This window comes from Pan troglodytes, chromosome 9, assembly GCF_028858775.2.
Source record: "Pan troglodytes isolate AG18354 chromosome 9, NHGRI_mPanTro3-v2.0_pri, whole genome shotgun sequence".
NCBI lineage: Eukaryota > Metazoa > Chordata > Mammalia > Primates > Hominidae > Pan > Pan troglodytes.
This window is the reverse complement of record NC_072407.2, coordinates 67,414,237-67,636,821: the sequence shown is the minus strand read 5'-3', so window position 1 is coordinate 67,636,821 and position 222,585 is coordinate 67,414,237. Positions and strand designations below refer to the sequence as shown.

The 222,585-nt window shown below is 49.2% G+C and overlaps 11 protein-coding genes, 1 long non-coding RNA gene, 1 other non-coding gene and 2 pseudogenes across 53 annotated transcripts; 6 read left to right on the top strand and 9 right to left on the bottom strand.

Moving 5' to 3' along the window:
- Positions 1-1,717: 1,717 nt before the first annotated feature.
- Positions 1,718-46,325, bottom strand: POLA2 (DNA polymerase alpha 2, accessory subunit). Of its 11 annotated transcripts, XR_010147239.1 has the most exons (20): positions 45,409-45,936; positions 41,057-41,181; positions 40,194-40,285; positions 39,024-39,081; positions 31,745-31,851; positions 28,821-29,014; positions 28,117-28,205; positions 26,596-26,751; positions 26,011-26,073; positions 25,212-25,254; positions 19,873-19,997; positions 18,630-18,668; positions 17,846-17,919; positions 13,455-13,563; positions 13,064-13,170; positions 12,506-12,708; positions 12,118-12,177; positions 11,727-11,853; positions 3,673-3,937; positions 1,718-2,330 (listed from the first exon to the last, which is right to left on the bottom strand). XR_010147239.1 is itself a non-coding variant. In XM_016921232.4 (18 exons), exons 1-18 carry the CDS (start codon positions 45,485-45,487, stop codon positions 3,872-3,874), a joined length of 1,713 nt encoding a protein of 570 aa, XP_016776721.2. In that variant the 5' UTR covers positions 45,488-45,945; the 3' UTR covers positions 1,718-3,871. The 11 variants fall into 11 exon arrangements, 6 of the variants coding, with proteins under 6 accessions (XP_016776721.2, XP_063639133.1, XP_063639136.1 ...); XR_001707349.4 differs by lacking the exon at positions 12,506-12,708 and having other exon boundaries at positions 45,409-46,292; XR_010147240.1 differs by lacking the exon at positions 3,673-3,937.
- A 17,803-nt stretch (positions 46,326-64,128) lies between these two features.
- LOC745011 (solute carrier family 22 member 20) lies at positions 64,129-92,593 on the bottom strand. 3 transcript variants are annotated; one of them, XM_024347254.3, is made up of 10 exons: positions 90,733-92,593; positions 90,558-90,661; positions 87,269-87,423; positions 83,780-83,948; positions 82,354-82,477; positions 81,390-81,505; positions 71,651-71,865; positions 68,527-68,635; positions 68,156-68,359; positions 64,129-65,104 (listed from the first exon to the last, which is right to left on the bottom strand). In XM_024347254.3, the coding sequence occupies exons 1-10, from the start codon at positions 91,210-91,212 to the stop codon at positions 65,008-65,010; spliced, it is 1,773 nt and encodes a 590-aa protein (XP_024203022.1). In that variant the 5' UTR covers positions 91,213-92,593; the 3' UTR covers positions 64,129-65,007. The 3 variants fall into 3 exon arrangements, 2 of the variants coding, with proteins under 2 accessions (XP_024203022.1, XP_063639132.1); XR_010147236.1 differs by having other exon boundaries at positions 64,970-65,104; positions 68,156-68,355; XM_063783062.1 differs by lacking the exon at positions 68,156-68,359 and having other exon boundaries at positions 64,872-65,104.
- On the top strand, positions 78,123-79,758 carry LOC134807307 (uncharacterized; annotated as a pseudogene).
- Positions 92,594-92,974: 381 nt separating the features above from the next.
- On the bottom strand, positions 92,975-123,798 carry CAPN1 (calpain 1). 9 transcript variants are annotated; one of them, XM_016921223.4, is made up of 22 exons: positions 123,615-123,716; positions 122,056-122,323; positions 121,827-121,896; positions 121,434-121,552; positions 118,977-119,110; positions 118,690-118,858; positions 117,727-117,810; positions 116,986-117,071; positions 116,538-116,612; positions 116,280-116,440; positions 100,117-100,292; positions 99,255-99,266; positions 98,302-98,513; positions 98,157-98,196; positions 96,860-96,925; positions 96,718-96,775; positions 95,593-95,657; positions 95,063-95,131; positions 94,884-94,962; positions 94,528-94,644; positions 94,109-94,167; positions 92,975-93,721 (listed from the first exon to the last, which is right to left on the bottom strand). In XM_016921223.4, the coding sequence occupies exons 2-22, from the start codon at positions 122,320-122,322 to the stop codon at positions 93,695-93,697; spliced, it is 2,145 nt and encodes a 714-aa protein (XP_016776712.1). In that variant the 5' UTR covers position 122,323; positions 123,615-123,716; the 3' UTR covers positions 92,975-93,694. The 9 variants fall into 9 exon arrangements, with proteins under 9 accessions (XP_016776712.1, XP_016776710.1, XP_016776713.1 ...); XM_016921221.4 differs by lacking the exon at positions 123,615-123,716 and adding an exon at positions 123,011-123,475; XM_016921224.4 differs by lacking the exon at positions 123,615-123,716 and adding an exon at positions 123,242-123,337.
- Positions 123,799-129,508: 5,710 nt separating this feature from the next.
- Positions 129,509-130,124, top strand: LOC134807255 (phosphoglycerate mutase 1-like; annotated as a pseudogene).
- Positions 130,125-131,673: 1,549 nt separating this feature from the next.
- SPDYC (speedy/RINGO cell cycle regulator family member C) lies at positions 131,674-172,554 on the bottom strand. Of its 6 annotated transcripts, none has more exons than XM_009423459.4 (7): positions 172,478-172,554; positions 133,544-133,716; positions 133,042-133,100; positions 132,712-132,797; positions 132,438-132,609; positions 132,029-132,359; positions 131,674-131,860 (listed from the first exon to the last, which is right to left on the bottom strand). In XM_009423459.4, the coding sequence occupies exons 1-7, from the start codon at positions 172,549-172,551 to the stop codon at positions 131,826-131,828; spliced, it is 930 nt and encodes a 309-aa protein (XP_009421734.1). In that variant the 5' UTR covers positions 172,552-172,554; the 3' UTR covers positions 131,674-131,825. The 6 variants fall into 6 exon arrangements, with proteins under 6 accessions (XP_009421734.1, XP_054518437.1, XP_063639128.1 ...); XM_054662462.1 differs by lacking the exon at positions 172,478-172,554 and adding an exon at positions 134,788-134,816; XM_063783058.1 differs by having other exon boundaries at positions 132,029-132,609.
- LOC129136302 (HIG1 domain family member 1A, mitochondrial-like) lies at positions 146,886-161,571 on the top strand. The gene is made up of 2 exons (XM_054661275.1): positions 146,886-146,959; positions 161,195-161,571. Exons 1-2 carry the CDS (start codon positions 146,886-146,888, stop codon positions 161,499-161,501), a joined length of 381 nt encoding a protein of 126 aa, XP_054517250.1. The 3' UTR covers positions 161,502-161,571.
- Positions 159,407-159,601, bottom strand: LOC112204943 (U2 spliceosomal RNA). The gene has a single exon (XR_002938681.1). It is a non-coding gene; the product is annotated as a U2 spliceosomal RNA (small nuclear RNA).
- A 73-nt stretch (positions 172,555-172,627) lies between the features above and the next one.
- Positions 172,628-179,910, top strand: SYVN1 (synoviolin 1). 8 transcript variants are annotated; one of them, XM_016921219.4, is made up of 16 exons: positions 172,628-172,745; positions 173,563-173,711; positions 173,929-174,021; positions 174,107-174,259; positions 174,401-174,449; positions 174,830-174,933; positions 175,585-175,711; positions 175,808-175,907; positions 175,984-176,049; positions 176,145-176,261; positions 176,358-176,521; positions 176,802-176,930; positions 177,011-177,187; positions 177,274-177,460; positions 178,475-178,626; positions 178,701-179,910. In XM_016921219.4, the coding sequence occupies exons 2-16, from the start codon at positions 173,580-173,582 to the stop codon at positions 178,805-178,807; spliced, it is 1,857 nt and encodes a 618-aa protein (XP_016776708.2). In that variant the 5' UTR covers positions 172,628-172,745; positions 173,563-173,579; the 3' UTR covers positions 178,808-179,910. The 8 variants fall into 8 exon arrangements, with proteins under 8 accessions (XP_016776708.2, XP_016776704.3, XP_016776707.2 ...); XM_016921215.4 differs by having other exon boundaries at positions 178,353-178,626; XM_016921218.4 differs by having other exon boundaries at positions 177,008-177,187.
- On the bottom strand, positions 179,823-184,953 carry MRPL49 (mitochondrial ribosomal protein L49). The gene is made up of 4 exons (XM_001168645.6): positions 184,759-184,953; positions 182,537-182,687; positions 181,577-181,701; positions 179,823-181,463 (listed from the first exon to the last, which is right to left on the bottom strand). Exons 1-4 carry the CDS (start codon positions 184,834-184,836, stop codon positions 181,317-181,319), a joined length of 501 nt encoding a protein of 166 aa, XP_001168645.1. The 5' UTR covers positions 184,837-184,953; the 3' UTR covers positions 179,823-181,316.
- Positions 184,937-186,556, top strand: FAU (FAU ubiquitin like and ribosomal protein S30 fusion). Its single transcript, XM_001168464.7, has 5 exons — positions 184,937-185,093; positions 185,365-185,447; positions 185,542-185,686; positions 186,150-186,205; positions 186,380-186,556. The coding sequence occupies exons 2-5, from the start codon at positions 185,373-185,375 to the stop codon at positions 186,503-186,505; spliced, it is 402 nt and encodes a 133-aa protein (XP_001168464.1). The 5' UTR covers positions 184,937-185,093; positions 185,365-185,372; the 3' UTR covers positions 186,506-186,556.
- Positions 186,557-187,566: 1,010 nt separating this feature from the next.
- Positions 187,567-190,788, top strand: ZNHIT2 (zinc finger HIT-type containing 2). Its single transcript, XM_522056.9, has one exon. It carries the CDS (start codon positions 189,538-189,540, stop codon positions 190,747-190,749), a length of 1,212 nt encoding a protein of 403 aa, XP_522056.2. The 5' UTR covers positions 187,567-189,537; the 3' UTR covers positions 190,750-190,788.
- A 172-nt stretch (positions 190,789-190,960) lies between these two features.
- TM7SF2 (transmembrane 7 superfamily member 2) lies at positions 190,961-195,567 on the bottom strand. Of its 6 annotated transcripts, none has more exons than XM_063783054.1 (10): positions 195,213-195,567; positions 194,483-194,679; positions 194,329-194,383; positions 193,780-193,974; positions 193,600-193,703; positions 192,359-192,478; positions 192,110-192,278; positions 191,797-191,877; positions 191,593-191,715; positions 190,961-191,416 (listed from the first exon to the last, which is right to left on the bottom strand). In XM_063783054.1, the coding sequence occupies exons 1-10, from the start codon at positions 195,565-195,567 to the stop codon at positions 191,370-191,372; spliced, it is 1,446 nt and encodes a 481-aa protein (XP_063639124.1). In that variant the 3' UTR covers positions 190,961-191,369. The 6 variants fall into 6 exon arrangements, with proteins under 6 accessions (XP_063639124.1, XP_016776701.2, XP_063639125.1 ...); XM_016921212.3 differs by having other exon boundaries at positions 190,961-191,298; positions 195,213-195,387; XM_063783055.1 differs by having other exon boundaries at positions 195,127-195,349.
- On the bottom strand, positions 195,486-217,600 carry VPS51 (VPS51 subunit of GARP complex). 4 transcript variants are annotated; one of them, XM_063783049.1, is made up of 11 exons: positions 216,759-217,064; positions 216,593-216,667; positions 216,118-216,247; positions 199,467-199,613; positions 199,172-199,391; positions 198,280-198,997; positions 197,699-197,914; positions 197,271-197,489; positions 196,591-196,712; positions 196,413-196,500; positions 195,486-195,867 (listed from the first exon to the last, which is right to left on the bottom strand). In XM_063783049.1, the coding sequence occupies exons 3-11, from the start codon at positions 216,215-216,217 to the stop codon at positions 195,607-195,609; spliced, it is 2,091 nt and encodes a 696-aa protein (XP_063639119.1). In that variant the 5' UTR covers positions 216,218-216,247; positions 216,593-216,667; positions 216,759-217,064; the 3' UTR covers positions 195,486-195,606. The 4 variants fall into 4 exon arrangements, with proteins under 4 accessions (XP_063639119.1, XP_009421730.1, XP_054518435.1 ...); XM_009423455.4 differs by lacking the exon at positions 216,593-216,667 and having other exon boundaries at positions 216,759-217,600; XM_054662460.2 differs by lacking the exon at positions 216,593-216,667 and having other exon boundaries at positions 197,228-197,489; positions 216,759-217,096.
- Positions 208,131-212,375, bottom strand: LOC107967115 (uncharacterized). Its single transcript, XR_001707348.4, has 2 exons — positions 212,300-212,375; positions 208,131-209,437 (listed from the first exon to the last, which is right to left on the bottom strand). It is a non-coding gene; the product is annotated as an uncharacterized LOC107967115 (long non-coding RNA).
- Positions 217,601-222,585: the final 4,985 nt, after the last annotated feature.

Here is a 222,585-nt window from a genome sequence, read left to right as displayed (position 1 = left end):
TGGCTCTGGCATATGACATCAGAGAGCATCAGCCCAGGAACTTGCTGGGACTGTTAGGGTCACAAATGTCAAGATGCCAGCCCAGAGCTGCTGGTGGCCAGCTCTGCCACCCTAAGGGGGGAGCCTGCCTAAGAATAAGGCCAACATAGAAGAAAACAGCACCAAGAGAATGAATCTCAATGACATTGCCTGTGCTCCTGGATCCAGTCATGCCTGAAGCAGTTTCTATTCTACGAGCCAACAAATTCCAGTTTTGGCTTAATACAGTTAGGGTTGGGTCTGTCACTTGCCACTGAGAATGAAGGGCCCATTGCAGAATAGCTAAAGGCAGGTGATCACTCATGAGAGTTGCCGAGTGCTGTGGGAAAGGCAACGATGATCTGTGTGTAGAGGTACAACACCATCAGAACTGCATTTTCTTTCATTTAAATTACTTTTTGAGGCCGGGTGTGGTGGCTCACGCCTGTAATCCCAGCACTTTGGGAGGCCAAGGCGGGTGGATCAGCTGAGGTTAGGAGTTCGAGACCAGCCCGGGGAACATGGTGAAAACCCATCTCTACTAAAAATACAAAAATTAGCGAAGCGTGGTGGCACGTGCCTGTAGTCCCAGCTACTCGGGAGGCTGAGGCAGGAGAATCTCTTGAGCCTGGGAGGCGGAGGTTGCAGAGAGCCAAGATTGTGCCACTGCACTCCAGCCTAGGCGACAGAGTGAGACTCTGTCTCAAAATAATAAAATAATAATAATAATTACTTTTTGATTAGGTAATGCTCTTTCTTTTCTTTTTCTTTCTTTGAGATAGGGTCTTGCTCTATCGCTGGAATGCAGCGGCGTGATCACTGCTCACTGCAGCCTCAACTTCCTGGGCCCAAGCAATCCTCCTGAGTAGCTGTGACCACAGGCACATGCCATTTGCTAATTTTTGTATTTTTTGTAGAGACGGGGTTTCGCCATGTTGTCCAGGCTGGTCTTGAACTCCTGGGCTCAAGCAATTCATCTGCCTCGGCCTCCCAAAGTGCTGGGGTTATAAGGGTGAGCCAAAGCGCATGGCTGAGGTAATGCTTTCATGTGATTCAAAATTCAGAAGTTGGCTGGATATGGTGGCTCACACCTGTAATCCCAACAGTTTGGGAGGCCAAGGTAGGGGGTGGGGTGCGGATCACCTGAGGTCGGGAGTTCGAGATCAGCCTGGCCCACATGGCAAAACCCCGTCTCTCCTAAAAATACAGAAATTAGCCAGGCATGGTGGTGGGTGCCTGTAATCCCAGCTACTCAGGAGGCTGAGGCAGGAGAGTCGCTTGAACCTGGGAGGCGAAGGTTGTGGTGAGCCAAGATCACACCACTGTACTGGGTGCCTGAGCGACAGAGTGAAACTCCGTCTCAAAAAGAAAAAAAAAAAGAAAGAAAGAAAAAGAAATTCTGAAGTCCTAAGAGGCAAGAAGTCTCATCCCTATCCCCCAGGGACAGTTCTCCATTCTGCTATAGCCAACTGGTGTTATCAGTTTCTTGTAAACACTTCTAGGGATATTCTTGGATGAACGAGCAGGGCCCCTCTCATTTTTTTTTTTTTTTTTTTTTAACACAAATGTCAATATTTAGACAAGTAGAGTTCCAAAGTACTGCAGGCCCTGGTGGTAGCTGGCGGAGGGCCGTCCTGCTCGGGACTGTGAGAAGCCCTTTCATTGAGCCTCTGCTGTTCATGCTGTTTGACACCTTGCGTTTTCCAGTTAACGTTATATTTTGGAGACCACTCTACATCAATACATAGAGTGTGTCCTCATTTTCACAGCTGCACGGTATTCCAGCACAAGGATGTATGGTAATTTACAGATGCACTTCTTGGCAGAGGGACCTTCAGGTTGCTTCCAGCCCTTTCTCAAGACAGGCAGTGCCGCAGTGAGTCATCTGTACAAAAGCCCTTTCACACATGCACGAGCGCTGCTGCGGAATACATTCCCAGAAGGGACTTGGGAGGACTGGGGGGCAAAAGATACATGCAGTGGTGTCTTATTATTGTTATTTTAGAGACAGGGTCCTGCTCTGTCACCCAGGCTGGAGTACAATGTACAATGGTGTCATCATAGCTGACTGCAGCCTCGACCTCCTGGGCTTAAGCCATCCTCCCGCCTTGGCCTCCTGCGTGGCTGGGACTACAGGCACGCACCACCGTGCCCAGCTTGCAGTGGTCATTTTGTCAGCTCTGTCAGCTTGTCCTTCTCGGAGACTGTGCCAGGTACCAGGCCCCCACACAGTCAACAGGGCTGTTTCTCCTCAGGCTCACCAGCCCCTGGTTTCCACCTATTTTGATTTTTGTCCATCTGAAAGGCAAAAACTAAACAAAACAAAGGAATTTGGGTGTAGTTAGAGTTTGCGTTTCTCTTACGATGCGTGAGGCTGGTCACCTTTTCATTTGCTTAAGAGCCACATGTGTTTCTTTTTGGTGAATGAACTGCAGAATTTCTGCAGAGGTGGTGCCGGGCAGCTTTGGAGAGGGGAGCCTGGAGGGAGGCCAGACTAGAGGCAGAGGCCACTTCTGGGGACAGTTAGCGTAGAAGGGAGAGAAAATTTGGTCCTGAAGAGTGGTGTGAGAGCTGGAGATGGAGATGATGAAGTTGAAAGGCTGAGATTAGGTGATAGGTTAGCCCCCATGGAGGGCCATGGAGGAAGAAAGGGGAGTCAGGCCCAGTCCAGGCTTATAACTTGGGTGACAGGGTTGGGGTGGGGGGAGAATGGAGCCCGCAAGGGTTTTGGGGGCCAGGATGATGTGCTGCCTGCCTATTCTCCACACCACATGGTGATAGACAAAAACACCACTCTGACTGCCACGTGCCCTGTTCGTGTGCTGCCATGGCCACAAACCTGCAGCAGGGCCCCTGCTAGCCTCTTCAGCCTCCAGCCAGTGCTCCATGCCTGCTGCCCTGAACATGTGCCTGTCAGCTGTCGGCGGTGCCCAGCCTCCAGGGCTAGGTCCCTGCACATGCTCTCCATGAGCCCTGCGATTTGCTCCCTCCACCTCACCTGGCCACCCCCATGCCTCCTGTGGCTCTCAGCTGTGATGTCTCCCCTCAGGGAAGCTTTCTGGACCCCCATTGATGTTGGGTCACCTTGTGATACCGTGGGAAACTCTGGACCATGGACCTCTCCGTGCCGTTGTCATGTGGTTCATGTCCATTTTCCATTGGATCATAGCCAGTCCCCCAGAGTGTGTGCCATGTGGTAGGCACCCAGTGAATATGGATGAGTGGATGGATGGGTGGGTGGGTGGATGGGTGGGTTGATGGGTGGGTTGATGGATGGATGAAAGGATGGATGGTTAAGTTCATGGGTGGGTGGACGGGTGGGTCGATGAGTGGATGGATGAATGGATGGATGGTTAAGTCGATGGATGGATGGACGAGTGGGTGGGTGGGTGGATGGAAGGATGGATGGATGGAAGAAAGGATGGATGGTTACGTGGATGGATAGATAGATGGGTGGGTGGGTAGATGAATGGATGGACGGATGGATGGATGGATGGATGGATGGATGGAAGAATGGATGGTTAGGTAAATGGATGGGTGGACGGATGGGTGGATGGTAGGATGCCGGGGATAGCAAGAAGAGGGTGTATGGGAGACACATGTTTAGGAAATAAAAGTTGGGAGCTGGTGACCCCTCCTCTGTGCAGCACCCACCACAACTCCAGGCACCTCTGCCCTTGGCCTGCTCTGGTTTTCTCCATCTGACACACTTGACTCCATCTGATGCTCTGCAGTGTCCACTGTTAACAGGTTTCTGTGCTGGAGTGGCAGCTCTGGGTGGCAGCACAGATTCTGTCCGCTCATTCATTTCTGCATCCCGCTGCCGAGAAGAGACCCCCAACCTGCAGGGCCCTTAGCAGGTGTTGTGCTGTCCCTGCAGGCGGGCCTCCCACCTCTTTTCTTTCCAAGCTGCCTGCTTCTGGAAGGTGGAGAGGAGGCATGTCATAGGAGGGCACTGCTTCTGCAGGAGTTTCTTTGTGGGCCTACTATGTGCCAAGCACTGTCTAGGGACCAGTGAGACAACAGTGAACATGACACTCCCTGCCCTCAGGGAGCAGGGATTCTGAGAGCCTGCCTCCCAAGGAGGTGGATGCTACAACAGCTGTGGGGTGTGGAGTGCTTACAGAAAGCTGGATCGACATATAAACATTTGTATATGTCTATTCCCACCACCCTACCCCCTCTTTTTTTTTGAGACTGAGTCTTGCTCTATCGCCCAGGCTGGAGCGCAGTGGCACAATGTCAGCTCACTGCAATCTCCACTGCCTGGGCTCAAGTGATCTTCCTGCCTCAGCCTTCCCAAATTGCTGGGATTATAAGCATGAGCCACTGTGCCCATCCCCACCTTCTTCGTTTTTTTTTTTGGAAGAGAGTCTCGCTCCGTTGCCCAGGCTGGAGTGCAGTGGTGCGATCTCCGCTTACTGCAAGCTCCGCCTCCCGGGTTCACGCCATTCTCCTGACTCAGCCTCCTGAGTATCTGGGACTACAGGTGCCTGCCACCATGCCCGGCCAATTTTTTGTGTTTTTAGTAGAGACGGGGTTTCACCGTGTTAGCCAGGATGGTCTTGATCTCCTGACCTCATGATCCACCCGCCTCGGCCTCCCAAAGTGCTGGGATTACAGGCGTCAGCCACCGCGCCTGGCCCCCACCTTCTTTTAAAGTAATCCAGACACATGGTAAAAAATTTCAAACACAGCTGGGTGTGGTGGTTCATGCCTGTAGTCCCAACAATTTGGGAGGCTCAGGCAGGAGGATTGCTTGAACTGGCCTGGGCAACATGGCGAAACTGTCTCTATCAAAAACTCAAAAATTAGCTGGGTGTGGTGGCACACACCTGTGGTCCCAGCTACTCAGGAGGCGGATGCGAGAGGATCACTTGAGCCTGGGAGGTTGAGGCTGCAGCGAGCTGTGATGGCACCACAGCACTTAGACTGGGCGACAGAGTGAGACTCTGTCTCCAAAAAAATAAAAAAAAAAATTCAAACAGGATGAGTGTGGACATGACAAATCGTTCTCCGAGCCCTCCTACTCCTGACCCCTAGCCCTTGGACACCCGTCCCCAGAGGCAACTACTATTACTAGAAACATTCTAAGGGGCAATTTGAAGGGGCCTCGAGTCCTCAGGAGGAAAGTGGACCTTCAAGGAAAGAAGCTGCCAGGAATCAGGAGTGAGTATGCTTTTTCCCCCTATTCGCTGGGAATCAGGAGTGATGGTGCCTTCTCCCTTTTCCCCTTGTGTCACCCTTGTGCCCTGTTCTGTGGTGGGAGGCAGGTGGTGGGAGGGCAGGGTCCCCACCCTGTTGAACAGGGCCAAGCCTGCCTGACGGAGGCAGGTGTACCCCTCATCCACCCCTGAAAGGCACTTCCTCTGAAGCAGGAGCGGGGCTAGGGGTGCCTCTACCCAGCAGCTTTTCTCACTCTTTGGGTGGGGCCTGCTGACTCAGCACGAAAATGCTCAGCCCAAAATGCTTCAGCCCCTGGGAAGATCTGGGAGCGATGGGAGTGAGCAGAGAAGATGGGGCTTGGTAGGGTCCTGCTGGCTGCTGGGCAGAAGCCTGGGATCTCAGGGAGCAGTGTGCAGGGGCCAGGGTCAGCAGGGTTATGGGCAGCAGCTGTCCCTGAGACCTCCCAGGGGCCCCTTGGCCTGGGCAGCTGCAGGGCCTCAGCTGTCAGGCAGGCTCTGGGTGGGGAGGAGCCTAGAGGCCCGGGAAGAGGCGGGGCAGGATGGAGGAATTCAGAGCCGGCGGCAGTCCAGCTGGGTCTGAGGGCAGGCCAGCCCCTAGGCCCCCGGGCATTTCCAGGGCTGACCCAAGAAAGCAGCAGTAGGCATGGTCGCTTGGGGACTGAAGACCCAGAATGACCAAGGACAGTGACAGAAGGTCCCAAATGCCTGAATGCAGCTGGGAGTCTTGCCATGAACAACCATGGGTGTCTTCTGGTCTCTTTAGCCAGAAATCCCAGCACCTCTCTGCTGCCATCCCTCTTCCCTCCCCTGCCCCCAGGCCAGTCCCACCCTTTGCCTTGTTGATCAGTGATGCTAAGTGCAAGTGCTGGCCAGAGTCCTCTCCATGGTGCGGATGTTGCCCATCCATCTCTCGGCCACCCTCGCAGCACCCAGTTCTGTGGCTTTTGACTGCAGTGACTCCCACATCTACCCCTCCAACGCCCATGTCTCACTGGAGTGCTGCTTCCAGTATTCCAATGGCCCACTTGGTGCCCCTCTTCCTCCCGACCTGCCCCAACAGACCCAGGCCCCTCCCCTGAGCCCCTCTCCCCTCAAACCACCCCTTTGCTACGTGCTACCAGGTACTGGGGCTGCACCTGGGACTCCTCTTAAGTTGGTCCTTGTTGGGTGGTCAGGGTGAGGCACAGGGGGTGGGAGGCAAACCCTTCCAAGATTCTCTGGGGCAGAAAGAATCAAGTCCAAATGCCTTAGCAAGACTTCACAATCTGGCTCTGAAGCACCATTCCGGGCCCATCACTGCCTCCCTTCCCTTTCCCTCTTTTCTTTTACCCCTCTCTCGCCCTCTGTCCCTCCTCCCTCCCTCTCTTTGCCTTGTCTTCCTTCGTAAATCTAAAGCCCCTCCCCATTCCTAGGAACATACCCAAGAGAACTGAAACCAGGTGTTCACACAAAGCTTGCACACAAGCGTCCACTATTCATAATAGTCCACAAGGGGAAAAACCCGACAGTGGATGCACTGATAAAATACCGTATAGCCATACAGTGGGATCTTAGCCATAAAAAAGAATGGCGGACTGATACATGCTGCTGCAGGGACAAACCTTGAAAACATCATGCTAAGTGAAACAAACCTGACAGGCCGGGCGCAGTGGCTTACGCCTGTAATCCCAACACTCTGGGAAGCCGAGGTGGGTGGATCACTTGAGGTCAGTGGTTCGAGACCAGCCTGGGCAACATGGTGAAACCCTGTCTCTACTAAAAATACAAAAATCAGTTGGCACAGTGGCGGGTGCCTGTAATCCCAGCTACACAGGAGGCTGAGGCAGGAGAATCGTTTGAACCCGGAAGGTGGAGGTTACAGTGAGCAGAGATCGTGCCACTGCACTCCAGCCTGAGTGACAGAGTGAGACTCTGTCTCAGAAACAAACAAACAAACAAACAAACAAAACCTGACAGAAAAGAGCATGGGCCAGGCACGGTGTCTCATGCCTGTAATCCCAACACTTTGGGAGGCCGAGGCGAGTGGATCACCTGAGGTCAGGAGTTTGAGACACACCTGTAATCTCAGCTACTCAGGAGGCTGAACCTTGAGGTCAGGAGTTTGAGACCAGCCTGGCCAATATGGCAAAACCCTGTCTTTACTAAAAATATAAAAATCAGCCAGGTATGGTGGCAGGCACCTGTAATCCCAGCTACTCAGGAGGCTGAGGCAGGATAATCCATCGAACCCGGGAGGCAGAGGTTGCAGTGAGCCAAGATTGCGCTACTGCACTCCAGCCTGGGTGACAAGAGCAAAACTCTGTCTCAAAAAAAAGAGGATGTATTGTATGATTCCATTTATACAAAATGCCCAAAATAGACAAATCTACAGAAAAGAAATTAGATTAATGATTGCCAAGGGATGGGATTAGACTGCTAATGGGTGCAGGGTTTCCTTTGGGGTGATGAAAATACTCTGGAATTAGATGGTGGCGAGGCCTGCACAACACCATGAACATACTAAAAACCACTGAATCGTACACTTTAAAATGGGCATGGTGGCTCACGCCTATAATCCCAGCACTCTAGGATGCTGAGGCGGGTGGATCACTTGAGGTCAGGAGTTTGAGACCAGTCTGGCCAAGATGGCGAAACCCCGTCTCTACTGAAAATACAAAAATTAGCTGGGCGTGGTGGCAGGCGCCTGTAATCTCAGCTACTCAGGAGGTTGAGGCAGGAGGATCGCTTGAACCCGGGAGGTGGAGGTTGCAGTGAGCCGAGATCGCGCCACTGCACTCCAGCCCGGACGACAGAGTGAGACTCCGTCGGGGTGGGGTTGGTGGAGTGAGAAATCAGCGCAGATGGCTACTCCCAGCAGTAGTGAAGCAGCAAGGCCAGGTTGAGCTGGGCCGGGTGCCCCGAGGTCAAAGGAAAGGAAACCCCAAGCCCCAGTGGCTGCAGAAGGCAGAGCTGGATGGAGGATCCGCGCCATGGCCCTGCCGGCCCCCAACCTTGGGTGCCCCTCGAGGCCCTAATTCCCTCGCTGCATTCTTGGCACCCACTTGGGTTCCCAGGAACAGCAACTAGGAGTGGCTTCTGTTCCCTCAGCAGCTCTCCCTCTCCCTCTCAGAGACTGGAACCCTAAAGGGAAGCCACGAGGCGGGTAAGGGAGGGCGGCTCCTTCTGCCAGGGCAGAGGCAGGGTGGGGGCATGGGCATGGGAGGCAAATCCTGGCAAGAGCTCGGGACTATTTCTTCAGGGCCGTCTAGTTGGTGTCTCAAGGGCAGGGGCCATGACCAGATCAGGGAGAGGCCACCAAAGGGGGCTGAGGCAGACGGGCCTGACCTCCTGGGCACCCTCCACCCTCCGTCACTGACACGCCCCCAGAGCCTGCTTGAGAATGCCTGGGATGACAGATGCCTGGGGAAACTGGTGACACAGCTGAAGTGGGGTCTAGGGACGGTCAGCCAGCAGTCACTTGGCACCTTCCTGACAAGAGCAAAAAGGAACTGTCTGGTGGCAGAGGCGCGCCTGCCAGACCTGTCTGCTCTGGTGTTCGCATCCCGCTTTCTCTTTGTCTGACTCTTAAATGCCTGCTCCAGCCCTCCCGGCCCTCCCAGATCATTTCCAACAGTCACACGACTGGTATCCAGGCAACCATTGCCTGGGCTCCCAAAATTCCACATCCGGAGGCTGACAAGTCATGGTGCCCCCGTGGAATACAGCTGGCTGCTTCATGTGTGGAGGAGCTGGGGGAGAACGGAAAAATCCACTCCCCACGCAGGGATGAGTTTCTAATTCTTGGCCTCAGAGGAGGTGCCTATAAAACTAATGAAATAAAACAGCTGCTCCTTGTGTTTAAAGGAAGACCTTTTACTGTACCCTGGTCAGGTCTGGGGCTCGATCCCATTTCACCGTCAGAAAGGTGAGAGGCAAGAGTTGGCCACTGTTAGGTCATCTATTTATCTCAGAGTCAAGGCATAGACACCAGCAGCTTGCTGCCCCCTTGCCCACTTCCCTGCCCTGACAGCTGGGGTTTGCCGGTCTTGGCTCTGGCATGTGAGGCAGGACAGCCTGCCAGCTTAGGGCAGGAAGCCACTCCACGTCTGGCCGTGACAGCTTTTCCCCAGATGCCAGGACATAGGGGCATGGGACGTGCTGTGAACCCTGGAAGGCCTGACCCTGTCTGAGTGTTCTGGGCTGCAGGCAAGCCCTGGCTACTGCGCGACTTGGCAAAGCAGCTGCCACCAGGACTCCAGCTTTGGAACAGCCCAGCAAGGCGGCCCCCTCCAGATGGAGAGGTCAGGCTGGGACCACAGCATGCATGTGAGGAACTGCGCAGGGAGGCCCAGGCATGCGGCCAGTTGCTTGCTCTGCAGCCCAGCTCTAGGGCCCACCCAGTGCACCTCTGCAGCATAGAGGTCGCTGGGGCCTTTCGGGGATGAGGAGTGGGGCTGAGAGTTACCCACTGGACAGGACTGGGGCTGGACAGAAACCCAGTGTGACTGACACTCTGCCTTCTCTGGACATAGGTCAAATAGGCAACATTCTTTGTCTACTACCAGGATAAAGAAAATAGAAGAAAGGGGCTGGGCGCGGTGGCTCACGCCTGTAATCCCAGCACTTTGGGAGGCTGAGGCGGACAGATCACAAGGTCAGCAGATCGAGACCATCCTGGCTAACATGGTGAAACCCCGTCTCCACTAAAAATACAAAAAATTAGCCAGGCGTGGTGGTGGGCGCCTGTAGTCCCAGCTACTCAGGAGGCTGAGGCAGGAGAATGGCATGAACCCGGGCGGCAGAGCTTGCAGTGAGCCGAGATCTCACCACTGCACTCCAGCCTGGGCGACAGATCGAGACTCCGTCTAAAAACAAAATAAATAAATAAAAGAAAATAGAAGAAAGGTCAAACTCAGAAGTCACACTCAGAATTTAATTTCTCCAAAAGTTGTTTCTGTGTTTGATTCATGTAGAAAATCACAAAGCTTTCTCGCCTTTTCTGAGTGGGCGGGATCCACAGCTGGCTTACTTCTGGACATGGAGCATGGACTGAGAAGCAAGAGCTTCCTTCCAGGAGAGGCACCACTCACAGGCAGGCCCGGCTGCACAAGTCCTCCCTGCTGGGCCTGGTCACTGCAGCTGCCCCTCCCTGGCTGGCTCCTCTCTCCTTTCCCACCCAACTGTTCACCTTGTCACAGGGCTATGTCTTGGCTCTTGGCTAAGACTTTAAGGGCCCACACAGCAGAGAACAGCAGAGGACAGAAGCCTCAGATCCTGACGACCTGCACAGCAACGCATGGGCTCTGCCTCTCTGCCCCGTCCGCTGCCGGCCTCCTAAGGTAGAGTCGGGCGAAGGTGCCTCCCACTTGCCCTTTGGTAAGGCGCCCAGGGTTCACACAGACACAGCCGAGGACATCCTGGGGAGGAGAGGAGAGGTGACAGGTTTGGAGAGCCTCAACTAACTGGGAACCAATGTGAAAAAGAAGTGCCATCAGATGGCTGGACCCCAAAGAGGGTTTTAGAAAATGGAAACGAAGGCAACCAAACCACCAGACACATTTTCAGTCACTTTTTTTTTTTTTTTTGAGATGGAGTCTCGCTCTGTTGCCCAGGCTGGAGTGCAGTGGTGAGATCTCAGCTCACTGCAGCCTCCACCTCCCAGGTTCCAGCGATTCTCCTGCCTCAGGCTCCCAGGTAGCTTGGATTACAGGCACCCACACCACCATGCCTGGCTAATTTTTGTATTTTTAGTAGAGATGGGGTTTTACCATGTTGGCCAGGCTGGTCTCAGACTCCTGACCTCAGGTGATCCACCCACCTCGGCCTCCCAAAGTGCTGGGATTACAATTGTCAACCACTGCGCCCGGCCTCAGTCACATATGTTAACTTGTCACTAGAAAGCTTTGAATTCCTTTTAAGTCTTTCAAACAGAAGAATGAGGTGACTTGGCAGAATGACAATCAACTCCTAAACTTGGAGACAAACCTGATCTAGCTGTTTACTGCTTTCTCATGTGAAAAACTTTTTTTTAACCTCTTGAGATTGAACTAACTCTTGTTTGGCAAGAGGAGGACTGGTCTAGGCAGATTCCTTGTAAGGGACCTAACTCCAAGGCAGGCAGGGCTAAAGGGTGGGAGAGATCAAAATGACCCAATAGCTTCTTCAAGGTATTCCCAGCTGAGCCCACTTGGAGGTCATATCAGAATTTGGGAGGCAGAGGACAGGCAAGTGTACATATGAAATCTTCCCCAGGTCACCTCTATGTGGCCTGGTGAAAGCCCTCATTTGAGGGCCTTCCTAGTCACCTGGGCTCTCGTTCTCTTGGGGAGGGAGGAGAGGACACTGTTTACTCAAGCATTTTACTGACAGAGTTGTTTGTTTTCTGGTCCCACCACCTCCCCAAAGAAACAAGGCCACAGGGCAGGGTGCTAGAGGCCCCATCCCCATCAGCAGACCCATGAGGGGTGAGTGCCGGGTGGTCTAGAAGGGAAAGTCAAAGACTGGGTTCTGGTGTTTCTGGGAAAAAGCAGAGTTCAAACCTACCTTCACAAAGTACCTCAGCTCTGACGGGATGATGAGGACATCTGGGGTGACAGGCAGCTGTGCGTAAACATAGAACGACTCATAGTCAATGGCCATGTCTTCCTGGGGCGGGTAGAGTGGGTAGTAGCTACAGAGACAGAGAGAAATTGTCAGCACTAGCTGACCGGGGGGCCCCCTTCTCAGACAGCGTCCCCCTAGGTACTGGCTTTCGTGCTGCTGGCGTCCACAGACTGACTTTTTCTCTGTGTGTGTGGGGCAGAATGCAGGCTTGTCATCACAGGGTAAAGTTCCCTGCTGGTAACCTGGTGAAGGCTCTTACAGTCATGCTTGTCATAGCTCCATGACCCCAAGGCACTCTCTCCACAGTCGGGGGTCCCAGCGGCAAGCTCACCTCCTCTGGGTCAAGATGTGCTTGAGTATTCGGCTGAATCTGTCTGAAGTTCCGGAAGAACTGGGAAAGAAAAGAAAGCATGAACACAGAACCCTGTTTTTCAGCCCATTTCTCTTCAGGGAGGACTGGAGAATTTAATAAACCAGAGAGAAGGTAAATGGCCAAGGCACAGCAACAAGAGGAGGATGCCTCTGGGGAAGTTTAAAGACCCACCCACAAGGAGCTCAGTCTGTCCCCACATGAGGAGGGACGCAGGACACCAGGTTGAGAAGGGAAAGCACAGGAATCCCTCATAATCAAGATCAAGGAAGGCCATTAGCCAGCACTGTACTGTGCAAGAGGATGCAAAGTTGGCACCATCATGAGGCGGGTGTGTAGCCAGGCTGACCTGAATCTCAAACCTCAGCCAAGGAGCCGCACCCGTCTCGCTTCACACGCGAGTCGCTTCACACGCCCCTTCCCATCAAGGATGACGGCAGAATGGAGCTGCCCAACTTCAACTCAACAAATTTGTCAGGGCCTGATTCTCTGCAGAGCTGGATGTTGTACTGGTAGTGAAGAAAATCCTTCAGAGAAAATTCCCAGTTTATCCTCCACAAACAGGATGTCCACATTTGTTTTCAGGTCACAAATTTGGGAAATGAAAAAAAGGGGAGCAGAAAAGAAAATGTAGATGAATTTTGATGCCTTTAAGTGCAAAGACAGAATGGACGTGGTTCTTTGGGGTCTCAAACGCAGTTTAGAGAAGTGGTAACAGAAACTAATGCATCCAACCCCTCCCCTTGGGTACAGAGTAACTCAGATGGCTAGAGGGTCTGGCACAGCTTGCTGCTTTCAGCTCTCTCTGGTCAAGACCGTCAAGCAGCCCCTTGATTTTCTTGGCTGCAGAAAGGGCTGGGACCAGAAAGCCAGTCATCCTGCTTGGGGCCTGGAACACACTTCTTACCTACTGATCTCCTCGGCCCCCAGGTGGAAAAGCAGATCTGTGGACGTCAAGCCGAAGATCACTCCGTTTATGGAGAGGCTGCAGGGCTCGGACACAAACTGTACTTGCTAAAATGAGAACGGATTGGAACAAACATTTGTATGCCAAAGCTAGAAACATCTTCCCATGAAAGTGGGGGTTGTCTCAGGGCTGGGGAGACCACGGAAAGGGGGACCAAACCAACATACATCAAGCTTTTGGACACATTTGCCTGTTTAAAAAAAGGAGTTTAAGATTCAGGCTGTACGCACACCCTAAAGAGGCCTCTCCACCCTCCCCTTCAGGGCCAGAGCTAGTGGCAGAGGCATGCTGGATTCTGGCTGCCTGCTGGTCAAGGAGTGGGTGCTGCTACCTTTTTGTCCTCTCGAGACAGATCGGAGTAGCTGAAAGGCGGCTGGGGGTACACAGGCTCATGGTGCACATCTCTCAATGACGGGACAAAGACAAGGTGGGAGCCGGAGCTAGTATGGCAAAAGAACAAACAGAAAAGTGAGAAAAGTGAGTGCAGTTGAGTTAGAACAGCTGCGCAACAGGCGGGATGCCTCAGGCTGGAGGCAGATCCCACCCCCAGGGAGGCAGCTCAGAACTGCACTCTGTTATGAACAGAGACGCTGTTTCCCATGGGACACTGGGAGTAAAGGACAGTTTGTTCTACTTCACACCCATCCATCTGGACAGGCTTCGATTGCCTGGGACACTTTCTTGTTGCTCTGTGTGGCTTTCTACTGAGAGGATGGAGACTATTTTTTGGCAGAAAAAGGGGCAAAGAAACGGAGATCTAGAAAGTCTAGAAAGACAAGGATGTGAATAAAGAATCACAGCCTCAGAGCCAGAGTTTAAACCACAGCTTGGACTCATTACACCTTCTAAGCAGGTGTAGCCTGCAGGCATTAAACAGTGTCCCTGCCACACCTTGGTAGGGTGCATGGAGCTGGGGCATTTTTCCTAGGGAGAAGGCAGGCATACTAAAAAGACCCTGAGACTGCTTTTTTTTTTTGAGACAGAGCCTCACTCTGTCGCCCAGGCCGGAGTGCAGTGGCATGATGTGGGCTCACTGCAACCTCATCTCCTGGATTCAAGTGATACTTGTGTCTCAGCCTCCCGAGTAGCTACAACTACAGGTGCACACCACCACACCCAGCTAATTTTTGTATTTTTAGTACAGATAGGGTTTCACCATGTTGGCCAAGCTGGTCTCAAACTCCTGGCCTCAAGTGATCCACCGACCTTGGCCTCCCAAAGTGTTGGGATTACATGTGTGAGCCACCACACCTGGCCTGGCTTCGTATTTAGAAGATCCAGCTGAAACCCTCTGACTGACTGAACACTGGGCCATAATTACTGGACAACCGAGACACAGACATTTCCAGTGGGAGGCAGAAAAGCCCAAGCGGCCCCTCCCTGAGCCATCGCATCCCTCCCCTCTCACACATGGAAATAATGCCCTGAGTTTCTATTTCTCAGCAGGCTGTCATGCAAAAATGAAAGAAATATTTAACAGCAACAGTAAAAGCACAGATGACAGCAGATGTTTCCTTTGATGGAGCAGGAGAATCTCTAGGGTTACAACATACAAGTGAAGAAGAAAGTTGTAACTCTGGGGGCCAACTATTTATTTTTCCCAGCCACACAAAAGAGAAAGAAAGCCCCGTTTCCTTGGTTCCCTTAGATGACCTTGGCAGAGGGGCCGTTTATAAATCAAATAGGCATAAGGTATTACTTTGCGGGCATGTTGAAAATCCACCAATAGCTCTCACTTCCATCTCCGTCTCTTGCTTAAAACATGTGGACTTCTCAGGCATACATACACTTTCACATGTGAAAAGGTGCTGGTGACAGCTGTCACCCTTATCACTGTTTGTGGTGTCCTCTCAGAGTGTGAACTGAGATGTCTATAACAGAAAATCAGAATCCTGAGACCAAAGGTGTTTGCATATTCATTACTGTCCCTTTGACACTGAGAGGCTCACTAGGGTGATCCAGTCCACCATTTGGGTGCCAGGGTCTGGCAAACAGGCCACAGGGTAACTTGAATGGGACAATCTGTGCTCCACATCTCAAGGGCTTGACGTCTGTGATAAACACAAAGGACTGAGGTGCAGCTGGCTGCTCTCAAGGGACAAAATTGCCCTGTTTCAGTGTAGGCTTTGGAAGGGCAATAGTTAAGGAGGAAATAGCCTTCCTGCTCATGGTTAGAAAGCGGCTATAGAAGGAGGGATCAGAAAAACATCCCAACTATGCTCAGCATTGCACAACCTCGTACGTCACAGCGGGAGGGTCCTCCAGCTGCTCCCGCAAACAGGACGAGAACCGCGGGCTCTGCTCGCTTTCTCTGAGGTGCTTTCTCACTGGCTCTTTTTCTTTTTCTTTTTTTGAGATGGAGTCTTGCTGTGTCGCCCAGGCTGGAGTGCAGTGGTGCGATCTCGGCTCATTGCAACCTCTACCTCCTGGGTTCAAGCAATTCTGCCTCAGCCTCCCGAGTAGCTGAGACTACAAGCACCCACCACCACATCTGGCTAATTTTTGTATTTTTAGTAGAGATGGGGTTTCGCCGTGTTGGCCAGGTTGGTCTTGAATTCCTGACCTCAAGTGATCTGCCCGCCTCAGTCTCCTAAAGTGCTGGGATTATAGGCGTGAGCCCCTGTGCTTAGCCTGGCTCTGACTTTTACTAATGATGACTCAGCTTAATGCTCTGCATTTCTGACCTCTCAGGAATACAAAGAAATTCTCTGCCCAAGAACTGTTTATATACTGTTTCTAGAAGGGTGGGGCAGCTCCCCCTGCCCTGTGGCACACACTGGCCATAGATGAAAGTGCCTGGTGGTGCTGGGCTCTCATCCCCAGTGTGACAATGCCTCATCTGTGCTTTATTTCTATCACTGCTGTCAATACCACATGGGGTAAGGAACCAAAAACAGAACCCGACCTCAAACTGAAAGCACCCAGCCAGTGTTAGGGCACTACGACACAGTCCCTGCCTATCCCCAAGGGCTGACAAAAGGAGAACACAGCCCTGCTCCTGTGTTTTGGGGGTCTATCTCCTGAGGAGTTCCAACCACTCTCCAGGCCTGATGAACTTGACCAGGATCACAGCAAATCTGGGGAAGAGGGAAGGCACCTGCATCACCTTCATCTGAGGGAGGCAGGGGAGGAAAGGGCAGAACCAGCCATGGTTGTCACTGGCACAACCCAAGTCTCTGATTCTGGGGTGAGTTGGGGGATGTTCTTTATTCCAGCTGTGACATCTACCATCCTGGCCCACACTGCTGGTACAAGAAGGTAGTGTTACAACTTATTGATTCTGGGATCAGTTCTCATGGCTAAAAGGCAGAAGGTTAGACATCTTATTTTAAAAACCACCTTTGTGACAGACTCGTTTTTAAATGCTTAGCCTCAGGAATATTTGTATTTTATTAGCTCAGCTACAAGCATGCAGATCTTGTGAGGAGATCTACCACCTATACCAACTTCTTTCAAACCCTGGCACTGGGGAAAAGGGACAGGAATGGAGGATGTCAGATTTCTGAATAACTTTCCACTTCCGGCTTTAGCCTCTTCCTGGAACAGTGACTTTCCTCTCAAATGAGAACTGCACAGCTCTCTCATCACTGCTGTAACGTCTCACAGTTCCTTCCGTTTGGTCTATGGCAAGGATTCAAGGCCCCACCCTCACTGAGAGTTTCTATCACCACCAGCTGTAGCCACTGGCGGCTTCCCACGAACCCTGGGGAAGCACTGACTTGGGAGGAACTTGGGCTTACCCAATACAATCACTTACACAACAAGATGTTTGGGGTCTCACAGGATTTCACTGCGTAAGTCATCAAACACTTCTCAAAACCATCCTGGGAAGATTCCCGTGGAATATTAGTTTATACAAAAGGGAGTGAGAAAAGGAACTAAGTATAGAAGAGAAAGAGCAACCAAAGAGTGAGAGCCGATGCAGCCTTGTCCTTTCAAGTATGTTTATCTTTGTGTTTTACAGAGATGCCCCTTAACTTGCACTTGAAGTTCAAGGGTTCTAGCTGATCTCGGTAGTTCAAAAGGAAGGAAAGAATAGGAACTGCCATGATTTTTTTTTGGAAAAGGAGTTTTGTTCTTGTTGCCCAGGCTGGAGTGCAATGGTGTGGTCTCGGCTCACTGCAACATCTGCCTCCTGGGTTCAAGAGATTCTCCTGCCTCAGCCTCCGCAGTAGTTGGGATTACAGGCATGTGCCACCACGCCCAGCTAATTTTGTAATTTTAGTAGAGATAGGGTTTCACCATGTTGATCAGGCTGGTCTTGAACTCCTGACCTCAGGTGATCCGCCTGCTTTGGCCTCCCAAAGTGCGTGAGCCACCACGCCCGGCTTTTTTTTTTTTTTTTTGAGATGGAGTTGCGCTCTTTTTGCCTAGGCTGGAGTGCAACGGCACGATCTTGGCTCACTGCAACCTCTGCCTCCCAGGTTCAAGTGATTCTCCTGCCTCAGCCTCCCAAGTAGCTGGGATTACAGGTGCCCACCGCCACGCCTGGCTAATTCTGTATTTTTAGTACAGACAGAGTTTTACCATATTGGCCAGGCTGGTCTCAAACTCCTGACCTCAGGTGATGTGCCCACCTCGGCCTCCCAAAGTGCTGGGATTACAGGTGTGATCCACTGAGCCTGGCCCTGCCACGACTTTTAAGCAGTTTCAGTTTCTTAATGGGAAGCTCTGGAGAAACCTAAGAAGCTTAAGGTTCTGTCCAGTATTTTGAAATCTGACCTTCTTGTGCCTTCAATAATTGTTCGTAGACACTGCTTGAAAATGTCTTCAAATGGACTTGTCAGTAGACAATTCTGCAAGAAAGGAAAGGAGACAGATTTAGACGGCAGATGTTTGGTGTTTATTCACTTGTTTAACATTGTTAGGTGACCCATAGATGTCAGCTGTTGGGCTAGGAGCTGAAGGAGACGCAAAGATGAAAAAGACATGGTCTTTGTCTTAAGGAGCTAAGTCTAGTCGAAGGGAGGATAGGAGATGTGGGAATTAACCCTCTTGAATGCAATCTGAGAGAGACTAAAAGAAAGAGTACTTTGAAATATTTTCCATGGAAGGTAAAGTATCGTGAGACAAAGGATTGGAGGTCCCAGACCTCAGCCATGGAGATGTCCCAGGAAGGACCATTCGTGTTTTATGCAAAGGACAGCAAGATGAGTTATAAGCTTGGGGTATTGGCCAGGACAGGTTCTTTCACAGGGCAGCCCGTGACTGCCAGACACCTGCATTTGTGCTAGTGCTCTTGTGCCTTAGCAGCAGGCATCACAAACAAAGGAACATTAGGACTTATATGTCCCTCCCCCAGCTTCCAGACAGCCTTGTATTCTGGTGAAAGGAGGCCCTTGGATTCCAGATCTTTATTAATAAAGTGCTCTGCTAAAATGATTTTCTGATTAGCCACAGGACTTAATGTGTTTGTTACAGATGTGGGATAAACACTAAAAAATGAAAAGTGAGAGCCTGACTGGATTCAAGTACCCAGGACCCCTTCCCACCCCAGCCCACTCACCTCCACCTGTTCATGCTTAGCATCCAGGAAAGGGCCAAACTGCAAGGGGAGAAACAAAGACACCAAAAGAACAAATCAGAATCACTTGTGTCTGTGAATGACTTCAGATACCTCCTCTGGCAGTTCTCTGTGGAGGGCTCATCTGTCCCTCCAAGGCTGCCTGTAGAGCCTGGGGACAGTTAGCAGATGGGCTGGCGGGGGCGCCAAGCCAATTTCACAGGCAGAAACACGTGTGCCCCAGATGGAGGGAGGCTCCCAGAGCCCCATAACCACTATAACACTGGGCTCACATCTGTAATCCTAGCACTTTGGGAAGCTGAGGTGGGCAGATTGCCTGAGCCCAGGAGTTCAAGACTAGCCTGGGCAATATGGTGAAACCCTCTCTCTACAAAAAAATACAAAAATTAGTTGGGCATGGTGGCGTGTGCCTGTAGTCCAAGCTATTCGGAAGACTCAGGGAGGATAGGGGAGGCTCACTTGAGCCCAGGAGGTGGAGGCTACAGTGAGCCGAGATCGCACCACAGCACTCCAGCCTAGGTGACAGAGTGAAACTCTGTCCCAAAAAAAAAACACAAAAAACAAACGAACAATAAAAATGCACACTGGGTTTTCTGACTTTCTAAATCTAGCAAGGTAAATTGATCACCATACTAATAATAGTATTTAGAGCTTTAAAAAGAGATTAGTTCAGAAGTTGGAGTAATGAGAAAGAAGTAAGAATACTGTAAAATCAACAAAGGGTGGAAAAAAAAGTTGGGCTTTTATTTTTATTTTTTGAGATGGAGTCTGACTCTGTTGCCCAGGCTGGAGGGCAGTGGTGCAATCTCAGCTCACTGCAACCTCTGCTTCCCAGGTTCAAGCAATTCTCCTGCCTTAGCCTCCCAAGTAGCTGGGATTACAGGTGCCTGCCACCACGCCCAGCTAATTTTTTTGTATTTTTAGTAGAGACGGGGTTTCACCATGTTGGCCAGGCTGGCTTAGAACTCCTGCCCTCAAGTGATCCACACATCTCGGCCTCCCAAAGTGTTAGGATTACAGGCATGAGCCACTGCGCCCGGCCAAAGTTGGGCTTTTAAATCTAGCAAAGGCCCATAGATATATATACCTCTCCAAAGATGTAGATTAAGAATGAAAAGATATTTTCTAAAAGGAGGAGGGACTGACATGCTTCCTAAAAATTTAGAACTTCATTAAAGCCATTTTCCAAGGCTGACTCCTCAGCTTTCCCACTGGTGCCTCTTACCAGGATGCAGACATCTGGCCGGTCATGGTTGATGACAGCAATCAGGTCAAGCAGGGGGTCATACGTGATGCTGTCAGACGTGGTGTATGGTCCACAGGCAACCAGGACCATGCTTTGCTCAAAGTCTAAGACAGAGGTTATAGGTCTTGATTAGAAGAGGACTAGTATTAGAATGGTGGGAGGAGAAAGGACAATGATGGGAAATGCCACAGGATTTAACTCATTGAGTCCTTTATGTGTGAAACTCTGGGGACCCAAGGTAAGGAAGACCTCATGTCCACCCTCCAAGAACACTCCACTAGGTGATAGAGACAGAGACAGGCAGGTACACGAATACCTAGAACACGCAGTAGAAACTTTATGAGCTGTGCACATGAAAGATTCGAGGAAAGTGGCAGTCAGGAAAGAATTTACCAAGGTGGAATTTGCTAACACGTTTGAGAATTTTGGGGGATCAAGGGCAAGGCAGGGTACAGGATAGCATTGAGACCTGAGTATGCTCAGTGTTAGGAAATGTCTGGTCGTCCAGTGTGGCTGGAGAATGTGGGGTACTGAAGAGCCCAGAAAGACAGGCCGGGGAATGGGAGACTGGAACGGGAGACTCCAGGGTGATGGGGTGCAGGGGCCACCCATCACGCTTTGCCTTTTTCCTAACAGCAGCTGCTTTCCTTTTGGAGAATCAGTCCATCCCTCCACAAGGCAGTCTATATGGGGCTGTAAATTGGGTGCTCTGTCTTCCTCTAGCCAAGGGCAGGCACATGACCCAGAATGGCACAAGGCCATTCACACTCTCCTCCCAGGGTCTGCAATCTTGAGGTGAACGATCCAAGGAGAGAAAAAAGATTAGAGCTAACCTATTCCAGCCGAGGTGCCCAGATGAGACAGCTGGGGAATTCCTGCTACCTGGATGCTAGAGTTCCTGGGCTCTCATCTTGGTTCCAAGCCTCGGTTTCTAGCCACGTGTCCAGTCTGTGAGCTACCTGGATCTCCCCTAACAAATTCCTGCTTTCTTGTTAGTCTGAGCCAGTTTCTGTGGCTTACAACAACAAAATCCAAAGATCCCTGGCTTCTTAACATGCTGTTGTGTTAGTTTCCTATTGTTGCTATAACAAGTTATCACAAACTTAGTGCCTTAAAACAACACGAATTTGGCCGGGTGTGGTGGCTCAACGCCTGTAATTCCAGCACTTTGAGAGGCTAAGGCGGGAGGATCCCTTGAGCTCAGGAGGTCGAGACCAGCCTAGGTAACATAATGAAACCCTGTTTCTACAAAAAATACAAAAATTAGCTGGGCAGAGTGGTGCGTACCTCCTGAGCCTATAGTTCTAGTTACTTGAAGTGGGAGGATTGCTTGAGCCTGGGAGGTTGAGGCTGCAGTGAGCTGTGATCATGCCCACTGCACTCCAGTGAGACTGTCTCAAAAAAAAAAAGAAAAAAAAAAAGCCCACGAATTTATTATATTACAGTTCCAGGGGTCAAAAATCCTAAACTGAAGGTGTGGGCAGGGCTGAGTTCCTCCTGTCTGGAGGTTCTAGAGAAGAATCCATTTCCTTGCCTTTTCCAGCTTTCAGAGGCCACCTGCATTCCCTGGTTCATGGCCCCACCTGCAGCGGCAAAGCCAGAAGCCTAAGATTTCTCTATTTTGAAATAAAATTTTTCTTTAGGCTTCCTCAAATCACAGCAGCCTAACATTTCTAAGCTCTGACTCTGATTCTCTTGCCATTCCTCTTATAAGGACCCTTGTGATTATAGTGGACCCACCTGGATAATCCAGGCTAATCCCCCATCTCAACAGCCTTAACTTAATCACACGGGCAAAGTCTCCTTTACCACAAATGGTAAAATATTCACAGGTTCCAGGGATTCCTGGGGCTATGATTCAGTCTATCATGGTAATAATACCATGAACTGACAGAGCATTCAAGGCGAAGAGCAGGTTTCATGTGGTGGTGGGGTAGGGGACAAAGTTAAGTTTGGCTCTGAGAAGCCTACAGGAGATGTGAGCCCCAGTGTAAGCAGTGAGTCTCTGGAGGGCGAGGGCCATGTCTTATTCTGTATCTCCATGAGTGCCTCATTTAATTCCTTGTACAAAAGTTCATTAACAACCTGTTAAACTGTTTCCAAAGGCTTCCCTGGTACACAGCTCAGGCTCCTGGTATCTCAGCCAGGTTGATTTCATTACCTGAAGTTGACCTAATACCAGCATGCCACCCTTGCCCCTATAAATTTGTATTTTCTTTTTTTTCTTTTTCTTTTTTTTTTTTTTTTTTTTTGAGATAGGATCTCACTCTGACTCCTAGGCTGGAGTGCAGTAGTGGTATGTTCATGGCTCATGGCAGCCTTGAACTCCTGGACTCAGGAGAGTGATCCTCCCACCTTAGCCTTCCAGGTTGCTGGGACTATAGGCACATGCCACCATGCCCACACCCAGCTAATTTTTTTTTTTGAGACAGAGTCTAGCTCTGTCGCCAGGCTGGAGTTCATTGGCGATCTCGGCTCACTGCAACTTCTACCTCCCAGGTTCAAGCGATTCTCCTGCCTCAGCCTCCTGAGTAACTGGGATTATAGGCACACGCTGCCAAGCCAAGCTAATTTTTGTATTTTTTAGTGGAGATGGGGTTTCAGCTTGTTGGCCAGAATGGTCTCTATCTCCTGACCGTGTGATCCGCCCACCTCGGCCTCCCAAAGTGCTGGGATTACAGGGGTGAACCACTGCGCCTGGCCTAATTTTTGTACTTTTTGTAGAGATGAGGTTTCACCATGTTGCCCAGGCTGCTCTCAAACTCCTGTGGTCAAGCAATCCTCCTGCGCCAGCATGAGCCACCACGCCCGGCCAAACTTGTGTTTTCTGATAAAATGTGCAATATCACAAGGTCCTAAATTTCACTCCTGATTCTAGGTCATCTCCAAGAATGGCTCTGGCCACTGTTACATGCATGGGGTGTTGACGACATGCTAGTATCAGTGATCTGGTTGCTAATCCTTAACAGTGCTCCACTGTGCTTACAAAAATGCCTTGAGGGTTGGGTGTGGTGACTCATGCCTGTAATCCCAGCATTTTGGGAGGCCGAGGCGGGCAGATCACCTGAGGTTGGGAGTTTGAGACCAGCCTGACCAACATGGAGAAACCCCATCTCTACTAAAAATACGAAAATTAGCCAGGCATTACAGGTGCATGCCTGTAATCCCAGCTACTTGGGAGGCTAAGGCAGGAGAATCGCTTGAACCCGGGAGGTGGAGGTTGCGGTGAGCCGAGATGGCGCCTTGCACTACAACCTGGGCAACGAGTGAAACTCTGTCTAAAAAAAAAGAAAAAGAAAAAGAAAAAAAACAATGCCTTGAAATACATAAATACATACATATATTTTTTTGAGACAGGGTCTCACTCTGACACCCAGGCTGGAGTGCAATGGCACAATCATGGCTCACTGCAGCCTTGACTTCCTGGGCTCAAGCAATCCTCCTACTTCAGCCTCGCAAGTAGTGGGGACTATACAGGTGTGCACAACCACACCAAGCTGATTTTTTTTGTTTCTATTTTTTGTAGAGATGCAGACCCACTATGTGCCGGGAGGCTAAACTTAAACTGGGCTCAAGCAATTCTCTCACCTTGGCCTCCCAAAGTGCTGGGTTACAGAAGTCAGCCATCACACCTGGCCACCTTGAAATAAATAAATTCTATCTATCTATCTATCTATCTATCTATCTATCTATCTATCTATCTAGTGTCTTACTCTGTCACCCATGCTGAAGTGCAGTGGCATGATCACGGCTTACTGTAGCCTTGACTTCCCAGGCTCAAGTGATCCCCGCACCTCAGCCTCCTGAGCAGCTGGGACCACAGGCACATGCCACCATGCCGAGCTAATTTTTTTTTTTTTTTTTGTAGAGACAGGTTTTCGCCATATTGCCCAGGCTGGTCTCAAACTCCTGGGCTCAAGTGATCTTCCCACCTCAGCCCTGTGAAGTGCTGAAATTATGTTGAAATATTTAGAAGCAAAGTTTGTCAAACTTTCTTTTTGCCTTTCCACAACTAGATTAGTTACCACATAACACTAGGGTTTTAAAGAAATTCTTTTTGGCCGGGCATGGTGGCTCATGCCTGCAATCCCAGCACTTTGAGAGGCCAAGGCAGGCGGATCACAAGGTCAGGAGTTCAAGACCAGCCTGACCAACATGGTGAAACCCCATCACTATGGGGTTTTGTAAAAATACAAAAATTAGCCGGGTGTGGTGGTGTACGCCTGTAATCCCAGCTACTTAGGAGGCTGAGGCAGGAGAATCACCTGAACCTGGGAGGCGGAGCTTGCAGTGAGCCAAGATCTTGCCACTGCACTCCAGCCTGGGGGGCAGAGCGAGACTCCATCTCAAAAAAAAAAAAAGGAAGTTATTTTTAAGTTTTCACTTTAGAACAAATTTAGAATTGTAGAGAAGTTACGAAGATAGTACAGAGTTCCTGTGTGTCTTTCACCAGTGGCCCCTAATCTTAACATGTTAGGTAACCATGAACATTTGTTAAAATTAAGGCATTAATGCTGGTATATCGCCGTTAACTAAATTCCTGGATTCTCGAGGTTGAGTGTTAGAGCCAGAAAAATAAAAAAGTAAATTCCTGGCTTTATTCAGATGTTGCTAGTTGTTCCACTGATGTTCCCGTTCTCTTCAAGGATCCAATCCAGGATGCCACATTATACTTTCAAAAAATTAATTAATTTTAATTTTTTTTAAGAGTCAGAGTCTCGCTCTGTCACACAGGCTGGAGTAAAATGGTGTTACCATAGCTCACTGCAACCTTGAACTCCTGGGCTTAGGCAATCCTCCTGTCTCAGCCTCTGATTAGCTAGGACTACAGGCACGCACCACCAGCCCAGCTAATTTTTTTTTTAATTTTTAGTAGAGACAGGGTCTCCCTATGTTGCCCAGGCTAGTTTCCAACTCCTGGCCTCAGGTGATCCTCCCACCTTGGCCTCCCAAAGTGTTGGGAATACAGGTGTGAGCCACCGCATCTGCCCACGCTGCATGTAAATAAATTCTTTTTGAAATCGTACATCTTTTTCCTTTCCAAGGCAACCTTCAAAAATAACTGTTAAACATTAGTCTTTAAACAACATGCTTCATGTAGGCAGAACTCAGGCGACAGCACGACCAACGCTCACTGGGCTCAGACCAGGGTTCTTGTGACAAAAAACCTACGAACTCATGATGGTGGCACCCTCACTGCTTGGGTCACATTGCTCTTCAGCAGCTTCTGCAGCTTTCTTGGGCTCGGGAAACTGCACTCCTGGACTCATGTCTACCACCCTCATTGTTGGCAAAACAATATTTGAACCGAAACTCACCTGCATCCTCTTCAGTGGGCTGATAAAATGGAAGTGGCACACCCTAAAAACAGGGGAAAAGCTCAAGTAAGGTCTTGCGCCAGGCATCACCTTGGTAAGGAAAGGGGAGGGCACCGGGTTGGGGGTGGTGCAGGTGTGTGATGGGAGGACAGTGGGGAGGAGCGAGAGGGCAGGGGAAGGATGTGCCTCTGTCTTGCTCCCTGGATCTGATGGGACCTGCCATTTTTCTATACTGCTCAGAGGGCAAAGAAACCCAGGTAATGGGAGGTCACTACTCAATTGTCATTTGAGTTGTTGTCCCACCCAGCAACAAGTGGGAGCAAAACAGGTGCCTAAAGTATCAGTGTACTTCTAGGCAAGGATGGGAGAGAATGGTTTCTTGCTACTTTTCCTGGCATTCTATGAAAATCTCTGGAGGATTGTTGCCTAGAGCAGGGATAGGTAACCTTTCGGCCTCTGGGCCAAATTTGGCTGCAGCCCACTATTTAAATAAAGTTTTATTGGAACACAGCCACAGTCATCTGTTTAAGAGTCCTCTATGGCTGCTTTTGTAGACAAAGGCAGAATTGAGTCATTGTGACAGAGACCATATAGCTACAAAGTCTAAAAGAGTTACTGTCTGGCCCTTTATAGAAAGGGTTTGCTCACCCCTGGCCTAGGGGTGGGTTCCCACTTACAGATGGAGAACTGACTAACAAATAAATGGGCTCCTAAAAAGGACCAGTTTCTAGAACAGACAGCTTCCAGACATACTTTGTCTGAAGCAAACCAAGAGGCAAGTGGGGGTACCGCTGTGTACCTCGTAGAGTTTGGTGGCAACAAGTTTCCTACCAGTGGTGTTGATTCCTTCCATAATTACAACCTGAAAGACAAAAACAAACAGGATTGCTAAGCAGTGGAGATCAATGAGGTCTGGAATACATTATTTTGAGGCAGTTAAAAGCATTGTCCAACTACTCTCATTCTGTAATCATAAACTTAGGGCATTTTTGCAGAAAACGAATTAAGGGCGTTGCATTAGTAATAATAATTATGCTCTATATAAGTGATCTAATTTTCACAACAATCCTATGAGGTAAGAATTATTATTTCCATTTTGTGAGTGAAGACACTGTAGTTTAGATGGTTAAGTACCTTGTGCACAGTCATGCACCTCATGGAGCGGGGAGTTGGGATTTGAGGCTGGGCAGTCAGGTCCCAGAGCCTCGGTCAGAGCATGGGGGAAACAGGAATCCCAACAGTGGTGTCTGCTCTGGGGCATGTGCTCCAGCCGCACCCCATGGCAGCAGAGACAGGAACTGAGGAGCAGCTGTGCATGGCACAGCACCTACACTACAGGGGTAAAGAGTGCGCCTGCATTCTGGTGGAACTCCTCCAATCTCACCTGTCCAGGAAACAGAGAATATTCCTTAAGCTCAGATAAATCCACTGGAATTTGAGCACCCGAGGAATGTTCCCGGTCTCCCTCGAGAATCACTGACTTGTTGTTCAGCTTCCCGTTGCTATCACAGCCAATCTGGCCCAGCAGAGTGACAGGCTCCTACCAAAGGAAGGTCACAGCATAAGAATGACAGTCTTTGGAGCAGGAGCTCAAAATCTGAAGTCGATAGGGTGAATACCAAAACAAACTGCAAACAACAAATACATTTCTTGGCAGGGCATTGCTTTGACCCTGAGGTGACTACCGCGTCATCACTGACTCTCAGGATGGAAGAACTCTGAAAGGGCATCTTGTCCACCCATCCACCCAGCACTTGAGCCTTCCTAGGAGGCTGCCTAAGTGTGAGCATCTCTAGTGTAGGGGAACTTGCCCCTGGATGCCTACCCCACCCTGTCCTCACCACCCCAGGGCAGCCCACTGCATCTTTGGGCAGCTATAACTACTTAATAATAGCTAACATTTCTTGAGCTTACTAAATACCATGCACTGTTCTAAAACGTATTCTTAGGCATTTTATATGTATTAACTCATTTAATCCTTGCAACAACCATCGGGTGGATATTACTGTACCCATTTTACAGATGAGGAAAACAAGCAACAGAAAGGCTAGATAATTTAGTCAAGGTCAAACTGTGGGTGAAGCTTGGGTTTGAAACCCGAAATTTGGCTCTAGAGCCATATCCTTAGCCACATACCATACAACCTCTTAACAGGAAGTTCTTTATTAATTGAGCTAAAATCTCTGTCCCCATGGCTTCCTCTGTTCTGTTCCCACTCTTGGGAGAAAACAGAGGAAGTCTCATCTTTCCCAGTGATTGTGCCTCCCTGCCTTCCCTCAATTACTTCCTTCCAAGTCCTCTAACACTTCCTTCTATGACACAGTTCTGCATCACTTCCCCAACTGATCATTCTTTGAATGTAAACATTGACAAAGGTACTTTAAAGAAACTTCTAGAATATATTTCCCCTTAGATTAGAAAACATTCTAGAGAGAAAGCACTGGTATATATGCCCGATTAAACTATGATATAAAGATACTATTGGCAGCAGTTTGTCTATAACAAGAGACCAAACCAGGGGAGAGACTGTGAGTCATTGTCCAGAGAACAAGATTCTGAAAACCCCACTGTCGCTGCTGTCCTTTTATCTCGATACGTGAATGCTTCTATTTGTGGGAAATCCCCGGGGAGCTACCTGACTCACCACCAAGGGAAACAAGGCCTTCAGTCTCTGCTTATGTGCAAGACTCTAATCCAAGTGGGAAGAAAATCACTCTCTGGCCACAAAACCAGACAGCACTTACAAATCTTTCTTCAGAAGGGCCCATTTTCCCAAATTCAACCAAGATAGATGTTCAAACTAGAACACAGACAAGAAGTGAAAAAGGAAGCAAGAAGGATGCCTCTTGGTCATCGATTTAAAAACGTAATATTAATTAGTGAGAACTATTAGAACAACTCTTACCTGTGCTGGGGCTAGCAAAGGAGTGAAAGCTTCAATCTTGTAATGTTCCTTGAGTTCGCTGCCAAGTTCTTCTATCTTACAGGTCAGAACTACAATCCCAGAAGTGGAAAAAAAGTATTATGTTTAAGACATTTCACTTGCCAAGAAGAGAAAATACAGCACATTGTAAAATATTAAAGTCAGTCATTTTACAGAAGCAGGAAGGGTGCCTGGACATCTGGCCAGTTTAAACCTTCTAAAACCTTTGCCAATTTTCCGATATTTGGTTGCTGAATCTGGCCTTCCATCTGGCCACAGGAGACCCCATAGCACAATTCCAGGGAATCAGCATGAACCCCACCCCATCTCCAAGTCTGCCCTTTACTCAAGTCCTCACTGAGGTTTTAGGCAAGTCAAGGCCAACCTGAAGAAGGCTTCTAACGAAGGAACCATGAATATCTTTAAGTTGAATTCCTTTACATCGTTCAAGTTTTTGCTGCTGGGAATGGTTATGTGCTTTTTAGCAAAGTGAAGTGACTTGGAGCAATCACTGATAGTATTGCCAGTGTCCCTCCATTACTAGGGCTTCCATGAGGACATCTACCAACTCATACATTGAAAGGCAACCTTGGAACTTGTTCTACCAGCCTAGCTGAAGCTTTGTTACTCTACACCCTTCTAGGTGGTTTTATATCCACCAGAATTTCAAAGGGAAAAACAATCACCTTCTCGAATGTCTGGGAGCTTCTGAAACATGGATTTGTAGCTCCCAGTTAGTGCCTCTGGACATCCCAAGACCTTCAGGCTGATGTTTCCAGCTCCTCCTCTCCCAGACCAAGATACTCCCTGTGCTAAGCCGAAGGAGGTAACCACTTCTCCTCGGTTACTTCGTGAGTTGTATTTCTGGGAGGGAGTAGCACTAATTGGAAGCAAAACAGGTTAATATTACCGTGTTCATATCTAAAGGGAGAGAAGAATAAAATGAGGTTACCTTTGGAAATGGGGACTGGAGAAAAGGAAGGTGGCCTCATAGTTTATAAATTGAATCAGTTTAATGGGGTTGGACATACCCAGACCTTTAAGGAATTTCAGGAACGAAGGGCTGAGGAATACCAGGCTGAGGAATACCAAACATTTTTAGAGAAGTTTAGAGACAGAAACGTATTTTAAAAAGTTGTCGTTCTCTTGGCATTAAAACTAAGCAAGGCAAAAAGATCCCCAGATTCTGAATTGATTAAAAGGCAAACTTTAAGTCCCATTTTTTTCTTCTCATGAATTTTTAGCATTTATTGGAACATCATCTGAGCCTGCAACTGTGGATAAGCTAAAACTTGCTGAGCATATATAAAAACTCACAATATGGTTCAAGGTAGAAACAACAATAAAATGAAATTAAAATTAATCAACTTTCCCCAGTGTCTATGGAGGTGGGTAAGTAATGAATTAACAGTCTGGTGATGTGCAAACATTCCCATTTTTCTAGGCTCAACTGCCAAGTTCTCACGTTTCCACTCCCTGACTGGTAAATTATACCTCTAAGAACACATGGATATTGCTGATCTGCTTAGATGACAGTGAGGTCTTCTAATCCTCTGGTTGTAAACACGCCGTACAGAGAGGTCTATTTAAAACAGGCTTTGTTTAATGCACTGAAACTCTCCGGGAACCAGTTTTATGTGGGGCACCATCGCAATTAATGCCATCATTCTTTCTTTTCACAGCCTACAGAAAATGAGCTCAATTAATTATCTCAATGTCCAGTGCCACCTCTACGTGAATAGTTTAGAAGTTACTTTCATACATTACAAAACCAGTTTCTGCTGTCAGCTTTATTAGTGTGCATTAAAAAATGACTAGGCAGCATTTTGCCAGCTTCTCCAAGCTCTTCCCTGGGAAGCTCCATGAGCCATCCATTACAGCAGGCCCTTTAATGCAGCAAGATGCTCACATGAGGACAGTTGTAAACAGATCTACAGGTTTCAGAGCATTGTACTGACATTTGGAGAATATAACTCCTGCAATGGTGCTGGCACGTCTATAAGAACCATCCCTACATACCAGGTTGCAAAGATGCTCTTAAGTCTAGAAAGCTTTCTTCCAAAAAGCCTGAGAACTCCCCAAAGCAGCAGTAGACTACCCTAAAGTAAAACTGTCCTTCAAAATCCAATTACTGCCAGGCATGCTGGCTCATGCCTGTAATCCCAGTACTTTGGGAGGCTAAGGCAGGCAGATTGCTTGAGGCCAGGAGTTCGAGACCAGCTTGAGCAACATGGTAAAACCCCGTCTCTACAAAAATTACAAAAATTAGCTGGGCTTGGTAGCATACACCTGTAGTCCCAGCTACTCAGGAGGCTGAGGTAGGAGGATCACCTGAGCCTGGAAGGCCAAGGCTACAGTGAGCTATGATTGTGCCACTGCACTCCAGCCTGGGCAACAGAGTAAAAGCCTATCTTAAAAAAAAAAAAAAAAGAAAGAAAAGAAAAAAAAAATCCAATGACCACTCACCTTGAATGACTACAGAGCTTCTATCACCACCTTTCTAAAGTGATGGAGCTGAAAAGGCCGAGAGCAGTGGCACATGCTTGACATCCTACACTTTGGGAGGCCAAGGCGGGTGGATCACCTGAGGTCAGGAGTGCAAGATCAGCCTGGCCAACAGGCGAAACCTCGTCTCTACTAAAAATACAAAAATTAGCCAGGCATGGTGGCGAGCGCCTGTAGACCCAGCTACTCGGGAAGCTGAGGCAGGAGAATCGCTTGAACCGGGAGGCAGAGGCTTCAGTAAGCCAAGATGGTGCCACTGCACTCCAGCCTGGGTGACAGAGTGAGACTCCATCTCAAAAAAAAAAAAAAAGTGATAGAGTTGAACAATCTTAAGCTCTGGTTCATCTAGAAGTGATCCAAAGTAGAGGTAATGACTCCTGGCAGTTGGTGTTTCCCTGAAGGGTTAATACTACTGCTCTGGAGCCTCATCTTGATGTGGAAACTCCTAAAAACCCATCTACTCAGCAGAGCACTTGCCTATGGAATTCTCTAATACGAGACGTGTCATTTACGGATTTCAAAAAATTACATATGATCTTTGTGGATTTATGTGCAATGGTGGCAGAGGGACAAAATACCAATTAAGTCAGGGCAGAGTCACAGTGACAAGAAAACTCTCAGAAACTAGTTCTAACCTGACTTGGAAACAATAAACAGGTTATGAAACATTATGAACAAAGATATGTGCTTTTCTTTAAAAAAAAAAAAAACTTTAGATGAAAAGAAAGAAAAAGAAACCCAACAAAACACAAACAGAAGCAGGTGGAAACCTACTTGCCTCTACTGACAAGACCTGTTAAGACTCTTAGACTTCTGAATAGACAGGTTGTTTTCAATACAAGATATCAGTTCCCGATCTAGGAAATGAGCCCTAGAAAAGTGGGTGGAAAGTGAGTTTCCTTAATTACCGTAAGAAACAGTAATTTTCCACAAAGAAAAGGAGAGCAAGGAAGGCAGAGAGCAATAGGCTTTCAAGCCAATTCACTGCAGAGGTACATGCCCACCTATAGTTAATTAATAACTCTGCTGTTAGCCTTCCTCAGATAGCCAGAGAAAGGGGAGGGGAGGCCAGCTTTATGGCACTTGAATGAATTATGATCCATACCTTGGAGAGAAACTTGACGGTGAGAGTAGCTGATGGGGGCTACGAGTTGACACACTCCTTTTTGTTAGGGGGGTTTCTGGGGTAGAGATAGCTCGCTTCTGAGAACCCTAGGGAAAAAAAAGGAAAACAAAATCTCAGTCCTACTAGACCCAATACTAATTAAGTGTATAGTACCTTGGAAGAAAAGGGAGAACATGTCCAAACGAAGGCACAAAATAGGACTGGGTGGGTTCTCTTCTTAAGGCCCCATCATCCAAGCATAATCTCAAAAAGAAATCTTCAACAACTGTAACCAACATTCAGGACACTGTCCCTATTTTGAAGGCAATTACGAGAAAGCAAACATTTTCCAAAAAGGACCACCAGGCTGGTAATGTGTCCTGTCAAATCCTTCATATGTTTACTTTCTGTCCCTACCTCTATGTTTTCAAACAGATATGAGTTTTACAATGCATAGTTTTGATCTATGTGTACACATTTTCCTGAGAAGGAATGGGACATTACTACTTACTTTGGCAAAGTCTACCACACATTTTCAAAGGAAATGACTCCAGGCAGATAACAAGGTTGAGCTCATACTTGAAGAGTTAGCAAACATCTGATGGTCACTCCTTTTTTTTTTTTTTTTTTTTGACTCATCAACAAGAATCCAAAGATAAGCCCAGAACGGAGGCTGAAACCTACAGTCCAGAGACCTATTGCTCCCTAAAGTCTAGGATAATCGACTGTAATAGAGAAAACAAAATCCTTGCCTGGATAGCAGCCAGGAAGCCAGCTAGTCTGCAGCTTTCCCTGCCCTAGGGCTCCTCCTGGCTGCAAGTTTAAGAAGTTATATTGCAGAGTGGTCAGCTGGTGGCAACTGCAGGACAGAATGCCAGAGAACAGATTCAAAACCATCAAGACCAGCTGCAATGGAAAATAGATTAAAAAAAAAAATCCCTTATTCTACTACCCTGATATAATAACCAGTTTTGAATATTCCTTAATAGTATTTTAATATTTTTCTAGGCCAGGGGTGGTGGCTCATGCCTGTAATCCCAGCACTCTGGTAGGTCAAGGTGGGAGGATCACCTGAGCCCAGGAGTTCAAGACCAGCCTGGGCAACGGCGAGACCTCACGTCTGAGGAGGAAAAAAAAAAAGCCAGGCGTGGTGCCTTATAATTTGTATATTAAGATTACAAATACACAAATTAGAATATACAAATTATAGTCATAATCTTAGTTTAAATATAAACCTAAGTATTTTATGTGCTGAATTTTTTCACTCTATATTAATTATCAACATTTTCCCACACTGTTACATTTTTAATCTTTTTTTTTTTTTGAGATGGAGTCACTGTCACCCAGGCTGGGGCACAGTGGCAAGATCTCGGCTCACTACAACCTCTGCCTCCTGGGTTCAAGTGATGCTGCTGCCTCAGCCTCTCGAGTAGCTGGGACTACAGGTGCCCACCACCACATCCAGCTAATTTTTGTATCTTTAGTAGAGATGGGGTTTTGTCATGTTGGCCAGGCTGGTCTCAAACTCCTGACCTCAAGTGATCCACCTGCCTCGGCCTCCCAAAATGCTGGAATTACACCCATGAGCTACTGCACCTGACCCAATCTTTTTCCCTTTTTTTTTTTTCCGAGACGGAATTTCACTTCGCTCTTGTTGCCCAGGCTGGAGTGCGATGTGCGATCTCGGCTCACTGCAACCTCAGCTCACTGCAACTCCACCTCCCGTGTTCAAGTGATTCTCCGGCCTCAGCCTCTTGAGTAGCTGGGACTACAGGCATGCACCACCACGCCCAGCTAATTTTGTATTTCTAGTAGAGATGTGAGTTTCGCCATGTTGGTCAGGCTGGTCTCGAACTCCTGATCTCAGGTGATCCACCTGCCTCGGCCTCCCAAAGTGCTGGGATTACAGGTCTTTATCCTTTTTAGTAGCTGTGTTATTTAATTAAACTGACCTACAATGATTTACATAATTACTTCTCTATTGCTGGATTATGGGTTGCTTGTAATTTTCAGTGATTACAAGTAATGCTGAGTCTCAGGTGAAAAGTGATTTGGCAAATTAAGATTTTAAATTTAAAAAAATGCTAAAATGCATATCTTCATGCATACAGCTTTTCCCATAATTTGAATTATTTCTTCAGAAGAGTTTTTTTTTTCCCCCTAGGGAGAATTACTGGGTCAAAGGATAGAAAAAGATATTATGAATTTGGCCAGGGATGGTGGCTCGTGCCTGTAATCCTAGCATTTTGGGAGGCTGAGGCAGGAGGATCACTTGAGCTCAGGAGTTCAAGACCAGCCTGAGCAACATAGTGACACCCTGCCTTTATTTTTTTTTATAATTAAAAAAAAAAGATTTTATAATTTTAACACATTTTCTCAAACTATCCCTCCAAAAGATTCTCCTAATATACAGTGGGCTACAACACTCCACGGCCAGTGTTGTGGGGCAGGGATATTTTAAGAGAATGACAGTCTGTCTCGCAAGACGCGGCAAGGTGACAGCACTTTGGTAAACAAGGCACAGTCTGGTGTTCTAGTCCTCAGCCTCAGGGCTGAAATCCAATAGTGTTCACCAACTCCAGTACCAGTTCTCAAGGATGCGCTCCCTTTAACCAAGCTCATACGATTCATTATTAACACTTAATGCCAGTTTCATCATGTTTTTTTGTTGTTGTTGTTTTTGTTTTTTGAGACAGAGGGTTGCCCAGGGTGGAGTGTGCAGTGGCATGATCTCAGCTCACTGTAACCTCCGCCTCCTGGGTTCAGGCAATTCTCCTGCCTCAGCCTCCTGAGTAGCTGGGATTACAGGCATGTGCCACCATGCTGGGATAATTTTTGTATTTTTAGTAGAGATGGGGTTTTGCCATTTTGGCCAGGCTGGTCTCGAACTCCTGACCTCAGGTGATCCATCCACCTTGGCCTCCCAAAGTGCTAGGATTACAGGCATAAGCCACTGCGCCTGGCTAGTTTCATCTTTTTTTTTTTTTGAGATGGAGTTTTGCTCTGATTGCCCAGGCTGGAGTGCAGTGGCACGATCTCAGCTCACTGCAACCTCCGCCTCTGTTCAAGCAATTCTCCTGCCTCAGCCTCCCGAGTAGCTGGGATTACAGGCGCCCGCTGCCACGCCCGGCTAATATTTTTGTATTTTTAGTAGAGACAGGGTTTCACCATGTTGGCCAGGCTGGTCTTGAACTCCTGACCTCAGGTGATCCACCCATCTCAGCCTCCCAAAGTGCTGGGATTACAGGCGTGAGCCACCGCAGTGGCCGGTTTCATCATTTTTAATCAGAAATGTAGTCACCAATGGTACCATATTTTCATATCCTAGGGTAAGCACATTCTCACACTCACAGAGAAAATCAAATTATAACCAAGGATGCCAGTTTATTAATTTACTAGAAATATAATTGCCAAGGGTATGGGAACGTCAAGTCCTCAGGCTAACACATTCTCTCCATTAGGGACATGGCAGCCAAATCATCAGCAGATTTATGGTGAACACGGAAGCAAAAGAACAGCTGTCAATTGTACAGGTGAAATATTTAATAGTGATAAGCTAAAATCACTGACATATCATATTTACCTCTATAGCAGAGGGACACCTGTTCCCAAGACCTGACAAGGGTCAGGCAACCTCAGCCTGGCACTGTTTGTATGGAAAGGCCAACATTCACACTTTTTTTTTTTTTTTTTGAGATGGAGTCTCACTTTCTCGCCCAGGCTGAAGTGCAATGGCATGATCTCAGCTCACTGCAACCTCCGCCTCCTGGGTTCAAGTGTTTCTTCCGTCTCAGCCTCTCGAGTAGCTCGGATTACAGACACCCACCATCATGCCTAGCTAATTTTTGTACTTTTGTAGCGATGGGGGTTCACCATGGTGGCCAGACTGGTCTCGAACCCCTGACCTCCAGTGATCCTCCCACCTCGGCCTCCCAAAGTGCTGGGATTACAGGTGTGAGCCACCATGCCTGGCCACACTTTGACTATTTTATCATGCTGCCATTGATGCATGGCCTAACAGTGACTGAACAATTTCCATGTGATAAGTACTGTTCTAAGCATTTTACGTATCTCTAGCCCGGACATATTGTTTGCTCAACATTTCACTCCAACTCATTTAGCGTGGAATTCACAGTCACAAACTTTTTTTTTTTTTTTTTTTTTCAGACGGAGTCTGGTTCTGTCATCCAGCCTGGAGGGCAGTGGTGTGATCTTGGCTCACTGCAACTTCCGCCTCGCGGGTTCAAGCGATTCTCCTGCCTCAGCCTCCTGAGTGGCTGGGATTATAGGCACCACCACCATGCCCAGCTAATTTTTTGAGTAGAGATGGAGTTTCGCTGGTCTTGAACTCCTGACCTCAAGTGATCCACCTGCCTCAGCCTCCCGAAGTGCTGGGATTACAGGTGTGAGCCACTGCACTCGGCCTCACAGTCACAAACTTTGATTCACAATTTAGTCTCCTAAGTATTTCCATAGCAGGAATGGGGTATCCTAAATATGGGATTTCAGTCATTGGAAGGGTATCTACTTCAATAGTAAAGTAAACAAATTTGCACCTGGCTTACGCATCAGTCTACTAACAGCTGGGTTACCACGAGTCAGACTCCGGAATATGATCAATTCTGGATACACAGACAAATTACATAAAATTCTGGATCTGTGAAGCTGTTAACCAGATAAAACCGTGGTGGTCCCATTGGTATTGCAATTGAGAGAGCCAACCACACTCCCTTATTCAGAGGTCTTTCAACAACTATTAACATGCCAGGGTGCTGGGAAAACGGCAGCAAGTAAAAACAAAGTCTCTATTCTCAAGGAGCTTCCATCTAATGGAGGGAAGGCCGACTAAAACAAAAAAGTAAGTATATAACATGTTTGGTGGTAATAAAGCAAGAGAATAATAAGGAGAAAAATAAAGCAAGAAAATAAAACAGAAGAAGGGCTTTGTTCTTTTAGGCAGGCTTGTTCCCTGACAAGGAGACATAGGAAATGAACCATATTTGGCATGGCAGAAGCAGAGAGCAAAGGGGAGCAGGGAAAGAGGACAGAAGGAGGAGGGGGCCAGCTCCTACAGAACTTCACACATGCTGGTTCAAACTTTGCATATCAGGAGGAAAGACGAAAAGCCAGTGGGAGAGATGTGAGCAAGAAAACCTGACCTCTTGCTGGAAAGGAGCACTCTGGCTGCTGGGTGGAGAGGTGGTTAGAGGTGGATATGGCAGAAAGAAGCCAATGGACTAGTTAGGAGGCTGTCCCAATCATTCAGGAGACAATGATGCTGTGGACCTGGTGGTGGCAGTGGAAATGGTGAGAGGTGGCCATATCCTGGAGAGGGATGACAGGACTGGTAGCTAAGTTGGATGTGGGGTGTGAGAGAAAAAGGATTTAAGGAGGTCTCCAAGGTTCTTGGCCTGAGCCAATGGAAGAACGGAGGTGTCCTTCACTGGGATATGGACTCAGAAAACCACTTTAGGAGGAAAATCAAATGAGTTATAGTCTCTCCAATTTTAAGAAACTCTAACAAACACCTAATTATTTCTTTTAATATTATATGCACCTGGTTTTGTGTTAGCAACTTCATGGGGCACATTTTTGGCCCTCTTATTCTCCACAGGCATATCTAAACTATTTACCTTCTTTCTTCTTGAGACAGGGTCTCACTTTGTCACCCAGGCTGTAGAGCAGCGGCATGATCTCTGGTCACTGATCCTCCTGCCTTGGTCTCCCGGAGTGCTGGGATTACAGGCATGAGCCACTGCACCCAGCCCTTACCTTCTTTCTTATGATGTAATTTACTTTGAATAATTAAGGCTCCCTCCATGTTTATGAATTTCTACAAATTTATTTAGTTAGTATAAAGAATAATTACTGGGCTGGGCACGGTGGCTCACACCTGTAATCCCAGCACTTTGGAGGCCGAGGCGGGTGGATCACTGCAGGTGAGGAGTACGAGACCAGCCTGGCTGACATGGTGAAACCCCGTCTCTACTAAAAATACAAAAATCAGCTGGCCGTAGTGGCGCATGCCTGTAATCCCAGCTACTCGGGAGGCTGAGGCAGAATTGCTTGAACCCGGGAGGCAGAGGTTGCAGTGACCCAAGATCGTGCCATTGCACTCCAGCCTGGGCAACAAGAGGAAAACTCCATCTCAAAACAACAACAACAACAAAAAAGAATAATTACTATTACTGAATACATTGCATAGGGCAATGTAAATTACCTCTTTCTTATGATGTAGTTTACTTTGAATAATTAAGGCTCACTCCATGTTTATGAATGTCTACAAACTTATTTAGTTAGTATAAAGAATAGTTACCATTACTGAATACATTGCATAGGGCCTGATACTTTACCTATTTATTTCCTCTTCAAGCCCTCCAAGATGGGGGATATTGTGCACTGGCTGTCAGCTTCTTGAGGGCAGAGCCCATCCATGTCTGTTTCATTCACCATTGTTTACTCAATGTCTAGTGCAGTACATAGTTGTTGTTGTTGTTGTTTTTTTTTTTTTTTTTGAGACGGAGTCTCGCTCTGTCGCCCAGGCTGGAGTGCAGTAGCGCGATCTCGGCTCACTGCAAGCTCTGCCTCCCAGGTTCCCGCCATTCTCCTGCCTCAGCCTCCCAAGTAGCTGGGACTATAGGCGCCCACCACCACGCCCGGCTAATTTCTTTTTTTTTTTTTTGTATTTATGGTAGAGACAGAATTTCACCATGTTAACCAGGATGGTCTCGATCTCCTGACCTCGTGATCCGCCTGCCTCAGCCTCCCAAAGTGCTGGGATTACAGGCATGAGCCACTGCGCCTGGCCACATAGTTGTTGCTGGATAACTGAATGAATGAATCCTGATATTATGGATAAGGAAACTGTCTCAGAGAGATAAAACAACTCACTCCAGGTCACCTAGGTCTTCTGACTCAGACTTTGAAGGCAATGCTTTTCCACTACCCTACTTGACCTTTCACACTGGGATCCAACACAGAACTGAATTATTCAATTATAGTATAAAACTATGAAACTATTCAAAAAGGGCAATTATGGAGAAATTATGTTTATAGAAATGTTTTATGTTGTGCTGAGAAAAGCAGGATAACTATATGTTTATAAGGACTGCCATTATGTAAAACATTTAGACATATGATCAGAAAGGAAGATGTATAAGTGGAAATATAGTAGGAAATGCATGAGAGTGGTTGATTTTTTCCCTCAGATCTTCAAATGTTGTGAAACTATTTTAAAATGTTACTTGTAAAATGCAATGTCCAAACACTGTTTACTTACCTTTGAAGGTGTGGTGTAAGAGTTCAAGAGGATTTCCTCTTCTTCTTCCACTTCAATTCTAAGAACACTGGTTAAGAAAAACAATAATGGCTGGGCACGGTAGCTCATGCCTGTAATCCCAGCACTTTGGGAGGCCGAGATGGGCGGATCACGAGGTCAGGAGACAGAGACCATCCTGGCTAACACAGTGAAATCCCGTCTCTACTAAAAAAAAATACAAAAAACTAGCCGGGCGCCTGCAGTCCCAGCTACTCGGGAGGCTGAGGCAGGAGAATGGCATGAACCCAGGAGACGGAGCTTGCAGTGAGCTGAGATCACACCACTGCACTCCAGCATGGGCGACACAGCGAGACTCCATCTCAAAAAATAATAATAATAATAATAATAAACTTTCATATGAGGCAAGGGCTGATTGCTAGAAGAAATCTCAATATTAGGTAATTTTTACAATTATTATTATTGAGATGGGGTTTCCTCTGTCGTCCAGGATGGAGTGCAGTGGCCTGATCTCAGCTTACTGCAACTTCCACCTCCCAGGTTCAAGAGATTTTCTCACCTCAGCCTACCAACTAGCTGGATCTACAGGCGTACATCACCACACCCAGCTTATTATTATTATTTTTTAATTTGTACTTTGGCCGGGCACGGTGACTCACGCCTGTAATCCCAGGACTTTGGGAGGCCTAGGCAGGCGGATCACCTGAGGTCAGGAGTTCGAGACCAGCTGGCCAACATGGTGAAACCCTGTCTCTACCAAAAAAAATACAAAATTATCCAGGTGTGGTGGTGTGCACCTGTAATCCCAGCTACTCAGGAGGCTGAGGCAGGAGAATCACTTGAGATTGGGAGGCAGAGGTTGCAGTGAGCTGAGATTGCACCATTGCACTTCAGCCTGGGCAAAAAGAGCGAAACTCCAACTCAAAAAAAAAAAAAAAAAAAAAATTTGTACTTTTGAAAGAGACAGGGTTTCACCATGTTGCCCAGGTTGGTCACAAATTCCTGGGCTCAAGTGATCTGCTTGCCTTGGCCTCCAAAAGTGCTGGGATTACATGCCTGAGCCACCGTGCCCGGCCTTATTATTATTTGTTTTTAAATTACACATGCGACTACAGACAAATTATAAAATACAACATGTAGCTTGGTGCAAAGACCTTCAGCAGAAAAGGATACAGCTCTTGAATGGAAACAATGTCTCTAGCTCCTGCATGGCCACTGTCCTTGCAGGTACTATGCCTGGCTTTCGATAATCTTTTGCTCAGAAACTGAAAAAGAAAAGATAGTGAATACAGTACTTCATAGTCAAGTAATAGCAGAGGTGTTTTCAAAAGCCTTGAGATAATAAAAGGTATTCAAAATATAATCAAAGATCTAACATTCCTCAAAGAATTAAGATACACACAGACTAAAAACACAGACATCCCATGACTGTCTATAACATATAACAATCCTAACAATACCAATTATTTGGTGAAGACTTATCACCTGCTGGGCATAGTTTTAAGTGCTTTATGTCCATTCTCATTTCTTTTTTTTTTTGAGACGGAGTCTCGCTCTGTCCCAGGCTGGAGTGCAGTGGCGCAATCTCAGCTCACTGCAACCTCCACCTCCTCGGTTCAAGCGATTCTCCTTCCTCAGCTTTCCGAGTACCTGGGATTACAGGCGCCTGCCACCATGCCCAACTAATTTTTGTATTTTTAGTAGAGACAGGGTTTCACCACATTGGCCAGGCTGGTCTTGAACTCCTGACCTTGTGATCTGCCTGCCTCGGCCTCCCAAAGTTCTGGGATTACGGGCGTGAGCCACGGCGCCCAGCCCCATTTAATTCTTATAACAATCATAAAAAATACAGATTATTAGACCCAATGTCAGAAAAGGAAACTGAGGCTCAGGGACATAGTTTGTCCAAGCTCACACTGGGACTGGAATCCAGGCCTGACTCGAAAGCCCACACTCCTCTCAATATATCACAATGCCTCCCCTGTAGAGCAGAAATGGAGAATCACATTATTAGTTTGCTTTCATTTTGTTCTTACCTCATGCTCAAAAGAGTTCAGGATCTCTGAGGTAAGGCCAACTTTATGTGTGCTGGTGCAGAAGGCTATAAGCTCGCCTACCATTCCCTCCTCATTCTGTCCATACTGAACACAAAGCTCTACCACTGTAGAAAGGAAAATTGGACAAGTAAAAACTTAGTTCATTTCTCGAAGTTTCACCTAGAAAAGCAAAAATAATCCTGGTTTACTCCATCAATGTTTATTCAGAATCTATTAGTGCCAGGCACTGTTTTGGGCAATGAGAAAACAGAAGCATCCTTGTCCTTACAAAGCTCACCACTGGGGGGAGACAGAAGAGGATAAGGGCAGAATCAGGGGGACCAATTAAAGAATCATGGAAAAGCCCAGGTGAGAGATGATGGTGGCTTGGATCAAAGTGGTGGCAGTGGAGATGGCGAGAAATGGCTGGACTCTGGATAGGACTTTACATGCTGGAAGTGAAGCCAGTGGGATCTGCTAACTGAATGTAAGGTATGAGAAAAAGAAAGTCAAGGATGATGCTGATATTTTTAGCCTATGCAACAGGAAGAGTGGCGTCCCTATTAACTGAGATGGGGAAAAGAGCCAGAGGAACTACTCTGAGGAGAGAGAGGAGATACCAGGAGCTTAGTTTTAGACATGCAGAGTTTGAGGTGCCATTTAGACATCCAACTGGAGACAGCAGGCTGAACAAACCAGCCTGTAGTTCAGGCAAGGGTTGTGGGCGGAGGTATAAATTTGGGAACCATCAGTAAATACATGGGATATAAAGCTATGAGACCCCAGGTGAGATCGCCAAGGGAGTGAGCATATCTAGAAGGGAGAAAAGATCCCAGGCTTGAGTCTTGGGGCGCCTTAGGGCCTCTGAGGATGAATCGGCAAAGCCTGAGAAGCGGTGACACAAGCAAAGCTGAAGAAAAACTAGGAGTAAGCCGGGTGCAGTGGCTCACGCCTGTAATCCAGTACTTTGTGAGGCTGAGGTGGGCAGACTGTTTGAACCCAGAAGTTTGAGACCAGCTTGGGCAACAGGGTGAAACCGTTTCTATAAAAAATACAAAAATTAGGTGGGCTTGGTGGCATGTGCCTGTAGTTACAGCTACTTGGGGGCTGAGGTGGAAGGATTGCTTGAGCCAAGGAGGTTGAGGCTGCAGTGAGCTGTGATTTGCCCATTATACTCCAGCCTGGGCAACAGAGCAAGACCCTGTCTCAGAAAAAAAAGAAAGAAAAACTAGTAGTGTCCAAGAAGCTAAAAGAAAAATGTGTTTAAAAAAAGAAAAAATGACAAACAGTGTCAAGTGCCAGTGCTAATTCAATTCAAGATGAGGACTGAAAATTCATCACTGGTTTTAGCAAGGTGAAGGTCACTGGTGACCTTGAGTAGAGCAGCTTTGGTGAAGTGGTGGCAACAAAAGAACTTACTGAAATGGATTTAAGGAGGAAATATTTAAAGATGGCAAGGCCCCCCCCCCCCCTTTTTTTTTTTTGGAGACAGAGTTGCACTCTGTTGCCAGGCTGGAATGCAGTGGCACGATCTCGGCTCATTGCAACCTCCACCTCCCCGATTCAAGCGATTCTCCTGTCTCAGCCTCCCAAGTAGCTGGGACTACAGGCATGCGCCACCATGCCCAGCTAATTTTTGTATTTTAAGTAGAGACCGGGTTTCACTACGTTGGCCAGGATGGTCTCCATCTCTTGACCTTGTGATCCACCCTCCTCCGCCTCCCAAAGTGCTCGGATTACAGGCGTGAGCCACCGCACCCGGCCGACCCTTTTGAGGTCTGCTGTAATTGGGAAGGAGAGAACTGGAGTGGGAAGTAGGGTCAACAGAGTATTTTAAAGGCAAGATTGGAAGCACATTTCTATACTAGTAGGAAAAAAATCTTGTAGCAAGGAAAATAGAAAATATGTAAGACAGGAGAATTACCAGTGATGTCCTTAATTGCCTCAGAAGGAATGGGGTTTAGGACTCAAGTGGAGGGCTTGGATTTTGCTAGGAATACGGAAAGCTTATTCATTATAATAGGAAAGAAGGCTAGGTATATGCCACAGATATGGGTCAGTGAGACATAATGGTGGTAGCTGATCGAAGTTTTCTAATGCTTCTATTTTTTTCAGCAAATAATAGAAGTTTGTCAGCTGACAGTGAGGGTGGGACAGAAGGATGTTACAGGAGAAGGTGGAAAACAATCATCTGGAAGACTCAGAGTAAACAGACCAGGGGCCTGGCGCAGTGTAATCCCAGCACTTTGGGAGGCCAGGGTGGGCGGATCACCTGAGGTCAGGAGTTGAAGACCAGCCTGGCCAACATGGTGAAACCCTGTCTCTACTGAAAATACAAAAAGTAGAACAGGTGTGGTGGCTCACACCTATAATCCCAGCACTTTGGGAGGCCGAGGTGGGAGGATCACTGGAGGTCAGGGGTTCGAGATCAGCCTGCCCAACATGGCGAAACCCCATCTCTACTAAAAATACAAAAAATTAGCTGGGCGTGGTGGCGGGAGCCTGTAATCCCAGCTACTCGGGAGGCTGAGGCAGGAGAACCGCTTGAACTCGGGAGGCAGAGGTTGCAGTGAGCCAAGATTGCACCATTGCACTCCAGCCTGGGCAATGAGAAACTCCATCTCAAAAAACAAAACAAACAACAACAACAACAACAAAAAAAAGGGAAATACGGTTGACTGTCAGGAAACATTAAGGTGCCACTGAAGTTACTGATGATCCAAAGTCCACAATTCCAAAGCCATTGCCATGAGATGAAAGCAACTGGCATCTTGGCCTGAAGCCTTTACAAATCTGGTTCACATAACTAATTTCTCTCATGCTGATTTCATGCTTACCACATACATTTCTGACTATGATCAGGTTTTCCACTTAAGACTTTTTTTTTTTTTTTTGAGACAGAGTCTCGCTCCTGTTGCCCAGGCTAGAGTGCAATGGTGTGATCTCGGCTCACCACAACCTCTGCCTCTCAGGTTCAAGCGATTCTTCCGCCTCAGCCTCCTGAGTAGCTGGGATTACAGGCATGCGCCACCACGCCCAACTAATTTTGTATTTTTAGTAGAGACACGGTTTCTCCATGTTGGTCAGGCTGGTCTCAAATTCTCGACTTCAGGTTATCCACCTGCCTTGGCCTCCCAAAATGCTGGGATTACAGGCGTGAGCCACCACGCCTGGCTAGTCTTCTTTTAAAAAGAGAAGGACCGAGCCTGCTGGCTTATGCCTGTAATCCCAGCACTTTGGGAGGCCAAGGTGGGTGGATCACTTGAGGTCAGGAGTTCGAGAGCAGTCTGGCCAACATGGTGAAACCCCTTCTCTACTAAAAGTACAAAAAAAAATTAGTCGGGCCTGGTGGCGGGCGCCTGTAATCCCAGCTACTTGGGAGGCTGAGGCAGGAGAATCGCTTGAACCTGGGAGGCGGAGGCTGAAGTGAGCCGAGATTGCACCACTGCACTCCAGCCTGGGTGATAAAACAAGACTGTCAAAAAAAAAAAAAAAAAGAGAGAGAGAGAGAGAGAAGGCACTGGGCATGAAGACTTGAAGTATTCTGGTTTCTGAAAGGAATTTCTCACCATAAATTAACGTTTCGTTATCTTTTTGTATATAAGAAGTTCAAAGTGTTGAGTGGTTAAGGCAGGTGCACATTCATACCGATTCTAGAACTTCCACATCTCCCAGGCTTTGCTTCAAATGACTCCTTACACTGCTCTACAGCTTGACCAACACGATGGACCCGTATGATGCAGCACGGGACTCCAAGGCAGGACACCTGGCTTCACAGACAGCTCAGGCAATTAGCTTTCTTTGTCTGTTTCTCCATCTGTAAAGCTCCCTAAAGCTCCTTCCACAGCTCAAATTCAATTTTAGGAACCTACCTCAAGGGATTCATATTTGCACAGACCACCAACAGCTATGATAAAATAACTGATGGATCAGCAGAGGTTTAAGGTGTAGGCTGGAAAGGGAGGAGCCAAGAATAAAAAGCTACATTTCAAAACCCCCACATCTCTTGCTTTGTTACCGGGGCTTCAACAATTTCCAAACTCAGGTGCCACCAGTGCCTAGTCTCGATCTAGCACATCCCAATTCCGCCTTTCGGGAACTTCGAGTTGGTTTAAAATCGTGCTGCATATTCCTATTTTTGATTTGGCATCCAAGCGGTACCCGGTGGGCATTTCAAAGTCCCCACATCCTAAATCTCAAAACTCAAGTTTGATTCTTCATCTCACAGCCACCGAGAACTCCGCTCCAGGGGAAGTGGAAATTGGAAGCGCTCCACTTTCGGTTCTAGGCGCCGAGGAACTCGGGCGAGAGCGTGGAGCACGGCTGCAGGGCGGGAGGGGTGCGGGACTCACATTTCTCAATTAGAGCCTCCTCGCAGTCTAGGCCGAAGATCTGCAGCTCCTCCGCCAGCTGCTGGGCGGATGCGGACATGGTCGCCCAAGCCAGGGACCGGGGAGCCGGCCCACCCAGCTCCGACCTGCGCCCAAGAAGCCCACGGGGGTGGCGAGCGATGAGCTCCTCGCCCTCTTATCCTTCCCCCCTCCGCGGACCGTGACTGGAGGTGACTGACCCAAGCAGGACCTCAGACCGTCAGAAGGCCCCGGCCGTCGGTCACAGAGAAATATTTTTTTTAAAAAATGAAGGGGTGGCTCCCAAACGCCCTGAATGGAGGGAGCAGAAATCTCGAGAGGACGCTCTCCTGGTGAGAACGTCCTGCTTCCCAAAAGCTACCGCTGAGCTTCTCAGTGACGGTGGCAGAACAGAGTGGCCGGAAAAACCCGCCAAATGGTTTGTGCAGTGCACGCATGCGCAAAACCGGGAACCAACCCCAAACCTTCCCCTTGCTTTCCCCGGCTCATTCCGGAACCCCATGCGCGCACGCGCGGCCCAGGGCGCGTGCGCATCAGCGGGCGTGTGGGCGTCTCTACGCACGCGCCTGGCGGCCCGCCAGTCAGCAGCTGCGCAGTTCTTTCTCACGGCGCGAGAATGCCGGTTGTGACTCGCAACGCCCGGGAGTTGCCTACAAGGAAACTGAGTCTGTGTGCGGATGCCTGTTTTCTGGGCATCGGCTGCTCGATAAAGCTCAGTGGCGCATGTTTGTCACCCTTTTGCCCTGATCCGTGGTGCGCAGGCGTTGTCGTGCGCGTGCCTTCGACTAAAACTTACTGTACCCCCTTCTCCATTCCCCTTGTCATCTCTGCCTGTTGTGCCCTTGGTTCATCCTAAAAGAATGGCTTCAGTAGGGAATCTGGTTGCCATGGTTATTATCGTGCTTATCACCGTGGTGCCAGCCACAGTGATGGGTATGTTTTCTGAATCTGGGGCATTTGGGGGGATATGAGGTGAGACGGTGACGGATAATTTAGTTTTGGACACGTTAAGTTTGAGTGCCTCTGGGATTTCCAGGTAGAGATTCCCAGTGGGTGACTGGAGGCTTGGGAGTGAAGGTAGGTCACTCAAGGATAGAGTTTAGGGGTAAGATGAGAAGAGGGTTCTCCCCTTGAAATACACCGTAATTCTTTGAGCCAAAAATCTCAACCGTAGGCGTCATACAATGCTGGTGGGATGGTATAGAGCGTTTCGAGAAAACAATTTAGCAATATGTATCAGGAACCTTAAAAATGTCCATCCCAGGCCAGGTGCGGTCGCTCACGCCTGTAATCCCAGCATTTGGGAGGCCGAGGCAGGCGGATCACTTTGTAGCAGGACGAGCCACAGACAAAACTCCTCAGACACCCGAGTTAAAGAAGGAAGGGGTTTATTCGGCTGGAGTCATCGGCAAGACTCCTGTCTCACCAGCCGAGCTCCCCGAATGAGCAATTCCTGTCCCTTTTAAGGGCTCACAACTCTAAGGGGGTGCGCCTGAGAGGGTTGTGATCAATTGAACAAGCAGGGGGTACGTGACTGGGGGCTGCATGCACCAGTAATTAGATCAGAACAAAACAGGATAGGGATTTTCACAGTGCTTCTCTATACAGTGTCTGTAATCTATAGATAACATAACCGATTAGGTCAGGGGTCCATCTTTACCAAGCCTAGGGTGTGAGGCCGGGCTGTCTGCTTGTGGATTTCATTTCTGCCTTTTAGTTTTACTTTTTCTTTCTTTGGAGGCAGAAATTGGGCGTAAGACAATATGAGGGGTGGTCTCCTCCCTTAACTTGAGCCCAGGAGTTCAAGATCGGCCTGGGCAACGTGGCGAAACCCCTTCTCTACAAAAAATTAGCGGGCGGTGGTGGCGGGTTCTTGTGATCTCAGCCACTCTGGGGGCTGAGGCTGGAGGAGCGCTTGAGTTCGGGAGGTCGAGGCTGAAGTGAGTCATGATCGCCTCACTGCACTCCAGCCTGGGCGACAGAGCAAGATCATGTCTCAAAAAGCAAACAAAGGCCGGGTGCGGTGGCTCACGCCTGTAATCCCAGCACTTTGGGAGGTCGAGGCGGGAGGATCACGAGGTCAGGAGATCAAGTCCATCCTGGCTAACACGGTGAAACCCCGTCTCTACTAAAAAAAAAAAAAAAGAAAAAAAAAAGAAATTAGCCTAGCGTGGTGGCGAGCACCTGTAGTCCCAGCTACTTGGGAGGCTGAGGCAGGAGAACGGCGTGAACCCGGGAGGCGGAGCTTGCAGTAAGTCGAGATTGTGCCACTGCACTACAGCCCGGGCAACAGAGCGAGACTCCGCCTAAAAAAAAAAAAAAAAAAAGCAAACAAAAACCGAAGTATGTGTGACCTCTAGTCAGCCAATGGCTGCTTGGCTGTATTTTGAATTTAGGCCTAGTTAGCCACTCCGGATCCATCATGAACCTCTTTTGGGGTTCACACCCTTAAGCCTCAAATATTTACTCTCTGGCTCTTTACGGAAAATGTTTGCAGTTTCCCACCATCAGCAGTAACCAATGGATATCAAATGTGTTACATACATATTTTTCCCAACCTGTCTTTTAACTTTGTGGGGTTTTTTTTCTACCACACAACACTGTGCAATTCTTTTCCTGTATGGGTTTTAGGTTTCCTGCTTTGTTTAATAAGGTCTCCTCGACATAAGCTTATGCAAATATTCTTCCAAGTTTTGTTTTATTAGTTTTAGTTACGTTTTGCCTTTAGTTCGCTAATCCACCTATAATTAATCTTATTTGTGATGTGAGGAAGGATTTAGCTTTGTTTTATTCCTGACAAACAGCCAGCATGTCAGCAGTTATACTTAGTAAATAAAACATTCTTCAACTGACTTGAATTGTGATCTTTTATGTATCAAGTCCCCATAAACACTTGAATCTGTTTCTGGATTTTCTGTTTTATTCCACTGATTTATTTGTTGTCTTTTCTGTGTCAATATAATATTTTGATTGCAGGAGTAAATCAAGTGGGTTTTAGATCTGTGACATAGCCAAGTCCTAAAACAATAGTAGCTGAGACAAAATAGAAGTTTATTTCTCTCGTCAGATAAAATAATTTCAGAGATAGGTAGCCCAGGGCTAAAGTGGTGGCTTCACATTCATCAGGCCTCCATCGTTCCGCTCCACTGTCCTCGAATTAATCTCCATCCTTACAGTCACCTCATAGTCCAAGATGGCTTCTGGAATTCCAGCCATCAGATTCACATTCCATTCCAGGTAGCAGAAAGTAGGAAGAAGAAAGGAAAAATAAAATTTTAAAAACATAAAGCAAGAAAAGAGAGTGAAAAGAGAAATGAAATGAAAAGGGAAAAAAGAAACAAAAAAATGACTTTTGCAAACCGTTGTCTATCCATTTTTGAAGAGGAGTCTTTCTAGAAGTCCTTCCCAACCACTTTTGCTTATACTTTAGCCACATAGCCATACCTTTAAAGGAGGCTGGGAAAGCCTCCTTATAGGTTTAAAAGTTATATTGTAATATTATTGAGGAAACACATTGCTACCCCATCAATATACAAATTTTGTTACTAAGAAAGGAGTTAATACTAGGTAAGCACTTAGTAGTGTTTGCCCCAGGTAGCTTTATAGTAACTTCCCAAAACTGTTGAAGCATTTTACTATTTTTCTGGGTGGGGGACAGGATCTTACTTTGTTGCCCAGGCTGGAATGCAGTGGTGTGATCAAGCTCCCTGCAGCCTCAGTCTCCTGGGTTCAAGCCATTCCCCCCACCTCAGTCTCCTAAGTAGCGGGGACTACAGGCACGCACCACCACACCTGGCTGTTTTTTTGTTTTTGTTTTTGTTTTTGAGACAGTGTCTCATTCTGTTGCCCAGGCTGGAGTGCAGTGGAGCGATCTCGGCTCACTGCAACCTCCGCCTCCCAGATTCAAGCGATTCTCATGCCTCAGCCTCCCGAGTAGCTGGGACTGCAAGCGCCCATCACCACACCCAGCTAGTTTTGTATTTTTAGTAGGGATGGGGTTTCACCATGTTGGCCAGGCTGGTCTCAAGCTCCTGACCTCAGGTGATCCACCAGTCTCGGCCTCCCAAAGTGCTGGGATTACACCACCACGCACACCTGGCTAATATTTTTGTTTTTTTAATAGAGACAAGGTCTTGCTGTGTTGCCCAGGCTTGTCTGGAACTCCTGAGCTCAAGCAATCCTCTTGCCTTGGCCTCCCAAAGTGCTGGGATTACAGGTGTGAGTCACTGTGCCCGGCCTAGTTTTTAGGAAACCATTTTAAACTTTTAAAGTCATTTTATACAGTATATCCTATCCCCCTCCATTCTGATAGGAAGGACTTAAATATTTTTATATATTTAGGAGAAATGAATACTTTAAGCATTCCAAACAGGATCCTGGTATATCTCTTCATTTTTTTAGGCTTTTTGTCTTTGTCTATCAATCCAATTTTATAGTTTTTCCCATATAGACCCTGTTTTTGTTCAATTTATTGACACAATATCTTCTGTTGCTTTTATGAATGTAATGTTTCTCCCGTATTGTTTTCTGTTTTGTCATTGCCAGTTAAAGGAAAGTTACTGGCTTTTGGATTGTAAATTTTTTTTTTTTTTTTTTTTTTTTTTTTTTAGACAAGATCTCACTCTGTTGACCAGGCTGGAGTGCAGTGGTGTGATTACAGTCACTCAAGCCTTCCACCTCAGCCTCCCAGGTAGCTGGAACTATAGGTGTACGCCACTATGCCCGGCTAATTTTTGAATTTTCTGTAGATTCAGGGTTTCACCATGTTGCCCAGACGGATCTGGAACTGCTAGCCGCAAACAATCCACTTGCCTCAGCCTCCCAAAGTGCTGAGATTACAGGTGTGAGCCACAACTCCCAGCCTTGGACATATTTCTTGCAACCAGTCACTTTGACCAAATTCTGTTAATAATATTAATGTTTTAGGAGAGTCTCAGATTTCCTAGATTATAATAACATTTTCTAATAAAAAATATTTTTCCCTTCTTCTCAAATATTGATACTAATCATTTTATTTTCCTGTCTTGGTGCATTGAACCAAACCTTGGAATCATTGTTGAATCACAGTAGGCATCCTTGCCTTCTTCCTGTTGCTGATGGCACTGGCTTCAGCATGGCCTCCTTCGGTGTGATGGGTGTTATTGGGTTGTGTTAAGAATGCATAATCTGCACTTTGGGAGGTTGAGGCGAGTGGATCACGAGGTCAGCAGTTCAAGACCAGCCTGGCCAACATGGTGAAACCCCGTTTCTGCTAAAAAATACAAAAAATTAGCCGGGCGTGGTGGCAGGCGCCTGTAATCCCAGCTACTTGAGAGGCTGAGGCAGGAGAATCGCTTGAAACTGGGAGGCGGAGGTTGCAGTGAGCTGAGATTGCACCACTGGACTCCAGCCTGGGCAGCAAGAGCGAAAACTCCATCTCAAAAAAAAAAAAAAAGAATGGCTCACACCTGTAATCCTAGCACTTTGGGAGGCCAAGGTGGGCAGATCTCCTGAGGTCAGGAGTTCAAGAGCAGCTTGGCCGACATGGCGAAACGCTGTCTCTACTAAAAATACAAAAATTAGCAGGGTATGGTGGCAGGCACCTGTAGTCTCAGCTACTTGGGAGGCTGAGGCAGGAGAATTGCTTGAGCCCAGGAGGCGGAGGTTGCAGTGAGCTGAGATCATACCACTGCACTCTAGCCTGGGCAACAGAGTGAAACTCTGTCTCAAAAAAAAAAAAAAAAAAAAAAAAAAAGGAATGCATAGTATAGTCAGGGTGTTGTTTTTTTATCTAGTTCTATTTTACTTAGAGAGTTTATTAGGAATGACTGCTGAATTGTACCCAACACCGCAAGGGAATGATTTCCTCCTTTAACTAATGGGTGTAAGAAAATGTGTCAGGCCAGGCGCGGTGGTTCATGCCTGTAATCCCCGCACTTTGGGAGGCCGAGGTGGGTAAATCACGAGGTCAGGAGTTTGAGACAAGTCTTGTCAACATGGTGAAATCTCGTCTCTACTAAAAATACAAAAATTAGCCGGGCACAGTGGCAGTCGCCTGTAATCCCAGCTACTCAGGAGGCTGAGGCTGGGGGAGAATCGCTTGAACCTGGGAGGTGGAGGTTGCAGTGAGCCAAGATTGCACCATTGCACTCTGGCCTGGGCGACACAGCAAGACTCCATCTCAAAAAAAAAAAAAAAAAAAAAAAAAAAGGAAAGAAAGAAAAGAAAAGGAAAGAAAGAAAGAAAATGTGTCACTTTAATCATAATAAACATTTACTTTCTTTTAAAAGACAATGTATTAAAAAGTTTTGTGCATCAAAGATTACTATCAAGAAAGTGAGAAGACAATCCACAGAATGGGAGAAAATATTTGCAAATCATATATTTGAGAAGTGTCTAGTATCCAGAACATATAAAGAATTCTTACAACTCGCCTGGGTGCGGTGGCTCACGCCTGTAATCCCAGCACTTTGGGAGGCCGAGGCGGGCGGATCACGAAGTTAGGAGATCGAGACCATCCTGGCTAACACGGTGACACCCTGTCTCTACTAAAAATACAAAAAATTAGCCGGGTGTGGTGGCGGGTGCCTGTAGTCCCAGCTACTCGGGAGGCTGAGGCAGGAGAATGGCATGAACCCGGGAGGCGGAGCTTGCAGTGAGGCGAGATGGCGCCACTGCACTCCAGCCTGGGTGACAGAGCAAGACTCCGTCTCAAAAAAACAAAAACAAAAACAAGAATTCTTACAACTCAACAATAAAAGACAGGTGATTCACTGTCTTTTATTGTCAACAATAAAAGAGAGGTGATTCGCTGGAGGTCACGAAGCTGTAAGTAACAGAAAGTAACTGTGGACCAGTTAGTTCCTTTATATTGCATCTGGGTAGGTTTACAGAAACTGTTGTGGGGAGCACACAGGCAACAATGGAGTGAAATTTACAACCAGCTCCTGTAGCTGATTTCCTGGACTCCGATTGCAAATGGGGACCTCACGGATCTCACATTAGTGTGAAATGGTAGAAGAGGTTAATGCCAGGGTCCAGTTTTACACTGTTGTTAGCACACACAGAGTGGCCCACCTGGAGTGAGCACAGAGTGGAAATCAGATGGAACATGATTTTAACTCTGATAATTTATATGTTTGGAAACTGCAAAAGGATGAAGGGTGGCTTTGAGAGAATTGAGTCAGATAGCAGAAGTATGTATAGTATGTGACATATATAAGATTTTATAGAATATATAACATATATAGATAATAATATATATTATGCATATAGTTACACACACACACCAAGGATGCCAAAGAGGAGTTTTAGGTTTTGTTTTGTTTTGTTTCAGGCAGAGTCTTGTTCTGTTGCCCAAGCTGGAGTGCAGTGGCTTGATCATGACTCACTGCAGCCTCGACCTCCCTGGGCTTACGTGATCGTCCCACCATAGCCTCCCAAGTAGCTGGGACTTCAGGTACACACCGCCATGACCCGGTTAATTTTTGGTTTTGGTTTGTTTGTTTGTTTCGTAGAGATGGGGTTTTACAGTGTTTTGTTGTTGTTGTTGTTGTAGAGACGGGGTTTCATCATGTTGCCCGGGCTGGTCTTGAGCTCCTGGGCTCAAGTGATCCACCTGCCTTAGCCCCTCAAAGTGCTGGGATTACAGGCGTGAGCCACCATGCCCAGCCTATTTTATACTTTTATTTCATTTATTTTACACTGTTATTTATGTGGTTTGTATTTTGTTAGTTAGTCTGTTTGTTTGTTTGGGACAGAGTTTCGCTCTTATTGCCCAGGCTGGAGTACAGTGGCGCGATCTTGGCTCACTGCAACCTCCGCCTCTGAGGTTCAAGCAATTCTCCTGCCTCAACCTCACAAGTAGCTGGGATTACAGGCATGCACCACCACGCCTGGCTAATTTTGTATTTTTAGTAGAAACGGGGTTTCACCATGTTGGCCAGGCTGGTTTCGAACCTCTGATCTCAGGTGATTCACCTGCCTCGGCCTCCTAAAGTGCTGGGATTACAGGCGTGAGCCACCACGCCTAGTCATCTGTGTTTTAATTGCGGTAAAAACACATAACATAACATGTATGATCTTAACCGTTTGTAAGTGTACAGTTCAGTAGTGTGAGTACATGTTTTATTTATTTTTGATGCTCTCCAGAAGTCGGGAATTTGGGAATTTTGGGAGGCACCGCCCTACACTGTAGGTATATTGCCACCAGGTGGCGGCAGTGTAGCATGGTCCTCAGGGTCTGGTCTGAGTTTCTCCAGGACTGTCTTTTACACTATTTATTTATTTCATGTGTATAAATTTATGGGGTGTGAGTGTAATTTTGTTACATGCATAGATTGTGTAGTGGTGAAGTCAGGACTTTTAGGGTATCCGTCACCTAAATAACACACATTGTATCCATTCAGTAATCTCTGATCGCCTACCCCCATTCACCCCCACTCACCTTTCTGAGTCTCAGTTCTCTACCATTCCACACTCTACGTCCATGTGTACATATCATTTAGCTCCCTCTTAGAATTGAGAATGTGCAGTATTTGTCTTTCTGTGTCTGACTTGTTTTACTTAATGTCCTCCAGTTCCATCCATGAATGTCCTCCAGTTCCATCCATGTATGTCCTCCAGTTCCATCCATGTGACTGCAAAATACATGATTTCATTCTTTTTTATGACCCAATAGTATTCCATGGTGTATATGTACCACATTTTCTTTATCCAATCATCTGTTGATGGACACTTAGGTTGATTCCATGTCTTTGCTCTTGTGAATAGTGCTGTGGTAAATGTACTGGTGCAGGTACCTTTTTGATGTAATGATTGCTTTGGGTAGACACTCAATAGTGAGATTGCTGGAGCACATGTTAGTTCTATTTTTAGTTCTTTGAGAAACCTTTGTATTGTCTTCCATAGAAGTTGTACTAATTTACAATCCCCCAATAGTGTATAAGAGTTCCCGTTTTGGCCTGGCATGATGGCTCACACCTGTAATCCCTGCACTTTGGGAATCTGAGGCTGGTGGATCACTTGAGGTCAGGAGTTCAAGACCAGCCTGGCCAACATGGTAAAACCCCATCTCTACCAAAAATACAAAAATTAGCCGGCGTGGTGGCACGCGCCTGTAACCCCAGCTACTCAGGAGGCTGAGGCAGGAGAATCACTTGAACCCAGGAGGCAGAGATTGCAGTGAGCCAAGGTCGCGCCACTGCACTCCAGCCTGGGCAACAGAGGGAGACTCTGTCTCAAAAAAAAAAAAAAAAAAAAAGAGTTTCCTTTTCTCCACATCCTTGCCAACATCAATATTGTTGTTATTCAAATTTTCTTCCTCCTAAAATCCCTCCGTGCTGTTATCTGAAACTGAGGCTTTCTGCATAGTGGGAGGCAAGATTTAAAAAAACAAAGCTTGGGCCAGGCACGGTGGCTCACGCCTGTAATCCCAGCACTTTGGGAGGCCGAGGCGGGCAGATCACCTGAGGTCAGGAGTTCAAGACCAGCCTGGCCAACATGGCGAAAACCCATGTCTACTAAAAATACAAAAATTAGCTGGGCATGGTGGCGGGTGCCTGTAATCACAGCTACTCAGGAGGCTGAAGCAGGAGAATCGCTTGAACCCAAGAGGTGGAGGTTACAGTGAGCCGAGATGGCACCACTGCACTCCAGCCTGGGTGACAGAGCAAGACTCTGTCTAAAAAAAAAAAAAAGAATACATTCTTTTTTTTTTTTTGAGGCGGAGTCTCACCCTGTCACCCAGCCACCGTGCCCGGCCTAAGGAATACATTCTATATGGTTTTGTTTATATGAAATTCAAACATAGGCAAAACAAAATATAAAAGTTATCCAGCTGTACTTAAATTTACATTTAATGGAAAAGTTTATATATATATATATATTTTTTTGAGACAGAGTTTCACTCTCGTTGCCCAGGCTGGAGTGCAGTGGCGCAATCTCAGCTCACCACAACCTCTGCCTCCCAGGTTCAAGCGATTCTCCTGCCTTAGCCTCCCTAGTAGCTGGGATTACAGGCATGCGCCACCATGCCCGGCTAATTTTGTATTTTTAGTAGAGACGGGGTTTCTCCATGTTGGCCAGGCTGGTCTCGAACTCCCGACCTCAGGTGATCTGCCCACCTCGGCCTCCCAAAGTGCTGGGATTACAGGCATGAGCCACCGCGCCTGGCCGGTTATACCTTGATTAAAAGAAAGTTTAAAAGGTGATTTGAAGGTTCAGCACTCCGCTGTAGCTTTGCCCCTGCTCAGTGATGCTGGAGGAGGCCACGGTGCTCTGGTCATATATCCAGACAGGCCTCACTGCCCAGGCCCAAAGAGGAGGAGCTGCTGTGGTTTAAGATCTGCCACTGGGGCTCAGAGACCCTCAAGCATTGCTCAGGCTTTGGGTCCTTGCTCAGCAGAATGAAGACCCCCAGCAGGTCCCTATTCCTGACACGGCTCGGACAGGAGATCTATTGGTCCAGTTATCACCTGTCCGGCAGTGATGTTCTGGGGTATGGCTGTGAAGTTCTGCAGGAAGTTGTGGCAGGTGAGCAGGCACGCAGGGAATAGCGTGAGTGCAGTCTGGATGATCTGGAAGTTTCCTGTGCCGCCGCTGTGGAGCAACTCCAAGAACCCGATCCTACTGTCTCACTGCTACTGATCACCGAGGCTTCTCCACACACGCCCTTGTGGTCAAAGAAATGTACTCCCTGGCCTCATTCTTCTAGAGGATTGTTGGGAAAGAGCTTCTGGGTATTTGTCCAGCACACTGGTAACTTACATCTTGTTGGCTCTCCATCAGGAAACAAGGTGTCCTCAATATATAAATATTCCAGCCGGGCGCGGTGGCTCACACCTGTCATCCCAGCACTTTGGGAAGCTGAGGCAGGTGGATCATCTGAGGTCAGGGGTTCAAGACCAGCCTAGCCAACATGTTGAAATCCCATCTCCACTAAAAATACAAAAATTAGCTGGGTGTGGTGGCAGGTGCCTGTAATCCCAGCTACTGAGGAGTTGGAGGCAGGAGAATCGCTTGAACCTGAGAGGCGGAGGTTGCAGTGAGCCGAGATCATGTCATTGCACTCCAGCCTGGGTGACAAGAGCAAAACTCTGTCTCTCTCTCTCTCTATATATATATATATATGTGTGTATATATGTATATCTATATATCTATATATATACACACATATATATAGATAGATTCCTATGTAGATTCCTATATAGAATCCTTCTATATAGATTCCTATATAGAATCCTTCTATATAGATTCCTATATAGAATCCTTCTATATAGATTCCTATATAGAATCCTTCTATATAGATTCCTATATAGAAGGAATATATATGTATATATTCCTTCAGGGATTAAACCTTTCATGTGACCTATTTAAATGGAAGCCTTCCAGATATAATCCCTGCGTCTTAATTTCAAAGCCAGTCACCAATATTTATTGAGGTTCCATAAATCAGTTGTCTCTCCCAAGCTCAGGGGCATTATTAGACCTGTGTGACAGCCAAAAATTCTATCCCAAATTCTCTGATTCAACCTTAGTTAAGATGAGAGGTGGAGCAATAGGCCACTGTCAAGCTCACATCCAACGAGGCCAGGCAGAGGCCAAGTCCTGACTGATTTGACCTGTAAAGGCACGATGAACCACTTTTAGATTTAGGGTTTATTCTCTACATAGACAGTGAAAAGGAGGACAAGCGTAAGGTGCCAGCCCCTGCGGTCTTTGTCCTCTACGCCAAAAAGGAAGACCCTGAAAGAGAAGGGGCTTGTGACTGCAAGGGGAGTTGGGCGATGCCCCGTAGCTGAGGAGCCTGTTCCAGATGCAGCTGAGTAATTTTATCTTCTGCAGCTGTATTCAGAGGAGGGCAGGGCGCAGAGCCTCAGATCTCACAGAACCTGGAGGTGATGCAGAACCGTCTCATGACAGCCTCCAGGGGGAGACGGGGAAGCCAATGGGAGGTGGCCTGGTAGTAACTCCTATAGGCCTTTGACCCTCTGGATGATCGCAAGAGGCATCATCTGATGCCAAGACTCAGATGAGCTGCAGCTGAAGCCTTTGCCACCTGGCCTAAGTATTTTGGTCTCTGGCCGGTTCGTTCGTTCGTTCTTCTTTCTTTCTTTCTTTCTTTCTTTCTTTCTTTCTTTCTTTCTTTCTTTCTTTCTTTTTCTTTCTTTCTCTCTCTCTCTCTCTCTCTCTCTCTCTCTCTCTCTCTCTTTCTTTTTTTGGGATGGAGTCTCACTCTGTTGTTCAGGGTGGAGTGCAGTGGTGCAATCTCGGCTCACTGCAACCTCCACCTCCCAGGTTCAAGTGATTTTCCTGCCTCAGCCTCCCGAGTAGCTGGGATTACAGGCATGCACCACCACATCCGGCTAATTTTTGTATTTTTAGTAGAGACGGGGTTTCACCATGTTGTCCAGGTTGATCTCGAACTCCTGACCTCAGGTGATTCACCTGCCTTGGCCTCCCAAAGTGCTAGGATTACAGGCGTGAGCCCCCACACCTGGCTGGTCTCTGGCCTTTCATGTATCCAGCTAAGGACTCTCAGAGGTATAGCTGCCACATCAGATACTGTAGTTGTTTGCACTCTGCCTCCTGGGCTCAAGTGATCCTCCTGCTTCAGCTTCTCAAGTAGCTGGGACTACAGACACATGCCACCACCATATATATATATATAATTTTTTTTGGAGATAGGGTCTTTCTCTGTTGCCTAGGCTGGAGTGCAGTGGCATGATCTCAGCTCATTGCAACCTCTGCCTCCCAGCTTCAAGCAATTCTTGTGCCTCAGCCTCCCAAGTAGCTGGGATTACAGGTGTGCGCCACCATGCCCAGCTAATTTTTGTTTTTTTAGTAGAGATGGGATTTCACCACATTGGTCAGGCTGGTCTCGAACTGCTGACCTCAAGTGATCTGCCTGCCTTGGCCTCCCAAAGTGCTGGGATTACAAGCGTGAGCCACTGCACCCAGCAATACCATAATTAAACAATTATTTAAAATTTTTTGTATTTTTTTGTAGAAACATGGTTTCACCATATTGCTCAGGCTGGTCTCGAACCCCTGAACTCAAGTGATCCACCCACCTCTGCCTTCCAAAGCACTGGGATTACAAGTGTGAGCCACTGCCTGGCCTCAAAATCATTTTTTTCTTTTTGAATTAGAGACAGGGTTTCACCATGTTGCCCAGGCTGGCCTCGAACTCCTGAGCTCAAGCTATCTGCTGGCCTCAGCCTCCCAAAGTGCTGAGATTACAGGTGTCAGCCACCATGCCTGGCCCCAAAACATTTTATTTTATTTTATTTTATTTATTTTATTTTAATTTTTTGAGATGGAGTCTTGCTCTGTCACCCAGGCTGCAGTGCAGTGGCACAATCTCTGCTCACTGCAGCCTCCGCCCCCCAGGTTCCAGCAATTCTCCTGCCTCAGCCTCCCGGGTAGCTGGGATTACAGGTGCACGCCACCATGCCTGGCTAATTTTTGTATTTTTAGTAGAGATGGGGTTTCGCCATGTTGGCCAGGCTGGTCTCGAACTCTTGACCTCAGGTGATCCGCCCGGTTCAGCCTCCCAAAGTGCTGGGATTACAGGCGTGAACCACTGCGCCCAACCAACTATTTTATTTTCTTTAGAGAACATGAGATGAATGTGGCCGTTAACTGTGACTGCCAGCAGGCTGACCAGGCCTACACAGCCAGGGTCCCAGCCAGAGCCAAGCCACCAAAATATGCCATTAAGCAAATTGTGAGGCAAGAGGTGCTGGCCACCACACATACCCCACCTCGGCTGACTCCAAGGAAGTCCAGGGCAACGTGATTGTCCATGGCCACTTGTGTTGGTGCATTCCGAACAAACAGTCTGTGAAAAACACACAAAACCATCCAAAAATAATGGGATGAAACAAAAGGAATCAAACCAGCTCAGAAAGTGAATCTTGTACCATTGTGTTAAGTGCAGGCTGTTCCTTCCTGGCGGAGCCAGTAGCTGTTGGGAAGTTTCTTTTATTTATTTATTTATTTATTTATTTATTTATTTATTTATTTAAGACAGAGTCTTGCTCTGTCACCCAGGCTGGAGTGCAGTGGCACAATCTCTGCTCACTGCAACCTCCGCCTCCCAGATTTAAGTGATTCTCCTGCCTCAGCCTCCTGAGTAGCTGGAACTACAGGTGTGTGCCACCATGTCCAGCTAATTTTTGTATTTTTAGTAGAGATGGGGGTTTCACCATGTTGGCTAGGTTGGTCTTGAACTCCTAACCTCAGGTGATCTGCCTGCCTTGGCCTCCCAAAGTGCTGGGATTACAGATGTGAGCCACTGAGCCCAGCTCATTTATTTATTTTTTTGAGATGTAGTCTCGCTCTGTCAACCAGGCTGGATCACAGCTCACTGCAGCCTTGGCCTTCCTGGGCTCAGGTGATCCTCCCACCTCAGCCTCTCAAGTAGCTGGGACTACAGGTATGTGTCACCATACATGGCTAGTTTTTGTATTTTTAGTAGAGACGGGGTTTCACCATGTTGGCCAGGCTGGTCTTGAGCTCCTGACCTCAGGTGATCTGCCCACCTCGGCCTCCCAAAGTGCTGGGATGACAGGTGTGAGCCACCACGCCCGGCTTCACCTTGTACTATTCTAAAACATCTGCTGCCTGACTGTGGGCCATGCCAGGTCCACAATGGGAGCTGTCACCTCATGTTCATGATCATTATCATTGGTCTCCATAATTGCCCAAATCCAGCAACCAGAGTGGCTGCAAAAGAAGCATGAGGTTAGAACTCCCCGTCCTCAGCACTCACTCTCTTCTTTGCTACTTGAAAGTCCAGTAGCCTGTTTTCCCAGAGTAGGCATGGAAAGAAAGCAGAAGAGGGAGAAGGGTGAGTTATGTGGTTTGGTCTCATCCAGCCAGTCTCGGCCTCCTTGCTCCTCCCCAACCTCGTAATCAAACAATTATTTAAGTTGGAGGGGGGCATTCCTCCGGGGAGACACCTGCATTTAGAGCTAAACTTTAAAGGCAAAAGTCCATCTTTTGAACATACCCGCTGCCTGGCTGCACAGGTCTGACCAGTGTGGTCATGGGTGGGTGACGATGTAACAAGGTGCATTCTGGCTGCTGTTTTCTGGGGCAACACCACAGCCCAGATTAAGCACAGTTCTCTTTTCCACACACAGTTGTCAGCAACTTCCTTGAGGGCTGCACAGCAGCAATGGCCCAGGACACCTTCGGTCTTTCATTTAGCTGATCTGCCTGTGAACCAGGCCCAGGCAATCACTGGTATCCTGAATCCTCCGGGCACCTTGACCTTGAGCCATCTCCTTGCAGCCACATAGCCACATGGCCTAATAATACTTGGAAATGTATAGAGATTTCAGTAAGAAGGTTGTCATTCATATATACATATACATATATATATATATATATATTTTTTTTTTTTTTTTGAGACAAAGTCTCACTCTGTCACCCAGCCTGGAACCATCGTAGCTCACTGCAGCCTCAATCTCCCTGGGCTCAGGTGATCCTCCCACCTAGGGCTCCTAAGTAGCAGGGACTACAGGCACACACTACCATGCCCAGCTAAATTTTTTTTAGCAGAGATGGAGTCTTCTGATGTTGCCTAGGCTGGTCTCTAACTCCTGGTCTCAAGAGATCCTCCCACCTTGGCCTCCCAAAGTGCTGGGATTACAGGCGTGAGCCACTGTGCCTAAACTTGTTATCACAGATTTTGGAAATAAAATGTACTGACTATTCAGTGTTTCCAGATGGAAAAGAAAAGAAGTCTGGAGGTGATTTGCCAGTTACCACAAAGATTATTATAAAAGGTGCCAGGCATGTGGAATCCTATTTAAACAGCCCAGTCTATATGTCATCATTGGGCACTCATTTTTATTTAATAGTTCCTGGCCAGTGTTTTTGGCTAAGGACAACGGTAGTCAAAGCCTTTATGGTTTGATTCCGTGGCCTGAAACCTGTAACCTCAAGATCATTTATACTTGTCATAGGAAACTTCATGGTCAGAATATTTCTTCAAGAAAATCTAGTTTGTGGCCAGGCGTGGTGGCTCACGCCTGTAATCCCGGCACTTTGGGAGGCCAAGGCGGGTGGATCACTTGAGGTCCGGAGTTCGAGACCAGCCTGACCAGCGTAGAGAAACCCCATCTCTACTAAAAATAAAAAATTAGCTGGACGTGGTGGCACATGCCTGTAATCCCAGCTACTCAGGAGGCTGAGGCAGGAGAATTGCTTGAATCTGGGAGGCAGAGGTTGCGATGAGCCGAGATCACACCATTGCACTCCAGCCTGGGCAACAAGAGCGAAACCCAGTCTCAAAAAAAAAAAAAAAAAAGAAAGAAAGAAAGAAAAAGAAAAAGAAAGAAAATCTAGTTTGTTCACTTAAAAGTATGTATTGTCTGTGTGCAGGGAAATCAAATTAGCTTACTAACTCCATAGTAAGTAACTCATTAACTATGAGGTCACAGTCTTGTTATAATTAACCTTATCTGCTGGATTGGAGTGGGTTCTAGCACTGGTTTTTTTGTTTTTTGTTTTTTGAGACAGAGTCTCACTCTGTCGCCAGGCTGCTGGAGTGCAGTAGAGCAATCTCGGCTCACTGCAACCTCTGCCTCCTGGGTTCAAGTGATTATCCTGCCTCAGCCTCCCGAGTAGCTGGGTCTACAGGTGTGTGCCACCATGCCCAGCTAATTTTTGTATTTTTGGTAGAGACAGGTTTTCACCATGTTGGCCAGGATGGTCTCAATTTTTTGACCTCGTTATCTGCCTGCCTTAGCCTCCCAAAGTGCTGGGATTACAGGTGTGAGCCACCACGCCCAGCCTGGTATTTTTTTTAAAAAGCTCACAGGTGATTCCAAGATTGAGAACCATTATTCTAAATTTTCTTCAAAAATAAAAATAAAGGCTGGGTGTGGTGGCTCATGCCTGTAATCCCAGCACTTTGGGAGGCCAAGGCAAAAGGATTACTTGAGTCCAGGAGTTTGAGACCAGCCTGGACAAAAGAGCAAGACCCTGTCTCTACAAAAACTTTAAAAATTAGCCAAGCATGGTGGCAGACACCTGTAGTCCTAGCTACTTGGGAGACTGAGGCGGGATAATTGCTTGAGCCAGGGAAGTTGAGGTTGCAGTGAGCCAAGATCATACCACTGCAACTCTACCCTGGGTGACGTAGTGAGACCCTGTCTCAAAAATAAATAAATAAAATAATAGTCATTCACGGCCAGGTGCTGTGGCTCAAGCCTGTAATCTCAACACTTTGGGAGGCCGAGGCAGGTGGATCACCTGAGGTCAGGAGCTCCAGACCAGTCTGACCAACATGGTGAAACCCCGTCTCTACTAAAAATACAAAAATTAGCTGGGCTTGGTGGTGGACGTCTGTAATCCTAGCTACTCAGGAGGCTGAGACAGGAGAATTGCTTCAACCCAGCAGGCAGAGGTTGCAGTGAGCTGAGATCATGCCATTGACCTCCAGCCTGGGCGACAGAGTGAGACTTCATTTCAAAAAAAAAAAAAAAAAAAAGTCATTCACTCTGGCAACATGAACTGAGCACCTGCCATGTGCAGGCCGGGTCAAGAAAAGATGATTTAATTTTGCCTTTGAGGAGCCACTGGAGAGATCAGCATGTAAATGGACCCATCACAACACAATGGGAAAGCGCAATAAGGAGATTGCAATAGAGGGCATGGGGCAGCAGGCTGGGGTGGCGGGGATGGGGGTGGTGCGGGGGAGTGGAGCAGCGCGCAGAGGCAGGCAGTTGTGGTCAGTGAAAGCTGCCTGGAAGAGGTAACCCCCAAGGTGAATCTCAAAGCATGGCCAGGCACAGCAGCCCTCTGCCTATTGAAATCACTGATTTGCTGAGGGCTGTGGGTGGAGAACAACTCGAATGGAAAAGCTCATGTAGCGGATCACACAGGTGTTCCCTGACATGTTCAAAAAGAGGTTAAATCCCTGGGGAGGAGCTGAGGATTCAGTGCATCAATAACAGGGCCTTGGGACAAGTCCTTGGGGGAGTCACATTCCACCTCTGCTCCAAGCTGTTGGAAGACTAATCTTGGCAAAACGGCAAGCTGCCATGCTTCCTGCCCAGACTGTGATAGTCTTGTTTCTTCCCTATATTGTGCCTTTCTTTGGGCTGTAGGGGACTGAGAATTGATCTTGTTGGATTATCTGGTAACTCCAGGAAGAAGGGATCAGGCAAGAAAATTTGGCCAAGACAACCCAATGGGCCAAGATTCGAATCCCTTATAAATCTAATCTGAATTCCAGTGAAGGTTAAGGTCAGGGATACACGGCCAACACCTGGGCTGGAAATAGATCTGAGGCCAGCGGGATGCTGTGCCAAACTAGGCCTTCTCCTCTCTGTAATCCCAGCATTTGGGGAAGCTGAGGCCAGAGGATTGCTTTAGGCCAAGAGTTCAAAGCCAGCCAGGGCAACAAAGCAAGACCCTATTGCTATGAAATAAAAAAAAATAGCTGATCATAGTGGCACACACCTGAAGAAGGCTTCTGGGGAAAAGAACCATATCCCAGTTCTGCAAAGTGGTATTGCTAGGAATGCAAACAACGCACAAAGGTCTCCATCTATTGCGGGAGTCTGTTTTGATCATTTCTTCATCAACTATTTATTAAACATGCAGCTTCTGCAAGGCCACTATGAGGGGCTGCTGGAGCTACAAAGGTAGGCAAGAATGCCTGCTATGGAGACATTTTCCTGTCAAGGAGGTAAGACACACACACACGGGGGAAAGAGCTTTAATCCTATAAGGCAGAAGACTATTTACTCTTTCCGGGTGAGTGGAATAGAATGAGTTCTCCACGTTTCTCAAGGATAAGTGGGGCTATTCCAGGGACAACCCTTTGGCAGAGATATCACCCTAACCCTGCAAAGACACAGCATTCTCAGGTGGAACAAGAATAAACAGTGATATGATTTGGCTCTGTGTCCCCACCCAAATCTCATGTTTAATTGTAATCCCCGGTGTTGGAGGTGGGGCCTAGTGCGAGGTGCTTGGATACTGCGGATGGTTTCTAATGGTTTGGCACCACCCCCCTAGTGCTGTCCTGTGATAAAGAGTTCTCACGAGATCTGGCTGTTGTAAAGTGTGCGGCACCTTCCCCTTCACTTTCTCTCTCTCCTGCCAGCCATGTGAAGACGTGCTTGCTTCCTCTTTGCCTTCTGCAATGATTGTAAGTTTCCTGAGGCCTCCCAGCCATGCTTCCTGTACAATCTGCAGAACTGTGAGTCAATTAAACCTCTTTTCCTTGTAAATGACCCAGTCTCAGGTAGTTCTTTATAGGAGTGCAAGAATGGACTAATACAGAGACATTTTAAGGGGCAGATTGGGGATGGGAAAGGAAAACAGTCTCTCCTTTGGTCCCTGGGACTGGCTTCTCCTGGCTTTCTATGCATTTGTAACACAGATTGGCTGTTTCTGGTGGGGTTTCCCTCCAAGCAGCCCTGGCTTGTGGGTGGCTGTCTATAGGAGCCATGATGTTTTCAGCGACCTTTCCTCCAGTTCAGCACCAGTGTCCCCAGGGGCTCCCGGGAGAAGCCCCCAGGGGGCCGTCTGGACATTGGCTCAGGTGCTGCTAGCAAGCACCAGGTTCCAGGCAGCTTAGATGGTTTCTTTGAGGGGAGATGCTCTCAGCTGCTGAAGAGAAATTTCTTCACTCTTCTCTTCTACATGTTTCTTGGAAGAGCCTTCTTTGACCCTGTAGAAATGAAAAGGCAGAAGGCAGTGGTGAGGGGCAGGTGGTGTGCATGTCATGGGGAGGATGGTGCCATATGCACAGGGTGCAGCTCCACCCTCCTGAAGCCAGAAGGGAGGTGGATGCTGCAGTGGCCCCTCCTCCAGATTCTCTTGGGCACCCTGGTGGCCACCCTCCTATTGTCCCTCCAGCTCCCTCCTTGCTCTATCCCTGGGGTCTTGCAGCTGGCAGAGGCTGGCCTGTCTGGAAACAGACTTGGGAGAGCTGCAGGGTCAAGAAGTTCAACAAAGAGTCTTACAGATGAGGACCTAGAGGGTGGACACGTGCCCGAGGTCACTTGGCTGGAGAACAGGGGCCAGCAGACACCCCCAGGGACTGGGCACTATTAGCACCCTTCTTCTCCCACCCCAGGAGGCAGGGAGGGACAAAGATTAGGGCTCTGAGCCACTCCTGCCCTGCCCTGGTTGGCTCTTGAAGAAGTCAGGGGAGGTTGAGGGTGGTGGGGGCTTGCCTGGACTTTGAGGCCCCCTCAGTCCCAAATAGCCCGAGGCTACCCCACTGGCTTTCTATCATTTGACAAGATCCAATTTTGCCTTTTTTGATGGGGGGGTGGGTAGAAATGGGGGTCTTGCTATGTTGCCCAGGCTGGTCTTGAACTCCGGAGCTCAAGCAATCCTTCCGCCTCAACCTCTCAACGTGCTGGGATTACAGGTATGAGCCACCATGCCTGGCCTATCGCCTTAAAAAAGAACCCTCTAGTCTTTGAAATGATTTATGTTCTAATTCCTTCCATTTATTTTTATTTTTGTATTGTGGACACTGATAACTGTTTTCCCACAGAATTATCTTAGTTTTTTTAATCCTCTTTTTTTTTTTTTTTTAAGACAAAGTCTTGCTCTGTCGCCCAAGCTGGAGTGCAGTGGTGCGATCTTGGCTCACTGCAACCTCTGCCTCCTGGGTTCAAGCGATTCTCCTGCCTCAGCCTCCTGAGTAGCTGGGACTACAGGCGTGCCACCATGCCTGGCTAATTTTTGTATTTTTAGTAGAGACAGGGTTTCACTATGTTGGCTAGGTTGGTCTCGAACTCCTGACCTCATGATCCACCTGCCTCTGCCTCCCAAAGTGCTGGGATTACAGGTGTGAGCCACCGCGCCTGGGCTGTTATCCTCTTGTTTTAATCGTTTCATATCTTGCCCATTTCTCCTGTCTACTTTAAGCTGTTTCCATTTTTGGATTTTTTCCAGCATTCATACTGTTTTATCAATGTTTCTATCCTTGCTTTTTAACTCTTCTATTTATAATATTTTAGTCGATTGGCTTAATCTTCCCACTCCCCCACCCCAACCCCACTGAGATGGAGTCTTGCTCTGTCGCCCAGGCTGGAGTGCAGTGGTGCGATCTCGGCTCACTGCAACCTCCACCTCCCGGGTTCAAACGATTCTCCTGCCCCAGCCTCCTAAGTAGCTGGGATTACAGGCACCCACCACCACACCTGGCTAATTTTGTATTTTTAATGGAGACAGGGTTTCGCCATGTTGGCCAGGCTGGTCTCAAACTCCTGACCTTAGGTGATCCACCCACCTCAGTCTCCCAAAGTGCTGGGATTACAGGTGTGAGCCACTGCACCTGGCCCATACATGCACTTTAACACTCCGCCTCCCATACCCTCATCCTCTCCAAGCCCTGCTCAGCACCCAGATGAAGACTGTCCTCCCCCACTTGGCCTGCAGGGAATAAAGTGGACAGGGACAGGGGAAGATATGAGGCTCTCGTAGATGTCCAGACAAGAGACAATGGTGGCTTGATATAGGGCCATGGACACAGGGCTGGAGAGAGAATGACAGATTTAAGTCTATTCTGGAGGCAGAAATGATAGGACTTGGGTTGGGCGCCGTGGCTCACGCCTGTAATCCCAGCACTTTGGGAGGCCGAGGCAGGTGGATCACAAGGTCAGGAGTTAAAGACCAGCCTGGCCAAGATGGTGAAACCCCATCTCTACTAAAAATACAAAAATTAGCTGGGCATGGTGGCGGGCGCCTGTAATCCCTGCTACTCGGGAGGCTGAGGCAGGAGAATCACTTGAACCCGGGAGGCGGAGGTTGCAGTGAGTCACGATCGCACCACCGCACTCCAGCCTGGGTGACAGAGTGAGACTCCGTCTCAAAAAAAAAAAAGAAAAAAGAAAAGAAATGATAGGACTTGCCAAAGAATATATCCTTGATCTCTTGCAGTGCAGCCTTGGCCCATGGCTCAGGTTAGAGATGGAATGTTTATGGGAGTTATTTCAGGGTTGCAAACACAGCACCTATACAGGCCACTGGGTACAGATGGGTCCACCTTTGGGATCAAGCTGACCTTCAGAGAGGGTTACAGATGGGCGCGGCTACTGTTCCTGTCACCATTCCCGCAAACTAAGGGTCTTCCCTGAGCCCACTGTTGCTGAGAAATGCTGCAAGAAGCAGCCAGATCAAGTCCCCTCTTGAGTTTGTTTTAGAAACATTGTCCAGGACATTGCTGTCACCTTAGTGACCTTTCTAATGAGACCCACACTTGAAGCCAAGATGATCTTAAAAAAAAAAAAAAAAAAAGAGGGGTGGGGGGCCAAGCAGTGAAGAGAAACCTCTCCTAGTGCTAAATGCTAAGGAAAGCTTCACTCTCCTGAGGGACTGGTATTCGTTTTCCTTTCCAAGAGCAGCCATGAATGGGGTCTCCCTTTCTGTTGTGAGGAAGCCCAGAACCAAATTTGAAGCCTGCACAGCAACCATGGGAGGCTGTCTTTGCTTCACTTTCCCCCGCTCTCCTCTCCCCACTTCTCTGCCACGTCTCACTTCCAACCCACGTGTTTCCTGGTTCACGGTTTATTCTTTTCTACCTTCGTGATTGGGTCTGTTCTTGGGGAAAGCTAAGCCAGTGTAGATGGAGGTAGGGGAGGCATCTCACAGCTCTGGTGCATCCGGCCAGGACGTTTCCAATACGCAGGAGTGGGGAGGGCACCCCATTTGCCCCCAGTTATTTCCTGTAACTTTCGGCCTCTTGGTGCTGGAGGCCCCTCACCTCCTCTCCATGGCTGCGATGGTCTCCACCAGGGGCATGTTGCGAGTCTCGGTCAGGAAGCAGACGGCCAGCCCAGCCAGGATTGCGGTGGCCCCAAAGCTCACGGTTGGCAGGATGGTGCTGTATTCCCCAAGTGTGGTAACCAGGGGCGCCGCCAGGCCCCCGAGGCGGGCGTGGACAGAGGCAAAGCCCATCCCCATCTGCCTGTGGGAGGTGTGTGGATGTGGATGGGTCAGTGCAGCAACCTGCACCCCTAGGGGCCCAAGAGGGCCACGCCCTGAGTGTCAGAGGACAGGGCAGGAGGGACCAGGGGTCCTGCCTCGGTGAGCCCAACAGGTCTCAACCTGCAGCATCTCCCCCCATGCACCCACCTGATCTCCGTGGGGTACAGCTCGCCGGTAAACAGGTACACACAGATGAAGGAGCTGGCCAGGCAGCCTTTGCCCAGCGCTGCCTGGGCTGTGCGCAGGATCTGCATGCCTAGACAGGGGAGTAGGGTGCAGCTGAGGAGGAGGGGAGGAGAGGGAGGCCCAGGGTGTAGTGGAGAGGGGTGGAGCCTCAGGAGGGGATAGGGCGAGGTGGGGGAAGAGGCAGAGCCCACTCAGAACCCAGAGGAGAACCAGGATTTCTACCACCTCCCCTTCCCAACTGTTCCTAGGACCCAGGAGTCCCCTGACTGCCCTTCTCTGACTTCTCCCTCCTTGCTCCTTTATTTGCATCTGTCACCAAGTCCTGCTGGGTAGGCAGGTGCTTTAGAGTCAGGCCTGGGTTCAAATCGCAGCTCTCACCCCACTGGCTGACCTAGGTCAGTGTTTCTTACCCACTCTGCACCTCCCTGTCCTCATCTGTAAAATGAGGAAAATAGCAGCACCTGCTTCACGGGGTTGGCGTAAGCTGGACACAATGCCAGGGGTGCAAAGTGCCCATTAAATGTTTGCCATTGCCTTCATTTTCTTTCTTTCTTTTTTTTTTTTTGAGACAGAGTCTCTCTGTCACTGAGGCTGGAGTGCAGTGGCACAATCTTGGTTCACTGCAATCTCTGCCTCCTAGGTTCAAGCAATTCTCCTGCCTCAGCCTCCTGAGTAGCTGGGATTATAGGTGTGCACCACCGCGCCCAGCTAATTTTTGTATTTTTAGTAGAGACAGGGTTTCACCATGTTGTCCAGGCTGGTCTCGAACTCCTGACCTCAGGTGATCCACCTGCCTTGGCTTCCCAAAGTACTGAGATTACAGGCATGAGCCACCGCGCCCGGCCCATTGTCCTCATTTTCAATATGCTTCTCCCGCTGTTGTTTATAAGTAGCAAAACCCCTATTCAAACATCCAACATTAGGACAGCAGTCAAGGAAATGATGGTGCCTTCTCTGGCTGGGTGGCAGCACTGGCTGCACATTGGAATCAGGTGGGGAGATTTTATAAAACACTCACACCTGGGTCTTACTCAATATCCACTCTAGCAAGACCTACTGGGGATGGGCTCAAATTTGGGTATTTTTTAAAGGTCCCCAAGAGATTCTATTGTGAGGCCAGAGTTAGAAACATCAATCTAGATGAAATATTATCTAGGCTGGGTGCAGTGGCTCTTGTCTATAACCCCAGCACTTTGGGAGACCAAGGCAGGCAGATCGCTTGAGCCCAGGAGTTTGAGACCAGACTAGGCAACATGGCAAAACCCTGTGTCTACACAAAAAATACAAAAAATTAGCCAGGTGTGGTGGAATGCACCGGTAGTCCCAGCTACTCAGGAGGCTAAGGTGGGAGGATTGCTTGAGCCTGGGAGGTCGAGGCTGCAGTGAGCCATGATTGTGCCACTGTACTCCAGCCTGAGCCACAGAGTGAGACTCTGTCTTAAAAAAGAAAGAAAAGAAAGAAAAAGAAAGGAAGGAAGAAAAGGAGGGAGGGAGGAAAGGCAGAAGGGAGGAAGGGAAGGAGGGAGGGAGGGAGGGAGGGAGGGAAGGAGGGAAAGATCACATAGTAATAAAAAATCAGGTCCATGAGGCCAGGCACAGTGGCTCATGCCTGTAATCCCAGCACTTTAGGAGGCCAAGGTGAGCAGATCACTTGAGGTCACGAGTTTGAGACCACCCTGGCCAAAATGATGAAACCCCGTCTGTACTAAAAATACAAAAATTAGCCGGGCATGATGGCACGCATCTCTAATCCCAGCTACTCTGCAGGCTAAGGCAGGGGAATCACTTGAACCTAGGAGGCAGAGGTTGCAGTGAGCACCACAGCACTCCAGCCTGGGCGACAAATGAGACTTCATCTCAAAAAAAAAAAAAATCAGGTCCATGAAACATTTGTGCTAACATGGAAAAGAATGTGTATGTTTCAACATATAATGAAATAAGGGCACTATATATATATATATGTACACATGCACATATATACATATATATGTATGTATCCTATTTATATTTTTGTATGTATAAACATATAAAATATCTCAACTATGCTGAATACAAATCTATAAATAGGAAAAAAGATTGGAATGAAATAGGTCAAGACACCAGTAATAACATTTATCCATTTTACAGGTGAAGAACTAAGGCACAGAGAAGTTGGACAACCTGCCCACGGCCAAGGCTGCAGTCACAATGGGCACATGGTTTGGCCCATGCTCTATGTCGCTGCTATTCAACCCTGGCGTCTTGCTGGACTCACTGGACAGTTTGTAAAATACTGAGGGTTGAGTTCCACTCCTTGAGATTCCCAGGGCACTGGCATGGAGCACCTGGGCCCTGGGAGTTTTCAAAGCGCTCCAGGAGAAGGTCATTTTAGTCAGGTTTGCAAACCACTGTTCCAGGGCCAGTCCAGCTGAGGTTTGAATCCTAACTTCTCAACCCTTGGACATGCTGCCTGCTCAGATTTCGGGGGGCCACACACACTGCTGGCCACACCGAGCCAGCCCCTGTGCTCTCCAGCTGCTTAGGTGCACCTGTCTAACCTCCCTGGCCACACAGTAGAAGCTCTGAGGGCCAAGGCTCAAGACCTCCACCTGCCACTAATTGCCACTGGGCACTAAGTGCTTAATACAAACTCTAGTAATCAACAGTCGCTTTCTTTTTCTTTTTTTTTTTTTTCTTTGAGTCTCACTCTGTCTCCCAGGCTGGAGTACAGTGGCACAATCTTGGCTCACTGCAGCCTCCGTCTCCTGGGTTCAAGTGATTCTTCTGCCTCAGCCTCCCAAGTAGCTGGGATTACAGGTGCACACCACCATGCCCAGCTAATTTTTTTGTATTTTCTGTAGAGATGGGGTTTCACCATGTTGGCCAGGCTGGTCTCGAACTCCTAACCTCAGGTGATTTGCCCGCCTTGGCCTCCCAAAGTGCTGGGATTACAGGCGTGAGCCACCGTGCCCAGCCTAACAGTTGCTTTCTTTTCAGATCTGGAGACATACCCTTCAGCCTTGCTGCCATGTGAAATTTGTTGTCTACCAGACCCCAGAGGCTCCCAGTTCTTGGTGTGCAGCAAGGGCAGAAGTGGGTGACTCACCTTCTGGCACAAACATGTTGGCGATCACCATGAGCCCGGCCAGGATGAGGAAGGAGGCCACCGTGGCCCGGCGGCCCACGTAAATCATGGTGGCGGTGGCCACCAGCATGGCCGGGATGTCGATGATTCCAAACAGGGCCTGCACCAGGTATAGGCTGAGCCCAAACTTCTGCAGGTCCATGGCCAGGCCATAGTAAGCCACAGAGTTGGAGAACCTGGAAGAGGCAGTGGAATGGTCCTTGTTCACCCCATGGTTCACTGTTGTGAGCCCAGGGGAGGGGACACAAAGGTGGATGACACAGGATTCCTCTCCTCGGGGAGGTAAAATTCCCTGACTTTCCATAAACATCCCTTCCCGGTCTCCTAAGTCTCTGTCTTTAGTATTAGAGCTCAGACACCTCCCTCCACATCCCTTTCCACCACCCACTCCTGGATCCAATGCATGGGTTCTGGAGTGTTTGCTTTTCTCTGCAGTACCCACCTCAGCGCCGAAATTAAGGCAGTGCTAAAAAATAAAAAGAGAAGAAGATGGAGGAAGGTCAAAGGACACAGGAGCCAATGTGGAAGAGCTCCCAATGGCCAAAGCTGGAGCAATTTGGGAAATAAGGTAAAGAATGTAGTATCTACTAAATAAAGGAAAAACATTGTTGAATTATAACCCAAAGTATAAACTACATGGTTACACATGAGCCTATATAAATAAATGATTTCATAAATAAGTCTTTCTTAGAGAAGAACTCCAAACAATGTGTGTAAATACTCCACTCCTAGGCTGGGCGCGGTGACTCATGCCTGTAATCGAAGCACTTTGGGAGGCCAAGGCGGGTGGATCATGAGGTCAGGAGTTCAAGACCAGCCTGGCCAAGTTGGTGAAACCCCGTCTCTACTAAAAATACAAAAATTAGCCAGGCGCCTGTAATCTCAGCTACTCAGGAGGCTGAGGCAGAGAATTGCTTGAACCTGGGAGGCGGAGGTTGCAGCGAGCCGAGATCGCGCCACTGCACTCCAGCCTGGGCAATAGAGGGAGACTCCATCTCAAACAAAACAAAACAAAACAAAACAAACAAACAAACAAAAAAAATCCATTCCTTCAGGAGATGAAACTTAGTTTCCCTCCCCTTGAGTGTGGACTGGACTCACTTTCAAATAATAGTATATGGAAAGAGGCTGCTCATGGTGGCTCATACTTTTAATCCCAGCACTTTGGGAGGCTGAGGTGGGTGGATTGCTTCAGCCCAGGAGTTCAAGACTAGCCTTGGCAACATGGTGAAACCCCATTTCTACCAAAAGTACAAAAATTCGCCAGTCTCATAACCTGGTCTCAAAATAAATAAATAGGTTAAAATTGAAAAGTAAAACAAGAATATGGAAAGAGAACATTTATTAACTTTACAGTGGAGAAACCTGGTAGACACTACCTTAACCAAGGGATTAACTTCAAAATCACCAGTAATCAGTCATGTTGACATCACATATGCCCTCATATGATATGATATGATATATGATATGATGAGAAGGTCATATCACCTCCATGGTTCTCCTTTCCCAAATCCACAATCCCAGTTTAGTCATGAGAGAACCATCAGACAAATCCAAATTGAGGCCAGGTGCAGTGGCTCATGCCTGTAATCCCAGAACTTTGGGAGGCCAGGCCAGTGGATCACCTGAGGTCAGGAGTTCAAAACCAGCCTGACCAACATGGTGAAACCCCATCTCTACTAAAAATGCAAAAATTAGCCAGGTGTGGTGGCATATGCCTGTAATCCCAGCTACTTGGGAGGCTGAGGCAGGAGAATCCCTTGAACCCGGGACACGGAGGTTGCAGTGAGCCAAGATCATGCCATTGCACTCCAACGTGGGTAAAAAAGAAAAAAAAAATTCAAATTGAGGGACATTCTACAAAATACCTGACCAATACTTTTCAAAACTGTCAAGGTCATGACAAATAAGGAAAGACTAAGAAACAGTCACAGATCAAAGGAGACCAAGAAGACATAATAACTAAATGTAATGGGATATACCAGCTGGTGAAATCCAAATAAATCTCTAGTTTAGTTAATAGTAAATTACCAATCTTAAATTATTACTTTTGACAAATGTACTAATGTAATTTAAGATGATAATATGAGGGGAAACTGGGTGAAGTGGATACAGGAACTCTCTGTACTATCTTTGCAACTTTTCTATAATTATACATTTATAGAAGAATAAATATACATTTATTCCAAAATTTTATGAAGGTAAGCTAACAGAATATATTTAAGAAAACCAATATCCAGAAAATAAATTTTATCCAGAAAAAATATATACATGTTTATATGTGTGTGTGTATATATATAATGTATATATATAATGTGTGTATATATATATAAAATGTATATATATATTTTTGAGAAGGAGTCTCACTCTTTTTGCCCAGGCTGGAGTGCAGTGGCGCGATCTCAGCTCACTGCAACCTCTGCCTCCCAGGTTCAAGCAATTCTCCTGTCTCAGCTTTCCAAGTTGCCGGGATTACAGGCGCACACCACCACGCCCAGCTAATTTTGTATTTTTAGTAGAGATGGGGTTTTACTGCATCGACCAGGCTGGTCTCAAACTCCTGACCTCAAGTTATCTGCCCATCTCAGCCTCCCAAAGTGCTGGGATTACAGGCATGAGCCACTGCGCCTGGCCAAGAAAAAAAAAATTCTTATGTAAGGCGATAAGAAAAAAGATAACCCTGTAGAAACATTGGCAGAAGTCTTGGATAAGCATTTCATTAAAAAAAGCCATCCAAAATACCAATAAGTTCATGCAAATATTTTTACATTCCTTAGACATCAGAGAAGTGCAAATTGGAAATCACAGTACAGTATCACTACACACTCACTATAATGGCTAAAATTACATTACAGACAATACCAAGTGTTACTAGGGATGTGGAACAAGTTGAACTCATATGCTTCTAATGAGGGTGTGAATTGGTATAACCACTTTGGAAAACTGCTTGCTTCTATTACAGAGAACCACACCCATACTTTATGATCCAGCAGTTCCAATCCTAGGTATGTATCTGACAGAAATGCAAGCGTGGGCCCAGTGCAGTGGCTGACATCTGTAATCCCAGCACTTTGGGAGGCTGAAGTGGGAGGATTGCTTGAGCTTAGGAATTTGAGACCAGCCTGGGCAACATAGTGAGATCCTGTCTCCATATTTAAGGAAAGAAAGAAAGAGAGAAAGAAAGAAAGAAAGGAAGGAAGGAAAGGAAGGAAGGAAAGGAAGGAAGGAAGGAAGGATGGAAGGAAGGAAGGAAGGACAGACAAGTGTGTTTTTTCACCAAGAGAAATGTACAAGAATATTTATAGCAGCAGTATTTGTAACAGCCCAACCTGGGAAGAGCCCAATGTTCTTCAGCAATAAAATAGGTAGACTGGGCGCGGTGGCTCACGACTGTAATCCCAGCACTTTAGGAGGCCGAGATCTGCGGATCACAAGGTCAGGAGATTGAGACCATCCTGTCTCTACTAAAAATACAAAAAATTAGCCAGGCGTGGTGGCACGCGCCTGTAGTCCCAGCTACTCGGGAGGCTGAGGCAGAGAATTGCTTGAACCCAGGAGGCGGAGGAGGTTGCAGTGAGCTGAGATCATGCCACTGCACTCCAGCCTGGGCAACAGGGCGAGACTCCATCTCAGAAAAAAAAAAATTGGTAAAGTTTCTGTATTAGTTTCCAATTGCTGCTGTAACAGATTACCACAAATTTAGTGCCATAGAACAACACAAATGTATTATCTTACACTTCTGGAAGTAAGAAGCCTAACGTGTGTTACTGAGCTAATGTCAGAGTGTGGGCAGGGCTGTGTTCCTTCTGAAGACTCCATGGGAGAATCTGTTTGCTTGCCTTTGCCAGCTTCTAGAGGCTGCCTGCATTCCTTGACTTGTGGCTCCTTCCTCTGTCTTCAAAGCCAGCAGCACACAGCATCTCCAAAGGTCTCTCTCTCACTCTGACCTTCTTCTTCCACTTGTAGGGACCCTTGTGATTGTACTGGGCCCACTCAGATGATCCAGGGTAATCCTCCTTCAAGATCCTTAGTTACATCTGCAAAGTCCCTTTTGCCATAGAAGGTAACATATTTATAGATTCCAGGGATTAGGATGGGGACGAATGTTACTTATTGATTTCTAGTAATATATATACATTATATATAGACGTAGATATATTTTCTGGATATGGTTTTTTGTTGGATATTGGTTTCTGCAAGTATCTTATTCTACTGCATACCTTGCTTTTTAAAAATAATTTTTATTTTGTAATAAATATATATTTACAGAAAAGCTATAAAGATTCAAACATCTTTGGGGGTCATTATTCTGTCTACCACAAGTAGTATATTCGTACCATGGATTGTTATACACGAAGAAAGAACGAACTAAATTACATATGACAACATGAGTGCATCTCACAAACGGTATAAATTACAAAAACTATGTAGCTCAAGTTATATAAAGCCCAAAAACAGGCTAATGTAATCTGTGGCATTAGAAAAAAGGATAGTGATTCCCATAGGGGAGGGTAATGACTGAAGAAGACATGGGGGGACGGGGTTTCTGGAGGCTGATCATGTTCTGTTTCTTGACCAGTGCGTTGATTAATGGGTGTGTACAGTTTGTGAGAATTTGTCAAGCTGAGCCTTGTGCATTTTTGCATGTGTGTTATACTTCAATAAAAAGTAAATGTGGGCCACGTGCGGTGGCTCATGCCTGTAATCCCAGCATTTTGGAAGGCTGAGGCAGACAGATCCCTTCAGGTCAGGAGTTCAAGACCAGCCTGGCCCACATAGAGAAAACCCGTCTCTACTAAAAATACAAAAACTAGCTGGGCATGGTGGCACATACCTGTAGTCCCAGCTACTCAGGAGGCTGAGGCAGGAGAATTGCTTGAACACAGGAGACAGAGGTTGCGGTGAGCTGAGATGGCACTACTGCACTCCAGCCTGGGTGACAGAGCGAGACTCTGCCTTGAAAAAACAAAAACAAAAACAAAAACAAAAAAACAAATAAACCTGTATGTGGGAAGAAGAACTCCAAGATGGTCCATCAAATTCCTGGCCCGGGTGTACACAAACCTTCTCCCAGTTATTCAAACACTAATCTAGGTGTTGTGAAAGGATTTTGCAGATGTAATTAAGGTCCCAAATCACTTAACTTTAAAACAGAGATTTTTCTGGGAGGGCCTGATCTAATAACATGAGATTTAAATCTGGGTCTAGAGGTCAAAGACTGGGAGTTGGAGATTCAAAGCATGGGAGAGATTTGATATGAGGAAGATATTCCTTTGAGGTGGAGGAGGCCACTTAGCCAGGAATGTAGGTGGCTTTTATGAACAGCCTGTGAGGAAATGGAGACATAAATCCTACAGCTGCAAGCAGTTAAATGGAACCAACAATTGAAATGAACTTGGCTGTGAATTCTTCCCCAGAGCCTCCAGAAAGGAGGCTTCGTTTCAGCCTCCTAAGAGCCTGAGCAGAGAACCCAGCTGGCACTTCTGGCCTGCAGAATTGTAAGCTCATAAATGGGTGTTATTTTAAGCCACTAAATTATGGTGATTTGTTATAAGCAATATAAGACTATAACATTCACAAAAAATAAAGTGGCCATTGAGAAATTTGAGGGACACTCAGTCAAAAACCACCAGTTTTACATTCAGTTCTTTTGCTTGTTAACGTGTCTGCTCACCTAGGAGGAAAGAAGGGGGAAAGGCTCCTGAGAATGTGAGCTCTAGAAACGGAGTCTTCCCAGAGAGACTGGACCACGACCAGCCAGCATTGCCACTCAGGCGAGATTGGCAGTGGCAGGGAGAATGGACCAGACATTCTCTAAGATTCCTTTTCATCTTATAATTCTGTGGCTCACAATATTCTAAAATTCATTCATTCACTCATTGGTTCATTCACTCATCAAATATTTATTGCAAAGCTATCACATGCCAGAAGCTGGTTACATGTAATGTTGTAAAAGTTTTTACAGCTGTGATTAAGTTATTAAAAAAACAAAAGCAGAAGAGGTAGAGTATTAATCCTTTTTTTTTTTTTTTTCTCTTGAGACACTCTGTCTCGCTCTGTTGCCCAGGCTGGAGTACAGTGGCGAGATCTTGGCTCACTGCAGCCTCTGTCTCCTGGGTTCAAGTGATTCGCCTGCCTCAGCCTCCTGAGTAGTTGGGACTACAGGTGCGTGCCACCACACCTGGCTAATTTTTATATTTTCAGTAGAGATGGAGTTTCACCATGTTGGACAGGCTGGTCTCGAACTCCTGACTCAAGTGATCCGCCCACCTCGGCCTCCCAAAGTGCTGGGATTACAGGCATGAGCCACCGCACCCAGCCCCTATTAAATCCATTTCTATAAGAACGTGTGTGTGTGTGTGTGTGTGTGTAAGTATGTGGGTGTCATGTATGTACTAAGAGCTGCAAGGATACAAATTCATGCCTGACAGAAATGGGAGATGGGAGATGTTCAGAGGTGGAAGGGAGAGTAGGTTGAGAGGGACATGCACTTATGTACCTGATAACAGAAAACAACTCATATTCAGGCACTGTTCTACCTGCTTTACAGACTAATTTTCACAACAGCCTTATGTGGTAGGTTCTATTATGATGCCCATGTTACAAATGGAGAAACTGAGGCACAGAGCGGTTAAGTAACTTGTCAAGGATCACAAAGCCAGTAAGTGGCAGAGCTGAGATTCAAACCGAAGGAGTACGTTCGAGTCCTGCTTCTTAACCAATGAACTACGCTGCCTGTTTCTGGATTGTTTGGGGAAAAAATGTTTTTAACTATGAGTATGCATGCTTCTCAGAATTTAGAAAAAAACCACAAGGTGGCTCAACCCTGTTATTCCAGCCCTTTGGGAGACCAAGGGGGAGGATCGCTTCAGTCCAGGAGTTCTAGACCAGCCTGGGCGACATTGCAAGACCCCACCCCATCTCTATTTTTAAAAATTAGCCCGGGCTTGGTGGCAGGCACCTGTAGTCCTAGCTACTACAGAGGCTGAGGTGGGAGGATCGTTTGAGCCTGGGAGGTCGAGGCCGCAGTGAGCTATGATTGTGCCACTGCACTGCAGCCTGGGTGCCCGAGCAAGACCTTGTCTTAATCAAATCAATCAACCAGTAAAGAAAAAAATCCCAGTTAATTGAAGGCATTTACAATAGGGTTTGTGGAAGTTTGTGAAAGTTCACCAGTTCCTAACACTTCCTCTTTCTCCTCCCCCATCCTTTTTCGAACCCCAGGACTCCCCATCCCCACCTCACCCCAGACACACTGGTGAGGAAGGGGTGGGGGGGCGGGCAGGCTCACCGCCTCCCGCTCCCCAAAGCCAGGACTGTGCAGTTGATCCCAGAAGCGAGCCCGGCGCGGCTCCCTGCCGGCAGCGAAGCGAAACATTTGGACATGGCCCCGATTTTCCGGGTGCGGTTGGTAAGTCCCGGCGTGCGCGAACCAAACCTGCGGTTCCCGGGGCAGCTTTGAGCGGGTCGGGTCGGCTCCACGGGAGAATGGCCCCACCTGCAGGCAGAGAGCTCCGGATGGCTGCCGAGTCACTTTCTCAACAAAAACGGGCTTTTGCTTACTGTTTCCAGAAGGATCCAAGAGAGGACTTTCAGCTCTGGAATTTTGAACTCAGGATCTGTTTCTCCCTCGCGGAAAGAGGAAGGTGGACGAAGGGCAAGCCCAGGCCGGCGGGGGCTACCGCAGGAAGACGCCCATTCCTGGACTCTGGTTCGCAAGAGCCCCCTTGCTCCCCAGAGCCGGAACTGCGCTGCCTGCCACGCTGTTGGGGACAGAAGGCCTCACAGCCTCCCAGAGTTGGGGGCCGTCCCATCTTCCCAGTACACAGGGGTCACAGCCCCAAATCCAAACCGGAGGAAAGACTCTATACCCCAGAGCTTCCCAGGGGGCAACCTGTGGTTTAAGTGCTTTATGTGCTTTAACTGGTTTTTGTTTTTGTTTTTTTGAGATGAGATCTTGCTCTGTCAGCTAGGCTGGAGTGCAGTGGTGCAATCACAGGGCACTGCAGCCTCAAACTCCTGGGCTCAAGCAATTCTCCCACCTCAGCGTCCCAAGTAGCTGGAACCACAGGTATACCCCTCCACCCCCGGCTAGTGGGCGTCTCCCTATGTTGACCAGGCTGGTCTGGAACTCCTGGGCTCAAACAATCCTCCCGCCTCTGCTTCCCGTAGTGCTGGGATTACACACATGAGTCACCCAGGCTGGCCTCATGTCTTAACTCTGGATCCTCACAAGGACCTTACAGAAGTAGGAAAGAGGCCCCAGGAGGCTGGGCTCCCTGACTTGCTCAGGTCACTTGGATAGTCTGGCCTCAGAGCCCAGCTGATATCTACTAAAAGAGACTCCCCAGTCTGCTACAGAAAACAGATAGTTTCCCGTCTCTACTAAAAATACAAAAATTAGCTGGGTTTGGTGGCGTGTGCCTGTAGTCCTAGCTACTTGGGAGACTGAAGCAGAAGAATCACCTGAGCCCGGGAGGCAGAGGTTGCAGTGAGCCGAGATCGCACCATTGCACTCCAGCCTGAAGACAGAGGGAGACTCCGTGGAAAGAAAGGAGAGGAGAGGGGAGGGGAGGGGAGGGGGGAAGGAAGGAGAGAAGGAAAGAAAGAGAGAGAGGAAGGAAGGAAGGAAGGAGATAGTAATTCATTGCCTGCACTCCCTGCTTCATAAGTATCAATACCAATTATTTAAATGTGCAGGAAATCCAGTGGAATGCAATCAACACGGTTGTTTTTTATCAGCCCTTCCCCTTAGGATTTGTCAGCTTCCAGCTGGTGGTGCTACTGCATATGGGCTGCCTTTGTATTTTTGTCCATTTCACATCTTCATGCCTGTGAACCTGTTAGGTATTCCTTCCTGCCCACCTTGCAAACTTGATTAACCATCTTTTTTTTTTTTTTTTTTTTTTTTTTTTGAGACAGAGTCTTGCTCTGTCGCCCAGGCTGGAGTGCAATGGCATGATCTCGGCTCACTGCAAGCTCCGCCTCCTGGGTTGACGCCATTCTCCTGCCTCAGCCTCCCGAGTAGCTGGGACTACAGGTGCCTGCCACCATGCCCGGCTAATTTTTTGTATTTTTGGTAAAGACGGGGTTTCACCATGTTAGCCAGGATGGTCTCAATCTCCTGACCTCGTGATCCGCCCACCTCGGCCTCCCAAAGTGCTGGGATTACAGGCGTGAGCCACCGCACCCAGCCAATTAACCATCTTTTAAAACCAGTCTAAATGCTATCTCCTGCCTGAAGCTGTCAGCAGCCCCAGCTAGCAGAAATGCTGTTAGGATACTTGTCTCACTGCATGAAAATTACGATTTTCCTGTCTATCCCCTCCTGGATCCAGAAGTGTTTTTTCCAGAGTGCGACACTTCCCAGAATCCACTAGAGAGCCAGCCCAAAGGGCATATCAGGATGGGACAAATTACATTCTGGAAAAGCTGCCTTGGTGATTCCAATAGTCCTCCCACCCAGGTGAGACCCACTGCCCAGAAGTGGGGTTCCTGGGTTAGCATGATATCTCATCTGTCACCACATCTCAGCATCCAGCAGAGGCCGAGTGCTGGAAAAAGGGTGTGGGAAGAGATTGAGTTCACACGGCTCACCTGCTCATTGCATTAAGAGTATTTCAGAACAGAGTTTTTCAGTGGGGGCAGAGAGCATGCCCCTGCCTCAGGTGAAAGTCTTGGGCATGAGCCTGTCACCTACCAAATCACCATGAGACAGCATGTGACCTTGCGGATGGCCGGGGTTCGGAAGAGGTCCAAGATTGAGTTGGAGGTGCGGACACTTGCAAACTCGCTTTGGATGTAGGAGCTCACCACCTAGGTAAGAAGAGTCTGCTCAGGGAAAGCGAGGGAGCTCGGACCCCACATCCCTGCTGGGAACCCCTTCGTCTGTGTGGAGGAGAGCTGGGGTTGAGGTCTTTGGTGAGGTGGCTGGCCCTTGTCTCCGCTCCGTCCAAGGACTGATGGCACTTGAGGGGCTGTTTCCAGGGTGTTGAGAAGCTCCAACACAAACTCCAACACTACTGAGGTTCTGCGGTTCTGGAGGGCCTCCCACCCCATGCCTGGTATAGACTCGGAGATTGAGTCAGATAAGAGCAGGGGTTCCAAGTGGTTCTGCCACTTCCTACTGTGTGTTCTCAGGCAAGTTACCCGTCCTGTCCCCACTTCAATTTCCTCTTTGTCAAAAATGAGACATGAAATGAGATTACATACATAAAGCTCTCAGCCTAGTGCCCGGCATGGGGCTTGAGAAATGACGCTTATTGATAATAAATGGTAACTATCTTATAATAAATGGTATTTATAATGGTGCTTTTGTTATTGATTCCCCAGTAATTTTACTGTGTGGTTGCTATTTTAATAATTTTAGTTTATTATTTTATTAAAATTTCAACTGGATGTCAAGGTTAATAGGGTTATTTCCTAATTACAAAGGTAGATTGACTGATGAGCAAAGCAGTTAAATTATTTATCCTAAATCACACAATCATTCAATACCTAAACAACATCTTTCGCACATGAGAACTCTGCCTGTCCTGTTTATTCCCAATGTCTACACCTGGATGGCACGTGAGTCCTGGGAAGTTGCTAAATTCTAGTACAACTGGAGGTTGCCAGCAAGACTGAAGACTGTTCCCACCCTTCCTTCCTCCCAGCTCGCTTACCTCCTTGGTCAGCCTTTCCCCTTCCTCCTTCCTGCCGTTCATTGCAGCCACCTTCTGCAGATTCTGTACAGCTAACTGGGACTTGCCATGCAGGAGGAGCCAGCGGGATGACTCTGGAAGCCACCTGGGACCAAGAGGAGGAAGAAGGATCTGGGGCTGGGTAGAGCTCATTCTATTCCCCAAACCCAATACCCCCTTGTCCACCTTCTTTCAGACCCAAAAAAGATGACCTGTCCTCCTGTCTGTAGCATCAGGAAGTCTGGGGGCCATGCCAGCTTCCCTTTTTTTGCGGTACATCATACAGAGACTCACTGAACAGTATTTAAAGACTACAGAGGACTTGGCCAGGCACGGTGGCTCACGCCTGTAATCCCAGCACTTTGGGAGGCCCAGGAGGGTGGATCACCTGAGGTCAGGAGTTTGAGACCAGCCTGGCCAACATAATGAAACCCCATCTCTACTAAAAATACAAAACAACTAGCCGGGCATGGTGGTGTGTGCCTGTAATCACAGCTACTCAGGAGGAGGCTGAGACAGGAGAATCGCTTGAACCTGGGAGGTGGAGGTTGCAGAGCCGAGATCGTGCCACTGCACTCCAGCCTGGGTAACAGAGGGAGACTCCATCTCAAAACAAAAAAAAAAAACAACAAAAAAACCCACAAAACTACAGAGGACTTAGGATTTCAACAGACCCGCGGCCTTTTTTTTTTTTTTGGACCAAGTCTCACTCTGTCGCCCAGGCTGGAGCACAGTGGAGCAATCTCGGCTCACTGCAACTTCTGCCTCCCAGATTCAAGTGATTTGCCTACCTCAGCCTCCCAAGTAGCTGGGATTACAAGCACCCACCACCATGCCTGGCTAATTTTATTTTATTTATTTAATTATTTTTTTTGTAGAGATGGGGTTTCACCATGTTGGCCAGGCTGGTCTCGAACTCCTGACCTCAAGTGATCTGCCCACCTCAGCCTCCCAAAGTGCTGGGATTACAGATGTGAGCCACCACACCTATCCCAGACCCGGTTTTGAATCTGGTTCTGACCCCAGCTGTGTGGCCTTGTGTGAGTCATGGGCCCTCTCTGGGCTGTGCTTCATTACCCTCTTATATATGCCCCAGTTATATTCTTATAACTTTATAAGCACTTAGAGTACTTATGAAGTGTTGAGGGATGCGAAGGAGTTGATGAAGGCAAAAGCTCTTGGGATGTTCCAGGGCCCCACACTAATGCAAGGGATTTTACCAGAGCGTCCCAGTAGCCATTCGTGAGGACTTGAGAGCTTGCAGCCTCCATGAACGCCTGCCATCCTTTGTGTCCCCTGTCAAGTCTAGCAAGCCCCGGTCACTGCACACCCCAACCTCTCACAGGGCCAGGTGAAGACTCGGCCACACAGGTGCACCCTCCCCCACCCCACTCTGTTCAGGACATACCAAGAATAGAGGAAAAAGATCAGGAAAGGAGCAGAGATGGCAAACTGCAGGCAACGCCAGGGGCGAATCAGGTAGGCTACCCCAGCCAGGATGAGCTGGCCCAGGGTGAAGGAATACCCCAGCAAGATACCCGCCACAGTCCGGCCCCGTGTGGGCATCCACTCCACAACTGGGGAGAAAACAGTGACATTCAGTGGCATTCAGCTACCCATGTGGTTAATTCACCACACCCCCCCTTATGATTCTGACCGCTTAAACTCATTCCAGAGACCCTCTGAGACACAGGCAAAGGTGTCCCTACTGCACTCCAGATAAATTCTAAGTGGATCAAAGAACTCAATAAACAATAAAACCACAACAATGCCAGAAGAAATCATGGTAGATTATTTTATAATCTTAGAGTAGGGAAAGGCTTTTCCAAGAAAGTCACAAAACCCAGAGGCAATAAACGGGGAGGTTGACAAACTTGGAGTCGTAAAAATAAAAAATGTCCGCATTGGAATAAAACAAAACAAAACACCGTAAGTCAAGCCATAACGTCAACAAAAAATGTAAAAATATAGTAACCTAACTAGCAGATAAAGGACTAATTTTGGGCTGGGCGCGGGGGCTCACTCCTGTAATCCCAGCACGTTGGGAGGCTGAGGCGGGCGGATCACTTGAGTCAGGTGTTTGAGACAAGCCTGGACAACATGGCGAAACCCCGTCTCTACTAAAAATACAAAAATTAGCCGGGCATGGTGGTGTGTGCCTGTAATCCCAGCTACTCGAGTGGCTGAGGCACGAGAATCGCTTGAACCTGGGAGGCGAAGGTTGCAGTGAGCTGAAATGAATTGGACCACTACACTCCAGCCTGGGCGACAGAGCTAAAGACTCTGTCTCAAAAAATAAAAAAAGAAAGAAAGAAGAAAGAAAGACTAATTTCCCTAATACTGAAAGAGTTTTCACAAATCAATTAGAAAACAGCCAACAAGCTAAAAGGAAAATGGGCAGAGGTGCTCAACCCCATGCAAAGACAGAAAATACTAATTTTTATAAATAGCAAAACTTGGAACAACCTGAATGTCCATCTGTAGGGGACTGGTTAAGTAATGATGACACACCCTTACGAGGCAGCTGTAACAAATTAATGAGGAAGCTTCTTCCCAATGGGCAAGAAGCCTGTGCGTCCAGTCCTTCAGCAAATCCTTCAGAATTAAGCCAGAATCTAAGCTCTCCTCACTGCCTCTGCTGCTGCCACCGTGGCCCAGTTCAACCTGGTCTCTTGCTTGATGACAGCAGCAGCCCCTTAACCGGCCTCCCTGCTTCCGTCCTGGTGTCACATGGCAGCCAGATAGATCTTATCAGATCTCAAATCCTAAATCAGATCAGGTCTCTCCCTGGTCAAAATCCTCTGGTGGCTCTTGTCTCATTCAGAGACAAAGCCGAAGTCCTAGAACGCTGGACACAGGGTCCTGCAGAACTGCCCTCCCCGACCTCACCTATCGCCCACCTCCCAACTCTGCTTCAGCCACAGGGCCCTCCTTGCTCTTCACCCTGGGCACACTTTCCCCTGCAGGGCCTCTGCCTGGCAGTTCCCTCTGCCTGGAATGTTCTACCCCAGAAACCTGCAGGGCTCATTCCCTCAACTCCTTCCAGTTTTGCTCAAAATGACCCCTTTTCAGTGAGTCTTTCCCAAACCACGCTAATTAAAACTGCAGACCCCTCCCCTCCAACCTGGCCATTCTTTGTGGGATTTTTTGTTTGTTTGTTTTGTTGAGGCAGAATCTCACTCCATCACCCAGGCTGGAGTGCAGTGGTGCGATCTCGGCTCACAGCAACCTCCACCTCCCGGGTCAAGCAATTCTCTTGCCTCAGCCTCCCGAGTAGCTGGGATTACAGGCGCCCGCCACCACGCTCGGGCTAATTGTATTTGTAGTAGAGACAGGGTTTCACCATGTTGGCCAGGCTGGTCTCAAACTCCTGACCTCAGGCGATCTGCCCGCCTTGGCCTCCCAAAGTGCTGAGATTACAGGCATGAGCCACTGCGCCTGGCCAACCCGGCCATTCTTACCCCTTTCCAGGCTTTGGTTTTCCTCTGTAGCACTTACTGTCTTCGAACATACTATACGATTCGTTATGCGTGCTGGTGATATCTCGCCTCGCTAGAACATGGACTCCAAGGAGCAGGGCTGTGTTCACTGCAACCTCTAGAGCCTCTCCTGGCACTAGGAGGCTCTCTATCAGGCAGTGGACCAGTGACAGCTTGGTTAAGTGAAAGAATCAAGATACAGAACAGTGTGCGCAGGAACAAACATGAGGGGAGGCATATATGTATGGAGGGTCACCACACTTGTGCGGTGTGACCCGAGGCAGGGCATGGCCTGTGGTGGGAGCTCCAGGGCACTCGATGGAATCTCTACAAAGTCGTCTTTACAGGCGGAGATGTCCCCAGACAGTGCCCGGCCTCTCCAGCCTCAGGAAGTGTTAAGAGGCTGGGCAGTCTCTGATGCGTGTGTGTGTGTGTGTCTGTATGTGTCTGTGTGTGTCTGTATGTGTCTGTGTAGGTGTTAAAGCCCATTCCAGCACGAGGTGGACCTCAGACACCTGTTTCAAGCCATGGCTGGATGCCCACCCTGCAGAGTGAGCTGTGTAGGCTGGGATTGGCTGAGATCCCGCTGTGTGCTGGGAGAGGGAGGGGAGGTCAGGTGTGCTGGCCTGGTGCGTCCTGGTTCTCTGGTCCCAAGATTTCTTCCTGACCCCTGATATAAAAGATCCATCCTGTCTTTGCACAGCTGATGGTGGCAGCAGTTTCCGTGCCCAGTGGTGTCCCCAGGAGCAAGCTAAGTAGTTAAAATGAAGCATAGGTAGGTGGCAGGCCTGTGTCCTGGGTGGGCTTCCTTCTGCCCCGTGATGCTTTCTCCTAGGACCACCCAGGGGCTGCCCAGAACCAGCCTAGAGTGAGGACTGAGCCTGCCACTTATCACTTGGGGGCGCAACACTCCAAGCTGGCATCCAGGAGCCAGGTCTCCACCGTGAAGCTGAGGAATCACCAGCCTTTGTAGAGTCATACAATTTCAGGGCTGGCTGCTGCCCTGGGGACCATCATGGCTCACTCCTCTCCTGTGTCCCAGTGGCCTCTGTGTCCCCACACTAAGCCTGGAGACAATAGGTGCTTAGTAAGTGGTTATTGTTGGCTAATTCACAAATAAAATAAACCTAACCCTCTCAATTTACAGATGAGTACACTAAAGCCCAGATCTGGGAAAGGCCATCCAGGGACTCCCCACCCACAGCCAGCAGGGCCACCACTACCCGGGAGCCCAGGTCCCCCAAGTCCAGAACTCTGGCGGGAGGCTTTGAGTTGAGGTTGCTGGATGAGAATCCCAACAAAACAACATGAGAAAAATGTCCGATGACCCTCGACGTTGCCACCCCCCTGTCCCCCCGCCCCCGCCCTGCTCTTTCAGGAGCCCCCGCCCTTCCTGGCCTCTCCTCGGCTGGACTCACCCAGGGAGAGGGAGTTGAGGATGATGCCAGAGAAGGTCATGCCCATCAGGAACCGGAAGACGCAGTAGGCACTGAAGGAGCTGAAATACGCTGTGGCGGCCCCCGAAGCTGCCAGCTGCAGGTAGGACCAGACCAGGGGGCCCTTGCGGCCCAGCCTGAGTCCAGAGAATGGGCACAGGCATTAGGGTTTTGGGAGGCAGCAGCAGCATCCCCCAAGGAACAAATGGGCAGCCCACACCTGCCCCTTTCACCCGAGCAGGGGATTATCAAGGCAGTCCCGGGGAAGATGGGGTACCCCGCGAAAGCCACCCCTCCAAAACAGAAACTTGAAACTGCTGGGACCCAGGCTTCGTGGAAGAGGTTGGTCACAGACAGAGGGACATAGTGTAGAAGGAAGCTGGCGAGGAGATTTAGTCCAGGCTCGAGGAAAGGCAGGGATTCTGCAAAGCCCCAGAGGGGTGTGTGGCAGGTGGGGAGAGGTCACCTGAGCACTGCTGTGGCTGGAGGGAGGCCTCGAACCAGAACTCACAGCGGGTGAGCCCTTGGCCAGTCCCTGGTGTGGGAGCAGGAGCCAGGGTGGAGTCATTATGTGGACCAGAGGGTTGCCATGCCACAGAGGGGCCCAAGGACAGGATGGCAGGGTGATCTGCCCTGTTTGCACATGAGGGTCCAGGGCCAGAGCACACAGCCTCAACTTGGCCAGCAGGGAAGCAGGCCAAGAAGAGAGGCAGCTTTTCTTCTCCACACACTCCATGACCCACTCGCTTGCTCGCCCACTCACTCACCCACCCACTCACTCACTCGCCCACCCACCCACTCACTCACTTACCCACCCACCCACTCACTCACCCACCCACTCACCCACCCACTCACTCACCCACCCACTCACCCACTCACTCACCTACCCACCCACCCACTCACTCACCCACCCACCCACTCACCCATCCACTCACCCACCCACTCACTCATCCACTCACTCACTGACTCACTCGCTCACCCACTCACTCACCCACTCACTCACCCACCCACTCACTCACCCACCCACTCACTCACCCACCCACGCGCTCACTCACCCACCCACTCACCCACCCACCTACTCACCCACCCACCCACTCACTCACTCACCGACTCACTCGCTCACTCATCCACTCACTCACTCACCCACCGACCCACCCACCCACTCACCCACTCACTCACCCACCCACCCACCCACTCATTCACCCACCCACCCACCCACCCACTCACCCACCCACTCACTCACTCACCCACCCATTCACTCACCCACCCACCCACCCACTCACTCACCCACCCACCCACTCATCCACTCACTCACTGACTCGCTCACTCGCTCGCTCACCCACTCACGCACCCACTCACTCACTCACTCATCCACTCACCCACCCACCCACCCACTCACTTATCCATTCACCCACCCACTCACTCACTCATCCACTCACTCACTGACTCACTCGCTCACTCGCTCGCTCACCCACTCACTCACCCACCCACTCACTCATCCACTCACTCACTCGCTCACTCGCTCGATCACCCACTCATCACCCACCCACTCACTCATCCACTCACTCACTCGCCCACTCACTCATCCGCCCACTCACCCACCCACTCACTCACCCACCCACTCACTCGCCCACTCACTCATCCGCCCACTCACTCTCCCACTCACTCACCCACTCACTCATCTGCCCACTCACTCGCTCACGTACTCACTCGCTCACCCGCTCACTCGCCCACTCACCCGCTTATCCACCCACTCGCTCGCTCACCCGCTCACTCGCTCGCCCACCCACTCACTCGCTCGCCCACCCGCTCACTCAGTCACTCACCCGCTCACTCGCTCAGTCACCGGCTCACTCACTCACTCACTAGTCCACTCACTCACTCATCTGCCCACTCACTCGCTCGCCCACTCACTCGCCTGCTCACTCACTCACTCGTTTCTTCATTTCTTCATGCATTCTTTCATTCACTCATTCATTGTGACACAATGTTCATTGATCATTAATCACCTCTAAGTGACAGGCCTGAGTTGAGGGCTGGTGACAAACAAGACATTCTGGATAAGACACAAGCTCACATGTAGAAAGACCAGGATGTATCATGACACGGTGTGATGAGGGCCTGAGGTGTGTGGCACAGGGAGCCATCTACACTCCAGAGTGTGGGGTGGAGTCCGGGAGGGCCCCCCAAACCTGAACTGAGAGAAGAAGGGCAGAGGAGAAGGGAGAGGGGAGAGAGAGCGAAGAGGAGGAAGGGGAAAGAGGTGCAGAGAGAGAGACGTAGGAGCCAACTTCAGAGCCATGAGCTGGCTGCACATCGTCTGTCAATAGGGGTCAGTTAGGTGCAGTGCTCACACCTGTAATCCCAGCACTTTAGGAGGTAGAGGGAGGAGGATTGCTTGAGCCCAGGAGTTCGAGACCAGCCTGGGCAACATAGTGAGACACTCCCCGCCCACCCCCCGATCTCTACTAAAAATAAATTTTTTTTTTATTTGCTGGGTGTGGTGGTGCGTGCCTGTAGTCCCAGCTACTGGGGAGGCTGAAGCAGGAGGATCATTTGAGCCCAGAAGGTCGAAGCTGCAGAGAGCTATGTTTGTACCACTGCCCTACAGCCTGGGTGACAGAGTGAGACCTCACCTCTAAAAAATAACGGGGAACAAGTTAGGGCCCATTCATACAGTGGGATGTAGTGTAAAGACTAGGAGGAATGGGACAGCTCTTTCTGAAGGAATAGGAGAGGCCTCCAAAGCTAAGAAAAAGCCGGGTGCAGGACCACGTGGGGTGTATGCCAGCATTTGCACAAAAAAAGGATGACCAGGCCTGTCACCTCAGCTACTTGGGAGACAGAGGCAGGAGAACTGCTTGACCGTAGAAGTTTGAGACCAGCCTGGCCAACATAGTGAGACCTCATCTCAAAGAAAAAAATGGGGGCACATGAAGAAGAAAACAAATACAAAACAGGAAAAGAAAAATGGGGGAATGGAACATATACACCCACTTGCTTGACTGCATAGAATCATAAAATGTCTCTGGTAAAAGGCATAGAAAGCAGGCTGCCCTCTGGGGATTACTGCAAGGAGGGGCAGAGGCAGGAAAGGGGTGATCCCCGGCAGGCTCTTCTGTGCCTTTCGGGATTTGAAACCATGTGAATGTACTATATGTATTATCTGTTTAAAATGCACAAATCAACTGTAACAAAGAAAAATGAATGCAGAGGCCTAGGCTTTCTGGCCCGCACTGGGTGCCTGGGGCCCTTATCCCCATGGGCTCACCTGTCTGCCAAGCTGCCAAACACGGCAGCCCCCACCAGCACCCCGGCCATGTAGACAGACTGCGCCAGGTCTCGGAGAGTGCGGGCCTCACACACCAGATCCCACTGCAGGGAAGACATGGGCACTTCAGACTGGGCCTCGGCAGCAGCCCCCCCACGCACCAGCCCCTTCTGACCTCCATCACGATGGTGGACGGGAAAACACTGCGGTTATAGACCCAGCCGTCCTTGCAGCCCTCCGTGGCCGCGCCCGGGATGGAGGAGTTGGGGCTCAGCAGGGCCCACTGAGGCTTGGTGAAGTGCCGGCAGGGCTCAGGGGCCCCAAGCTGGTCCAGGGGTATGGTGGCCCTCAGCCAGGCCCCCGAGTCGTTGGTGGAGGCCTCAGTGTTGTTGGCAGGGCCCCGGCAGTGGTGGGGGGGGACAGCGGCCGTGAAGTTCTGCAGGAAGTTGTGGCAGGCCAGCAGGCCGCAGGGCAGCAGCAGCAGGGCCATGTGGATGAGCTGGAAGCGGCCCATGCCGCCCAGAGCATCCAGCAGGTCTGTGAAGGCCATGGCCATAGGCCTGACCTGAGGCCCAGTACCCCCGGCTTTATGTACAGAGGCCGGGAGGGGCCCTGGGAGGGGGAGGAACAGGCCAGGGGTGAGGACTGCAGACATCCTGTGCACCCTGTGTCGGAGGGCTCAGGTTACACCCCATAGGAGGGTTCAGGTGTCCCCACATCTGCAGGGCTCCCCTCCCCCATGCCCTTTCTCTAGCTCTCTCCATCTCTCACCCCGAGGGCTGAGTCACAGCCTACCACCCATATCCGCAGGTCTGGCCGCCCTGCCCACTGCCCTCACCGACAGGACCCCAGCAGTGAATGGAGCACCATCACCTTCCCTTTCCTCCAGAGGACACCGAGGCATGTTCGGGAGCCCCGATTCTGGCTTTGGCACATGGGACACAGTCCCTGTCTCTAGGCTCCAAATCACAGCTGGAGCCTTAAGTGCTGAGAGTTCAGAATAATGGGATGCAGTGTTTACAGCTGCTTACCTTTCCCCCACTTCCCGAGAAAGCAGGGACTTGGCTGCACAGGTGACACTTGGGAAAAAGCCCTTTTAAAATGCCCAAATAGGCCAGGTGCAGTGGCTCATGCCTGTAATCCCGGCACTTTGGGAGGCCAAGGCAGGCTGATCACCTGAGGTTAGGAGTTCTAGACCAGCCTGGCCAACATGGTGAAACCCTCTCTCTACTAAAAATACAAAAGTTAGCCAGGCATGGTGGCGGGCACCTGTAATCCCAGCTGCTTGGGAGGCTGAGGCAGGAGACTCGCTTGAACCCGGGAGGTGGAGGTTACAGTGAGCCGAGATCACGCTACTGCACTCCAGCCTGGGCAACAAGAGAGAAACTCCATCAGAAAGAAAGGAAGGAAAGAAACAAAGCAAGAAAGCCCAAATAGGGCAGTCAGGAAGAAGCCCTGCTCTTCCCACCCCTACCTCAGTGACTCAGAGTTTATGAGAGGTTAGGGTCCCAGGTCATCCAGATGTGGTGTTCCCATCCCCACATCAAATAAAACCCAATCCAGAGAGCAAGTAAGGGTTTGAGCAAGATGGCGGGCCCTGCAGACCCTCCCGCCCTCCAGCCCCTCACACACCAGCCCAAGCTGCAGGAAGAGCTGAGCCACTGCCCTCACTGCTGAAGACTCTGAGCCCAACAGGACCTGGACTCCCAGTGAGGAGGTGACAAGGGCAAAACGCAAGCTCAAGATAGCAGTGTGCGGGCAGCCTTCCCCATGGGGCACACAGGGGCCTCCACCTCCATCTCCGCCCCAACGCTGGGGCCCACAGCAGCTGACAGCAGCCAACCCCCACCCTCCCCCACCTCGGCCTCTGCTCTGCATTTGCAGCTTCGCCCCATCCCCTCTTCCTTCCCCCAAACCACTCTTATCTCTGGTAAGAAAATCCCAGATCCCAGCAGGCCCTGGAGCGGCTTATGTAAGTGCAGGTGTCTGGGTCACAGGGGCTCCCCACAGAGGGACCTGAAGGCGGCTCTGTGCCCTGGGGAGCTCCCTGGGGGGCCGGGTGTGTGCTAAGTAGAGGTTTGAATTTCAGCCAGAGCCTCACCTCAACGGGCCGAAGTGTGCAAGAAAGGTAGGGGTCAGGCCTCCTGGGTGGCGGGGAGGGCATGTAGGATCAGCAGAGCCATGTGGGACCTCAGCTGTGTGGCCCTGTCCCTGCAGCTAGGGCCCCTCCTTCCCAACCTCCCAGGGCCAGGGGTGGTCTTGCCCAGATACCCAGGACTCCAGTAGGGGTTCAAGCTTCAAGGTCAAGGGGAAGGAGATGGAGGGGTTGGAGGGGAGGGGTGAGCTGAGGCCACGAGCTGCCCCCATGGGCCGGGGCCTGCAGGTGCCCTCCAGGCAGTAGGCTGGGGAGAAACACATCACAGACAGATGTGGGGCCTTTTATTATTTGGGGTTCCTCTATATGGAACACGGGACCTCCCCACCCCAAGCCTAGTGCCTCTGGCACCCCCATAACCAGTACACAAGTCCCTGAAGAGTCCCCTTTAAAATCACTAATATAAAAAAGGAGCGCAGGAGGGAAGGCCGACCGCCCACAGGCTGGGCAGCTCCTGGTCGGCAGCAGGGCCAGGGAAGGACAGAGGGGGCGTTGGCTTCGGCGCAGGAAGGCACAGGCGTTCCCAGCCCCGGGGCCTCCCCAAGCCGGGAGGCGGCTCCACATGCCTGGACTGCAGACTGTGTCGAGCTAGTGGTTATAGTTTATAGTCTGCAGGCAAGGCCAGGCCGGTGGTGCTGAGTGGGTGGCCTCTGAAGTGGGGAGAGGGGACACATCAGGATGCTGGGGAAACCCGGGGCTGTCCCGAGGCAGGAACAAGCGAAAGCTGCCTTCCTGGCTTGGCAATGGGTGGGGCCCAGGGAGTCCATCCCGAGCCCATGGCTGGCGCAGGCAGGGGCCTCACAGCTCTGCCCGGAGCAGATGAACGATGGTGGCTGGGAGGAGAGGGGACAGGAGGACGAGGCTGCCTCTCTGCTCCAAGGAAGGCACTTGCAGCTGGGGTGGCCTGGTGTGGTGTGGTAGGAGGCGAGGCTTGGCAGACGAGGAGGGAGGGGAGCACGGCAAGGGGGACCGAGTCCCTGCCTCATGCAAACATGGTCAGCTGCAACCACTGCGGGAGAACAGGCAGGTCGGCTGGGGCCGCAGAAATGGCTCCCTGGCTTCTTCCCCACCCAAACCCCAGGTCCAGCCCCCAACTCCACGGCTCAGGAGCCACCTCAGGGACTTCATGGAGGGGTTACTTTCTTACCTCCTCCACCCTTGGGAAACCAGAGTGCTGCTCCCATAGGGGCCTCCAAGGGCCTGGACCTCCCCTCCTGCTCCTTTCCCAGAATCCAGACACCCCCACCCCAGCCTTTCAGGATTCAGGTGGCCCGGCCTTCAGGGTTGGCTCTGAGGCCCAGGCTCATTTCCAGGAAAGGACAGGGAACACTGGCCAGATAAGAAAACTCGATCGCCTGGAACTCTTCCCCAACCATGGGCCCAGGGAGGTTCCCACCTTAAACAAGTCAAAGGTCACAACTCCATCCAGATCTGTGTCCAGAGTTTTGAAAAATCCTGTGTGTTCAAGAAAAGGTGATACAGGGCTGAAAACTCAGTGGGATATTCACGCAGGGCCAGGCCTGGCCCCCTTCCTGCCTGGTCCCTCTCTACCTCCCCACAGTACCGCAAGCTGACACCCCTTGAAGCTGGGAAGCTTCACCCCTTCCTGCTGCCTGAGAAGCCACTGTCAACTCCCTCCCTCCCCGACTCTCCTGGCACTCAGCCAGGGCCCCCAAACCCAGACCCAGGCCTCTCTGGCACACACCCACAGCACTGGCCTGTATCTGCTAATTCACCCATCTGTCATTCCCCCCAGCTCCTGCGGGACGCGTTTGGGACGGAGCTGGAGGGTGGGAGGCAGTTGGGGACACTCACGGAACATGGTCTCTAGCCGCACCAGGCAGCAAACGAAATTGTCAAAGTCGACCGCCAGGTCGGGCTCCGAGTAGCGGGTGATGATGAGCTCGTACAGCTTCTTGTTGAGCTTGAAGCCTGGTCCAGGAGAGTGAGTGAAGGTCAGGGAGGCGCAGCCCCTGCCCAACAGGATGGGGGAGGGGTTGGGTCCCCAGGAGGGGGCTGGGGCTAGGCAGGGTGCTAGTAACCGTGGGGAAAAGGACAAGATGGCTGTTACCATGTCACCACTAGCACCCCAGGGACAAGGGCCTGGGGCATAGGAGCAGTGGGGCTACCTGTCCTGGGCCCCACAGGTGCCGTCAGCCTTGGAGTCTCACCTGCCGACTCAATGGCCATCCGCATCTCGTAGGCACTCATGCTGCCCGACTTGTCCAGGTCAAACTTCCGGAAGATGGACTGAGGTGGCGGCAGAGGGTGAGGGCCAGGCTGAGTCACCCGGCCCTTCCCACCTGCCCGGCCCGCACCTGCATGACTGAGGTGAGTGGGGACAACCTACCAGGTAATTCCGGATGCGGTTCCACAGGATGTTGAACTCCACCAGGCCCAGCTTCCCATTGCCATCACGCTGGGTGGCCGTTAAGAAGGAAATTCCATCACTTAGACCAGTCATGGGAGAGTGGGCAACTGTGCAGAAGGGGAGATGGCCGCCGAGCCGGCAAGCCAACTTGGGGCTGGGTGAGGAGAAGCAGCAAAAGCCATGTACAGTCAGCCCACAGCCAGGCTTGCCTCGTTCTCTGAGCTGGGCTGCAGTGGAGTGGGCTGGGGAGGGGTCAGAAATAGCACCAGCCTCAGGGTCAATGGGGACCCAGGTCTTGCTCCACCTTTCACTTGACACAGGTCTGTGCCTCAGTTTCTCCCTCCCAACCAACAGGAAGACGTCCAGGGAGACATCTGAGCATGGGGCACTGTGTGTCCACACTCCGCATGGCTCTGTCCTGTTCTCTGTGCTGTCCTGGGACAGTTCTCCCAGCACCGATACCTCCACCCAAAACCCCACTCCGGAGACAAAAGCAAACGGAAGGATACATCCATGAGGTTCACCATGCTGCGGCACGACTCTAGGCTGAAGCCCTTGGTCCGCAGGTCTTTGTCTGCAAGAAAAACCAATTCCAACATCTCCACCTAGTGAGCTTCCTGCACCTGCCCCTGCTGGGAGCACTGGGTGGGGCAGAGTCAAGGACGCACAAATCCTGACGAGTGGGTGCAATATCTGGCAGAGGAAGTGGGCAGGATTGTTTGTATCATCAGGAAGTACAAGTAAAGTATTTTAGCAATCAAGCCAAAGTCCCAACAGCCACAATTAGTCCAAAGTAAAAAGAAATGAGTGTGAAACAGAAGAGCGAGAAATTGGGTAGAAAGATGGGGCAGGGCAGGGCTTGCTGCAGGCTAGGAGGGTAAGCAGTGCTTCACTAGCAGAGAAGAGGAGGAGAAAAGCTCTGCTTAAGGAAACCGTGTGGATGGAGGTCAGTGGCAGCAAAGGGGAGGGGAGGGGATGAGAGGCCAGCAGTTGTCTGCCCTGGGGAGTGAAGCCAGTCACGTGGTGTTCCCCAAGCCACTCAGCCTGGCCCAGGAGGCTCTGGGAGGAAAGGTAGACTTTTCTTTGGCACTAAGGTGCTGCTCCTGCTTTTTTTTTTGAGACAGGGTCTTGCTCTGTTGCCCAGGCTGGAGTGCACTGATGTGATCACAGCTCACTGCAGCCTTAACCTCCCTGGTCTCAAGCCATCCTCCCAACTCAGCCTCCTGAGTAGCTGGGACTATAGGTGCATGCCACCACGCCCAGCTAATTTTTGTACTTTTTTGCAGAGACAGGGTCTCTCCATATCGTCCAGGCTGGTGTTGAACTCCTGGGCTGAAGCGACTCCTGCCTCGGCCTCCCAGAGTGTTGGGACTACAGGTGTGAGCCACTGTGCCTGGCCAGGCTGCGCTGCTAATCCCACAAAGGCACAGCACCCGAGCACAGGGATTATCAGGATGGCAGGTCAGGAGGAGGAGTATGGGATGGAAATGGCAGGGAACTGGGCTCAGAAAAACTGGAGGATTCCCCGACTCATGCAGACCAAGGGATGGGGTTCAGCTCAATGTGTGAGCAGGAGCCTGGATTCTGATGTGGAAGAAACGGTGGGGTGGTGGGACAGCCCCGCGGGGACTCACGTTTGCTGATGATCCTATTGAGGATTGTCCGCAACTCCTTCACGCTGATCTCCATGTCCTGGGGAGAGAGAGGAGGTGGCACCTGCCCCAGGAGATGGCTGCCCCTCACAGGCCCCTCCCAACCTGCCATGCCCCAACCTACCTCCCCTGCCAGCTGCCTGAAGAGGGCCTTGAAGTTCTCGTCAATCTCCTCTTCTGAGAGCACTTGCTGGACCGAGAAGGGGAGAAAGCAGGTAAGAGAGGCCCCGGCCCTGCCCGTGTGGAGGCAGCTGGAGGGAGGGCTGAGGTCACATATCTGCTACAAGTCACTTCGCTTCTCTGAGCCTCACTTTTCTTTTCTTTTTGAGATGGAGTTTCACTCTGTCACCCAGGCTGGAGTACAGTGGCGGGATCTCAGCTCACTGCAACCTCCGCCTCCCGGGCTCAAGCCATTCTCCCTGCCTCAGCCTCCTGAGTAGCTGGGATTAAAGGTGCCCACCACCATGCCCGGCTAATTTTTGTATTTTTAGTAGAGACGGGGTTTTGCCATGTTGGCCAGGCTGGTCTCAAACTCCCGACCTCAGGTTATCCGCCCGCCTCAACCTCCCAAAGTGCTAGGATTACAGGCATGAGCCACTGCGCCAGGCTTGAGTCTCACTTTTCTAATCTGAAAAGGGAATCTCGTTCCTGCCCTGCCCTGCCCCACCCCATACCCAGCACTCATGTGACCTAAATGAAGGGGATGCTGTTCAGCTCTGAGTAAAAGGCAAGAGTTTGGGCCAGGTGCGGTGGCTCACACCTGTAATCCTAGCACTTTGTGAGGCCAAGGTGGGTGGATCACCTGAAGTCAGGAGTTCGAAACCAGCCTGACCAAAATGGCAAAACCCCGTCTCTACTAAAAATACAAAAATTAGCCAGGTGTGGTAACGTGTGCCTGTAATCCCAGCTACTCAGGAGGCTGAGGCAGGAGAATCACCTGAACCCAGGAGACGGAGGCTGCAGTGAGCCGAGATCACGCCATTGCACTCCAGCCTGGGTGACAGAGTGAGACTCTCTCAAAAAAAAAAAAAAAAAAAAAAAGGCAAGAGTTTGGATCCCTACTGTATGGCCTCAGGCAAGTTCCCTAACCTCTGTGAACCTGAATTTCCCATTCAGAGGAGGTATGGTAACAAGACCCGGACAGGGTTGATGTGGGGAGGAAATGAGGTAACACAGGTGAAGTGCTCAGCACAAACCCGCCACCGGGTGAGAGCTCAGGGCCTGTGCCATTAGTATCACAGGTCCTCTGCAAACTGTAAAGTGCTGGGCGGATGAGGGATTAGCACTACTCCTATGGCTTCCGCCAGGAGGGGATCTTCCCTGTTAGCAGGAACTCAGGGGACAGGACACCTGGGTCCCCATCACACACCCAGGGGTGAGGAAGAGAGGAGGACGGGGCCTGGTGGGGTGGGACCACGCACCTCATCGGGGAGATTGGCCTGGATCTGGTCATCCAGCTCCCTGCAGAGAGTGGGGAGGAAAGGAGCCAGTCAGAGGGGGACAGCAGAGGGCCTGAGGGGGGAGGCTGGGAGAGGGGAGAGTGGCAGGGGCAAGTCCATGACTCACGCAGTCCCAGCACTCTTCTCTGAGAAGAAGCGCAGCACGAAGTCGCCCTCCTTGTTGGGCTCGAAGGTGGAGGGCACCACCACATACTCCCCGGGTGGCAGGCGGAAGCGGGTGCTGACCTCTCGCAGGTTGATGAACTGCTCTGAGCGTGCCCGAGACGCATTGGCCAGGAAGAAGTCACGCTTCAAGTGTACGGCCGGCTGGCCCACCAGCTGGTGGGAGGGAGGAGGGAGCAGGGCTGCAGCTGCCCACTCAGCCCACCCTCAGGGGCCACCCCCAGACACAGACTCCAGGCTTCTTGTCCTGGCCAAGGGGCTGGAGAGCTGGGGCATGGCTCACTCACAGCCTGTGTGACCCTAACAAGACATTTTGCCTCAGTTTCCTCATCTGTAAAATGTAACAATCCTACTCACTGCAGAGGGTAGAGGAGAGGAGCACCGGATTGCAGATTAGGCATGTGTTTCAATAACACTGTCATTATTATCACTGGGAGCTTTCCCCAGGTCAGGCACTGCAGGGTACTCGGCACCTCATTTGCTGTTCTGCTGTTACACCCATTTTACAGACACAAACACAGGCTCGGAGCTTAAGCAACTGCTCAAGGGTACAGAACTCTCAGCCTGTCTAATGCCCTGCTCCTGACATTGCTGGACCGCCCTAGTTGGCACTTACTTGGTATAGATGGCAAGGCAGGAAAAGCCTCGTGTGTACATGTCAGACAGGGGCTCTGAGGACCAGGGCTCAAATCCAGCTCCCTCACTGACTACCTGTGCTGACCCTCAGGAGAGCAATGTTTGCTCTGCCCACTGAACAGGTGGGGAGAAGCATTTTTCAGGCAGTGAAACAAGGTGACTTCTTAGCTCTCCAGGCCAGGGTGGGTTTGCCACTGGGCTGCTCCCCTCTGGCACCATCAGGGGTGTGTGACTGCAGGTGGGTCATGGTGCCACACCTACCTCCGGAGGGACCTGCAATAGAGAGACAGGGGAAGTCAGAGATGTGTGTTTGTCCCAGGGCGGGGTCACAGTGCATGCTGGGCAGAGGTCTTGAGTTCTTAGACGGGACTGATGGGATAAGGAGGCAGAAGGCAGGGCCCTGGGGACCCAGATCTGGTCCCTGCACCACAGCAGGGCCCCAGGAGGGAGGGCTCAGGCAGGGTCCTCTTGGTCCTGGGAATGCTTGCCCTAGGACTCCATTCTGAGTCAGAGGCTCCAGGCCAGCCCCCGGGTGGCCAACTGCAATGTTCCAAAGCCCAGGGACAGGAAAGGGCCACCGCAGGCTGCTGCCAGGGGGTTTGGGTGTGGGCCAAGACTGCGACCAGGGAGGTCCAGAAGTTTCTCTCCCTGTCTTGAGGGCAGTGTGTGAAGCAGGGCAGATACAGGGCAAGAGCAAGGAGTTCTAATCCCAGAGCGACTGGCACAGCCTCACCTTGGCCGACAGGCCCTCCCTATCCCCTATCTTTCCCCTGCCAGCTTCTGCTCACAGCCTCCAAGACGGAGGGCTCAGTACTCCCAGGCATCAGCTGAGCCAGCTCCCTCCTCCAAGAGCAGCAGGCCGCCCTCTAAGCGTGAGGTGAATCCCAGAATCTCCCTTCCCTGAGCCAACCCCCTTCCTCTCTTACGGCCAGAGGGCCTCAGCAGGTGCCTCCTGGAGGTTGAGATTTCCCAGCCCTCAGGATGGTGGGGGGAGTGGAGGGGAATTTGTGGGGAAGGGCATGGTCCCTGGCGCCCCCTGGTGGAAGCCCGCCTGCACTGCGGGTCGGGGGCGCCAGGTCCTCTGCCTGCTCAGTGAGATCCACCGGGGATCCACCCTCCTGACCTCGTAGACCGCGAAGCCAATAGTCTCCATGTCGCGGCCGAAGCGGCGCTCGCGGCGACGGTGCTTCTGCATAAGGGCGAGCACGAAGCTGCAGCCTGACTCGCGGTCCCCGTAGTCGTCCGGGTCATCCGTCTCATCCAGCCGGATCTTGAACTGAGGGTTCACCCAGAAGGTGGCTGAGGGCAGGTGAGGAGGCGGGGATCAGAGGCAGGGCGGGGCAGAGCCAAGTGGCCCCCAAGCCTCCTCAGCACGTCCCTGTGCACGCATTCATTCATTCAACAAATATTATTGAGCACCTGGAACATGCAGGGTGATGGGCAGGCTGGGCCAGGCTCGGTCCATGCCCTCACAGCCTGCATTTGGAAACTAGAGGCTTAAGTCTGAGCAAGTCCGTTAGGTTAGCGAGCAGAGCAACTGCAAAAAAAAAGCAAGCAGGAGTAGATCAGAGTAGGGGACCTATGCGCTGAGACCCGAAGGGGCTGCCCTGGGAAGCTGCTGAGAAGCAGAATCCAGGCGGAGGGCACCCCAGAGCAGAGGTGAGGAAGGGCCCCACGCATCTGAGGACAGGGAGCACTTACGGAGGCTCTAGGAAACACGGAGACCCAGGGAGGCCGCAGAGCTCCCAGGAGCCGGCCAGGGACTAGGGCGTGTGGACTGAAGCAAAGGGTAAGGACCCTCCCACAGCTTGCAGCGAGGAGGGATGTGACTGCATTAGGACTCTAAAAGGTGGCTCGAGTGCTGCGTGGACAACAGCTTAGAAGAAGGCAAGAGAAAAAGCAGGGGTCCGACAGGAGGCCACAGCCAGCCAGCAAGGGAAGGCAGGGGCTTGCATTTCTGGCAGTTGGGTGATTTTGCTGCCTAAAGAACCCTCTTGACTAAAACAACCCAGTGCGGGATAGAACGGTAAACTGCAAAACTTATTTTTAAAGGCACTAATAAGCCACTGCATCCCCTGCCCTCCATTGACAATAATAATAATAATAATAATAATAATAAAGATAATAACAACTTGGGTGAGGATGTGGAGGGATGGTAACCTCACAGGATGCTGGTGGGAATGTAAAATGTTGCAGCTGCTCCGAAGAACATTCTGGCAGTTTCTCAAAAGGTTAAACACAGAGCTTCATATGACCCAGAAATTCCACTCCAAGCTCTATACCCAAGAGAAATGAAAATGTGTCCATGCAAAGCCTTGTTCATAAGAGTGTGGCAGGGCACGGTGGCTCACACCTGTAATCCCAGCGCTTTGGGAGGCCCAGGCAGACGGATCACTTGAGGTCAGGAGTTTTGAGACCAGCCTGGCCAATATGGTGAAACTCCACCTCTACTAAAAATACAAAAATTAGCTGGGCATGGTGGCCCATGCCTGTAGTCCCAGCTACTTGGGAGGCTGAGGCAGGAGAATCGCTTAAACCTGGGAGGCGGAGGTTGCAGTGAGCTGAGATCGTGCCACAGCACTCCAGCCTGGGCGACAGAGTAAGATTCAGTTTCAAAAACAAACAACCCACAAAACTAGCTGGGCGTGGTGGCACATGCCTGTAATCCCAGCTACTCAGGAGGCTGAGGTAGGAGAATCGCTTGAACCCAGAGGCAGAGGTAGCAGTGAGCCGAGATCGTGCCACTGCACTCCAGCCTGGGCAAGAGAGCAAGATTCCATTTCAAAAAAAAAAAAAAAGAGAGAGAGAGAATGTTAATGGCTGCATTATTTATAATAGCTGAGTGGATGAAACTACCCAATTATCCATCAACTGAAGAGTGAATATACAAAATATAGAGCCAAACAATGGGATATTATTTGGCAACAAAGAGGAACAACATTCTGATCCATGCTACAACATGGAGGAACCTTGCAAACATTATGCTAAATGAAAAAGGCCAGCCACAAAGGACCATGTATTATATGATCCTGTTCACATGAAATATCCCAATAGGCAAATCCATAGAGATAAGAAGTAGATTTGTGGTTGCCAGGGCTGCTGGGAGGGCTGGGGAGTCATGGCTAAGGAGTACCTCATTTGTTTTTGGGATAATGAAATGTTCTAAAATTGATGTGGTGATGGTTGCACAACTCTGTGAATGTACTTTAAATAGTATATTTAAATTGTATATTTAATAGTATATTTAAATCGTAATATATGGCCAGGTGCAGTGGCTCACACCTGTAATCCCAGCTCTTTGGGAGGCTGAGGCAGCTGGATCACCTAAGGTCAGGAATTTGAGACCAGCCTGGCCAACGTGGTGAAACCCCGTCTGTACTAAAAATGCAAAAATTAGGTGGCCATGGTGGCAGGTGCTGTAATCCCAGCTACCTGGAAGGCTGAGGTAGGAGAATTGCGTGAACCCAGGAGACAGAGGTTGCAGTGAGCCGAGATCTGGCCACTGCACTCCAGCCTGGGTGACAGAGCGAGACTCCATCTCAATAAACAAACAAATAAATAAATAAATAAATAAATAAAATCGTAATATACTTCAGTACATTTAAATTGTATATTTAATAGTATATTTAAATTGCAACTTTAAATAGGTGACTTGTATGGTATGTGAATTAAATATCAATAAAGATATTTTTAAAAAATAGAAAGTAGGAACCCTGCAAGGTAAATAATGCTAAAGGGCTTCTGTAGACCCCTGAACCCCAGGGTATAGAAGCAGATGATAAACATCTACCTGAGGTAGAGAATCCAACAGGAGGTTCCTGCAATTAAACTGGAACCCCCGTCAGGAATGTCAGCAATGAAGTATGAAAGAAAATTAGGCTGGGCGCAGTGGCTCACGCCTGTAATCCCAGCACTGTGGGAGGCCGAGGCGGGTGGATCATTTGAGGTCAGGAGTTTGAGACCAGCCTGGCCAACATGGTAAAACTCATTCTCTACTGAAAAAATACAGAAATTAGCCAGGCATGGTGGTGGGCACCTGTAGTCCCACTTACTCGGGAGGATGAGGCAGGAAAATAGCTTGAACCCGGGAGGTGGAGGTTGCAGTGAGCCAAGATCGTGCCACTGCACTCCAGCCTGGGCAACAGACCAAGACCGTGTCTCAAAAAAAACAAAACAAAACAAAACAAAAGCCGGGCGCGGCGGCTCACGCCTGTAATCCCAGCACTTTGGGAGGCCGAGACGGGCGGATCACGAGGTCAGGAGATCGAGACCATCCTGGCTAACACGGTGAAACCCCGTCTCTACTAAAAATACAAAAAAATTAGCCAGGCGTGGTGGCAGGTGCCTGTAGTCCCAGCTACTCGGGAGGCTGAGGCAGGAGAATGGCGTGAATCTGGGAGGCGGAGCTTGCAGTGAGCCGAGATCGCGCCACTGCACTCAAGCCTGGGCGACAGAGCGAGACTCCGTCTCAAAAACAAAAAAAAAGAAAGAAAGAAAATTAAACCTCCCTGGAGGGAAGGAAAAAATAACCTCATGCCAGGCTTCACATGACCTTTCAGTTTTAATTCACACTGCCTGTGAAACCTTAAGAAGATAATTTAGTTTTAAAAGCGTCCTGCACCAGGCACAGTGGCTGATGGACTGTAATCCCAGTGTTTTGGGAGACCGAGGTGGGAGGACTGCTTAAGCCCAGGAGTTCAAGACCAGCCTGGGCAACATAGGGAGACCCCATCACTACAAAAAGTAAGAAAATGAGCCAGACGGCCGGGCGTGGTGGCTCACACCTGTAATCTCACACTTTGGGAGGCCAAGATGGGCGGATCACTAGGTCAGGAGATCAAGACCATCCTGGCTAACATGGTGAAACCCCGTCTCTACTAAAAATACAAAAAATTACCTGGGCGTGGTGGCGGGCGCCTGTAGTCCCAGCTACTGGGGAGGCTGAGGCAGGAGAATGGCATGAACCCGGGAGGCGGAGCTTGCAGTGAGCTGAGATTGTGCCACTGCACTCCAGCCTGGGCGACAGAGCCAGACTCCATCTCAAAAAAAAAAAAAAAAAAAAAAAAAAAAAATGAGCCAGGCATGGTGGCATGGATCTGTAGTCCCAGGTAAATCAGGAGGCTGAGGTGGGAGGATCACTTGAGCCCAGGAGTTCAACACCAGCCTAGCCAACCTAGCAAGACCCCATCTCTACAAAAAATATAAGAAGTTAGCTGGGCGTGTGGTGTGTGTCTCTATCATAGTCCCAGCTACTTGGGAGGATAGTTTGAGCCCAGAAGGCTGAGGCTGCAGTGAGCTATGATTGCACCACTGCACTCCAACCTGGGTGACAGAATGAGACACTGTCTCAAAAAAAGAACAAGGCGGCCGGGTACGGTGGCTCACACCTGTAATCCCAGCACTTTGGGAGACCAAGGTGGGTGGATCACGAGGTCAGGAGTTCAAGACCAGCCTGGCCAAGATGGTGAAACCCTGTCTCTACTAAAAATACAAAAAATTAGTCAGACATAGTGGCACATGCCTGTAATCCCAGCTACTCAGGAGGCTGAGGCAGAGAATTGCTTAAACCTGGGGAGCAGAGGTTGCAGTGAGCCGAGATCACACCATTGCACTCCAGCCTGGGCGACAGAGTGAGAGTCCATCTCCAAAAAAAAAAAAAAAAAAAAAAAGAACAAGGCTGGGTGTGGTGACTCAGACTCACGCCTGTAATCCTAGCACTTTGGGAGGCTGAAGCAGACAGATCGCATGAGTCCTGGAGCTCAAAACTAGCCTGGGCGAGGTGGTAAAACCCCATCTCTACAAAAATTAGCTGGGCATGGTGGTGTGTGCCTGTAGTCCCAGCTACTGGGAAGGCTGAGGTGGAAGGATTCCTTGAGCCTGGGAAGTCGAGGCTGAAGTGAGCTGAGATTATGCCATTGCACTCCAGCCGGAGCAAGACTGTGTCTCAAAAAATAAGTAAATAAATAAAAAAGAACGAAAAAGGTGTTCTGGATTGGTGGCATTCCAGGTGACTAGCAGAAACACCCCGGAGCGATTTAACTTTATCTGAGGACTCAAAGAACTCTCTCACGGCCAAACAAAGAACTTCTAGGCCAAACAAGGCAGAGATCTCACAAGCAAACAAGGCGTGATAACTGAGCAGCAGCCACAGTGGACAAAAACTGACCACTAAGACTTCAGATATTGACCTTATCAGACACAGAATATAAGACTATGCTTACTATATTTAAAGAAATAGATGAAAAGTTTGAAAATTTGAGCAAAAATGAACAAATTTGAAAAGATCCATTACATCTTCTAGAAATAAAATTTTTAAAATTGAAATTAAGTTCTTGGAAGAAATAACTAACAGATTTGACAGAGCAAAAAAGAAAATTAGTGAACTGAGAAAGGAGCTGAAGGAACAACCCAGAATGCAATCCAGAGACACTAAGAGATGGGAAATCTAAAAGCAAGGTTAAGAGAAACAGAGGATTGAGTGAGAAGGTCCAGTTTAGATTTTATGAGAATATACAGAGAGTGGGAAGGAGGTGATATTCTCAAAGATCATGACTACAAATTTTCTAGAATTGTTGAAAGGTATCAATTCATAGCCAGGAAGTTCAATACATTCAAGGCAGAATGAAAAGAAATCCATACCTCCACACATCATGGTGAATCGTATAGTATGAAAGAAAAAAAAAAATTAAGATTTTTTCCAGAAGGCAAGGTAGACAGACTCCTGGCTCACACAGCAATGATGGAAGCAGAACAGGACTAATAGTGTCTTTGAGAGGCTGAAAATAATGTCAAGCCAGAATTCTATATCCAGAGAACTGTCAAGAATAAGCACACTATAAAGGCATTTTAGACAAACACTGAGAAAGTTTATAACCAACAGACCCTTGCTAAAAAATAAAAATACAAATACAAAAAGGGCCAGGTGTGGTACTTCATGCCTGTAATCTCAGCACTTTGGGAGGCTGAGGAGGGTGGATCACTTGAGGCCAGGTGTTCGAGACTAGCCTGGTCAACATGGTGAAACCCCATCTCTACTAAAAATACAAAAATTAGCTGGATGTGGTGGTGCACACCTAGAATCCCAGCTACTTGGGAGGCTGAGGAAGAAGAATCGCTTGAACTTGGGAGGCAGAGGTTGCGGTGAGTGGAGATCGCGCCACTGCACTCCAGCCTGGGCGACAGAGCGCGACTCCGTCAACTGCCCCCCAACCCTCCCCAAAGAAATTATCTGGGCATGGTGGCATGTGCCTGTAGTCCTAGCTACTTGAGACACTGAGGTGGGAGGCTCACCTGAGACCAGGAGATCAAGCCTGCTCAAAAAGAAAACAAAACAAAGGAAATACAAAAGGATATGTTTCGGGTGGATGGAAAATGATCTCAGATGAAAGGTCGGAGAATGCTGAACAAAAATACTGTTATTTGTGGGTAATCCAAATAACATGGGCTATCTCAAATCATGATGATGTTTAAATTATGGCAGGAAAAAAAAAAACTTTAGAATTAAAATACTAGCCCACCATAGCATAATATACAAAGGAAAGGGGTGATTCAAGCTGAATTTCTAAGGTTTATGCATTGTTCACGAGGAGGGTAAAGTCATTGATTAGGGCTGGGCACAGTGGCTCACGCCTGTAATCCTAGCACTTTGGGAGGCCGAGGCAGGTGGATGGCTTGAGCTAGGAGTTTGAGACCAGCCTGGGTAACAGAGCAAAACCCCATCTCTACCAAAAAAGTGCAAAAATTAGCCAGGCATGGTGGTGTGCACCTGTAGTACCACTCAGCTACTCGGGAAGCTCAGGTGGCAGGATGGCTTGAGCCCAGGAGGCAGAGGTTGCAGTGAGCTGAGATCACGCCACCACACTCCAGCCTGGGTGACAGAGCCAGACCCTGTCTCAGAGAAAAAAAAAAGACACTGATTAACTAACTTTAGTATGTATTAAGCAAACTCTTATGTCTTTCAAACTCACAGAGAAAAAAATTAGTAGAGAGAAAAAAATTAGTAGAGAGAAAAGCAGGAACTCAACACAAAAGGCAGCATGACAGGAAAGACAAGCAGAAAATAAGTAAACACAGTAAGTCAGCTGAAATAAATACAGCATTAATCACTGTGAGTGTAAATGAACTAAACTCTCTAGTCAAAGGACAAAATATTCCTTTGTCTTTTTTTTTGTTTTTCAGATAGAGTTTTGCTCTTTTCACCCAGGCTGGAGTGCAATGGCACAATCTTGGCTCACTGCAACCTCCGCCTCCCACGTTCAAGTGATTCTCCTGCCTCAGTCTCCCTAGTAGCTGGCATTACAGGCACCTACCCACCTTGCCCAGCTAATTTTTGTATTTTTGGTAGAGATGGGGTTCCACCATGTTGGCCAGGCTGGTCTCGAACTCCTGACCTCAGGTGATCCGTCCACCTGGGCCTCCCAAAGTTCTGGGATTACAGGCGTGAGCCACTGTGCCCAGCGTGGACAAAATTTTTCAAACTGGATTACTAAAAAGCTGGCTAGTGCTGTTTACAAGAAAACAAAACATTGGGCTATAGAAAGATTGGACATCAAACAGTATAAAAAGATATATTTTAAAAATTCAACAAAAAAAAACCCTGAATTAGCTATAGAAACATTGGCTGAAATAGACTTGAAAGTAAAAATAATTATTAGAGATGAAGGTGGTCACTAGATTTTAAAAAATGTTTAATTCACTAGGCGCTTATAAGAATTCTAAATGTGATGTACCAAATATCATAGCTCAAAATATATAATGAAAAATAATTGATAGAAATACAGAGAGAAATTGGCAAAGCCATTAGGATGTTATAAGATTTTTATCATCTTTCTTTCTTTCAGTAATTGATAGATTAAGCAGACAAAACAATAAGTTTGATATAATGGACAATTATAGAACAATCCCCCTAGTACTCAGAGAATAGCGTACTGGCTGAGAGAACAGACTTCAGGATCCCTCTGCCTGGGTTCAAATCCCAGCTGTGCCACTTCATAGATCAGTGACTTCATCAAGTTGCTTAAATCCTTCTGTGCCTCAGTTTCTTTATTATCCCTAAGATAAGGATAATAATAGTTCCTGCCTCATAGGCTCAGTGTGAGTTAAGCTAATTATCATATTTAAAATATTTAGGAGTGCTTCACCTACAGTCACAATTTGTTAGCCAGTCTTTTCAAGAACGAAGGAACCTTTATGAAAATTCATCATACACTGAGCCATAGCACCAGCTTCTGTTCACTTCAAAGCTGTGATCTTATGTAGGTCACATTTTTTTACTATGAGAAAATTAAGTTAGAAATTTTTTTATGTTTTAAAAAACATTCTTCTAAAATAACTAGTTTATCGGAAAGAGATGATAATGGTAATGAGAAATTACATAGCATGGCCATGAAAAATGTACATATATTAAAAGAGAGAGCTATCAAATCAATAACCTAACCTTCCACCTTAAGAAACTAGAAAAGGCAGTTAAATAGAAGGAATAAGTTCTAGTATTTGACAGTAAGGCAGGGGAAATTATAGTTAACAGTAGTTTACTGTATATTTCAAAATAGCTAGAAGAATTGTAATGTCTCCAACACAAAGAAAAGATAAATGTTTGAGGCGATGGATCCCAATTACCCTGATTTGATCATTACACATTGTATACATTATCAAAATATCACATGTACCCCAAAAATATGTCCCACTATGATATATTAAATAAAAAATGGATTTATTAAATTAAAAAAAGAAACTAGAAAATGAACATTCACTGGTTCTTGGGATTTAAGAAAAAAGAAAATGGGCAAATTGAACCCAAAGCAAGCAGAAGAAAAGAAATAATAAAGATTAAAGTCCAAATACATGAAATAGAGAATAAACAATAAAGAAAAATCAATAAAACCAATAGTTCTTTGAAAAGCTCAACAAAATTGACAATTCTTTACCTGGCCTAAACAGGAGAAAAGACAGAGGACTCAAATTACTAAAATCAGGAATTAAAGAGGGACATCACTACCAGCCTAACAAAAATAAAAAGATTACAAGGAAACACTATAGACAATTATATGATAATAAATTAGATAATATAGACAAAAAGAACAAATTCCTAGAAAGAAACAAAGCACCAAAACTGACCTAGGAAAAATAGAAAATCTAAATAGACCTATAATAATAAAAAGACTGAATCAACAACAACAAAAAACTTCTCACCAAAGAAATGTCCAGGACCAGATGGCTTCGAAATTCCACCAAACATTTAAAGACAAATTAACACCAGTCCTCAAACTCTTCTAAATAACTGAAGATGAGGGGACACTTCCTAACTCATCCCAGGAGGCCAGCATTACCTTAAAGCCAGATAAAGACACCACAAGAAAAGAAGATTACAGACCAATATCACTTATGAATATAGATGCAAAAATCCACCCCCTCCCCAAAAAAGCTATGAACCCAACCCAACAGTATATTAAAAGGAATATACACCATGATGAAGTGGGATTTATCCCAGGAATGCAAGGGTAGTTCAACAAAGGAAAGTCGATCAATGTAATATACCACATTAATAGAATGAAGGGGAAAAAAACCTCAAAACGATCATCTCAATTGATGCACAAAAAGCACATCAGTTCATGATTTTAAAAATTCAGAAAATTGGCCGGGCATGGTGGCTCACACCTGTAATCCCAGCACTTTGGGAGGCTGACGTGGGCAGATCACGAGGTCAGGAGTTTGAGACCAGCCTGACCAACACGGCTGGTCTGAAGGGTGAAACCCTGTCTCTACTAAAAATACAAAAATTAGCTGGGTGTGGCAGTGTGCACCTGTAGTCCCAGCTAGGGACTAAGGGAGGCTGAGGCAGGAGAATCACTTGAACCTGGGAGGCAGAGGTTGCAGTGAGCTGAGATGGCGCCACTGCACTTCAGCCTAGGTGATAGAGCAAGATCCGGACTCAGAAAAAAACAAAAAAAAACCCCAAAAAACTTCAGTGATACCACTTCACACCCACTAGGATGGCTATAATCAAAAAGAAGAGCAATAGCTAGTGTTGAAGAGGATGTGGAGAAATCAGAACCCTCACATATTGTTGGTGGGGATATAAAATGGTGCTGCTGCTTTGGAAAACAATTGGCAGTTCCTCAAAAAATTAAACATGGAATTACCCTATGGCCCAACAATTTCACTCCTAGTTATAGGCCCCAGAGAACTGAAAACATATGTTGAAACGCATGCACATGAATGTTCACAGGAACATTCTCCACATAGCCAAAAACTGGAAATAACACAAATGTCCATCAACTGATGAATGAATCAGCAAAATGTGGTATATCCATATCATGGAAGATTAATCTGCCATAAAAAAGAGATGAAGTACTTCTACACCATAAATGAAGCTTGAAAACATTATGCTAAGGCAAAAAAGTCCAGAATAGGTAAATTTATAGAGACAAAAAGTAGATTCATGGTTGCTAGGGAGAAAGGGATAGAAAGTGACGGCCAATAATTACAGGATTTTCGGGGTGGGGGCGGTGAAGAAATGCTCTGGATAACGGTAATGCTTACACAACGCTGTGGGTACACTAAAAACCACTAAATTTCACACATTAAAAGTGCAAATTTTCTGGTGTGTGAATTATACTCATTCACGATTTTCAAAAACACTATGTATCAAAATTGTGTAACTTAACGATGTACTTAAAAGGAAATTTATCACTTTAGTTGCTTAAATTTTAAAAATCTAAATTGACGAAATAAGCATCTAATTTAAGAAGTCATAAAATAAAGTCAAAAAATCAATCCAGGCCGAGCGTGGTGGCTCACGCCTATAATCCTAGCACTTTGGGAGCCCACAGCAGGGCGGATCAGTTGAGGTCAGGAATTCAAGACCAGCCTGGCCAACATGGTGAAACCTGGTATCTACTAAAAATACAAAAAAAAAAATTAGTTGGGCATGGTGGCGCATGCCTGTAATTCCAGTTACTTGGGAGGCTGAGGCAAGAGAATCGCTTAAACCCAGGAGGTGGAGGTTGCAGTGAGCCAAGATCGCACCACTCCAGCCGAGGTGACAGAGTGAGACTATCTCAAAAAAAAAAAAAATCAATCTAAAGAAAGTAGAAGGAATGAGATAATAAACAGTAAAGATTAATGATATATGAAAAAAATACTACCAGGCACTGTGGCACACACATATAATCCCAGCCACTTGGGAGGCTGAAGTGAGAGGATCACCTGAGCCAGGAATTTAGGCTGCAGTGATCTAGGATCACAGAGGACTAGGATTGTGCCACTGCACTCCAGCCTGGGCAATAGAGCAAGACCCCATCTCTAAATAAATAAGTAAGTAAAAATAATAAAAGAAAAAGAAATACTATACAAAGGACCAACAAAGTCAAAAGTCATTTCTTTTTTTTTTTGAGACAGAGTCTCGCTCTATTGCCCGGGCTGGAGTGCAGTGGCGCGACCTCGGCTCACTGCAAGCTCTGTCTACCAGGTTCACACCATTCTCCTGCCTCAGCCTCCCGAGCAGCTGGGACCACAGGCACCTGCCACTACGCCCGGCTAATTTTTTGTATTTTTAGTAGAGACGGGGTTTCACTGTGTTGGCCAGGATGGTCTCGATCTCCTGAGTGCAGCTGGCCAAAAGTCATTTATTTGTAAAGATTTATATTGACAAACTTCTTGCAGGATTAATAAAGACAAAAGAGACAATGCAAATGAGCAATCCCATGCATAAAAAGGGGACATTATTATACACAAGACATAAGAGTATATTAAGAGGGGGCTGGGTGCAGTGGCTCACGCCTGTAATCCCAGCACTTTGGGAGGCCGAGGCAGGAGGATCACAAGGTCAGATGATCGAGACCATGGTGAAACCCCATCTCTACTAAAAATACAAAAAAAAAAAAAATTAGCCAGGCGTGGTGGTGGGCACCTGTAGTCCCAGCTACTCGGGAGGCTGAGGCAGGAGAATGGCGTGAACCCAGGAGGCGGAGCTTGCAGTAAGCTGAGATGGCACCACTGCACTCCAGCCTGGGCGACAGAGCAAGACTCTGTCTCAAAAAAAAAAAAGAGTATATTAAGGATAACTTTGTGCTAATAACTTTGAAAACAGATGCAAATAATAAATTATTAGAAAATACAACTCAGGGCTGGGCACAGTGGCTCATGCCTGTAATCTCAGCACTTTGGGAGGCCAAGGCGGGAGGATCACTTGAGCCCAGGAATTCGAGATAAGCCTGGGCAACATAGTGAGACCCCCATCTCTATAAAAATAAAAAATTAGCCAATCATAGAGGCTCACACCTGTGTAGTCCCAGCTACTCAGGAGGCTGCGGCAGGATTTGAGCTCAGGAGTTCGAGGTTGCAGTGAGTAACCTGTCTCTAAAAAACCCTGTCTCTCTTAAAAAAAAAAAGAAAGAAAAAGAAAAAGAAAAAAACAAAAGAAAATACAACTCATCAAAATTGGCTCAAGAAACAGAAAATCTGAACAATTCTATAACCTTTAACTTTCAATACTGAATATCATTAATCTTCATACAAAGAAAAAAGCAAGCCTGACAGCTTTACAGACAAGTTCTACCAACCATTCAAGCAACAAATCACTCCCATCTTAGGTAAACTCTTTTAGGAAACAGAAAAAGAGAGGATACTTCCCACCTCACTGTATAGGAAGAACATAGCACTGATACCAGTATGGTTAGTATAAGAAAGGAAAATAACAGGCAAACGTCACTCGTGACCATGTTGTTTTTATCTCAAGAATGTAAAGTTGATTTAACGTTAGAAAAGCAACAAATGCAATTTACCATTTTTTTTTTTTAAATGGGGTCATGTTCTGTTGCCCAGGGTGGAGTGCAGTGGCGCAAACATGGCTCACTGTAGCCTCTACCTCCCTGGCTCAAATGATCCTCCCTCCTCAGCCTCCTGAGTGGCTGGGACTACAGGTGTGTGCCACCATACCAGGCTAATTTTTTAAATTTTTTGTAGAGATGAGGTCTCACTGTATTGCCCAAGCTGTTCACAAATTCCTGGGACCATTTTAATAAATAAAAGAAAAAAGCATACTATCATCATAATATAGACAATTCAAAGTATTTAACAATATTAAACTTCATTAGTCTGATAAAAGGTATCCACAAAAAAACCTAGATTAGAAAGGTATTTAGTGGTGAAAACTTCCCCTTTAAGAGTGAGGCTTAGTTAATAGGGTTGCTCCTAAAAATAAGAATAAAAAAAAGGGAGGAACAAGAGCAGGAAGCTCTACAGTTCTAGGCAGCATATTAGACAAGAAAAAGTAACAAAAGTTGTAAGAATTAGAAAAGAAGAAACAATCTGTCATTATTTGCAGATGCTATATTCCTAATTAGAAAACCAAAAAGGGCTGGACGCAGTGGCTCACTGTAATCCCAGCACTTTGGGAGGCCAAGGCAGGCAGATCACCTGAGGTCAGGAGTTCGAGACCACCCTGGCCAACATGGTGAAACCCTGTCTCTAATAAAAATACAAAAATTAGCCAGGCATGGTGCCGCACGCCTGTAATCCCAGCTACTCGGGAAGCTGAGGCACGAGAATCACTTGAACCAGGGAAGCAGAAGTTGCAGTGAGCTAAGATCGTGCCAAAAATACATACAGATGAATCAGTAAGATTAATTAGTTTTAAAAAATTTGCTGGATATAAAAACTACATCTAAAAGGTCAAATGCATGTTATCGTATGAGCAACAAGATCACTTGGGAGATGTAATTTTAAAGAACATACTATTTATAATAGAAACAAAATTATAGTGTACCTAGCATTAAATCTCAAGAGATGTATAAATTCTTTATGGTAAAAAATACAACATTCTATTGAAAGACATTAAAGGCCAAAATAAATGAAGAGATACACCATATCCTTGGATAAGACTTAAAATTATAAAAATGTCAAGTCTCCCCAAATTGGTCTATAGGTTTCATGTAATTCCAAATTAAAATCTCAAAATGGTTTTTCAAAAGACTTGGTAAACTGATTCTAAAATTCATTTGGAAAAACAGAGGTCAAGAACAGCCAAGACAGATGCAGTGGCTCATGCCTGTAATCCCAGCAATTTGGGAGGCTAAGCCAGGTGGATCACTTGAGTTTGAAACCAGCCTGGCCAACATGGTGAAACCCCGTCTCTACTAAAAATACAAACATTAGCTGGATGTGGTGGCGGGCACCTGTAATCACAGCTACTCAGGAGGCTGAGGCAGAAGCATCATCTGAACCCAGGAGGCAGAGGTTGCAGTGAGCCGAGATCGCGCCACTGCACTCCAGCCTGGGAAACAGAGCAAGACTCCGTCTCAAAAAAAAAAAAAAAAAAAAAAAAAAAACCAACAACAAAAAAAACAGCTAAGAGACTCTTGAAGAAGGAATTTGCCCTGTCCAACAGCAGGACTTACACATCTGTAGTAATGGATTCAATGTGTTATCGGCAGAGGGATAGACCCAGGAACAGAATGGTGAGTCCAGAAACAGACCAACACATACCTCAGGACTACGTGAGGGCGCTAGTGCTGCTGGGGAGAGACGAGATGATGTATTTCTCAATAAATGGTACAGGGAACGGTGGTTATCTATTTGGGGAAAGACTGAAATTGGATCCCTACAAGGGAGAAGAACGCTTCAAAACAGAGGGCAGGGAGCCGTGCTGAGGATGCAGCACAGGAGAATAGAGCAGCGGCGGATCTGGCAAGGCCAAAGCTTAAGTGACCTTTGAGAGGGTGGTTTTAGCAGCATGGTAGGGATGAAGCTGGACTGGGAAGGGTTAAGCAATGAAGCAGAAGTGAGAAAGGAAATAGGGAGTATGGTAATTCCTGATAAATTGTGCTTTGAAGGAGGGCGGAGAAATGAACAGGGAAGTGGGGTCGAGAGGGTTGCTTTGTGTTAAGACAGAGGACTCTCCGTAATGACACTGGAGAGAGAGGTGACAGATGAAGGAGCAAATGCTTTCGGAGGTGAGGGAGAATGGGATCTGGAGCAGATGTGGGGGTCCCCATGAACAGGGACTGTTCTGCCACTGTCGCAGGTGGGGAGGCAATGAGGACACAGGCACAGGTGCAGAAGGCTGGGGGATTTGGAGGTGGGAACACAAGGTGTCCTGCAGGATAAAGTCTATCTTTTCAATGAAGTGCAAGGCCAGGCCCGAAGGTGAGAGTAACAGTGGGGAGATATCGAGGTGAGAGTGGAAATGTTACTAACCAGTAGTGGAATTGCTGGGGATTATGGAAAATGCTCATTTGAGATTTGTGGCTAAGAATTTACAGGGAAAATATGGCATCGGTTATGTGATTTCTCTCCTGCCACACTCAATGGTTCCCAAGCCAGTGGAGATGGGTTTTGTGCCAGATGATGGGAGACAGGGGCCAGAGAACTGAAAGTGTTTGTAGGAACAAGATTAAAATGATAGCTCTAACCTAGGTAAGGAGAGAAGGCAAGATGGGAGAGGCAGGATGGTACGCAAGTGATGGGTTCAACGGACTGGCTTGGTCCAAGGGTTGAAGACTAAGGGAGTGGAAAGAGTCGAAGGTGGAGGTCAGAGAGCGGGTGTTTGCAAGACAAGGCAGCTCTGGTGCCCTCATGGTGGGGGCTGAGCTAAGGTAGAGAAAAAGCGTGCTGCAGTGAGAGTGACAAGGAACTGAGAGGCCAGGCTGTGGCCCGCATCAGCCACATGGATCTAGAAGCCCAGGGAAAGGTGGCAAGAGAAGGCAAGAAGGGACCTGGCACAGTGGCGCACGCCTGTAATCCCAGCACTTTGGGAGGCCAAGGTGGTCGGATCACCTGAGGTCAGGAGATCGAGACCAGCCTGGCCAACATGGAGAAACCCTGCCTCTACTAAAAATACAAAAATTAGCTGGGTATGGTAGGTGCCTGTAATCCCAGCTACTCGGGAGGCTAAGGCAGGAGAATTGCTTGAATCCGGGAGATGGAGGTTGTAGTCAGCCAAGGTCACGCTACTGCACTCCAGCCTGGGCGACAGAGTGAGACTCTGTCTCAGAAAAAAAAAAGCGAAGGCAGGAGGGAAGGGCCCAGGAAAGGAGTGACAGGCAGGTGGCTGGATGGCCACAAGATCTTTGCCCCTCATGAGCACCCTGGGCTCAGGCCCCAAGACGGTGAGTCAAGCATGCCTCTTTAAAATTTACGAGGACATTTAATATTTTACTCCTCAAAGCAAATTCAAGAGATCAGCCTATATCTTGCAAGTGAGGAAACGGAGGCTCAGTGAGATGACGTGCCTTCTGGAGCCCCTAAGCCAGGAAGCAGCAAGACCCAGAGCCCGCCCCTGTGCACCTGGGTAGTTCCGGCAGCCCCCCGCGGTGCTCCCCCGCCGCCAGGTGCCTTCGTAGAGTGTGGTGTTCCATTTGCGGATGGTCCGGCTCTTGAGGGCGTCGGGTGTGAGGTTGCAGATCTCCAGGCGGGTGAACTCCCGCATGAAGTCTCGGAATGACATCCTGAGGTGGGAGGTGCACAGGTGAGGCACAGCCCGTCAGGGCACAGAGCTGATGTGTAGGGGTGGAGAGGTGGGGTAGAAGGGGAGGGGGCGCTCACCAGAACTCCCCGTCCTCCATCTTGACCCGTAGCTGGTCCCGTTCATATGGGTCCACGTTGTTCCACTCTGAGGAGCTGTGAGGAGCAGGGCTCTGCCAGGGCTGGTGGGCACTGACCTGCCTGGCCTCTGTCCCTGGGGCCTGTCTACCCTGGCCTGTCTTCCCCCGGCCCAGCCCAGGTGGCCTCCTCAAGGTCAAGCGCCAAGGTTCCGCTTCTAGGGGGTGGTCTCATCAGGGCCAGTCTGACGCCCTGCACACACCCGACGGCTGGGCACAGGGGCCCACACGGCCTGAGCTTTGTCAGAGCAGTCCCCCAGACCCAGTCGCGCGAAGATGGGCCCCTCTGCTCAATCCTGAGTCCAGCCTGGCCTGGTAGAGCCCCGAGCAGAAATGTCGGGGCACCTAACAGTTTCCCCAAGGCACTCCAGACAGTGCCCACTGCCCCTCACCTGTCGCTCCAGGCTCCCGTCCACTCCACCTCGCCCCAGGGGTTCCGCATCCGGATCAGGCTCACCATCTGGCCTCGGTAGTTCACCTATTTGCCAGAGCTCCTGTCAGTGCTAGCTTCCAGCAGGCACTTTTTTTTTTTTCTTTTTTGAGACAGAGTCTTGCTCTGTCACCCAGGCTGGAGTGCAGTGGTGCGATCTCAGCTCACTGCAACCTCCGCCTCCTGGGTTCAAGCAATTCAATTCTCTTGCCTCAGCCTCCCAAATAGCTGGAATTACAGGCACCTGCCACCACGCCCAGGTAGTTTTTGTATTTTTAGTAGAGACAGAGTTTCACCATGTTGGCCAGGCTGGTCTCGAACTCCTGACCTCAGGTGATCTGCCCACCTCAGCCTCCCAAAGTGTTGGGATTACAGGTGTGAGCCAGTGCACCTGGCCCATGCACGCACTTTAACACTCCGCCTCCCATACCCTCATCCTCTCCAAGCCCTGCTCAGCACCCAGATGAAGCCTGTCCTCTTGGAATTCACAGCCCAGGCAGGCAGCTGCACACATGAACTACAGTCAGTCAGGGCAGGACATGATAGGCATCTCAGATGGGTGTCCCCAGAAGAGAGATAAGGTGCTGCAGGAGGGGAAAGGAGGAGCCAGCACCTTCCACAGCCCTGGTCAGGTGCCAGAGAGGCAAGGACAGGCCAGGGGGCAGGAACCGCCCTGCAGGGAAGGCCCCACCCAGGGCAGTACCTGCTTGGCCCCGGTCACAGAGTAGGCGTGGCCCTTCACCAACTTCTTGAAGGTGATGGCCTCCATGTCTAGAACGCTGGAGATCTGCAGAAAGAGGCACACACTGTGGTCAGTGGCTAGGTCCCCCGCCCTATCAGATGAGCCCCCAGCACTCAGGGTCTTGGACATTCCCACTTGCACATACAATAGTTGCTAGGAGAAGCAAGCAGGGACCCCGATCCCACCTATAGATACCCCCACATATAGATGCTGCTCTTTTGGAGAGGGGTAGCCTGGGTACCCCACCAATGCTGCCACTGGGACAGGGGAGCCCAGGCACCCCGCTGACACTGCTATTGGCCAGGGCTGATCAGAACCTGTGCAAACATGCATGTGCACACACACAGCCGTGCACAGCCCACCAGAGCCACACGGCCCTCAGTGGGCCTCACGGAGAAGGACGTGAGGACAGGAGAGTAGGTTAGAAATGGGAATGGGAGCTGGGGTTAGAGCTGTGGATGGCAGTGATACTGGGGTCAAGTCTGGCGTTGAGGACTGGGGAGCGGAGTTGAGTGTGGGAACAGAGGAGCAGGGAAGGGTGGGAATGGAGTGAGTGTGGGATTGAGGCTAGGGATGGGTGGGGACTGAGACCAGGAGATGAAATCTGAGGCTGGTGAACTGGACAGAGGATGGCATGGATCGAGATGACAGGAATGAGGGAAACAGCATGGTAGACGGTCGGGAAAACAAGCACAGGAAAGAGCTGAGGTGTGAAGTTTTGGGGGAGGAGTGGGGAGGTGAGGACAGGAGCAACACCAGGCATGGGGGGTGGAAGTGATGGATGAGGCTGGGTATGCATCCAGAGATGAAGCTTAAGTGCAGGACAGGGTCTGGAGCGGAGCCTGGGTGGGGATTTTAGAAAATGTGACAGGTCAGGATACCAGGGTTCCAGGGTACCAAAGCATCGGGGCCGGGCGCACTCACGTCTATGGAGCAGCCCAGCAGGGAGCCCCGCTCCAGCGCCTTGAGGATGATCTGGTAGAGGTCACTGGGAGCCTTGCGCAACTCGTACCACTCGGTGACCCCGCCTGTGAAGTCCTCAAAGCCCTCTGAGGTGCTGCCCCCTGACAGGGCCTCGTAGCTGCCATTTACCCTGTGGGCAGCTCCAGGTCAGCATCTGGCATCAAGCAGGACCCTCTGGGAAGACAGTCATGAGCCCCCACCCCTAGGGGGAGCTGGAAGCTGGAGTTGTCCCCTCAGCCCCTACTCACTTGGCATAGGCCTTCTCAAGCAGGGCGCTCCAGAACTCGTTGCCTTCGGCAGAGTGCACGAACACTAGCTTCCCGTCCTTGATGGGCAGCAGGTCATCGACGACCACGTCCACCCACTCCCCAAATTGCCACAGCTGTGGGGGAGGGGCATGGTGAGTACCTGCTTTGGAATCCCCCGGACCTGAACTTCATCCTTACCCCTACCTTCCTAGATGCAGGATTCTACATCCCAGATACATACTAGATACACATAGACTAAATCATGTAAATTAGATACATACTAGATGTATACTAGGTCAGGTATACCAGATATATAGCAGATGCATGTATACTAAATCACATATACTAGATACATACTAGATGCATGTATACCTCTAGATACATGTATGCTACAGATATACTAGATACATGTATCTAGGTATTGAAGGAAATCAAAGTATTTCCCCCTAAAATATACTTCTTCAACATATTTTGAGATAGCTGTTCAGAGGGTCTGCAAACAGAAGTAGCCCTGTAATACTGTCTTTTGTGGGGGAGATTTGCATCTGTAGAGAAAATCTGCATTGATGTAGCCAGGCTTTCTCTAAGGCCTTCCCTTGTCAGATGAGAGCCTGACACCCTTTAAAGGTCTGAATGAAACAATTACCATCTATTCCCTCTGAGGGCTGCTACCTGTGAGGTTTCATCTACATAACAAGACTGCCTTTGCTACCCAGGCCCCCTTTTCTCCCCCTTCCATAGTCTGTCTTGCCACTATAACCTGATTTACCACCAGAACCTGGTTTTGGCCATGTTCGAGCCCCCATTCTTCCTGTAACCTCAGGATGGTATATAGGCTTCTGTACCCATTGTGGGGCTGGGGTGAACACTCTGTGGTTCCCGACCCCACGCTGCAGGCTAATCAATTTGTATGCCATTTCTCCTACTAACCTCCTTTTGTGAGTTGATTTTTCAGTGAACCTTCAGAGGGCTAAGGGGATGCTTTCCTTTGCCTGTACAATGTATACTAGATACCTGCGTATTTGCTGTATACTAATACATGCATACCACATATAGACATGTGTATACTTGATATGTGCATGTATGCTCGAGACATACTAGCTACATGATCCTGGGAAAGTTATCGCCTCTGAGCCTCAGTTTCCCTATCCATAAAAAGGAGCAGCGGTGCCTTCTTCATGGAAGACTTAAACAAGAGCACAGGCAAAGCCTTTAGGGAGTCACTGAACAAACAGGGTTCCTCCTCAGGCACGGAGAGGTGGAAAAGCTCTGGGGCCTGGGCTTTCCGGAACTAGCCCCCTTTTAGGCCATGGCCCCCTGGCTCTTCCCTCCCTATTCAAGGGGGTTAGGGGCGCCTGTGTCATTGGATGAGCAGTGAAAATGTGGCATCCAGATCCTAAAACCACAAGATGGGCAGGACTGGTTCTCACAATCACGGGCTTTGTTTCTGAGATGCCACAACGGGCACGTTTCCCAGGGCAGGGTCGGGGCCGAAGGCGTCTGGGGTCAGAAGCGACCAAGGACTCCAGGCACCATCTGAGGGGTCGGGGCCAGGACAACGGGGGGTGGGGCGGGGTGGAGGCGGCCCTAGGAGCCCAGGTTGCAGAGAGTGTGGGTGGCGGGTACTGACCTGGCCAATCGGAGGCCAGGGAGGAGCGGATTGGAGGAGCGAGGGAAGGGGGCGAGACCGCGCCCCTGCAGACTAGAGCGGGTGGGTGTGGCGCTGGGCCAAAGTGGATCTGCACTGTAGGTTCCGCACCCTGGGTTCCGAGGGCCATCTCCACCCGCGCAAGGCGGGCAAGGACAGAGTAGGGTAAGGGGCTCTCTAACCAGGCAGAAGGAGGGAACACCCAAGAGTCCTTCGGGCAGGGCTGGGGCCTCCAAGGCTGGAGAGTCTCATCCAGGGTTGCTGGGCATGTCCCTCCCAAAGGCAGCTCATTGAGAATTGATTGGTGTGACTTGAAAAATGGGCCCTGGGCACACCGTCAGGAAAAGCTGGTTTACGTAGACTTAATCCCAAGTCTTTCTTTTCTGCTGGGTTCAGTCAGACCTTGCCAAAGCGCAGGAGGAGTTGGGGGATAGGAGGCTTGACAGGTGGAGAAGGCCACACGTGCTGATCTGTTTTCCCCAGCGAACACTCCTTTCTCAGATGGGGCAACTGAGACCGACCTCCGGGAGGAGTGGAATTTGTCCCACAGGATATAACACAAAAGTCTTTCTGTTCTTTCAAGCACTTTCCACCTGATACATACAACCACCTAGGAAAACTGCCAGCCGAAATACCTGCCCAGCCCAGTCACTTCACACATGACAGACCCGAGATGGCACTGAGAGGTCAAATACCTGCTAGAGGGAGGGCTGGCCCCACAGGGTGTGGCCCTAACTGCAGGTATTGTGGGTCATCCTTCCGCATCGCCCCCAGTGCCTGCTGCCCCTCCTCCCCAGGGGAGCCCTCACCTGGAAATGGAAGATGCCGGCATAGCCATTCTGGAAGCTCTGGCCGTGGGGAACCACTCGGTGCAGGAGGGTGTCGTTGAGAGTGAGGGAGGCGATGGCCGCCAAGAGCCAGCAGTCCCCTGGGGCAGGAGGGATGCACATTAGCCTGCTCTACCAACCTGCCCCGGGGGGAAGCGGGTGCTAGGGAGCATCTGGGGTTCCTTGGCCAGGGTGCCACTTAACTCCCCTCAGCTTGCAGAAAAGACCCAGGAATCTGGGCAAACCAGCCCCAGCGCTGATAGCCAGATCCTGCCTGGGCTTGCAAGAGGGAGGGGTTGGGGCAGAGCCTGAAGGAGCGGGAATGGGGAACTACTGTGGAAAAAATACACGGGACCCGACGCCCAGGGGGCCTACCCAGTGCTCCCTGGCAGATGTCTGTGCGGGTAGCTCCATCCACGATGAACTGGGGGTTTGACAGCAGCTCCTACGAGAGACCCAGAGTCCTGTTCCAAGGCCAGCCCCTCCCAGAAATTGGCACCAGGCCACCCCAGACCCCATTCCCCACCAGGGACATGAAGTCCCATCCCTACTCCTCATCCAGGATCTGGCTCAGCCGAGTCCCACCCAGGATGGCCCCTCTCACCGTGGGACGCTTCCACTTGATGCCATAGGTCTTGGAGGAATTGGGACCCAGGTCCTTGTAACCCAGGCTCTGGGGCACCGGGGGGAAGGCCTCATCACGGAAGAGGGTCCCACTCTGCAGGCATCGCACCCGCAGCTGCTCATAATCCTGGCCCAGGTACTTGATGGCATTCTCATGGCGGCCCAGGCCCAGCTCCCTGGCCCGCTGCTTCTGCACTTGGGCTGACACCCCGGTGCAGTACACCGGCGTGATGATCTCCTCCGACATCCTGCCGGACAGACGGGCCTGTTCAGAACCCAGGCCTTCCCAAGACTAGAACCTGGGCTCCTGCCTGCAAGCTCTGCTCTCCTGCCCCTGCTTATCCATCCCCAAACCTAGGGTTTCCCTGCCTCACTGCTCCCCTCACAGAAGCAGGGTTCTCAGCCACCTCCCGGTGCTCCCAGTGAATCCAGGAAAGGGATTTCCCAGTTCCCAGGCGTGCCGGCCACCTCTCCTTTCCCGGATCCCATTGTCAGGGGCTTGCAGCTCTGTAGTGAGCCAGCAGGTCAGGTGGGGCAGGGCGGAGCCTCCAGACAGCACAAGGAACTGGGCAGGTGGGACACAGCAGGGAAGGCCTCTTTGATCCTGTTCACGGGCCTGCAACCCCCTCCCCAAACTAACCAAGCTCCTGGTGCACCGGCCCCTTGCCGTGGGCTGAAAACCCCAGACGGTCGGGGTCCCCCTCCTCAGGCCCCCGCAGCAGGCTCGATATCAGAGCTGGTGGGCCCTAGCCCAGCCCCTGGGGACAGCGGTGAGCCAGGCTGGGACAGGCGCCTAGGCTGTGCCGCTCCGCCAGCCCCCACCCCTGCTCCAGGAACGCAGAGGCCCCCGAGAAGGGACCGTGCTGGGGCAGCCCCTCAGCCCAGGAGCAGTGGCCAGGGTCAAGGAATCCCGGCTCGGCTACCCAGCTTCTTACCTGGGGGAGGGGTGTTTGGGGGTCGCTGCAGTCCCTGAGGCTGGCTTCCCGGTGGCAGCTCAGGGCAGGGCCCAACCAGGAAGAGCGCTCCTCCCCGCCCTCCTCCCGCCGCCCCTCCGCCCTTCGCCCTCCCTCTCTCCTTCTCCTCCTCCTCCTCCTGGGGCTCCTACCCCGCTTCCTCTCGGCTCTCCCTTATCTCTCCGGCACGGTCTCTGACTATCTCTTACTCACGGTGTCTCCCCGCCCCTCCCTCCGCAGGCCGGGGGCCAATTCCGCGAGAGGACAAATTAGTAAAAGGCAGAGCAGTCCCCGGGGAGGGGCCAGCGCAGGGGGGGATGGGGGGGGCTGGGGCGCGGCGGAAGGGCACCGCGGGGAGCGGAGGGGGAGGGCCGGGCAGGGGGTATTTTTAACCAGGGGCAGCAGCTCGAGTTGCAGGGCCGGACGGCCGCAGCCCACGCGCGCCCCGGCGGGCATTCCCGGGAGATCGGGCGGCGGCGCCGCCTCCCGCAGCCCCGGGCCCGCCCCGTCCCCAGCTCCCCTCGCTCCGCGCGACCGCAGCTGCTCCCGCCGTTCCCAGCCAGCCCCGGCGCGGGGCCGAGATTACCTCGGGCTGCGGCAGCTGCTCTGAGGAGGGGCCGGGCTGGCAGCGAGCAGACCCCTGCCGGACACTCAGCAAACGGCAGCCTCACCCCGCAGGGCCGCGCCACTCCCCGCCCCCACCCCACCGCCGCGTCCCGGCTCAGCGCTCCCCGGGGAACGCAGGGGGACCGGGCTCGCTGCGTGACCTTGGGTAAGTCCCTGCCCCGTTCGGCCCGACTTTCCGCATGCGTGCAGCCTATGGGATGGGGTTGGGCAATTAATTGTGGGAGCCCATCTTTCTCTAAAGTTCTGTGGTTTCTTGAACCTGGAAACTTAGAGAGGTGGACATCCCTGTCCTCTCCCCCAGGCTCTCAGCCCACCCACCTGGAAGCGCCCATGTGTCACCTTACCCAGGAGAGGGCGGCAGAGGCTGCGAGCAGGGCGGCAGCCCCCACTCCCCACCCCCAGGACCCTGAGATCCTGCTTCACGGGCTGCAAGAAGTTGGGGGGCCAGGATTCGGCGCAGAGGCCGGGGGTGTGGGTGGGGAGACTGCAGAGACTCCCGAGACCCCCCCAAGTCAGGGCTTTTCGCTGGTCTCGCAGCCCCAGCCCAGCAGCTGCTGCAGTCTTGCAGGTTGTGGATGCAAGCATTTTGCTGAGGAAACTGCATAGCGTTCCCAGGACTCTAGGGCCCACGACCCCTCAAAAGTTAAGAGCCGCTGATCTAATCTAACCCCACCTTCACCCTCAGTTAACAAAAGAGGAAAACTGAGGCCTGAGAGGGTGTGACTTGCCTGAACTCCCTAACCTGGTGAGTGATGGGTGGAACCAGCTGCTAGGCTTTCTGCGCAGGTGTCCAGGGACAGAGAAGGGTGGTTTAAACTAGGGAGGTGGCAGGCAGAAGTAGATGGATTTGATAACTATTTAGGATACACCATCAAAATTTAACTCAAACTGGATTACACACCTAAATATAAATGGCCAAACCATAAAATTTTTTTTAAAAAAATGGAGACAATCTTAACAATATTGGGTTTGAAAAGATTTCTTTTTTCTTTTCTAAAGGCAGGGTCTTGCTTTCATTGACCAGGCAAGAGTGCAGTGCCCTGATCACAGCTCACTGTAACCTTAAACTCTTGGGCTCAAGAGATCCTCTCACCTCAGCCTCCTGAGTAGCTGAGACTACAGGCACGTGCCACGACACACAGCTAATTTTTAAATTTTTTGTAGAAATGGGGTCCTGCTGTGTTACTCAGGCTGGTCATGAACTCCTGGGCTCAAGCAGTCCTCCTGCCTGAGCCTCCCAAAGTGCTGGGATTACAGGTGTGAGCTTTGGCACCTGGCCAGATTTCTTAAATATGACACAAAAACTGTAAATGATAGAAGAAATCAATAAATTGAACTTCATCAAAATAAAACGCTTTTGTTCCTCAAAATGCACGAAACTATTAAAAATGAAAACATAAGCCATAGACTAGGACGAATATTTGTAAAAATTCTATCTGATGTAGGCCTTGTATAAAGAACTTTTACAATTGAATAAAAATCCAATAAAAATGGACAAAACATTTGTTTGTTTTCTGGTGTTTGTTTTTGTTTTTGAGATGGAGTCCCGCTCCGTCCCCCAGGTTGGAATGCAGTGGCGCGATCCTGGCTCACTGCAACCTCCGCCTCCTGGGTTCAAGCAATTCTCCTGCCTCAGCCTCCCCAGTAGCTGGGATTACAGGCGCCCGCCACCACACCAGGCTAATTTTTGTATTTTTAGTAGAGACAGGGTTTCACCATGTTAGCCAAGCTGGTCTCAAACTCCTGACCTCAAGTGATCTGCACGCCTCTACCTCCCAAGGTGCTGGGATTACAGGGTGAGCCACCGCGCCTGTCAAAAAATGGACAAAACATTTGAACAGACACTTCATCCAAAAAGATCTCTGGATGGCAAATAGGCACATTAAAAAACACTGAGTGCATTACTCTTAGGGAAATGCAAATTAAAGTCACTAGAAGGACTGCTTCTAAAAGAACACCTACTAGAATGGCTAAAAGTTAAGATCGACCATACCAAGTGTTGTCATGTTGTCAAGGATATAGAAGAACTGGAGCTGTCATACACCAAGAGAGGGTAAAATGATCACCACCACTTTGGAAGACAGTTTGGCAATTTCTTTAAAATTTAGTGATACAAAGAAATCAGCCATCAAGTTACAAAAAGACATAGCATAACCTTAAACACATATTGCTAAGTAAAAGAGGCCGGTATTAAAAAGCCGCCATACTGTATGATTCCAATAACTCTATATGACGTTCTAGAAAAGGCAAAACTAGCAATAGTAAAAAGATCAGCAGTTGCCAGGGATTCAGAGGGGTAGGAGAGGGATGGAGCACAGGGCATTTTTAGCACAGCGAAACTGTTCTGTATGATACTGTAATGACGGACGCATGACATGCATTTATCCAAACCTGCAGAATGTACAACACTAAGAGTGAAATTTAATGTAAACTATGGACTTGAATTAATAATATTGTGTCAATATTGGTTCATCAGTGATTACAAATATACCACAGGCTCAGCGCAGTGGCTCACCCCTGTAATCCCAGCACTTTAGGAGACTGAGGTGGGCGGATAACATAAGGTCAGGAGTTCGAGAGACGAGCCTGGCCAATATGGCGAAACCCTGTCTCTACTAAAAAATACAAAAATTAGCTGGGCGTGGTGGTGGGCTCCTGTACTCCCCGCTACTAGGGAGGCTGAGGTAGGAGAATCACTTGAACCCAGGAGGTGGAGGTTGCAGTGAGCCAAGATCACACCATTGCACTCCAGCCTGGGCGACAAGAGCAAAACTCCGTCTCAAAAAAAAAAAAAAAAAAATAGAACTTAGTCACTGGTTAGATATGGCTCTTGGACACCAGGAGAGACCAAAGACAACTTCAGACCCTGGATCTGGCTTGAGCACCTGAGTAGATTAAAGAGAAGGGGGAATGCACTAAGCTGGAGGGACAGTATGGGATCAGGGTATGGGGTATCTTTGGGATCCCCCTATCCAAGAGGAGATTCCTAGGGGTGAGGAACAGACCTTGTGCTCAAAATAGAGGTACAAATTTGGGAGTCACTAGCCACCAAAAAGCAGAGGCAAGGGGGCTGACATCTTGGTCTGCATATGAAGATGCTTCATATAGATGTCACTTCTCCTTAATCTCTAAGTGTGTCACAATGAAAAATTTTAAGAGTTTTCTGGTGGGAGATAAGGAGGGACTAGAAAAGCTGATTTAAAAGTCATATGGCAAATTAAACAAGTAGGAAACTTCTGAAAATAAAAGACATAATCAGTATAGACTAATCCTACCAGATATTAAAACACAACAAATCTATCATTAAAAGGTAATAATTAAAGAGGGTTACTGACACATAGAGATCAATAGAAGACAGAGAAATTTAGAAACAGATTCAAATACAGGCAGGAATGTAGTAGATGATACAAGTACCATTTCTAATCTGTTGAGAAAAGATGAGTTAATAAAAGACATTAGGAAGAAAAGGGAGCAATCTGGAAAAAAAGTAAGTTGGATTCATAATTTGTATCTTAGAAAAAATTACAGATGAACTCAATTTATAGGTTTGGAATATGTTGTTCCTAATGAAAAAGCATTTAAAAAGGCTGGGTGTGGTGGCTAACACCTGTAATCCTAGCACTTTGGGAGGCCAAGGTAGATGGATCACCTGAGGTCAGGAGTTCACGACCAGCCCGGCCAATATGGTGAAACCCCGTCTCTACTAAAAATACAAAAAAAAAAAAAAAAAAAAAAATAGCTGGGCATGGTGGGTGGCAGGCGTTTGTAATCCCAGCTACTCGGGAGGCTGAGGTAGGAGAATTGTTTGAACCCGGGGCGCGGAGGTTGCAGTGAGCCGAGATTGCACCACTTCACTCCAGCCTGAGCAAAAGAGTGAGACTCCGTCTCAAAAAAATAAATAAAAATTTTTTAAAAAATTAAAAAATAAAAACTCAAGGTCTGGTGTGGTATCTCACACTACCTGTAATCCCAGCATTTTGGGAGCCTGAGGTGGGAGGCTCTCTTGAGCCTAGGGGTTCAAGGCCTCAGTGAGCTATGATTGCACCGCTGCACTCTAGCCTGGGCAACAAAGCAAGACTCCATCTCTAAAAAAACAATAAAAAATAGGCCAGGCGCGGTGGCTCATGCCTGTAATCCCAGCACTTTGGGAGGCCGAGGCAGGTGGATCACGAGGTCAGGAGATCGAGACCATCCTGGCTAACACGGTGAAACCCCATCTCTACTAAAAATACAAAACGAATTAGCCGGGCGTGGTGGCGGGCGCCTGTAGTCCCAGCTACTTGGGAGGCTGAGGCAGGAGAATGGCATGAACCCAGGAGGCAGAGCTTGCAGTGAGCCAAGATCGCGCCACTGCACTCCAGCCTGGGCGACAGAGTGAGACAACGTCTCAAAAAAAATAAATAAATAAAAATAAAAAATAAATGTTAACCCTCAATATTTAAACGTACAAAAATGAAAACAAAAATACAGCCAGAAGCTGGCTGGGCATGGTGGCTCATGCCTGTAATCCTAGCACTTTGGGAGGCCGAGGTGGGTGGATCACTTGAGGTCAGGTGTTCAAGACCAGCCTGGCCAACATCGTGAAACCCTATCTCTACTAAAAATACAAAAATCAGCTGGGCATGGTGGCACACACCAGCAATCCCAGCTACTTGGGAGACTGAGGCACAAGAATTGCTTGAACCCAGGAGATGGAGGCGGAGGTTGCGGTGAGTAGAGATCGCACCATTGCACTCCAGCCTGGGCAACAAGAGCAAAACTCCATCTCAAAAAAAAAAAAAAAAAAATACAGCCAGGAGCTAAAGGAGAAACTTTTTGTATCATCTCAGTGTGGAAACGGTCTTTTTAACTATGACACAAAACCCAAAAGTCATAAAATTGCATTTTTTACTACATTAAAAATCCATACAGTTATGTCAAAATGATGGACTGAAGAAAACATTTACAATTAACATCTTAAAGGAGTATTTTTCTCCATATACATATATAAAAAATCATGTTCTGGGTGTGGTCGCTCATTCCTATAATCCTAACACTTTGGGAGGCCTAGACAGGAGGATTGATTGAGGCTAGGAGTTTGAGACTAGCCTGGGCAACATAATGAGACCCCATCTATAAAAAAATTAGAAAATTAGCCAGGTGTGGTGGTGCATGCCTGTCATCCCAGCTATTCCAGAGGCTGAGAGGGGAGGGTGGCTTGAGCCCAGCAGTTGGAGGCTGCAGTGAGCTATGATTGTGCCACTTCCCTCCAGCCTGGGCAACAGAGCAAGATGCTGTCTCTAAGAATAAAATAAAAGTAAATCCCAGCACTTTGGGAGGCCAAAGTGGGTGGATCGCTTAAGCCTAGGAGTTCGAGATCAGCCTGGACAATACGATGAGACCCTATCTGTACCAAAAATAAAAAAAGTTAGCTGGGCATGGTGGCCTGTAGTCCCAGCTATCCCAGAGGTCGAGGCTGCAGTGAGCTGTGATCGCACCACTGTATTCCAGCCTGGATGACAAAGCAAGACCCTGTCTCAAAAAAAAAAAGTTCACAAATAAAAGAAGACAAATAGGTCTTAAACATATGACAAGATGTTGAGCTCACTGAAAAGCAAATGTGAATTAAAATTTCACCAAGAGACTGTTTCCCACTTAGCAGTTTGGCAAAGATAAAAATCTGGCACCTCATGGCTGGGCGCGGTGGCTCACGCCTGTAATCCCAGCACTTTGGGAGGCCGAGGCGGGCAGATCACGAGGTCAGGAGGTCAAGATCAGCCTGACCAACATGATGAAACCCCGTTGCTACTAAAAATACAAAAAAAAATTAGCTGGGCGTGGTGACGCACATCTGTAATCCCAGCTACTCAGGAGGCTGAGGCAGGAGAATCGCTTGAACCAGGGAGGTGGAGGTTGCTGCAAAGCATGGTGAGGCCCAGGTGAAGATCTGGAGGCACTCCTATGATGTCCCACCACCTCCAATGGAGCCCAACCATCCTTTCTACAGCAACATCAGTAAGGATCGCAGGTATGCAGACCTCACAGAAGATCAGCTACCCTCCTGTGAGAGTCTGAAGGACACTTGCCAGAGCTCTGACCTTCTGCAATGAAGAAATAGTTCCCCAGATCAAGGAGGGGAAACGTGTACTGATTGCAGCCCATGGCAACAGCCTCCGGGGCATTGCCAAGCATCTGGAGGGTCTCTCTGAAGAGGCTATCATGGAGCTGAACCTGCCGACTGGTATTCCCATTGTCTATGAATGGGACAAGAACTTGAAGCCTATCAAGCCCATGCAGTTTCTGGGGGATGAAGAGATGGTGCGCAAAGCCATGGAAGCTGTGGCTGCCCAGGGCAAGGCCAAGAAGTGAAGGCCAGCAGGGAGGATACTGTCCCCAGGAGCACCCTCCCTGCCTGTCTTGTCCCTCTGCCCCTCCCACCTGCACATGTCACACTGACCACATCTGTAGACATCTTGAGTTGTAGCTGCAGATGGGGACCAGTGACTCCCATTTTCATTTTAGCCATTTTATCTCCTGCACCCACTCCCTTCATACAATCTAGTTAGAATAGCACTTCTAGAGCACAGGTTCTCAGTCCAAGCTGTGGAAAAGCTCCCCTTATCCAACAGAGTTTAAAAGTAGTGACTTGGGTTTTTGCGAGTTGCTTTGTTTACTAAGGACTTGTGGGGAGGAACCATGCTAAGCCATGACCAATGAGGAGAAGCAACAGAGCCTGTCTGTCCCCAGGAGCCAGTCCTCTGTTCGTCTGCAGTCAGGCCACTGCCTGAGGGCTCTAGTCATTCCAGTGGAAGATGAATGTAACCTGCATGGTGATGTGACAACTGTTTCCTCCCTGACCCCAGAGGAGCTGGCTCTAGAAGGTTGGGATCAATCCTGAATTTAGTTATGTGTTACATTTAATTTAAAAAGTATAGTATATATAAATAATACAAAACAATAACCCTTCTGGGGTTTCTCGTGGCGGTTGAAATAGTCCCACATGTGGTCATCAGAAAATAAGCCATTCCTCATACCAATATAGGATCAGCTCCTTGACCTCTGAGGGGCAGGAGTGCTTCCTGGTGTGGGTATTACAATCCCTTCCTGCCTTGTTTCGTGGCAGTGAAATGCCTCTTGGTCCTGTCCAAGTATGTCTTTCACTGATTTCTGAATCATGTTCTACTTGCTTGGCCCTGCCACATGGGTCCAGTGTTCATCTGAGCATAACTGTACTAAATCTTTTTCCAGATCAGTATAATAAAGGAGTGATGTGAAAAAAAAAAAAAAGAAAGAAAAAAAGAAATTAACCCTTTTGAGTCCTCATGTCTCTTGGGGGAGGGGGGTTGTTTATTATAATTACAATATTATATTTGACTGTAGCTCAAGGAAGGGATCAAGTCTTATTCCTAAGTAAACCTGGCCCTGAAGGCATTTCTAAACTAAATAAAGTTTTCCATTCAAGTTTTGTTTCCCAATATGTTCCTGGCCTTTTTTTTTTTTTTTTTTTTTTTTTTTTTTGAGACAGTCTCACTCTGTCGTCCAGGCTGGAGTGCAGTGGCATGATCTCAACTCGCTGTAACCTCCGCCTCCGCAGTTCAAGCAATTCTTCCACCTTGGCGTCCCGAGTAGCTGGGATTATAGGCACCTGCCACCATGCCTGGCTAGTTTCTGTATTTTTAGTAGCAAAGGGGTTTCACCATGTTGGCCAGGCTGTTTTTGAACTCCTGACCTCAAGTGATCCACCCGGCTCAGCCTCCCAAAGTGCTGGGATTACAGGTGTGAGCCACCACGTTCGGCTCCCTGGCCCTCTTCTAAGGGCTGCAGATACCTCATCTCATTTAATCCCATCTAGACTGTGTAGATCTCATCATCCATAGGCATGGATAGCAGAGAGAGGAAACTGAGGCTCAGAATAACTGGCCACCAATGGGAAGGGGCCAAGCTGTTACAGAGCCTGTGCTCACATGTTGTAACCCTGGTAGATACCCCCTCCCCACCCCAACCCTGGGTCAAGGAACCAGGCCAGGACCTAAGCACAGTTGGTGTCCTGTGGACATGAATTTATTAGAGGGGACTGGCACCAGAGTGGGCACAAGCTGCAGGCTGGGAGGAAGGGGCAGGGGTGGGAGCACAGCCAATGGTGTGTCAGTCAGTGGGCCAGCAGGCGTGCTGTTCTTCACCCTGCAGAGCTTCAGTGCCCAGGGCGTGCCGGAGGCTTTGGGAAGACTGGGGAGAGGAAAGAGTGAGGCTCAGAGAAGAAACCTGCCAAGCTCACACGGGAGGGGCAGCACGTCGATCCCAGGCCCATGGCCCTCTCTCTCATATTGTTGGTCCTCACTCCTGCCTCCCAAGCTCCCACACCAGCCCCCAGCTCCTGTCCCATCCTGCACTCACTGCGGAGGGAGTAGGAGCCTGGTTCCAGTTGCATCTGGGCAGGCAAGACGATGAGAAAGTCCCCACCCCAGGCGTTTTTGACCCTTGAGAGATAATTTTGGGAGGGAGGGCGATGACATTCCGAGGTCAGAGAAGGGCACTTGGATGACACAGGCTTAAGCAGGTGGCTGCTGCAGTGCTGGGGCAAACCACAGGGGGAACAGTGGGGCGGCGAGAGGCCAGGGCCCCGGGGAAGGCGAACAGGGACTTGTGGACAGACCCTCTGAACCCCACCATGGTGGGGGCGCCGGTCCCGAGTCCAAGCCCAGTGGAATGGCTCCTTTGCCATGACCTGGAAGGAGCAGAGTGGACAGTAAATGGGGTGGGAACCCCAGCCTTCCCCACACCCCAGGTTGCCTCCCAGCCTCACCTCCTCACAGCACTGGCGGCTCACAACAGCCCGGAAACCCATCCGTGCCCAAAGCTTATCCCTCTGGTGCAGGAATTTCCCCACTCGTAAACACCAATCTTTTCCCAGGGCCCATGGAAAAATCTCACATTTGGGGCCCTCCAGGTCCTCCTCCATGTCATTTGCAAGGTACCTAGCCACAGAGGCACAAGGTCAGGGAGCAGAGGCCACACATCTGCCCTGTCCCATCTGACACCTCCAGCAAATGCCTCCACTGCCTGCCCCCACCACTCACAGGGCCAAGAACAGGCTGCTGTGGGTGTACTCGCTGAGCTTCAGGTGGGCGCGCTGGAAGTAGACCAGCACCATGGCCAGGAGATACTGCAGAGACAGATCGGGGTGGGGGGTTAGTTATTCTCTGAGGAGGAGGGGCTTGCACCCAGGTTCATTTGCACCCAGGGAGGTTTTGCTGCAGGGAAAGAAAGTCAGTAAAATGGTGGGAAGTGGTGTGCAAAGATGAGGGGGTAAGGATGGAAGGTGAGTGGCTCTCCCTACCAGACCAGGGCACTCAATTCCCACCAACTCAACCTGACCCTCGAGAGACCCCCAGGCTGTACTCCCTCACCTTATCTGAAATCTGGAAGCAGGGGTCTTTGGAGAGGAATTCCTGGACAAAACTGTCCTCTGAGGGTAGAGAAGACAAGACAGGACGCAGGTTACCACCGCCTCCATGGAGAAGAGTGGCATCAGAAGCTCCAAAGCCCAAGCCACCACTGAACCCTCTCTCTCTTTCTCTTATTCTCCCTTTTTCTCTTTCTCTCTCTCTTTCTTAATATAAATAGAAATGGAGTCTCACTATGTTGACCAGGCTGGTCTTGAACTCCTGGCCTGAAGTGATACTCCCATCTCAGCCTCCCAAAGTGTTGGGATTATAGGTATGACTCACGGTGCCTGGCCCTGAAACCAGTTTCTGAGAGGACACCCCTCCCACCTGCCTAAGCTGGGATACCTGAGAGGGAGAGGGTCAGAGGCCTCAGATGTCTGTACAGGCAGGTGAGACCCCACACTTCACATCTGCTTTCACACTTGACCTCACGGCCCCTCCCATGCCAGCCCTCCAAACTCACCCAGAAGGCTGAGGAAGGCCTGGACCTCCTGGTGCTGGCGAAAACGGAGGAACCCATTGCCCCCACCTTGCCGGCTGCAGCCCCCCAGATCTACCTGGGTGGTAACTACAGGGGAAGTGGTGGAGTCTTGGGAGTCACTCATCTCATAGGAGATGGAGATGGGGCAGGGTGACCTGTAGAGAAAGGAGGCTCAGGACTTAGCATGTACCCCCGTGACGCTCACAAATCAAGAGGGTGGTGACAGGGGCCAGGACGGTGGAGGGGTGGGTGCAGAGACTTGGGGGCTCAGAACAGAAGGCAGCCGGGATGCAACAAGAGTGGGGAGGCCAGAAAAGAAGCAAAGAGTTGCTATAGGTGAGGATGCGGCACCCTCACCCTCCTCCTGGCACCCCAGGACAGGCCAGAGTAACAGCAGCAACAAGCACCGCTGAGGGCTTCCTAAGTGCCTGGGGCTGTGCTTAAGGGCCTTATCTTATTCCATCCTGGTAAGGAGGTAAGTTTAACTCGGACCCATCCTCAAACGAGGAAACTGAAGCTGAGGCCTAACAGCCGGTTAAAAGTGAAGCCCTTGGTCTCCAAAACCCCAAGAGGTTTTTTGGTTTTTGTTTGTTTGTTTGTTTGTTTTGAGACACAGTCTCTCTCTGTCGCCCAGACTGGAGTGCAGTGGCGCGATCTCGGCTCACTGCAACCTCCGCCTCCCGGGTTCAAGTGATTCTCCAGCCTGAGCCTCCCGAGTAGCTGGGATTACAGGCATGCGCCATGCCACCACGCCCGGCTAATTTTTTTTGTATTTTTTTGGTAGAGACAGGGTTTCACCGTGTTGGCCAGGCTGGTCTCACACTCCTGACCTCCCAAAGTGCTGGGATTGCAGGCGTGAGCCACTGCGCCTGGCCAAAAAAAGAAAAAAAAAAACCCAAAGAGTTTAACTGCTCCTCCAGGCCCCAACTCACAACCACCCCCGACCCCTCACCAAAGCAGAGTTGAAAGGGCCACTGATCCCTTACACCGAGGGGAAACTGAGGCCCTCAGGGAGGAATGAAATTAGAGAAATACCTGGATTTAGAGCAAGTTGATGGGGCCACTTCAAACATTTCAAGCTCCTGTCCTAAACCCACCCTCATCCCTGAGAGAGAAGCCAACCACGGGGCCGAGGAGAACGTGCGGTCGACCACCCCGGGGCCAATCTGGGCCCCTCCATCTAGGCGCCCACAAGCAACCCAGCCTCCTCCTGCAGCGAGCCTTACCCGAGCTCAGGAATGGCCCAGAGCATAACACCCACGCCGCCGCGAGTGCGCTTATATAGCCTGAGGGCGGCCCTGCCCAAAGCAGCCCGTCCACCAATCAGGGCCTTCCTGGGGGGCGGGGCTTGGCCTTCACCGCCTGCCTCTCTGCCAGTGAGTCCAGTCGGCACCCAGCTGTGGCTCCCCAAGGTTTGAAAGCCTCTCCAAAGCTTCATCAACTACAAGAGGGGTGAAGGCAGGCCAGCTGGACCCCAGGGCCTAAGGCCCCATAGGACGGGCAGGGAGCTAGGATCCCTGTTCCCCTCTTGACAAATGCAGTGCCAAGGTGCTGAGCCGGGATATGAGACCCGGACTGCGAGGGCCTGGTGGGCGAGTTTTTTTTCATTGATTGTGCCTTGCTAGGGCAGGGTCTCTGGCTCTCTATGGGTGTCTCTGAATCTCCTGGCCTCCTTGAGTCTCTAGGTTTCACTGAGGCCCCCCGAGTCTCTCTTTTGTTTCTTATTTTATTTTTCCCCTCGTAACACAGAACAAGCTGCCTGGGTCTCAGTGGGCCTCTGAGTCTCTCAGTTGCTTGTTGCCTCTGGTGTCTGGATGTCTGTGGATCTCTGGGTCCTTTGTTTTCTCTCTGATCTCTGGGTCTCTGGTGTATCTGCCCTTTCATGGTCTCCCCCAGGCCGCCTCCCAGGCTCCCTGAGGCCGCGAAGGCCTTTCTAGACCAGCTGGTCTGCATCAGGCCATCCTGTTTGTGTGTGTGCACGCATTTGAAGTCGGCCTCCCCTAGAAAGGAAGTAGTGAGTGGGGCAGCCTCCATAGCCCGTTCACTAAACACCTACTGCTGCCTACTGAGGAGTCTGTGATGGAATCAGCTCACGTGTTCCTCACAGCAAGCGCATGAAGTTGATGAGAATGATGAGAAGCCTCATTTTATCAGCGAACAAACAACTAACACACAGAGTTTGGGTTGCTGACCGACAGGCTGAGTAACTTCCTGCCAGCCACTCAGCTGGTAAGTGGAGATAGAGTTCCAGCCTGGCTGCTGGGCCCACACGCTGGGTAGCCTGGCTGTGTGGTCTACGGCTGTTCCTGGACACTGCCTGCACAGAGAAGGTGTTCCATGAAACCGAATGAATCTCCTAGACCAGCTGTGTTTTCAACTGTTCTCCTCTTCCCCCAGTAATTAAGGTTAGAGATCAGGAAGGTGTACCAAAAAGAAGCCTGGGAGTGGGCTAGTCACTTTAACTTTGGGAGGGCCTTCAGGCTGATTTCCTTCAGTGCCACCCCTGGAGATCTGACACCGATCTCCCACACTGGGGAGAATATTTGTTTTTAATTTTTTTTTTTTTTTTTTGAGACGGAGTCTCGCTGTGTTGCCCAGGCCGGAGTGCAGTGGCCCAATCCTGGCTCCCTGCAACTTCCGCCTCCAGGGCTCAAGCAATTCTCCTGCCTCAGCCTCCCGAGTAGCTGGGACTACAGGCATGTGCCACCATGCCTGGCAATTCTTTTGTTTTGTTTTGTTCTCCTGACCTCATGATCCACCCGCCTTGGCCTCCCAGAATGCTGGGATTACAGGCATGAGCCACCATGCCCAGCCTTTCTCTTTCACTTTTAAGAATCCCATGATTCACTGGGCTCTTCAATCTGCCCAGATAATCTCCCCATCTCAAGATCCTTAACTTGGCTGGGAGAGGTGGCTTACCCCTGTAATCCCAGCATTGTGGGAGGCAGAGGAGAGCAGATCACCTGAGGTCAGGAGTTCAAGACCAGCCTGGTAAACATGGCAAAACCCCTCCTCTACTAAAAATACAAAAATTAGCGGGGCATGGTGGTGCATGCCTGTAATCCTAACTACTCGGGAGGCTGAGGCAGGAGAATTGCTTGAGCCCTGGGGGTGGAGGTTGCAGTGAGCTGAGATCGTGCCATTGCACTCCAGTCTGGGCAACAGAGCAAGACTTGGTCTCAAAAAAAGATCCTTAACCATCTGCAAAGTCTTTTTTGCCATGTGAGATAACATATTCTCAGGTCTGGGAAGTGAAATGTAGCCATCTTTGGGAGTCCATTATTCTGCCTGCTACAATTATCACAGCAAAATTTATTCTATGCTAACTAATACACTATTTATAAAATTTATATTCGTGTAAATGTATATATAATTTGTAAAATCATATATTAATATTGCATGCTATAAAGGATACACGTAAAAGGATATAAAAGAATACACATAAAACATAATAACATACTACCAGCTCAAAAAATATATATATGGCCAGGTCCATTGGCTCACGCCTATAATCTCAGCACTTTTTGGAGGCCGAGACAGGAGGATCATTTGAGTTCAGGAGTTAGAGACTAACCTGGGCAATACATCAAGGCCCCATCTCTACCAAAAATAAACTAGCCTGGCATGGTGGCACGTGCCTGCAGTCCTAACTACTCAAGAGGCTGAGGTGGGAGGATCACTTGAGCCCAGGAGTTCAAGGCTGCAGTGAGCTATTATCATGCCATTCTACCCAGCCTGGGTGACACAGCAAGACCCTGTCTCTAAAACATGAATAAATAAATAAATAAGAATATTAAAAATTTCAAAATATAAAGATAGAAAAAATAATATGCAATTACTAAAAGAAAGCTGGGATAACTACACTAATATATTAAAACAACTTTAGGCCGGGCGCAGTGGCTTATGCCTGTAATCCCAGCACGTTGGGAGGCCGAGGCAGGTAGATCATTTGAGGTCAGGAGTCCAAGACCAGCCTGGCCAACATGGTGAAATTCCATTTCTACTAAAAATACAAAAATTAGGTGGGTGGTAGTGGCGAATGCCTGTAATCCCAGCTACTTGGGAGGCTGTGGCAGGAGGATCGCTTGAGCCTAGAAGGCAGAGGTTGTGGTGAGCCAAGATTGTACCACTGCACTCCAGCCTGGGTGACAGAGTGAGACCTTGTCTCAAAAAAAAAAACCAAAAAACAAACAAAAAAACACAACTTTGGACAAAAAGCATAACTAGGGAGAAAGAGAATTTATGTAGTGATTTTAAAAATATACAGCCGGATGTGGTGGTGTGCACCTGTAGTGCTGGTCTGGGCAACATAGGGAGATCCTGTCGGTAAGAAGAGGAGGGGAAGGAGGGGAGGGAAAATAAAGGAAAGGAAAGAGGCAGGAAGAGAAAAATAAAAGGAAAAAGGAAGGAGAAGAAAGAAAGAAGGGAGGGAGGGAAGGAAGGAAGAAAAAAACATGTGTATAATTACCTAACCAGAATCCAGGTAAAGAAAAAAATATATAGTAATTTGTTTACTCCTAAAAATAAAGTCAATAAGCAAGAAACCGCATGTGTGTGTGTCTGTGTGTGTGTGTGTGTCTGTGTAAAATCAACAGAACCACACGGAAAAACAAACAAATCACAATCATAATTGTAGATATGATGGCACATGCAAGGCAAAAAAGTTAGCAAAGCAGTAAAAGATATGAAGAATATGATGAAGAAATTTGACCTAGTGGACGAATAAGCTGGCACTGCACCCAACAAAGGCAAGAAAGCACGCACAGAACATCTTCCTAAAAATTAATCAAATGTACCCGGGCGAGGTGGCTCACGCCGATAATCCCAGCACTTTGGGAGGCCGAAGCAGGCGGATCACAAGGTCAGGAGTTAGCGACCAGTCTGGCCAACATAGTGAAACCCCGTTTCTACTGAAAATACAAAAAGCCGGGCGTGGTGGCGGGCGCCTGTAGTCCCAACTACTCAGGTGGGTGAGGCAGGAGAATGGCGTGAACCCGGGAGGCGGAGGTTGCAGTGAGCCGAGGTCGCGCCACTGCTCCAGCCTGGGTAACAGAGCAAGACTCCGTCTCAAAAAAAAAAAAAAAAAAAAAAGAAAAGAAAAGAAAAAGAAAAAGAAAGAAAGAAAATATTGTCTGTCAAAGTTGGAGGACACAACTAGTAATTCTTAGAGAGGAATTTATGACCTCAAACGCGCGTGTTAGAAAATAAGAAAAGCTGTCACGCTGATGAACTGAACTCCATCTTAAAAAGTCACAAGCCAGCCAGGGGAACTTCCGGGTCCTGAGGCCCAAGGGGCTGCCTGGGTCCCCATCCGCGAACTTTTGCTGTCCACACAGCCCCAGACAACAAGAAAGGAAAAATAAAACGCTGCCAAAACCACAGCGTCGGCATAACTTGAAAGCAGAGAAGGTCCAAACTTCAAGATAAACGTAAATAAAAAGAAAGCGACCATATCCCCGCACGCCGTCGTGCGCTGCGGCCTCTCCCAGGCACGAGGCTTTGTGCCAAGAAAAGCTGGGGAAGGAGGGGAGAAAGGAGTATCCATCCGGGCTGGGGTTGGTCGAGAGCAACTATCAGAAAGCCTGCGACATTCTAAAATCTGAAAATACCAAGAAGACGTCCTGGGAAGTCAGAGCTCAGACCTCAGGGAAGGGGCTTACAAGTATGTGCGATAGGAAGGGGAGGTCGTTAAAGTCCACTGATTCCGCGGGAGGGGTAAAAAAAAAAAAAAAAAAAGGGCTAAAATGGGCCAGAAGCATCCGTGGGCAATTGAGTAAGTGAAGTGGGAAAATGCAGAAGGGAGAAATTGAGGGTCCGAAGAGAACCAAGCATTGGGAGAACACAAAACCCTACCCACCCCCACACCGAAACAAACGAATAAAAAGCTTCTAAACCATCTGAACTTTGCTATATTGACCTAACAGTGTGCTATTGAGCTAGGAATCTTGTAAACCATCCAATACCACAAAAACGAATAGAAAGAAGATGAATAGATCCGTATGGAGCTGATATTTTTAAAAATCTGAAAACAAAATAACACACACCAACCAAGAAAAATTCCCCTGGAAAAAAAAAAAAAAACCACGTTTCCAAAGAAACAAAATATTTACAAAAAATGATCATATCTTAGGTCACAAAGAAATCATCAGTACATTTAAAAAAAGTAGAAATATACAAACAATATTCTCTGAGCACAGTGTAATAAAATGAGACATCATTATTATTATTATTTTTGAGACGGAGTCTCTCTCTGTCGCCAGGCTGGAGTGCAGTGGTGCAATCTCGGCTCACTGCAACATCAGCCTCCGGGATTCAAGTGATCCTCCTGCCTCAGCCTCCCGAGTAGCTGGGACTACAGGTGGGCCCCACCACACCCAGCTAATATTTTGTATTTTTAGTAGAGATGGGGTTTCACTATGTTGGCCAGGATGGTCTCGATCTGTTGACCTCGTGATCCACCTGCCTCGGCCTCCCAAAGTGCTGGCTTTACAGGTGTGAGCCACCATGCCCAGTGAAAATTATTATTATTAACAAAGACAAACACAGCCTGGCACAGTGGCTCACACCTGCAATCCCAGCACTTTGAGATGCCAAGGTGGGAGAATTGCTTGAGCCCAGAAGTTCAAGACCAGCCTAGGCAACATAGAGAGATCCTGTCTCTATAAAACAAAACAAAACACACACACACACACACCCCCCAAAAAAACCTAGCTGGGCATGGTGGATCACTTGAGCCTGAGAGGCAGAGGTTGCAGTGAGCCATGTTCGGGACACTGCACTCCAGCCTGGACAACAGAGCAAGAATCTGTCTTGGAAAAAAAAAAAAGACAAACCACTAGTTACCTTGTTTCAGGGGGAAAAAAGGGAGAAAGACAAATATAACAAATATATGACAAAGGGGAGGGAACCACAGGAACAAGATATTTAAAAAAATTTAAATACACCACCAATTTCCAAAATGGTGGTGTAAGGAGCTCAGCAGACTCATTCCCCAACAAAACAACCATTTAACTAGAAAAATTTATTTATTTATTTACTTTTGAGACGGAGTCTCACTCTGTCGCCAGGCTGGAGTGCGGTGGCGTGATCTCGGCTCACTGCAACATCCGACTCGTGGGTTCAAGTGATTCTCCTGCCTCAGCCTCCCGAGTGGCTGGGATTACAGGCACGCGCCACCACATCCAGCTAATTTTTCTATTTTTTTAGTAGAGACAGGGTTTCACCATACTGGCCAGGCTAGTCTCGAACTCCTGACCTCGTGATCCGCCTGCCTCGGCCTAAAGTGCTGGGATTACAGATGTGAGCCACCCCGCGCCCAGCCAGAAAAATTTATTTTAAGAACCCAATCATTTCAAATCTGTAAATTATCCTAAAGGCACATACAGCAAATGGGGAAGCATATTCTCTGACTGAACATGAGCAAAAACATAAACTCACTGAAGTGCAGTAGCCAGTCTGCAGGCCACACACGTATCTACTAGTAAAGAGAAAAATCTGGAACTTAAGCACAAACTTTGACCAATAAGTGGTTTGTGGTCATTTTGACCATAAGTGAGTTGTGCTGGCTGACCGGGGGTGACCCCTAGAGAGCCAAGCTAAAAGATTTTTTTTTTTTTTTGAGACAAGGTATTGCTATATCACCCAGGCTGGAGTGCAATGGCATGATTATAGCTCTCTGCTACCTTGAACTCTTAGGCTCAAGCTATCCTCCTGCTTCAACCCCAGAAATGCTGGGATTACAAGCATGAGCCACCAGGCCCAGTTGTTAGATTTTTTTAAAAGAAAAAAAATCAGAAAACAGACATTCCAGGCTACACACTGCAAGGAAAATACACTTCACAAAGTTAATTCAGTCAAGTCACTAAACAAAAAAAGAAATGGCCAACCAAACAGTAACAACATTGACTCCTAAGAGAGGGCTGGCATCCAGAGTTTCTACAGTGTAGTATCTAAAATGTACATTTTGGCCCGGAGTGGTGGCTCTCGCCTGTAATCCCAGCACTTTGAGAGGCCAAGGCGGGGGCAGATCACCTAAGGTCAGGAGTTTGAGACCAGCCTGGCCAATATAGTGAAACGCTGTCTCTACTAAAAATACAACAATTAGCTGGGCGTGGTGGTGCACGCCTGTAATCCCAGCTACTTGGGAGGCTGAGGCAGGAGAATCCCTTGACCCCGGGAGGCAGAGGTTGCAGTGAGCCAAGATCATGCCACAGCACTGTAGCCTGGCGACAGAGAGACTCTGTCTCAAAAAACAAACAAACAAACCAAAAAAGTACATTGTAATAAAAACATTAGGTTCATTTAAGTATATTTTTAAATGCACTCCCATATTTATTGCAGTACTATTCACAATAGCCAAAATATGAGATCAACCTAAGTGTCCATCAATTGATAAATGGGTAAAGAAAATGTGGTATATATACACAATGGAATATTGTTCACCCATAAAAGGAACAAAATTCTGTCATTCTCAACAACATGGATGAAACTGGATAAAAGTACATATTATTTGTTTATTTATTTATTTATTTATTTTTTGAGAGGGGTGTCTCATTCTGTTGCCCAGGCTAGAGTGCGGTGGCACGATCTCAGCTCACTGCAACCTCCGCCTCCCAGGTTCAAGTGATTCTCCTGCCTCAGCCTCCTGAGTAGCTTGGATTATGGGCATGTGCCACCACACCTGGCTAATTTTTTTGTATTTTTACTAGAAATGGGGTTTCACCATGTTGACCAGGCTGGTCTCGAACTCCTGACCTCAGGTGATCTGCCTGCCTCGGCCTCCCAAAGTGCTGGGATTACAGGCGTGTGCCACCGCGCTCGGCCTAAAAGTACATTTTTTCAACAAAAATTATGACATGCAAACAAAAAGGAAAGTCTGGTCCATCCACAGGAAAAGAGAATGCAGCCATAGACATCGCTTTTGAACGGGCCCAGATATTGGACTTAGCACATAGTGCCTTCACAGCAGCCATTACAAATATGTTCACAGAAAAGTGACAAGAGGAAATAAGTAAACAAATAAATACATTATTCTAAGAGTTTTATAGTTTTAGTTCTTACATTTTAGGTCTATGATCTATTGTGAGATTGGTTTGGTTGTGTTTTTTGCATAGCGTGAGCTAGGTGGCTAACTTCATTCTTTTGCCTGTGGATATCCAGTTGTCCTACTATTCTTTCCCCATTAAAAGGTCTTGGCACCCTTATAGAAAATCAGTTAACCAGAAATGTATAGGTTTATTTCTGGACTCTCAATTCTATTCTATTCATCTATTTGTCTATCATGCCAGTAGCACATAGTCTTAATTATTGTAGCTTTGTAGTAAGTTTAAAATTGGAGGCCAGGCGTGGTGGCTCACGCTTGTAATTCCAGCACTTTAGGAGGCTGAGGCAGGCACTTGAGGTCAGGCATTTGAGCCTGGACAACACGGTGAAACCCCATCTCTACAAAAATTACAAAAATCAGCTGGGTGTGTTGGCACACGCCTGTAATCCCCGCTTCTTGGGAGGCTGAGGCAGGAGAATCTCTTGAACCCAGGAGGCAGAGGCTGCAGTGAACAGAGATCATGCCACTGCACTCCAGCCTGGGTGACAGAGTGAGGCTCCATCTCAAATAAAGAAAAAATAAATAAATAAAATAGGGACACGTGAAGGCTGTCAGACTGAAGACCCTGCTGGTGTTACAGTTCAAGTTCAAAGGCCTCTGCTGGCAGAATTCTCTCTTGCTTGGAGGAGGTCTTTTTTTCTTTTCTTTTCTTTTCTTTTTTTTTTTTTTTTGAGACGGAGTCTCGCTCTCTCGCCAGGCTGGAGTGCAGTGGCGCAATCTCAGCTCACTGCAAGCTCCGACTCCCAGGTTCAAGCGGTTCTCCTGCCTCAGCCTCCGGAGTAGCTGGGATTACAGGTACGCGCCACCATGCCCCGCTAATTTTTGTATTTTTTTTTTTAGTAGAGACGGGGTTTCACTATGTTGGCCAGGGTGGTCTCAATCTCTTGACCTCATGATCTGCCCGCCTTGGCCTCCCAAAGTGCTGGGATTACAGGCGTGAGCCACCGCGCCCGGCTGAGGTCAGTCTTTTCTTCTATTCAGAACCTCAACTGATTGAACAGCATCCTCCAACATTATGGAAGGCAATCTGCTTTACTCAAAGTTGACCAATTTAAATGTCACTCTTATCCAAAACCGCCATCACCACAGCATCCAGAATAATGTTTGACCACAAATGTGGGCACTGTGGCCCAGCCAAATAAACACATAAAATTAATCATCAAAATAACTTATGATTTTCACCACTGAATAATATCCTATTGTACGGATATACCACAGTTTTATCATCCACTCTTCTATTGAAGGACATTTTGGTTGCTTCCTGTTTGGGGAGAGTATGAAAAAGCTATTATACATATTTGTGCAGGGGTTTGGAGGTAGACATAAGTTTTCAACTCAATTAGATAAATATCTACGAATTTTCAACTCAATTGGGTAAATATCTACGATCTAGCAATTGCTGGATCATATGGTGATAATCTATTTCACGTCGTATGAAGCTGCCAAATCGTCTTGCAAAGTGAGTGTAAAATTTTGCATTTTCACCAGCAATGAATGAAGGTTGCTGTTGCTCCACATCCTCATCAGCACTTGGTGTTGCCAGTATTTTGCATTTTAACTGTTTTGATAGATGTGCAGTGGCACCTCACTGTTGCTTTGATTTGCAATTCCCTAATGTCATATGACATTGAGCATCTTTTCGTATGCTTTCTCATTTTTATTTCATATTTCTCCAAATACTTCTCTGCCTTCCTCTCTCTCTTCATACCTTCTGTTACTCCAACAGCCAACAGCCATGTAAATGAGCCGCCTGGGAAGGGGATCCTCCAGCCCCACACAAGCCCTCAGAAGACAGTAGTCCTGGCCAGAGACAAAAAGCAAACACCCTGGAAGATTGATCCTGTGTCTCCTTGGATGATATGGGAACTGTTGATAACATCCAGCCCAGGAGTTTACCTGAGGGCTGAACCAGGTGACGTCAGGCAGATAAAACTCTTGTTTTGTAAACTCGAGAAACTTCTCATTCATATCCTTATTGTTGTGTGGAGTGAAAACATATGAAGATATGAATTTGGAAGAGCTGGAGGATCATGTAGACAAATTTGATGAGGAGGATGAACATGCCATTGAAATGTACAGACAGCAGAGACTGGCTGAGTGGAAAGCAACTAAACTGAATAATAAATTTGGAGAAGTTTTGATGATCTCAGGAAAGGATTATGTTCAAGAAGTTACCTACCGGCCGGGCACAGTGGCTCACACCTGTAATCCTAGCATTTTAGAAAGCTGAGGCAGGTGGATCACCTGAGGTCAGGAGTTCGAGACTAGCCTGGCCAACATGGCAAAACTCCATCTCTACTAAAAATACAAAGATTAGACGGGCATGGTGGCGCATGCCTGTAAGCCCAGCTACTCGGGAGGCTGAGGCAGGAGAATCACTTGAAACCGGGAGGCGGAGGTTGCGGTGAGCTGAGATCACGCCATCGCACTGCAGCCTGGGCAACAAGAGCGAAGAAACTCGGTCTCAAAACAAACAAACAAACAAAAAATTAGCCAGGCTTGGTGGTGCTTGCCTGTAATCCTAGCTACTGGGGAAGCTGAGGCATGAGAATTGCTTGAACCTGGGAGGCGGAGGTTGCAGTGAGCCGAGATTGCACCACTGCACTCCAGCCTGGGCAACAGAGAGAGATTCAGTCAAAAAAAAAAAAATTCCATTCTGTAATAAAAGGAATCTAGACTCTTTGGAGAAATAGTTCATTTCAGGGCTGGGGCAGAGATAATATGAGTCTGGAACATCATGTAGTGACAGAAAGTAAGGAAGTACTCTCACAAAGTCATGGAGATACTTCAAAAGGACACAGGAGTCAACTTGAAGGAGCTCCCAAGGGCCAAATCTGGGATAATTTGAGCAACAAAATAAGTAATGATAGCAATAAATTATTACCCACAGGATAAAATAACTATCCATGAGTTTATACTGATATATGTAAATAACTGAGAGAGAAGTGACAACTCCTCTGCACAGTAGAATTTAAATAAATGTAGGAGAAGTAATGGAAATAGAAAATCACCACTAGACAAACACCGCAGTAATAATTGTTGCAGGCCCCAATCATTCATTGGTGGATGCTAAAATTAGTGGGTGAAAGTATGATGCGAAAGAAGATATTTGCATACACTCAAGGTGCACCTCACAACGTTTACTAATCACAAAGGGTGCTATGGTTTGAATGTTTATGTTTCTGTCTCCTCCAAAATTCATTTTGAAACTAATTGCCCATGTGATAGTATCAAGATATGGGGCCTTTTTTTTTTTTTTTTTTTTTTTTGAGACAGGGTCTTGCTCTGTCTTCCAGGCTGGAGTGAAGTGGAGCAATCTCTGCTTACTGCAACCTCCCCATCCCGGGATCAAGAGATCCTCCTACCTCAGCCTCCCAAGTAGCTGGGACCACAGGCGTGTGCCACCATGCATGGCTAATGGGATAAACCTCTTATAAAAGAGGCTTCATGCATTGTTCTGCCCCTTTTTTTGCCCTTCTGTTCCTCTGCTTTGTGAGGACACAGAGTTTGTCCCCTTTGGAGGATGCAGCAACAAGGTGCCATCTTAGAAGCAGAGAGCAGCCCCCACCAGAAACCAAACATGCCAGCACCTTGATCGTGGACCTCAAGCCTCCAGAACTGTGACAAATAAGTTTCTATTGCTGCCAGGTGCAGTGGCTCATGCCTGTAATCCCAGCACTTTGGGAGGCTGAGGCAGGCGGATTATGAGGTCAGGAGTTCGAGAGCAGACTGGCCAACGTGGTGAAACCCTGTCTCTACTAAAAATACAAAAATTAGCCAGGCGTGGTGGCACACGCCTGTAATCCCAGCTACTTGGGAGGCTGAGGCAGGAGAATCGCTTGAACCCAGGAGGTGGAGATTGCAGTGAGCTGAGATTGTGCCATTGCACTCCAGCCTGGGCAACAAGAGCAAAACTCCATCTCAAAAAAAAAAAAAAAAAAGCTTCTATTGTTTATAAATGACCCAACCTTGGGTATTTTGTTATAGCAGCAGAAACAGACTAAAATAAAGGGGAAAAGAGTAAATTGACAGTGGAGAAGCCTGGGAGATACCACATGATCAAAGTTAGTATCACCAGTATTATAAGGCATGTCAACATCATGTGCCATGTACTATGAGGCTCTGAGAACGGCACAATTCACTGCTCTGGTATTCTTGTCGAAAATGAATAACTTCAGACTAAACATTACAAACATCACATAAACACAAAATAATTGAGGGATGTTCCACGAATTAATTGGCCGGTACTCTTCAAAAGTGACAAATTCGTGGAAGAAGAAGAAACCAGAGGCCAGGTGCAGGGGCTCACGCCTCCAAACCCAGGATTTTGGGAGGGCGAGGCAGGCGGATCGCTTGAACCCAGGAGTTTGAGACCAGCCTGGACTCCTGGACAACATAGTGAAACCCCATCTCTATAAAAAATTAAAAAATTAGCCAAGTGTTGTGGCACGTGCCTGTAGTCCTAGTTACTTGGGAGGCTGAGGTAGGAGGATCGCCTGAGCCCAGGGAGGTTGAGGCTGCAGTGAGCTGTGATCAGGCCACTGCACTCCAGGATGGGCAACAGAGTGAGACCCTGTCTCAGAAAAAAGAAAGAAAGAAACCTGAGAAGTTGTCCCAGAGTGGAAGAGACTAAGGAGACATGATGCCTGTGGCAGACAGCCTCCAAGGTGGCCCCTGAATCAGCCTGGGATTCATGTAATTGGGTTGACCTGTACACCAATAGGATATGGTGGAAACGCTGCAGTGTGGTTCCTGAGGCTAGGCCATCAAAAACTTTGCAGCTTCCTTACTTTCTCTGAGAAATCTGCTACGTTCTCTGGGAAAAGCCAGCTTCCTGTCATAAGGCCATTTAGGCAACACTGTGGAGAAGCCCGCCTGGCAAGACACTGAAGCTCCTGCTGCTGTGTGGGGCACCATTTTGCTTTTTTTTTTTTTTGAGACAGAGTCTCTGTTGCCCTGGCTGGAGTGCAATGGCACAATCTCAGCCCACAGTAACCTCCACCTCCCAGGTGCAAGCAATTGTCCTGCCTCAGCCTCCCCAGTAGCTGGGATTACAGGTGTGCACCACCATGCCTGGATAACTTTTGTATTTTTAGCAGAGACAGGGTTTCACAATGTTGGCCAGGCTGATCTCGAACTCCTGGCCTCAAGTGATCTGCCCACTTAGGCCTCCAGTAGTTCTGGAATTTCAGGCGTGAACCACTGCGCCCAGCCTTGGGGCACCATCTTGAAAGCAGATCTAGTCCTAGTGAAGCCTTCAGATGACCCCAGCCTGGCTGGCCTCATGACTGCTACCTAGTCAGAGACCCTGACAGACCCAGCTAAGCAGCTCCCAAATTCCTAATCCACAGAAACCAGGAGATAAGAAATGTTTGTTGTTTGAAGCTGCTACATTTTAGGGTAATTGTTACAGAAGAATGAATGACCAATAGAGCAATTACACAAAATCCAGAATCCTGGATTGGAATCTAGACCAGGAAAAGGACATTAGTGGGACCACTGACACAATTAAAATAAGGTCTGGGCCAGGCACGGTGGCTCACGCCTGTAATCCTAGCACTTTGGGAGGCTGAGGCGGGTGGATTACCTGAGGTCAGGAGTTCAAGACCAGCCTGACCAATATGGTGAAACCCCATCTCTACTAAACATACAAAAAAAATTAGCTGGGTGTGGTGGCATGTGCCTGTAGTCCCAGCAACTTGGGAGGCTGAGACAGGAGAATTCCTTGAACCCAGGAGGCGGAGGTTGCAGTGAGCCGAGATCACGCACTGCACTGGGCAACAGAGAAGGACTCTGCCTCAAAATAATAAATAAATAAATAAATAAGGTCTGTAAAGTTAGCTAATAATATTATATCAATTCTCAATTTCCTGGTTTCAATAACTGTCATATGGTTGTGTAAGATGTTAGCATTAAGAGAAGTGTGGTGGGAACTATACAGGAACTCTCTGCACTGTTTTTGCAACTTTTTATTAAGCCTAAACTTATTTCAAAATAAATATCTTTTAAAAAAAGAATGGCAAAATATACCTAATGAAAGTAGAAGGAATTAAATAATAAAGATGAGAACAGAAATTAACAAAATTGAAAACACAATGGAATTAGAAAAGTCAAAATTTGGTTCTTTGATAAACCAATAAAACTGACAAACCTCTGGCAAGATTGATTCAGAATAATTTTTAAAAGAGAAAGCACAAATTAATAGTAACAAGAATGAAAAAGGATATATAACTCCTTTTTAGATGTTAGATAATAAAAATATGAGTATATCATGAACAACTTTATGCCAACTTTAATTTTTTTTAATTTTTTATCTTTTGAGACGGAGTCTCGCTCTGTTGCCCAGGCTGGAGTGCAGTGGTGCAATCTCGGCTCACTGCAAGCTCCGCCTCCTGGGTTCACGCCATTCTCCTGCCTCAGCCTCCCAAGTAGCTGGGACTACAGGCACACACCACGACACCCGGCAAATTTTTTGTATTTTATTTTTAGTAGAGATGGGGTTTCACTGTGTTAGCCAGGATGGTCTGGATCTCCTGACCTCATGATCCGCCCACCTCAGCCTCCCAAAGTGCTGGGATTACAAGGGTGAGCCACCACGCCCAGCCTGCCAAGTTTTATATTTATATTTTATGTAAGGAATACATATTAATTTAATACAAGTCAAACACCCCTAATCTGAAAATCTAAAATCTAAACTGCTCCAAAATCCAAACTTTTTAAGCACTGACATGACATATATAAAATTACCTTCAGGCTATGTGTATAAGGTGTATATGAAACATAAATGAATTTTGTGTTTAGACTTGGGTTCATTCCCAAGAAATCTCATTATATATGCAAGCATTCAAAAAAAAAATCTGAAACATATCTGGTCCCAAGCATTTCAGATGAGGGATACTCAACCTGTGTATTCAAAAAGTTTGTAGAAAAATTGAATTAAAAGATAAAAATAAAAAAATATAGGCCGGGCGCAGTGGCTCACGCCTGTAATCCTAGCACTTTGGGAAGCCGAGGCGGGTGGATCACAAGGTCAGGAGCTCAAGACCAGCCTGGCCAAAACTATATATATAGTTTTATATACTAAAAATATAAAAATTAGCTGGGCACAGTGGCAGGCGCCTGTAATCCCAGCTACTCAGGAGGCTGAGGCAGGAGAATTGCTTGAACTCAGAGGACAGAGGTTCCAGTGAGCTGAGATGGTGCCACTGCACTCCAGCCTGGGTGACAGAGTGAGACTCCGTCTCAAAAAAATAAATAAATAAATAAAAATAAAATAAAAATTAAAAAAAAATAAACTTTGATTCTCAACATAACCTCCAACAAGATTAAGACACTTTTGTGAGCAATGGTATCATTGGGTCCATCTCTTTAGAAATGAGGATCCTGGGAATTTAACCATGTCAACACAGTTTTTTTATATTAACTAAAGAAAAATGGGTGCCCTCGGCTGGGCATGGTGGGTCACACCTGTAATCCCGGCACTTTGGAAGGCCAAGGGGGGGAGGATCACTTGAGGTCAGGAGTTCAAGACCAGCCTGGCCAACATGGTGAAACCCCATCTCTACTAAAAATGCAAAATATTAGCTGGGTGTGGTGGCGTGTGCCTGTAGTCCCAGCTATTCAGGAGGCTAAGGAAGGAGAATCACCTGAACTGGGGAGGCAGAGGTTGCAGTGAGCCAAGATCGTGCCACGGCATTCCAGCATGCGGGATGGAGCGAGACTCCATCTCAGAAAAAAAAAAAAAAAAAGAAAAGAAAAATAGGTGCCCTTTAAAGATTTTTTTTTTCCAGGCCAGGAGCGGTGGCTCACGCCTGTAATCCCAGCACTTTAGGAGGCCAAGGCGGGCGGATCACGAGGTCAGGAGACCGAGACCATCATGGCTAACATGGTGAAACCCTGTCTCTACTAAAAAATACAAAAAATTAGCCAAGCGTGGTGGCAGACGACTGTAATCCCAGCTACTCGGGAGGCTGAGGCAGGAGAATGGCGTGAACCCAGGAGGTGGAGGTTGCAGTGAGCCGAGATCACGCCACTGCACTCCAGCCTGGGCGACAGAGCAAGGCTCTGTTTCCAAAAAAAAAGAAAAAAGAAAAAGAAAAAAAAATAAGTCATAAGGAGCCAAATCTGGACTATAAGGCAGATGCTTAATGACTTCCTATTGAAAGTCTCACAAAATTTACCTTATTTGGTGAGAGGAATGATCAGGAGCATTGTCACGGTGGACTCTCTGGTGAAGTTTTCCTGGGTGTTTCTCTGAGAAAGCTTTGGCTACTCCAAATACTCTCATAATAAGGAGATGTTGTCATTCTTTGGCCACCCAGAAAGTCAACAAGCAGAATGTTTTGAGCATCCCCATAAACTGATGCCATCACCTTTGCACTTGACTGGTCTGCCTTTGAGTTGACTGGATCACTTCCACCTCTTGGTAGCCATTGCTTTAATTGTGCCTTGTCTTCAGGATCCTACTGCGAAAGCCATGTTTCATCTGTTACAATTCTTCAAAGAAATGTTTCAGGATCTTGATCCCGCTTGTTTACAATTTCCATTCAAAGCTCTGCTCTTGCCGGCAACTGATTTGAATGCAATGGTTTTGGCATCCATTGAGTGGAAAGTTTGCTTCACTTAAATTTGTCAGTCAGAATTGTATAAGCTGAACTAATTAAGGTGGCTTAGTGTTGGCTATCATTTCTGCTAATCATTGGTCCTCTTCAATTAGAGCACCAGTAAGATTTTTTCCTCACAAATTGTTGTGAATGATCTGTTGCCGCACACTTCATCTTCAACATCATCTTATCCCTTCTTAAAACAAGTTGCCTACTTGTAAACTGTTGATTTCTTTGTAGCATTGTCTCCATAAACTTTTCATAAAGCATCAGTGATCTCTTCATCCTTCCACCCATGCTTCACCATAAATTTCATCTTTGTTCTTGCTTCAATTTTAGTATAATTCATGTTCCTTTCATAGGGACTATTTTAAAACTGATGTCTTTAGTTTTAAACTAGATCCTGTTCAGACATTTAAAATTTTTTTTTATTTTTTATATTTCTCTCTTTTTTTTTTTTTTTTGAGACTGAGTCTTGCTCTGTCACCAGGCTGGAGTGCAATGGCGTGATCTCGGCTCACTGCAACCTCCGCCTCACAAGTTCAAGCGATTCTCCTGCCTCAGCCTCCTGAGTAGCTGAGACTACAGATGCGCGCCACCATGCCCAGCTAATTTTTGTATTTTTAGTAGAGACGGGGTTTCACCATGTTGGCCAGGATGGTCTTGATCTCTTGATATCATGATCTGCCCGCCTCGGCCTACCAAAGTGCTGGGATTACAGGCACGAGCCACCACGCCTAGCCCTTTTTTTTTTTTGAGATGGAGTCTCACTCTGTTGCCCAGGCTGGAGTGCAGTAGTGCAATCTCGACTCACTGTAGCCTGGGTCGACAAGAGTGAGACTCCAACTCAAAAAACAAAAACCAAATAACAAAGTGCATGATGAGCATTTGGCAGGGTTAGTGGGCAGGCTAGAAGCGGATCATACAGAAATCCAAATGTCCCCTTAGAAAGGCCTTTGTCAGATTAGCAAGCCCACGCTGGGCACTGAGCATCTGTCCCAGCCTCCTCCCAGCTGGCTGCCTGGACGACAGAGGCTGGAATGGTTAAAAAAAAGAAGCATGAGTTCCAGATATTCCTTCCACAGTTTCTTTCTTTCTTTTTTTTTAAGACGGAGTTTCACCCTTGTTGCCCAGGCTAGAATGCAATGGCACAATCTCAGCTCACAACTTCTGCCTCCCATGTTCAAGTGATTCTTCTGCCTCAGCCTCCTGAGTAGCTGGGATTACAGTCGTGAGCCACCATATCCGGTTAATTTTTGTATTTTTAGTAGAGATAGGGTTTCACCATGTTGGCCAGGCTGGTCTCAAACTCCAGACCTCAGGTGATCCACCCACCTTGGCCCCCCAAACTGCTGGGATTACAGGCATGAACCACTGCACCTAACCCAGACATTAAAAAAAAATTTTTTTGGCCAGGCGTGGTGGCTCACGCCTATAATCCCAGCACTTTGGGAGGCTGAGGCAGGCAGATCACGAGGTCAGGAGATCGAGACCATCCTGGCTAACACAGTGAAACCCTGTCTCTACTAAAAATATAAAAAATTAGCCAGACGTGGTGGTGGGCGCCTGTAGTCCCAGCTACTTGGGAGGCTGAGGCAGGAGAATGGTGTGAACCCAGGAGGTGGAGCTTGCAGTGAGCCGAGATCGCACCACTGCACTCCAGCCTGGGCAACAGAGCAAGACTCCATCTCAAAAAGAAAAAAGAAAAAATTTAAATTTGTAATAGAGACAGGGTCTCACTTTGTCCACCAGGCTGGTCTTGAACTCCTGGGCTTAAGTGATCCTTCCACCTTGGCCTCTCAAACTGTTGGGATTACAGGCATGAGCCACCACACCCGGCCCCAGACATGTTATAACAAGTTAGTATGAGTTTATTTTGGCACCAAAAATTTTTGAAATTCTTGCATTGTTTTTTCATAAGATGCATTTTCCATGAGCTTTTTGAAGAGCCCTTTTATATTTAGATGTATATAAAAATGAACAAGACCTTACAGAAAAATATAGTGTACCAAAACTAAAACAAATAGAAATAGAAACCCTGATTAGTCCTATAACATTAAACAAATTGAATAAGTAGACAAAGTCTTACCACAAAGAAAACTCCAGGCCTATATGGCTCCACCAGTAAGATTAACCAAACATTGAAAAAACAAATAATTCTATCTTGTATAAATTCTTCCAGAGTATTGAAAAAAAGAAGGACCTCCCCTCCACATGTCATAAGGGTAGTGTTCTTGACATGAAAACCTAATGGAGACTGCATGAGAAAGAAATACTGCAGGCTCATAAACACAGATGGAAAAATCCTAAGCAAATTATTAGCAAAATGAATTTGGTAATATATAGGAAGAGAACGCAGTGTGCCAAAGCTGGATTTATTCTAAAAATGCAAGGTTAGAGACGAGAAAACTGATGAATCTGATTTGCCCCCTTAACAGATTACAGGAGAAAATTGAACAATCTCAAGGATTGCAGAGAGTGCATCTTGCCATGTGCAGTGAACTAGACCCCACAAGTGCATATCACACCACGTAGTAGGGGACTTGAGGCAAGGAGCAGCAGGAGAGGCAGTGGCTGCGCAGAAAGTCCTTTGGGCCAGTTGTTGAGACAGCATCTCGAGTTTGGGAGCCTTATCTGGAATGTGTCAGCTTTGCCCTAAATAAATAAAAATTACCCCACACTTTGTGGTTTAAATGAAAAAAAAATTTATTATCTCACAGTTTCTGTAGATCAGGAATGTGGGAGCATTAACTTGGAGGTTCTGCCTCACAGTCTCTCGTGAGGTTTGCAGTCAAGATACTGGCCAGGGCTACCGTCTTCTGAGGGTTTGTGTGGGGCTGGAGGATCGCCTTCCCAGGTGGTTCACTTACATGGCTATTGGCCGGGGGGCCTCAGTTCCTCACCATGTGAACCTGTCCACAGGGCTGCTGAGTGTCTCATGACATGGCAGCTGGCTTCCCCAGAGCAAGAGATCCAAGAGACAGTGCAGACAGGAAGCCAAAGTGTGTTTGTGCCAGCTCTCCTAGGTCTCTCACCATCACTTTCATTGATTCTATTCTTTAGAAGTGAGTCACTAAGTCCAGTTTACATTCGCGGGAGGGGAGCGAGGTTCCATGTCTTGAAAGGAGGAGTATCAGGCCAGGCGCGGTGGCTCACACCTGTAATCCCAACACTTTGGGAGGCCAAGGCGGGCAGATCATGAGGTCAGGAGTTCAAGACCAGCCTGACCAACAAGGTGAAACCCCATCTCTACTAAAAATACAAAAATCAGCCAGGCGTGGTGGCATGCACCTGTAATCCTAGCTACTCAGGAGGCTGAGGCAGGAGAATCACTTGAATCCGGGAGGCAGAGGTTGCAGTGAGCCGAGATCGTGCCACTGTACTCCAGCCTGGGTGACAGAGCGAGACTCTGTCTAAAAAAGAAAGAAAGAAAGAAAGAAAGAGAGAGAGAGAAAGAGAGAGAGAAAGAAAGGAGGAGCATCTAGAATGCATGGACATTCCTAAAACCACCTCACCTGGGAGACTCAAGCCCTGGTTGAACCATCCTACTTGGTGCCTGTACTGGAATAAGAGGAAATCAGACAGCCAGAGGATTGTTTCACTTTCAACTCAGCTACAAAACTCCTTGGCCATTCATGTTCCCTGGCAATCACACTGCAGATGTCTAGAAACTTCGCATTTCCACTTTTTTTCTTACAAAAATGTCATTCAGAATCACATTTCCACTTTCTGAGGTAACTAATCACACCCTCTCCTCTCTCTGCAAAGCTCCAACATGACTTCTTTCCCTTTTTCTTTTTCTTTCTTTGCTTTGAGACAGGGTTTCACTGTCACCGAGGCTGTTTAGTGCAGTGGCTCGATCTCTGCTCACTGCAACCTCTGCCTCCTGGGCTCAAGCCATCCTCCCACCTCAGCCTCCTGAATAACTTGGACCACAGGTGCGTGCCACCAAGCCCAGCTAATTTTTTGTAGAGACAGGGTTTCGCCATGTTGCCCAGGCTGGTCTTGAACTCCTGGGCTCAAGCAATCTACCCCCCTTGGACTCCCAAAATGCTGGGATTACAGGTGTGAGCCACTGCGCCCAGCCTCTTTCCCTTTTTCTTCTCCTCTATTTTACCTGAATCTGCACCTGTACACACTTTCTCTGCCTCCTCTCCTACTAGAATGGAACAGCCATCTTTCTCCTCCTTTCTTTTTTATTTTTTATTTTTATACAGACAGGGTCTCACTATGTTGCCCAGGCTGGTCTCAAACTCCTGGGATCAAGTGATCCTCCCGCCTCAGCCTCCCAAAGTGCTAGAATCATAGGCATGAGCCACCATGCCCAACCTCTCTCTTCCTTTCAAAGCTTCTGGGTCCTCCTCTTCTGCTCGACTCCTCTTCCTTCTTGATTTCTCAAAGTCATCACTTCTCTACACTTCTCTACGTGCTTCCTGGTTTATTTTTTGTCTTTAGTATTCTGTAAGCTTCATAAGGGAAGGGACTTTTTTCTATTTCATTTGCTAATACATTCATGACACTTAGAACAAGACCTGGTTCAAGGTGGGCACTGGATAAATACTTGGGTGAATAATAGAGTGAATGAATGGGAAGAGGGAAACTCCACCCATTCTAGCTGGAAGGAAAAATGAGGAGGCAGGAGGAGCAGGTGTGAGCGGTAGGAGAAAAGGTATGTGCCCTGAATTTCCTGCACTGGGCAGGAGTCTCATGAGGGTAGGTGTCTTTTTGCTCACCCTGGAATCCCGGCACCCAGCCCTGCACCTGGCACATACTGTGTGCTGATTGCCCAATCTGTACCTTAGTGCCCCAGCCCCTTTCTTTGTACTAGTCTTGGGTGATCCATGTTGCCCATGGATCTGTCCCCAGCCTGCCCCTCTATCCTACTTCCCTTTCTCAGATGCTCAGGCCAGCCTGAATTGAGTCCTAATGTGGCCTCACTGCCCGGCTGCCCGTGCCCTGGCAGAGGGAAGGGACATCAGCCTCCTGCCCCTGCTCTGCCCTCCGAGGACACCCAGACTCGAGACAACTGCCTAGGGTGGCAGCCTGCCAAGGGGCCCGAGGTGGCTGTTCCCTGGCTTTGCACAGAAACTGTTGGGAATGACTCAGCCCCGAGACACTGCTTCGATAGGAGGAAGAAGTCACCACAGGCCCTCACTGGAGGTGCAGCGCAGTGTCAGAGAAGTAGATAGAGTGCCTCCCGGCCACACGCCAGCAGGGTGACTCTGGCTGACTTTCTTAGCCTCTTCGAACATCTGTTTTCTTTTCTTATTTTTCTTCCTTTCTGTAACCTCAAGAATATCTGTTTTCTCAGTAATAAAATGACAGTTGCCATGGGGATGAGAAAATGGACCTGTTACAAAGCGCGGGGGTTGAGAGAAGGGCCATGGGGCCACCCTGTCTGGGCTTAAGTCTTTTTTTTTTTTTTTTTTTTTGAGAAGGAATCTCGCTCCGTCACCCAGGCTGGAGTGCAGTAGCACAGTCTTGGCTCACTGCAACCTCCGTCTCCTGGATTCAAGCAATTCTCATGCCTCAGTCTTCCGAGTAGCTGGGACTACAGGCACCCACCCCCAATGCCTGGCTAATTTTTGTATTTTTAGTAGAGATGGGATTTCACCATGTTGCCCAGGCTGGTCTTGAACTCCCGACCTCAGGTGATCCCCCCACCCTTGCCCTCTTAAAGTGCTGGGATTACAGGCGTGAGGCACCGCACCCGACCTGGGCTTAAATCTTGACTTTGTCTTTCCCTATTAGTTGGGCAAACCTCAGGCAAGTTACTTAATCTCTCTGAGCCTCAGTTTCTTCATCTATGAAACCGATATGATAATAGTACCTGACTCAGGATTGACATAAAGGTTAAAACTGTAACTGCCCAACATTTATTATTCTCAGCCCTGCCCTGAAGGATGTCAGACACAGAAGTGATTATAATGCAGGGTCATAGGGGCTGTGTTCACACAGGGACAAATGCTGTAGGCACCATGTGGTGGGGAGACACTCACTCAGGTTCATGGCTGATGCTGGAAATGTGTAAGGGTGTGCACTAAGAATTTTCCAGACAAAGAAGAAAGGGAAAAGCATGCTACTTTATATAGGTTTGAGCAAAAGTGAAGATAGCTAGGCTGAAGAGGCAAGCAGAGTTTGGGGAATGAGACAAGTTAAGTTTGACCACAATACAAAGTGCATGATGAGGGCCGGGCAAGGTGGCTCATGCCTGTAGTCCCAGACTTTGGGAGGCTGAGGTGGATGGATCACCTGAGGTCAGGAGTTCGAGACCAGCCTGGCCAATATATGAAATCCCATCTCTACTAAAAATACAAAAATTAACTGGGCATGGTGGCAGGTGCCTGTAATCCCAGCTACTCAGGAGGCTGAGGCAGGAGAATTGCTTAAACCCAGGAGGCGGAAGTTGTAGTAAGTCGAGATCACACCACTGCACTCTAGCGTGGTCGACAAGAGTGAGACTCCGTCTCAAAAATAAATAAATAACAAAGTGCATGATGAGGATTTGGTGGGGTTAGGAGGCAGGCTGGAAGCAGATCATGCGGAAATCCAAATGCCCCCTTAGAAAGGCCTTTGTCAGATTAGCAAGCTCACACTTGTCACTGAGCATCTGTCTCAGCCTTCTCCCAGCTGGCTGCCTGGACCACAGAGGCTGGAACGGTAAAAAAAAACAAAAAAAAACAAAAAAAAACAAAAAAAACTTGAGTTACATATATTCCTTCTGGGTTTTTTTTTTTTTTTTTTTAAAGACTGAGTTTCACTCTTGCTCCCCAGGCTGAGGTGCAGTGGTGTGATCTCGGCTCACTGCAATATCTGTCTCCTGGGTTCAAGTGATCCTCCTGCCTCAGCCCCCCAAGTAGCTGGGATTACAGGCATGTGCCACCATGCCTGGCTAATTTTTTATTTTTAGTAAAGATGGGGTTTCTTCATGTTGGTCAGGCTGGTCTTGAACTCCCGACTTCAGGTGATCCGCCCCCTTGGCCTCCCAAAGTGCAGGGATTATAGGTGAGAGCAACCGCACCCAGCCTCCTTCCACAGTTTCAATCATGTGAGACTTACATTTGGAACTAAGTGGAGTCGAGGGAGACAGGTAGCAGCCCTCAGGCACTCCTTCTGCTGGTGTGGTTCCAGCAGGGATAGTAAGGCTGGGCCCACTGCACTGTGGAGCTTTCCAGATTCTGGGCTTGCAGTTAGTGTCTCACCTGAGCAGCTGAGTATGCACTGCCTGTGACAATGCCACTCCAAGTAGATCTGCCAGGGACCCTTCCCAGGAAATTATTTATAACAATTCCAGCAGAGATGGCTTCTCATCCTCCTTGAAGCTACTGGACTCTGAGCCCCTGATTCTGCCACAGCTCATCACTCTAGACCTGTCAGGCTTAACACAATTCACTTATCCAACCATTCAATCATCCATCATCCACTTAGCCAATCCAATCTTTTTTTTTTTTTTTTTTTTGAGACAGAGTCTAACTCTGTCAGCCAGGCTGGAGTGCAGTGGTGCTATCTTGGCTCACTGCAACCTCGACTTCCTGAGTTCAAGTGATTCTTCTGCCTCAGCCTCCTGAGTAGCTGGGATTACAGGCGCGCATCACCATACCTGGCTAATTTTTATATTTCTAGTAGAGATGGGGTTTCATCCTGTGGGCCAGGCTGGTCTTGAACTCCTGACCTCACTCAGATGATCCACCTGCCTCGGCCTCCCAAAGTGCTGGGATTACAGGCGTGAGCCACCACGCTCAGCCCAATCATTTGTTGACTCACTTCTTCAACACTCCCTGAGTTCTTATTCTGTGGCAGGCCCTGGGTCTGGGGCCGAGAACAGGGAGTCAAATTAGATTAGGGCTGTGAAACAAGCCACTCTCAAACCTAGAGGCTTATGACAATACCAATCATTTATTTTCTTACCATTATGCAATTTGGGCAAGGCCTGGTTGAGGCAGCTCTTCTTGTGCCTCCAGCTCCATCCTTGGAACTGGAGGACCCTTCAAAGATGGTGCACTCCAATGGCTGGCAAATTGATGCTGGCTAGAGCTATTTATTTATTTATTTATTTATTTAAATTCCCCCAGCCAATTGGATGGTAGGGCTAGAGCTTTTTATTCCCTATTTTTTTCATTTTTAAACTTTATCTCCCTTTAGGGGTACACTGTTCCTGGAGGTACTGCAATGCTAGGTAAATGTGTGGAGTGGGTGGGGCAAGCTCCTATTCCATCTCTTAGTTCCAAAAATCTATTTAATATAGATTGTGTCCTCGAATAGAGGACATATCAGATATTAAACTGATAAGAACAGATACTACACTTGATCTTACCCAAAAGGCTAAGAATGGAGCTTTGATTCTCCTCTACATGGGCCTCCCCACAGGACTGCTTGGGCTTCCTCACAGCATGGTGGCTGAATTCCAAGAGAAGAAAACAGAAGCTGCCAGTTCTGTCTTAAAGGGTAAGCCCAGAATTGGGCACAGCTTCATTTCCACCATATTCTACTGGTTCAAAGCAAGTCATAGGCCAAGTCCAGAATTAAGGGGGTGGAGAAGTAAACCCCACCTTTCCATGAGGGACGGGATAAGGAATTTATGAGCATTTAGAATCCACAAACCTAACTAGGAGTGCAGTTTCATGCTGCTTGGATTGAGGAATTGACTGGTTGGATAACTGACCGGGTTTGATTAACACAAACTAAGGATTATTTCTCATTATATCTGTTTCCACATGGTGGACCTTTTCTGGAGTAACTAACACTGCAGAAAAGTGGCCTTGTTCCACTTTCTCTCACTCACCCCTCCCAAGAAGTAGAAAAGAGACTTTTCTTGGTGAAGTTGTTAGAAGCAACTATGTATGGGACCCAAAGTGAGGTAGGAGGCAGGTCTCAATTCTGGAGGTGGGGCTGGGACACCAGACCAAATTGAGGACTTGCTAAAACAGGGATGGGGTGGAGGCAGCTTTCCATAAGACACACCCACCAGTGTGCCATGTCAGTTTACCATTGCCATGGTAACACCTGGAAGTTACTGCCTCTTTCTGTGTTAATGACCAAACGACTCAGAAGTTACCACCTTATTTTTAGAAATTTCTGCATAATCTGCTCCTTAATTTGCATATAATTAAAAGTGGGTATAAATATGACTGCAGAACTGCCTCTGAGCTGCTACTCGGGGTAGCCCTGGTGTGCAAGGAACAGTACATCTGCTGCTGCTGTGCACTGCCACTTCACTAAAAGTGTCTGTCTAACAGCACTGGCTCACCCTGGAATTATTTCCTGGACAAAGCCAAGAACCCTCCCGGGCTAAGCCCCAATTTGGGGGCTTGCCTACCCTACATCAAAAGAAGGAGAAACCTTTGGGAGCAGAGTGGGTAAGTCTGTGCAGCTCTGGGACGGGTACAGGGACTTCAAATGGCATTTTCTCAACAACTCTATTGGTTACAGAAGTAACATTTTTATCTCTATCCTATGTGTCTGTTTTTCAGATGGTACTAAACTTGGGCAGGGAAAGACAGGGTGTTACATTGTATGCCCTGTAAAAACCCTTGCTCTAAATCTGTCACATACTTGGCGCTCAAGAAAAACATGTTAAATGTTAACTAAAAGAATGTTGACATCAGGTGTGAGAGGTTTTCTTCTTCTTCTTTTTTTTTTTTTTTTTTTTGAGATGGAGTCTCGCTCTGTCGCCCAGGCTGGAGTGCAATGGTGCAATCTCGGCTCACTGCAACCTCCACCTCCTGGGTTCAAGCTATTCTCCTGCTTCAGCCTGCCAAGTAGCTGGGACTACAGGCTGGCACCACCATGCCCAGCTAATTTTTGTATTTTTAGTGGAGACAGGGTTTCACCATGTTGGCCAGGGTGGTCTCGATCTCCTGACCTCGTGATCTGCCCGCTTCAGCCTCCCAAAGTGCTGGGATTACAGGAATGAGCCACTGCACCCAGCCGGGAGATTCTTCAAGCAGTCATTATATCAACAGACACAGATGTTTCCCTTTCTTCATATGATGAAGCTCAGGGATCCAAACTTATTCGTAAAGCTAAAGAGACACGATTGGTACCCGTTGGAATAGCAGGTTTTGCAGCACTTGTTACATATGGATTATACAAATTGAAGAGCAGGGGAAATACGCAAATATCCCTTCATCTGATCCACATGCGTGTGGCAGCCCAAGGCTTTGTTGTAGGAGCAATGACTGTTGGTATGGGCTATTCCATGTATCGAGAATTCTGGGCAAAACCTAAGCCTTAGAAGAAGAGATGCTGTCTTGGTCTTGTTGGAGGAGCTTGCTTTAGTTAGACATCTCATTATTGAAGTTATGTGTTATTGTGGAAAATAAACTATTTGAGTGGGTTTAGATGGTAACACAGCATTTTGAATATCGGCTCCCTTTCTTGCAGGCTTGATTTGCCTGGTGACTTAATTACTAGTGACTAGTTTACTAACTAGGTCATTCAAGGAAATCAAGTTAGCATAAAAGAAACATGTCACCTAAATGCACTAGATGGTGTTGAAATGTCCACCTTCTTCAATTGTGAAGATGAACTTAAGTTCTAAAGGAGATAACAAGCCAACCCTGAAGTACTCCCAGTTTGCTGCAGGATCTCACATGTTTCAGATGTTATATAAGAGTCCTATTTGCCCTAGTTAATTTAACTTTTTTTCTGCCTGTCTTGTGGACTGGCTGGCTCTTTCAGAACTCTGTCTAAAAAGTGCATGGAATAAAACTTGTAAAGCTTCCCACAACTGACAGTATCTATGTGTGTGTGTTTAAACCAAATCTAGAAAGCTTACATTATAGCTGCATAGTAGTGGTATTTATTAAAGAATCACAGTTGTGAACACGAGAATAACTTATGGATTCTAGTTTAGTTATTTTGTAATTGCAGAATTATATTTTTGCTGCTGTTATATCTGAATAATTTTTAAATGTCATCTTGAGATAGAAATATGTATTTAAGCACTCATGCAAAGGTAAATGAGCACCTTTTATTTTATTTGTTTTGAGACGGAGTCACGCTCTGTCACCAGGCTGGAGTGCAGTGGTGTGATCTCAGCTCACTGCAACCTCCATCTCCCGGGTTCAAGCACTTCTCCTGTCTCAGCCTCCTGAGTAGCTGGGACTACAGGTGCACACCACCATGCTTGGCTAATTTTTATATTTTTAATAAAGACGGGGTTTCGCCATGTTGGCCAGGATGGTCTCGATCTTGACCTCGTGATCCGCTGGCCTCAGCCACTCAAAGTGCTGGGATTACGGGCATGAGCTACCGTGCCCAGCCCAATGAACACTTTTTAAATGTGTGCATTGCTTATTTTTTCCATAAGAATTACAAACATTAAACTAATCAAATTACCTATAATGGAATTGATTAATGACTTATGAGCAAGCTGGTTTGGCCAGACAGTATACCCAAACTTTTATAAACTATAGAATGTTATTACATTTGTGAAATTTTCTTGTCTAACTTGAATTTACATTTCATGGCGATAACATGGTATATGTACTGTTGTTAAAGTAAGTGATCATCTCAAAAAAAAAAAAAAAGAATGTCAACATCAATTCTGACAGGACAGGAATTTGGACAATGTAGCTTTTACTCATTCATTCTTCCACTAATGCATTCATTCAGCAGATAGTCAAATAACCTGCAATTAGCTTGTGGATCTCTCTACCATGAGACTGAAAGTTCCATGAGGTCAGGGAATGTATTTTGTTCTCCACAATGTCCTCAGAACCTGGCCTGGGGCCTGAACACAGTAGGCCCTCAGTAAATGTTTGTTAATTAAAGGAATGAGATCAGAGGCAAGGGAAGTCCAAAGGCAGTCTAGATAGACCAACAAACTGACCTCATGTGTGGTCAGTCCCACATTCAATGCACACTTCTTGGTGGGGGGGTCATTCAGGGAAAGTTGGAGGGTCTGGCCTTCCAGGCTGGGAGTACCTGGAGTGTTCCACCATGGAAGAGAGAGAATAGTTCCTCATTATCTCTTTCATGGAGGGAGAATGTGAGAATCCAGATGTTGTTGTCAAAAATGTTGAAAAACTTTTAAGCCGAACGCAGCAGCTCATGACTGTAATCTCAACACTTTGCAAGGCCAAGGCAGGTGGATCGCGTGAGCCAAGGAGTTTGAGACCAGCCAGGGTAACATGGCAAAACCCCATATCTACAAAAAATACAAAAATTAGCCAGGCACGGTGGCGCATGCCTGTAGTCCCAGCTACTCTGCAGGGCTGAGGTGGGAAGATCACTTGAACCCAGGAGTTTGAGGCTGCAGCGAGCCCTGATCATGCCACTGCATTCCAGCAGCTTGGGTGATAGAGCAAGACACTGTCTCAAAAAAAAAAAAAAAAAAAAGCCTGGGCGTGGTGGCTCACACCTGTAATCCCAGCACTTTGGGAGGCCGAGGCCGGTGGATCATGAGGTCAAGAGATGGAGACCATCCTGGCCAACATGGTGACCATCCTGGCCAACATGGTGAAACCCTGTCTCTACTAAAAATACAAAAAATTAGCTGTGCGTGGTGGCAGGCGCCTGTAGTCCCAGCTACTTGGGAGGCTGAGGCAGGAGAATCGCTTGAACCCAGGAGGTGGAGGTTACAGTGAGCCGAGGTCACGCCACCGTACTCCAGCCTGGGCGGCAGAGCAAGACTCCATCTCAAAAATAAAATAAAATTTAAAAATACTTATCAATTCATGTTTTCTGTTGTGTCTTAGGTCAGTTTTAGTGCATCTTTTATTTTCTAGGAAATTGTCTATTTCTCCTAAATTTTCAAATTTATTGCCATAAAATTGCACCTACTGCATGCTCATTATTTTTAAATTTCTGCTGTGTCTGTTTATTGCTGTTTTCATTCATTATATTGTCTGCTTGTGCAAACCTTATTTTCTTGACCAGTCTCTCTGGAGATTTGTCATTCTTATTAGTTTATTCAAAGAGCCAGCTTTCAACTTTGTGTATTCTATTTTAGCTTTATCTATTTTCTTTTTTCTTTTCTTTTTTTTTTTTTTTTAGACAGAGTCTCGCATTGTTGCCCGGGCTGGAGTACAATGGCGCAATCTCAGGTCACTGCAACCTCTGCCTCCCAGATTCAAGTGATTCTCCTGCCTCAGCCTTCCAAGTAGCTGGGATTACAGGTGGCCCCCACCACGCCCAGCTAATTTTTTGTATTTTTAGTAGAGACAGGGTTTCACCATGTTGGCCAGGCTCTTCTCAAACTCCTGATCTCATGATTCGCCTGCCTCAGGCTCCTAAAGTGCTGGGATTACAGGCGTGAGCCATTGCGCCTGTCCTCTATTTTCTTAATTTCTATTTTGTCTTTGTTACTTCCTTACCTATTTTATTGATGTAATTAACATACCACAATTCATTATTTTAAAGTGTACAATTCAGCCAGGTGTGGTGGCTCACATTTGAATCCCAGCATTTTGGGAGGTTGAGGCGGAAGGATCACTTGAGGTCAGGAGTTCAAAACCACCCTGGGCAACAGAGTGAGACTCTGTCTCTACTAAAAATAAAAAAAGTTAGCCAGGCATGATGGCGTTTGCCTGTAATGTCAGCCACTTGGGAGGCTGAGGTGGCAGGATCACTTGAGCCCAGGAGTTCCAGGCTGCAGTGAGCCATGATCGCGCCACTGCACTCCAGCTTTCACAACAGAGCGAGACTGTGTCTCAAAATAAATAAAGTGTACAATTCGGTCATTTTTAGTATACTCACAAAATTGTGCAAGCATAGCCACTATCTCCTCAGGAACATTTTTATCACTCCTCAAATAATAAACTCCATACCAATTAGCAGTCAGGCCCCATTCCTCATGCCACCAGCCCTTGGCAACCACTAACTACTTCTGTCTGTATGGACTTGTCTATTCTGGACATGTAACATAAGTGCAGTGATATGAATGCTTTTTTCACTGAGCACAGGGTTTTCAAGGTTCATCAATGTTGTAGCATGAAGCAGTACTTCCTTTCTGTTTATGGCTAAATAATACTCCATTGTGTGGGTACATTACATTTTGTTTAGCCATTCATGGACATTTGGGTTGTTTGTACTTTTTGGCTATTATGAATAATGCTGCTACGAATGTTCTTGTACAAGTGTTTGTATGACCAGATGCTTTCAGTTCTCTTGAACATATACCTAGAAGAAGAATTTCTGGGTCATATGGTAATTTTATGTTTAATTTACTGAAGAACTGCCAAACTGTTTTCCAAAGCATTTACACTATTTTACATTCCCACCAGAAACACATAAGGGTGCCAATTTCTCCACATCTTGCCAACACTTGTTATTGTTGGTCTTTTTTTTATCACAATGATTTTAGTGGGTATGAAATCATCTCTCTATGGTTTTGATTTACATCTCCATAATGACCAGTGATGTTTCACATATTTTTTTGTGCTTATTAACCATTTTCTTTTCTTTTTCTTTCTTTTAGAGATAGGGTCTCTCTCTGTCACTCTGGCTGGAGTGCAGTGGCATGATCTTAGGATCATAGCTCACTGCAGCCTTGAACTCCTGGGCTTGAGCAATCCTCCCACCACAGCCTCTTGAGTAGCTGAGACTACAGCCACCAGCCACCACACCTGGATAATTTATTTTTTGTAGGAGGGGGGTCTCACTATGTTGCCAAGGCTGAGAGGATTGCTTGAGCTCAGGAGTTGGAGACCAGCCTGCGCAACATGGCAAGACTCTGACTCTACAAAAAATACAGTAAACAAACAAACAAATAAAAATTTAAAAGACAGACCTAACCATTCTCTCCCTAATGGATATGTGGTTCTATTGTCTTGTTTCACTATTTCAAACAATGCTGTGGCAATCATCCTTGGACTTAAAATCTTTGGGGTCATGTACAAGCTCTTTAACAAGATAGATTCCTGAAAGGGGAAAATCCAGGTCAAAATGTAAGTTTGCTTTCAACAACTTTTATGTCAACTTAACTGAGATATAATTGTATGTTAATATAATAAGATTTGCCAGTTTTAACATACAATAAGATTAGTCACTTACACAATTTGGTGTGCTTTAACAAACATGTATAAGTCAGATAATTACCACCACTACCATGATATAGAGAATGTTTCCACTATCCAAAAAGTTTGCTTGTGCCATAGAGCAATCTGTCCTCTCCCCCAGCCTCTGTCCCTGGCAACTACTTGAGATGCTCTCTGTCACTAGTTCTATGAACATATATTTGCATTTATCTTGGGTAACTTAAGAACGGAATTGCTGGGTCATATGGTAAATGTATACTTAACTTTATAAGAAATTACCGAACCTTTTTTCAATATGGCTATACCGTTTTGTATTCCCACCTGCAATCTAAGATAATTCTAGGTGTTCCACATCATTACCACCACTTTGTATGACATCTTTTTAATTTAACTATTCTAGTACTAATAGTATGGCATTGCTTTCAATGAATTTATCTAATAATTGATGGTGTTGAGCACATTTTATGGGATTATTCTCATCTGACTATCTTTGATTAAATGTCTGCTCAAAATGTTGGCCCATTTTGTATTAGCTTTTCATTTTTTTATTAGTAAGTTATAAGAATATGTATTCGCAATATGAGTCCTTTGTCAGATATACGCTTGGCAAATATTTTCTCCCAATTTTTCTCCCTTTAACTGTCATTTGAACAGATAAAGTGTTTAGTTAGGATTAAATCCAATTTATCAATTTGTTTCTTTGATAGTTTATGCTATTTGTATCCTATTTAAGACATTTTTGCCTAACCCAACATTACTAAGATTTTTTTGTTTTCTTCTAGAGATATTACAGTTTTAGGTTTTACATTTAGACCTACGGTTCATTTCAAGTTAAGTGTTGTATACAATGCAAGGTAGGGAATGAGGTTTTTTGTTTTCATATGGATATCCAATTATTTCAGCACGTTTGTTGAAAAATCATCTTTCGGCCGGGCATGGTGGCTCATGCCTGTAATCCCAGCAATTTGGGAGACTGAGGCAGGTGAATCACCTGAGGTCAGGAGTTTGAGATCAGCCTGACAAACATGGTGAAACCCCGTTTCTACTAAAAATACAAAAATTAGCCGGGTGTGGTGACGCGCGCCTGTAATCCCAGCTACTTGGGAGGCTGAGGCAGGAGAAATGCTTGAACCCCAGGAGGTGGAGGTTTCAGTGAGCCAAAATCACACCACTGCACTCCAGCCTGGGTGACAGAGCAAGACTCTGTCTCAAAAAAAAAAAAAGAAAGAAAGAAAAATCATCTTTCACCATTGAATTGCCTTGTTACCTATATTGAAAATCAATATATTGCGGGGCGCAGTAGCTCACGCCTGTAATTCCAGCACTTTGGGAGGCCGAGGCAGGCGGATCATGAGGTCAGGAGATCGAGACCATCCTGGCTAATACGGTGAAACCCCGTCTCTACTAAAAATACAAAAAATTTGCCAGGCGTGGTGGTGGGCGCCTGTAGTCCCAGCTACTCGGGAGGCTGAGGCAGGAGAATGGCGAGAACCCGGGAGGCGGAGCTTGCAGTGAGCGGAGATGGTTCCACTGCACTCCAGCCTAGGCGACAGAGCGAGATTCCGTCTCAAAAAAAAAAAAAGAAAATGAATATAAATGTTATTCTATTTCCGGACTGCATTCTGTTTCACTAACCTACATGTCTATCTTTACACCAAAAACCACACTGTCTTAATCACTGTAGCTTTATAGTAGTCTTTTTTTTTTTTTTTTTTTTTGAGACAGAGTCTCATTTTATCACCCAGGCTGGAGTGCAATGGTGGGATCTTGGCTCACTGCAACCTCTGCCCCCGGGGTTCAAGTGATTCTTCTGCCTCACCCTCCCGCGTAGCTAGGATTAGAGGTGCGTAGCTGGCATTACAGGCGCGCACCAACACGCCCAGCGAATTTTTGTATTTTTAGTAGAGACAGGGTTTTACCATGTTGGCCAGGCTGGTCTCAAACTCTTGACCTCAGGTGATCCGCCCACATCAGCCTCCCAAAATGCTGGGATTATAGGCATGAGCCACCACGCCCAGCCTATAATAAGTCTTAAAATCAGGTAGTATAAGTTCTCCAACTTTGTTTATACTTTGCAAGGTTGTCTTGGATATTATAGGTCTTTTGAATTTTCACATATTTTAGAATCAGCATCAATTTTTTAAAAGTGCCTACTGAGATTTTGATTGGAATGGCATTAACCCTATAAATCAATTTGGGGGAAATTGACATCATAGGAGTATGGAGTGCTCTGATCCATGGATATAGTATATCTCTCCATTTATTGGATCTTTACTTTCAGCAATGTTTTATACTTTTCAGTGTACAGGTCTTGCACATCTTTGATTATATTTTATTATTAAACATTTGCTTTTTTTTTTTGAGATGGAGTTTCATTCTTTCACCCAGGCTGGAGTGCAGTGGCGCAATCTCAGCTCGCTGCAACCTCTGTCTTCTGGTTTCAAGTGATTCTCCTGCCTCAGCCTCCGGAGTAGCTGGGATTACAGGCGCGTGCCACCACGACCGGCTAGTTTTTTGTTTTGTTTTGTTTTTGTTTTGTTTTGTTTTGTTTTTTGAGATGGAGTCTCGCTCTGTCACTGAGGCTGGAGTATAGTGGTGCAGTCTCGGCTCACTGCCAGCTCTGCCTCCTGGATTCACGCCATTCTCCTGCCTCAGCCTCCCAAGTAGCTGGGACTACAGGCGCCTGCCACCATGCCCGGCTAATTTTTTTGGTATTTTTAGTAGAGACGGGGTTTCACCGTGTTAGCAAGGATGGTCTCGATCTCTTGACCTCATGATCCGCCCGCCTCAGCCTCCCAAAGTGCTGGGATTACAGGCATGAGCCACCACGCCCAGCCACGCCTGGCTAGTTTTTGTATTTTTAGTAGAGAAGGGGTTTCACCGTGTTGGCCAGGCTGGTCTCAAACTCCTGACCTCAAGTGATCTGCCCGCCTCAGCCTCTCAAAGTGCTGGGATTACAGGCGTGAGCCACCGCGACTGGCCAAACATTTGATTTTTTGAAGCTATGTAAATAGTATTTTGAAATTTTCAATTTCTGATTGCTTATTGTTAGTACTTAGAAGTACAACTGCTTTTTGTCGAGGCATGGTGGCTCATGCCTGTAATCCCGATACTTTGGGAGGCCAAGTCAGGAGGATCGCTTGAGCCCAGGAGTTCAAAAGCAGCCTGGGCCTGATAGCAAGACCTTGTAGCTACAAAAAAAATTCTTTTTAATTAGCCAGCCATGATGGCATGCACTCCACCCCAGCCTGAGGAAGTAGGCAATGCTTTTTGTGATATTTGAGGAGAAAGACGTTCCGGGAGAAGGAAAGACATATGCAAAAGGTGATGGGCCTGCCTGGGGCATGGTAGGGATGGTACACCTGAGACCCCACAACCGGGCATTATGCCTGAAAGGCAGAGTGTGGGAGGGAAGGCAAGACGTGAGCTCAGGTGTCAGGAGATCTCTCTGGCCGTTCTATGGAAAACGGATGAGGAGGAAAGCACAGGAAAGGGGACTGTTGCATTTTCCCAGGCATGAGATGATGATGGTCTGGACTAGGACACTGGCAGTGAAAATGGCAAGGAAAGAATGAATTCTAGAGACACTCAGGAGGTAGAACCCACAGGATGTCCTCTCTTGCCTATTGCACCGCAAGAGCCTCCTAACTGGTTTCCCTGCTCCCACACTTGCCTTCCTCCCCACTACAGATTATTCCAACACAGGAGCTGGAGTGACTTTTTTTTTTTTTAATTTTTTTTGAGACTGAGTCTCGCTCCGTTGCCCAGGCTGGGGTGCAGTGGCACGATCTCAGCTCACTGCAAGCTCCGCCTTCCAGGTTCACGCCATTCTCCTGCCTCAGCCTCCGGAGTAGCTGGGACTACAGGCGCCCGCCACCAAGCTCGGCCAATTTTTGTGTTTTTTTATCAGAGACGGGGTTTCACCGTGTTAGCCACGATGGTCTCGATCTCCTCACCTCGTGATCCAATCGCCTCGGCATCCCAAAGTGCTGGGATTACAGGGTCAGCCACCACACCCAGCCTGGAGTGACTTTATTACACCTAAGTCAGAGCATGTCACACCTCTGCTCAGCACCCTCCAATGACTTCTCACGTCACTCAGAGGAAAAGCCAAGGTCCCTGTGATGGCCAATGCGATCTTGCCCTGGCCTCTTGCCTACGCACCCTTCACTAGTTCCACTATAGCCACACTCATCTCCTTCAACAAAGCAGCACTGCTCCACCTTTATTGAGCTGTAACTCTTTACCCAGACATCCACTTGGCTCATAACCTCACTTCCTTTAAGTCTTTACTCAAATGTCACCTTCTCAAGGAAGCTTACCCCGATTATCCTCGCTGATACTGCAACCAGCTTCAAGTACCCCACCACATCCTGATCCCCTTTATTCTGTTCTACTTTTTTCCTATAGCACTGATCATCTTCCAGCGTATTAGGTTTTTCACTTATGTCTGTGGTTTGCTGTCACATCTACTAGGATAAGCTCCACAAAGGTAGAGATCTATATTTTGTTCACTGACATCCTAAGTCCCTAGAACAGGAGACACTTGATCCATATTTGTAGACTAACTAATAAATGACTTAATTACCAGTTTGGATGTGGGGGCAGATAGTGAGCATGATGCCCGTTTCCGGAGCTGGGGTGCAGACAGTGTCTAGGGACACTGAACTGTTTTAAAAGCAGGATAGATCCCGGCTGGAGACCACACAAGGAAATCATCAGCACCTGGGTCAGGGGCTGGACTGGAGCAGAGGAAATCATGCAGGAAAAGTAAAGAGAAGGACATCAGGTAAAGAGAAGAGGACACATGCATAGCCAGAGAGAAAAGAGGAGCAGAGGCATGTGGATCACAGAAGCTTAGGGAGGAGACTTTCAAGAAGGGGAGAGAGGTTGAGTCAAGCAAGGGCTGAAAGCCAACCATTGGATGCAGTCACTAGAAAGTTACAGATAGGCAAGGTGTTGTGGCTCACGCCTGTAATCCCAACACCTTGTGGGGCTGAAGTGGGAGGATCGCTTGAGCCCGGGAGGTCGAGGCTGCAATGAGCCCTGATGGCGCCAATGCACTCCAGCCTGGGCGACAGAGCAAGACCCTGTCGCAAAAATTAATAAATAAATAAATAAAAAGAAAAGGGGAAAAAAAAGTTATACGTGGCCTTACGGGGAAGCCAACTCTGACTGGTTATAAGCTGAAACTGTCAAGTCAACAGGTGGCAGGGAAGATGGCTGAGACCAACAGCACAGAGATTTAGAGGCAGACAGACCTGGCGCCAATCCTAGGACAGGTTTTGGTAAGCCTTTGAATTTCAATTTACCCACGTTTCGGGGGAGGGGGTAGCACCCCCTAGCTCATAAACCTTAGTGATTGATGATTAAATGAGATGACGGAGGAAAACGCAAGGCACAAAGTGGATGCATTAGCTCCATTTTGTTAATCAGCAGGCTTAGTTGGCTGCGACCCAGACACGAACTAAAATACAGTGCAGCCCAGGACCAGTGGGGGTCTTGCTTATGGCTCAGAGCTGAACAACACATGGACAGCAAAATCAGACATTGAGATGCGGGCAGGCCTGCGACGCTGAAGTCAATTCCTTTGAACAAACAGAACACTTCCGTCCCAAGATTAGCAGGAATTAATCTCCCAGTCTCGGGTACACCTGGTTGTCCCTCCCTGTCCTGGCGCGGCAAACGTTCCCGGAGGCCAGCCAGGGATCACTCGCCCAAGGACTGAGCTTTCCCTACTCTCAGCCAACTGGTGCGGGACCAGGGCCTAGGCAACGCAGCTGTCCGCCCCTAACAACCACTCACCTGCTTTCCCCTTTCTATAGGACAGCAAAGGTACTTTCTTTTTCTTATTGGGCCGCGTAACTTATCGCAACCAATCAGTGGCAGCCACGGGACCCAACTCACTCCCACACAACTTGTGGGGGTGATCATGGAGAAGACAAATTTTTGTTTTCCGCATCCAGTTCTCTCAGAGAGCACCGTATTTGTCAAACTGTTGTGACTCTCCCTAAATGTTTAAGAAAACATTTCATTCCCCTTAGGCTTGTATAGTCTGTCCCTGGCCTACTCCCCGCTCCAGGTGGTACAGCCCGCAAGCGGCTCCACTTCCCAGCTGCTCGCGGGGCCGAGTCCCCCAGTCCGAGGAGGCCACTCAGCGCAGGGGCCATACCATCTGTGACTAATAAATAATAGGGGGACCTCCGACTCCCCCCTGTTGCCTTATTACCTTCCGACCACCTCTCGGACCTCTTGCCCAGCCCTTCCCCGTAGACAGCGCCCCAGATACGGTGGTGACACCATTGCTATGGGCCCACGTAGGGCGCAGTGCGAGCCAGGGCAGGACGCACTTGGTACGACCCACGCCGCGCCCCGCGCCGCCGGAAGTGAGGTGTCTGACCCCCGAAGTTCCGGTTCGCAGGGGGTGGGGAGTGTTGTTAACCGGAGGGGCAGCCGCAGTCGCGCGGATTGAGCGGGCTCGCGGCGCTGGGTTCCTGGTGAGTGGGGCGAAGTCTGGCCCGAGTTGTGGTTGGGGTCGGGACCCGAACCTTCCCCTTGAGGTCTCCGGAGTCGGCGCGCCCCTCAGCCCCGCCGCACGCTTTCGGCCTGTCAGCTGGCTGGAGACCTCAGACGCCGGTGCGGCCGCTCTGCTCAAGCCTGGGCCCTGCCTGCGACGCCCGCAACTCCTGGTGCTCACAGGTGCGCGGCCGCGAGGGCGACCCGGCTCCTCCCGTCCCGCTGTTTTTGTGGTGCTCTGAGTTGACACTACTCCGGGGGTCGGGGGACCCCAGGATTCCAGGCTGACGTTCCCCGCCCGCTCCCGCAGGGCGGGCGTCCGAACTGCCCACCCTAACACAGCTGTCACCGGCGCTGTCGCCTGCCCAGCCTGCTACTCTCTGTGCCTTGGCTGCTCTCAGCCCTGGCTGCGCATTCCCGCCCCTGGAGCAGATTTCTGCTGTTGCCTCCCACCCCATCTTCTCCACCGGAGGGTCAGCGGTGCAGCTCCCCCTCCTCCAACATTGCAGCTTTTCCTCATCGCCTCCCTAGAGGAGGCGGCTTGGCAGGCAGCGTGGAAAGAGCCCTAGATTTGAAGCAAGACTGACCCAGGTTCCAGGCCTTGCGTCAGTGTGATCACTTAACCCCTTCGAGTCTTATTTGTAAAATGGGGTAGCGTAAGCTATTCTTTGTCTGATGATTTCGAGGGCGAAATGTGATTTTCCCCCCCACTTTCTCCTATTAATTGAGGCTGTGCCAGGCACCGGGCTATTTTGCACAGCATGAGCATCACATAAGTTATTTTCTTGCCCCATGCAGGTCTCCGGGCCAGGGCAATGTTCCGCACGGCAGTGATGATGGCGGCCAGCCTGGCGCTGACCGGGGCTGTGGTGGCTCACGCCTACTACCTCAAACACCAGTTCTACCCCACTGTGGTGTACCTGACCAAGTCCAGCCCCAGCATGGCAGTGAGTTCAGGGCTCAGGGAGGGAGGAACTCCCTGGGAGGGAAGGAGGAGTCTGCCTGGGCAAGGGGCGGGGCTAGAGGTCAGGTAAGTAGGGAAGTAGCCGCCAGCTGCCTAACTTTGAATAAACTGTGATGAGGATGTGGAGGATCCTGCATGATGAGTCCCAAGGAGAGGAAAGCAGAAAGTGACCTCAAACCATAGCCTCTCCCCACTCCTAGGTCCTGTACATCCAGGCCTTTGTCCTTGTCTTCCTTCTGGGCAAGGTGATGGGCAAGGTGTTCTTTGGGCAACTGAGGGCAGCAGAGATGGAGGTAAGATGTCGGCTGCCCCAAAGGTGAGGGCAGGGTGCTGGGAAAGAATGTTTGGTATCCACATTATTCCCTGCCTGGCCCCCAGCACCTTCTGGAACGTTCCTGGTACGCCGTCACAGAGACTTGTCTGGCCTTCACCGTTTTTCGGGATGACTTCAGCCCCCGCTTTGTTGCACTCTTCACTCTTCTTCTCTTCCTCAAATGTTTCCACTGGCTGGCTGAGGACCGTGTGGACTTTGTGAGTCAAGGCAGGGAGTTCTGGAGCAGGTGGAAGCCAGGGAGTAGCCAGCGGGCAGGCTTAAGGAGCAGGGAGGGCTAGGTTGAGGGTGTGGGGTGAGCCCCAGGCTTCCTGACAGGCCTCTTCTGTGCTCTGCCTCAGATGGAACGCAGCCCCAACATCTCCTGGCTCTTTCACTGCCGCATTGTCTGTGAGTGAGATTCAGGGGAGGGGAAGGGAGGACTGGAACGTGAACCGTGGACCTGTACTCCAGAGCACAGGCTACCCCCCACAGCTGTACAGGAAAGATAATTTAGGAAGTTAATTTGCATAGTCTCTGTGCTGTTCCACTCCAGGGCTTCTCAACTGCCTGGGCCCTCAGCCCTGTGCCTTCTCACCTGCAGCCTGGGCAGCCCCAACAACTCCCCCTCCCCCAGGAAGTTCCCAGAGGGCCAGGTTCAGTGGAGTGTGCCCACCTGACTAGATCGCTGGGGCCATGGTGGGCTTGAGGGTGGGGCTGTCCTAGAGCATTAAACAGCTGTTGGGCCCTGGGCTGACCCCCCCACCCTGCATGTGTGGGGGTCCCCACAGCTCTTATGTTCCTCCTGGGCATCCTGGACTTCCTCTTCGTCAGCCACGCCTATCACAGCATCCTGACCCGTGGGGCTTCTGTGCAGCTGGTGTTTGGCTTTGAGGTAAAACTGGCTTGGGAGGTTGAGAGGACAAGCCCGAGGTGACCCCACATGTGCCTTGAATAACCCAACAGACCCTTCCTCAGCACCTGCTATGTGGCCAACCTGTGCTGGCCACCAAGGGGCAGTGATCAGATATGGCTCCTGCCCTCCACACGCTCACTCCTAGGTGACTGGGGAGACGCACAAAGAGGCTAGGACAGAGGAGGAGCCCCAACCTGGGGCTCAGGAGAGGGTTCCTGGAGGCTCGTGCCGGAGCTAGCTGGTAATGGACAGGAGAGGATTAGTTCCATGGACAACTGGAGGCGTGTCCCTGGCAGAGAGAGAATGTGTTCAGTGACAACAGCTCATATTTGTTGAGTGCGAATTTCACACCAGGCCCTGTGCTGAGCTCCTGACCTGCATCTCTTATTCAGCAAGACAATACTGTTATAAAGGAACAGTTAATTATGTCATTTTATAGATAAGTAAACTGAGGTTCACTGAGTTGCCAAAAGTCACAGCTAGTAAGTGGAGGGGCTAGGAGGACCCTGGGTGTGTCTAGAGCCTGTGATTGTACCACTGCACCTGCTGTGCAGAGGCCTTGGGGAGCAATGTGGGTGCAGCAAGGGGGAGCTATGTGTTTACATCCTCCTCGTCCCCCTCTCCCTTCAGTATGCCATCCTGATGACGATGGTGCTCACCATCTTCATCAAGTATGTGCTGCACTCCGTGGACCTCCAGAGTGAGAACCCCTGGGACAACAAGGCTGTGTACATGCTCTACACAGAGCTGTTTACAGGTGAGAGGGGCCTGGGCCTCTCCTGATCTGGACCAGCATCCTCCACTCTGCCTCCTGGCCCTGTGACCTGCTGCTTTCTGCATCCCCTCCCCTCAGGCTTCATCAAGGTTCTGCTGTACATGGCCTTCATGACCATCATGATCAAGGTGCACACCTTCCCACTCTTTGCCATCCGGCCCATGTACCTGGCCATGAGGTGAGCCCGGCCCTGTCCCCCGATCCTCCTGACCTGATCCTGTCCCTTCTCCTGCTTTCACTGACTGTCCTTTCAGACAGTTCAAGAAAGCTGTGACAGATGCCATCATGTCTCGCCGAGCTATCCGCAACATGAACACCCTGTAAGTAGGCTTGTCATGGCTGCTGTCCCAAGCTCGGTTCTGGGTCCCTCTGCTTCTAGCTCTGGACCTGATACAGCCCCTGTCATCCTAACCAGGTATCCAGATGCCACCCCAGAGGAGCTCCAGGCAATGGACAATGTCTGCATCATCTGTCGAGAAGAGATGGTGACTGGTGCCAAGAGACTGCCCTGCAACCACATTTTCCATACCAGGTGGGAGGGGCCCTGGGGAGCCTGCACAGCAGGGCACAGGCCCCAGAAGGCAGGCCCCTAGGGACCTGCTGACCTCTGCGTGGCCTTGACCCGCAGCTGCCTGCGCTCCTGGTTCCAGCGGCAGCAGACCTGCCCCACCTGCCGTATGGATGTCCTTCGTGCATCGCTGCCAGCGCAGTCACCACCACCCCCGGAGCCTGCGGATCAGGGGCCACCCCCTGCCCCCCACCCCCCACCACTCTTGCCTCAGCCCCCCAACTGTGAGTATCCCCTTGTCTGGCCACCCGGCATACCACTGGATACTTGCCCTGGGCTGGATGTGGAAGATGCTGGGAAATTGGAGAGTCCCTGCCCTCCAGAATCTCAGTCTGGGCCAGGGAGGGATTAAAAGATGAGAAATAGATGCTTGCAGTCAGTGTGACCAGTGCTGGGCTGAGGGCCTGTGGGAATAGGACAGAGCTCTCAATAGCCAGGCCCCCTGCCTGGGAGTTGGGTCTGTGTCCATTTGGCCCTTTCCTTACCTCCGTCTTCTCTGTGCAGTCCCCCAGGGCCTCCTGCCTCCTTTTCCTCCAGGCATGTTCCCACTGTGGCCCCCCATGGGCCCCTTTCCACCTGTCCCGCCTCCCCCCAGCTCAGGAGAGGCTGTGGCTCCTCCATCCACCAGTGCAGGTGAGCCTTTGGGTACTGTGACAGCCAGGGGGTGGCAGGGATGGAACACTCACTGACTTCTTGTTCCTGCTCTTCAGCAGCCCTTTCTCGGCCCAGTGGAGCAGCTACAACCACAGCTGCTGGCACCAGTGCTGCTGCTGCTTCTGCTTCTGCCACAGCATCTGGCCCAGGCTCTGGCTCTGCCCCAGAGGCTGGCCCTGCCCCTGGTTTCCCCTTCCCTCCTCCCTGGATGGGTATGCCCCTGCCTCCACCCTTTGGTAAGCTGGGCCACTCTCTGGGTTCTTCTTGGGGGTGAGGTTGGTGTCTGGCCCCAGCAGCCCAGACTGAGCCTCTCTCTCTCCAGCCTTCCCCCCAATGCCCGTGCCCCCTGCGGGCTTTGCTGGGCTGACCCCAGAGGAGCTACGAGCTCTGGAGGGCCATGAGCGGCAGCACCTGGAGGCCCGGCTGCAGAGCCTGCGTAACATCCACACATTGCTGGACGCCGCCATGCTGCAGATCAACCAGTACCTCACCGTGCTGGCCTCCTTGGGGTGTGTCTGTACAGGGGAAGCAGAGTGGGTTTGGTGGGTCAGGAGTGGAGCTGCCAAGAGGTCCCCAGCAGTGGTTCTTGGCCTTTGACACCTGCCAATTCAGGCTGCCTATCTACAGGTCCACCAAGGGTCTCCAGGAGTTCTTGGTAACTCCTGGTGCCTTTATTTCCCACTCCAGAAAGCATGTCTGGATCTAAGTAGGAGTGATGTTTATTCGAGAGCTGACTTTAGATCTTATTCCTTTTTATTTTTCTAAAGTCAAATTATTCAGAATTTGCAGTGCTTTAGTTCATCACATGATATTCTTCTGAGATGTGGTGACACTTAGATTGGCAATTGCTGCCCCCAAACTGAGGGAGCGAATAATAGGAAGTCACTTGGAGCCATCCTGGCCCAAGTTCAAGCGCTGGTCCCATCACTCATTTTTGACCTCTCATTAGTTGAATAAAGGGGTCTTAATTCATATTCATAAGTGATGTGTACTGCCAGATACACACCTATAATCAGCACTTTGGAAGGCTGAGGCAGGAGGATTGTTTGAGCCTAGGAATTTGAGGGTGCAGTGAGCTATGATTGTGCCACTAAATTCCAGCTTTGGTGACAGAGCCGAGACGCTGTCTTTTAAAAAAGTGACATGTACATAATGCCTGGCATCTAGCAGTGACAGCACAGGCTTGGAGAGGAACTTGAGTCCAAGGCTTGAGCATTGTGGCTTATTGAGTGAGTCCCCTATAAGGTGCCTGACTCCCCAGGGTGGAGACTGCAGGGTAAGAGTGAACAGGTCAACAGTCCCTGCCTGCAAGCACCTTACAGCTAAGGGATAGAATCATTTGGCCCTTGAGTCCAGTCACCCTGTCTGAGTTCATTCAGCATGTTCACTTGTGTTTGCCAGGCACTGGGGCCACAAGGGCACATCATTCTATACTCTGTTCTGCAAGGCTCACCAAGGGCAGGAGAATCTGCCCAACCTTGGATGCCAAGGCCAGGCCCGCCTCTCGTCCCTTCTCTTCCCAGGCCCCCCCGGCCTGCCACTTCAGTCAACTCCACTGAGGAGACTGCCACTACAGTTGTTGCTGCTGCCTCCTCCACCAGCATCCCTAGCTCAGAGGCCACGACCCCAACCCCAGGAGCCTCCCCACCAGCCCCTGAAATGGAAAGGCCTCCAGGTAGGTGTGATTGGCCTCCAGCCGGGGGAGCAGGGAACTTCTCTAGGTTCCACTTCCAGTCTCTCTGTCCCCAGCTCCTGAGTCAGTGGGCACAGAGGAGATGCCTGAGGATGGAGAGCCCGATGCAGCAGAGCTCCGCCGGCGCCGCCTGCAGAAGCTGGAGTCTCCTGTTGCCCACTGACACTGCCCCAGCCCAGCCCCAGCCCCTGCTCTTTTGAGCAGCCCTCGCTGGAACATGTCCTGCCACCAAGTGCCAGCTCCCTCTCTGTCTGCACCAGGGAGTAGTACCCCCAGCTCTGAGAAAGAGGCGGCATCCCCTAGGCCAAGTGGAAAGAGGCTGGGGTTCCCATTTGACTCCAGTCCCAGGCAGCCATGGGGATCTCGGGTCAGTTCCAGCCTTCCTCTCCAACTCTTCAGCCCTGTGTTCTGCTGGGGCCATGAAGGCAGAAGGTTTAGCCTCTGAGAAGCCCTCTTCTTCCCCCACCCCTTTCCAGGAGAAGGGGCTGCCCCTCCAAGCCCTACTTGTATGTGCGGAGTCACACTGCAGTGCCGAACAGTATTAGCTCCCGTTCCCAAGTGTGGACTCCAGAGGGGCTGGAGGCAAGCTATGAACTTGCTCGCTGGCCCACCCCTAAGACTGGTACCCATTTCCTTTTCTTACCCTGATCTCCCCAGAAGCCTCTTGTGGTGGTGGCTGTGCCCCCTATGCCCTGTGGCATTTCTGCGTCTTACTGGCAACCACACAACTCAGGGAAAGGAATGCCTGGGAGTGGGGGTGCAGGCGGGCAGCACTGAGGGACCCTGCCCCGCCCCTCCCCCCAGGCCCCTTTCCCCTGCAGCTTCTCAAGTGAGACTGACCTGTCTCACCCAGCAGCCACTGCCCAGCCGCACTCCAGGCAAGGGCCAGTGCGCCTGCTCCTGACCACTGCAATCCCAGCGCCCAAGGAAGGCCACTTCTCAACTGGCAGAACCTCTGAAGTTTAGAATTGGAATTACTTCCTTACTAGTGTCTTTTGGCTTAAATTTTGTCTTTTGAAGTTGAATGCTTAATCCCGGGAAAGAGGAACAGGAGTGCCAGACTCCTGGTCTTTACAGTTTAGAAAAGGCTCTGTGCCAAGGAGGGACCACAGGAGCTGGGACCTGCCTGCCCCTGTCTTTTCCCCTTGGTTTTGTGTTACAAGAGTTGTTGGAGACAGTTTCAGATGATTATTTAATTTGTAAATATTGTACAAATTTTAATAGCTTAAATTGTATATACAGCCAAATAAAAACTTGCATTAACAATTGGTGGGGTTTGTGTCACAGAATCGATCAAATCAGTGTCGGGCTCCTTGCTGTGGCTGTACACTTGAAAATGGAATGGAATCTCCAGGAGTGAGGGTTTCCATGGAAGCCAGCACTATCCTTGGGGACACCACTGACCATTAACAGATTAGGAAGATGTGCCCATTTTACACACAGAGAAGCAGCCCAGAGTTCAGTGCCCTGCTTCAGGGCAGAGACCAAGTTGGGGAGTCAGGAACTGAAAGCTGTCTTAGCCAGTTTGGGGGTAGGGTGGGGTCTCAGGCCTTTGGCCCCTGTGACTCCAAGTATAAGGCATATATGAAGGCTAGTGAGCTGGGGTTGGGATGGGATGGCAGGGTGAAAGGTCAGCATATTCCTGCCTGCAAACCCCTCCCCAGCCTTGATTGCAGGTCAGGAGGCTGCGGGGGGATGTCCCTATGCTGGCTGTGAGTTCCCAGCCACTCCCTTGTGGTCAGGCCAGCAAGTCTGGTCTGCAATGGAACAGTGACCAAGAACGTGCCTCCTACCTCTCTATCAGAGCCCGGGGCTAACGTGGGCACTCTGTGCCCCAGTGCCAGCACTGTACTTTGAACAGAAGATCTCCAAGACCCATGCCCGAGTCATCTGTGTTCTCCATAACCTGCACCAAACAAGATCTGGCCTAGAGCAAAGGCTTGGGGATATTTGCAACAGTGAGCTTTGGAGGGCCAAGGAAACAAAGTGCCCAGTGGCTCTGCCCTGTGCTACCTTCCCCTAAACTGGGGTTGGGCTACTGCTTCCACCAAATAACAACTAGAATTTGAATTGCTGAGCCCAAGGAAAGAAAAACAAAACAGGCCAAGGTGGACCAGGCACGTGGCTCATGCCTATAATCCCAACGCTTTGGGAGGCCAAGGTGGGCGGATCACTTCGAGTCAGGAGTTTGAGACCAGCCTGGCCAACATGGTGAAACCCCATCTCTACTAAAAATACAAAAATTAGCAGGCTGTGGTGGTGGGCGCCTGTAATCCCAGCTACTCAAGAGGCTGAGGCAGGAGAATCCCTTGATCCCAGAGGTGGAAGTTGCAGTGAGCCAAGATCATGCCACTGCACTCCACCCTGGGCAACAGAGTGAGACTCCGTCTCAGAAAACAAAAAAGAACAGGCCAAGATAGGAGGGAGAGAAAGCTGCTGACGCCCCCCATTAGCCTGGTGATCCCTATTTGGTCTCCCACATTAGGCACTCTCCCCCAGCATGTACATAGAGTTGTTTTCTCCTTTATGCAAGCAAGGCCTGACCCCAAAGTCCTTTAGCCCTAGTTTCTGTATCCCCTGTCTCAGGGGCTCCAACACCCACCTCCCTCCTCCTGAGGCCCCCTAGACTTGATCCACAGGGCATGCTGACATGCAGGCTGCTCGGCTGGGCCTCAGAAGCCTTTCTCCAAGAGCCAGGCTTTAAGCTCCTGGTCAAAGTAGCCCTTGATCCGTAGGGTACCTGTCACCTCATTGACCTGGGTGACGGGTGTCTTCCCCAGCAGCGGGCTCAGAAAATCTTCCACATCTTTCTGCAGGGCCTGGGGAAAGATGACAAATCAGGTCAGGCCAAGAGTCCCTTCCCTTGAAAAGACTCCTGTCCCTTCAGCCCTGAAAGGGTCAGGCCCAGTCCCAGACCCACCCACCCACTTACCCAGATGTCCCCTTCCACTTTCCGGATCACAGTCATCTGCCGGTTGCTATGCGTGATGTCCTTGTAGACGGGGATGTTGTGCATCCGAGAACGTCGTACAAAGTAAGGCAGGTTGGGTGGGGGGTCTGCAACAGGGAAAGACACTGTTAAATCAACTCTTCCTACGTGCCATCCCACCTCAGCCAAGGCCCTTGCTCTCAGTCTGCAGAGGGCCAGTGCACCCAGCTGGACCAAGCCACCTCCAGACTTTAGGTCAGGGGGTCTCCTCTTTCCTTCAGCTTGGAGTCAGGACCAAATTGTTCACCCTGGTACCCTAAGGCCCCACACAAGGCCTGGCACTAAGTAGGTGCTCAAGAAAAAATGAAATCAGGGACATGCCTCCCTGGATCTTTGGGTCCCCCTCTAGGCCAACCCTTGCCCTCCTCCACTGGGTCAGGGAGGCCGAAATCAATCTCTGGAACAAAGAGATTGGGATTTGCAAGCACTGAGCACCTACCATATGCTGGGCTCTGCACTAAGGGCTCTATGTACTGAGCAAATTATCTCCATTTTGCTAAAACAGGTTGGGTCAAGCTAAGTGACTAATTCAAGATAACGTCAACAGTAAATAAAGCCAAATTCAAACCCAGAACTGCCTGACTCCAAGCTGTGTTCTTAATTACAGTACATAGTCTGCTGGGGGGAAAGAAGGTCCAAGCTCTTGGGTTTTCTCTCTGTTGTTTACTTTCCCCCATATGGGGAAGACCTGATCTCAATAGTGTGGATGGATGAGTACCAGTGAACAACAGAAGGCTCCACTCCTCGGCTCTTCCTTGGGCATGAGACAGATGTAACCCAGAGGGATTGCAAAACGAGTCCTGAACCCACTGGAGAGTCCAGAGCCCCATGGGGGAGGCCAACCTCTGGGGAGGAGGTGATGCTCCGTGAAGCTTTCAAATCATCCCTAACCACCCAGCTCACCTCTGGGAGGCTGCCAGCCACTAGGGGTAGGATAATGTTCATGCTTTGGGGGATCTGGGATCCTGGTAGCCGGTAACAGGCGCTCCACAAACTGATATTCATCCACAGACTCCACAAACCTGGGGTAATCTGGAGGGCCCTGGGTCTGGCTCTGAAGCAAAACAAAAATCCCATTTCTCCATTAGCCTACCCAACACAGGATGGCATAACTTCAGTAAGTAGAGAATGGAAACATTACAGGCAGAGAGAATGACATAAATAAAAGGCTGGGCGACGGTGTGAAAGCTATCAGAATCAAAATGGAGTGAGTCACTTGGGTTAAAAATCCCAACAAATAGAGCTAGGGAGGGCCACGAAGAGAGAGTTCTTGGGCACAAATACTTAATAACAAGAACTACCACAAAAGACTGCAAAAACCACAGCCTTGCACAAAGGCCACTTCAACCTTACACAAAAAAATATTTCTGGCTGGGCAAGGTGGCTCACGCCTGTAATCCCAGCACTTTGGAGGCTGAGGCAGGAGGATCATCTAAGGTCAGGAGTTCAACACCAGCCTGGCCAACATGGCGAAACCCCGTCTCTACTGAAAATACAAAAATTAGCCGGGCATGGTGGTGCATGCCTGTAATCCCAGCTACTTGGGAGGCTGAGGCAGGAGAATTGCTTGAACCCAGGAGGTGGAGGTTGCAGTGAGCTAAGATCGCACCATTGCACTCCAGCCTGGGTGACAGAGCGACGAGACTCTCTCAAACAAAACAAAACAAATTCCTGCAAGGCCATCTGTCCAACAACTGCCTGTCCAATCTTGAACTGGCACCACCCATGTTATTCATCCTTGTAGCCAAGGATAACTATCTCAAAACAATTATGTAATACTCATTTTTCCTTTCCTTTATTTATTTTTATTATTTTTTTAGATAGAGTCTCACTCTGTCACCTAGGCTGGAGTGCAGTGGTGTGATCTCGGCTCACTGCAACCTCCGCCTCCCAAGTTCAAGCAAGTCTCCTACCTCAACCTCCCAAGTAGCTGGGACTACAGGCACACGCCATCACACCCGGCTAATTTTTCTATTTTTTGTAGAGACGGGTTTCACCATGTTGGCCAGGCTTGTCTCAAACTCCTGACTCCAGGTGACCTACGCGCCTTGGCCTCCCAAAGTGCTGGGATTACAGGCGTGAGCCACCGTGCCTGGCCCATTTTTCTGTTAAAAACCTTTGTCTTCTTTTACCTCCCTGATAAGCACATAGTCTATACCCATTCCCGAATAAATATCCTTTTCTTTTAGAGTCTGTTATTTAGATTGACATAAGATAGCACCAGTCTTTGGTTTTCCATGGTGCAGGGTACAGATGGGATGGAAAGGAGGCTCAGGTACTCTGAATGGTCTGCCTCTCAGGATTTCTGTGGGATTCAAAAGAGTATATGTTCACTTCTGAAAAGTCAATCAAGCCTTTGGAAACTTAAGGCTTAACTTTCTGTCTCGGTTTTAGAAATAGATATTATTATATTGGCAGCGTGGCCTTGTTTGTACCTCCATGATTGCCTGGCTGGCCTTGCTAACCTAATCACATCTGTGACGGCATATAGTGATGTTTAATCTTATGATTGCCTTAAGAATTAAGGCAATCAGCCGGGCTCGGCGGCTCTTGCCTGTAATCCCAGCACTTTGGGAGGCCGAGGCGGGCGGATCACGAGGTCAGAAGATCCAGTCCATCCTGGCTAACAAGGTGAAACCCCGTCTCTACTAAAAATACAAAAAATTAGCCGGGCATGGTGGCGGGAGCCTGTAGTCCCAGCTACAAGGGAGGCTGAGGCAGGAGGATGGCGTGAATCCGGGAGGCGGAGCTTGCAGTGGGCCGAGATCGCGCCACTGCCCTCCAGCCTGGGCGACAGAGCGAGACTCCGTCTCAAAAAAAAAAAAAAAAGAATTAAGGCAATCATAATTCCCCACGCACACTCATATGCTAGGACCCCGCCCCTTACCTGAAACGTTGTGGCTTATATAGACACTGCCAGGCACTGTGTGAAGTGCTCCCAAAGAGCACCCCAGTCTACCATTTTCCCTCTCGATTCTATATGTACACTCGGGACAAGTTCTCCTGATCGAAAACGGCAAAACTAAGGCCCCAAGTAGGAATGCCTTAGTTTTCGGGGTTAACAATGATTAACACTGAGCCTCACACCCACGCGATGCCCTCAGCTCCTCGCTCAGCGCTCTCACCAACAGCCGTAGCCCGCAGCCCCGCTGGACACCGGTTCTCCATCCCCGCAGCGTAGCCCGGAACATGGTAGCTGCCATCTTTACCTGCTACGCCAGCCTTCTGTGCGCGCAACTGTCTGGTCCCGCCCCCTCCTGCGCGAGCTGCCTGCCCAGGCAGGTTCGTCGGTGCGAGCGTAAAGGGGCGGAGCTAGGACTGCCTTGGGCGGTACAAATAGCAGGGAACCGCGCGGTCGCTCAGCAGTGACGTGACACGCAGCCTGCGGTCTGTACGGACGCGGCCTCGCTTCTTCCTCTTTCTCGACTCCATCTTCGCGGTAGCTGGGACCGCCGTTCAGGTAAGAATGGGGCCTTGGCTGGATCCGAAGGGCTTGTAGCAGGTTGGCTGCGGGGTCAGAAGGCGCGGAGGGAACCGAAGAACGGGGCCTGCTCTGTGGCCCTGCTCCAGTCCCTAGCCGAACTCCTTGGGAGGCCTGGCCTTCCCCACGTGAGCCGCCGCGACCACCTCCATCCCGTCGCGATCGTTTCTGGACCGCTTTCCACTCCCAAATCTCCTTTATCCCAGAGCATTTCTTGGCTTCTCTTACAAGCCGTCTTTTCTTTACTCAGTCGCCAATATGCAGCTCTTTGTCCGCGCCCAGGAGCTACACACCTTCGAGGTGACCGGCCAGGAAACGGTCGCCCAGATCAAGGTAAGGCTGCTTGGTGCGCCCTGGGTTCCATTTTCTTGTGCTCTTCACTCTCGCGGCCCGAGGGAACGCTTACGAGCCTTATCTTTCCCTGTAGGCTCATGTAGCCTCACTGGAGGGCATTGCCCCGGAAGATCAAGTCGTGCTTCTGGCAGGCGCGCCCCTGGAGGATGAGGCCACTCTGGGCCAGTGCGGGGTGGAGGCCCTGACTACCCTGGAAGTAGCAGGCCGCATGCTTGGAGGTGAGTGAGAGAGGAATGTTCTTTGAAGTACCGGTAAGCGTCTAGTGAGTGTGGGGTGCATAGTCCTGACAGCTGAGTGTCACACCTATGGTAATAGAGTACTTCTCACTGTCTTCAGTTCAGAGTGATTCTTCCTGTTTACATCCCTCATGTTGAACACAGACGTCCATGGGAGACTGAGCCAGAGTGTAGTTGTATTTCAGTCACATCACGAGATCCTAGTCTGGTTATCAGCTTCCACACTAAAATTAGGTCAGACCAGGGCCCCCAAAGTGCTCTATAAAATTAGAAGCTGGAAGATCCTGAAATGAAACTTAAGATTTCAAGGTCAAATATCTGCAACTTTGTTCTCATTACCTATTGGGCCCAGCTTCTCTTTAAAGGCTTGAATTGAGAAAAGAGGGGTTCTGCTGGGTGGCACCTTCTTGCTCTTACCTGCTGGTGCCTTCCTTTCCCACTACAGGTAAAGTCCATGGTTCCCTGGCCCGTGCTGGAAAAGTGAGAGGTCAGACTCCTAAGGTGAGTGAGAGTATTAGTGGTCATGGTGTTAGGACTTTTTTTCCTTTCACAGCTAAACCAAGTCCCTGGGCTCTTACTCGGTTTGCCTTCTCCCTCCCTGGAGATGAGCCTGAGGGAAGGGATGCTAGGTGTGGAAGACAGGAAACAGGACCTGATTAACCCTCCCTTCTCCAGGTGGCCAAACAGGAGAAGAAGAAGAAGAAGACAGGTCGGGCTAAGCGGCGGATGCAGTACAACCGGCGCTTTGTCAACGTTGTGCCCACCTTTGGCAAGAAGAAGGGCCCCAATGCCAACTCTTAAGTCTTTTGTAATTCTGGCTTTCTCTAATAAAAAAGCCACTTAGTTCAGTCATCGCATTGTTTCATCTTTATTTGCAAGGCCTCAGGGAGAGGTGTGCTTCTCGGGTTGGTGGTATGTCCCCTAGGAGAACAGTGAGGCAGAAAAGGCAGAAGCCCTTGGTATGGGGGGAAGAAATGGTAAACTACAAGAGAAATTTCCTGTGAAGAAACAGCTACAGATCCTGGGGGGCTTCAGATGTAAAATTGGGGTTATTCCCTATCCTAAGTAACTTGATCAATCCCCCCAGGTCATTCTTTTTCATCTTCTAAACAGAGAAGGTAGCAGGAATCACTGTGGTGAGAGGTTTGTTATGGAGGCAGCAATAGAAGGGATGGGTGGGGGAAGAGGTTTGTATAGAAGGTGAACCTGGCCGTTCCCTGAACTTGGTACCAGCTGTGGCCTTAGAGTCCAGGGCAGGAATCTGGTCTGCCTTGGTTTTAGAAGTAAATATTATGTTGGGAGCATGGCCTCGTTTGTACCTCTGTGACTGCCTGGCTGGACTTGGTAACCTAATCACATCTGTGATTGGATATAGTGAGGTTTCAGTGTTCCCAAAAGTTGGGTTACCTCTGGGGCTGATTCAGGGTTCCCTTCTGGCAACTGAGCCTCCCAGCACTTCCGAACCCCACTTACTTATTCAGCTAAAGTTTCTGGACCTGCCAGTTCTTGAGAAATAGCATCCAACAGGGTAAAGCCCTTGGGCTGTGGACTTTGACTGCCTGAGTTTGGACCTTCTTTTTCTTCCTACTCCATTTACTGGGTGGCTGGCCTTTGAACTAACTACTAATTTAATCTCTGCCATCTCCAGGGCTGCTGTGAGGGTTAAAGGATGTAAATCAACATCTGGCTTACAGTGAGTGTGTGAATCTTGGCTATTTTTGTCTCTGTGGTGTTAAAGACATGCTTTCTGCCTTCTAGCAGTTTAGAAAGGGGGAGGATGTGGACAGATACAATAGCATCCCAGAGAGGGCCTCTTTTTTTGTTTTTCTTTTTTCTTTATTTTATTTTATTTTATTGAGACAGTCTCGCACCGTCGCCAGGCTGGAGTGCAGTGGCGCAATCCGAGCTCACTGCAACCTCAGCCTCCCGGGTTCACACCATTCTCCTGCCTCAGCCCCCTGAGTAGCTGGGACTACAGGCATGTGCCACCACGCCCAGCTAATTTTTGTATTTTTAGTAGACATGGGGTTTCCCCATGTTGGCAAGGATGGTCTCGATCTCTTGACCTCGTGATCGCCCACCTCGGCCTTCCAAAGTACTGGGATTACAACCATGAGCCACAGTGCCCGGCCTTTTCTTTTTTCTTTTTGAGACAAGGTCTCTCTGTCATCCAGGCTGGAGTGCAGTTGCACAATCATGGCTCACTGCAGCCGCCAATTCCTGGGCCCAGGTGATCCTACTCAGCCTCCAAAGTAGCTGAGGACTACAGGCATGCACCGCCACACCTGGCTAATTTTTTGTACTTTTTTGTAGAGACAGGGTTTTGCTATGTTGCCCAGGCTGGTCTTGAACTGGGCTCAAGTGATCCGCCCACCTTGGTCTCCCAAAGTGCTGAGATTACAGGCGTCAGCCACTGTGCCCAGCCGAGAGGGCCTGTTTAAATGACGTGAGTGAGACCTGAGATGAACCAGTCAAGTGATCAGGTAGGGGAATATTTCAAGCCTAGAGGACTGTGTGAAGATGGGGAAGAGGTGATGTCTAGGGCTGGGGGCAGATCCTGCAAGGCCTTGTCAGCCATGGAGAGGAGTTTGGGTTTGAGTCCAAGTGCAATGGAGAGTCGCAGAAGGGTTTTGAGTAACAGATGGATCTCATCTGACTTGTGATCTAATTTCTCTGGCAGGTTTTTCTGGAGGGCTGGCAAGAAAGTTAGGAAAAACACTTAATGTGTTGTCATCCACATGAGGGGTCAGGAAGCTTAGACCACCAGTAGTAGCAGGGATGCAAAGAACACTCACAGTTTGGTTCATCACACCCCCAACTCCACCACAAGCGTGAGCTCTATTAGAACAGGGACCCCCGGCTCCCTTTGATGTGCATTGTGTTCTTGGCACCTAGAATGGGGCCTGCACTTAATAAGATGGATGAATAGTGGTATTTAATGAGAAGATACTTAATGAAAAGAAGAGGCAGTTTTGGAGGAAAAAAATCAAATAGGAGCTCAGATATTTCTTAAATGCTGCTTTCTATTTATCTTTTTGAGGTGGAGTTTCTCTCTGTGGCCCAGGCTCGCAGGCTGGAGAGCGGTGGCGCGATCTCGGCTAACTGCAGCCTCCACCTCCCGGGTTCAAGCGATTCCCCTGCCTCAGCCTCAGGAGTAGCTGGGACTACAAGCACCCGTCCCCCACCCCCGGCTAATTTTGTATTCTTAGTAGAGACGGGGTTTCTCCATGTTGGTCAGGCTGGTCTCAAACTCCTGACCTCAGGTCATCTGCCCGCCTCGGCCTCCCAAAATGCTGGGATTACCGGCGTGACCCACCGTACCTGGCCCTAACTGTCCTTTTATTTGTCTGTGTCCCCTAGTGCATTTTATTTGTCTGTGTCCAGCGCAGGGATGCATCGCCTCCCGTAGGCTTGGCACAATTAGTGGCCCAGGGTAGGTGCCTAGTAAAGATGGATTTATGCCACAGCACATTGTAGTGCTAAAAAGAGAGGGTTTTCTCTTTAGATGATCGGGCCACGTTTTGGTGTGACCACTAGGGGGAGACGTGGCACCGGCGAAGCGCTCGCCAGACCCATTTTTTCGCTCCTTGCGTCATCGCACAGGGCGGGGCTCGTACCTGACGCCCGGCTTCTGGGCCTGCTCTCGCCCTACTAGGGAAAGGGGTGGGGCTCGGCTTTCGGGCGTGGGCGGAAATTGCCGAGAATCCTCGGAAGCTTTGCGAAAACACAGCGCGCCGTCGGCCGCGCTGCGAACCGGAAGTAATCGAAGAAGCCCCGGAAGTTTCGAACTACCACCGGCGTGCGTTCGCAGGTAGATCGCCGTGCCAGTTGCCATGGAGCCGGCCGGGCCCTGTGGCTTCTGCCCGGCGGGGGAGGTCCAGCCAGCGCGTTACACCTGCCCTCGCTGTAATGCGCCCTACTGCTCGCTGCGCTGCTACCGGACGCATGGCACCTGCGCAGAAAACTTCTACCGTGACCAGGTGTTGGGAGAGCTCCGCGGCCGCAGCGCTCCTCCCAGCCGCCTAGCAAGCGCCCTACGCCGGCTGCGTCAGCAACGCGAGACCGAGGACGAGCCTGGGGAAGCAGGCCTCAGCTCCGGCCCGGCGCCCAGCGGCCTATCGGGACTCTGGGAGCGGCTGGCGCCGGGCGAAAAAGCTGCCTTCGAGCGGCTGCTGAGCCGCGGTGAGGCCGGGCGGCTGCTGCCTCCATGGCGGCCGTGGTGGTGGAACCGCGGAGCCGGACCGCGGCTTCTGGAGGAGCTGGATAATGCCCCGGGTAGTGACGCCGCGGAGCTGGAGCCCGCCTCTGCGAGGACCCCGCCGGATTCTGTGAAAGATGCCTCCGCCGCGGAGCCCGCGGCCGCCGAGCGGGTTCTTGGAGATGTCCCGGGGGCCTGCACGCCCGTCGTACCCACCCGCATCCCCGCGATAGTCAGCCTGAGCCGCGGCCCAGTCTCGCCGCTCGTGCGCTTCCAGCTGCCCAATGTGCTGTTCGCCTACGCGCATACTCTCGCCCTGTATCACGGCGGTGACGACGCGCTGCTCTCTGACTTCTGTGCCACACTGCTCGGCGTTTCCGGAGCCCTGGGTGCCCAGCAAGTCTTCGCCTCTGCGGAAGAAGCCCTGCAGGCGGCAGCCCACGTGCTGGAAGCAGGCGAGCACCCGCCGGGGCCCCTGGGCACACGAGGGGCTATGCACGAGGTCGCCCGCATCCTGCTGGGCGAGGGCCCGACCAACCAGAAAGGCTACACGCTGGCAGCACTGGGGGACCTGGCACAGACCCTGGGCCGTGCCCGGAAACAGGCCGTGGCTAGAGAAGAGCGAGATCATCTTTACCGGGCCCGGAAAAAGTGCCAGTTCCTCCTGGCCTGGACCAACGAAAATGAGGCGGCCCTCACACCCCTGGCTCTAGACTGCGCCAGGGCTCACCAAGCCCATGCTGTGGCAGCCGAGGAGGTGGCCGCCCTCACTGGGGAGCTGGAGCGGCTTTGGGGAGGCCCCGTGCCACCTGCCCCAAGAACTCTCATTGAGGAGCTCCCTAGCTGAACGGGTTACCCTGGTCATTAATAAAGCTGTGACTGGTCAGCCCTGTTGCCTGTTTCTGAGGGATAGCTATTGTCCCACCAGACCCCAGATTCCTGGGCCCACAAGCCACTGCTCAGCTTCTCCCTGATCAGTGCTGACCCAGCCAGTCCTAGGGGAGAGAAGTGCACCAAGGGTTCCCAGTGTTTATCCAAAGGAGGAAGAGCATCTCCAATTTTGGTCACTGGTTTCATTTTTTTCCTTGCTCTAAACCACCTCTTCTCTGAGGTTGTTCATCCTCAGGGCTGGGTGGGGTGCAAGCCCTTGAGTCCCAAGTGTGTCGAGGCTCCTGGTCCTGGGTGTGCTGGTGGATGAGTGGGCACATGCCCCCACCTGGGGTGGTGGAGCCGCTTCAGTAGATGTAGGGCATGATGCGGTAAGGCACACGCCGGCAGTACTCCTGCCAGGCCAGGCCGTACTTCTGCAGGCACTGCCGCTCATCCCGGGCCTCACGGTGCACCAGCAGCGCGGTGAAGTAGAGGAGGTAGAAGTAGGGCAGCAGGTGTGACACCCCTGTAGAGAAGGAGGCTCTGTGACCACCCTGCCGGCCCCTCCACCCCGCAGTTCACAAACGTTTCCACACCTCATGGCTCATGTGGGCATCGGGGCTCAGCAGCAAAAGCGCCAGGGTCTGCAGCAAAGCACACGGTACTAGGTTGGCACAGAGGTGTGCCCCAGCCACACACTGGGTCCACCCCCAGCTCTCTGACTACTCTCACTGGTGCATACCCAAAGTAGGCATCCTGTGGTCGCTGAGCCACCTCTTCCCCTCACATGTCCCTACCCATATCCACATGGGCCACTCACCGCAGGGCAAGGACCAAGCCAGAGCCATGATGAGGTCTCCAAGATAGTTGGGATGGCGGACCATACCCCACCACCCAGACACCAGCAGTTTCCGCCCTGTGGCTGTAGAGATGGTCTCAAGCCCTGGGGAAAGACAGCAGGGTGGAGAGTTCCCAGGAAGCCCAGCTGCCCCACCTCACCCATGGCCCTAGAGACCCAGCTCACCAGCCACTCTGGGGTCAGAAGGATTCTTTCGGAAAGTGTTTTTCTGGGAATTCGCCCCACGGAAGATGTAGTAACCAATAGCTGGTGAGAGAGTGTGAACCGGTGGTCAAGGTCAAGGGTTGCAGCCTCCTGCCTGACCCCAAACATCTGCCCAACTTGTGTGCAGCCCAGACTCTGCCTGGACCCCCAGGACCCTGCCCTGGCTTTAGAGAACCCTGGGGGTTAGCACCTATGTGGTGGTGCGTGTAAACAGAGCATGAATCAAAGGGATAGGGGGAAGATGAGCCCAGCCTGCTGCCCCTTCCTGACTGACCATTGATGAGGCAGATGACAGAGGCCATGGGCAACCCCAGGGGCTGCGGGTGGTGCAGCAGGAACTGGGCCTGCAGACTGTAGGTGAAGGGCACCCAGGCTATGTCCCCAAACGCCAGCATGAAGCCAAACCCGTCATGTGTGATATCCATGGTGGTGAGGATGGCCTCCTGCAGGGACAAGACCCAGACACACTGGCTTAGTCCCTATGCAGCCCTCAGACACCCACCCTCGTCCAGTCCAGCCTCACCTCGTGCCAGAGGGCATCACCCACGTAGAGCAACTGGAAGCCATTGACCAGCCACATGGCCAGTGAGGGACTGCCCTGAAGCTCTGCCTCCTTCATCAACAGGGCCAGGTTGATGAGGACCTGGGGGAGAGGGAACAAGGCAATAGTCTCCACAGAAGTGGCAGCCTTGGGCAGAGCAGTGGCCAGCCTCTGCCCTTCTCAACTGTCAGTTACACTCCAGCTCTTAAGTGGATCCAGGCCCTAGACCCAAGGACAGAGACTGTGGACAGGGAGGTGCCCGCAGCCTGTTTCTTCTTGCCTTGTCTGTCCTAAGCCCTTTCGGGCTAAGGCTTCAGTGCTCAAACAGACCTGTTTTCAGATCTCAGCATCATCACTTGGGCAGGTTGCTTGCCCTCTCCACAGCCTACTTTCCCCCACCCCTGTGTGAAAAATGGGGATAATCATGGGCCTGTCATGACTCAATGGCATCATCGTGTTTGAAGCCCTCCATAGCGTCCCTGGCAAGTGGTACGTGCTCAGTGGTGGCTAGCCGAAGCAAGCCTGTGCTGGGCGCCTGCATTTGACACTGAGCTCTGTTCTATCATAAAGATTACCTCTTCTAATCTTCCCAGTAATCTTAGGAGAAAGCTTTAATTTTATCCCATTTCAAAGATGAGGAAGTGTCCTCAGATGTGCCTGTCATCAGGCCAGGACCCAGATCCAGGGTGGGCACCTGGCACTCCTGCCTCGGGTAAGATAATTTCCAGGGCGACAGGAGAGGCCTTGCCCAAGAGTTTCTTTGGGTAATCTTGGCCACAGAACCAGAGATCACAGTTGGAATGTTGTCAAGGCCACTAGTGACGGGTAGGTTGCTAACCCCAGCGATCAATTTCAGGTTCTGCACTGCCTTGACCATCAAGCAGCATGCGGTCACTCCCTGGAAATAGATTCTGTGCTTGACTGCTGTTGAGAATTGCACGTGCTCTCCTAACGTCATCCCTGACATGCTGTATATATTTTACTTATTTTTTTTCTGTCTTTCCCACCAGAATGTAGGCTCTCTGCAGCAAAGATGTTTTTTTGCCTCTAACTTTATTTTTGTCTCCCAGTACCTAGGCACAGGTGGATTGAACAAATGTTTGTGGAATATGAATGGTTAATGACTCGCATCTGCACAGTTTTGGCCCTGCCCTGCCCAAGCGCTGCTCACCCACCCTAACCCTCCCCCTGGCCTGAGGCCAGCTCAGTCAAGCCCAACATACCCAGCCGATGAGGCCGGGTCGCAGTTCACAGAAATATTTGAAGTCGAAGAAACAGATACGAGGGTTGAGCTCTCGTCCCAGAAAAAAGTCGTAAATCGGATTGCCTGGAGAACATTGGAGAGTGAATGTACAGGCAGACGCCCCAATCTGCCTCCATCTCCACCCCAGGACACCTCTCACCTGAGTTCCCCCCAGGTGCCAGGGCCGAAACTGGGGCTACCTGCGCCTTCATGTAGAGAAAGAGGCTGAAGATGAAAGCGGTGAGGGTGGCGACAAACGCCAAGGGCAGGAGCATTTCCGGGAGCGCCCCCAGAGGCAGCCCCGCTGACATCCCCAGCCCCACCAACAGGGCTGTCAGCACCAGGGCCTGGAAGCCTGAACCACAGCGCACAGTGAGCCCTGGGGCTGCGCGCCTCCACATCCCCACCCCGCAAACACACGTAGAGCCCAAAACTCAGGGGGGCCACAGACCCTGCCCCAAGCATTAGGCTGCCACCCTGGCCTTCAGAGGATCACCCCAGCCACTGCTGTGGTGCACGGAGTAGCAGTAAATGGGGTAAGGCTGTGGGGACGAGGGGCTTAGGGAGAGCCCCCGGCGTCTGTCCTGGGCGTAACAGAGGCACACAAAGGAGCCTGGGGTGGGGGCCAATCTCCGTGGACCTCCCCGCTAGGCCTGGAGCTCCACCCCCGGCCGCTTAACTCCAGCGCGAGGGCCCGTCCCCTAGGCACCGTTAATAGGATAGCGCAGGCGACTCTTGTCCTTCAATTCCTGCCCCTCGGCCACCTGCGGGTCCAAGGGGGCTCTGATAAGGCCCAGGGCGTCCTTTCCCTCGCCGAGCCCATTCGCTTCCCTCCCCCGAGCGTCCGCGAGCGGGGCCCGCACCTTGCGCGCCGGCAGTAGGTAGAGCGCCGCCTGCAGGCCGAGCCAGGCGAGCCACAGCAGCAGCGCCCGTGGGCTCCACAGCGCCTCCAGCCCGGGCAGGGACGCGGGTGGACCCAGCAGGCGCGCGGGGCCCGAACGGGCCGCCAGGAGCAGGTGGAACATGGTGGCGGGCAGCAGCAGTAGCAGAGCCGCGGCGCCTGCGGGAAGGGCCATCACGTCGGGCGTCCGCCCCTAGCCCCCCAGCTCCCCGCCGGCCCGCACGGGCGCCCTGACGTCTCTGCGGGACCCTCTCGGCATTCCCAGAGTGCGCCTCCGCACCCCGTCCTCAGCCCTCGGCCCCCAGGCACCCCGCTGCCTCCCAGTTCCCTTCCCAGGCGTCCATCTTAGTCCCCCGCCCCCAGGCCCCTCGAAGACCCTCCTCCTGCTCCCAGTCGACACCATAAATCCCCGTTCTGCAGCCCCCAGAACCGGCCCCTCCTCAGCTCTCCCTCTCCAGACACCCTTCGCTGCAAACCCCCGGGTCCCTCTGCCTCCGACACCCCCAAAGCCTTCCATCCTCAGATCTCGCCCCCGCTCTTAGTTCACCCGCTCCAGCTCTCCTTCGCTTAGCCTTTGCCCCAGGTCCCCTCTCTCTGCCCCATTACCCAGGGGCCCTCCGAATTCCAGCGGGGCCCGGGGGCCCTGAGTGGGGGCCATGGTCTCCGCTCCGCCGGAGAGAGAGGGCGCTCACAATAGTCGGTCAAGGAAACACTGTCCGCCCCATTTCCCAGGAGATGGACTCGGCCGCGCGGAGGATCCGGCCCCGCGGCGCCTGCACCTGCCTGGACACGGAACGCAGACAAGGACCGCTCTTGTCCCAGGGTTTTTAAGTGGAACCGCCCCCTGCCCATGCTGGGCCCAGCACACCAGCCAATCGGCGCTCGGGGGCGGACCCGACGCGGGCGCCTCAGAAGCCTCAGCTTCAAAACCCCGCCCCCGGAAAGGCCCGCCCAGCAAGCGAGAGGAGGAGGCCACACATGTTTATTAGGCCGGTCCTGACACCTGCCTGCGGGGAAGGACCACCGAGACCAGATCCTGGGTGCCATGGGGTGCAGGGACAGACAGGTGCATGGCAGCGGCTGCGCCTAGCCGCGCTCGCAGATGACCTCGACCACACTGGGCTCCATGGGCACAGGGTCTGGGCAGCGCAGGGCAGCAGAGGCCACCACTTCGTCCAGCAGCAAGTGCACGAGTTCTTCGTCGGCCACAAAACGCCACAGGTAGAGCTGCAGAAAGTGGCAGTCCACTTGCACCTGCTGCAGCCCGAAGCGCCCAAAGGTGCGCAGCCGCACACACTCCAGCAGCGTCTTCAGGCTGATCTTGATGATGCCGGTCAGCACCGACACCTGCAGGCAGGGACACAGGGATGCAGCTTGGGGACTGCAGGTGTGTGTGGGGGACACCCAAGTTCCAAGCAGGGGCCCGGGAGACATACGATGGAAGTAGCTGGGATGAGGCAGAAAGTCTCCGGGGCCAGATAAGAGGGGAGGGATACAATGTTAGCGCCGTCATCTGGAGGGCAGGGGACAGGTAGGGCCCAGCAATCAGAGGCATCCCTGAGCTTGGAGTGAGGCGGGGCAGGGACCATGGGTGAACAGAAAACCCTGGGGAGGACCCAAGACTACTGTGGGGATAAGGACAAGGGCAAACAGTAATCCCAGGTCAGCACCCAGACTCAGGCTGGGCACACACCAAGACTGGGACAAGGGCTGTGGGATTTGGAGGCAGGGCACTCTGTACTACCTAAAAACAGCCCTAGAGACAGAGACTGGAGGGTCAGGGTCACCCCCAGTTGGTCACAGAGTCCTGGGGCTCCTTGGGCAGGTGTGGGGCTGCTCCAGCCAACCCTCCCCGGGATCCCTGGAAGTCTGAGTCACGTTGGAAGTCGGACCTTGTTGAACTCCACAGGGCTGAACACATCAATACGTTCAGAGAATAGCTTCTGGATATTGCTCAAGAGGTTGGTGTCCATCGGGGCACTGGATTGGGGAAGACAAGGAATCAGAGCCCGCCCTGCACCTTCGCCCTCTTTTGTCCCTTCCCCCTGGGGCTCCCCTGACCAGCCAGACCTGGGGGTATAGCTGGGGGCGTAGCGGCCCTGCTGCCGAGAGCTGCTGTACACGGAGAAGGTCCTCTTGCTGGAGTCGCTGCTCTGGGCCTTGCGAACACCCTCTTCGTACAGGAGCCCCACCTGGTGGTAAAAAGAGGTACTGCAAGGAGCCCCGAGTCAGGGGAAACCACCAGCCCATCGGTGCTGAGGATGCCCTAAGTCAGCTACTCAAGCATCACAAGGATCACAGGGTAATCACCGCGGGGCCCGCTATTTAGTAGGTACATGGTCGCTATTTATAGAACCAGTGGAGTGGGGCAAAGGCAGGATACAAGAGTTGGTCTGAGGTCTAATCTTCAGCACCAGCACCAACCCTGCCCTGACTTCCTGGGTAACCCTGAGCCTCTGCTTCTCCACAGGTAAAATAGGGGCGAAGATGTCATAATCCTGGGCTGAGGAGGAACAAGACCGTGGACATAGGCACTCCCCAGCCCCTTTGGTCTTCATCCTTGGAGACTTGTTCCCCTGGGGTTCCCTCACGGACGCCCTGGCTACAGAACTGGCCCCGTGAGAAGCCCAGATACACATGTCCCCTCCTCCAGGCAGGGACTGCTAGTGATCCTCTGCTGCCCCAGCCCCTCTTGAAGGGACAGTACCCCCAGCCTGCGTCAGGGCTACCCCGGCCAGCCTGGGCAGCACCTGCACGTCGATGGCGGTGGTATCCTCCACCACCCGCTTCATGACGGCCCGCACATTCCGAGGCTCCAGAGTGCTGAGCCAGTCGCGAGTCTCCACGCTCTTGCGCAGCATCTGTGATATGACCAGGCCCTGCACCTTCACGTAGTGGGTCAGCAGCCGCCGCGCCGTTTCCCTGGCCTCTGCACACAGTGTGCTCACAGGCGTCACTGGGAACTGATCCTGAGCCAAGGAGGCAGAGGACAGAGGGAGTGGGTATGGCGGGGGCAGCTCAGGGGCCACTGCCAACCAGGAGCTGGGCACAGATTGGGCAAGGTGGAGGCTGCGGTACACACAGGCAGCTGGTCTGCGGTCTGGCCATGAGGGCACTGTCCAGCCACCTGCATTCCCAGCAATACCATTCCCCACCCGGCTAGGAGCTAGTGCTTCACCTGCACCAGAAACTGTTCATCAGTGAGAGTGAGGATGTAGGAGATGGTGGCCGTCTCGTAGTCCAGGCAGAGGCGGGAGAGCAGCAGGAGCAGGGCAGGTGGTGTGGCACCCCCCTTCTCCCCAGGGCTGTCGCAGAAGCTCTGAGCCGTCTGGCACATAGAGTGGATGAAGCCCACGATGAGGCCCTCACGGACACCCTGACTGCAGAACTCACCCTGCAAGAGAAGGTGCCCAGGTCCACAGCAGGTCCCCTCTTCCAGGTAGGGCTGTTAATGACCCTCTGCTGGGGCTCTAAGTGCCCCAGCCCCCTCTGCAAGGGACAGCATCATCCTACATTCTAAGTACCCCGGAGCAGCTTCCCTGAGTGGGGGCAGAGAAAGCCAACACTGGGGACCCCACCATGCCCTGCTTCTCAGCCCAGCTGCAGATGCCCTGAGCCTTCCCCACCCCCCAGACCGTGCATAAGAACCTGAAACCACACCCAGAGTGCCTGGTTTCCCCAGTTTCCCAAGCACTGGTATAAAAGGTTTTGGAGGGTCAACCAGCAGGTTGAACAAGGAACACCCAAGAGGAGGCGTACCCGGAAGTAGGGCTTGTTGGAGAAGGACACCTCTTTGGCGGTGAAAAGGTGCACTGCTGCCAGAGAGGCCTTAATGTGGCTCAGGATGGAGCTGGCCACATTGGCCAGCAACTCGGCCAGGCCAGGGCCCTCCTTCCCAGCCACGCGAGGTGCTGCCAGGGCCTGGCGGACGTCTGTCAGGCAGCCCAGGAAGGCCGCCCGGAGACCCTGCAGGTGGTGGCCCAGGCGCTCGCGGGCCACTCGTTCCACGATCTCCGTGGCAGCGTCTGCGAGCCCGGCAGCGGCCAGCAGGGCCCCGGGAGCCCGCAAGCGCCGGTGGAAGCGGTCCAGCGCCCGCACCAGCAGTGAGTTGTCACCACCACCCTGCTCCTGCGCCAGCCGCCGCTCCACCAGCGCAAAATAGCGGCTGCCCAGCTCCCGGGCGAAGGCCGCCAGCTTCTCGGCACCTGCTGGGCCCTGGGCCGCAAACAGCTCCTGGTAGGCCGCCGCCACCTGGCAGAGGCCGCCCACGAAGCCACTGCCTCCATGGTCGGTGAACTCTAACACGTCGGGAGCCGGAGGTGAGGGCCCCAGCTCGGCCTCCAGGCTTCTCAGCTCCTTCTCCAGCCGGCCGCGGGCGTGCGCCAGGAACTCCTCGCACAGCTCCTCCGCAGGCTCGCCCAGGGCCAGCAGCAGCTCCACGCACTCTGCCTGCTCCGGGGCGCCTGAGCCGCCCTCCCTGCACGAGGGAGAGGTAGTGAAGGGCAGGGCCGGGGCTGCCGGTGGATGGGGCAGGAGCAGGAAAGCAAAGCACACACAGGGCAGGGCGACAGCTCCAGGAGGGCCCAGGAGCCGGGCACAGATGGGGCTCGGGGCTGGCGGGAGCGCTGGGGTCAGGGCAGAGGGGCCACACCTAAAGCGCTGCCGCAGCTGCTGGGCCAGGCGGGCCGTGATGACCTGGCAGTCGTCCTGGATGGCGCGGAACGAGGGCAGGTGTTGGTACTGCTGCAGCACGGCCTGCGCGCGGCCCTGGTAGCGCACCGCCTGCCCATAGGCGCCCAGTTCCACGCACTTGGTGAGGCGCGAGGGCAGCTCAAAGAGGAACTGCAGCTTCCGCAGCAGCGCGTGGACCCCTGGGGGACGGAGGGTGACGTTAGCCCCAGAGCCCCAGGAAAGGCCCACTGCAGGCCCTGCCCGGCAGCGCCCACCTGCCAGCTTGGTGATGCGCTCGTGGCGGTCCTGCAGCGTGGCGCTGATGCGAGCGCTGAAGTCGGTGATCACTGCCATGTTGGTGGCCAGCCGGTCCATCTCATCCTCCATCTTCCGGAAATCGTTCTTCATCTTCCGGATGGTGTCTAGGAGGGCAGGGGCGGGGAAAAGGGGAGAGCAGGTGACTGCAGGGCGGGCGCAACCTCAGCTCCTTCTCACCCACCCCTTCACAGACGCCCCAGCTTGCTCCAGGGGCGCATGGATGATTCCAGAGAAAGGACTGCGAGGGCATGGGTCACAGCGCACATGGGGGCGGGGGAGGGGGTTTATGTTCCCAAAGCAGGCGTTACTCACATACTCCCCGTAACCCCCTAACCCTGGTGCCCAGGAGAGCCGGCCCTCAGAATTAGTCCAGATCCGAAGCAGGCCGCAGGTGCTTAGCCAGCTGCCACCACTGTGCCTCAACTGCTCCATCAGACCACAAGCAGCCAAGGCAGGGACCGCTGGCTCCCAAGCGCATCTGCGTGTCCAGCGCACTGCCCGGATGAGGCAATACATTCTTGTTGACCCTCATCTCCTTTCCAGACCTCCCAAAGCCTTTCACACGCTTTCCGGAACATGGGCTGTCTTCTCTGAAGGGCCCTTTCCCTTTGGTCCTGATAGAATCCTGCCTAGGGAGGCTGTTTTTCCTTTCACACACCAGGTGCCTGGGAGCCTGGTCCCTTCATGCTTCTAAATCATGCCTAGATCTCCTCTCTTCAAAACCCCGGCTTCTAGGAAGACCATGCCATCAAGCCACAACCCTCCTCTTTGCTGTCTCTACTGTCCTCTGACACTCCTCTCAGTTCCCCATCACTGCCTCCTCTTCTCCTCCTCCTGTCACCTCCTTGTGCACATCCACATGGATGAGCCTTCCAATGTTCCTGACTGTTCACTGACCGCCTCAATTCAATTCCACCTATTTTTTTTTTTTTTTTTGAGACTGAGTCTCGCTCTGTTGCCCAGACTGGAGTGCAGTGGCGCGATCTCTGCTCACTGCAAGCTCCACTTCCCAGGTTCACACCATTCTCCTGCCTCAGCCTCCCAAGTAGCTGGGACTACAGGTGCCTGCCACCACACCCAGCTAATTTTTTGTATTTTTAGTAGAGATGGAGTTTCACCATGTTAGCCAGGATGGTCTTGATCTCCTGACCTCATGATCCGCCCACCTTGGCCTCCCAAAGTGCTGGGATTACAGGCATGAGCCACCGCACCCGGCGAGGTCTGATGGTTTTATAAGGGGCTCTCCCTGCTTCGCTTAACACTTCTCCTTCCTGCTGCCTTGTGAAGAAGATGCCTTGCTTCTCTTTCACCTTCTGCCATGATTGTAAGTTTCCTGAGGCCTCCCCAGCCATGCTGTGAACCGTGAGTCAATTAAACCTCTTTCCTTTATAAGTTACCTAGTCTCGGGCAGTTCTTTACAGCAGTATGAACCTGGATTAATATACCTAGTAATCAATCCATTACCAAGTCATGGAAGGTCTACCTGCAACATTTTCTTTCTAAGCCACTATCATCTCTTGTCCAACAACTGCCAACATTTCCCAACTAATTTCCCTAATTCCATTGAACATACCAACAATGTTCATAAAGAAAGGTGAAGAGGATAAGACAGAAATGTGTATCTGTAACAGGAGATATTTTGGTTTTGTTTTGTTTGAGAAAGAGTCTCACTCTGTCACCCAGGCTGGAGTGCAGTGGCGCGATCTCAGCTCTGGAGGCTCCTGGAGGGTGGCACGCCCGGGGAGGGCATGGAAACTCCATGCTCCTTCTCCTACACCTCGCCCTATGCACCTGTTCATCTGTACCCTTTGTAACATCCTTTGTAATAAACTGGTAAATGTGTTATCCTGAGCTCTGTGAGCCGCTCCAGCAAACTGAGCCCAAAGAGGGAGTTATGGAAACCCCTACCTGGAGCCAGTTGGTCAGAAATTCTGGAGGCCTGAGGCCCCGACCTGCAGCTAGTGCCTGAAAGTGGGGAGGCAGATTTGGGACTGAACTAGTGCCTGAAGGGAGGCAGGCTTGGGGACTCAGCCCTCAACTCATGGAATCTGATGCTATCTCTGGGTAAATAGTGTTGGAATTAAATCAGAGGACACCCAGCAGGTGTCTGCTGCTTGGTGTGTGGGGAAGAAACCCAACACATTTGGTCACAGAACTCTTCTGTGGTCATGATTGTGGTGATGTGAGAGCATAGGAAGCACACAGTTTGCATTTTTCCCAAACAATGCCATAAAATATATACAAACCTTTCCATATGGTAGGTCACAAAGAAAAAAACCTCATTCTTTTTTTTTTTTTTTTTGAGACAGGGTCTCCCTCTGTCGCCCAGGCTGCAGTGCAGTGGCGCGATCTCAGCTCACTGCAACCTCCACCTCCTGGGTTCAAGCGATTCTCCTGCCTCAGCCCCGAGTAGCTGGGATTACAGGCACGTGCCACCATGCCTGGCTAATTTTTGTACTTTTAGTAGAGAGGGTTTCACCATGTTGGCCAGACTGGTCTCTGACCTCAAGTGATCCACCCGCCTCGGCCTCCCAAAGTGCTGGGATTACAGGCGGGAGCCACCATGCCCAGCCGAAAAAACCTCATTGTTAACCAATTATGAGGTCAGAAAAGGAAATCAAAACTGAAATTGCAGCATGGGTAAAATACCAAGAAAACACTAAATTGGTAAGGGCTTGGTGAATTCTATGGATGAAATGGATAATTTGCTACAAAAATAGGATTTACCAAAATGGATTGCAAAAAACAAGAAATCAGAAACAGAAAAACTAGAGAATGTTGTGAAAGAAAGGTCCTGCTCCCCTTTCCCCTCCACACAAAGGCATCTGGCCCAGATGTCCAGGGGTGTTGCGGCGGCTTGATGGACAGCGCCTTCCAATTCTCTGTGTAAACACTGCCCCAGCAGAGAAACGAGAACAGCTCTCACACAAACTTGATGGAACAAACAGAACACTGTTATGAAAACATAACAGAAATACCTCACATATACACATTCATATCTCTTACGAATGGAGATGCAAGGATGAATTAAATAAACAAATGGAGATGCACAAATAAGCAAACAAAATCCAGCAGCATATTAAAATAATAATTGATAAACACAAAAGGGTTTTTGTTTCATGAATGCCAGGATGACTCAAAATTAGAGGATCTCATAATAAGTTGCCATGTTAATAGATGAGATATTTCAACATCTATTCTTGATTTTTAAAAAACTCTCAATAACATATGAGCAGCTAAATATTTCCCTGACCTCCAAAACTCAGTATCATGTTTACTGAGGCAGTGCTAGAAGCACTCCAATTAAAGTCAAAACATGGCAAGGACAACCTTGATTGCCAATGTTATCTACATTGTTCTGGGGCATTAGCCAACTCAGCTAGAGTCACGAGATGTATTATGGAGATACACAAATTGGAAAGGAGGGAGAAGTATCACTATTTGCAGATGATATAATCAAATAAATAGGCCAGCCACGGTGGCTCATGCGTGTAATCCCAGCACTTTGGGAGGCCGAGGCAGGCAGATCACTTGACGTCAGGAGTTTGAGACCAGCCTGGCCAACATGGTAAAACCCTGTCTCTACTAAAAATACAAAAAGTAGTTGGGCGTGGTGGCAGGTGCCTGTAATCCTAGCTACTGGGAAGGCTGAGGCAGGAGAATCGCTTGAACCCTGGAGGCACAAGTTGTAGTGAGCCGAGATTGTGCCACTGCACTCTAACCTGGGTAATAGAGCAACACTCTGTCTCAAATAATAATAATTGAATAAATAGAAAGCCCTAAAAAAACAAAAACAAAAAAAAAACACCCTGTAAACGTTACTATAAACAATAAGAGATACCACTTTTCACTTCTCAGATTGTCAAAGATTGAAAGAGGTATTCTCTTCTTTGCTGGTGGTTATGCAAACTGATCAGCATTTACAAAGAAGAATCTGGAAATATCTAACTGCAATCACTTGTGAGCCTTTACACGCCCACACCTGGTCTGTGTGTGGCTCTGGGACTGTAGGAATGTTCTCCAAGCAACACTGGGAATCTACCCCACTTGGGGAGACAGCTGGAAGGGTGAGTAAGGAGAAAAGCATTGATGTCAATTTGACAAGAAACAAACAGAAACAAAAAATGCAGGAAAAAATATTAGAGAAAATACAAGAGAAAGAACTGTCTGAGACAAAGAATCTACAGGGCTCACATCTGTAGAGCTATTAAAGGATTTTTTAAAAAATTACATGGAAAGGTAGATTACGTATCAGCAAAATGGACTTTTCATTTTAACAACACAGTCCACAAGAAAGGATCATTTAGCCCTCTTAGAGATGATTTCATAGAAAGGAAGGTTACTACGGAATAAAATCACATGATATGAAACATCTATATTACTTTTGGGACCATAGGGACCATTGCCTGCATTTTTTTGGGAAAATCATAATTATTTTGGGTTTCTTTGCTTGAGATAGGGTCTTGCTCTGTCTACAGGCATGGTGATGCACACTTATAATCCCAGCTACTCAGGAGGCTAAGGCAGGAGAATCACCTTAACTGGGGAGGCGGAGGTTACAGTGAGCCAAGATGGCATGCAGTGGTGCAAACACAGCTTACTGCAGCCTTGAACTCTGGGGCTCAAGTGATCCTCCTACCTTAGCTTCTGAAGTAGCTGGAACTACACACAAGCGCCATCACACCCGGCTAATTTTTTAATTTTTGTTTAAATTTTGTGTAGAGATGGGGTCTCTCTATGTTGCCCAGGCTGGTCTCAAACTTCTGGGCTCAAGCAATGCTCCCACTTCAGCCTCCCAAAGTGCTGGGAGCACAGGAGTGAGCCACTGTGCCTGGCAGGAAAATTTTTCTTGCCAATTCATAGATGGTGAACTAAAGGACATAGCAAAGGCAGCGCTATGCAGTGAAAAACAATAAAAGCAGAGCTGAGGCTGAGGTTCGTAAAGGGATCATGGGCTACTGATCTAAGGGAGACAGACAGAGGCTTGGCAGTTGATGAGGCATTTGGTCTTCACCCAGTGAATTACTGGTTTTGTTTACAGGCCATGTGACACAATCTCCTTCCAGGTCTGCCAAAAGCTACCATGAAAAGAGCAGACTCTTTTGGTAGTGGGTGTTTGAGCCCATGACACTTAGGGGCTACCTCAAGAAGGAAGCTTGAATCCAACTTCTAAAGGGTAAAATCCAAACACTAAGTTGTTAGGAAAATAGAGTAAAAGAAAACCCAACAGTGCTGTGTGCTGTCATTGTCGCTGCCTTCCCAGCCATGGAGCCATTACACTGGAGATAAAAGTTGTACCACATCCCAAAACAACAGTGAAAGCATCCACACCATTCAGTCACAAAGACTACACTGTTTATCTTTGCATTTCAAGCTTGTTAAGAAAAGCAGGCTGGGCACAGTGGCTCACGCCTGTAACCCCAGCACTTTGGGAGGCCAAGGCAGGTGGATCACCTGAGGTCACCAGCCTGACCAACATGGTGAAATCCCGTCTCTACTGAAAATACAATAATTAGCCAAGTGTGGTGGCAGGTGCCTGTAATCCCAGGTACTTGGGAGCCTAAGACAGGAGAATCACTTGAACCCCGGAGGTAGAGGTTGCAGTGAGCCGAGATTGGGCCACTGCACTCTAGCCTGGATGACAGAGCAAGACTCTGTCTCAAAAAAAAAAAAAAAAAAAAAAAGCTTGTTAAGAAAAGCAGTTTGTAACCAGGGAGAGTGAAAGCCATCTGGATGCGAGGATGTTGGCTACCTTGGGAGGGGACTGGGTGGTAACTGGTAGGAGGCTCAGGGGGCTTTGCTGGTTATGCTGTTTCCCGACCTGGATGCTGATTATGTGACTGTGCTCCCTTTGTGAAATCCATGGAGCTGTCCACTTATGTGCACTTTTCTGTATGTCTGTTAATTTTCTTTCTTTTTTTTTTTTTTTTTTTTTTTGAGACAGGGTCTGGCTCTGTCACCCAGGCTGGAGTGCAGTGACACAATCTTGGCTTACTGCAACCTCTGCCTCCCAGGTACAAGCCTTCCACCTCAGCTTCCTGAGCAGCTCGGACTACAGGGACACAACACCACACCCAGCTAATTTTTGTATTTTTTGTAGAGACGGGTATAACCTGTTGGCCAGGATGGTCTCGAACTCCTGAGCTCAAGCAATCTGCCTGCCTCTGCCTCACAAAGTGTTGGGATTATAGGCATGAGCCATAATCCCACCTGGGCTCCGTTAATTTTCAGTGAAATGTACTGTCAAAGACTGCTTTGTCTTTGCCTAGAGAAAAGAATTAGGAGAGGCTTTTCCCTGTATAATGTTTGAGATCTTTCTAATTTTGACACAAGTAAATGCATTATTACATAATGAAACTCAATGTCTAGGTGAGAGGTTGGCAAACTACAGCCTGCAGGCCAAATCTGGCTCAATGCCTGGTTTTCTTTTTAATTGGGATATAATTGACATACCAATTCAGTGGTTTTTAATATGTTTAATATATTCACAAGGTTGTACAAACAACCTCACTACGTAATTCCAGAACATTTCATCATCCCCTAAAGCAACCCTGTAACCCTTGGCAGTCATTCCTTATTCCCCCACTCCTAGAACTTGGCAACCATTAATCTAGTTTCTGTCTCTATGGATTTGTCTATTCGCTACAGAATACATTTAACAGAAATGGAATCATAGGCATATGAAACATTAGCATGTTTCCAAGGTTAATCTATGTTGTAGCCTGTGTCAGTATGTTATATCTATTTTTATGGCTGAATAATATTCCACTGTGTGGATATTTGTTTATATTCATTCATCAATTGATGGCCATTTGGATTGCTTCCACCTTGTGGCTATTATAAAAAGTGCTGCTATTGGCCAGGCATGGTGGCTCTTGCCTGTAATCCCAGTACTTTGGGAAGCCGAGGCAAGCGGATCACTTGAGGTCAGGAGTTCAAGACCAGCCTGGCCAACAAGGTGGAATCCCGTCTCTAGTAAATATACAAAAAATAAAAATAAAAAAATTAGGCGGGTGTGATGGTGCACACCTATAATCCCAGCTACTCAGGAGGCTGAGGCAGGAGAATCGCTTGAACTGGTGAGGCGGAGGTTACAGTGAGCCAAGATGGCACCACTGCACTCTAGCCTGGGTGACAGAGCTAGACTCCATCTCAAAAAAAAAAATAAAAAAAAAAAACACTGCTATGAACACTTGTGTACATGTTTTTATGTGAACATGTTTTCAATTCTCTTTGGTATATTCCTAGGAGTAAAATTGCCGATCATATGGTAACCTTGTGTGTGGTTTTGAAGAATGGTCAAACTGTCTTCCACACTGGGTGCAGCATTTTGTGGTTTGGATTTGCATTTCCCTAAGACCTAATGATGCTGAGCATATTTATATGTGCTTTTCGGCCACTTGTATGTTTTCTCTGGAGAAGTGTCTATTCAAATCCTTTCCCCATTTTAAATTAGGGTTATTTGTCTTTTTAGCCCTGAGCTAAAAAACGTTCTTTATATGTTCTGAACATTAGATTTTTATTAGATAACTTGCAAATATTTTCTCCCATTCTGTGGGCTGTCCTTTTATTATTAATTATTATTATTATTATTATTTTTGAGACAGAGTCTCGCTCTGTTGCCCAGGCTGGAGTGCAGTGGCACAATCTCGACTCACTGCAACCTCCGCCTCCTGGGTTCAAGCGATTCTCCTGCCTCAGCCTCCTGAGTAGCTGGGACTACAGGTGCCTGCCACCACGCCTGACTAATTTTTGTATTTTTAGTAGAGATGGGGTTTCACCATATTGGCCAGGCTGGTCTTGAACTCCTGACCTCAGGTGATCTGCCTGCCTCAGGCTCCTGAAGTGCTGGGATTACAGGCATGAGCCACCGGGCCTGGCCTTATTTTTTTTATTGTTATTTTTTGAAATACGGTCTCACTCTGCCACTCAGGCTGGAGTGCAGTGGCACAATCTCAGTTCACTGCAGCATCAACCTCCTGGGCTCAAGTAATCTTCCCACCTCAGTCTCCCAAGTAGCTGGGACTACAGGTGTACACCACCATCCCTGGCTATTTTTTGTATTTTTCGTAGAGATGAGGTTTTGCCATGTTGCCCAGGATCCTTTTACTTTCTTGATAGGGTCCTTACAGCACAAGATTTACATTTTGATGAAGTCCAATATATCTATTTTTATCTTTGGTTATTTGTACTTTGGGTGTCATCCCTAAGAAACTGCTGCATAATCCAAGGTCATAAAAATTTACACCTATGTTTTCTTCTAAGAGTTGTATAGGCCAGGCGCGGTGGCTCACGTCTGTAATCCCAGCACTTTGGGAGGCCAAGGCGGGCGGATCACTTGAGGTCGGGAGTTCGAGACCAGCCTGACCAACATGGAGAAACTCTGTCTCTACTAAAAATACAAAATTAGCCGGGCATGGTGGTGCATGCCTGTAATCCTAGCTACTCGGGAGGCTAAGGCAGGAGAATTGCTTGAACCCAGGAGGCGGAGGTTGCGGTGAGCAGAGATCGTGCCACTGCACTTAAGCCTGGGCAACAAGAGCAAAACTCTACTCAAAAAAAAAAAAAAAGTTTTATAATTTTAGCTCTTATGTGTAGGTCTATGATTCATTTTGAATTAATTTTTGTATGTGATGCGAGGTAGGGATCCAACTTCACTCTTATTTTTTTGTTTTTGTGGTTTGTTTGCTTGGGACAGAGTTTTGCTCTCTCACCCAGGCTGTAATGCAGCTGCAGCCTTAACCTCTTGGGTTCAAGCAATCCCCCCACCTCAGCCACTCGAGTAGGGCTTTTTTTAAAAATTGTTTGTAGAGATTGAGGATTCACTATGTTGCCCAGGCTGGTCTTGAACTCCCTGAACTCAAGTGATCCTCTCACCTCGGCCTCCCAAAGCACTGGGATTTCAAGCATGAGCCGCTGTACCCCGCCTTCAACTTCATTCTTTTGCCTGGGGATATCCAGTTGTCCCAGCACTCCACCATGCGTTGAAAAGATTATTCTCCCCATTCAATGACCTTGGCATCCTTATTAAAAATCAGTTGACCTTAAGGATGAGCTTGCAGGAAAAAAAATCAGTTGACTACAGATACATGGGTTTGTTCTGGACTCTAAATTCTATTCAGTTGATCTGGATATCTATCCTATGCCAATATTACACCACCTTAGTTATTGTAGATTTATACTAAGTTTTAAAGCTTGGAAGTGTGGCTAGGTACAGTGGCTCACACCTATAATCCCAGCACTTTGGGAAACCAAAGCAGGAGGATCACTTGAGCCCAGGAGTTCAAGACCAACCCGGGCAACAAAGGGAGATCCTGTCTCTACAAATTTTGTGGTTTTTTTTTTTTTGAGACAGAGTCTCACTCCATCACCCAGGATGGAGTGCAGTGGCACGATCTCGGCTAACTGCAAACTCTGCCTCCCTGGTTCAAGCGATTCTCATGCCTCAGCCTCCCAAGTAGCTGGAATTACAGGCGTGTGCCATCACACCCAGCTAATTTTTGTATTTTTAGTAGAGATGAGGTTTCGCCATGTTGGCAAGGCTGGTCCCGAACTCCTGACCTCAAGTGATCCACCCACCTCAGCCTCCCAAAGAGCTGGGATTACAGGAATGAGCCACCACGCCTAGCCCCCCAAAATTTTTTTTAATTAGTCAGGTGTGGTGGCACACACCTGTGGTCCCAGCTATTCAGGAGGCTGAGGTGGGAGGATCATGAGCCTGGGAGGCCAAGATTACAGTGAACTGTGATCATGCCACTGCATTCTAGCCCGGGCCACAAAATGAGAACAAACTCCATCTCCAAAAAAAACAAAAAACAAAAAACTTGGAAGTGTGAGTCTTTCAACTTTGTTCTTCTTTTACAAGGTTATTTGGGAAATTCTGGGTCTCCTGCAATTCCTCATACAATTTTATGCTGTTTGTCAATTTCTGCAAAAAAAAAAAAAAAAAAGTCAGTTGGAAAAGTGATAGGGAAGACATTGAATCAATTTGGGAAGTACTGCCATCTTAAACAGTAAGTTAAAACATAAAGTTCTCTGATCAATGAACATGGAATGTCTTCATTTATTTAGGTCTCCTTTAACTTTTTTTTTTTTTGAGACGGAGTCTTGCTCTGTCGCCCGAGCTGGAGTGCAGTGGCGCGATCTCAGCTCATTGCAAGCTCTGCCTCCCGGGTTCACACCATTCTCCTGCCTCAGCCTCCTGAGTAGCTGGGACTACAGGTGCCCACCATGACACCTGGCTAATTTTTTGTATTTTTAGTAGAGACTGGTTTTCACCATGTTAGCCAGGATGTTCTCGATCTCCTGACCTCATGATCCACCTGCCTCGGCCTCCCAAAGTGCTGGGATTACAGGTGTGAGCCACCGCGCCCAGCCTCCTTTAACTTCTTTCAGTAATGTTTTATAGTTTTCAGTATACAAAATGCCGAAAATACTTTTACTTCTTTTATTAAATATATTCCTAAATATTTTACTCTTGATATTACCGTAAATGGAACTGTTTTCTTAGTTTCTTTCTTTTTTTTTTTTTTTTTTGAGATGGGGTCTCACTCTGTCACCCAGGCTGGAGTCCAGTGGCGTGATCACATCTCACGGCAATCTAACCTCCTGGACTCAAGCAAGCAATCCTCCCACCTCAGCCTCCTAGGTAGCTAGGACCACAGGTGCATGCCACCACACAAGCTAATTTTTAAAGATTTTTTTTTTTTTGTAGAGGCCAGGCGCAGTGGCTCACACCTATAATACCAGCACTTTGGGAGGCTAAGGTGGGCAGATCACTTGAGGTCAGGAGTTCAAGACCAGCCTGGCCAAACATGGTGAAATCCCATCTCTACTAAAAATACAAAAATTAGCTGGTTCTGGTAGCACATGCCTATAGTCCCAGCTACTCGGGAGGCTGAGCCAGGAGAATCGCTTGAGCCCGGCAGGCAGATGTTGAAGTGTGCAGAGATCGTGCCTGGGCAACAGAGCAAGACCCTGTCTCAAAAAAAAAAAAAAAAAAAAAAAAAAAAAAAAGATTTTTTGTAGAGATGGGGGTCTTATTATGTTACCCAGGCTGGTCTTGAACTCCTGGGCTCAAGCGGTCCTCCCACCTCAGCCTCTCAAAGTGCTGGGATTACACGCATGAGCCACTGCACCTGGCCTCATTTAGTTCTTTAGACATCGTTTCCTTTAGCTCTGTGAACATACTTAAAATAATAGATTTAAGCCTTTGAGTAGTAAACCCAATTCTATTGATTACTGGGGTATTTTTCCTGTGAATGGACCATGCTTTCTTGTCTCTTTGCATGTCTCATCAATTTTTGTTCAAAACTAACCATATAAAATATATTGGCTGGGTGCAGTGGCTCACACCTGTAATCCCACCATTTTGGGAGGCTGAGGCAGGCGGATCACAAGGTCAGCAGTTTGAGACCAGCCTGGCCAACATAGTGAAACCCCATCTCTACTAAAAATACAAAAAAAAAAAAAAAAAAAATTAGCCAGGCGTGGTGGTGGGTGCCTATAATCCTAGCTACTTGGGAGGCTGAGGCAGGAAAATCGCTTGAACCTGGGAGGTGGAGGTTGCAGTGAGCCAAGATCATGCCACTGCACACCAGCCCGGGCAACAGTGCAAGACTGCATCTCAAAAAAAATAAATAAAATAAAATAAAATAAAATAAAAAATAATATATTATGGAAACTCTGGAAATCAGATTATCTTCCCTCCTCGGGTTCATTGTTGCTGCTTGTTGTAGTTGCTGTTTATTTGTTTACTGAGTTTTCTGAGTTACTAAGCCTGAACTAATTAGTTGCTGAGCAAATACTATATAGTTTGTGTTCTTTTTTTTTTGAGACGGAGTCTCGTTCTGTCGTCCAGGCTGAAGTGCAGTAGTGCGATTTCCGCTCACTGCAAGCTCTGCCTCCCTGGTTCAGGCCATTCTCCTGCCTCAGCCACCCGAGTAGCTGGGACTACAGGCGCCCGCCACTACACCTGGCTAATTTTTTGTATTTTTAGTAGAGACGGGGTTTCACTGTGTTAGCCAGGATGGTCGATCTCCTGACCTTGTGATCCACCCGACTCGGCCTCCCAAAGTGCTGGGATTACAGGCATGAGCCACCGCGCCTGGCTATAGTTTGTATTCTTTGTTGTATATAGTCACTAAAATCTTTACTTGGCCAGCTTGGTGGTCAGCTAATAATTGAACAGCAATTTCTTTAAATGCCTGGAACCGTGCCAGGTATGGTGGCAGGCACCTGTAATCCTGGCTGGAGTACAATGGTGTGATCTTGGTTCACTGCAATCTCCACCTCCCGGGTTCAAGCAATTCTCTCCTGCCTCAGTCTCCCGAGTAGCTGGGATTACAGGTGCCCGCCACCACAACCGGCTATTTTTTTGTTTATTTTTTGTTTTTGAGATGGAGTCTCCCTCTGTCACCCAGGCTGGAGTATAGTGGTTCGATCTTGGCTCACTGTAACCTCTGCTTCCCAGGTTCAAGTGATTCTCCTGCCTCAGCCTCCCTGAGTACCTGGGACTACAGGTGCCCGCCACCATGCCTGGCTAATTTTTGTATTTTTAGTAGAGATGGGTTTTCACCTTGTTGGCCAGGCTGGTCTTGAACTCCTAACCTCAGGTGATCCACCGCCTTGGCCTCCCAAAGTGCTAGGATTACAGGTGTGAGCCACTGCCCCCAGCCTAATTTTTTTCATTGCTTTTATGGAGGATAAAAATATTTAATGTATTTACTCCAGCATTTTTGCTGATGTCACTCCAGAACCTCACCGCCCACATTTGTAAATGAAATCTTACTGGAATACAGCCATGTTCTTTCATTTGCATACTGGCTATGATGCTTTCAGGCTACAATGGCAGAGTCGAGTAGCTGCAAGAGACCAGATAGTCCGTAAAGCCTAAAATACTTTTTGGTCCTTTTCAGAAAAAAAGTTTGACAACCCCTGGTTTATGGTCTAGCCCTGCTCGCTTCATTCGCAACGTTCTTCCTGCACAGGAGAGCTTTCCCAGGGCCTCGGCAAGGTTGTTTCATGAGTCTGTTTATTAACCATCTCTTTCTCTAGAATGTATGTTCTGTGACAGCTTAATGTTGTCTTGTTTGCTGCTATATCCACCATTCAGTGCTTAAGCTGAAAGCCAGGGGTCATTCTTTACATCCAGAGTTCCTCAATACCAGAGCTGTCCATACCCCAGTCTGCTTATCACTGTCCAATTTCACCATTACCATCTTGGTGTCAGATCTCAGAATCTCTGGCCCAACTATTGATATGATGGCCTCGCTCCTGCCATCTCTCCAACCCATTCCTTTTTTTTTTTTTTTTTTTTTTGAGACAGTGTCTCGCTCTGTCACCCAGGTTGGAGTGCAGTGGCCCGATCTCGGCTCACTGCAAGCTCGACCTCCCAGTTTCACACCATTCTCCTGCCTCAGCCTCCCGGGTAGCTGGGACTACAGGCGCCCGCCACCACGCCCAGCTAATTTTTTGTATTTTTAGTAGAGACAAGGTTTTACCATGTTAGCCAGGATGGTCTTGATCTCCTGACCTTGTGATCCACCCACCTCGGCCTCCCAAAGTGCTGGGATTACAGGCGTGAGCCACCGCGCCCAGCCCCCCCTCCCCCTTTTTTTTTTGAGATGGAATTTCACTCTTGTTGCCCAGGCTGGAGTGCAATGGCACAATCTCAGCTCACTGCAACCTCCACCTCCTGGGTTCAAGCAATTCTCCTGCCTCAGCCTCCCAAGTAGCTGGGATTACAGGTGTCCGCCACTACACCTGGCTAATTTGTTGTATTTTTAGTAGAGATGGGGTTTCACCATGTTGGCCAGCCTGGTCTCAAATGCCTGACCTCAGATGATCCACCCGTCTCGGCCTCTCAGAGTGCTAAGATTATAGGCATAAGCCACCGCACCTGGCCTTTTTATTTTTTTATTTTTATTTTTTTGAGACTAGGTCTTGCTCTGTCACCCAGGCTAGAGTGCAATGGTGAGATTATAGCTCACTGCAATCTCCAGCTCCTGGGCTCATGTGATCCACCCACCTTAGCCTCCCCAAGTAGCTGGGTTTATTCTAACAAGTGTGTGCCACCATACCCAGCTATTTTTTTTTTTTCTAGATATCGGGTCTCACTATGTTGCACAGGCTGGTCTCAAACTCCTGGGCTCAAGTGATCCTCCCACCTCAGCCTTCCAAAGTGCAGGGATTACAGGCATGAGCCACTGTGCTCAGCCCCATCCATTCCTGCCAGTGCAGCTGGAGGAATCTATTCAAACCAGAAATCTGAGCACATCACTCATTTGTTTTAGCTCTCTGTGGATAAAAGCCAAATCCCTAATACATTCTGGGAGGTTTCTAGTTAAACTGCACATCTACTATCTGCCTGGCTCTGCCCACATTCTGCTTCCCCTCCTGCTACCACAGATGAGCTCCCAGCCCTTTGCTGAGGCCGATGCCTCCATCCCTGCTCTGTTCCACCCCCCTCCTTCCTGAGGACCTAGTTCCTTTCTCATTTTTCTCTCTCTCTTGCCCAATCAACACACACTCCATGCTACATTACTTTCCTGAGTGTCTCGCCCAAGTCTATCAAATCTATGTCTTGAAACACCTTCCTCACGCAACCTCCACCTCCTGGGTTCAAGCAATTCTCCTGCCTCAGCCTCACGAGTAGCTTGGACTACAGGCATGCACCACCTTGCCCAGCTAATTTTTGTATTTTTAGTAGAGACAGGGTTTCACCACGTTGGCCAGGCTGGTCTTGAACTCCTAGCCTCAAGGGATCCACCCACCTCAGCCTCCCAAAGTGCTGGGATCACGGGTGAGAACCCCATGCCCGGCCCCTCACTTAAGCTTCTAAGACATCAATGCTCCTGGTTATCCTCACACTTTTCCAAACGTTTGTTCCTTTTGTGGGATGTACAAAAAGAGCTAAGTCTCAAAATATTATTATACACATTCCAACAAATGGAAAATGTAATCTTATTAAATTCCTGTGAGAAATATCCCAGCACAGAAACTATGATTTCTTGCCATTTTGATGCTGGTATTAGCTAACAGAAAGGTGCCTACTCATGGAATCTGCTTCAAATCAGATAAAAGAACAATGTGTATAGGTTACCACACCCACCACTGTGACACAGAGTAACAGACATCAGAATGCAACCCCACAGATGCTCCCAGAACATTCCACAGGCTGCAGGTAAACCCTTTGGATCTGGCTACTGGACTTACTACACGTGGGTGTACAATTACTACAAAAGTCTGAGTAGTACATCTCCTCAAAACAGCACAGAAGCTAGTGTGGAAAACAGCGGAACACTGTCTGGCACTAGAGAATAAAGAGGACAGAAGAAAAAAAAAGCCTCGACATGATCTTTGTGTCCCTTAATATCATACATCTTCTCTCTTTGCTTAGTTAAGGAGGGAAGGAAGGGAGAAAGAAAGGGAGGGACAAGACCACCTATTCTTCCCTGGAGCAGAAAAGAAAGCTATCAATAATAAGAGAAACTACACCTTACTGAGGTTTCCTTGATGTCAGGGATTCTTCTTCTTCTTATTATTTTTTTTTTTCAGACAGAGTCTTGCTCTGCTGCCTAGGCTGGAGTGCAGTGACGTGATCTTGGCTCACTGCAGCCTCCACCTCCCAGGTTCAAGTGATTCTCCCACTCAGCCTCCTGAGTAGCTGGGATTACAGGTGCCTGCCACCACACCCAGCTAATTTTTTTATTTTCAGTAGAGATGGGGTTTCACCATATTGGCCAGGCTGGTCTCGAACTCCCGACCTCAGGTGATCCACCTGCCTCGGCCTCCCAAAGTGCTGGGATTACAGGCATGAGCCACTGTGCCCAGCCTAGTGTCAGGGATCCTTCTTCAGACAGATACTTTCTTTTTTTTGAGACAGGGTCTTGCTCTGTTGCCCAAGTTGAAGTGAAGTGGTACAAGCACAGCTCACTGCAGCCTCCACCTCCCAGGCTCATGTGATCCTCCCTCCTCAGTCTCCTGAGTAGCTGGGACTACAGGCATACGCCATCTTGTCCGGCTAATTTTTATTTTTTATTTTTTTGTAGAGATGGAGTCCCACTATATTTCCCAGGTCAATCTTAAACTCTTAGGCTCAAGTGATCCTCCCACTTCAGCCTCCCAAAGTGCTGGGATTACAGGCATGAGCCACCATGCCTGGCCTTTTAAGTGCTTCAGATAAATACATTTCATTTTAAAATTTCATTTTGGGCTGGGCCAGGGACTCACACCCGTAATCCCAGTGCTTTGGTAGGATCCAGAAGGATCACATGAGCCTGGGATGTCGAGGCTGCAGTGAGCCATGATCATGCTACTGCCCTCCAGCCTGGGAGACAGAACAAGACATTGTCTCTAAAAAATAAACAACTAATCTCCTTTTGTCTTTTCTCTCCTTTGGTACTTAAGACAACCCTCTGAGAGTAGCTATTATCTCTATAGTAGTCTGACAACGAAGGCTCAAAGGAAAGGAGGTGAGAATGGAATAATGTCAGGACAAGACTGGAATCTGAGTCTCCCCCCTCTAAATCCCTTGCTGGTTTTCCCAACACAGGTGGGAGAATGGGGGCTGTGAGACTTTGGAGGGTGTGTCCCCGTGGGGATCACCTGTGGCTGAGATGAACTTGTTGTAGTTCTCATAGACCAGGGTCTGCATGTCGCTGTCTAGAGCCCGGATCTGCCGCACCATGTCCGTCTCACTGTCCATCAACTGGGCCAGAGGGCACTCTCTACGCAGCTGAAGAAGTTGGGTGGTTAGTGTTCGGGTCAGGAGGCATTCATGTCCCCCAGCCTTGCCTGCAGCTGATAGGCTTTCAGGGCAAGAAATCTCTGATCCCCACCCACCCCGCAAACCCCCGCCGGCTGTCAGGAATCCCAGGCATGGGGCCCTAAGTGGCCTAGCTCAGGGGTTACTAGGTTCAACCGTGTTTGGTGTTTGTCAGCATTTGAAATCCTGGGGCTCGGCCTAAGCCCAGCCCCGCGCCTGTCAACGCTTGGGCCACGCCCCCAATTCCGGGCCTATCACATCAGCCCAGAAGACCTCAGATGCCGCATCACCTCAGGCCAGTCCAGTCCTACTCACATCCCCTCAGACGCCTCAGCTGCTCGTACTCCCTGGCCGAGGTTCGTCCTCTTATGAACACCTGCTCCCCTGAACCTTACAAAAAGTCGGAGGCATGATCTGGGGGAGCAATATAGCAGGGGCCTGGTTCCCTTCCCCGCACCCCCCACTCCCCGCGCGCACACACCTTGTCTAGGTAAACTTCCGGGTCGAAGTGCGCCCCGTTCAGATCAGTCGGGTCCAGGGGGTCGGGCCCCGCGGGGCGTCCCGCCGCCTCCCCTTCCGAGAGGCCGTAGTAAAGCTTCAGCATCCCGTGCGCCTTCCGCCGACGCTCCGGAGCCTCCCCCTCGGGCCCTTCTGGGGAGTCCCCAGGTCCAGACCCCGGGCTAGGCCCGGCGGCAGCTGCCGCCGCCATCGTTCCAACTGCAGCCCACGGGCGTGAGGCTGGAAAGGAAGGGGACGGGGAGGAGGCACTTCCGGGAGCCATAAAGTTGTTGTTGAAACGAGGCAGTCCTTTAGGTGAAACGTCCCCCTGCAGCCCTAGGTCCTTCGAGACTAGAGTTCCCCCGCACCTGTCTTCCCCGGGTGCAAAGGTTCCGGGAGAGCCCTGAATTCCCCCAGTTTCCTGGGTGGAAGCATTTTGTGGAACTGCCTGGGGTTGCTGCTGTCCCAGAACGGGGACGGGTAGTGGCTCCCCAACCTGCACTCTCGCAGGCAAGCGGCCCACGGAATATGTGCCCAGATGCAATGGACGGATGCGGGACGTGAGGCCAGAGTAGAGTGTTCCTGGGATCCTGCCACTGGCAGTGGCTCAGTTTATCCCATTCCTAAAATTGGGGTACATACTTCACAGGGGGGCTACGAGGATTAAATGCATGTACACTATTCTGTACCACGCCTCTAGCGCAGTTCTTCTTAGGGCCTGGTTCTCTGACGTGCATCAGAATTGCCTTCAGGACTATCTGTGGCGCATTGTAAGTCTCTGCGCTGAGCTGCGCCGGGCACTCCCGTAATCCCAGCACTGGGGAGGTCAAGGCGGGTGGATCGCTTGAGCCCAGGAGTTCGAGACCAGCGTGGGCAAAATGGCGAAACTCCGTCTCTATAAAAAAAAAAAAATACAGGCCAGGCGCGGTGGCACACGCCTGTAATCCCAGCACTTAGGGAGGCCGGGGGGGTGGGGGCGCGGATCACAAGGTCAGGAGTTGGAGACCAGCCTGGCCAATATGGTGAAACACCCGTCTCTACTAAAAATACAAAAATTAGCCGGGTGTGGTGGCGCGCGCCTGTAGTCCCAGCTACTCGGAGACTGAGGCAGAAGAATCGCTTGAACCCGGTAGGCAGAGGTTGCAGTGAGCCTAGATCTCGCCACTGCACTCCAGCCTGGATGACAGAGCGAGACTCTGTCTCAAAAAAAAACAAAACAAAAATTAGCCAGGATGATGGCGCACGCCTGTGCTCCCAGCTACTCGGGAGGCTGAGGTGGGGGAACTGCTTGAGCTGCGATGGTGCCACTGCACTCCAGCCTGGGCAACAAAGCAAGAAAAAAAAAAAAAAAGACTCTGGGATTCTCTCAGATCTAGCTTCTTTTTAGAAAGTTCCCAAGTAGTTCTGATACACACTCACATTTAAGAACCCCTAAGGCCGGGCACAGTGGCTCACGCCTGTAATCCCAGCACTTTGGAAGGCAGAGGTGGGAGAATTGATTGAGCCCAGGAGGTCAATACTGGCCTGGACAACGTAGTGAGACCCGCCCCCTATTATTGAAAAAAAAAGGACAGACTCAGCAGAGCTTAAGTGACTGATGGAATGTGCTGAGTGAAGGGTTAGGTGGAAATGTGGAGGATAACTCTCAGAGTTCTCTTTTCCTTTTTTTTTTTTTTTTTTTTTTTTTTTTTTTTTTGAGATGGGGTTTTGCTCTTCATCCAGGCTGGAGTGCAGTGGTGCTATCTTTGGCTCACTCCAACCTTGACCTCCCCTCCCACCTCAGCTTCCTGAGCTGCTCTCCCAGGGTTCTGACTTGGACAAAAGTGCAGCTGTGCACAAAGGTGAAGAGCTCATGAAGACAGGGAACGATCTGGAGTTCAGATTAGGACACAGAGTTGGAATGGAGGAAAAAGAGAAAAAGACTTTCTTCATCAAAGTGGCCCTTGAAACATTACTTATGAAGGGCTGTTGGAGGAAGGTTGGAATGGAAAAACTCACTGGTTTACTTGTTCTTTGCCAGGGATCCTGCAGGCCAAACACAGCTCACCACCTGTTTTCATATGGTCTGTGAGCTAGAATGGTTTTCTCATTTGTAAATGGTTGGGAAAAAAATAACATTTCATGACACCTGAAAATCATATGCAATTCATATCCCATTTTCCGTAACTCTTATTGGAACACAGTCACGCCCATTTTTTAACATATGATCTATGGCTGCTTAGTTGAGGCTAGGCACAGTGGCTCATGCCTGTAATCCCAGCACTTTGGGAGGCCAAAGCAGGCAGATTACCCGAGGTCAGGAGTTCGAGACCAGCCTGGCTAACATGGTGAAACCCCATCTCTACTAAAAATACAAAAACTTAGCCGGGCGTGGTGGCGGGCGCCTGTAGTCCCAGCTACTTAGGAGGCTGAGGCAGGAGAATCGCTTGAACCCAGGAGGCAGAGGTTGCAGTGAGTCAAGATCATGCCATTGCACTCCAGCCTGGGTGACAAGAGCAAAACTCCATCTCAAAACAAAACAAAACAAAAAAAACCCCAAACAAACAACAACAAAAAAAACACAGAGCAGAGTTGAGTAGCTACCACAGAGACTGCATGGTCCTCCAAACCTAAAATATTTACTATTTTACGGGAAAAGTTTGCTGACCTCTGAATCAATGGGATGTCTAGAAACCATTTAAAATACTTGATTTCAGCCTATGAAGCTATAATCTTAAGAAAATGAAAAAGGGTATATAGATTGAGGTCTACTCCAAGAAGTCTATAAACATTTTTAAAAGTTGGAGAATAGTGTTAAGAAAAATCATCCAGGCAGGGCGTGGTGGCTTACGCCTATAATCTCAGCAATTTGGAAGGCCAAGGTGGGCATATCACCTGAGGTTGGGAGTTCAAGACCAGCCTGACCAACATGGAGAAACCCAGTCTCTACTAAAAATACAAAATTAGGCTGGGCGCAGTGACTCACGCCTGTAATCCCAGCACTTTGGGAGGCCAAGGTGGGTGGATCATCTGAGGTCGGGAGTTCGAGACCAGCCTGACCAACGTGGAGAAACCCCGTCTCTACTAAAAATACAAGATTAGCTGGGCTTGGTGGCGCATGCCTGTAATCCCAGCTACTCGGGAGGCTAAGGCAGGAGAATTGCTTGAACCCGGGAGGCCGAGGTTGCGGTGAGCTGAGATTGTGCCATTGCACTCCAGCCTGGGCAACAAGAGCAAAACTCTATCTCAAAAAAAAAAAAAAAAAAAAAAAGGAAAAATCCAAAAATTGGAAGTCCAAGAGTGTAGTGTGTCCTCTCATTGTCACACTGGGGCATCATTTCAGAAGCCCTCCCAAGGATTATTTACCCACAAGAATACACAGTTGTTTGATTTTGCTATTCACTAGTAAGGTAAATACACTGAAATTACAAGGAGATATTGTCCAGGAGAGATGAAAGACATGTATATCCAGTAGAAAAACTAACCTCAAAGGGTATAATTTTTGTCATGTAGGACATCCATTGCATTTTGCATCTAACCGAGTAATCATATGCTAACATTCTTCTTTATTGTATTTTATTTTATTTGAGACTTGCTCTGTCACCCAGGCTGAAGTACAATGGCACGATCTCAGCTCACTGCAATCTCTGCCTCCTAGGTTCAAGTGATTCTCCTGCCTCAGCCTCCCGAGTAGCTGAGATTACAGGTGCACACCACCATGCCCAGCTAGTTTTTTTGTATTTTTAGTAGAGACAGGGTTTCACTATGTTAGCCAGGCTGGTCTCGAACTCCTGACCTCAGGTGATCCGCCCAACTCGGCCTCCCAAAGTGCTAGGATTACAGGCATGAGCCACTGCATCTGGCCTAACGTTCCTCTTTAAATGCTCGTCCTGTCCAGTTCCTCATGTGCATTACCACCTTACCAAGCGGAAATCCCCTCACTGATGAGTTAAAGATCTTTTTTTTTTTTGAGACAAGGTCTCACTATGCCCCCAGGCCGGACTGCAAAGATGCAAGCAGGGCTCGAATTCCTGGGCTCAAATGACCCTCCCGCCTCAGCCTCCCAAGTAGGGGGTACTACAGGCAAGGGCCACCACAACCAGCTAATTTTATTTTTTTTTAATTTTTAGTAGTGAGGAGGTCTCACTATGTTGCCCAGGCTGGTCTCAAACTCCTGAGCTCAAGTGATCCTCTCAGGCTCACTTTGGGAGCTCAGCCTCCCAAAGTGCTGGGATTACAGGCATGAGCCACCGCACCCGGCCTAATAAATCTTTGTTACGTGTTCATTCTATATTTAGACGTAGGTTTTAACTTGTTGAAAAGTACACTTTGACAAAACATATGATTTTTAAAAATGCTTTAAACTTATGCATGTATATGTACATCTAGATGTATGAAGTTACCGTTACATAAAGAAGGGACCTAAAAGATGCCAAGTCACCAAACTGGGGAAGGGGGTACTTCAGTGGTGGGGATGCAGCAGGGAGACTGTTACATTTTCCTCTGCATGCTTGTGTATTATGCAAATATTTTACAAGAACATATTCATATATACATACATACATATATGTGTGTGTGTGTATATATATATATATATATATATATATATTTTTTTTTTTTTTTTTTTCTTGAGATGGAGTTTTGATCTTGTTGCCCAGGCTGCAGTGCAATGGCACAATCTCGGCTCACCGCAACCTCCACCTCCTAGGTTCAAGCAATTCTCCTGCCTCAGCCTCCCGAGTAGCTGGGATTACAGGCATGCGCCTCCATGCCCAGCTAATTTTGTTTTTGTTTTTTTTGAGACAGAGTCTCGGTCTGTCACCCAGGCTGGAGTGCAGTGGCTCGATCTTGGCTCAGTGTAACCTCTGCCTCCTGGGTTCAAGTGATTCTCCTGCCTCAGCCTCCCAAGTAGCTGGGATTACAGGCATGCACCACCATACCCAGCTAATTTTTGTATTTTAGTAGAGACGGGGTTTCACCATGTTGGTCAGGCTGGTCTCGAACTCCCAACCTCGTGATCCGCCCGCCTCAGCCTCCCAAAGTGCTGGGATTACAGGTGTGAGCCACTGCGCCCAGCTTAATTTTATATTTTTAGTAGAGACAGGGTTTCTCCATGTTGTTCAGACTGGTCTCAAACTCCCGTCCTCAGGTCATTTGCCCGCCTCAGCCTCCCAAAGTGCTGGGATTACAGGTGTGAGCCACCGCGCCCGGCCCATATTCATATATTACATGTATATAATTTTTAAAAATTAGGAGCTAGGGGTGGGCACAGTGGCTCACACCTCTAATCCCAGTACTTTGGGAGGCCAAAGAGAGTGGATTACCTGAGGTCAGGAGTTCAAGAGCAGCCTGGCCAACATAGTGAAATACCGTGTCTACTGAAAATACAAAAATTAGCTGGGTATGGTGGCAGGCGCCTGTAATCCTGGCTACTTGGGAGACTGAGGCATGAGAATCACTTGAACCCAGGAGGCGGAGGTTGCAGTGGGCCGAGATCATGCCACTGCACTCCAGTCTGCGCGATAGAGTGAGACTCTGTCTCAAAAATAAAATAAAATTAGAAGCTAGGAACTTTAATGTATAAAAGTTCATTTGTATTCAAATGAGGACTGAGGTCCAAACAATTGTTTCAACAGTGGGACCACAGCTGGGCCTTGGGGCATTACCCCTTTCATGTGGTTAGGATGGGGCTCTGAAGAACTATTGTGCTTGTCTGGAGACTGGGCAGCAAGCACAGATGGTGGGTGCAGGCTCTAATCCCACTGCTGGGAGGCAGCCTGTGGGTCTTGGGCTGACCTGGGACCTAACTTTTGGGGCAAACAGTTGGGCAG

Bases quoted from the DNA above. Each gene is read 5' to 3' on its own strand.
- MRPL49 (XM_001168645.6), bottom strand. From the start codon at position 184,836: ATGGCAGCTACCATGTTCCGGGCTACGCTGCGGGGATGGAGAACCGGT. The intron at 181,702-182,536 runs GTGAGCTGGGTG...TCCCTGTTGCAG, and splicing joins TGGCTGGCAGCCTCCCAGAG to ACCCCCCACCCAACCTGCCT. The intron at 181,464-181,576 runs GTAAGTGGGTGG...ATCTTTCCCCAG, and splicing joins AAGTGGAAGGGGACATCTGG to GCCCTGCAGAAAGATGTGGA.
- TM7SF2 (XM_063783054.1), bottom strand. From the start codon at position 195,567: ATGGCACCCAGGATCTGGTCTCGGTGGTCCTTCCCCGCAGGCAGGTGT. The intron at 194,384-194,482 runs GTGCGGGCCCCG...TTGGACCCGCAG, and splicing joins ACCTACTGCCGGCGCGCAAG to GTGGCCGAGGGGCAGGAATT. The intron at 193,975-194,328 runs GTGCCTAGGGGA...GCTGTGGTTCAG, and splicing joins CCTGCGCTATCCTATTAACG to GCTTCCAGGCCCTGGTGCTG.
- FAU (XM_001168464.7), top strand. From the start codon at position 185,373: ATGCAGCTCTTTGTCCGCGCCCAGGAGCTACACACCTTCGAGGTGACC. The intron at 185,448-185,541 runs GTAAGGCTGCTT...CTTTCCCTGTAG, and splicing joins AAACGGTCGCCCAGATCAAG to GCTCATGTAGCCTCACTGGA. The intron at 185,687-186,149 runs GTGAGTGAGAGA...TTCCCACTACAG, and splicing joins AGCAGGCCGCATGCTTGGAG to GTAAAGTCCATGGTTCCCTG.
- VPS51 (XM_009423455.4), bottom strand. From the start codon at position 217,058: ATGGCTCCCGGAAGTGCCTCCTCCCCGTCCCCTTCCTTTCCAGCCTCA. The intron at 216,248-216,758 runs GTGTGTGCGCGC...CAACTTCTTCAG, and splicing joins CGGAAGTTTACCTAGACAAG to CTGCGTAGAGAGTGCCCTCT. The intron at 196,713-197,270 runs GTGCTGCCCAGG...TTTTACCACCAG, and splicing joins CCACCGCCATCGACGTGCAG to GTGGGGCTCCTGTACGAAGA.
- SYVN1 (XM_016921213.4), top strand. From the start codon at position 173,580: ATGTTCCGCACGGCAGTGATGATGGCGGCCAGCCTGGCGCTGACCGGG. The intron at 174,934-175,584 runs GTAAAACTGGCT...CTCTCCCTTCAG, and splicing joins AGCTGGTGTTTGGCTTTGAG to TATGCCATCCTGATGACGAT. The intron at 176,522-176,801 runs GTGAGTATCCCC...TTCTCTGTGCAG, and splicing joins CTTGCCTCAGCCCCCCAACT to TCCCCCAGGGCCTCCTGCCT.
- SPDYC (XM_063783059.1), bottom strand. From the start codon at position 172,551: ATGGTGTCACCACCGTATCTGGGGCGCTGTCTACGGGGAAGGGCTGGG. The intron at 133,101-133,543 runs GTGAGTTTGGAG...CTCTACCCTCAG, and splicing joins GGCCTTCCTCAGCCTTCTGG to AGGACAGTTTTGTCCAGGAA. The intron at 132,610-132,711 runs GTGAGTGGTGGG...CTCTGTGGCTAG, and splicing joins AGCAGCCTGTTCTTGGCCCT to GTACCTTGCAAATGACATGG.
- LOC745011 (XM_024347254.3), bottom strand. From the start codon at position 91,212: ATGTCTGCAGTCCTCACCCCTGGCCTGTTCCTCCCCCTCCCAGGGCCC. The intron at 87,424-90,557 runs GTGAGCCCATGG...CTCTGGACTCAG, and splicing joins TTTGGCAGCTTGGCAGACAG to GCTGGGCCGCAAGGGCCCCC. The intron at 71,866-81,389 runs GTAGGTGACAGG...TGCCTCTTCCAG, and splicing joins TGCTGTCTCATGGTGATTTG to GTTCTCCAACTCTGTGGCTT.
- ZNHIT2 (XM_522056.9), top strand. From the start codon at position 189,538: ATGGAGCCGGCCGGGCCCTGTGGCTTCTGCCCGGCGGGGGAGGTCCAG.
- POLA2 (XM_001169495.7), bottom strand. From the start codon at position 45,487: ATGTCCGCATCCGCCCAGCAGCTGGCGGAGGAGCTGCAGATCTTCGGC. The intron at 29,015-31,744 runs GTATGGATCATA...GCTTCCAATTAG, and splicing joins CCGTCAAGTTTCTCTCCAAG to TGCTACTCCCTCCCAGAAAT. The intron at 26,074-26,595 runs GTGAGATTGGAG...TTTGTCTTTCAG, and splicing joins ATTCTCTGTTTCCTGGACAG to GTTGTAATTATGGAAGGAAT.
- LOC129136302 (XM_054661275.1), top strand. From the start codon at position 146,886: ATGTTCCACGAATTAATTGGCCGGTACTCTTCAAAAGTGACAAATTCG. The intron at 146,960-161,194 runs GTGCAGGGGCTC...CACTGCACCCAG, and splicing joins AAGAAGAAACCAGAGGCCAG to CCGGGAGATTCTTCAAGCAG.
- CAPN1 (XM_016921223.4), bottom strand. From the start codon at position 122,322: ATGTCGGAGGAGATCATCACGCCGGTGTACTGCACCGGGGTGTCAGCC. The intron at 117,072-117,726 runs GTACTGCCCTGG...TCTGGCAAATAG, and splicing joins CTGTGACCGGGGCCAAGCAG to GTGAACTACCGAGGCCAGAT. The intron at 96,926-98,156 runs GTGCGTGGTCCC...TTCTCGGTCCAG, and splicing joins AGGCCAATCTCCCCGATGAG to CAAGTGCTCTCAGAAGAGGA.